Source organism: Acartia tonsa, chromosome 3, assembly GCF_053477335.1.
Source record: "Acartia tonsa isolate MP-2025a chromosome 3, ASM5347733v1, whole genome shotgun sequence".
Taxonomy (NCBI): domain Eukaryota; kingdom Metazoa; phylum Arthropoda; class Copepoda; order Calanoida; family Acartiidae; genus Acartia; species Acartia tonsa.
The window spans coordinates 9,331,892-9,538,366 of NC_137262.1; the positions used below are offsets into that span (position 1 = coordinate 9,331,892).

At 33.6% G+C, this 206,475-nt stretch overlaps 4 protein-coding genes across 8 annotated transcripts; 2 read left to right on the plus strand and 2 right to left on the minus strand.

Annotated features, from left to right (window-relative positions):
• Positions 1-1,857: 1,857 nt before the first annotated feature.
• On the minus strand, positions 1,858-3,589 carry LOC145313248 (uncharacterized). The gene is made up of 2 exons (XM_080152565.1): positions 3,193-3,589; positions 1,858-2,190 (listed from the first exon to the last, which is right to left on the minus strand). The coding sequence occupies exons 1-2, from the start codon at positions 3,587-3,589 to the stop codon at positions 2,105-2,107; spliced, it is 483 nt and encodes a 160-aa protein (XP_080008691.1). The 3' UTR covers positions 1,858-2,104.
• Positions 3,590-9,069: 5,480 nt separating this feature from the next.
• On the plus strand, positions 9,070-150,621 carry LOC145313250 (ligand of Numb protein X 2-like). Of its 2 annotated transcripts, XR_013877288.1 has the most exons (23): positions 9,070-9,456; positions 10,085-10,310; positions 10,723-10,823; positions 15,661-15,753; positions 17,133-17,242; positions 87,757-87,881; positions 100,607-100,711; positions 104,179-104,420; positions 105,542-105,704; positions 108,961-109,008; positions 120,768-120,891; positions 121,218-121,288; positions 128,126-128,189; positions 133,227-133,375; positions 134,708-134,821; positions 135,175-135,647; positions 136,058-136,184; positions 137,848-137,967; positions 143,400-143,503; positions 144,473-144,584; positions 145,917-146,023; positions 148,800-149,054; positions 149,317-149,669. XR_013877288.1 is itself a non-coding variant. In XM_080152571.1 (22 exons), exons 2-22 carry the CDS (start codon positions 10,116-10,118, stop codon positions 148,840-148,842), a joined length of 2,790 nt encoding a protein of 929 aa, XP_080008697.1. In that variant the 5' UTR covers positions 9,087-9,456; positions 10,085-10,115; the 3' UTR covers positions 148,843-150,621. The 2 variants fall into 2 exon arrangements, 1 of the variants encoding a protein (XP_080008697.1); XM_080152571.1 differs by having other exon boundaries at positions 9,087-9,456; positions 148,800-150,621.
• An 8,126-nt stretch (positions 150,622-158,747) lies between these two features.
• LOC145313249 (uncharacterized) lies at positions 158,748-164,537 on the plus strand. Of its 4 annotated transcripts, none has more exons than XM_080152570.1 (5): positions 158,748-159,089; positions 159,970-160,110; positions 161,847-162,080; positions 162,922-163,109; positions 163,882-164,537. In XM_080152570.1, the coding sequence occupies exons 2-5, from the start codon at positions 159,972-159,974 to the stop codon at positions 163,921-163,923; spliced, it is 603 nt and encodes a 200-aa protein (XP_080008696.1). In that variant the 5' UTR covers positions 158,748-159,089; positions 159,970-159,971; the 3' UTR covers positions 163,924-164,537. The 4 variants fall into 4 exon arrangements, with proteins under 4 accessions (XP_080008696.1, XP_080008695.1, XP_080008692.1 ...); XM_080152569.1 differs by having other exon boundaries at positions 163,879-164,517; XM_080152566.1 differs by having other exon boundaries at positions 158,836-159,089; positions 162,853-163,109; positions 163,879-163,999.
• A 2,030-nt stretch (positions 164,538-166,567) lies between these two features.
• On the minus strand, positions 166,568-170,116 carry LOC145315091 (uncharacterized). Its single transcript, XM_080155134.1, has 5 exons — positions 170,067-170,116; positions 169,140-169,204; positions 168,463-168,526; positions 167,800-167,853; positions 166,568-167,368 (listed from the first exon to the last, which is right to left on the minus strand). The coding sequence occupies exons 1-5, from the start codon at positions 170,102-170,104 to the stop codon at positions 167,227-167,229; spliced, it is 363 nt and encodes a 120-aa protein (XP_080011260.1). The 5' UTR covers positions 170,105-170,116; the 3' UTR covers positions 166,568-167,226.
• Positions 170,117-206,475: the final 36,359 nt, after the last annotated feature.

A 206,475-nucleotide genomic window follows, 5' to 3' on the forward strand; every position in this document is an offset into this window, starting at 1 on the left:
TTCCTCTTGCGCAAGTAGGCAAGAAATACCTCCACTACTTGGGAATGCACGCTCGTGGTAGACTGGGCGCGGGACGACGTGTATAATTTGGCATCTCGACTCTTTGTTGGCGACAAATTCAGACCTCGCGCTGCTTTCATGATTCTCAGAGCTGGCCTCTGTGAAATTCGAGCAGGAAGACCCTCTCCGACTAAAATTATAGATTAAATTAACCATGGGTTTGAATAAAACAAAACTTCGTACGCATTAAAAACCTCTTATAGAGACAGTTATGCAGCCATTTGAATGAAAAGAAAAAATATGTGTCGAAACCGCCCATTGTACATTAACAAATTTCTTTGTTTGTTGTATCATAAATCTGAGACTAAAAGACTACCAATCCTAACGCCGAAAAAAAACATTCGATTTCTGCCTTACTACCCGATTTTATATCATTTGAACAACTATACTTGCCTCTCATAGGTCTTTGTTGTCCTCTGACTCGGTAAGCTGGATCAAATCCGGCGCGACCCATTTTATACTGATTTCCGCGGATTCCTCTAATATAAAATCTGAAATGGGTATACAAATTGAGAATTCAAATAACAAATTTCCGAAAAAAACTCGTTTAATTTGTAAAAAATCAGTGTTCACATATATGAAATCCATTCGGAATCAACTAAAAAAGACCAAATATTAAGATTGTAAAACCCATTTCTTGAACAGCCAACAAATATATATTAAATTTTCAGAGCGTATCACAGACTAGAATAATTTTCAAATTGCACTTTCATGGAAAGACCGAATGTTTGACAAATACATAAAAGGACATAAATGGATAATAAAAGTACTTGTGAAAACCAAAAAGTCCGAAACCAGCAGGGTTTCTCTTATAAGCATACATAATCTAATTTCGTCCAAACAACCTAACTGAATTTAGAATAATGTGCCTAAATTGTATGTAAATATTTTGAAAATAAAATTGCTTCTCACGATCCTATGATTTCTGGACTTGAATGGTTATTGAATACTTTAGATTACAAATCAGATGTATACATGAATTAAAATAATTATATCTGCATAGAAAATAATATCATTTTATTGGGTACGAATGAACTATCTTCAAATCTTATTACATGTTTTCGTTATGACGAAAATAGAATTATAACCTCCCCATATGATCTAATAAAGTCTTATCTGTATATTTACTAAATCTTGCCAAAGAAATATCGTAGCCCAATAAATAGAACATTTCTATTAACTAATAAATGCACAACTCAGGTTTTAATCAAAAAAGCGATCATAGAAAAATTACACATTCCTTTAAACATGCAATCTGCTGCTTCTGATGTAAAAATGGTCTTAAACACAAAAATTCTTTTTATGAAAGACTTAAACCTTCCGGCTTCAATAAACTGCGACCAAAAACAAGCAGACTGCCATAAGGGAATAACAAAAACGGTAGTGGCGGATGGTATACTTAAAAGTTTATGTAATGCTGGAACTATAACTTTGACCGGAGGGCATATGTACATGACGCGCTTATTATCCAATTCTTGTATAAAAAAGTCGGTGCCTAATGCCGTTTTATCCGGCAACTTGGAATAAAAGGCCGAACATTTTTTATTTGCCGCGCTGGCCATAAGATCGATATCCGGCATAACCATAAATTTCTCACATATTAAATTATAGTCCTCGAGAGCTACCGACCACTCGTCGGTGTTACTTACTTTAGATCCCTCGTCGGCAATTTTGAGCAACAACGTGCTCCTCCTTTGCCATACTGGCAAGAGAATAATGTCAAACTGTAGCTGGACTAGCTTGATATTTATCACATGGCGCTGTAGAATTTCTACTCTAGAGCCGCGGTTCAAAATGCTGACTAAGCTGCAATTGTCCGTGCACCAAACCACTGTTTTGTGTCTATTTTGCTGGAGAAAGGACTCCTGTTCAAACATTTTAACAACTGCCAACAACTCTCGCAGTGTACTGGACTGCTGCATTTCATCGTATTCGAAGGGAAACTCCTTTATAAAACGAAGTTGTTCTGCTTCAAATACATAAGCCCTAGATTCACTCGAATCAGAGACCATGATGGACTCTATCTGCGTGATGTCTAGAGGATCTACAGCTTCCAGCAAAACTGCCTGCTTCGCAGGTTGGATAATGTTGATGACAGCATTGCACTTGTTGACAGGTTGTCCGTTGAAACTAAAATAAAAACAAAGAATATTGTAAATGTATAACTCATATTTAAATGAACGTCAAAACTTAACCGAGGCTTAAACAATACATTCGTAAGATGCCGAGGAAAAAATATATGCACAACTGTGTCGGACTTGCAAAAAATTTTTCTTTTTTATATTTTGAAAACATTTCAAAAACTAAAAAACTCGAATGTACACACCTTATTAAATAAACTTTCAACATTTCGAATTCTTGTAACATTCTATCGTTTATAACTAACGACCCGGACCATCCTTTCTCCTGAACAGTCAATCCGAGTGTCTGCTGACATGCTCTAGTCACCACTCTCATTATATTTCCATGAGAATGGAGAAGGTGACAACATACACCAAGGATATGTGCTAATTCTTTGGCCTGTATTACGCCAACCTTATCAGCTTTTGAAATTGCAGCGTTAATATCATTTGTAAGAATTATTATCTTCATTAGAGGGGCACTGATTCTCATGGAAATAGAGTCTAAATTGAAACCCAGGTAACACAAAGAAGTGGCAGGCCCGACACATTTCGATAAATTTAACGTCCAGCCTGTGCTTTCGAACACAAATTTTATGAACTTAAGGCTAGCCAATCCTTTAATCTTAGACAAGGCTGAATTGAACGAGTCATCGACAAATGTCGATAAATCGATGCCTCGAGCGTGGCAGAATCTTCGTATGGGGACTATCAGAGAATTCATTATGTATGTGGCTGGACCTGACAAAAAATATTGCATTCTTATGGATCAATTTGAATAAATACGTATAGTTCAATTTTACGCCCGATCGTTTCTTAAGAAAAACGCTACCAAAATGTAAAAACAAAAAATATACATTCGTTTTTTGGTTTTCAGCATGCATGAAGCTGTCAAACACATTTCATATTGCATTCATTAAACAATAGACATCGCTATCCTTATGCGTTTTAGCAATTGCGTATCGAAAATTTATGCCATTGATAGAATTAGAAAATGATAAAAATAACTAACCTGTGCCAAATGGCAGCGTTAAAAACTCATAGAACTCCCGCGTGCCGGAGGCGTTGACAACCGCAAAACCAAATAAACCACGGAACTCTGGATGTAATGCCAAATGGCAATACATCGCTGAGATGTCCAACACGGACATCCAGCAGCCGGGTGTAACTCTGGGAAGGACCATGGAGATATCCTCCATTTTCATAGAGACTTTTCTTAAACAATCGTTCAGTGTACGCGACAGATCTAGACACTGTCGCAATTTCACGTTACCCTCACTATCCAATTTTGACGCCACCATCAAAGGGTTGACAAAATAAGGTTTATGATCAACTTTTCTAACAATGTTTTCCTTAACCCATTTGTCTGTTTTTGCCTGAACAAATTGAATGTTTTGTAAAGCGCTCATATTGTTCCTGATATCTGTCGCCTCAGGAAGAGGAGTAACTATGTCCGGCTTATAACCGTCTCTTAATAGTTCTAAAACTGAATCACTGGCGTTTAAAATTTGTTTATAAAATAATTGAGCCTTTGGATCATGGATCCCTCCTGCAACTGGACCAAAACCAAGGCCTTGCAACCGGTCAATTTCCTTGTCAATAAAAGCCGCAAAATCTTGGTCAGAAATGTCACTTAAAGATTTTACGACTAAGTCACTGGTAACAATTTTTACAGAAGTATTGTCGTCATTTTCAATATTACCATTGGAGTTAAAGTCAATAGAATTTGTGTCAGTTAAATTGTCGTTATCGAGCGGGGCGATAACATCGTCAATAAGGAGCTCCTCGGCTTTGGTGGATGGATGTGCCGCTATGGCCGGGGAACTCAAAGCCTCGCTTCAGTCCTTTTTCTTAGGAGCTGTGCACTGAGAGGCTCTATGGCCTTGTTTCTGGCTAAAAATATAATAAAACATTAGACTGGCTGAATTTAACGACTAAGAAACTCTCTGCTAAATGGTAAGCTAAATTGCGAATATATTTTTTTTTTTTTTAAAAAACTAAACTATGTATTTTCCGAAAAGAAAACATCCTTGATTATTTATTTGGCATATCCATTGATTGCCCACGCAAAATCGAGATCCAACTATTATACAACAAACTCAAAACGGCTGCAAATAAAATATATTAAAAAATTTTTGTCGCTTACCAATTGTGGCACGTGCCAGTGAAGCGTTTCGCAGATGGTCTAGCCTCCCGCTCTCTGTCCCGTCTGCGCTTCTCACTTTCTTCGTGCTCCTTGCGCAAAGTATTTAATCTGGTTAGCCTCTCGCCCTGCAGAACTTCACGGTTATCGTTGCAGGCAAACTTGACAACCACAGAGGGGCTGTTTGTAAACGCCAAACTCGTGTAGAGACTCATGAACTTGAGCAGCTCGATGGCCATAAGTGAGAACTCCATACTGCGATGCACGGCGGCGTGGGCCTCAGGGGGCAAATACATGTTGTAAAGCTCGCGCACTGCGTCCTAAATTATAGTTTAAAGCGTAACAAATTTTATAACACTTAAATGTTACTTAAATCAAATATGGTGATATACAACAATGACCTCAAATATTACATTGTACAGATACACCGCTCTAGTGCCTATTAAGATCTACAGCATTACAGATAAAAAACACATCTCAGTGCCACAATATTTGTGAAATTAAAAAATTGAAACCGCAAAAGAGAGTAAGGAACTAGAACTGCGAACGAGACTTTTTTATCGTATAATTGTAATAATGTTACCTCGATATTATTTTGGACAGATAATAGATCGAGACCAGTCTTCTGCATCAACCTCAAATAACTGGAGTCACGGCAATTCTGCGCGTTGACCTCAGTTATTTTTCCCAATCTGGTTTGTTGCGTAACGGCATAATGTACTAGGCAGAAACTGGGCGGCTTTGTTTTTGTAGGCACGCCTGCGACGAGTCTTCTGCTCGGCAACGCGACCATCTGCCACCCCTGGGGAAACGGCGTAGCCTGTTGAAAATTGGCCGCTTGAGATGCTTGTAAGCCAGCCCTCTGCTGCTGCTGAACTTGCTGTTGCTGGACGCTGCCAACACCATTGCTGGTCGATGGCTGAGAAGTACTGGCGCTCTGCTGGTTTTTCTGATTTCTATCGCTGACTAGCATGCGAATTACGTCGATAAGAGCACTGTTTGGTACCTGACCCGAATTATCGACAGATAAAGGCCTGTCAGCCGTTGATCCTCGGTCATGACACGTACCACGTGGAGGCATGACAGGCTGAGCTGATTTTGTCGGCACTCTGGGTAGTTCCTCCGACCTATGGCGTATGCGTTCGCCGTTTTGCTGCGGTTGGGGCCTAGCTGCCGCGCCTCCTGCCATATATGGTGCCGCATTTATGTTAACGTTACTAAAATTCATTGCCTGATTCTGAGATGGATAATGAACTGGACCAGGCCGGCATTGTGGAAGATGCTGAGGGTGTTGTTGTGCTACTCTATTGATATGATCATGCTGACCATATCTGGCCCTTTCTTGTTGAATGTAAGATTGAGCCGCTGGAATGAGAGGTGTGGAAGCCCGAAACGGTCTGGCTCCCATTGGTGCATCATCAGCCAGCATGGCCAATAAATCCGCTGGATCTCTTCCGTTTCCATCATTCATTCGATCCGCCTCCGCAATCTCATCCATCATAGGAGCTGGTTGAGATTCATGGAACTGCGCATGAGCGGCGTCGATCTGATCCTCTTGATCATGGACACTTTCGTCACTATCAACGGCGGGATCATCATCCACGTCCGCTGCTAAAAAATAAAAAACTATTTCAATTATCGATTTTCATTTATACATTGCAACTGCTATTTTGAATGGTTAAAGCTGAACAAAACATGTCCAACATGAAAATCCATGAATTTAGTCGACAGATTTGCAACTTTGCTAAAGCATATTTTACTTTATATATTATTGTGCCTTAAACAAGTGTATGCACGAGTCGAAAAATTTAAAAAAGCATAGAATTGATGTAACGTATATAACCATAGGCCTATATCATGATACGTGACTGAAATAAAAACTCTGAACTTAACAGCCAATGGTCTGTCAATTAAAATAATACCTGGAGATACAGGCTCGAAACCGTTTTCTTCCTCAAACGCCGGCAACTCCTGGGCTATATCACCCAAATGTGGCAACTGCATCTCATCCTCACCGTCGGCCATTTTATGTGCAAATATGTGCCGTATGAGATGGAAACAAAAAGGCTTATGATAAAAATCTGAAAAATTTATATAACATATAAATCGAGAAATCTAGAATGAACGAATATGAAAATAAACGAAGCATTATGAGTAGGAAATTAATATTTAAAAGAAATAAATCGAATCGACATTAAAAATGACCCTTATAAAAATTTTATAGGTTAAGTCTTATAGCATTCAATTCGAAATTTAAATCATAAAACTATCTATTATTGCCCTATCAAAAACCACGTGCATAAGAAAATCGGTGAATTATGAAAAGGGAAAAATATAAAGAAAAAATGCTATGAAATTAAAAGATATTGATGAAAAATTTAAGGGAGTGGGAGGGAGGGAAAAATAAATTTTTAGAAAAAACTTAAATGATTAATATCACAAGCGACTTTGTAGCATAAACCTATGTTTCACTATCCTTTATTCTTTATTCTTTCACTTTTGTATTTAGATGTTGTTCGTTCAATGGTCAGATAAAGAATGAAGTAAAACAGCGAGCTTTCTCTCGGCCCCTGTAGTCCGAGTGTAAGTGTGTGTGTGCGTGTGTGTGTGTATGACTACCCAGCGAAACTGTAAGAAAAAAAGGTAGCATGCTACCTTTTTCGATTTCTATAAAAGTAGCATTTTGGCGAACTTTTGTGAGCTCGTATGATGGTAGCTAGCAGGTATTTGCGAGCTCCTACACTAGTAGCTTAATACCTCATAATTTATTAGCTTTTTTGCTAACATTGGCGATCTCGTAAATACTAGCTGAAGAAAAAACGCGATGTCTCTTAAATGTAGCATTTTATATAGTTAACAAACATTTACAAACAAACACACAATCAACCAATGATCAAAATTGATAGGAGCGAAATATAGTTCATAATTTTGCCACTAGGGACTCAAATAATTTGTGAAGATTGTTTTAATTCATCTGTTTTCTAACTGAAAACAATAAAAAATGGTAAGACATACAATTTTATAGTGTTGATAGTCTCTGGTAAAAAAATTATTTTTAAAAAGGCATTCTTTTTTTGAAATCACGGCAAATATATAAGATTATCTTAGTGATTGTTAAATTTAGCCAATATTCTAATGATCCTTACACTACAATGTTAAAAGTAACTTGCATTAGATGTAAAGACGAGTTTTAAATGGGTGACGAAGGAAAGATAAATCTGGTATACTCTCTCTATATCTCTATTCCCCTCTCTCTGTCTTCTACCCCTTTCTCTCTCTCTTTCTCTCACTCCCTTCTCTCTCTCCCCCTCTCTATATCTCTCACTCCACAAACAATAATATGAAAACATTAATTTCTCGGCTTAACTTGCCCCTTCCTATATGTGCTTTGATTCAAGCATTTAAGAATTCGTATAAGAAATGTTTCGAGTCGCCGTCGATATCTCCTTTGACGCATTTTAATTTGTGCTACTATTGTGCGACTTCGCTTCATACTCTGCCACGATATCGATGGCGAACTCGCATGCTACCTTTTACTTGAAAGGACGATTTTCCAACGTTGTTCGCCAAAAAATTAGGTGTTAATTCATGGCGAATGGGATCCGAGGTAGCATAGGACTCCGTACATATATTGCACGAGCTCGTAGGCGACTCTATGGAGAAATGTCTCGCTGGGTACTTGCTTTCGCGCTCAGCTTGACAACAACCACCCCTCGTGGTTTAATCTAAACTTGTACCGTTCCGTCTCACAATCTGCCTACCGCAATTGAGAAACTTATCTGGCCTGTACCGCCTTACGTAGAGTTCTCCTCTACTACCACTCAGTTAAGAGTATATAAACGTGCCTATACATCATTGTCGGCCCCTGCCGCTTCATATAGCCTGTATATCATTTATAATGCACGAATCTGCCGCAAGAGGTACTCCCTCTATACTACGTCTCTCTACCGCCATCTAACGGCCGTAGCTGACAACTAAGGTTAATTTAATTTTTTCTGTCTGCTAGCTCTCCAGGCTTTCTATATCAGCCATTCTACTTTTTATTCAATACTACGAGCGAATTTTCTCACATAATTCGCTTAAGATCTCTCAAACTGTGTTACTTCAGACTTCTCATATTAACTTTTTATCCTTGTCTTTCCACGTTTTATTCCGAACGACCTGGGCCGCTTGCCAAAATGCTCCTAGAGACACGTTTAATGTATTTTTTGAAATTCCACCATATTGCACAACAAATACCAAATTATTTTAATGTGTGGTCCATCTATTTCATAGATAAATATTAGAAATGTAAAAATATTCTAAAATCTATATTTTTGGCGCATTTTTAAAAAATAACAAAAAAATATTTCAAAATCGTTGAAATAAAAACAAGTGGTTTTAATTTGTCTATGTCCAAACAGCTGATTACAGGTGGGACAGGTTAAATATTCTTCCGGATAATTCAAATAAAAAAATATAATTTTTAATGTAAAACGATCCTTAAGTTAAGTTTTAAAAATTAAAAAAAATATAAAAAAAACTTTTTAAAGGGTATATTTTCCGGCAATTTACCTTTGTAGTAACCCATTTTTGTTAAAACTACTTTATTCTAAAATTAAGTCGACGACAAATTTGTATTATTAGATAATTATTTTAATTTAAAAATAATCTTTTTGGTATCGAACAATATAATTTTTAAATGTTATATTATCGTCGCTTTTTTTGGTATTGAATTAAAAAACACCGATCGTCTGGTTAAATTGGTTTTACAGAAAGCAGGCACTATTATGTTTTCTCTGCCTATGTACTCAGACACACACACACTAATACACACACACACAAAACACGCACACACAGGCAGTGTTAGGCAGCTACAAGAAGTAAACTGCCATAGCGCGCAGCGCAAGATAGTCAAATAGTACCCAACCCTATCAGCTCAAACAGCTGCCTGTTAATATAACTTTATTTTATTACATTATTTTTTAAATATTCATAGTGAAAAATTATAAAAATGATTTATTTTTAAATAAACCCGTGAAGCTGTTATAATTATAGTGAAATTTAAACGTACGACGAGTGATTTTGTGAAAATGTAGACCTAAAACAAGAAAATATAAAGAAATTGTGTATAAATGCCGGTTTTGATTTAAGGTAAACCAAATTTTTAAGCTTTATATAACAATTTACCTACCTATAATTAAAAAAAAAACTTTTTTATTCGACATTTTTTTATAATTCCAACTTTAATGATGAAAAAATAAGTAGTCTTTTTTCTCTCCAAAAGTATGTTTATTTTCTCTGTACATTTGCTTAATAATTTTTTTTTCAAACTGATGTTTATCAAACATTTATGTTATTTTCGATCGAATCAACTAGCGGCAGCGCTCTTAGCATCTTGGAGCTATGTTACTGTATTTGAAGGATTATGTAATTGAAAGTAGGAAAATAGCCTAAAACCAAACTCAGAAAGATAAATTGAATAGCCCAAAACCATCTAAGGACCTATAAGAAGCTTCCATTAAATTCAGAACTCAATCTGGTCAGTAGTAATTAAAATCTTATCTACAGACAAAAATAAAACCTTACCACTTTATATAATAGAACTAGCGGCTTTCCCAAGAAAATAGTTATAAACCTTCCCGGGACCTATGAGAAGCTACCCTGTAAAGGAGAACCCGATCGGTTTAGCGGTTAGCGACATCCTTTGCTACAAACAAACAAACAAACAGACAAACAGACAGACATCGTTCTACTTTGTATTATAGATATCTATCTTTAGGATTCCTAAGCCGGAGCCAAAGTAAGTGACAATGGAGTCCCGCATGGGAAGTGTCCGGAAGCCCTCTCGGCCCAAGGTGTGCCGTAACTGTGGGCAGCACCACTCCCACCATGAGCCCCACATGTATGATTACGAGGAAGAGCCGGATGAAGACCTCATGTGCCAGATTTGTTTGCAGCCCTTTGTTAATCCAACAGATACACCCTGTAGCCACACGTTCTGCCAGGTATTTTTATTTATTTATTTATTATTATTTTTTTTTTTGGGGGGGGGGGGGAATTTTGGAAGTTATTTCCAGCTTATACCAACAATGAAATTAATTCGGGAAAAAAAACACGAAACCCATACGTGTTTTTCAGCTGTCGTTTGGGGCCAACACATCGTAACATTGACGACCTCTCCATTTGCCCCCCAAATATTATTTTTTTGCTTGTTGGTTATACCTATTCCTGAGTTATTTCACTTCTGTACCATCTCCCAAAATAAACAAAATTTTCTCAGGGACATATTAGAAGCCTCTCTAGCTGTAATATAAAGGTGAGCCATGTCGGTCTAGCGGATAGGGAGACCTTTCGGCCTGCAAACAAACAGAATAGACGCACATCCTATTACTTATATCAATTATTTGTTTATTGTAGGCTTGTTTGACCGCTTACCTGCGTGTGAACCAGACCTGTCCGATCTGTAGGAAACCTTTGAATCAGCTGACCTGCACACCATCGAATCTGGTTCTTAAAAGGTAAACATTCAATCAAGGACGCCCAAGCTTTTAATTTTGTAAGAGGTAAATGAGGGTTTCCAATGACGTCTATTCCTTTAATATAATTGGAGATTAAAAAAAAGCAGTTTCCTTACATTTAGTTAGTATTATGAACGTACTATTTTCTATATTCCCAAAGAAATAATAAAAGTAAATAGAAGAAGATTAAGACAATAAATGTGTATGTGAACAATGTTATTGTTCCTATAAAAACATTCTTACAATATTCTGGAATTATTGATAAATAGATTAACATACATGCAATGGTCTTATTATACATACATGTCTTTTAGAATCAGTTTTCTTGCGTGTTTTTTGTTCATAAAGTATATGAATAAAGTAGATAAGGGGGGCGGAAGTTTGTACAGTTATAGGAAATGAAAATTCATTAATTACCAAATTTTGCCCTGGCCGTTTGGGCCTGTTTTTATAGTTATCAACCTAATTCTTTTTGTAAGCTCTCTTATATGATTGGATCTACCTGTAAAATTTTGAAAATTGAATTTTGGGACTTTCCCTCTTGGGGCTAGAGGGGCAAAAGACCCCCTTAAACATTACAATTTTAAGTTATGAGCTTGTTTTTAAAGATATCAAGCTGATTTTTTTAATGGAACCTTTTATGACATAGAGGAGTTGAGTCTTTTGCCCCACTAGCCCCTAGAAGGAAAGTCCCAAACTTCAATTTTCAAAATTTTACAGCAAGATCCAATCATATAAGAGAGTTTACAAAAAGAATTAGGTTGATAACTATAAAAACAAGCCCAAACGGCCAGGCCAAAATTTGATACTGAATTTTCCTTTCCTATAACTGTACAAACTCCCCCCCCCCCCCCTTATGTCTCTAGGGAAGGGTAGAGGAGCCAGAAAAATAGCCCAATACCATACCAAAACATTTATAAAACTTATATAAGTACAACCTATTTATATAGAACAGTATTTTCCAAGATCTTTAGCTTCAAACAAAAAAAACCTTCCTACGTTATAAACTTAGTAGGATAAATTTAAATAACTTTTAAACATGTAAAAGCAATCGAAACTTTTAAGATTTAATATTTCTAACCTTTTTATTGCTCAACAGCTTTCCGTGGAGATTTAACGAAGAATATTTTACTATATAAAAAAAATTCTTTTTTTTCTTGAAATCAAGTGCAATGACTTAAATTTGGTCTAGACTTGATATGTATAGTACAGATATACCCGAATTCAAATCCCATACCAATTTTATTTAATATCAAGGGCGTGCACTATGGGGGAGGGAGGTTGATAATAATAGTTTTTCTCGTATTCATTTGAATCCGGTGGATAGGAACCGGTTCTCATGAATACGAAAAAACTATGTCTAGCATCGTATTATATCCAGTTTTCTACGAATATAGAAATGTACAATCATAAGATTAAAACTAGTTTTTTTAGCCGGTGCCTTCGGCACCACGGGGCTAAAAAAACTAGTTTTAATCTTATAATTGTACATTCTACATCCGCGGAAAGCCGTTTATAATACGATACGAGAAATAACTATTCTCGTATTCATTCGAATCCGGTGGATAGAAACCGGTTCTCATACATACGAAAAAACTATGTCTAGCATCGTATTATATCCAGCTTTCTACGAATATAAAAATGTACAATCATAAGATTAAAACCAGTTTTTTTTAGCCCGACGAGGCTAAAAAACTGGTTTACATCTTATAATTGTACATTCTATATCCGCGGAAAGCCGTTTATAATACGATGAAAGAAATAACTATTTTCCACCCTGAAACTTTTAACTACTTATTGAAAAATTCCAAATGAGAGAGGGGGGGGGGGGGGGTGAGTAAGGAAATACATGCGAAAATTGATTTAACAGCCCTTCGTTATGAAATTTTGTACTCTACCAGTTAAGTTTACCCTAGGGGGGTATAACCCCTTAACCCACCTCTAAGAACTCGCCTGCTTCATATTTACAAATATTTGAAGTAGAATTTCTGATTCTGAAATATTGTAAAAAGTTAGCATTTTTCATTTTTTGTGCAAAAATATAAAATGCATAAGATTCACAAATCAAATGTAGAAAAAAGATGGGTTGGATCATAGGGGTAAGGGTATCATTAAAAGCTAAAAAAAGAGGGATCAATAACAAAAAGCTATTGATTCAAAGCCTTTTCCTTAAATAAGTTTTACTATTTTTTTTTTTACATTTTAAAATCGTCTTATCAATTTTAAATTTATAGATTTTTAAAAACTAGCCCGTATGCATTTTAATCAAATTACCTAGTTTCTTGTATATTTATCATTAATTTGTATGTGATTTTGTTGTCTGGATTATATTATTTTTTGACTGAAGATTCCTAGGAAGATTAGGCGTCATTAGACGACTTAAGGCTGCAAACGAAGCTTCTCTATAGTGAAGTCTAGGGAAAGAACTATCATTAAATGATATTTCATAGAGAGGATATAATGTTTACTAGAACATTTATCCCTGGGAAACATCAGGGAGGTAGGGGAACATTGGACTGTAAATTATACTGGTACTCAAAGTTTTATTAACATGTTAACTCTTCTGCTGGCTTATAAACTTTGGGTACATCTGTTAAATCTCGATTGTTTTGGTCAAAATAGTACTAGTATCCAAAATTTTCAACATGTTGTAATCTACATGAGGGGTAAATAACATTATAATGGATGTTCATCAATTTATTGTCAATCGACTTATCCATTAAGATCTCTGGGCAGTATGCAATATGCATTTTTTGATATATGACATTGATTTTTACAATGACATGCTTTAAACAGCAACATTGCTACTTGTAATTCCTCAACAATTTTGCACAAACTACAGTACACATGCAAAGTAATAAAAAATTTAAATCCTATTTTAAGACAGTAAGGTTTTTTGGTTCGAAGCTTAAGATTTCAAATAATACAATACCGATTGAGTTCATCTGTTTAGGGAATCTTCACATAGGTCCAAGGCTGGTCTTAGGCTATTTTAATTTTAGATTTAAGCCTAGATACTAGGGGTGCAGCCTCTAATATCATAATAAATGTAAGTAGATTCACAAAATGTTTTAAGAAAATTCGTCGGGATAAAGGGGGGGGGGGCGCGAAAGTGACACTTTTGAAACGAAAACTAAAAGTCAACAAAGGAACTCAACTAAAAAAAGAGTTACAGGTCTGAGATTTTGCATGGCAGTTGCTTTATAGGGGTACAATATGGAACTGTGAAGAAACGGCGGCGCAACCGACGAAAACCGCCGTTTCCCGCAGAAATTTTTTTTGCCTTTTCTCGGTGGTTTTCGGCGGTTGCGCCGCCGTTTCTTCACAGATCCATTTTGTACCCCTTTAAAGTAACTGCCATGCAAAATTTCAGACCTGTAACTCTTTTTTTAGTTGAGTTCCTTTGACTTTTAGTTTTGGTTTAAAAAATGTCACTTTCGCCCCCCCCCCCCCCCTTTTTAAGATCTTGTTAACCACTTGACCAATGGTACAGGGCTATAATTTAAGAGAATATGATAACTGGCCATATGGTGGTTTTCAGGCAATTGCCTGTATGTGGGACTTAACCTTACCCAACCCCCCAAAAATATTATTTATCATGCCCCACATAAAATCAACTTAATATATTAGGGTAAGTATAGGTTGCAATTGCTATTTAGAATTATCAAATGTTAGGGGTTTATCATACCCTCTAGGAGATGAGCCCATTCAGGCTAGGAACGAAACCACTAGTTAAGTAAAAAAAGCATATTCTTAAATTAAACTTTTCTGATTTGAAGGAGTGAAAGAAAATTTAAATAGATTTTTCAACTGATATTAATTTCAATTGAAATATCTAGAAAACTGTCAAGAACAATTTCTAAAATTAAGGATTGCTCATAAAGTGTAGGATTTTAGTTTTTAGCTGAGGTAATCAAAATAATAATAGTTATTTATTGCATCGTATTGAAGACAGCTTTCCGCTGATATTAAAATGAAAAGTTATTGAAACCAATTTTGTTAGACCCGAAGGGACGAAGGCCCGGGCTAACAAGATATTTATTTTGAGAACCGGTTCTAATAGTGCGGATATTAATCGGTTTGGAAGCCATACTGGAAACTATATTAAATAAAATTCATATTAATGTTAACAGAAAAGATATCTAAACAGCCTAAATGAGCATTAAAATGCTTTAATCTTTTATTTTTTTCTGTTCTAGGCTATTTTCTATAGGTAGTTTATACCTAATATGAAAAAAAATATATTTTGGTACAAAAAAAAACATCTGTAATACAATAAGTTCTTATCCAGATTTTGCACATTATTATTCACACACGCAATTACACATATACACACATCCACCCTCACACACACACATACACACACACACACACACACACACACAACTAAACCCTCACACACACTCCAACACACATTTAAATGGTAAACCAATTGAATGTGAAATAAATGTGGAATATTTAAGTAGGCGTGAATGCAAATGTGGGTATTCTTAAATCCAATCCCCCTCCCCCTACTTTGTTTAATGGATTAGAACTGGATTTAAGTATGGAAATAAAGGCCTATACAATATTATGCATTTGATGATAATTTTTCTAAATAATGTTTAGATTTATTTTTTTGTGTCCAGGAATAAGGATAGGTGTTTGTGAGTGTCTGTCTTGTGTTTACCGAAGAATCTCGACAACCGCGGCTCCGATATGGTTCTCCTTTACAGTAAAGCGTCTCATGGTTTTTGGAAAGTTTTATAACTATTTTCAATTCAATATACCTACATTAATTTGGAAAGATTTATGTGCTGAAAGCCTGATCCTTAAACCCTGAACAATTTTTTTTTAGATTGCTTGACAAATTATCTGTGGTTTGTCCTCACTCTGATTCTTGCAAAGAGACGGCGCCCCGTGGTAATTTAGAAGATCATCTCAAGTACAGGTAATTCATTTTATTTGCACAAACAAAATATGGGATTATGTCGAACAAGGACGTCCAAGCTTCTTTTAAGAGGGAAAATAAGTGATTTCAAAGGTTTGACGGGGTTTTCTTATGTATTCTTTAAAAATTTGAGCGAGGTAAAATGAGGGGTTTTAAACGTTTGATGGTGGGGTATTCTAATGTATTCTTTAAAAATTTGGGGTATAGTGAGAAGTTTCAAAGTTTCAGGGAAAATACGCCCTCCCCCCCCCCCCCCCTGGACGTCTATGAAGAGTGGTTGGCAGACAAATAACCCACCCCAAAACCCACTAGGGTTTTTTGCCCTTTAACCCACCTTAAAAAACCCATGAGGTTTTGGGGGTTTTATTTAAAAAAAGTAAAATTGTTTCAAAAATAAGTTTATATTTCATTGTTTACTAGCGGCTTCGCCCCTAGCCTCTAGGGGCTTTGCCCCAAGAGGTGATCAAAAAAAAATTAAGGTGAAATTCGTAAAAGGACCAAGGAAATCTTCTGCAAAAAAAAATAAAGGACCTAGGAAATCTTCTTGTTGTTTTCTTTGTATTTTTATAGCAGCTATTAATAGGTTATTTTAGGTTAGGTTAGTTAAGGGGTAATGATTGCCCCGCAGGGGTAGAAATAAGAGAAAATCTACTGTGAAAACACTATGAAACTCGCTGGGGCATAGAAAGAATCGTCTATTATATACTATATAAACATATATAATAGGTATATTATTCAATCTTTTACAGTATAAAAAGTATAAAAACCCAAAATACCCCAAAAACCCCAAGAAACCCCTAAAACCCGGGTAAAACCCCTATTTTCCACGACACCGGGGTATTTTTAAAAAAACCCGGGTTTTGCACAGCCCTGAAGACCAAATCGGACTTTTTAGCAACTTTAGCATTTTATTCTATTTATGCATTGAGGTTATTCAAGATTATTAGTTGGATAGGTTTTGCCAGTTTTCTTGATATACGTCCAAAAATTGTTCGTAGACTAACTTAATGCCCTACTTTGTATTTTCGTAATGATGTCTACTAAGGATGACAACATTTATGAAACAAAGATAATTGTTGAAGGATTTTTTAGTAAAGAAATGATAGAAAATAATTTATATTTATATGTCATTGGAAGTGGGAAAGGACACCCCTAAGAAAGAGATAGATTCTTATGACGTCACACATGACACTTTGAGCTTTCTCATTTTCTTCAAATTTAGTTAATTTGGTATATTTTGGTGAATTTTCCACACTATTAAGTCTAAATGACAAATAGTGGAACTATTTTTCCCCGGAATTGAAAACAAGCAGGCTTATAACAACCATGTACCGAACTCCATTTCTACCAATTTAGATTAAAGATTATAATGTTTCTAGATGTGAGGGAACCCTGGTGGCTTGCCAGTATGCTGGGGCCGGCTGTGAATTCAGGGGCCCAGCTAAGAAAATGAAAGATCATCAGTTTGAGTGTACTTTTAAGAAAGAAGGTAAGATCTTTTTTTTTATTGAGCAACTTTCAACCTTTATATAAATTGTAATTTTAGACTATAGATGTCCAAGGGGAGGGAGGGGGATTAGGGGATTAGTAAAAGAGTTTTCACCCCCTCCCACACCCCCAAAATAAAATGTATTATCCCCCTTTAACTTTTGAAACCCCTTACTTTATCTCCTCTCAAAAATCTCGTTCGTAAAAATAAGATTCGGAATTTGTTATTTGGTTTAAAACTTTATGATAAGTACCCATTATTTTTTTTATATTGTAGTTAAGTCATGTGTTAATTTGGAATACAAAATCATTAAATAGTCAGAATTTTCAACTTTTCAGAGCTAGACACTTTTTGTGTGTGTGTGAGTTTTAACCATCTGTGTGGATTTTTATGTGTGGGTGTGAGTTTGTTTTTTGGCCAACTTGCAAAGATAAGATTACATTAAATCCAGCAAACATTATTTCCTCATATAATCTTAGGATATGTTTACACAATAAAGTTGATATAAAGTGTCTTAGAAATAGCACAAAATAGTGTGGTTGTTATAATATATAGATGTCCAAGAGGGAGGGGGTTATACGCGTTGTTTACCCACTTTTGAGTTTTAAAACCCCCTTAACCAGTTTAAGATTAATAAATACATTTGATTACCCACTCTAACTTATAAAACTCTTCACTTTTACCCCCCCCCCCCCCCTCAAAAAAGCTTGGATGTCCTCTTTATATTACATATAAACATTAAAGCACAAACTGTGAAAATGAACAAATATATAATGTCTAAATAGATTTTTAAAATTAGATCCATAAACACTAAACAGTAGCAGTTTAAATGAAATAAAAAGATAGGTATACTTCAAAAGTTTTGCTTTTCTGAAAGTGTTTTTTTGTTGAATTATGTTATGACCACAATTTGATCCTAATTTGGTCAGATTTTAAAGCGAGGAAATGGCATTTTGTCTAGATTCTAATTTAGTTAGAATTACTTTTAAATTTTCTTGTGGAAATATAACAAAATTTGAATATAATCTTTTTAACAAGGAAAATAAGTTTATTTTTATTCTTTATGCTTTGAAATTTTATACACAGCAAGTGGATGCGCCCCCTGATTACAGTCTGGGTAAGGAGGGCATTAGAATATCCCTAAAACCATACCTTGACTGAAATCTTGTAAAAAGCCTAAAACCATCCCGTGAGTGGCCTATGTTAAGATCCTTAAAATGGAGAACTCAAACTGTTCATTAGTTACCCAAAAATTAGGAGACAAACAAAAGAAAACCTTACTGCTTTAGCTATATAAAATAAGAAAAGGATAGTTTTTGCTTAGATGTTAACATAAGAAATATTTGCTTAATTTCTACGTGTTAAGAACGTAGGCCGGCGGCCATGTTTTTATACCAAAGAACAATATAAGAACAGCATAAATATCCCAAAAGAATAGTTAGTTATCGCATCGTATTATAGACTGCTTTCTGCGGATATTTAAATGAAAAATATAAGATTAAAACAAGTTTTGTTAGATCCGAGGAACCGATAGCCCGGGCTAACAAAACTGATATTTTTTTTTCAAATTCAAATATTTATTGGGACAAAACAACATATACATTTAATATTCAACATTTATAAATGATAATTACATTGCATTAAGAATTTATTAATAATCTATTCTTTTTGTAAACAGTGAATGCTATAGGTTTAACACAATATAATACAAGTATCCAAGGACTGAAAAACGCCTGGGGGCGGTGTTGAGAATTGTTGATTTTATGATTTTATTTTATTATTCAAGGGAAATTGTCTGTAATACGATGCTATACAAGATTTTTCATTACGGCTGATAACGGGTTCTAATCCAGCTGTTATTAATCGGTTATGAAGCCACACTGGAAAACCAATGATTATCCTCGACATATTAGCATAAGGATTTTGTGTGGGGAAAAATGTGTTTAAAATTGTGGATTAGTTTAGCACAATTCTGTTGGAAGATGAAAGTAATTTGATTTCTTCTTTATTTGGCTTCACAATCTTGCCCTGGTTCAACACTTTTGATTTATGCCAAAATTCTTGAGTGAGGGTGGGGGACGTGTTTTTCTTCTTGGAAGGTACTCACCAAAAATAGTTACAAACCTTCCCTGGACTAATAAGAAGCTTCACTGTAAGGGAGAATCATTTTTCTTACCGGTTAGCAAGATTCTTTGTTACAGACAGACAGACAGACATTTACATAATATGTCTAAGTATTATCAAGACAAATCATCAAAAAGATCGGTCTTATGAAAATATTTAAGAAAAGAAATTTAGCTTATTTTAGTTGTTTGAGATTTTATATTTATTCTTAATTGTTCTAAAAGTTTATTTGTACTTTATTTTAAAAAGTAGAGCCTTTCTATAATTAGGGCATGTCAGAATTATCTTATTGATTTTAGACTTTGCATGATGATTAAAGTAACAGTTAGGTTATAAATCCATTATGTTTAGAATAATAAAGGGGGGGGGGGGTAAAATGTGGTGACTCGTCACACAACATACCAGCAATTTTATTTTGGGTGCTACTCCCTTAGTTTTAGAGATAATTGGATGAAATCTTTTAAAAAAAATAACATGGTCTCAAATGATTCCAAATTGCCTAATTCGGCGAGAAATGCAATAAAATTTTTTTTTCTGTATGTTGTGGTACCTCTGCCATTTTTTATTTAAATATTTTTTACTGACCTACCTAAAAAGATTTTGTTTCAATATCTTTAAAAGCACAGGAGTAGCACAGTATTTAAGATATACCTTGATAAACGAGAATTTGAAAAAAATGACTAAGTCCCCCCACAGGGTTGCTTGTAAGGGGAAAATTTTTTTTAAAAAATAACATGGTCTCAAATGATTCCAAATTGCCTAATTCGGCGAGAAATGCAATAAAAAATTTTTTTCTGGTGGCGGCGGAAAACGGCCGCCGCCGTTTTCCGCGGTGGTACCTCTGCCATTTTTTATTTAAATATTTTTTACTGACCTACCTAAAAAGATTTTGTTTCAATATCTTTAAAAGCACAGGAGTAGCACAGTATTTAAGATATACCTTGATAAACGAGAATTTGAAAAAAATGACTAAGCAGGGTTGCTTGTAAGGGGAAAAATTTTTGAAAAAAATAACATGGTCCCCTATGATTTCAAATTGCCTAATTCGGCGAGAAATGCAATAATTTTTTTTTTTTGGTGGCGGTGGAAAACGGCGGCGGACGGCGGAGCGGCGGTCCCGTTTTCTTAATTCAAATATTTTTTACTTACCAACCTAAAAAGATTTTGTTTCAATATCTTTAAAAGCACAGGAGTAGCACTGTATTTAAGATATACCTTTTTAAACGAGAATTTGAAAAAAATGATTTTGTTTCAATATCTTTAAAAGCACAGGAGTACCACTGAAATTAAGATATACCTTGAAAAAAAATGTCCCCCCGCAGGGTTGCTTGTAAGGGGAAAATTTTTTGAAAAAAATAACATGGTCTCAAATGATTCCAAATTGCCTAATTCGGCGAGAAATGCACTAAAAAATTTTTTTTGGTGGCGGCGGAAAACGGCGGTTGGCGGCGGGAGCGGCGGTCCCAAAGCCGTTTTTTTATAAGATACCAATAGTTGGGGTAATTAGTGACCCAGCCCAAAAGATTTCATCCAATTATCTCCAAAACTATGGGAGTATCACCCAAAATAAAATTGCTGGTATATCGTGTGACGAGTCACCACATTTTACCCCCCCCCCCCTTTATACTTACTACGTTCTAACAATCTACAAGTTTTAATGTTCGTTTGACCAACAGGATTATTTTAGAGTCTCGCCGTTTTGGATGTTGTCATCCGTATTTCTATCTATTCTATTTTAAAATGTTTTCATTAATTCCTTCATTAATTAGAATTTTTTATAATTTCTACTTTCCTAATCATGAAGATTAAAAAGAATTTCATTTCAAAATTAAGTTAAGGTCAATGTCAATCAGCTAATTATAATTTAATTAGCTTAAAAAGGAATATTTTATATCTTTAGCTAAATCAAAATAATGGATTTATTATTACTTGGATCTTATTCCAGATTATCATGTACTTTAATAAGTGAAACTTGTAGCTGACTGAAGAAACGATCAATATTATTTTTAGTTTTAATTGCAACAAATTGCAAAAATGCTTGTTACATAAGCTAATAAGAAGTTTCTTTTTATATTCATTCGCCTTATTTTGTCTTTAACAAACACATGCATTGGTAGAAAACATGATAATTAATTCTTAATAAACAAGGATGACAACGTCCATTAGCAATGAAGCTCAGAAATTTAGTCAAATACTATAAAAATTCGCTAGCATTGAATCTAGGAGCTCTTTTTCGAAGATTGATAAAATAGCTTAAAACTTTCCTTGGACCTATGTAGATCTTCCCTAAAATTAACACCTCAATCGGTTCATAAGTTCTTAAAATCTTAAGTTTCAGAAAAAAACCTTACCAGTTTAGGCAAACATACAGACTTACAAATAGATACATAGTAAATGCTCAAATGAAATTATTGATCCTATCTTATATATCAGCCAAGTAAGCCTCATAGAATTAACATTTTTCTTCATATGGATGGTCAACATAGGTAGGATGGTCATTCGTCAGAAATGTTAGCTTTCTTTATTAGCGGCTAAAGTTTAGATGTTCTTAAAAGCCATCCAAGTGATTTACTTACTGAAAGTTCAATGATTTGAAAATATTAGAATTACTATCCGTCTTGAATAACAGTGGATTCTTACAAACGGACAGACATCTTATAGTTTTGGATTAGCTGCGCTGCTAATAGAATGACTTGGCTAGATAAACTAATTTTTCTTAGTCCACATGATTGGAGTCTTAACTTGTGACAGAGTTGTTAGCGGCGAAAATAGACAAATATTCAATAAATGTTGTGTAAATAGGGTATGACTAAATATCAATGATATGAGCCAGATAACAACTAAAATGGTACTATCCATGATTTATAGACATTCCAAACCAAAAATAGCAAATCAAGAAAGAAATATTCATTGGTACTTTCATTCAAAGCAGGGTGTCGGAGCCGTATAATTTTGATGCGGCTCTGGCTCCGCGGAGCCGTATTTTGAAATACGGCTCCGGCTCCAGCTCCGGCTCCTACCTTAAAATTAATATATAATTTTTTTTCATTATTGAATTTGATAAAATAAAATAAATAATATAAAATATTTTGCTTTCATTTGAATAAAGCTATATAAAAGTAGAAGGATGTGTGTCTATTTGTTAAGTAACAATAGTTTTTCAGGAGGAATGAGAAACTGTCCCAATTTTGTATAACTTTTACGGAACAAGTTCCAATTACGTCATATTTTTCTTTCCCGAAAAAGAGAAGGGGGAAAGAAAAAAAAGGAAGGGGGGAAGAAAAAAGAGATGGGAGAAAAGGGGGTTTTCTCCATCTCTTTTGAAGAGATTTTCTTCCCCCCCTCCCTTTTTCGGGAAAGAAAAATATGACGTAATTGGAACTTGTTCCGTAAAAGTTATACAAAATTGGGACAGTTTCTCATTCCTCGTTTTTCAGTTTATTATATGGAAATAGACCGTTGCCAAATTATAATAATACTTTAAAAAATCATTTTTAGCTAATCCGGAGCCGGAGCCGTTTTTATCGAAAAATACGGCTCCAGATCCGGCTCCGGCTCCACCAAAAATGTTGCTGCTCCCGGCTCCGGCTCATGCTCCGAAACACTGCAATGATGCCTTCCCCCTTCCTTATTTATATTAACAATGGGGGTGATTCGTTTTTTTTCTCAATATGAATAACCAATGCGGATGGCCTAACCTTACAGGTACTTTACTTGCGGTTCCCATCCCTAACACTGCGGGGCTACCAAATACCTATTATAACCTAACCTAACCTTACCTTTAGTAATAAAAATTAACGAAAAACTATCTTCCTCATGTCATGTATTTTAAAATAAGAGGGGATGGGGGTGAGGGGTTATGCTCAGAGGGATATTTTAAGAAACTGTATTTATCTACAAATCCTTGATTTGTGTTTGTATGTTTGTACCGAAGGATCTCACTAACTGCAGAACCGATCGGGTTCTCCTTAACAGGGTAGCTTCTCATAGGTCCCGGGAAGGTTTATAACTATTTTGGGGTAGTGTACCATCACCCTCCCAAGAGAAATCCTAAAAAAATTGAAAAAAAAAATTTACGTAGAGACTTGAACGCAACATAGAAAATGATTACCTACATATTTGAAATAAAATAAATATTTAAAGTGCCACTAGAGGCTTCTAGGGGCGTAGCCGCTAGTGTTACATGATTTGAATAGATTTAATTATCTGAACCTTGTTTCCTCTCTCTGATTTGTTAGTTTATCTTTATGTCTCTCTTCATCCTATTTTGATGAGAATTAAGTTGGGGTTAAGAGGACACTAGTTTTTCATTTTTTATTTACACAGTGAATTCATATTTAAGGTTATTGAAAGATTTTAACCTTTTGGTGTATATAAAATAACAATATTTTGACTTACAAAAAAATATTTGGAACATATTTAAGCAGTAAAAATTTGTATTTTACACTTCTTTAAGCTTGATCATACTACTACTGCTGCTGCTACTATAAGTAAACTGAAACTTAAATATCTTAATGTGTTTTCGTCACTTTTCTCGTATTCATTCGAATCCGGTGGATAGGAACCGGTTCTCATCAATACGAAAAAACTATGTCTACCATCGTATTATAAACGGCTTTCTACGAATATAAAAATGTACAATCATAAGATTAAAACCATTTTTTTAGCCCGTGCCTGCGGCACCTGGGGGCTAAAAACCTGGTTTTAATCTTATAATTGTACTCTATTCGCGGAAAGCCGTTAAAATACGATGAAAGAAATAACTATTATTTCTTATACAGGGCGTTTAAAAAAAAACTGCGTTTTCCGGTTTTGGGAAACAACCAGTAGGAGTATGAAAAAAATAATTATATATTTACAAAAAAATTTACAAGTTATTTCAATCAAATTGATATATCAAATTTAACATCAAGCATTTTTCTCCTACATGTACCTATCAGAAAAGCCGTATTTTTAGAGATATTAAAAAACACCTTAAGCAAATCTGGTGTACATTTATACATAGAATATGGACCTATAATCATTTTTTTCATACTCCTACTGGTTGTTTCCCAAAACCGGAAAACGCAGTTTTTTTTGAAACGCCCTGTATACATAAATAAAACTAGTAGTGTCCCATTAAGTTGATGATTCCCATGTTACTAATCAAGCAAACTTTCAAGAAAGGATCTTCGGAAAATGGATTAAGAAAGAGGGGGGAGGGGGAGAAAGAAAAAGTAAGTCATTGTTGACTTTAACTTTACAACTTTCCTACTCACATAAATTGTATGATGGGGGTGCAGGGAGTAAAAGTGAATGGAGCTAAATTTATATGCAAACAACAACTTCTTCCTCCTATCAAAAGCAGATTTCACTTACAATTTTGAGAAGAATAAGGAAGATAGAATTTATAGATTATGTAATTTAGGTATTTGTAGTTTAAAACACACTGGAAATATAAATATTTACAAGTTTAATGTAGATTACTTTAAATTAATACTAGCGGTTAAGCCCCTAAAAGCCTCAGTTAGCTTCAGTGAATATATCAAAAAACTTAATACTTTATATATAAGATAGAAAGCATAATAAAACATTTGATTACTTAACCCCTTAACAGTCAGGCCCCTCTGCCGCACCTTTATCGGTCGGGGGTGGGGGGGGGGGGGTGGGGTGGGGCTATTATCTAAGTTCCTATTAAAGCTAGAGGGCTAAAATTTTCCTGTTTGATAATGAATTTCTGACCTTAAGTGAGTCAATTTTCGCTCCCTTCGCCATTTTATTTAACAACCTTTGTTTTTAGGCCCTTTTTTACCTAAATATTTCGAACGGCTGTAATTTTCTTATTCAACGCCCTCCCCCCTCCCCCTCGACCGTTAAGGGTTAATGTTAAAGAATCCCTAGATTTCTGTATGTAATAGATACTTGGATTACAAGATATCTAGTTTTTTCATCCAATGTTTCATCCCTTATTCATCAGATTGAAGGGTAGGAAAATATGTATCTGTATGGATATATAGTTTTTGAAAGAATGGTTAAACAAATGGTTATGAGAAGAGTTTTATAGCTTTATCCTTGGAAACAAGAATAGCCAGGTTTGAAAGAGCTAAAGGGGACTATCCACGAACAAGAGCAAGTTATTCTAAGCACCTTCCAGCATTGATCTATAGTATTTTTTTTACTGAATATACTAGGTTTATGTTTAATATTTGGTTTATTGACTAAAAAGTTAGGCTTCACCATGGTTTTAAATGAAATTTTGTTAAATGTAAAGCATTTTGGTGCAGTATCATCAAATCTTTTGCTGAGTTCAAACTGTTGTTTAAAAGCCTTGGCACAAAAGTATATTATTTAGATTAAAAATGTTCATTTACAGCGTGGCCACATTGTTCAGTATACTGAAAATGTTCAGTATTGTTCAGTATTTGGAAATTTGGGATTCAGTATTTTCAGTAAATACTGAACGTTCAGTATTTTGAAATTTTGTTTACTCGAGAACCCTTATAGCCAAAATTTTCCTATTTTTGAATTTAAGCTTATGCAGGGCCAAAGTTACAAAGAATATTGGTGACCGCCGCTCCCGCCAAAATCGCCGTTATCCGCCACCTCCAAAAAAATTTGGTATTCTCACCAAATTAGAAAATTTGAAATCATTTGAGACCATGTTATTTTTTTTCCAAATTCTCTCCCCTTAAAACTAACCCTGCGGGGGAAGTTAGTAATTTAAAAAAAAACTTATCTTTAATTCAGTGCTTCTCTTGAATTTTTAAGATATCATATTGGAACAAAATCTTGCTTGGTGGGTCATTAAATAAAGATTTTATCAGATTCAATCTTTTAAAGAGGAGAAAAGTGCAAAATAAACGTTTTCCCATTGATTTTCTTTGGATTTGCATAATGAATGGATCAGTAAAAAATCAAAATATATAGTTTTTGATTGATACATAAGTATTTTACTTTAAACAGAATCTTTTTCTTTTATCATATGTGTTGCTTTAACAAATAGAAACAATGTACTGTAAAGCTGTACACTTATGGACTACCATAGACAAAATATCCAGGAAAATGTAAATTGCATAATGAAGTGGTTCAGGGTTTATAAATGTTAAAGCTTTTAGAACTATAACAGGAAATTTGTAACGGCATACTATAATCCTATCAAATAAAGTATTAAGCTTTTTTTTGTCTGTAGCGAAGGATCTCTATAACCGATCAACAGATATGGATCTTCTTTATGGTCCCTAGGAAGGTTTTTAACTATTTTTGAGAGGGTTACTTCACTCTCCAAAGAGATATTGCCTCTAGAAAAGAATTATCCCACTAAAAAATACTTTTTTCCTCTTACCTTAGGGGCGTAACCGCTAGTATTCATATATCAGGGGAGTGGTATTAAGTTAATTATGGTTTAAGACAAACAAATAGACGAGAACATCCATAAACACTGTGGGCTAGAATTGAATCAAGACAAAAGTAAGTGCCGAGCCCTGGGACCTATGTATGGTGAAAATAGACATAAAACCATGATGATTCCAGGTAAAACCAAAATATTTCAGCGGGGGCTTTTTGAGAAAATTAGATTTGAAAATTTCAAGTTCAATTTTCACCACCTAGGAGTTGCCGCATAATCATGACAAGAAAGGAAAATATTATTTATTTTAAATTTTGAACAACTTTGCTTTTATAAAGTTCTTCATAGAACCACTCCTGAAGGGAGTTAATAAATGGTCATTTTATCACTTGCTTTGCAAAGGTCACGAAATTTAAGCCTAAAATAAATCATATATATAGAGGTTTTAAGAAGGACTTCATAAAAGCAAAATTATTCATTATTTAAAATAGATAATATTTGCTTTTCTTGTCATTATTTTTCGGCAACTCCTAGGGGGTGAAAATTAAACTTGAAATTTTTAAATCTAATTTTCTCAAAAAGCCCCCGCTGAAATATTTTGGTTTTACCTGGAATCATAATGGTTTTATGTCTATTTTCACCATACATAGGTCCCAGGGCTCGGCAATTACTTTTGTCTTGATTCAATTCTAGCCCACAGTGTAAAAGATCTAAAAAGAATTTTAAATGCAAGAGCATCTAACAATGCCTTTGTTTCGATAGACAATTTTGAAGTTGGAAAGACAAACAACACAAGTATGATAAATATTGTAAATTTTATCTACTTTAAAAAAAAAAAATTTCTCGTATTCATTTGAATCTGGTGGATTAGAACCGGTTCTCATCAATATATGAAAAAATTATATCAAGCATCGAATTATATCCAACTTTCTACGAATATAAAAATGTACAATTATAAGATTAAAACCATTTTTTTAGCATCGGGGCATAATTGTACATTCTATATCCGCGGAAAGCTGTTTATAAAACGATGCGAGAAATAACTATTCTCGTATTCATTTGAAACCGGTGGATTAGAACCGGTTCTCATCAATATGCGAAAAAATTATATCAAGCATCGAATTATATTCAGTTTTCTACAAAAATATACAATCATAAGATTAAAGACAGTTTTTTAGCCCGTGCTCTCGGCATCTCGGGTCTATTTGGTTTTAATCTTATAATTTTATATTTTATATCCGCGTTTTTTTTTGTTATAGGTACCTAATTCCTGATTAATGACTTATTCCTGGTGATAATTGAATTAGCCAAAAACACCTTTTGAATAGGATAGTTGCTAAGAGATAGCATATTGATTTTCTTTAATTAATATTAAGAGCAAATTTCTTTACAACTATTTACATCTTGTTTAGAATTGGAGGTACTCTATAAGTACCATTTTAGTTTTGTTCTATCTTCAATGATATTAACACAAAAGTCGTCAGAATAGAAGTGTCACAGCATTTCAATTTTGCTTGGTAGCTGCTCTAATGTAGTACAATGTAGTTCTTTGAAGAAACCAAAAGCCACAATTTATTTTTTGTACAATAACATTCAAGTAACTTAGGATTGTTAGACGCTAGTTTCGCGCTGGTACAGGCTGCCACTTAATGTTTAAAAAAATGATACTATTGCCCTCTCCCTTTATTTTACTTTTACTGAAAATTTGCTATTTTTCTAACAGTTCTTGTTTATTTTGTGTAAAAATAAAAATTCTCCTTTTCATCATATTGATTAGCTTCTGAGGAAATTAATCTTCTTCAAATGTAATTTGATTAAAAGATTCATTCATGATTAATTTCTTTAGTTTATTTTTATTTTATAAATCTTGGTTACATATGAATATTTGATTCAAATTGTTGCAAAGACGTCAATATAATACAAAATATGCACTTTTTTCCGCTTTTAAAATCTGTTTATTATCTACATCATTAACCAATGTTTATAATAGTTATTGATTTACAAATTGTACCTATAATTGTAGGAATCATCATTCAAGGTTTAAAATTTATAGGACAACTCTAACATACCTAATTTAACAATAAAATCTATCCGTACTGACCTACTCATATTACGAAAAAGCTTCGCTTTGAAAAATGGAGAAATCAGAAAGCTAACCTGTATTGTTTGTATTAATATTCTGTATTCTGAGTTCTTAGTGGATTGTTTATTTCCAATTTTGTCTCTTCAAGTCTCCTAGACATAGAATACTAATGTATAGGTATATGTTTTTACAAAACGAGCAAAATTTTATTTTTATTTTTACAATAAAACCTAAGGGGACTGTGCATGAATGAGAGCAAAAAATTAAAACGCCTTACATCTGTGATCTATAGCTATTCATGTTCTATAAATTAGGTTCCTGTTGGTTTTAAATGAATATAAATATTTTTTTAAAAAATCCTAGTGCATTTTTAAAGAAGGATTTTAAAACAAGTTTGTTCTATTAATCAAAAAAGGATTAAAAGAAGGGTTGGTCGTTTGTTAACTAATAATTTAACTTATAGCTGCTATTTTTCCACTTTGCAAAAATAATAACAGTTAATGGTAGATTCAATATATAACTTGAATATAAAAGAATGGTCCTAACTTAATTTTTAGATTTAGCTTTCAATTTTATGTAGTTTGAATATAAAAACGTTTATTTAGCGCAATGCAACTTTGGTTCTTACAAATTGCAAATTGAAAGTACTTTTTGAGAAATTAGGTTTATTTTGAAATAATCAATCTAATAGAAAAAAGAAAACAAGTGCCAATACTGTCTGAATAAGGTGGTTTAAATTTAAAAGTTATGATGATCTTTTTAATGGTTTACCTCTCTCCGTTTGCGTGTCTGTAAAAATAAATGTACAAGTATTAAGTATAGATGTCTAACCCAGACAACTATCTAGTTTCTTTGGTGTGGACCTTTTTCGTCTGCTAGCAAATTGATTTCTGCCTTTTTGTGTTAGTATTTCCAACCATATCGGGTGATATTCAAAGAACCAATTGAAAGTGGGCACAGGGTTTCCTACCCATGTCAACTCTATTTTTTTACTTAAATTCTGCAATGTTTTTTTTTATTTTTCTGAAGGATAAGTGTTCTTCTTAGTATGCTTTTCTTAGTTTCTTCTGTTTTATAATTCTTCACATTTAATTGAAGGTACAAAATACAATAAAAGTTACTTTTATACAACACATATACGTAATTTTATTTATAAAACTTATCAAGAATTGTTAATTCTACCCTTTTATTACTTTTCTTCTCTCCTGTCTCATATAAAATACAAAAGAAAAAGTTTTGTTTTGTTATTATCTTTAGTTAATCAAATATCTTTCTGGCAAAGTAGGATTGTACAACAGAATTCCCCCCAACATTTCTTCTCTATTGTTCTCACTTTTAGTCTTATTTAGAGTTAATATAGGGTTTATATAATTTTACTAGCGGCTTCGCCCCTAGCCTCTAGGGGCTTTGCCCCAAGAAGTAATTTATAAAAAATTTAGATGCAACCATTAATTTGAAACTGATTAAAAAAAATGAGGGATTTTATTGTTTTTTTGGGGGTTTGGGGGTGTCCCACTCTCCAAGAAAATAGCCTAAAACCACCACAGGACCAGTAGGTATATTCCCTGAAGAGTAGAATCCAATCAGTTCAGTGGTTACCGAGATCTTAGGTGACAGACGGACGGAGAGACATCAAGCTACTTTGTAATATAGACTAGCGGCTTCGCCCCTAGCCTCTAGGGGCTTTGCCCCAAGAGGTGATTAAAAAAATTAAGGCGAAATTCGTTAAAGGACCAAGGAAATCTTTTACAAAACCTAAAGAACCTAGGAAATCTTCTACAAAACCTAAAGAACCTAGGAAATCTTCTGCAAAACCTAAAGAACCTAGGAAATCTTCTACAAAACCTAAAGAACCTAGGAAATCTTCAGCAAAAAAAAAAAAAAAAAAAATGGGGGGGGGATTTTTTGTTTTTGGGGGGGTTGGGGGTGTCCCACCCCCCAAGAAAATAGCTTAAAACCACCACAGGACCAATAGAAATATACCCTAAAGAGTAGAATCCAATCGGTTCAGTGGTTACCGAGATCTTAAGGGACAGACAGACGGACAGACGGACAGACGGACAGACGGACAGACATCAAGCTACTTTGTATTATAGATAACACAATTTTTTTTTTTATAGGTAAAACCTTTTAAAAATAAAACGCTAGGCTTTAAGGGATTCGACCCTAGAGGGATCCCATCCGCTCCCCCCCGTCATCTACTAAACTTATATTTTTGGTAGGAGGGGGTAGAAATCTTATCTGATCTTTTAGGGGGGGATGAGTTCCTTTCAAATAGTCTAAAACGAAACATCACTTAATATTCTTAGATTTTAAATTAGCCGTTTACGAGATCTCACTGGACATACACACAATACATATATACGATTCACTATATTATAGTACCATCGGCTTCGTCCCTAGAGGCCTCTTGGGGCACTTGAGGAGGGGGGAGTTGAAACATACACATAAACAAACAGACAGACATCATTTTACTTTATTATAAGGATAGGGTAACAAGAAATAAAAAATCTTAGCATGAATATAAACGATTTTGAGTCAAATGCTGTGTTTTAGTCCAAAGAACATGATTATATTACTTAGGGAGAACTGTGCAGTTTTGTTTATATCAACAAAACGATTCTACATAAGAAGGTACACATCAAGACCTAACTATAGAAAAGTTTACTTTTTGTAAACAAATTTAAAGTTAAAGAACATTCTAGCCAAACTTTAATAGGAGATCATTTAACAAAATAGAATTAGCCAAGTTTCTATCCTATTTGCTTAATTAATTTGAAAATAATACTGTTCTGTTTTTGAGAACCACCTTTGAGAACTGTTTGACCTCTTTCTAGGAAGAATTTATTTGTGCATTTTTCCTATCAATAAAATGTAAGATTTATTGAAAAATTTCAGGATATATTGTTCATCTCTTTTGTACTTTTAACTTAATGTTGTACCTTGTTGCCCTAGGAATTATTTCTTTAAAAATCAGATAAATAAGATGATTATGATATTTAATATAAAAAAAGGGGGAGGTAGGTTTTGTAAAGGTGTGAGTTTTAAGGCTTAAAACAGTAGTAGAACGATAATATTCACCAAATATTGTTCACTAATATTTTTGTCTATAGTTCTTTTAATAAGGAATACACATAGTTAGTGAATATTATCGTTTTACTACTGTTTTTAAGCCTTAAAACTCACACCTTTGCGGAATTTTAGTACAACCTACCTCCCCCTTGGTAAAATTCTGATAAAGCACAATATACCCGCATCTTTAGTGTAATGATATTGTTACTAGTCCCCAGACTGCAATGTTATCCTGGATGGACATACATGTTTATTATGGGAAAAGGATGGTCAAAACTTAAAGTAGTAGGATGTCCGTCTGTGTGTCTGCAGCTCTTGTACCTCCAACCTCCCAAAAGAAAAAAACTTGCAATTAAAAAAACAACTAAAAAATAGAAAGTTGAGGGTATACTCCTACCAAAAATTCCGCCTTAAGTTTCTATTTTTCATTAATTTTTATTGTTTATAAGAGCGAGTCCTCCTTTCGTCTGTACATATGTCCTATGGGGGAAGTATTAAGCTTCACTGCTTACTGATGACTCTTGTTATTCTTGTTTTTACTCTATTTTAATGTTTTATCTAATAAAAGAATTGTTTGTTCTGTTTTATTTTGTAGTAAACTTATCTCTGTTTTGTGTCTGTGTTCCCCTAAACCTTTTCTTAGATGTGTTGTATTTGTTAACCCTTGTTGCTTTAATAATTTAGAAATGATGTGTATACCTCTGTAGACTACTAAATAGGAGAATGCTTCCTTCAGTTTTTGAAAACTTCAACTTACATAGCTAAAAATAAAGATAATATTGTTTCTGATAGTAGTGGAAATTAACTTTGTGGTTTGGTATTAAAAGTTACAGTTTCAATTCGATACATAAAAATAAAACCGCTTGTCAATTGCAGTAAAAATCTTATGATACAGCCAAGGATGTCCAAGCATTTTTTTTAGACGTGGGGGTGCCTTTGGTCTCACTTAAATTTGGATAAAATTAATTGATTTTAAGTATTTCTTGTTAGCTGAAACATTACAACCCCTTTACCCCTTCCCTCTCTCTTCTAATACAGCATAAGGGTAAAATATAATCAAGGAGGGGGTAATTGATATTGTCCTTTTTCCCTTAAACACTTTCTTCCTACTTTTTTATATCAAATAATAATTCAGCTTTTTTTCTGTGTAAAATAAAATGTAAATCTTTCTATTTGGACAGAAAAAAACTCAATTTTTCTCGGAATTGGTTCATTATGTTTTATTTTGTATCATTCAGAGCAGAGAATATGACATCTTCCTCAGGGTTGTCAAGAAAAGTAAATAAGCTATTTTCAAATTTTGATTCTAACATCCTTTTTATGCTGTTTTGAATAAGGAAAAAGATAAAAATAGGATGTTTAGATGTGTTAGGTTGTCTTTCTGTCTTACAATACGTTCTTAGCTGATTCTTAAACTGGTCATATTCCAAAACAATGTTAACAGCTAGGAGTCCAATTTTATGCTAAGGGCATGTGACTATCATGCCTAGCAATTGGGCAAGATTATGTTCAAAGATACATAAAATGATTTAAAAAGATCTTGTGGTGTATATTAGGCCTCATAGGCTATCTTCAGGATATTGTCCTACAGTATAGACTAAAAATCAATCAATAACAGGACATATTACGAATAATGAATTAAAACAACTTCCTTTCTTAAAATACCTATATATCTCGATTCCAGTTTCTTTAATTTATCTTTAAATTGATTTTACCAAGACAAACTAGAATTAATATGCCTTCTTTACTTGTTCCTTTATTTATTTGAAGATAAGATTCTAGTTCATTAAGTTTATTGAGTCTATATAGGATACTTGAACATTTCTGGGCTTATTTTAATTAGTGTCACATTTACTTCAGATTTTCTTAAAAGCGTAGCTTTTCTATAATTACAGTCGGTCCGTCCGTTTGGAACAGATAGCTTTTTTCGTTTATTTAGGCATGTTAGAACTGTCCTATTGATTTGGGCAGGAGGTACTTCTTGAAGTACTGGGGGATATTGACGTCCCTCCCCTTACCAGTCACCCATCCTTCCAGGGATAGGAAGGTTTGCGTAGGACTAACTATCCTACCTATAAAACCAAAAAGTTCAAGAAAACACCCACAGAACCTCAAACACTAATGGCTTTCACACAGCCAGAGGTGTGCATGAAACAAGAACCGTTGGAACTGATGCTCAGTTTACTGAGAATATGAAAGATGGTGGTGAAATCCGAAAGGAAGCTATCAACTTGATGACAGGACCAATAAGTTCTAAGCAAAGCTGTAAGATAGGAACCTGGAATGTTAGAACAATGTATGAGTCAACTAAAACAGCCCAAGTAGTTAAAGAAATGACAAGTTACAATATTGGAATACTTGGGATTGCAGAATGTAGATGGACAGGACAAGGACAAACTACAACCAAAGATGGCCACCTAATACTTTATTCTGGTCATGAAAGCCAACATATGTATGGTGTTGCTATAATTATTCAAAAACGACATGTCAATTCACTAATAGACTGGAAACCTATATCAGACAGAATAATTAAGGCTAGATTCCAATCAAGGCACTGCAAGTTGACCATTGTCCAATGCTATGCCCCAACAAATGACAAAGATGAAGAAGTAAAACAAGAGTTTTATGATCAACTGCAATCAATCAGAAACTCAGTACCCAAACATGACATGTGCCTAGTTCTTGGAGATATGAATGCTAAAGTAGGAATGCAATGGGACACTTTGGCATAGGTACAAGAAATGAAAATGGAGAACTTTTACTTGAATTCTGTTTAAATAATGATATGGTTGTAGGAGGTACACTATTCCAACACAAAAACATTCACAAATATACCTGGACAACACCTGATGGACAAACAAGAAACATGATTGACCACATTATGATCAATAGAAAATGGGTCAAATCAATGCAAGACTGTAGGAGCTATAGAGGAGCCGACATATTTAGTGACCATGAACTAGTTGTCAGTAAGATTAAATTAAAGCTGAAGCGTACTGGCCATGATAAAAAGAGTGAGATTGGTAGACAATATGATTCTTCAAGATTAAAGGACCCTGTGATAAAGAATGAATTTGTCTTAAAACTCAGAAATAGATTTCAAGTCTTAGAGGACCTAAATGACGAGACTGAGATCACATGGACTTCAATTAAAGAAAACTTTCAATCTACTGCTAAGGAAATCCTAGGACACAAGAAACCAGAGAAAAAGGACTGGATCTCTGAAGAAACATGGATCAAAATAGAAGAGAGAAAGAAGCTCAAAAACAAAATCCATAATGCTCAACATTTGGCTGACATGAGCAATTCAAAAGCTGAATATACTGCTAAAGACAAAGAAGTCAAAAAGTGCACAAGGAAAGACAAGAGAGATTACATTGACAATCTGGGTGAAAAGGCCCAGAGAGCAGCTGACTTTGGTAACATGAAAACAGTATACAACATAACCAAGCAATTAAGTGGCAAATATAGCAAAAAGAGTGGTGAAACTATCAAGGCTAAAGATAGTAAATTACTCACTACAGAAAAATAAATTGCTGAAAGGTGGAAATCACATTTTGAAGAAGTGTTAAACAGACCTGAACCAGAAATTACTGCTGAACCAGAACCAGGACATGAAATAGACATAGATATAAGACCACCAACTATTCAAGAAGTTAAAGCTGCTATACATAGCCTAAAGAATGACAAAGCACCAGGACCTGACTTAATAACTGCCGAAATGCTTAAGGCAGACATAGATCTTTCTGCTAGGACTCTAACTGATCTTTTTGATAAAATTTGGAGGCAAGAAAAGATACCAACGGACTGGTCTAAAGGTATAATCATAAAACTACCTAAGAAGGGAGATTTGAACAATTGTGATAATTGGAGAGGAATTATGCTGCTTTCTATCCCAAGCAAGGTCCTATGTAAAGTTATTTTAAACAGAATTGATGAGAAAATTGACAATAAACTGAGAGAAGAACAAGCTGGATTCCGTGCTGGAAGGGGCTGTGTTGACCAAATTTTCACCCTTAGGACAGTTATTGAACAATGTGTTGAATTTAACAAGCCACTTCACGTAAATTTTGTTGATTTCTCTAAGGCCTTTGACTCCATACACAGACAAACACTCTGGAAAATACTAAGAAGTTATGGTATACCAGAAAAGATGATAATTATGATAACTAAATTTTATGACAACTTCCAAGCCTGTGTTTCAGTTGGAAACAATAAGACATCTGATTTCTTTAAAATAAGCACTGGAGTTAGACAGGGATGCATTTTATCACCTATTCTATTTATATTGGTCATTGACTGGGTGATGAAGAAAACCACTGAGGACAAAAAACGTGGTCTCCAGCTGGGCATACTAGGACACCTAGAAGATCTGGACTTTGCTGATGACCTGGCACTGATTTCAGAAACAATTAAACATCTACAAGCTAAGACAGATAGACTAGTCAAATATGCAGGACAAGTCGGGCTCTTTGTTAATGTCAAGAAGACTGAAATTATGAATATACCTACAAACCCTGATCAAACTATAACAATAAATGGTGAACAATTGAAACAAAGCAACAAATTCACCTATCTGGGGAGTGTTATCAGCAGTGAAAATGGCTCAAAAGCTGATATTAAAACCAGGATTGATAAGGCTAGGGTTGCTTTCAACAGCCTACACAACGTTTGGAATTCAAAGAAACTTGCTCTGAAAACAAAAATCAGACTTTACAACAGTAATGTGAAATCAGTTCTTCTCTATGGAGCGGAATGCTGGAGAACTGTGAAAACTGAAACAAATCAACTTAATGCATTTCACAATAGCTGCCTAAGAAGAATTTGCAAAATATTCTGGCCAAACAAAATATCAAACCTTGAGCTGTATGCTAAGACCAAGTGCAATAGTATTGAAGTAGAAGTGAAATATAAAAGACTAAGGTGGCTAGGACATGTGCTCAGAATGGAGCAAAATAGGTTTCCAAAAAAGTGCTTAAAATGGAACCCCACCACTGGTAAACGTAATCGGGGACAACCAAAAATGACCTGGAGGCGGAGCACTGAAAAGCACCTCTTTAATTTGAAATTAACATGGGGAGAAGCTGAGAAACTTGCCAAAGACAGCAGGAATTCATGGAGGAACAAGGTATCCGCATTCTCTGGCCTTCACAGTCAAAAAGAGAGACGCGTCTGATGATGATTGATTTCAAACTTTGCATGGTGATTCCCATTGTAGTTAGGTATGATTTTGAAAGCGTAACAACTCTATAATCTTTACCAGAATGTCCGTACGTCCATTTTAAACATGTTGATTTTTAACTTTTTTAACAACAAATTTTAATGTGGTTTTATTATCAGATTGATCTGATTTTTGAAATACTAATTCATGGGATGACAAAGTACAATGTTATAAGCGAGGCATCTCTATAATCAAGTACTAGGCATGTAAGTATGTCCTCAAACATTATCTTGCATTTTAGCAGTTTTTCAACAAATTTATTTACAATTTGGTTCTGACTGTTAAACATCTATAAATATTCTGAATAATCAGTTCTACACTCTACAAGTGTTAATGTTCGTTTGACCTACCGTTTCAGAGCTTCGCTTTTATGGATGTTGTCATCCTTGTTTATTAGTAGCAAAGATTCTCTATAACTAGGCTAAATCTGTATGTCCAAAATACGAAAAATAGAGGCTAGGGGCGAAGCCGCTAGTTACTTTATATAATAGTATGTCAATGGTAAAACTTCATGACAAAGACACTTATCTGCATTATTTATTTATTGTAGCTATATTGTCTTTTAGTACAGGAATAAAGGAGGGTCAAGTTTCAGCTTTTTATACATAACTACACAAAGAATGCCGTGATAGATTTATTTGCAGGCAAAGACGACTTTTAATGAACATCCAAAATATGGCAGACTGTTCTGGTCAATTCTTATGCGCATTATAAATTACTAACTAATACATAAAAACAAGTACGTCCAAGGTTTTTTTTTAATGGAGTAAAATTAAATGCTTCAAATGTATGACTTGGAGTAATCTAATGTTTTTTTTTAATTTAGGGAGGTAGAATGAGGGGTTTCAAAATTGCAGGGGCAGTACACACCTCTTTACACCCCCTCCCTGGACTTCTATGCACACAATATCAATAAATAAACGTTATAACCGGTTTGCCGCGTTTTGTAATATTTGTAATGTAAGTCCAAAAATACCATTCTTCTTATTTCCGACTTTTCCCTTAATGATTTCCACGAGGTACCTTTTCCCTGATTCTATATTCGTTCATTTGTATAGATGTAATTATTGGTCTTTCTAATTATAGGCACAACCTATCTATACTTGGATATACAAACTATTATTGTCATATTGTGTCATATTGGATATTTCTTATTGGTAGAAGCGCAGCTATTATATAATCAAGACATTTCTTCCCAGTACAACGAAAGGCCCTTTTCGGCACTTTAGAAATCCATAAGGTAAAAAGAGAGCCATATGGGTCCAGTGGTTAGCCAGATCTTTTGGTAAAGACACACATACACACAAACGGAGAGAAAGAGCCATAAACTTTTGAATAAGGAATAAATTCTGTAAATTCTCTAGATTTCAGTATTTAAGCATAAATTGTATGTTGTAAATACCTCCTTCTGATTTTTCAAATGTTCGATTTTGATCATGTACCAATAACATACTAGAAAATTTTTATGAGCTTGAAAATGTTTAAATATACCCAGACATTTCAGATTTGTGTAAAATAAAATTCTACCATAAATTATATTACATAATCTGAGAAACCATTACACAGACACACTCACACACACACACACACACACACACACACACAAAACTTATCCAATTTTATACTTGCTACTTGTATAAAAAATTGTTTATTTGTTTTGTTTTTGTGAGGGATTTTTAACAAGGACGAGGACATTCGTAATTATAAAGGGATAGTTGCATGAAGTCCATTTAACGAGTTTAAGTAATTGTACACTATAGGGGATGATAGTATTTGCTTTATGATATCATTTGAAATAAATATTTGTTTATTGGCCTCTTAAAATTGCTGTTCAACGGTATTAACGATCATCTTTAAACACCAAATGCTTTGATCAGATTTAGAAGTGCAATTTATACTTTATTGATCAAAAAACTTTTTAATTTATTTTTTATTCAAATGTGCCTCATTATACCTGTTTCTAGAAGGATTTTAATGATAGCTTTTGGGATATGTTCATTATAAAATCCCCATAAAGGGGGGGGGGAAGATTTGACACCATTGCGTAAACGGTGATTAATGGCTTTATCATTGGACTGGGAGGATAGGTTATTAGGTTTTTTTTTAAGATTTTTGGGATAGGTCTCCAGGTTCAGGAGCTGCAGGCCTCCAGGTGGTCTCTAGACAGGTAAATCTTTAAAAAAAAAATTTAAGAGCTAGAGGTCAACTAATTAAACAAAATATTAAAAAAAAAAAAAAAAAAAAAAAAAAAAAAAAAAAAATCTTTTAAAATGTTATTTACATATTTGAAAAAAAAGATGTATATTTTGTTTCAAAAGTTGACTTATAGCTCTTAAAAAAATTAATTTTTATTTTTAACTGTCCAGAGGGTACCTAGAGGCCTGCAGCTCCTGAACCTGGAGGTCTATCCAAAAAATCTTGAAACTTGGGAAAATTTATCATATAAGAATGTTTTTTTCCCTAATAACCTATCCTCTCAGTTCATAGATAAAGCCTATAATCACCGTTTACGCATATGTGTAAAAACTTTTGATCCACTGATTAACAATTTACAAACAACTAACCACAGAACTATTATTTGCTTCTATAATATTTTGCTGGTGTAAATATTAACTTAGAAAAGAATTATAATACAAAAAGCCAGTTCTATATTTATTGGCATCTAACTTCAAATACATTTACACTTCTTTTCCCCCGTTTATCTCTTCCACTCTCTCTCTCTATATACAATATTATTGTGAATTTTTCCCTTTACTGTATGAAAGGACCAATATCCTTTTCTTTAGAGTGTGTTATTGTTATTTGACAGCTATTGTAGATACCAGCTACCATAAACAATTTACAGACATACAAAATACATATAATACATATTTGTTTAAAGGGCACTACAGAACTTTTTATGGAGGAAGTGCTGAGGGGGTAAAAATCTGGTATATTTTATTTTTGAAGTGGTGGGACTTTACCCCTAATACTCCCTTTTCCCCTTTATGACCTAAGAAGTTCCTGTTCCATGATGCTTTTATTACCTTGTGTAAGGAAAGATACTTGGTTAAAACTGAATTAAAAATGTGTGTTAATTACATCTTTTTACAACTTAGCTTAATTTAGAACATATTATCTAATCCAATATTAGATAACTCGCTGTGTGCTTTCTTTCAATCAACTCTTGATGATCTAGTCCCCTCTTTTCTTATTTTTAATTTGGAACAAAGTGGTTGGAGTAGCTTTTTTAAAGTAAGGAGTACAACGATTACGGAAAAATACTTTTCCGTATTTTCTATGAATTTCAACAATAAAGATGGTGGAGGGGGGTACGGTGGGATTCTATGGTCGCTTGACACTTTGAGGAAAACCACTGATAACCCTGTGTCTACAGTATTATTAGATGTTGTAATGGTGTAACCTAATCTGAACTGAGATTGTAGAAGCTTGTACCTGTCAACTTCTGCCATTTTCACTGCACATAAATACACACACTCATTCACACACACACAACCACACACACACAGACTCAAACAAATACACAACCATACATGGAGAATAATTTTCTTGTATTGTTTTTTTTTGAAAATAGAAAATTTTGGTAAAATTATTTTATCAAAGTTAGAATTTATTGGATATTTTTTGACAACTGATGCTCAGTTCTTTTAATACAGTGTTTTCTTTTAGTGATTATGCTTCTGCAGGGTTTAACCTCCTTCCCCCATCCAATACATCCACACAAGGAGCCTAGAGGCTTTTGTGACATTTATTGATGTTACTCGCACGGAACGGATTGGCTGGCAGCGTTGTTTTCATTATACTTTTAATAACTAGTAAAACATAACTAATGTTTTTTTTACATATTAAACATTTTGCTCAAGTCTAAAGTATACAAATAAAACCAAGTATCTCAAGGATGATCAAATTAAGAATGATTGATAAACCAAATATTTCTCATTTATTATTATTTTTTTTGTATTATAGGGACATGTTTTTTTCTTAGGTTGTTGTATTCAATTTAAAAAAAAAATACTGATCATATTATTTTGTTTCAGGTAAGTTAATGATAAACGTCTTTTGTTTTTTTTAATGGAAAATATTTTTTGATTGATCGATTTAGGTTAAATAAAACCTTATTATGTAATCTTTCATGTTTCAAGTATATATTTTAAAACCGCTCTGCATAATTCATTGAGTAAAATACTTTTCCTTCCCCACAAAATTGGATACATATTTGTCTTTTAAAATACTGCGTATTTATGCCATTTTCAATTAGATATCCAATTTTTATTAGCTGTAAGTATAAAAGATAATTTCAATGGGTTCGTATTTCTGTACACGTTTCAAAAAGGCATAAGTTTTCATTAAAAAATTATCTTGCATTTACTTCAAACTACTGCTGTTTCTAACAAAGATTAATAATATTTTCTTGCAGAATATTCTCCTTGGTTACGTCACTCCTACAAAGATAATGAATACCCAATTGTTATGAATAACAGGGTTGAACATAACCATAACAGTTCAGCAAACCTGCGAAGTAACTTAGGGAGGGAGGTAACATTGGACTATTAATTACACTAGTACCCGAACTTATCAAAAGCTTTAAGTACTTTTTATTGAATTTTTATTGGTTGGTTCATTAAGATGTGTGCCCAAACGTTTCAGCCAATAGTTTCAATTTACAAAGGGGTAATTTTGTATATTATCATTGGGAATTTACATTAATTTTTCGTCCATTGATAAGCAAGTTTATAAAAAAAATTAAAATTGCGTTCTACAGTTCATGTTGCCCTATGAGTCTTAATTTTCATATTAACATCCTGTAAAGTATTCTGAAAGTAGATCCGTTAATAAAAAAGATGTGGAAGATAATATAGTGGTCTAGTGTACATGAGGTTTATATAATTAGATTACTAAAGATAAGAAATGTATGTGGATAGGAGATGTGACATTGATGTATCTAATGCAGTAACATTACCCTGTCAACAAGGGTGGCTTTCTGTTGACATCTGATTTCAATGGTTTATGTCAATATATATTAAAGTGGCCATGACTGAAAAAATTTCTCTATTCAATTTGTCAAAAAATTATTACAGTATTCCCCAAAGTTTCATATTTGTTGGCTTAACATTTTTGGGGACTTTTCTAGGTTTTTATTGGCTACTTCATTAAATTGAGGGTCCAAACGTTTCAACCATTAATTTAGATCCCTGATTATATGGCATTAAGTGTTAATGGATGACATAACATCGAATTATCAATATTCTAATAACAATGTGAACATGGGTTATGTAAAGTTATATGACTACACAAAATTTTGAAAGGGATGGCTACCACAATTTTACTACTTAATATTTGGTTTTGATATACTCTTAAAAATCAAAGAAAAAAATACCTTTAAACTTATTTCATAGTAATATTTTTTTATTTAGTATTTGAGTAAAAAAGGACTTTTAATTTTTATTAGTTATTCTTAAAGTACATATCTGATTTTTTAGTAGATACTAAGATATTATATGTATTTTAAGATATGTAACATCCCAACTATTGCAAACAAATATCCCTTTGATTGAAAGACCTTTGGCTGCAAGTCCTAAATGTAGATGGTAATAAGTTGGATCTGTTTTAGGCCATGGCATTTTACTTGCTCCTAATATTCAATCATCTGACATAGCAACAGATAGTGTAACTTTTAACTACTTAAGGATGCCTACGTTGCCTACGCAGGGGTGCGCTACATGCAGCCATAGTTTTGTGTCTTAAAGTTACAGTACATACTATAGATTTTGCTTTGATTTCACCATCATCATTCAAAGTTAGTATGTGGTTGTTTCTGTGGCTGGCCAAGCTGTGTAAACCTGGAATCTGGATACTGATATCCTGTTCTGGTGCACTGCAGATATATACATTTCAAAGCTTTGTTCTAGAGACATACAGCTTTGGTGTCACAAGAATCTAAAGCCTAGCTCACACAGAAAACCAGAAGTGATCATAACCTAATAGAATTATTACTATTCCTCTTTTTTTACACACACTAATACACATTTTATATTCATCTCACACCGAACATTACAATTTTAATGTCATGTAATGTATTTCCTTTTCCTTAAATGTATTTACAATTTCAAGTTTTTTTCTTCTGAATTTTACCTTTGGAAACTATATTAAAATTTTAAGTTTAACAAATGACAAAAAAAGTATCTTAGGTCAAAATAGGTCTGTTTTGTAAGCATCTATATTGTGTAAAATCATAGGTTATATAATATTTTATCCCTGGCATAAGTTAACATATATTGTGTAAAATGATTATTTGCTTATTATTTTATCCCTGACATAAGTTAACCTATATTGTGTAAAATGATTGGTTACTTTTTATTTTATCCCTGACATAAGTTAATCTATATTGTTTAAAATGATTGTTTACTTATTATTTTATCCCTGACATAAGTTAACCTATATTGTTTAAAATGATTGTTTACTTATTATTTTATCCCTGACATAAGTTAACCTATATTGTGTAAAATGATTGGTTACATATTATTTTATCCCTGACATAAGTTAACCTAAATTGTGTAAAATAATTGGTTACTTTTTATTTTATCCCTGACATAAGTTAACCTATATTGTGTAAAATGATTGGTTACTTATTATTTTATCCCTGACATAAGTTAACCTATAATGTGTAAAATGATTGGTTACATATTATTTTATCCCTGACATAAGTTAACCTATATTGTGTAAAATGATTGGTTACTTATTATTTTATCCCTGACATAAGTTAACCTATATTGTGTAAAATAATTGGTTACTTTTTATTTTATCCCTGACATAAGTTAACCTATATTGTGTAAAATGATTGGTTACATATTATTTTATCCCTGACATAAGTTAACCTATATTGTGTAAAATGATTGGTTACTTATTATTTTATCCCTGACATAAGTTAACCTATATTGTGTAAAATAATTGGTTACTTATTATTTTATCCCTGACATAAGTTAACCTATATTGTGTAAAATAATTGGTTACTTTTTATTTTATCCCTGACATAAGTTAACCTATAATGTGTAAAATGATTGGTTACATATTATTTTATCCCTGACATAAGTTAACCTATATTGTGTAAAATGATTGGTTACTTATTATTTTATCCCTGACATAAGTTAACCTATATTGTGTAAAATAATTGGTTACTTATTATTTTATCCCTGACATAAGTTAACCTATATTGTGTAAAATGATTGGTTACATATTATTTTATCCCTGACATAAGTTAACCTATATTGTGTAAAATGATTGGTTACTTATTATTTTATCCCTGACATAAGTTAACCTATATTGTGTAAAATAATTGGTTACTTTTTATTTTATCCCTGACATAAGTTAACCTATATTATGTAAAATAAGGGGGGGGGGAAGTTTTGCCACTTTCGCTTACTCCGTGATTATTGGGCTAGGTATTAAAGTTAGACTATAGGTTATTTGGGATAAAAGTTTACTTTTGGGTAGTAGCTCACGTATTTTTAATCATTTTTTGGATAACCCCACCCCCTAGCCCCCCGGGGCTCAAAAACCCCTTAAAAATGAACCTAACCTTAATTTTCTCAGGAACAATTTGACCTATACAGATGATTTTTTAAACTTAAGCTTTTATGCTTATAAACTAACTTCTAGTTTAGAAGTCACCCCCCTGCCGCCAACCCCTAGCCCTCCGGGGCTCCAAAAAACCCTAAAAATGAACCTAACCTTAATTTTCTCAGGAACCATTTGACCAATAGAGATGATTTTTAAAACTTAAGCTTTTATGCTTATTAACTAACTTTAAGTTTAAAAGTCGCCGCCAACCCTTAGCCCCCCGGGGCTCAAAAAACCCCTTAAAATGAACCTAACCTTAATTAAAATTTCTTATTTGAAGAGTTAGAGGTACATTTATTAAACCAAATATGCCTTTTTTTGGATGTTATTGACATATTTGCTAAAAAAATTAGAATCGGCCTCCAGGTTCAGGTGCTGCAGGCCTCCAGGTCCACTCTGGAGACAGGTAAAATTAAAATTTCTTATTTGAAGAGTTAGAGGTACACTTATTAAACAAAATATGCATCTTTTTGGATGTTATTGACATATCTGCTGAAAAAATTAGAATCGGCCTCCAGGTTCAGATGCTGCAGGCCTCCAGGTCCACTCTGGAGACAGGTAAAAATTAAAATTTCTTATTTAAAGAGTTAGAGGTACACTTATTAGAACAAATATGCTACTTTTTGGATTTTATTGACATATCTCCAGGTTCGGGTCCTACAGGCCTCCAGGTGGACACTGGATAGGTAAAAATAAAATTTCTTATTTGGAGAGTTAGAGGTTAACTCATATAACAAACTATGCATTGTTTTTTTATGTTAATAACATACTTGAAGATAAAATTTAAATCGGCCTCCAAGTTCAGGTGCTGCAGGCCTCCAGGCCCACTCCTGAGACAGGTAAAAATTAAAATTTCTTATTTGAAGAGTTAGATTGCAACTTATAAAACAGAATATGGATCTTTTGGCTGTTATTACTATTTCTGGAGAAAAATATTAATTTGGCTCCAAGTTCAGATATTCACCTGGCCAGCTGCAACCAGTGGTCACCAAGACGCAAGTAAAAGTGTCCATATCAAAAAGTATCAATGAATATGATACCTAACATGTCTTAAAAAACTGAGAAAAAAAGCGAAAATATCTGAAAATACCCCCAAAAAGCCATCTGCAGTACCTGGAGGCCGATTTTATTTTTTTCTTTAAATATGGTAATATTATTAAACAAGATGCTTATTTTCTTGTAAATTGACCTCTAACTCTTAAATTAAGAATTTAAATTTTTTCATGTCTAGAGTTGAACTGGAGGCCTGCAGCACCTGAACTTGGAGGCCGATTAAAATCTTCAAGTATGTTATTAACATCAAAAACAATGCATAGTTTGTTTTATAAGTTAACCTCTAACTCTCCAAATAAGAAAATTTATTTTTACCTATCTAGTGTCCACCTAGAGTCCTGTAGGACCCGAACCTGGAGGCCGATTTTAATTTTTTATATGCAGCAGATATGTCAATAACATCCAAAAAGAAGCATATTTGGTTAAATAAGTGTAACTCTAACTCTTCAAATAAGAAATTTTAATTTTAACCTGTTGAGAGTGGACCTGGAGGCCTGCAGCACCTGAACCTGGAGGCCAATTCTAATTTTTTCATCAGATATGTCAATAAAATCCAAAAAGTAGCATATTTGTTTTAATAAGTGTTCCTCTAACTTTTCAAATAAGAAATTTAAATTTCTACCTGTCTCCAGAGTGGACCTGGAGGCCTGCAGCATCTGAACCTGGAGGCCGATTCTCATTTTTTCAGCAGAATGTCAATAACATCCAAAAAGATGCATATTTGGTTTTATAAGTGTACCTCTAACTCTCAAATAAGAAATTTTAATTTTACCTGTCTCCAGAGTGGACCTGGAGGCCTGCAGCACCTGAACCTGGAGGCCGATTCTAATTTTTTCAGCAAATATGTCAATAACATCCAAAAATAAGCATATTTGGTTTAATAAATGTACCTCTAACTCTTCAAATAAGAAATTTTAATTAGGGTTAGGTTCATTTTTTGGGTTTTTTGGAGCCCCGGGGGGCTAGAGGTTGGTGGCAGGGGGGCGTCTTCTAAACTAGAAGTTAGTTTATAAGCATAAAAGCTTAAGTTTAAGAAATCATCTCTATTAGTCAAGTTGTTCCTGAGAAAATTAAGGTTAGGTTCATTTTTAGGGTTTTTTTGAGCCCCGGAGGGCTAGGGGTTAGCGGCAGGGGGATGACTTCTAAACTAGAAGTTAGTTAATAAGCATAAAAGCTTAAGTTTAAAAAATCATCTCTATTGGTCAAATGGTTCTTGAGAAAATTAAGGTTAGGTTCATTTTTAAGGGGTTTTTGAGCCCCGGGGGGCTAGGGGGTGGGGTTATCCAAAAAATGATTAAAAATATTTGAGCTACTACCCAAAAGTAAACTTTTATCCCAAATAACCTATAGTCTAACTTTAATACCTAGCCCAATAATCTCGGAGTAAGCGAAAGTGGCAAAACTTCCCCCCCCCCCCTTGGTTACTTATTATTTTATACCTGGCATAAGTTAACCTACATATAATGTGTAAAATGATTGGTTACTTATTATTTTATCCCTGACATAAGTTAACCTATATTGTTTAAAATAATTGGTTACTCATTATTTTATCCCTGACATAAATTAACCTATATTGTCTAAAATAATTTGTTACTTATTATTTTATCCCTGGCATAAGTTAACCTATATTGTGTAAAATGATTGGTTACTGCTTACAATTCCATTTGCCAAATGGTCCATGCTATAATTTCCACAGTATGTTGGTACATAGTTTATAATCAGGGGTAAGGGAGCTACATCATATGCCTATAATCCTGATTTTTTGAGCCCAAAAGACACAAAGCTCAAATATAGTCTTTAAAATTATGTGGAATTTATAACATGACCATGTATGCTAGGCGTATTATGATATTTTTAAAATTCTAGTTATAAAAAGAAAAAGTTATTAAAATTACCCCCACCCCAATTTTTTTTTTTAGAATAAACCTTCCCATGATCTATGAGAAGCTACATTATAAAGGAGAACCGTATCGCAGTTAGCGGTAGACACATCCCTAAACCCTGGTTCATACAAATATTACTAAACAAAGCTAAACAAAGATACAATACTATAATCTTTATAGCTATTACATTTTTAATTTCTTTATGAAGCATCAATATTTTGTGAAAAAAATTAAACTATAGATACAAAATGTGTCTTCTTAAAAAACGAACTTTGTTTAAAATATTGTGTTACATTTTCCTACAATTTTTTTTCTAAAACAAGTTGACAAAGATCTAATATTTTAAGGTCAAGAAACTCAGATACATAAAAATAACAATTAGCTAAAATACACTGTCATTCATAAGGGCCTAAAGACACCATTTTACCATAGGGAAAGTAATATATTTATTTTTAGTACACCGCATTTTTAATACCTAAATCTAAGAGTTTTATCCTAATTTGTTGAAAATTTTATACTAGGTTTACAGATTTACGTTATTCGATACAACCAATGTTTTCTAACTAGTCGTTTAAACCCTAGACTTTCAGATAGGAATGTTTTTAAAATGTTTTAGTAATATTTAATAATTTACAATTTAAACATCTCCTCAATGTTTTACAAGCCCTCCTTAGTAATTAAAATGAGATCAAAACTCTAATAATAGTTTGAACTAATTTAATTTTATTGGACTTAAAACTTGAAAAATACGATATCAAATGCTATGTTAATATCAAACAAACACTAATTTAAAGCAAAAAGTCTAAAAGGAATAATATTTGTATAATATTTAAGAAAGGGGGCTAATGGAATTATTGAGAAATATGTTTAGCCAGTATAGAACTAGGGAATGGAAAATATTGAAAGCTTTTACGCTCCTGTTTTTACAATATTTCATTCTTTCACCCAGAGACTCATATATTCAACAAGGATGACAACAACCATAAGGCGATAGATGCAGATAAATATGTAGGCAAAGTGAGTTACAGAACATAGTTGCCATAACAAAGAAAAAGAGGAAAAGATATGAAAAAAGGAAATTACGAAACATTTGATGTTTTTATGTTTATGTGAATGTCTTTTGAATCTTCAATTAAAAGGGGGGAGGCGGATGTGCCACTTTTTGAAACCAAAACTAAAAGTCAACAAAGGAACTCAACTAAAAAAAGAGTTACAGGTCTGAGATTTTGCATGGCAGTTGCTTTATTGAGGTACAATATGGAACTGTGAAGAAACGGCGGCGCAACCGCCGAAAACCGCCGTTTCCCGCCGAATTTTTTTTTGCAATTTCTCGGCGGTTTTCGGCGGATGCGCCGCCGTTTCTTTACTGTTCCATATTGTAACCCTATAAAGCAACTGCCATGCAAAATCTCAGACCTGTAACTCTTTTTTTAGTTGAGTTCCTTTGACTTTTAGTTTTGGTTTCAAAAAGTGGCACATCCGCCTCCCCCCTTTCATCTGTCTATCTTCAATAACGGCAAAGAAAATCACATTTCCTTCATGATGTTACGGACTGATGAACTGACAGACAAAGTTATTGATAGAGTAGCTTTGCTATTAATAACTAAACTTCCTCTTTCCCCCCTTTTCTTTTATGATTTCCCTTTTCTGTTAGAGGTCAATATTGAATCTAGTGTGTTTTGCCGCTTTTTGCAGTAATATTATATAATTACAATAATAGACAAAACATTTACTTTTTAACGCCAAAGCTTTTGTAAATATTTTATAATGGAGTGCCGCGAAAAGGAACATGTAACATTTAACAGGCAATTATCCTATTAAAAAGATTTTTAACATGAAATGATAATTCCTTGGACGACAAAGTAATATTTGAAAAGCGAAGCATTTATATAACCAAGTATGGAAGGTTGTCCTCCATCCTGTTTTCACTCTATATTTTAACGATTGTTTGTTATGCTATTGGATATTTTAAGCCTTGCTTCATGGATGTCTTAATTCTTATTACATGTGGGCTTTTGTGGGCTTAAAGGTTGAATAACTTTTTCCCCAGGAAAACGAAAGTTGAAACCATTTGCCTTGTATTATTTGTAAATATGTATTATGCATAAACAATATGTACAAGATTGAAAATTCATGTTTCCTAGGTTTTGTGTGTGTGTGTGTGTGTGTGTGTCAGGTCTAGATTTATGAATTACATTCTTTTTGTGGGTAAATACACAAAACTCAAATTTCAATATTGCTTGCAACTGAATCAAACACAGGAATAGGCCAATGTAATATAAATGATTATATCACAGTAACCATTTTTTGTCCTATATCTTTTAAAATTTTTTGTTTGTACTTAACTTTTTAAAAGCGAAGCTTTTCTACAATTAGGGTCGGTCCGTAACGGTTAGATATTTTCGTGCAACAGTTATATGCTCTTTTCGTTGATTTAGACATGTTAGTATTGTCTTATCGATTTCAAACACTGCATGAGATTCCCATAACAGTTATGTACAATTAGTAGGAAATGTAGCAACTCTATAATCGTTATTAGAAAGTCGGTACGTTCATCTAAAACATGTTGATTTTTATCTTTTTAACAACATTTTTATGTGTTCAAATTATCCTATTCATCTGATTTTTGGAATATTGATTCCTATTACATCAAGGTATAATGTTATAAGCAAAGCATTTCTTTCTACTGTTCCAGAGCTTTGCTTTTATGAATGTTGTAATCCTTTTTAAAAATTGACATCAGATATACACTTAAAAATTTATGTAATTATGATTTCGTTCTTTTTAAGTATCTAATCCTTTTTATTTTAAAAAGTATTTGAAAATAAGATTAAATTTTTAATTTAACGTTAAAATGCTAAAGTTGAAAATACATAAGATTTAATGAGAATCATCTGGAAATAAAGTACAAGTAAATTGGAATTGGTCATTTTAAAAAGATTTATATAACGTTGTTTTTGTTTTTAAAATAAAAATGGAAATAAAATGCACTTGATTGAATTGATTTTCAATAAATAAAAACGTAAAATGTTACATAATTGACTGAATTTAGATTGCAATACCAAAATCTTGATCATTATGTTTATTTTGTGCTGTAAAGAAATTACGGGGAAGGTGGTAGTTTTTCAACCTATGCCTGATATCTGGAAAGGGTCCTAATCCTGTGGGGCTACCCAGCTACCAATATAAACTAAACTAACCTAAAAAAAAAAAAAAAAATTACATAACTATTCTTTATTTATTTTAAAAATGAAGGAGGGTGGGGGGGTATCATCAGTACTTAATAGTGTTCTTAGTGTATATTAATAAATAAATTAATTATAAATACGTGTACAACCCTAAAAACATAAATCAATGTAAATGCATATAAATTGGAAAAAGCTTTTATTTTACCAAATAATTAATGTAAAAGGTTTTTGTTTATGTTTTGGTGAAGTTTTGTTTGCCCGGCTGCTAAACGCAGCTAGGATTTATTCTACATGCAGTAACAGACCAAATTCACCAAAAAACTGGATTTTGTTGTTATTATTAATTTATTTTATTAACGTTATGTTTAAATAAGGATGTTTTGTTTATAAATACCAGAGAATATGTATATATTTCATTTCTATGTGCTTGATTAACCACCCTCCCTTCCTCCAAAAAAAAAGTTTCTATTAAACCTTTGACTCTAGCGTAACTCGCAGCTCAGCAACACAGAACCATTCACATTAGGAACTTCCTGTCCTCTAGTGGTTATAGTATAAGTTTTTAAAGTCTATTACATATGCCAGGAGTCCCAGATAATATTTACAGAAAAACTTCTTTTAAACTAATAAAAAAAAGTAAAAAAGCGACTGTCGTTTTCTTAATTAAAGTTTTCCACTAAACTTTAAATGGAGATCTTTTATAAGCTTTTACAGTGTTGGTTTGTTTATATTGTTTATTATAATAAAAGATTTTTCAAAAAGTCCAATTGTTGGTTGGTCTATGTTTCGGTAATGAAACCATGCCTTGGCATATACACATGAAATTGTTAGGACTTTCTTTCCTCTTTTAGAATTTAAGTATCATTGTATCTTATATGGCTTACATCCAACTTATTTAATGGATCGTAACAGATGAACTTAGTTGTGCATTTTTATGTTGTTAGTGTAAGGTGTTTTGCTTTCAAGTTTAAGGGGTTGAAAGTAGTTTTCTATTTTATGGGGCACACGCAGGGATGTTAAGGGATAAGACACGTTAAAATGCATTTATGTTCACCTTAATTACTACAAAATCATCCCTTAAGTAGATGAAAAGATATTGATTGGAAAATTTTGATAGCACAATTTAATGAACATGTGATAAATCCCCAAAAGTTTTGAGCTAATGAATGGTAAGACGCGATATAAAATTTTGGAGCTTCATTAATATTTTCTTTCCTTCCTGGGCACACCACACACACACGCCCACGCAAACACACACTCACTCGCACACACACATACACACACACACATACACCCACACATACACACACACACAGGTCTATGCATTTCATATTTGTTTGTGTCTGTGTTTGTTTTGTAAGGTTATTCTTCCAGTTTCCTGGCAGCCCAGCCCTGCCCATGCCTTACCATGCCTGTTATGCAAAGTTTGTCTGATTTTAGCTTATTAGGTGTGCTACCTATCCTACAGGGATATAGAACTTACATTTGAGTCTTATGACTTTTTTTAACAGTCTTCATATAAACCTAATGTTTTAAATCTGAAAAATATAAAGAACTTTATGGTGACTATAAAAAAAAGGGGATAAATTAGAAAACATTTTGCCGAAATGTCCCGAATGACGTCATATTAGAATAATTCATTATTCAATTATTGTTAGAAATACTTTGACCGAAAGTTTCAAATTTATCTTTTTTTTAGGCACTCTAAAGAGCTTCGAAAAATATGTCTTCTAAAGAAAATTGCTTTTTCACTTTGTTGATTATTCCGATAAGTATGCTAAATGTTTTTTTTTGAATCATGATGTTTTCTGTCTATATTTGAAAATTACACAAAAGAAATATTTTTTAGATTTTGAAAATAGATTCCTGGTGATTTATGAGCATTTTATACATTTACCTTTACCCTTCTTTTTGTTATTGTGTTTTCGTTTTAGAATGTAAAGGTTTGTTAGTTATGTGAATTGCTACAAGTTTAAGCATGTGAAACTCTTCATATGGTCCATGTGTCTGTTTGTTGGTAGCTACTCATTAACCCAATTTGTCGGTCTGTCTGTCCTAAAATGGAAATCTAATCCTGTTTTCGGCTGCTATCAGTGATAAACAGCTGATTTTTATATGATTAGTCCTCTGACATTTATGGATTTCTGTAATGCCTAAGGATTTTCTTTTAAGAAATCTGATTACCTCAGTTACTATTAAGACAGATGGCTGATATTGATATGTAACTGATTCCTCTGACATTGAGCTTCTTATTTTTTAAATTCATGTAATACCTTAGGATTTTCTTTTGAGAAACTTGATTGCCCCAGCTACTATTAGAGATAGAAGCTTAGGTTAGGTTATATTTGGTACTGGGTAGCCTCGTATGGTTGGGGTCTCCTGCAGGTGTTAGGCATAGGGAATAGAACTATCATTACTACGTATTTTCAATTTATATCCAAATTAAGGGATGTGTGGTGGGGGTTATCGGTGTTTGACCGGCCACTTGAAAGTTGTCATAGATTTTCACATTACTTACAATAATATTTCCGTTCTTTCTTACTTATGGATGTTATCATACTTGTTAAATTCACATTCCAAGTCTAAAGACTATTTTTGTTGAGCAAAGTTTATTTAGAATAGGATTAATCCAGAATTGTGTCAGCTAGGTAGCATGTGTAACTTTCTACCCAGGGATCTAAAGGGATAAGACAATGGCCGATAAATTGATGTATACCTAGATTACCTCGTACGGGCGGGATTGCAGTACCGGACCTTATCGACTTGATGTACTGTCCAGGTCCTGGTCCAGCAATCCAGGAGAACTAAGGATGACTAACGCACCCTTCTCTGTCCAAACACCCAAGGATATTAGGCTAAGTAACATCCATCAGACAACCAACTCTCTGTGATGCACGACCTTTGTCTGAGAAGTCCCAACTGTGCATGGTAACGAGTTGCGCCTGTTTTGGGCCAAGGCATTCCCCCTACTCTAACTATTTATGTCGCGCATCTGACATAGCAGCAGTAGGAACCATTTTTAACGTCTTTAGTTATGACGCGGTGTCGGCCCGAGATTCGAACCTATCACCTTCCCGACGACGAGCGGATGCGCTACGTGTTGAGCCACGGTCGCGGGTATAAATTGATGTATATAAAGGGTGAGCAAAAAAAAATGCGTACCTTTTTAAAATTGAAATTGCGCGGCTTGTGTTATTAGTAGAAAAATGTAACGCATATCATTAGAACCGTTAGGAAGTCTATTTTTTGGAAATATAAAAACGATTCCTATGCTACGTATAGTTTAGGAGCTATGTGGTAAAATGTCCCAACTGGCTTAAAACTTGACTTGCGAGTAAATCATTAAAGATTAAATTAAAGGGTATGCAAATAAAAATATGTACATTTTTAAAATTCTAATTGCTCAGCTTGTGTTAATAGTAGAAAAACGTTATGCATACCATTAGAACCGCTATGAAGTATATTTTTTGGAAATATAAAAACGATTCCTGTGCTATGTATAATTTATGAGCTATGTGGTAGAATGTGCCCACTGAATTAAAACTTGACTTGCGAGTAAATCATTAAAGATTAAATTTTTCCACTTTTCTCACATTTATCAATACAGCTCCTAAACTAAAAATAGCACAAAAATCGTACTTATATTTCCAAAAAATAGAGCTTATGACGGTTCTTACGATATACACAGCATTTTTCTACTATTGACACAAGTCGAGCAGTTTGAATTTTAAAAATGTCCGCATTTTTGCACACACTTTTTTTCTCTTTAATGATTTACTCTCAAGTCAAGTTTTAATTCAGTTGAGACATTCTTCTACGTAGCTCCTAAACTATAAGATGCACAGTAATGGTTCTCATATTTCCAAAAAATAGACTTCAGAGTGGTTCTAACGATATGCATAACGTTTTTCTACTATTAACACAAGCCGTGCAATCTCAACTTTAAAAAGGTACATATTTTTTTGTATGCTTTAATCTTTAATGATTTACTCGCAAGTCAAGTTTTAAGCCAGTTGGGACATTTTACCACATAGCTCCTAAACTATACGTAGCACAGGAATCGTTTTTATATTTCCAAAAAATAGACTTCCTAACGGTTCTAACGATATGCGTTACATTTTTCTACTATTAACACAAGCCGCGCAATTTCAATTTTAAAAAGGTACGCATTTTTTTTGCTCACCCTTTATGATGATACACAAAATTACCCCTTCTTTAGATTAAAATTAGTGGTTGAAACGTTTGACACTCAACAAGTCCCTAAAGTTGTTAAGCCAACGATTAAGAAAGGGTTACTATAAAACTTTGGGGACTAGTTTAATAAACAGCCCATTGTCCCTTCTCTCTTTTTTTTAACACATTCTAAAACGAACACTTTTTCGAAATTTTGTATTAGATCATTTCTTCGTATTGGTTTCTAAAAGTAGCACATCCCCCTCTTTTTTTTAATTCAAGCGATTTGATTAAAATTTTTTTATAAGCTGAAGCAGACAACTGCGAAGTAAGTTAAAGCTTATCGTCTGATAGCTTTTTGGCAGATATTTGATATTGTTAAAGTCACATGTTGAAGGCAAAGTATAGTTTGGTGTAAACTTTACTAATTTACAAACTTGATAAATGTTACTTACAAGTAGCTAATGCTATTAGTAACGCAGCTAAGTCTGCACATTCGTCAGTTTAATTATTTGAAATAGGATTAGATTCTTGAAATTCCTTATTTCATTTATACAATCGAAAGTATTAGAGATTTTTCTAAAATTTAGTTTTTAAAATTCTTTCAGACCATACTCTTGTGATAAATGCAACGTTTTAGTATTTCTTGTTATCACTACCTAAATTTAATAGATTTTTGTTAAAGCTGGATAAAGTACTAATGTTGAATAATGAATTTATGCAGTCCTTGTCTGATGTATTTCTACTATCACAACTTGTATTGCTTAAAAGTGACGTTTTAAAGGTAATCTTTAATTCATGATTTTCTTTTTTCATTATCAACATAACCTTGACCTTAGCATGTCAAATTCACTTTATAGAGTCATTCTTTTAAAGAAAAAATAACGCACTTTAGACTTAAAAAAAGTGTTTAATAGCAAGTCTGATAAAAAATAGGACTTCTCAGACAAAAGTCGTACAATCAAAGGGATAATTATCTGATGGATGTTACTTATCCTAACATCTTTGGGTCTCAGAGTATCGCATCCCATTACAAGCGAATAATGATATAGATTCTCTAGATGATCACTTTAAAATCTAAGAAGAATCCCGCCCTTACGAGGTCAGGTTATTATGATAACAGATCTATAGTATAGATGTATATACAATACAGACAACTACCTCTCTTTCTTTTTCAAAGACCTCATTCGTCTGCTTCTAAATTATTTTCTGCTACTTGGCTTTGTTAATATAAGCGACACAATTGGTTGATTTTCAATGACCCAATAGAAGGTTAGATACAGTTATTTAACCCTTTATCCATCTAGTGTTTTACTCTAATATTATAATATGTAATATGTGTATTAATAAATGATAAATAAAATAAAAAAAGTATTATATTCTCCAACCACTATGAATTATGTATAGTTCTATATTTGTTGAAGATGTTAGTTTATGGTAATGACATCTTAAGTAAAAGTAAATATGATTTGAGAGGGGATTATGGAAGGTTATAGAGAAAGGCAATAAACATTTATCCATTTATCTTTTTGCATAAATTTCGTATTATATTTCTTTATATTAGATGCCTTACAAATTCCTTAAAAGTTTCCTGTGGTAGCGTAGCTACTCTATAAATAACCCTGTCTGTCCACAACGCAAAGTTCTTTTACTACTTCGTTACTTAACTTCTCTTTCTGTTTATTGGTTTAAAAAGCTTCTCCTTTTGTATCTTACTAACAAGAATGATTGCATTAGTAGCACAGCTGTTTGAAATTTTAAGCAAAAAATTAGGGATGGGAATCCGTCGAATTTTTGGGCCGGATTCGGATTCCGGATTCTGAAGGAATCCGTCAAAAAAAGTGACGGATTTTTGCGGATTCCGGATTCTTATTTTTGGCGGATTCCGGATTCGGATTCCGGATTCGGGAAGGTGGTGTGTTGGGGGGGGGGGGGGGGATGATCTTTGCCTTCAAAAAGAGGGAGTTGTAAGAAAAAACTCAAGACGGTAATTTTAGCCTACCAATTTAGAATCCGGAATCCGCTATAAAAAACGGATTCGGGATACGGATTCGGATTCCAAAATTGGCCGAAAATTGGGCGGATTCCGGATCCGGATTCTCATCACTACAAAAAATACAATATAACAATTAGACAGTTAGAGGAAAAAGAAAAGAAAATAGAAAGTTTAAAAGAATGAAATAAGATTGCTGCTGACAAGGGACGTATAAAGCAATGTGAAGGAGGGAGGGGGGGTAAATGGGGTGTTAACCCCCCTACAAAAAAATTTGAATTATATTAGATTACAAATTCTCCAAAACTTATACCTAGAACCCATTATTTTACCCCTCACTTAATAAAAAGCTTGGTTGTCCTCGGATGTTTCCTAATTAGTGGATTGACTCCAGTTATTATAATTCATCTATTTATCTTTTTATTAAATAAGACCTCTACCGTACAACCAATGTTATTTAACTTTTATAAGTTACATAATAGTAAAGGGACCCTGGATTTATTTAATGTGAGAAGGTGTGTTGGAAATAGGCTTCAACTTTTCACATTTCAAAACTTTTTTTTTCATGCAGCATCCAAAGTTTTTTTTCTATCTTCTGTTTTTGGCTGTGAAGAAAAGTGCACATCTAAACTAAAGACTTTTTAGTCCAGCCTTTGTGTTCGTCCTGTTGGTTTAGACGTTGAGTAGGCGTGCCCAGAAACTTTTTTATAGCGGGCAATTTATTTTGCTTAAATGTTCAAATAAATAAATGTTAAATAAAATCATTAATTTTAGGTAAGTTGAATGTATATGAAGAATCTTCAAACTACTAAACAGTTTGTAAACTAAAGTGTAGATGTCTTATTACATTCAAAGGTATAATATCCCAGAAAAGTCAACGATTTCATTATTATTGTTATACAATATATTTTTTGTAGGTTTAAATAATTTATATTAACTGTTAAGAGATATAAATTTTTTCTAGTTAGATCACATTTTTTAGAGCCTTTAACATAACATATATAAATAAAAAATTCAGGATATATGTCTGTGTTTTTAATGACCGATTTAGCTCTTTTTTTTACAGTGAATCTTCATATAGATCCCTAGAATATTTAAATCAATTTTTATAAGAATTATTAGGTATAATAAAAAAACCTCCAACCCCCTTTTTGAATAGTACCCCTAAAGACGTAAATTCACCATAAATGGAATGGATGTTAAGTAAAAATATACGTTGTTTATTTTTAAATAGATAAGGTTATTTCTCGTATTCATTCGAATCCGGTGGATAGGAACCAGTTCTCATCCATACGAAAAAACTATGTTTAGCATCGTATTATATCCAGCTTTCTACGAATATAAAAATGTACAATTATAAGATTAAAACCAGTTTTTTAGCCCCGACATGCCGAAAGCACAGCTTTAAAAAACAGATTTTAATCATATGATGTTTTTTTTTATATTTGTAGAAAATTGGATATAATACGATGAGAACCAGATATCAATCGGTTTCGAAAACTTTATTTCTCGTATTTATTCGAATCCGGTGGATAGGAACCGGTTCTCATCCATACGAAAAAACTATGTCTAGCATCGTATTATAAAACTCTTTCTACGAATATAAAAATGTACAATCATAAGATTAAAACCAGCTTTTTTTAGCCCGCGCCTTCGGCACCTCTGGGCTAAAAAACTGGTTTTAATCTTATAATTGTACATTCTATATCCGCGGAAAGCGGTTGATGATACGATGAAAGAAATAACTATTATCTCCCATATACCTAATTATATATCTCTAGACCTACAAACTACATAAGCCTGGTTCTGCTAAAAGTAAAGAATAAAAGCTGTCTCAGGATTAAAACGAATCACTTCCTTGTTGTAGTATGATATGGGGGGGGGGGGGTTGGACAGTAGTAGCCATTTTTTCAGGGATAAGACAATGGACGATAAATTGATGCACACCCCCAAATAATGAAAAAAATTTGTGCTGCAAAAGTTATATTACTAGGTTATACCAACTTATCAAGATTTAATAAGAACACGATTAAAAGAATTAAGGTACAAGTTTTATTTTACCAGGCCATTGTCCCCTCCCTCCCTGGCACTGTTCACATTTTATTGAGAGCACAAAGATTGATTGGTACAAATACTTTCTAATAGGGTTGGGCCGGATATCCGGTCATTTTCAATATCTGGCCGGATACCGGATATTAAAACTATCCGGTTACATGATATCCGGCTGTTTTTTGACGCCGGATATCCGGTAATTTGCCGGACATCGAACGTTGGCAAGGTATCCGGCCGGAACCGGATATCCGGCATTATAAATCAGAAGGATATCCGGTATCCGGCCAAAAAAAGTATCCGGCCCAACCCTACTTTCTAATATTCAGAGACCTTTCCTCTACCTTCATGTCATATACGTTTGTAGTTACATATAAATATATCCAATTTCATTCCTTACTCGTCATGGGGCAATGGGTAGGGCGTTGGCCTGGTAATCTAAGGGTTCCCGGTTCAAGCCCCGCCACGTGCAAAATTAACTCTGATGAATTGAGCCATACTGATGAGCCCTAAAAGGGCGAAACACTGTGTCTATGGATTTGGATATATCATAAAGTATTAAAGTTTTTTTTTTCTGTAGCTTAAAATTGAAATAATAATTGAATTGATTGGGTTCTCCTTTTTAGAGAAGCTTCATACAGGCCCAGGTTGGTTTTAGACTATTTTATTTTTAGATTGAGCCTTGAGATGGTTTTAGGCTATTTTTCCCCCCTTTAATACTTTCAATAGAGAAATGCTAGATGCTAGAATGCCAGTAATATATGCATATTCTATAAAACCACCATCATATGAAGCAAACGATTTATTAAACTGCTGGGCTGTCATATTTTTTTAAAGACCAATATGTACTTTACATTATATATTTTTTTAAATCCCATTTTGAGTGAAAAAAAAATAATATTTAGAAATAAGGAAGGAGGCTATGGGGGTGCTCACAAGTGCTTTTTTAAAAAGTTTGTGTTGTTATATATTAAAATATAGGTTCTTTGAGTTTCGGTCCCCAACTTGCTGAATCATCTTAAATAATGTCTTTATGAATAGACATAGTGTATTCAAGGAAAAAGTAATAAAAGTAAGTAACTACATCAACATATTCCAAAATAGACCAAAAAATGCGTTAAAATACCATTTTCGCAGGGTTTTCTTACCTAACCTAAAAATAAAATAAAAATTGGATTTTTTTTTCATTTAAATGTAGTAGGTACCTATTGGACTAGGCTTATGTACCAAGTTTCAATAATCTAGCTCAATATTTAGACCTTTTTGCTCACTGTTTAGATGTCATTACGCCCCCCCCCCCCTCTTAACTCTTTATATTTGATATGTACTACTCCCAGACGCAAAAAACAATTAGTCGGTCCATTTATCAAGCTATTATTTTTTATATTAGGTACTTATAAAAATCAAGAAGTATACCTAGGTAGATTTGCTGTATTGTTATCAAATTTGGCAGCAAAAAATAATGATTTAAATTCGTGTTTTCTGTTTTAAAAACTAGCCTAAAATAAGCCTGAGACCTAAAAATAAAATTCTCTTATAATGGTAGAGTTATTTCTCAGCCGTTTACGAGGTATTAGAGGACATGCAGACAGATACACTAAAAATCTTGTTATGATATATAGCATAATCTCAAATGTATTGCCTTTTAAACAATGTTAAATTCTAACTTTGATATACCTACTTAATTCTTATTTTTTATCACATATTGCAAGCTTTTTTTTACCATCGTTAAGTGTGGACATATATATCTATTAAAAAAAAGTTTTCCCATAATTAATCAATTTTGCAACAAACCGTCTTATTTTAGAGCTTCGTTTTTATGGATGTTGTAATCCTTGTTAAAGGAATACTTCTTAAATTTTCTCTTTTACTGACAGAAATCTATTAAATTGTATTAAGAAATGTAACCTGAGCTGGATCTTTAAAAGCGTAGCCGTTGCCGTAGTCGTGGTCAGAGTTACAGCCACCAACCTAATAGCGATCTTTAAATCATATTAACCACGCGTTGCCGTGGCCACAAAAAAAATGCGATCTTTAAATCATATTGGCAACGCGTGGTCGTAGTCGTAGCGTGGTTAACCACGCTAAAAGTGACCACAGTCCGTTAGTGTGGCTAAAGCGTTGCTAAACTACAGCCATGACTACGGCCACGGCTACAGCCACGCCAACGGCTACACATTTAAAGATCCAGCTCTGTACGCATACAAGCAAGGATGACAACATCCATAAAAGCGAAGCTCTGAAACGGTTGGACAAACAGACAATAACATTTATACATTTACAAAATTGTAGGTAAATATGTTGAAAAAAGGATATAGGATAATGTTTATGGATATAATTTCATTTTTAGGAATTGATTATAGAGTTGCTTCGCTTTTAATATTGTACTTTGTAGTCCCAGGAATCAGTATACCAATAATCAGATCAATCGGATAATGAAATCACATAAAAATTTGTTGTTAAAAAAGTAAAAAAATCAACATGTTTAAAATGGACGTACGGACATTCTGGTAACGTTTATAGAGTTGCTACGCTTTCTAAATCGTACCTAACAACTACAGGAATCACTATACACAGTTTGAAATCGATAGGACAATTCTAACATGTCTAAATAAACGTAAAAAGCTATCCGTTCCGGCTGACGGACCGACCCTAATTATAGAAAAGCTTCGCTTTTAAAAAGAATGGTATATCTTAAGAAAAATAGCACTGCCATATTTTTGGTGTATTTGTGTTTATTAACACATTTATTGTAGCAAGCAAACAATGTAAGTATTGTAAGAACGGGTCCCCAAGGAGCTTAGCTGGGCACAGCCGATACCAGGATAAATAGTTATTTTATTGTTGGGCTCCCACAAACTAGCTTTTTACTCATTCTTACCAGAAAAGCTGTTCTTCAATTATAACTTGTATGTCTCATTAAAAAAAGTATTTTTTTTTGTGATTTTTCATTTGATAATAACTAGATAAAACATTTCTTAATAATATAAATAAGAATAGTTATCACATCGTATTATGAAAGAAAGAAGAGAATTATTTTTAAGATTTTTTGTTTAGCTAATTTATAGTACTCATTTTTTTCTTCAACTATATTTATCGGTTATACTCAAAAAAACGCCTATCTCAGCAGACGCCTATCTCAAAAAACGCCCATCTCAGAAAACGCCTATCTTAAAAATCGCCTTTTTCATAAAAATGCCTACTACATTTTTAAAAATTATCTTGTAGTGAAACATGTAAGTCTAAGATAGGCGTTTTCTGAGATGACCCTATTTATCGATTCGCTGTAATATATGTTGTTATCCTTGTTACTTAGTGTCTAGATATGTTTTATTGTATTTCTGGGGCTTAGATATATTTGCTTTGCAAAAGATTAATTAATGTTTGTATCGTGTAAATTTCCTAAACATCTTTTAATTTATTAGATACAATTATTATTTATAAATAAAATGCCTCTAACTCTTTATCTTTATTTTTGTATGGTGGATGTTAAAATATCTGTTTTAAAAAGATTAATTTAATCTTAAGTTTATAAATGAAATAAAAATAGTTAACATAATCTTGGTACTAACTAACAGTTGGGAGAGGTCGTTTGACTGTAAATTGTACTGGTGCTAATTATTGTTAGGGTAGTTTTGGGATCTACTGCAGTTCACGGTAAAATATTGCTGGTAACGAATATTGCCAAAAATCTATGAATTTTAAAGGCTGCTAGTTGTCAAACAGCTGAACGTACAGATCATACCCGCGCACCATTTTAAGCGGTATAAGAAGGCCTACAAATAATCTGGAATAGCCAAGATCCAATTATGCACAGGGAAAGCTTCACTGGAGAAAAAAACGCGTAAAATAGGCCTTTTTCGCGCATTTCTCTGCACTTCGAGATAATTATGCATTATTGATTTATGGCTATTCCAGATTATTTGTAGGCCTTCTTATGCCGCTTAAAACAGTGTGCGGGCTTGGTCTGTACATTCAGCCGTTTGGCAGCTAGCAGCCTTTAAAATTCATAGATTTTTGGCAATATTCGTTACCAGCAATATTTTACCGTGAACTGCAGTAGATCCTAGTTTTGTTTATAATAAGTGGTAGTGTAATCATCCCTTGTCTTGTCCTACTAGGAGTTTTACAGACATATTATAAAAATGAAGGAATGAGTTGAAGTATTGGTAAAATATCATTTATTGATGATTATGCAAATTAACAGTTCTTCACTTCTTTATCATCTGCTCTGTACATTTTTATCTGCCTGTCTCCTTAAAAAGGCCAAAAACTTATCATTTCAGTTCAAAAAGGCAACAATTTTCTTCAAAAACTATTCTTGTTTAAAAAGTAGCCTAGTAAAAAAAAGGTAGCGAAGTAGAAAAAACTGCTACAAGAAAGATTCAGGAATATCAGAACTTAGAAGCCTATCTTTTTTTCTATACTAACTAATATCGACGGACAAATCACTGAAAAGCAGCAGTTTATTTCTATTAGCAGCTGATAAATTGAATTCCACTTTGGTACAGACTGACAGCCAAAGTGATTTACTAAGTACCTAGCTTTACCACAAAAATAATAGTAAGTAATCAAATTGAATTTTCACTGTTTCTTTTCTTTAAAACAAGATTTCTTTTTCAGTAAAAATATTTTTGGTATCTTAACTAAATTCTGGGATGATAAAACCATAAAAACCATTTATGCATAAACCTTCTTTTTATCTCTTTTCTATTTTCCCCCTTTCTCCCACAAGATTCAAATCCTACCCCCCCTAAAATTTCATGTTATCAAATGAATATAAGCCTTGCAGTCAGGGTTAAGGTATATTTGTTGAAATCATGTGTGGTTTATCTTTATTTGTTTGCGCCCATTTTTATGTGGTGCCACAGAAAATAGCCTAAAACCACCACAGGACCAGTAGGTATATTCCCTAAAGAGTAGAATTCAATCGGTTCAGTGGTTACCGATACGAACGTCAGACAGACAGACGGACAGACATCGTTCTACTTTGTATTATAGATTAATGTATATATGTTTTAGATACATACATTGAATGCACTAAAACAGTGAAATAGGCATTCATTTGAATGTTTTAAATTACATTAGTTTCTATTGCAATTTTGAAATGAATATAAATGCAGCGATAGCTTCTGGAATACATTCATGCCTCCATCAATTGTATTACAAATAAATACCCTCTTCATTCTTTTGCTTGTATTTTCATTAAAACTTTTTTCCCCTATGGAAAACAATAAAAAGCTCTTATAGACAGTTTTATCGCCTAAATGTTATTTTTCTTCCAATTTGCTGAAAGGTGAAGAACATAAGTGTTGTGTTTAATGTTTCTTGTACTATTTGTATATAAAACATATTTGCAGAAGTCCCCCTCCCCTCCTCCCTCACCCAACTAACAACCCTTACACCTATCTTAATATTTTATTGCATGAAAGTTAGTGTGGCAAGTGTAGGTACCTATCTCGCAATATCATTTCCTCTCCACCGTTTCTTTTTACATTACTCCATCCATTCTCTTGTTTCAGTTGGTAGAGAGACGGTGTTCATAAAATATAACACAACTATCTTTTAAAGGGGGGAAGGGGCTGAACTAAAAGTCAAAGGAACTTAACTAAATAAAAAGTTACAGCTCTGAGATTTGGTATGGCAGTTGCATTAAGGTAGTACAATATGGAACTGTGATGAAACGGCGGTTTTCTGGGGGATAGGCGGTTTCACCGCCGTTTCTTCACAGTTCCATATAGCACATGTTTAAAGCAACTCTCATGCTAAATCTCAGAGATGTAACTCTTTTTTTAGTTAAGTTCCTTTGACTTTTAGTTTTGGTTTAAACTGTGTCACTTCCGCCCCCCTCCCCCATTCTTAAAATTTTAATAGGTCCGTCTGTAGCTTAAACCTTTAGACCCTCTTCTTTGTTTTAGAAATGTCCATGATTTTCAGATATTTATCAAGGTTGTGTTTACTGCAAATCTTTCCATTTTTATTATAAAAATAGATGCTTTGGACCATAGTAACCACTGGCTCTTAAAAACTTGCTTATTTTGTTCTTAAAAGGACAAGAATCATAAAGTATTGTACTAAGCTTTTTAGTGAAATAGCTAAATTATATTTGTTACATTGTTTGATGCACCATAGCTGTGTGTGTGGTTCCACACTCCCAAGGGTTTCATCTCCACAGGTTTGCCTCATGGTTTCCTCCCCCACATCCCTCCATCCACTTCCTATTTCTCCGGGAGGTATGGAGTGGGGTCAGATATGCCCGAGAGTTTCCGACGTATTGTCAAGAATTTATGTTCTCAGTATGTGTGATTCTGGGCTAAGGGAACCATATCATTCTTTCCTTGCTCAAATTATTTGGTTATTTTTTTATAATCACTTTTTATTTCTTTTAGATATTTTTGTTGTATTTATGAGATATAAAATCATTTATTATCATTTTGTTGTAGTTTTTCCTAACAAGATCTAAATGAATATCTGTTTATTTAACACATTTTAAAATTAAATTTTGTAATAAATTTGATGTGACTAGTTGAGCCAGGTATTAAACATATTAGACAAATTGTCCAGATGTCAGCCAGGATAACTGGCAGGCATGCAGGCTTGCTGTCAGGCATCCCCCCCCCCCCCTCCTCTCCCATCCCTTTTCTAAATATAAACATTTCTCAAATTAATGTTTTAAATTATAATATATTAAGAACAGAGTATGGTTAGTATAGCTGGAAAGTGAATTAAAGGAAATGAGAAGAAAGTTGTGAGACATTTGATAAAATCTAATTTTAACTTAAATGCATTAATATTAAAAGTCTTTCATTTTGTAATAATCTTATAGAATATATTTTTCTTTTTATCTTTGTTGAAATTTTAACACTTCTTGCATTTTATTCAAAGGGATTTTGAAAAACCTCAGAAAAACATAGTTAATTTATCTACATACTTTTAAAGATTATGACAATCTACATTGGAGTTTGTAGTAACTTTATCATGCCTAAACAATATAAAATATTCTAAAGATAAACCCTGAAAATTATGTAAGGTTATGAAATGTTGTATGAGCCTGCTGGGGTTTGTGGATGATTAATCAAGAGATTGTTCATAGTTAATACATTATGGATGAAAGTTTTTTTCCTGCCGAAATTGTCATGGGTTTATAAGACAAGTAAATAAGCTTTTTTTTCAAGGATACAATCTACAGTCTAATATATGAGATCTTGATTGAAGAAATCAAAGATTTTTTTGTAAGTTATAGAGAAATGAAGCCAAAGTACTTTTTTTTATAAGTAACTCAAAAATTAGACGAAAACGGGTTTTTGTAACTTTTTAAAGTACAATCAATTACCGCTTCCCCCATCCATGAAAATATTGTTAAATAAGATGTTAGGGTTGTAGACCAAGCGAAAAGAGTCTAAAATTTATGAGTTTTTCATAGTTAAATATTATTAAGTTTATGGTTTTATTTTGTGTTTTAAACTGAATTCTAAATATTCTGATTTAAAAACAAAATACCAACCTTAAAAATTCTTTTTGATGTTCTTTTATATTATTTGAAATTAAATAGGTAGGTTAAAAGGGAGTCACAGTTTTGCCCATTTAATGAATTTCCCATATGTTTGTATGTAAACTATTGTAGGTTGAATTGTTCATGCTTCATTAAAGGCTTAAGTCTATGAAAACAGAAGGGTTAGAAGTTACAGGTTCCACCCTTAATATGCTTTTCATTGCATATATGTAAATATATAGAAGATTAAGATTTGTGAAAGTTTTCTATTCTTTTTTTTTAACATAACATGAAAATTTCACTAAAAAAATTGATTATTTAATAATTTATTTTCAAAGTCAAAGTTAAAAAAATCTGTTCCATTTTTAATTTTAGAATACTTACCCCTCTATGTCTATCTTGTTAGTTAATGATTATTGCATAGATTTATTTGTAGTGTTATTATTATTAGAATGTGATTGTATGTTTGTGTTAAGGATTAATCAATATGTTCATCTACATACAACAGTGTGTTTAATATTAGAAAAAGTTACCTAATAAATTGACTTTTGCTCCTTTGATTAAAATTACTTTAGCAACCCATTACAAATTAAGATAGCCACCCTGTAAAGCTGTAGATGCTAATGGTACAAATTGTGATAGCCACCCTGTAGCAAGCTGTATATGCAAAGAGTATAAATTAAGATAGCCACACTGTATTAATCTGTTTATGATAATGGTTCAAATTGAGATAGCCACCATGTAGCAAATTGTAAAAGCAAAGAGTACATATTAAGATAGCCACCATGTAGCAAATTGTAAAAGCAAAGAGTACATATTAAGATAGCCACCATGTAGCAAATTTTAGATACAAAGATTAAATTTTAAGATAGCCACCATGTAGCAAATTGTAGATACAAAGAGTACATATTAAGATAGCCACCATGTAGCATATTGTAGATGCAAAGAGTACGAATTAATAGCTATAAATGCCAATGGTACAAATTTAGATAGCCACCCTGTAACAAGCTGTAGATGCAAAGAGTTGAATGTAAACATAATCAGCTCAACAACTTTACATCTAAACATTTCTGATTAGCTGGAGGGATGGGCTAGCTGGTGAGAAAGGTAAACTGGGGTAAAGATTATTAGGTAGGTATTGTATTGTTTTCTATTAATAAAGAATTCATATTTTCTATTAGATAAATCATTAATATTTGATTGTTTAAAAGCATTATATATAGTATATAAAAATAGGGGATTTTTTTTTATAATACTTCATGGATGGGCAATAATATGTATGAAAAATGTTAGAAAGATATTCCATCTATTTTTAAATACCAGGATAATGTGAGAATTTTGATAAACAAACATTAATATCAACATTTTTCAAATTGGTTCAGTTCAATATTGAAACTGAATTTTTAAAATTTGAAAATAATATTCTATGAAAAGCAATTTCAGTCTGCATTTTATTTTATTTTATACTGTAATTGCCAATAAATTTGGTTTGTTGTGTGTTGAAGTATATTTAGGTAATAATGCTTAACTTATTCATTTAATTTAATTTAGGATTTTGCATAAATATACTTTACAATTTAATTAGCGTTTTATAAGATACAACTCCTAATATTTGTTTACTTGGGATTTAAAATTTTTAGTTTTTAAAAACATTTTGTTTGCAGACAATATTTTGATATTTAAATTTAAGACTGGCACTTTAAAACATATTTTTTTATATTTAGAAAAAAGATTGATTTAAACCTTTTCACAGTTTATATATAAATAGTGGCTCCTTCCCAATCCTTTATTGGGGAATAGAGGTAGTTATTCCCAAATAAGAAAGGAGAAATTATTTTTTTAGGATCATTTCTTTTATGAGGCGAGGGATGATATGTGAATTTTAATATTTACCTATTCTACAAAAAAAGGGCCAATACTAAGTCTAAGGTGTTTTTTTTCTTCTCATATTTGTTTAATATTTTCTTTAAACTCATGCTTTACCTATTTAGATTGTTTTGTTTGTTTATACTTTGCACAAATAAACTTTTCATACTCCTTAGTTCTCTCTATGGAGATTAATGACTTTAAGTTACTGTCATCATTAATTCTTTTCTTTCCCAATTTTATACCTCTTTAACTTTAAACTAGTGGCTGCGCCCTTAGACAAAGGGAATTTAGTGTAATAAACGATGGTGTATACTAATATTTAACATATTTACAGGTCTTGGTACAAAAAGAGATTTTTATTCGTTTTAGATTTTTATTTTTATTCAGAAATTATCATCAGCTTCGCCATGTTTAGAATTTATTGACAAAAATGTAAGACACATTTTACTTTTTTTTTATCTTGACAGTTTCATTCATGTTTTAAGTATCACAATTAAAAATGAATTTAACTGTTAAGTACCCTTTAAAATATTTTCTTTTTGTAGTTTTAATTAAATTTCGAATAAGCTTGTGTATTTCTTAATTGTTGAAGATTAAAAAGAACAATACACAATTTATTTTATTTTAAGGTAAAAAGAATCAGATAATGTTCTTATTACATTTTGAAATATGTTTAAAATGTATTTTTAACATTGCATGATTCAATAAGTGACAAAAATCACATTCAATTTCATTTGATTGATTTTACATAGAAATATATCATATCATAATCATATTTCTAATCATTTAGTTAAATTATTTTATTTTTACCTTCTTTATAGTAGTAGGATTTAAAAAAATATACAGAAAGTCAGTGTAATTTATACCGGTCCCCAAAGCTTTATAAACTCGACCTCTTATTGGTTAACTTAAAAAGTTTGGGGACTTTTTTATTATCTGTATAAATACTAGTTGTTTCGCCCTTAGTTCATAAAAAAGGGCGGGGGAGGTCAATTAAATAACCTAAAACTAACTCAAGAAAGGGAAAAGTAGGTTGCGGGTAAAATTCGTTAAGGTGTGTGTTTTAAGGCTTAAAAGCAGTAGTAGAACAATAATATTCACTAAATATGTTTTTTTTCCTTATTGAAAAGAACTAGGTAGGTATGTATAGACAAAAAAAAATTAGTTAAAAAGATTGTTAAAAAAATCGAAAAAATCATTTAATGCTTCGCCAATGTCAAACTGACAATAATAACAAAATTGACAATTATAGAAAAAATTATTGGAAAGAGTTTCAAAAATTACAAATAATGCTAATTATTTTAAAGATATCCATTTTTAAAAACATTATTTGATTGTCCATGGTAAATCTATGTATTATTTGTTAAAAATTAACTTTTGTCAGCTTGACATTAGCAAAGCTTTCGGTGAATTTTTCAGGTTTTATTTGCAATTTTTAGATATCGTTAACTTAAATTTTTTTTTGTCTATAGTTCTTTTCAATAAGGAATACACATATTTAGTAAAGTTTTATCATTCTACTACTGTTTTTAAGTCTTAAAACACACACCTTTATGGATTTTACCTGCAACCTACTTTTTCCATTATTAGACTTTCTTGAAAAGTACAGCTAATTTGTACTAGAATTTTCTGATATCTATTGCTTCAGACAAAAAACCTTACTCCTTTTTTTACAATAGGACTAGTTTTCTTGCCCTTACCCTCTATAGGATAGCTGGGTAGTTCAGGAAAATAGCCTAAAACCACCCTTATGTAGATATGTCTCTTAAAAATACTACTCATTCGGACCAGCTCTAACCGAGATTTATAGCTTAAGAATAAACCTTAATATTATTGATTATAGGATGAAATAATTCTTTTATGTAATAGAAACTAAAATTGTATCTATTGCAAATCCATCACACAGCAAAGGTCTTTCCAGTCTTTTCAACAAGATTACGTTAAGTCAAGTTTTAAACTTTTAAACTAAATTAAATTTCCAGGATTAAAGTTTATGTTTCAAGGATTCCTATCATGGGGTTATCATGGGGAGGTTTGGCTTATTTTTGGATAGTAACACATAAATATACCAGGGAACTAGGGATGTTGCATCTTTACGTCAAGTTTTTTCCAATCGAAATTTAACTTATTATACTACTAGCGGCTTCGCTCCTAGCCTCTAGGGGCTTTTTCCCCAAGAGGTATAATTACATCTTTTATTACCTGGAGAGCCCCCACTCCACCACTATTTTAAATAATTACCAAAATGGTGGGATGATTTTTTGTTTTTGGGGGGGTTGGGGGTGTCCCCCCCCCCCAAAAAAAAATAACCTAAAACCACCACAGGACCAGTAGGTATATTCCCTGAAGAGTAGAATCCGATCGGTTCAGTGGTTACCGAGATCTTAGGGGACAGACAGACGGACTGACAGACATCATTCTACTTCGTATTATAGATGACAAAATTAAGTTCATCGGCAGCATATTATCCAGAAAGAGAGATCAATGGGCTCTTTATTACTCTAGTCCCCAAAGTTTTTTTTATACCTAACGTTTTCTTATTCGTTAGCTTAACAGCTTTATGGACTTTTTGATTGGTTGGTTATTAAGTTGAGTGTCAACTACTATTTTTAATCTACAGAAGGGGTAATTTTGTGTATCAACATAAGGGATTTCGGCCCATTGTCCTATCCCTTTAGATCCCTGATTGATATATATATTATAGCACTCATATAAAACACTTTAAAGTGTACAACCTAAATATTTGTAACTTTGTAAAAATTGAGGAAAATTTAATTATTAACAGTTTGACTTTAGGAATGTGTTTGATACTATTTTTATAAAACATGTAGGATGTAGTAAATAAAGCACAAAACAATAGATAAATCACTAAAAAACAAGAATGACAACATTCATAAACGCGATCTTAACAAATCAGATATCTGAGAAGACATAACACAGAATGTGATTATGAAGTTTGTACGACAATGCGATATAAAGGGGGGGGGGGGCGGATGTGCCACTTTTTGAAATCAAAAGTAAAACGCGCATGATCTAAACCCATAAAGAGTTACAGCTTTAAAATTCAGCACATCTATTGCTTTTGTGGAGAACAATATGGAACTGTGAAGAAACGGCGGTGGAACGTTTTCTGAAGACTTACTTACAATTTCTTGACTAAATTATAGAGATGCTTTACTCATAACATGATTAAAATGGAGGGAGAAATTATCTGATTTTAATTATGTGATTGTTATTCACTCTCAATATCACTTAATTGTTGCAAGAATCACTATGTTAGAAGTTTGAAATCAAAAGAACTTTTCTAATATGATTATGCAACGACCAGAGTTTAACGAACGTATCAAACATATCAGTATAAAATATTGGATTTTAATAAATCAATATATTTTCAATTTTATATTTAAAATTAAATCATAAAGATTTATTATTGACGCATTTTGTTGCAAAATGAATATAAAGCTAGACTTTCAATTTACCACCAAAAGTTTGCTAATAATCCCTTCCTCCTACCCTACACCCCCCCCCCCCCCCCCCACCTTTATATCCTTTTGAAAGGTATTCCTTAGCTGATATGAATAGTGAATGGGAGTCTGATTGGTCGTGTTTGAGTTCAGACTCCTTTGAACTCTTCAAAGAATATATGAGTAAGTGAATTGAGCCTGCATATAAGAATACAGGAGTACATATATATGTATTATAGTACACCATGATAATGGATGTACAATATACGTGGATATTATGACGTGGGAAAAATTGTCCTCAATTTAGGTTGCTATTTCCCCTGTCATTTAGTGGTCAGTTCGTTCATCAAGTAGGAGGAGAGCGGATGAGGTTAAAGGGGAGGGAGGGGGTGGCTTAAAGGATGGCTACAAGTTTCACTTGATTAGGGTACATAATAATCTGGTGTAAGTTCCAATTAGTAATAAATCCATTACCATAATAAGTAAGTACATAAAGAAAGGATTTCATCTTTTGTGTTAAGGTAGTTAGTTGTTTGCAATTAAGGGCAACTTTTAGTGGCTTTTAAAAAGCGAAGCTTTTCTTTAATTAGGGTTGGTCCGTCCGTACGTCCGAGACGGATAGCTTTATTCGTTAATTTAGGCATGTTATAATTGTCCTATTGATTTTAAACTTTGAATGGTGATTCTTGTAGTAGTTAGGTACGATTTAGAAAGCGTAGCAACTCCATAATCATTACCAGAATTTTCGTATGTCTATTTTAAACATATAGATTTTTTTACTTTTTTAACAACAAATATTTATGTGATCTAATTATCCGATTGATCTTATTTTTGATAGATTGATTCCTGGGACAACAAAGTACAATATTATAAGCAAAGCAACTCTATAATCAAGTCCTTAAAATGTAAATATGTCCATAAACATTATACTGTATCAAGAAGTTTTTTAACAAATTTACTTACAATTTTGCTTCAACTCTTATACATTTATATTCTGATTATTCAGTTCTTCCACTCTACAAGAGTTAATGTTTGTCTGTCATACCGTTTCAGAGCTTCGCTTTTATGGATGTTGTCATCCTTGTTTGGTAACATTCTAACTAGTTGTCTTGACTTTATGCAGGTGTTTGTGGGGGAAAAAACGAAACATTGCACAATTTTTAAAAATATAATATAGCGCAGTATTATAGACAGTTTTCCGCAGAAAGAAAAATTTAAAATTAATGGATATGTGATTATTTCCTGTTTGGTTGGCCTCGAGGGATCCGAATGCTGTAGCCAACAAATCATTGACTAAAGTTATGACAACTGTCTATTATTTGAAACTATAATAAAAAAAATAATGTCTTAGTTTAATCATTTAATAAAAAGCTTCTCAAGAATCTTGCCCTTTAACTAACTATAAAAATACTCAAAATATAAAGAACACAGATAATATATAATTGATAATTGCAAATGAAAAAGGATCTATGTCTAAAATTAGCCTTATCTTTTATCTCATATTACAGAGCATTCTTGTCAAATGAATGGAGCCTGGTGGTTCATTATGTGCATTTATCAAGAATCCATTTATTCGAAATAGCATACTCATTATTTTTATATAATTGGGAAGAATTTTAAAACCCGTAACTTTTAAACTATTTTTATACTAGTTTAGTTAATTATTTTTATACTTAAATAAACAACTTTTATTTGTTTATTAGTGGCTTAGCCCCATCCAGTAGAAGCTTTGCCTCAAACCAAGCCTAAAATTAACCCTTTACTCATATATATAAGCTTCCTGAAAGCATAATTAAACGGACCTACAATTTCCTAAATCTTTTACTAAAAACTAAAAACGTTTACTACTTTATATTATTGACTAGCGACTGCGCCTTTAAAGGATCTATGAAAGGGGGGGGGGTAGTGTAAGTTGACCCTCCCTCCAATTTCATTTTTAAAAAGTAAAGTATTGTATTTTTTGGGTGGGGATCATTTGTTTTTTCTCGTGGCAATTTATCATGGGATTAAGATAGCACCTTCCCTAAAATAATTATAAACCTTCCCAGGACCTATATTGTAAAGAAGAACCATACTGGTTCAGTGGTTAGAAAGATCCTTCGGTTCAACAGAAAGACAGACATTCTATTACTTTTATAACGATAAGGGAAGTTGTATTAATGGAAATAAAAAATGATTATGATGTTGCTCGACGAAGCTGCAAGAAAATAGTTTTAGTTGTGTGAGTAAGAAAAGTTCTGGTAGAATACGAAGCAAAGTAATTAGCCCCATTAAATCTTTTCTTTTCATCTGTATTTAAGTTTGTCTGTTTAATGTTTTATTTGTAAGGGATAGGTACATGGAAATGATTTATCTAAAAGAGAGAGATCCACGTTTATTTTATACCAGGGATGAGACAATGGGCGATGAATTAATGTACATTCCAAATAATGATACACAAAATACCAATTATATAGAAAAAAATTAAAACGTTTGAATACTCAACAAATCAAATTGCAATAAAAGTCTCCAAAAATGTTAAGTCAAAGAATAAGAAAACAGTATTATAAAACTTTGGGGACTAGTGTAATAAACAGCCCATTGTCCCCTCTCTCTCTTTGTTTTTTTATACAGTAGGTATACTACAATAGAATCATTAGTAGGTATACTACTATAGAATCATTATTTTAGAATCATGTAGTAGTTTTTACTTTTAGAATGTTTTAGTTGAAAATATTCTTAAAACACATGGAATTTTAACTTCACAATAAATGACTTTGACAAGAATTTTTTAAATATTCCAAAGTGTACTCAAAACTTAATAAATATAATTAGGTTTTCATTTTCTTGGCTAGAAAAATCTATGGAATTATCCCTTTGGTAAAAGTTTTATTGTGTGAATGGTGTTGTTTGTTTATTGTATACCAAGTTTTTCTCACATTCATAGTTTTACTACATTCATATAAGGATTAAAATTTAATTTAAAATAAGTTTTAAATAAACATAAAAAATTCTTGATAAAATAAAATATTTAAATAAGAAATTTCATTAGGTATAAAAATTTCTATGAAGCCGAATATTTATCAAATATTAATGAAATTAAATTAATATAAATAAAAAGAAAAAGTTTGCCAAAAATTAAGGATAAAGTCTCAAGCATGCAAGGTGTATTATGTGTATATGTGTGTGTGTGTGTATGTGTGAGTGTGTGTACTTGTTGGTAAAGCTAAGTGGTTTTGCTTGTTAAGTGTTCCTGAATTCTCATAATCTAGGCAAGCTGTGTGCAATGCATTCTCTTATCTCAAACTATTTTCAGACAGGTATATTCTTTACTCTATAACAGCACAAACAAAAAAAGATAGGGTAAGGGGGGGGAAATTTCGGTTTATTTTTCGGTTTTTTTGAAAAAAAATGGGGTAAATATTAATATTTTCAAATGAAACCAAGACCAGTAGAAAGCTTACGGAAAGGACTATCAGGTCCTAAAAGGACATTATCCTAGGACTTTTAGAAGTTCGCCGAAATTGACTGCAAAAAAGTTACCGATATTTCCCCACCACCGGGGGAAATATCGGTAATTTTTTTCAACCTAAAAAAAATCGATGAAAAACGGCCAAACGGCCAGTTGAACATAAATAATCATAATTAGTATAGGTTATGGGGATTATCCACAAAAAGTTTCATAATGATCGGACTATTCCTTCTATGTTAAAAATGAATTTTTCTGAAAGACGCGAATTTTCGATTTTTTTTTCCGAAATTTTTTTTTTTTAAAACTTAAAATTAATATAAGAAAAAAACGTATTTTATTACTTTTTAGGCCTGATCCTAAAAAAGCTCACATTGAACTATAGATTTAGCCCAAAAAACATGAAAATTGATTAAAAATTGACCTCAAAAATTGAATTTGAAGCAAAAGTGTTATCTTTGCAAAAAATCTTGACTACATTTTAACCTTTAAAAAATCGATGAAAAAAGGCCAAACGACCAAACAAGCGTAAAAAATCATAATTAGTATAGGTGATTGGGATTAACCACAAAAAAATTCATAAAGATCGGACTATTCCTCCTATGTCAAAAATATTTTTTTTTTAAAGGACCAGAAATTTTGATTTTTTCCTCGCAAAATTTTGATTCAAAAAATAAAATTAATTTTCTTTTTGTTTTTTATCTGTTCTATTCATTTTTAGGCCTAATTCTTAAAAAGTCCATATGGAATAATAGATTTGACAAAAGAAAACATGAAAACATGACCTTAAAAGTTGAATTTTAATTTCTTTTGAAATTACCGATTTTTCCCCCGGCGCCAACTTTGGTCATTTTTGAAAAAAATATTAACCCGATTTCAAAGCTCTCAACGGATTTGGAAAAAGCGGGCAATTTCTAGTTCAAAAAGTTTTTCAGATCAGCTCTAGGTCTTACCAATTTTTGTGTAGGTCGATCTTTACACACCTACTAAAAAATTTTTGGAAAAAAAAAATTTTTCGTCCGACTTTGAGACCCAATAAGTACCCTTAATATTCATCTCACAAAAAATTCATTTTATACTTTTTTGTAGGCAATTTAATAAGGAACAAATTTGCTTTTATGTTTTTTTCTGTCATTTGAAAGGAACATGGAGAAAAAGGTCATTTAATGAAGGTAGGTCGAAATTACCGAGAATAGCCCCTTACCGAAACTTCCCCCCCCTTACCCTAGAAAATATGCGTTTTTTAAGATAATATTAAAACTCAATAAAAGAATATTGTTATAAATCAAAAAATATTGAAGAAACCAAATTTCTTTAAAGCTGTAGAAATTAAAAATATCAAATTCCAAAGACAATGCATGGACTTAACTTTTTACGTCCAAATGAAAGATATACCAATCAAATAAATTCAATCATTAAAAAAAATATAGTTTAAAATCTAATAAGTAACCCCATAAAAAGGATAGTTTGTTTGATTGTAATGTTGATTCGCTTTAAAGTTATTCCTTATTTTCCAGGAATAATAATTCTTTGTTTGGCTTTTATTTGACTATTCTAACATGCCTACCTTATGATATGAGCTACTGTAATGTACGTACGGACATCCTTCATGTAGAAAAACCCCGATTTTTATAAAAAACAACTTTGACCTTGATTAAAAAATAATCTTTACCAATATGTTTCCATCTTCTTATCCACCATTTGTGGATGGGATGAGAGTGATTGTTAAACAATTTACAACCAACATAAAGTCTGCATTTAATCTAGATTCTTTGGGAATAGTCCCTTTCGTAACATCGCCCCATAAGGGGCGATTCGTCGTATTTTTAAAATGGCTTTTTATTTGGGTATTTTAGGTTAGGTTAGGTTATATTGGGTTAGGTGATTGCCCCACATGGTTAGGTAATTGGCCCCGCAGGGTTAGAGCCCCCCGCATGGGCTAGAAATAGGAGAAAAGCTACTGTGAAAAATAAGAAGAATCGCCCCATAAAGTGCGATGTTACGAAAGGGACTATACCCGATTCTTTTTTATGGCCTTTATAGTACACGGGATAATCATTTTTAACTATTCTTTCTTTTTGTTCTTTTTATACGAAATTTTTTACCTTTGATATTTAGAATTTGTTTTTTTTTGGTATTACTTGATTCCGATTATTGTTAAAAGTTCTTTAAAATTAAATAAAAACTAATAACTACCTTAACATAAAGAGTAACAGGTTTAACCATCTTAAAGAGGTCTTTCTTAATGAAAAAAAATTAAAATGGCCCAAAAAGAATGTTTTTCTAAAGTACATCTATTATTTTATGTAATTTAAGGAAACTAAGTAATGGCACAAAACCTGAAAAGAAATACTATTCTGTTGGTTAAGACAAAAATATTTATATTAAAAAGAAAGGGGGCGGTTGTGAAACTTTTTGAAACCAAAACTACAGGAATTCAACTTAAAAACAAGTTACAGCACTGAAATTTGGAATGACAGTCGATTTAAATACATACAACGTGGAACTCTGAAAAAAAGTTAATGAAACCGCCGCTATCGCTGTTTCCGGCCAAAAAAATTCGGCAATTTCATCAGAGTTCCACATTGTACCTCTTTAAAGCAACTGCCATACCAAATTTCAGTGATGTAACTCTTTTTTTTTTAGTTGAGTTCCTTTGACTTTTAGTTTTTGGTTTCAAAAAGTGTCACAACCGCCTCCCCGCTTTAATAATCGAAATATTCAAAGAAAAGTACCTTCTACTCTGTATTTTTATTTCACTAATACATATATAGCATAGAATGAAATATCTTTATTACCACCACAGAAGAGAAATTACAGCATAACTAAACAAGTCACGAAGTGGATATAAATCTTTTGCAAAGCAGCATAATGCGCCGCCGTTGCAAATTTTTTTGATAACTTAATAATATTAGAATCCATTACAATTAGTGTTATTGCTAAAATTATAAGGTAAGGGGATGGGCCATTGACCATTATCACAAAAAGTCACCTATATAGTTTAAAACATTTTTGGTTAATGGATGCTTTCATCTAAAAACTAATTGCGAAGAGTAAGATTTGCTAATGAAAAGCAGGGGCGTCCAAGCTTTTTTTTTTGGGGGGGGTAAAAAATTTTAGGGGGGGGGTAATTCGTGTTTGGGGGGGGGGGTAAAATGGCGCGCGAAGCGCGCCGAAATTTTTTTTTACCCCCCCCAAAATTTTTACCCCGGGGGTAAAATTTGATTGGGGGGGGGTAATTACCCCCCCTAAAGTCTGTTGGGGGGGGGGTAAATACTCCCCCCAAATCTGTTGGGGGGGGTAATTACCCCCCCCAAACTAATTTACCCCGGGGGTAAAATTTTTGGGGGGGGTAATTTAATTATGTAAAAAAAGCACCTACCTAATCTATTAAGTTAATAAGTACTATCCTATAACATAAAGTAGTAAGTAAGGTTTATTTGACTATAGCTTCAGATTTCATTACTTTTAATACTGAGTTCTCCTTTTTAGGAAAGCTTCACATAGATCCCATGATGGTTCCACAATATTATAGGTCAATTCTTTGAGGTTTTAGGCTATTTTTCTCCTCCCTTTTTACCCTTTAGAAAACACGAGTTCTTAGATGCTAAGGGCGCCACTACTATTCAAATATATAGTAGTATCTCATTCTTTAGAACATAAAAATACAATAATTACCTCACTAACCAATGAACCAATATGATTATACTTTAAATTGAAGCGTCTTATAGGTCCTGGTAAGTTTTTTAACTAGTTTTGAGACACCCTGACATCCTCCCAAAAGAAATCGCCTATAGAAATTCTTTTTCATTATTTAATGAAATATTTAATTTAGTTAGGTATCTATTTTATGGAATCTTCAGTGCTTTACAATTACATCATAGATCCCCGGGATGGTTTTAGCCCTTATAAAGGCCCAAGCAAATAAAACATGATCAAACTATTAAATTTTTTGTTATCATGGTTAAGAACTGTTTTAACTGGTTGGACTATATTGGGGTTGTCACACTATGACTTTTTTTAGGGGGGGGGCGGGGATTACTCCCTCCCCCCCCAAAAAAATTTTTCAGTAAAATTTTTTTTAAGAACATTCAATTTGGGGGGGGGTAAATACCACCCCCAAAAAAATTTTTTGAAAGAACATTTATTTTGGGGGGGGTAATTACCCCCCCAAAAATGGTTTGGGGGGGGGTAAATACCCCCCCAAATTCGTTGGGGGTGCCTACGGCACCCCCAAGGTAGGGGTAATTTTTTTTGGGGGGGGGTATTGTTCACAAAATTTTGGGGGTGCCTACGGCACCCCCAAAATCGTTTGGGGGTGCCAAATGGCCCATTACCCCCCCCCTTGGACGCCTATGATGAAAAGGATGGAAAAAATTAAATGTGTAGAATAAAAAATTGTATGTGAGGCCTGAATGAAAGCAAGGATAGGAGGTTAATGGCTTTTCTAATGAAAATGTAGAAATATGGAAGTTTGGGGGGGGGGGGGATACTGGGAAAGAGATGGGGTTAAATTGAAGATAAGGGATAATGTCCCATTAACTTCAATCGTGTCAGAAAAATAACCTATAAATTTTTAAAAGTTAGAATAGCTTCATTTTAGAAACTATATAAGGAGATAGAAATTGAGAAATTGAGAACAGTTTAGTCTTTTGCCCAGTTCACAAATAACTTTTAAAGGTCGACCGATTTTTTTCTGTAGGTAAACCTAAACAAGTACAACCCACAAATACCTTTATAAAATCGGTCAACCTAAAGCTTCTATAGGTCGACCTAAAATTTCCAGAGGTCGACCTTTGTCTTTTGTGAACTGGGCTCTTATACACATATAAGAAAAAAGAGAAGATTTAAGTATTTTCTCTTTTTTTCTAAATTCAAGCAGATATCTAAGGTGGGACAAAATGATTTTAAACATTAAGCTTCAGACTTTATTTTTCCAGATAAGGTTATGGGGAATGTTAAAAGGGTGTTGATAGGAAAAGGGAAATTTCATGCATGCACTTTTTGCACCAAATTATTCAGTAATAAAACCTTTGGAAATTTGGTAATTTTAGATTTAGGATGGGGGATAAATTTCACTGGATACTGAGCACATTTCCAACCCAGTGTTAGGAGCAGAGCTGCTCTAAATTAAATAATTTCATTATTTGTTCTTGGAATTGATTTTCTTAGGAAGAAAGTACAGCTGTAAAAGCTTTTTGTGCAAATTTAGAATTTACTTTGCAAGGTCGTCAAGTTTGCAATTTTTAATTTAACCAATTTAATTGGCTTACTTCCACCATAAACATTATGTAAAATGTGTTTTTTATCAGCTTATTTATTTTCCAATAGTTTGAAAAGTCAATTATTGGTTTGCATCATTCGACTAATGCATTTTATTTGCTTGGCACACTTTCAAATATGTTAATCAACAAGAATCATTCTATCTCATTGCTACAAAAAATTCTAAATTCAAAGCTAAAGGACTATCCACGAACAAGAGCAAGTAATTTTAATTACCTTCCAGCAGTGATTCGAAATGTTTTTTTTGGTGAATGTACTAGGGTTATTTTTATTATTATTATATCGACTTAAAAAATTAAGTATCACCATGGTTTTCTATAAATAAAACTTTGAAAATAATACGCCAAATCATAATCAAATCCGAATGTACACTTATAAAACTGTTTACAGTATTACAAGTAATCATCCCTTTTTCTAAAGTAACATTTTGTGTCATAGCAGTTTGAACTCAACAAAACATTTGATGATATTTAATCTCGAAATATCTAATGTTTCAAAGTTTTATTCATATAAAACCATGGTGAAACATAATTTTTTTAATCGATTTAACAATATTAAACATAACCCTGGTATATTCACCAGAAAAACATTTAGAATCACTGCTGGAAGGTCCTTAGAATCACTTGCTTTTGTTCGTGGATAGTCCCCTTTGAGAATCACAAGTTAAAATTAAATGTTACAGACTTATTGGCAAAGGTGTGTTTATATAATATATACAATTTCCAACAGGAATTAAATGATTGGTAACTTATCAAATTTTCTAAATCTAAACTAAAATAAATGTTTAACACTACTGTATTTTAATCAAAATTAAACCTTCTATTGTAAAATTCTCTTATTTTTTTGAAATCATTAGAAAAGATTTTGCAATTTATTCCATAAACCAAATACTAAATCCTAGAATACCCTTCACTAATGAAGTTAATTTAGTTCAGACTAATTTACATTTTGGTAGAAAATATATATATTATATTATGAAAACTAATATAACACAGTCACCAAAAAGTTTAGTTTAAAGGCTAGTGTGAACAAACTTAAGCCTGCTTTAAAAAGTTACATAATTAATACTCTCCTAAGCTTTTCTCAAATATCAAGTTTGAGAAAATTTTCTTGTGTGAAAATGTAAAATAAGAAATATAATCATATTGTACTATACTATATTTTCTCTGTTTGTAAGTCAGTGCTTCTTGTTGTAATGCATTGGCCTTTGGGGAGTCTTCTCACAGAATTATAATATTATCTTGACATGCTGAATATGTATATTACATATTATGTGTGGCATGGTGTAAATGTATATTATATTATGTAATTTTTGGTTTCTTTTCATGGGAATGTGTGTATTAATGTATATCTGTCTCCTTCTTATAAATAGAATTATCATTTTTGGATGTTATTCATATATACTATGTTATTGGGACTGAATGACAAATATGATTGTATAAGAAATTAAAAAAGGGTAGAACATCTAAATCTCAATATATTTATGTGTTTCTAAAAGGACCTAGTAGTGAATCTTGACAACTACACCACAGGGATTTTAATAGATAAGACAATAGATTACAATTAGTGGTTGAAACTGTTTGGACACACAAAAGTTCCCAAAAGTCAACTAAAAGGAAAACGTTATTATATAACTATGAGGACTGGAGTAATAAGCAGCCCAATATCCCTTCCTTTGTGAGATCTTGATGGATAGACATAGAAAAACATACATCTTTATATATAGAAGGGTTTAGCTATGTGTTATATATATATATATATATATATATATATGAAAACTGCATAAATGAATGTAATTTGATATGAAAACATATTATACCATGTTTTCTGAGGTAATCATTAGGTAGGTAATGATCTTCATATCTCTAGTCATGGTTGACAACATTAAATAATATTAATAAATTGAAATTTGTTATTAAAAATAGAAAATCTTTGAACATAGTTTAAGGATCCATTTTGCAAAAATCCAAATTCTTTTCCAGAATTTTATGAGAGATATTAACTTATCATTGAAATGTATTAATGATTTGGCATCACTGTGTCTTGTAACTACCATAAAAAGTTAATCAACCTAATATATATATTTAGAAACTGTTTTTACAATATATTGTTTGTCTTTTACATTATTAAAAATAAAGTTATTATGTAAAATGTAGGTTTTAAATGTAATGATCTTTGGTAAAGTAAAGTTTTTTGTTCAAAATAGTGAAAACAAATTTACTTTCTTCTTTTTGTTACATGATAATGATTTCAAATCTGAATGTAAAATTAAAAAAAATGTAATAAAAGGCAAATAAAGCCATAAACTGTGTAAATTTGGGTAAAAACTTTTGTGTTGACTACAGCAGAATACAGGGAGGTAGGAGACATTGGGATGTTTATTACTTTAGTCCCCAAAGTTTTATAATAACATTTTCTAATTCGTTGGCATAACAACTTTGGGGACTTTAATTGAATTTCGATTGGATAGGTAGTTTATAAGGTTGAGTGTCAACAACTAATTTTAATCTACAAAAGGAGAAATTTTGTGTATAATCATTGGGGATGTACAAAAATTTATCAGCCATTGTCTTATCCCTTTAAATCCCTGATCAGAATTACACTTGGCGTTAATTTATATCTATGCATGGGCCTGCACACTGCACACACAGTCATTAAAGGATTAAATTGGGGGGATCTATACATTTCATATGGACCTCCTTTCTTCCAGGGATCTAAAGGGATTAGATAATGGCCAATGAATTAAAATATATCCCCAATGATGATAAAAAATTACCCCTTCTGTTGATTAAAATTTCAAAATGTAGATTATTTTAAACGTTTGAACACTCAACTTAATGAATGAAACAATCAAAATTCACTTAAGTCCCCAAAGCCAATTAATAAGAAAACGTTATTATAAAACTTTGGGGCTAGTCAAATAAACAGCCCATTGTCCCCTCTCTTTCTATCTTTCTTCAAAATCAAAATATAACAAAGTAATACTTTAATCTTAAAAATTAAAGTGTACCTCTTCCTCTTTAATTCAATTAACATTAGTTTTCAAAAATATTATATTAATATTACTTGTTATTTTTCTATTGAATTCTAAAGCAATTTTCTGAGCTTGTGGGACATTTATTAAGAATATAAAACAAAGGGGGTCACTGATAACCACCCTGCAATATATAAAAGATAATGCTGATTTAAAATAGAAACATCTTTTCTATGTCCTTTGGTCATCACTTTCTTGCAAATCTTTCCTTTCCATCTTCCCCCATCTTGTTACTCTCTCTTTCTCTTTCTATATCTCTTTCTTTCTGCAACCTTTCATCTAAGCCTCTCACTAATGTGATTAAAAGTCAATTGATATTCAGGATTGACTTCTCAATCTAAAATTTTTGCAATTAAGTTTTATTAAGAAAGCATCTATTAAAGTCATCAAATTAACAAATTAAATGTCCTCCAATTAATTTCTTTGGCCTCTAAACTTTTAGGAATGTAAAAAGTTTCTAAGATAAATAGTGAAATGCTTGCTAAAGCATTTATATATGTATCAAATGAAATAAATAAAAAAGTTTGCATTGAGAAAAAAGGAAATAGAAAATCTGGAATTGAGAAAAAGAAGTGGGGGGGGGGGGGAGTAGGAAGTTAATTTAATCCCAGGTTTTTAAGCTCTGTGCTCTGGACTCACTCTGGACAATTCTAGCAAACTTGATCCATTTAAACTGCATCTCAGTGATTACACCACATGGGAATAAAACAGAATAAAGCATTGAAGATTAGTAAGTGTGCTTAAAATATTTTAAGAAAATATTTTGAACAATTTAGTGCATGCAAGTGTCGAGGGACTGAAAACATTTCTTGTTTTAGTCAAAACCTTATATGAGATGAAGTGAAATTTTAATAGTTAAAATCCTTAAGGTTACAAATTTAGAATAGTTATTTATCGACTCGTATTATAGACAGCTTTCAACGGATATTAAAAAAAAAAAAATAAAGATTAAAACCAGTTTTGTTAGACCCGAAGGCCTGGGCTAATATTGCTGTATTAGTTATATGACTTTTATTTTGATATTTGAGGGAAATTGTCTGTAATACGATGCTATACATAATTTTTCAGTATGGCTGAGAATTAGTTCTAATCCAGCGGATATAATGATTGTAAGAAATAAAAATTCATTCCCAACCACCCCCTTCCACTACTCTTATATAAATATATTTTGATTTGCCTTGGTGGATGGTTACAAAATCTTTATCCCTGAAACAGGATAAGGTTTACTAAAGCAATTGGGAGATGGACAGGGGTAATGGGGGCATTTAGATAAATAGTCGATGTCATTCTTTCAGTAAATAATTGCATACATCTAAGAAGTAAGCAATAAAGTTAATTCAGTTTCTACAAAGATTAGATCTTGTTCAAATTTCATTTTAATCAATAAAATAGGTAATTATGAAAATATCAGGAATTTGGATTTAAGCATGGATCTGAAGGGATTAAATAATAAATTGATGTATACCTGCAATTATAATTACAATATAGAAAATCATGATCTAGAGTATTTGTGGTAAATTTGGATCTGTGAACGAATGAGGGAATTCGTTAGAATTCATTAAGATTTAAAATCCAATAACTCACCACTCCAATTAAGTAAAAAATGAAACTCATATTTGCTTTTAAACTTAATCACAAATCGTTTCATTCAAATTTTAGTGGTTTACTCTCAAAGTTCATGTTCTTGTTAAACTTGATACATTGTAAATTTGTCAAACAGCGTGTGTGTGTGTGATTATTATAATCCTTTTAACTCTCAGATATTAAAGATGGATCAGAAAATGAGAGCAGGAGTTTATCTTAAATACCTGACAAGAATAGCATAATCATCATAGTTGCCAACTTCTACCTTCAACATTTCTTCTCGGTTGCCATATTAAAAAAAATATTCATTTTTGTTAGTTGCTTATGATAAAGAGTGTCAGTTAGTTAAAAAATTTACCAAAATTTATGGTCATTTACATTAATAGAATTAAGAATAAATCAAAATTTCAGTGACCATATTCTCAAGAATAGAATATACACATTTCTCTCAAACTTAGAACATACAGAATATAAATTGAAAGTTTATGAATTTTCTCCCCACCAAACCTAATTTGGTGGTTTCAGACTAACTAGCACCAATTTCTTCCAACCATAAACTTTGGTTCATGGTCGCCATATTCTGAATACCTAGTGAGACAGTATTTGTGCTCCTGGTTGTTACCATGGTTGCCATGAGCAGCCTGTACCTGTGTGATGAGCCATATTGGTCCAGATACCATCATAGTCTGGCATTCAACCTCAAACCATCGGTTCATGTCATCAGCGATGGTAGGATTCATATTATAAATTGACCTCAGAAATTTCTGGATTCATTATCCGTAATAATTGTTATTTTTTTTGTTAACATTTAGGTTTGATTGCAACTTCTACATAACTTAAATTTTTCATAATTTCGAAATCTAACTCTTCTTTGACAATTTAAATGCAACAAGTTAAAAAAAGTCAATATTACAAACTTATAATTGGGGAAAGCTTTCTTTATCATAAAATATTACGTTTTCATGATTATTTGTATGTTTTAAATATTTTATATGGGGATGCAGAAAGGGTGGGTTAACGTCCCCTCTCCCTAAAATATTAAATCGATGAAACTACACTTCAGGGCCAATAAAATAGGAGTTATCAAATTAGACTATTGATGGTGACACTATGCAAATTTTCTTGTAGATATACTTTCTAATATTGATTGACCTAGTAAGAATGTATTTTTTTCCTTTCATAGAAAATAATTATCTTGCTTTTATCAATTATTATGATTGTTAAATAATAATGATAAAATAGAGAATTTTCTGTAGAAAAAAAATTTGAATGATGTTATAATAGTAAGATATTGTTCTTTTTCTTTTACCAAATAAAAAGAAAATTTATGCACATAATAACTACCCAAAGATTTTATACGATGTTTTTATATCATGTTTATACAGGAAGGATAAAAATGTTTCTCAGGCAAAAGAAAAAGAAAGAAATAAGGATGACAACATTCATAAGTAGCAGATAAATAATAACAATCACTATTGAATTATAAAGTCAGCTAAACTAACAGAGGGTCAAATAGTATATAGTGACGGAGCCCAAACTGTACCACTTTTGCACCACTTTTGACTCCTGTGACGTCATAAAATGAGGGAGATAAGTGGAGAAGTGGAAAAGAAAACCGCTGAAAAAGAGATGGAGATCCCTCATTTTGATTACGTAATAGAAATAAAAAGTGGTGCAAAAGTGGTACAGATTAGGTTTCGTCGTACATAGGAAATTTAAAGATTCCTTTAAGCAGCTGGGTAAAGCACAGTTGCTCTATATAAAGTTTATGCTCTTTAAAGTATTACAGACCAACGAAGGACCAAGTTCCTTTTTTTTAATGGAAATGGAATAGTTATTTCTTTTTTAGCCCGTGCCTTCGGCACCTCGAAGCTAAAAAACTTGTTTTAATCTAATAATTGTACATTCTATATCCGCGGAAAGCGGTTTACAATACGATGCTAGACATAGTTTTTTCGTATTAATGAGAACCGGTACCTGTCCACCGGATTCGAATGAATACGAGAAAATAAATTTAATTTTTTATTTATAACTGGAGTTTTCAGACGGACATACAGACAGTAGTTTTTAAAGTTATATTGTAGCTTCGCTTGTAAAAAGTTTTTGTGTAAATGTACACTGAACACTAGCAGTAGTAACATGATAAAAGTGTTGAATTTTGTTCTTGCATAATTACAGAGTCTAGACAATATGTATCAAAATCAAACACCATTTTATATTATTTATGTACAATAGGAAAAGTTAAAACCAATTCTTGAAGCGAGGCTACTCTTTAATATTTGTACTAACAGTTGCGCTCCAAGCATCTAAGAGCTCTGTATTCGAAGGAGTATCAAAAGTAGAAAAATAGTCTTAAACCAAACATATAAACAAATTATATAGCTTAAAGCCATCCAGGGACCTATACGAAGCTTTCATAAAATGATGAACTCAATCGGTTTAGTAGCACAGACAAAGAAACCTTACTACCTTATATAATAGGATGTGTTCTAACCTGTTTCTTAAATTGAAGAAACACAAAAAATATTTTAGAATTAATTTTGTTTTTCTTTTTTTTCAGGTATTACACGGTTGCCAATTCTGGAGGGAGAGGTGTCCCACGTTGAGATACCGCGTACCAGCGCTGCCCTGGGAATCACCATTGTGGGGGGCAGTGATACGCCCCTCAGATGTGTTGTAGTTCAGGTTAGTCAAATAATAATATGGCCCTAGATTCAAGGCAAGGACATCCATTGGTGAAGGGGGGGTAAATGGGTAATTAACCCTCCCCCCCAAATGAATTTTGAATTATGAATTCCCCCCCCCCAAAAAAAAATAAAAGCTTGGACGTCCTTGCTTATATGATATAAATATTACCCCACCCCCTACAAATGAAAAAGCTTGGACGCCCCTGATTCTTGGGGTTCTTTTTTGAAGATGGAAGGGAGGGCAGAAAGATAGCCTAAAACCAACAGATAAAAATATAAGAATCAGTAAGGATTTTTAGACTAAAGTTTTGTAATCAATGGATTGGTTTTGAGCAAAAGTTTTTACATATAGTACATAGTTTGTCTTAAAACCTTCTGAAACCTTCTTGGTTATCAACCATCATCTTATGTAAATAACAAGGTTTAGTACTAATCAAGCAGAATTGATATATTTTGAATTTGTGTCACTTTGACTATAATAAAGAGTTTGATGATTTTGTTGAATAATTAGCATTGCATATGTCTGTAGTTTCAATGTAGCGTGGTAAATAATTATATCGAAAAAATAAATTACTATAGATATTATCTTTTTCATCTACATGCAGGGGTTTATATTAAGGCGGGTTGATTTCCAACTTTTTTGGAATTTCACATTTTTTCACATTGGCAAGGGTTACTGGGCCAATATAAAACCCTGTGAAACTTGAAAGAGGTTTTTTAATCCAAAAACAATTAACCTACCAAAATGAACAATTTTGACTAAATCAGCCCTTTTAGGTACTTAATGAGCTCTTATTCGAACTAGGAGCAATATTTTTCAAAACGGTTTTCAGATTCATAATCAGCATTTCAATGCGGTCATTTTGATATACAACATGCCTGTTTTTGGAGGAATTTAAATTTTTGGTTTTACAAGGGGGTGGGCACATTTTATAACCCCCGCGCGTCCGTTGTTTTTGGATTAAAAAACCTCTTTCAAATTTCACAGGTTTTTATATTGGCCCAGTAACCCTTGCTAATTTGAAAAAAGGTGAAATTCCAAAAAAGTTGGAAATCAACCCGCCTTAGTGTATATTTACCTTAATTCCAATATAAGTTAACCTATTTTAGTATATTAAATTGACAGGGTTTGAGGAGTGTTAGAAAGAAATTATACTATGTTGGAAAATATGCACCCCTGCCTACATGTTTGATTACTTATGCAAGCTAGGTTTTATTATTTTTGTTACAAAAGTTTAATTTCTTTTATGTCACAAGTTTTCAGACTTTTCTTTGTTTTTGTATATTATACAACAAACTAATTAAATAAATACATTAAATTATGATAATTAACTAAGAGAAGGATAAAAATAAATGTGAATGGAACTTGGACAAAGTAGCCTCGGACAAAGTAGCCTCAGACAAAGTAGCCTCCGGACAAAGTACCCTCTAGGACAAAGTAGCCTCGGGACATTTACTTAAGAAAAATAGCCTTCTAAGGAAAATATAGGTGGTTTAGAATTTCGTGGATTTTACAAAAGTTGGCTGGTAGATTTTTACAATTTTTAATATTGTTTTTACAATTTTAAATAGTGTTTTTACAATGTTTAGGTTAGGTTAGGTTATAGGCTAGGCAGGCCAGGGGGCCGAGCGCTGCGGCCATGACCTTTATTAACACTTTCATTAGGAGGCTACTTTTCTTAAGTAAATGTCCTGAGGCTACTTTGTCCTAGAGGCTACTTTGTCCGAGGCTACTTTGTCCATGATCCATGTGAATAGCTCATAAAGGTACTCAAAAATGTTGCAATAAAAGTTGATCTTGTTATGTTTATAAGACTATAAAAATAAGCACGTGGTATCTAAAACTTTTAAGAAATATGTTCATAAATAATTGTATAATGGCTTGAACAAGACTAATTTGTGAAGTGTTGTCGCTTTAAATATTACTAGTTAATTCGCAGCAAGCGTTTAGGGGAGGGCGGGTTGGAGTTAGAGAAAATAGCCTAATACCACCCTACTACATTTTAAACGCTTCCCTGAAAAGTACAACCAAGTCGGACTAAGAAATTCCAAGTTCTTCAGCTTCAGATAAAAAAATAAAATCATAAAAAAAAACAATCTGACTAAATATTATGGCAAAAATTTGATCTTTCTAGGTTTATTTTAATAAAAAAGCCTATTGTTTTTCTGTATATCCTTATCTATACGTAATAGTAAATATCGAGATAATTCTTTTCTTCAATCTGATTTTCGTTTATCTATAATTGATTACACTTAAATGATATTCTTTTACATTTCCTTGCGTACAAATTGAACGCTTCTAAATTGTATTTGCAATTTTTTTACTTTCGTAACTTTCTTTTTATTGGTTGATTGATTAGTTGTTTTCTTGGATCTAAGTAGTCATAGAGTAGGATAAGATAAAAGGGAATGTGATTCTGACAAACAATTGTAAAGGAAAATTTCCCCACAACCCTCTTCTCTTTTTTCTCCACTTAAGTTACGTAAAAAAACAAGTTTTATGCCAACTTTTATTTTATTTTATTTTGAATTGGAATTAATTGACTGAATAGTAGCCCCTGCTCAAGCTCCACGTTCAAGCACACATGACACCCTGGTTATAAACTCGCTTTCTGTATGGCAGGTGTCCCAAAATAAGTAACTGTATTAATAGTTATGATCTTGGGAGTAGGATTGTACTGATTTTATGTAACTATTAAGTATTCAAACTACTCAATTATTATCGCAATTCTTAAACAACCAGGGGAATTAGTGTAAATGAAGGAAGACTTTAAAAGTAGCCTTTCTCCGACATATTTTCTTTTTTTACAAAATAGAAAAGAAAAAAAACACATAAAAAACTACATTGATTTTACATTGTTTAGGTTTTAGCAATAAATCTATTGGATGTTATTTATTTTCTTTATCGTTTTTCTAGGAATTATAAAACTATACAATCACAGATTATATAAAACAAGTTTTTGTAAAACAAGAACAAAATGTGCGAAGCATAGGATCAGTGAATTTTAAAAGATCATTTAAACAACAGTAAAAAAACAAATTAGAAATTAGTGATTATTTACTAATACGTTCTTATGTACCAAATTTATCTTTTGGCAGTCATTTTCAATAAATCATTAATTTAGCGATGTCTGAAATATGCCTTCGTTTTCAAATTTTTAAAGCCCATAAATAGAAAAGTTGAGTCATATATATTGAATCCTTATACTAAAGTAACAGGATGTTTGTCTTTTTTTGTGGGGATGGGGCACCCCTAACCCCCCAAAAAATGAAAAATACCCCCCCCCCTAAAAAAAAAATTAAAAATGATTGTGGGGGCACCCCCCCCCCCAAAAAAAAATTTACACCCCCCAAAATAGAGGTCTCTAGGGGCGTAGCCGCTAGTTTAAGATTATAAGAAAAAAATCATCTTCTAATGTAGATCAAAAGCAACTTTGCTTCAATGCGTTATTTTTCAATAAGTATCAAATCTTATTATCGTGTTTTTATACTTAGCAAAAAGCCATTCTTTATTCTTAGAATATTTACAAATAAATACCATTTTATATGTAATATTTCCCCCCCAAAAAAGTTGTTATTTTACTTTTGTAAAAATGTTCAGTTGACTTTGATAAAACCTATCATATTGTTCCATCCCAGGTGTGTAAAGGGATAATATTCATTGAACTTGAATCTCACTACCAAACTTTCATCAGAATTTCATAATTTTATCAAATATTTGGATCAGGTCCAATGTACGAGGGAAGGAGTTTTGTAACTTGTAATAGGCTAAACTTCTGGTAGGTTAATCAAGGTTTGCACATCAAACGACACAACGAGGTCTAAAAGTATTACAAATAGCAAAGAATTAATAGGGGACTCATAATAATAGCCAAAACCCTGCTTGAGAACCCAGGATGTGCGGCTAGCTCTTTGACCGTTGAAATACCCTCTCTTGTATACTCGACTTGATCCAACTATTTCCAAGGACAGCCAGAACCAAATTTTCCCTTTAATATCTACAAAATTTTTAATACTTCATTGGTTTAATATACAAAGGACTTGATGATATATATTTGGAATTTATTTGAGCTAAAATAATTAAGATTGAAATGTACAAAGTTTTGCTTTTTTTATTTTTATGGTAGAATCCATGGGAGGGGGGATGGGGATCCTATAAAACCATTCTAATATATACAGTTAAAATCTAAATTCTATGTAAAGATTCCCTAAAATACTTAAGTGTATCAGAAGTTAGTGACATCTTAATGTAAAAACAAAAAATGTTCAAAAATATATAGTGTTTTTTTTCATATTTTCAAAGAAAAGAATAATCTTTTGCATATTGTTTAGTTAGTGTTTGGTTAGTGTTTCAAATTTTGAATTCTGCTTGTAATATTGATTAAATTGTAAATAAATGATTGATTAGTTTATGACTAGAATGCAAATGTAAGTAGGGTTGGCAATCCATCCAATTTTGGACCGGATTCGGATTCTAACAAAAATACGCATAAAAATTAAAAAGATTAATCCGTGGATTCCGGATTCTTATTTTTTTTTGACGGATTCCGGATTGCGTTTTTTAGCAATATTTTAAAAGGGCTTTTTAAAAAAAGATTAAGGGATTAAATTTTATCGGGTACTGGGAAGAATCTAAAGCTGTTTTTTTTCATATTTTCATAGCTTTTCTCCTATTTCTAGCCCCTACAGCAGCATTTTCAAACCCTTACTCAACCTAACCTAACTTTTTTAAAATTAAAATATATGAAAAAAACTCAAGACGCTAATTTTAGCCTTACAATTAACAATCCGAATCCGCAATTAAAATAACGGATTGCGGATTCAGATTCTGGAATCAAAATTGTTAAAAAAATTGGACGGGATCCGGATTCGGATTCGGCTTGCCAACCCTAAATATAAGATATGCTAATAACAAATACACAACATAACTTAACAATCTCAATATTCAATGAGAATTATTCTAATTTGATTGAATGCAAATCATAGAGCAAGCATAGACATATATTGCCTATCAATTCAATGAGCTGTCTATTACACTATGCGTTGGATTAATAATCTTGGGGACCCTTGTGAATTTTGATTTATTGACTCATTAAATTGAGTGTTCAAACGTCTCAACCACTAATTTTATTCTACAGAAGGGCAAATTTGTATATCATTATTGGGGATGTACATTAATTTACTAGCCATTGTCTTATCCCTTTAGATCCCTGCTATTAATTGCATTACAGATACAATAAATGTAAGGTACGTGTAAAACTTTTCACTAAAAATTAAAATAATTCACTTTTTATTTAGTGCACACGTACCTGACCAAAGCATCAATATTGTGCCTTTTCATTATATCATTATGACCAGGAATCCAAAGGGATAAGACAATGGCCGATAAATTGATGTACATACCCAATGATTATATACAAAATAGCGAAAAATTTGTGATTGTAACGTTTGAACACTCAACTTAATAAACCAACCAATCAAAATTCACCAAAGCTGTTATTAATAAGCCCATTATACCCTCTCGTTTTGTAATATTATAACATTTTGCACAAAATCTATATCTATGTTTTATCAATGAATTATATCCTAGATTACCAAAATTAATTCAAAGTCAGACCTTTGAGTCAGGCTTTGGGGAGATGTAGCAGTGGATTGGAAAGATGGAGAACTTTGTCAATATTCAAACAAGGATGACAACATCTGTAAAAGCGTAAAATTGAACAAACGAACGTTGCCAATTAAGGTGACAACGTCGATTATATAACAGAATAAGTTCAGAAGTTACCATATAACAAGATTCTTTGATAATGATTACATAATTACATTATTTAGGCTTGTTTATAGATAGGGTTTGTGCATGATCGTCATACTATCTACATATCGATAACAAAGTTCTTTGGAAGTGTCAAAAAGTGCAAAAATTAAATATGGTTACCATCTTTTTAGTAATGGTACGTTAATTATTTCAAAAATCTTAATTCAAGTAAATAGAACGATTCCAACATGCTGAAATAAAAGAGAACATCTTTCTGTAAAGGACGGACCCTTTATGAATGAAATCTTCGCTTTTGTAAATATAAAACTTATATAAATCAACAACAGTACACTTTTCAATTAATTTAATTGAAAAATTAATAATATTTAGTATGTAAAATAATATTGACTTGGTTCAGTTAAATTAATTTCAAGATAATTAATGTATTTGCTGCAAAACAATACACAGTTAAAGTGTAACTCTAGACTACATACATTTGATTTTGAACTATCAGACTGCTTTTTTGGCTAAGACTAAAGGTTCCAAAAGTTTTTTTAAAAATAAAAATAAATTTTTTAGTATACCTAAGAACAATTGTACTTGGGAGGGTGGTGGATACCTCTCACAAAATAGTTATAAACCTGTCATGGGCCTATGATAATTTACACTGTAAAGGAGAACCATTTTTTATTTGACGATTGCATTTTTTTGTAACCTTTTCAAAAATATTTGTCAAATTGTAGGACCTTACATATAAGATGGTTGATTAGATTATGTATATTAGGACACACAGCAACTAGGGGAGGGTAGGAGGGGGGGGGGGGTATACACAGATATCAGAGGCTCACATATCATTTATAATTAGTAATTTTCCCAACAAAGGTCCTGTACAAGGAAAACAGCACCTGGATAATTACATTTATGTTGCGTAAACAAATATGTATATTAAGAACTCAACCAGAAAAAATATTATGTTATAATTATAATATTATAATTAGGTAATATTTATAATAAGCTTTAGTTTATTAGAAACATAACTATAATGTAGTTAAAATTTATTTTTAGTAGTGCAGCTTATCTTAAATAAATGTATGTCCATTTAATATACATTACGGCCGTCCTTACGATTTATTGTATTATACTCTTCTATTATATTTATTGAATTGATCTTTTGGAATAGGTAGTTATTAGCTTTTTGATATTATTTTTTAAATGCTACTATGAAGTCAAAAATGCATTAAATGACAAAGCTGTAACAATACAAATACAATTAAATGAAGTACCTTGCTTCAACTTCAAATTAGCGGCAGCGCCCTAAGTGTTTAGGGGCTCTATATTTAGATTAGGAAACGACTATTTATATTAAAATAGCCTAAATTCAACCCGAGACCTCAAACGGTTCAGCAATCAAAATTTGACTAGCCAAGCGATTTTGGTATTTTTGAAATAACACTCGTCTGACAACCAACTCTATTTGAAAGTTCTGACAGTACATTGTTGCGCCTGTTTATGGGCAAAGGCATTACTCTTACTATTAATGTCACACGCTTAAAATAGCACTACAAAATAACTTTTTAACCCATAACAGTCGGGCATTTTGTCCCCCCCCCCCCCCCCGACCGTTAAGGGTTAAAAGTCTTTAGTATGATGCGGGTTATTGCCTTAATAAATTAAATGTCTTAATTTTTTTTTGTTTAAATAAAGGACCACTCTGAAAAGAATAAGACCTAAATGTTAACGAAGCAGAAATATACAATTATTTTCCAGATTAGGTCTAAACAGTTATATAATAATCTAATCATGCTGATTCCATGGAAATAAACAAATAATCTCAGCCAAAACTAATCTTATATAAAAAAAGTTATTCTTTTTTTGTACATTTCTTTAGGTTTTAACATGAATAAAGCCTAATCATTGGTTAATGGCTACGCTCATTAATAATAGTTTTACTTTTCCTGCTTGAACAGAATCAAATATCATCAAGAGTTACCTACCAAAATAAATAAAAGAAATGGAACATTTCACCCCCCAAATACAAGGGAATTCTTTAATCCTTAAACTTAATAAAATAGTTGGATCTACTGCTGGTAAGCAATATTTTCAAAAATCTATGAATTTTAAAGGCTGTTAGCTGCCAAACGGCTGAACGTACAGATCATACCCGCACACCATTTTAAGCGGCATAAGAAGGCCAACAAATAATCTATAATAGCCAAGATCCAATTATGCACAGGGAAAGCTTCACTGAAGAAAAAACGCGTAAAATGGGTCTTTTTCGCGCATTTCTCTGCACTGCGAGATAATTATGCATTATTGATTTATGGCTATTCCAGATTATTTGTAGGCCTTCTTATGCCGCTTAAAACAGTGTGCGGGCATGATCTGTACGTTCAGCCGTTTGGCAGCTAGCAGCCTTTAAAATTCATAGATTTTTGGAAATACTGCTTACCAACAATATTTTACCGTGAACTGCAGTAGATCCAAATAGTTTTCTGTATCTTATAAGAATCTTTACTCTAAAAGAGAACAATATCGGCCAAGTCAATGAAATAGAAATCATTCTACCTTTTTTAGATTTGGATTCAAATTATGGCTCATATTTGATAAATATCCACTAAATCCTGGCTGGAAATTTATAAAATAAAAAGTTGGCAAAGACATAAAGAAAAGGTTTATCACAACTATTTGTGTTCTCCTTTCAACTTTATATGTTCCACAATTACTTGCAAATTATTTCAACAATTTAAGACACGCAGTAGGCTCACACGATACAATTTACAACATATTTTTATATAAATGTATGTAATCAAATCTGAAGAAAATATTCACAAAAGGATTTTAAAGCGAAACTTTTCTACGTTATAAGCCGGTCCGTCTGTAATTGATAACGTTTGATTCCTGTTAAAGTAAGGAATAATCTTGCTACTCTAAAATCATCTTCATAATCATATTTACTTATACTTTTACTGAATACCTAATATTTTTTCTTTTGTGTTATAAGCCAGGGACAAGGGAAGGCTATTCTGGCAAACAATGCTTTAGAGCTGATTTTATAGATTTCCAGTTAAAACTAGATGATGAGATTATGCAACTTTTGGCAGAATTTGATAAGAATCTCAAGCATTATTATATTAGTTTTTGCTCACTTTACTACAAGCCATGCAAAAATGATAGTCAGAGATTAGTTCCATGTTCAGTTTTGAGATGATCGAGTTGAATAATGCTTTTTACATATTTTATATATTTTATCTAAATCATAGACTACTCGTAAATTATATGTTTAATAGTGAATAAAATTTATTGAAAATCCCAAAGAGTGGATAGCTGTAATATTTTCAAAAACATTTAAGATTGTTTAGATATTTATCTCATCTAAAAATTTTACATAAAAAAAGTTTTTACGACACCTATCAATAAAATTCTGAACTACATAACTATTCTTTTCCAAATCCTAAATTTTATAATATATGTTGTGGTTTAATTTGGTAATTCTTGACAACTTCTTGCCTCTAATTGTGAAACAAGTTGGAGGGAAGTGGCGAAATGGGTAATGTAAATTAGAAGCTTCCCTGAAATCATGATTTATTATGTACTGCAATACTAAAAACAACCAATCTTCTCCGAATATTAACATTTACAAACTTTTCACAGAATTTAAAATATGGGGAATTTTCCCCATAGTGCCTTGTAGAGCACAGAACCCCCACTTTCCCGACCATTAATTTAAAACAAATTGTAAACGACCAAAGGGGAGGGAGTCTTGGTATAGCATTAAAGAAACCAAAAGATATAATTCAAATAAGGAGGGGGATCAGTGCTTGATAGGCAACTTTGTGGTAAGGCACCAATATATGTTTTTTATGATTTATATTAAATTAAGTTGATCGTCAAATAGAATTTAGTTCTTTATGTTTCTAGGTCATTTATTTTTTAAAAGCGAAGCTTTTCTATAATTAGGGTCGGTCCGTAAGTCCGTCCGTACGTCCATTCGTTACAGTTAGCTTTTCTCGTTAATCTAAAAAGGTTAGGATTGTCCTTTCGATTTAAACTTTATATGCTAATTCCTATAGCGGTTAGGTACAAATTCGAAAGCGCAGCAACTCTATAATCATCACTAGAAAGTCCGTACGTCTATTTAAAACAAGCTTTTCTATAATTAGGGTCGGTCCGTAAGTCCGTCCGTACGTCCATCCGTTACAGTTAGCTTTTTTCGTTAATCTAAAAAGGTTAGGATTGTCCTTTCGATTTCAAACTTCACATGCTAATTCCTATAGCAGTTAGGTACAAATTGATAAGCGCAGCAACTCTATAATCATTACTAGAAAGTCCGTACGTCTATTTAAAACAAGCTGATTTTTTACTTTTTTTTACAACAAATCTTTATATGTTCAAATTATCCTAGTCATCTGATTTTTTTAATACTGATTCCTATTACAACAAGGTATAGTGTTATAAGCGAAGCTTCTCTATAACTAGTCTTAAAAACGTTAGTATGTCCTTAAACAGTAACATGTATTTAATAAGTTTTGCAACAAATTTACTTACAATTTTGCATAGACATATGTTCAGTTTTTTCAGTTCTGTCACTCTATAAGTGTTAATGTTAGATTTCCTTCCAATTCAGAGCTTCGCTTTTATAGATGTTGTCATCCTTGTTTTAATAAGTAATGAGCAAAGGATTTTTTTTTGAGCTTTAAAGTAAGATGTTTTTAAGTTATTGAATCAATTTGAAACTTTTACTTTAACTTGCTCTAAAGGGTTAATTAGGAAGTGTTTGAAAATGAGCCAAAGTAAAAATTTGTCAAAATATTTTGTTTTTCGTCTTTAAACAGTTACAAATTTTATGGGTAGGAAAAATATTTAAAGATATTATTTTTAGGAAGTATTTAAAAATGTTTTTTTAATCTCCCTACTGTGTTATTTTTTTAAAATCGGTCTGCTAATAACATTAATAATCAGGGTTCGGCAGCCGCGCCTCAGCCTCACTTTTAAACCTGCTTGTGAGCAGAAAAAGAAATTTCAGAAAGAAGGATTGTCTGCTAAAGAGCAGTTTTATACATCCAGCTGAATATTATAGTATTAAAATGACAATATCACTGAGGCTTAAACGCGGCTTACGTGCGGCTGCCGATCCCTGTTAATAATCTACAAACATTTGATGAGGTTTAGTGAATTTAGATTAGCGAATTTTTACTCAGACATAATTACTACAAGCCCCCTTTAATAATAGTTGAATCATCAATAATATTACACACTCATAAAGGTTTCGTGATTAGATTGCGTGATTTTAATAGACTTTTTGGTCAGAGAATACTTCCCTTGTCCCTGGTTATAAGCATTTTCACTTTTTGTTAATTTTTATTTGACTGATTGGTTGAGCTTAACATTTTTAAAGTTATCCTAATTAAATTATATCAAATGTCACGAAACATTTATTTTTTCATAATAAAATTCAAAGTTTATACAAACACCGCCGTTTTTAAACTTCTAGCGAAACAAAATGATTTATTTGAGAGTAGAAAAGAACATTTAGTTGGTTCGCTTGATTTGATATAAAACTTTAAACAATTTAATTGATTAAATTTCTTTTCATGGAAAGAAATTGTACTTATCAAATTTAAAATATATAGATTGGTTTTTGTAATTATATTTAATGGCATAGCTACTCAGTAACTTTGATTGATAGTAAGGCATTCGGTTTGTAAGTGATTTAATTGCCACGTTCTTGGTGTAAATAAAAACAAACTTTATGTAAGAGAGATTAGAGTAAAACACTAGAGGGAGAAAGTGTTAAATAACTGTATCTCCCCATCGCCACCGTCTTGTGCAATCTTTCTATTGGGCCATTAAAAAATCAACCAATGGTGTCGCTTATATAAACACAGCCAAGTAGCAGAAAATAATTTAGAAGCAGATGAAAGAGGTCTTTGAAAAAAGAAGGGAGGTAGTTGTCTGTATATACATCTATACTATAGATCTGTAATAGAGTGCATCATTGGTAAACAAAAGGATAAAAGTATTTTTTTAGGGGTATAGTCTAGACACGTGGAAGCTAACAAACTAAGTGCATGCGACTTAGAGATTATATTTTCGGGTATAGTCCCTTTCGTGGCAACGCCTATTAAGGGGCGTTTCGTCGTATTTTCACAGTAGCTTTCCCCCTATTTTTAGAGGGCTCTAACCCTGCGGGGCAATCACCTAACCCAAATAACCTAACCTAACCTAAATATCCAAGCAAAAGCTACTGTAAACATACGACGAAACGCCCCTGAAGAGCCGTTGCCACGAAAGGGACTATACCCGATTTTTCCTTTTGGAAGTTATCCTTCTTGTTTATACCTAGTGATTTTTGATTAATATTATGAAAAGACGGATATTGATAAAGTTTTAATTTGATTAAAATAGTAATATAATATTAATGACTAGTTGCTTTGCCCCTAGCCTCTCGTACGAGGTTGGAAATTTCAGGAAAATAGCCTTAATCCACCTTAAGATATTTATAAAGCTTCTTTGAAATGTACAGCCTATACGGAACAGCAATTTACAGGATCTTAGCTTAATTTAGATTTTGTAAAAAATCAATTGGGGGGAGGACCCTTCCAATCCCATTTTTTATATTAGTTTTTAAGAAAATTTAATTTTTTTTTGGGGGGGGGGGAATTTTTTTCTTGAGCTATTTCTCTTGGAAGGTTTGTGACATCCTCCCCAAAAATAGTCTTAAAACCTTTCTGGGACCTATGAGAAGCTACCCTGTTAAGGAAAACCGAATCGGTTCAGCGGTTAGCGAGATCCTTCGGTACAGACACACAGACAAACAAACAGACATCATGTTACTTTATTATAAGGAAAATTAAAAATAATATGGTAATTTATATATATGGTTATGTCGTCGTGGTTTGTCGTCTAAAAAATCACGTTATAAGAACAATAAAACCGAAAAGAAACAAATATTTTTAAATTTTATTTAGGAGGTATTCCCTGATGGTTTGGTAGCTGGAGATGGTCGCCTACAGCCTGGAGACCAACTTATTGAGATTAATGGAGTTGATATGACTTGTGCCACTCATGCACAGGTAACTTTCTTGTTATTCGTCGGTTGTGCAGAAGCTTAGCTTCTCAATAATTCCATATTTTTTGTTGGTTTGAAATGATAAGAAAAATATTCGGTTATCCATTGAGTAAGTTAGAAAAGAGGCATGATAAAACAGAAAGTTAAAGATAAAAAGAGAAAAAAGGGGGGGAAATTGATAAAGGAATGGTAACATAACATATATTTCTAAACATTTATATAATAATAATGATGAAAATAGAGAGGTTGTGAAAGAAGTTCAAAGCCGTCTATGGACAAGAGATTTTCATTTTTTGATTTGCTCATCATATCCCGCTTAACAAACGCTCACCAAGCACAGTAGATATGAACGCGCCCATTGTCCGGGTTGCTGGCTTAAATTTTCTCCTTTTTTCCATGTCAAAATATATGTTGAAGGGTAAGTAATAAAAATTGAAAACCCTAGCATTACAGACAGAAGGACAAACAGACACGAACATAAATATAAAAGTATAAAGGTTTCATTATTTTGTCATATTATAAAAAAATTCTGTTTAAGAATATTAATAAACAATTATCGTCATTTGTAAGCTTATAAAGAAACAACTTTATTGTCCTTTTGGTTTTGTTAATAGTTTTTTTTAGCATGAATAATATATTAAAATTCAGGGAGGAAGGGGACATTCAGCTGTTTAATGCACAAGTCCCCAAAGTTTTATAATAATGTTTTCTTATTCGTTGGCTTAAGAACTTTGGGGACTTAAATCTTGATTGATTGATCATTAGGTTGATTTTCCAAACGTTTCAACCACTAATTCTAATCTACAGAAAGGGTTATTTTGTGTTTTATTAATGGGGATTACATCATTTTATTGGCTATTGTCTTATCCCTTTAGGTCCCTGATTTTTTTTTTTACATATTTGTAAATTATTTAGACTTTGTATATAATGAGTTATATTGTGACATAAATTTAAGTCTCGACGAACTTATAAACAAACAAAAACAAAGAGATTTTAAATAGAAATTTAGTGTATCATCTTATCCTGTACAAATGTGGAAAGTTTACTTAGTCCCTTATTGAAGTTAGATATTAGGTTGGGTAATACAGGAGATTTAAAGGGATAATACAATGGCCGATAAATTGGTGTACGTACATCCCCAATGATGATCCACAAAATTACCCCTTCTGTAAATTAAAATTAGTGGTTGAAACGTTTGAACACTCAACTTATAAAGTCCCCAAAGTTGTTAAGCCAGCGAATAAAAAACGTTATTATAATTGTAATAAACAGCCCATTGTCCTGTCTCTTTCTTTCTGGGATCTTGCCCTCCTAGTATAAGATACACTAAATGCTTTATAGTAGCAAAGATACTACATATTAGCAGATATCCGTCTGTAATGTAAGTAGTTGTCTATTCTTAACGTCAAGTTTGTCCTACTTCATTTGTACCTCTCAACACTAGAGTAATACACATACAATTAATAATAAATCACAAGTCGTAGCAGGGATCGTCAGTTGCAAGTAATTGGTATATTTAAGTACCAAAGCTACTCTATAATTAACTCTTGTAATACTACTATGGGGATTATCGGTTTTACTAGGCCACCATTTAAAATAGATGACTGGATTTTTTTTGAAGAATCCCCTTCACGAATGTGTATCCAGTTTTACTTGGTCTGTCGGTCATGGTCCTAGAAGACTTTGCTGTCCAAATAGCAAAATCTATCTTGAATGCTATCATAAGTTTCATCAAATCAATAAGCATCTACTCAGTATTTTATTTGTAAGTCCGTCTTTATTACACTTTTATTTAAGTAAATTATATATACTTTAAAGCCACAACAGATTACTTAATCTATGCCCAAATTTGCCCCTCTCACCAACTCAAAAAAAGACGTATTTAAAAACTATTATGGGAGTATTAAAGTTACATCTAGAGTCCTTTAACTTTCTTGATTTTTTTATCTCTTTTTATCGACACTTCGTGTTGACTATATTGACTATTACTTATTTGTTGAGTAGCCTCGATTTAAGAAATCATTGCGGTGGCTAATCCCTTGAGTTGAATATGTAGGTCTGAAGTCTGTTTGAATATTATCATACAGACCTATATAGTATAGTATAGTTATTGTTTAAGGCAAGCTTTTCTGTAATTAGGATAGGTTCGTTTGTCCATCACGTATATATCTTATCCTTAATTTAGGCGTTTTAGAATTGTCCTATCGATTTCAAATTTAGCTAGGTACAATTTAAAAAGTGTATACATCTAAGTAATTTTTTGAGAATTTTTATACAAATATTGTATATTAAAGACTAGATACATATTTGGTAATGTTAGTATCTGCTTGTTGAACTTCGCTTATATAAATGTTGTCATCCTTGTTAAATGTACTTTTGCCCAGAAAGGAAAACCAGGTTTCTACGTATTACATAACATAAATAATTACAAACTTTTAATCTAATTTACATAGAAAAATTATATTGTAAACTTAAAACTAAGGGGGGGGGGGGTAATGCAACCATCTCGTAATCAATGTATAAATGGCACTTAGAATTCGAATTTCGATCTGAAATTTTGCATAAGTAATCCTTGGTAGGTCTATTTTCCCTAAATCGAACAAAAGTTGGAAAAGTAGTGGCTAACGGCTGGCGGCTCAGCCGTTTAGCCATGTTTATGCTATTTTCAAGGTAAATCCATCACGAAACCTATCTCCACATAATACTCTTTTCCGCTCCAAAACGTTTTCAAACGGTTCTTGCCAGTAGTTGTTGGTACTAGAAATCTAAAAAAAAATGTTTTTTTGTATCATTTCACATGATTTAAAGCAAAAATATGTTTCAAAAAGTTGATCCTACGTAATTTATGACAGATTTGCCTTAAAAATAGCAAAAAACCTTTTTCAATTTTTTGTTCGATTTAGGGAAAATAGTCCTACCAAGGATTACTTATGCAAAATTTCATATCAAAATTCGAATTTTAAGTGCCATTTATACATTGATTACGAGATAGTTGCATTAACCCCCCCCCCCCCCCCCCTCTTACTATTTTTGTCTTCCTGTTTGTCTCATTACAATGTAATTATTATCTTTTGTCTTACTTAAGATTAACTTTTTCATTGTTTGCTTCTAAGAAAAAAATGTCGCGTCAAATTTTTTTTGATAAAAATACCAATAAATAGTTACAATACATTAGCGAGCATAGTATGATGGACAAAGTTGTACAATTTTAGTCAATATGTTCAGTATAATATTTGAGTACTTTTCAATGTTTAAAAAGATGCATAGCTGGCATTTTAGAGTTGTCCTATCTATTTCAAACTTTACATTATAATTTCTGTTGAGGTTAGGTGTGATTTAGAAAGTCTAGCAACTCTATACTCCTTACTAGAAAGTTAGTGTATTCATTAAATGCGGTTTAGAAAAAATAATAGACTAATGAATAAAATAGCCTAGCATAAAGTATCAAATGACGTATTCAAATCTATTTAGGTGTGTGCCGCCTTAAGAAAAATGAGCAGTGTTCTACGGCTTGGCGTATACAGAGAGCGCATTGAAAAATACGGCGTAAGACGGCGGGCTAACCCCGCCATTTCCGGCGGTGGCGGTGGTGTGCCAAACGGTAACGGGGTTGGCCGTGGCGGCAGTATGGATATAGGATCCGGAGCCAGGCCGGGAGAAGAGATTATTACTGTTACGCTGGAACGAAAACCTGGACGCCATCTTGGAATCAGGTGCCATATTTTTGAAAGAAATTTCGAGATTTAGGAACAAATAGGTACTAAATTATTGCCTTTTAGACTCCTATACTTTTAAATTAATTTTTCTACAATGCAATGTAAGATTTCTTTTTTAAAAATATTTAGTAAAATAGATGGGAAACTACATTTCTAATATTCTAAATATTTTGGAATAAAAGACAGTAACAATCAAATTAAAGAAAATTCATAAAAGTGTAATAATTTGTATTTAAGAAAATTTACATATTACCCACACATAATAGATTTAGATAAAAAGTGTTAGCTTTGGTATCTTGATTACTGAATCATGGAAAGAAAAGAAAGTAGTGGGTTTTATCGTATTTTCTCCTATTTCTAGCCCCTGCGGGGCCTTATACCCAACCCTGCGGGGCAATCATTAACATTAACCCAACCTATCAAAAGCTACTATGAAAATACAACAAAACCTTCTAATTCTTTTCTTTCCATGATCCTAATTATTTTATATTTGAAAACCTTTGACTGCTCTGTTTATGATAATATGTATGTATGTCCCTTGTGTTTTGAAATGAGACACTAGTGAAGTGAAGTGATGTTGACTCCACTAGTCAAGTGTTAACCTTGTTTTGATAATGTCTATGTATGTTCCTTGTGTTTTGAAATGAGACACTAGTGGGGTGAAGTGATGTTGACTCCACTAGTCAAGTGTTAACCTTGTGCAACACAGATTCTACAAACATACGAAGGGATATATTCATGAAATTCATTTATGTCTAATGCTATTGGAAATCCTAACTTTTTATGTTTTAATCTCCAGATATTAGTTAAAATCTGATAAAGATATATAAGAAATGTAATTCTTGACAGAAAAAAAGAAAAATTCTACTTTGTATTAGTGATTATATTGTAAGTGTGTGTGTGACCCGGAAAATCTTGTAAATTTGGTTTCCCCGAGAGGATACGAGAAATATTATTTGAAATAGTAGCAGCCAAGTCAAAATTTCATTATTAATCAAGGAGTTTATAGAAATTTTTTGAACTTTCTTTTACAAGTTTTACAATAATTATGATATTTACCCATTTCGAAAAACAATTTTTCTTCATAAAGATGGTTTTAATGGTTCTGTATATTTTAGGATAAGTGGCTCCTGTCCCCAGCCGGGTATCTTTATAGTCGACATTCTAGAAGATTCTATAACTGCTATGGATGGCAGGATTCGAACCTATGACCGTCTGCTTTATGTGAACGGGGCTGATGTGTCCAACTGCAAAATTAAACAAGCTTCCGATTTGATAAAGGTAATAATCAAGACTTTTTCCCTTTCCAATATTGATTTATAAATATGTTGTCAAATGTTATGTTTTATTCAAGGTGCTGTGAAATTTAGTGAAATTACATTATGTTATCAAGTTAAGTTTTATTTAAGTATTTTTCATTTTATTACTCTTTTACCTGAAAATTTAGGAAAATTATTTTTCGTGGAGAGATCGATGGGGAGGGGGGGGGGTCAGGGTTGATAAATCTTGGGAGGATGAAAATACAAATTAGACCTATAGGAAGCTTCACTGTAAAGGACAGCCATAGAGGTTTTGCGGTTAACAAGATATTTCGGCTTTAATAGACAGACAAACATTCTGCCTAACTTTAGAAGAAATACAGAGTAGATGCAGTTATTAAACACAAAAGAATAAGTAACAAAAGGGACCAAATAGGTCAGGGAGGCATTCTAGGCGTGCATAAGAGGTTCTAGGAGGGGGTGAGTATTCACCCCCATTAGCAAATTTAAACCCCCTAGGGGTAGACCCCCCTAGTACAGCCAAGGGGGGTGTCAAGGTAAAAAAGTCCCCCTCCATAAAATCCAGTGATTCTTGTTTGAGTGGGGGGATGGACACCTACGGAGGTATATCTACCCCTCTGACACTTAAAATACCGAAATAATTAAGGTGCTATTCGCGCACCCCCCTGCCAAGACCCTGTGCACGCCACTGGAGGCATTACATTCCTTTTTTTACCAAGAAAATAAACTTTTTAACAGGCTTCCACGCACAACATTTTCCAAGAAGAATTCTATTTAATCTTCTCCGGGAAGTTTATATTATGAAAAATATAAGTGTTGGTTTGTCAGAGGCGCAGTCACTCTATAATTAGGATAAGTCCGAGCGTCCAACCATAAAGCTAATTTATTATTAATTATTATACCTATCTGAAAATTAAGATTATACATTTTTTAAACTAGACTTATAATTGTACTACTGTTTTTTCTTCTAGTTTTTCTATTATTAATGGTTTGTCTTTTTAGTCCTTTTCTGTTTTCTCTCCTTCCACATAAAAACATCAAGGCTGCGCTACTTGTTTACAAAATTGTCTTTGTTTGGTTAAATTTTGTATTAATTTTTTTGCATTGCTGAAATAAATATTTTAATTCAACTATGTAAAAAGAAAAAGATAGCAATATTTTAAATTTAATTGAATTTATGTTTATATAAATAAATTCAGAGAAAAGGGAATGAGAAATTAGAATTCGTCCCGTAATTACATAAATATACACGTGATGGTAGGTTTCTATTTGAAGTATGTAAAGATAGTAAAAGCAAGCTTCTCTTTTAATTATTAATATAGAAAGGCCATGTCAAATAAAAATTTTCTATACCTACAGTTACTGTGATAATTTTTTTTATACTTCTGATAAATACAAATATTAAAAATGCCTAAATGATAAGTGGTAGGATACATATTTTATGTAAAAAAAGATCGAATTAACATTTTGACCGACATTTAAGTTTTTATTGTCTCGCAGCTCCCATCATCCTTAATGGCCCCAAGGGGCGCATCCTCAAGTTTGGCAACCTTGGCCTGGGTTGAGATGGATCAATAGCTTTAAAAACTACATCTTCAAGTTGTTTCATAAAAAAGTTAGAACTTATAACCTAATATTAAAATGAATATATCCATGGATTAGAATTCTGGATTTAAAAAGGAAATTAAATTACATGTTGGAAATGAAATCTGACATTTGGTGACTATATATTTTTAAAGAAATGTAATATGAAAAATAAAGGTTTTACATTTTAATTTTATTATACTAAGGAATTCATTTTTCTCTTATGTATATTCCAAAGAATATGTTATTTTTTTTACTTTTTTAACAACAATTTATTATTTTCTCTAATTATCCGATTGATCTGATTTTTTATATACTGATTCCTGAGACAACAAAGTTTAATATTATAAGCGAAGTAACTCTATAATCAAGTCCTAAAAATGTAAGTATGTCCATAAACATTATCCTGTATCAAGCAGTTTTTCAACAAATTTACTTACAATTTTGCTTCGACTCTTATACATTTACATTCTGATTATTCAGTTCTGACACTATACAATTGTTAATGTCCGTTTGTCCTACCGTTTCAGAGCTTCGCTTTTATGGATGTTGTCATCCTTGTTCTAATAATATGATTTCAAAATAATGTTCCCCATCCTTGAATATGAAGGGTATAGATTGCACACCACTTCAATTTTGTTTAGTTCACTCCAAACATATTTAAATTTATTTTATCAGAAAAACAAATTATTCTTCGTAATAAATCAAATAAGAGATTTTTACGATGAATTATAGGATTTGTTAATCTTGTGTTAACAAGAACATCCATAAAAGGGAAGCTCTGAAACGGTATGACAGACGAACATTAAATCTTATAGAGCTGAATATACAAAATATAATAAATAAAAGACAAATTATACGTAAATTTGTTGCGAAACTCTTAAAATAGAGAATACTGTTTAAGGACATACTGACATTTTTAGGACTTTATTATAGAGATGCATCGCTCATAATATTGTACCCTATTGTAATATGAATCAGTACTCTCAAAAATCAGATCAATCGGATGATTATATCACATAAAAATTGTTGTTAAAAAATTAAATATCAACATGTTTAAAATGGACGTACGGACATTCTGGTAACGATTATAAAGTTGCTACGCTTTCTAAATCGTACCTAATTATTACAGGAATCATCATGCAAAGTTTGATATCGATAGGACAGTTCTAACATGTATATATTAACGAAAAGAGATAACTGATACGTATAGACGTACGGACCGACCCTAGTTATAGAAAAGCTTCGCTTTAAAAATGAATTAAATTTTTTATTTTTACCAGCAAGTGAATGTTTTTTAAAAGAATAAAAAGTTTTTCTCGTTTTGTTCATTAAATAGAGGTTAGATAATACACATAGTAGATCCATATTTGTTTGTCTGTCTGTCCGGTTGTACGTCCCTCAAGATCTTTGTAAGGTTGTGTTTTTTAGGGAATATAACTATTGCTTCTTTAATGGTTTTAGGCTATTTTCCTTGTGGCTTAGACATCCTTCTTCTTAAAAAAATTATGTAGTTGATAATGTTTTTGATAAATATTTAATTGGAGCGAATCCCCTAAAGGCTAGGGGTGAGGCAACTATACAAAGGCGTATAAATGTTTTGTGTTAACGTGTAAAGATTTGTAGTTGCTAATTTGTTTGTAATTACTAACTATTGTTGTTGTTTATTTTAGAACAATGAGAAGGTTGTTCTGGTGGTGGCTAGGAAAATTAATGACCAGGTAAACACACTTTTATTTTTACTCTTTTCAAACAAAGCAGATTTAAATTCTTTATTCATATACTGCTTTATTCTAAGCATTAATGAAAGTTTGATAACTTTGAATAGTGAATTGTAACTCGTGTAAAATACCATCTATCGATTTTCGAATACCTATTGATAGACCACTTCTCTTAAAAGTTTTTAAAAACTATGTGTCTGGCCCCTGCAAGGGGCTCTTATCCTAGGGGTTCCTAACCCAACGGTGCACTATTCCTATTAGGGGTTTCCCGTATCCTTATTTAACCTTTGGGGTTGGATAAGTTTTAGACCAACATTTATTTTTATAAAATTCGTTTGTGTTCCATTTCCGATACAAGAGAGAGTGAGAGAACCACCAGAAATTTGATTCGTACATTAAAAGTTTTCCCATTTTTAAAAGGGCTCTTAATAATCTCAACGGTCGCCCTACAAATCATGTTTTATTACTAACTTAATTTTTTGTTTTATTTTCCTGCATAAATCACAAGAGTTTCCTGCATATTTCTACTAAATCCTTAATTTCAAAGAAGAATCGTAGTATATCTCCTAATATGATGATTGGAACTGTCAATTTAATAAACTGGCCATCAATCTATTTACAACCTTTTTATTTTCCAGGACATGCACCTCAAACATGACAAGAACATAAATGTGCAATTAAAATAACTAAAATATTGATATATTTACAGTGATACATGGAGGGCAGAAGGGGTAATTTTGTGTATTATCATTACGGATATACAATAATTTATGGGTCATTGTCTTATCCCTTTCAATTCCTGTATATATGGCATTGTAGAAGTTTTTGGCGTAGACTTTACTTAAAGATTGTATAATTATTTTATTTGAGTTTCTCTTGCAGCCTTGACGTTTGTGTTTGTGTGTACCAAGCCATGTTTCTTTTTGTCAACAAACCTAATATCTACCTACATCATGCTGTTTGTCTAACTTATTTGTGTATAGCTAATAACCAGAATTGTGAAGCAGCTTCGCTGCCAAAAAAATATATATAACACTGGTGTGCACTTTCCAATGGCTTTTTGCAACTTCATAACTATATTCTCAATTCCTTTAGTTACCCCTCACTTCCTCCTTTCTCTCTCTCTACAACTGTCCCCTTGTTTATTTCACTAACACACAATGCTTCAAAGTACTTCTGGGAGTAAAGTTTTTATTTAGTATAATTTTTTAGAAATACTTTTTTACAAGAGCAAGTGATTTTAAGCATCTTCCAGCAGTGAACCTGAGTATTTTTTTGAATATACTAAGTTTATTTTTTTATATTGTTATATCGACTAAAAATATTTAGTTTCACCAAAGAAATACTCAGGTTCACTGCTGGAAGGTGATTAAAATCACGTGCTCTCGCTCGTGCATAGTCCCCTTAAGGAAGGATGGAAAATTCAACTTGCCATTAAATGATAACAAACTAAAAATAATATTGACAAAATCCTTCACACACACATTGCAGTAAGAGAAAAAGAGTTATTAAGTAATTAAAAACTTAAAATCTTTATATAAGGTGTTGGTGTATTATTAATTCTTTATGATTTACTTGCTGTTATACTATGAGTTAGAAATGCATTTTTCTGGAAGGGATTGAAAAATTGGCAAAAAGTGGTAGTTACCAAGAAGTAGGGTTAGTAATCCACCATTTTAAATCATTTCTATTATAATATTTGAATCAACACATTATAACCAGATAAACTACATCTTAAAGCTCCAATTATTTAAATAAGTTTTTATGAAAATAATATTTTGTTTTCTGTTTGCACTTCAAAACAATTCTTTTCTTGCATGGCCTTTCCCGGAGGTTCTAACTGTTTGTAAACACAGGGAGTGGTGGGGACAATGGGCTGTCATATAACATTTTCTACTTCATTGGCTTAACAACTTTAGGGACTTTTATTTAACTTTGATTGTTTGATTTATTAATTGAGTGTTTCAGCCACTAATTGTAATATTCAGAAGGTGTAATTTTGTGCATCATCTTTGGAGATGTACATCATTTTATCGGCAATTGATTCCCTAACATACTTTTTCACAACTGTAATATAAGTTTAATAAAAATCTTTTTATATCCAAAATCAATTTGATATTTTGTTCGAAACCCATATATCAAAAATTATGAAACCTTTAATATTAGATAAGGGTAGAATCACTTGGTATTGTGGGTCATATTTAAAACCAATCTTATTTTCTGGCCTAGTTCCTTTCAGAGTTCAACCAATTACGTAGAGATTTAAGAGAGTATTTAGATATTAAGGACAAAATGACTGGTCATAAAATAATATAATATTATATCATTAATTAGATTTCATTTTATCTTAGATTGAAATCCACTAACTATTAGTCAATAACTAATTCTCTTCGGAGGGTGGAGGTACCCTCTCCCAAAATTAATAAAGTTTTAGCTTCACATACCTAGACCTTCTGTTACTTTAATAAATGGATTAAAGTAAAAGTAGAAGATATTTTTCAATGGTATGTTAATTAAGTGTATACTGTCTCTAAAATATAGGTATGATTTTGTTGAAATTACTATATGTTTTTTATCATTAAGTATTCTTTTTTTTACAGCTTTAAAAAAAAGGCTCTTTTGTGGGATTGGTTAAACGCCATTTTTGCGGGAACCAGCAGCAAAAGAGAGTTATGGAAATTGATAAATATTTTCATTTCCAAGCAATTCTTCTTCCCAAATGTTCAATAATTTCTGCAAAATTTGAGCTGAGCTGGATCTTTAAATCATTTTAGTGGTGAGCCAGATTGGGGTGAGCCGAATTTCAGCCAATCACAGCGCGGCATATCATAAAATGCTGTGCTCTCATTGGTGGAAAGTTTGCTCACCCCGATCTGGCTCACCCCTAAAATGATTTAAAGATCCAGCTCTGTACAACATGGGATAATAATAGAACACATTTATTACCTCCCTACAGGAGACTATTTATGAATGAGATGTGTAGACTTTTGCAACAAAATTGTGAGTGAATTTTCATTTTTGAAATATTTCAACCATATCAAAAAACTTTTTATAAAATCATTTAAGTAAACTAAATAATACTGTTTCAGAAATTAGTTCATTATAGAAAAACATTTCACTTTCCTACCTAAAAAAAAAATCATAACTTGTACAACATTTAGCAGGCACATTGGAAGTGTAGATAGTCTACTTTAGAATGTCAAACTAATTCCTATAGTCGATAAATAGTCTTCTTTTGTGGTATTTGCACAGATATTATTTCTCATGAATGTTTGTATTCACTGCTTTAAAATATACTAGCAGCTGCGCTCCTAGCATCTAGGAGCTCTGAATTAGAAGAAGCAAGGAAAGTAGAAATCTAGCCTAAAATATCTAACAAAGCTTCCATAAAATGGAGAACTCAATCGGGTCAATAATGACCGAAATCTTAAGCTAGAGACAAAACAACCTTGCTACTTTATATAATAGGATTTTATAAACTGTTGCATTCTTTAAAATTTGAATGCATAAAACAACCCTACTATTTTTATGTACAACTTTTGGGACTTGCAGGAATTTTGGGTTGGACACTGAAGAGAGTTGATCTATGCAGGGATAAGAGACAAGGCAATGGTTGATAGATAGATGTAGATTCCCAATAATGATACACAAAATTACCCTTTTAGGTTAAAATTATTGGTTGAAACGTTTTAACACCAAACAGCCCAATATCCCCTCCTTTCCTGTGATCTATGCCTCAAGTTTTAGCTCTTCTGTAGCTGGTAGGTATAGTTATGGAGGGATAATAGGGTTGTAAATTAAACTTTAATTGTTCTCATCCTATGGCAAATAATATATGTCAAGAACAAGTAGGGGATTCAAACCAGATCATAGAACATGAAAGATCTAACCAGTTACTAGGGAATGTAATTCAGACAAACAATTCTAAGTGAAAATTTTCCTACAGTCCTCTTCCTTTTTACCTCCCCCCCCCCCCCCCACTATTCTTATCCACTTCCCTTCAGCTACGTTAAAAACAAGTTTAACGCCAACTTTACTCCAACAAAATATTTAATTTTCGGCAAGTTCAAATGGAATTAATTGGCTGAATTATAGCCCCTAGATCTAACAAATACAGAACAATCAAAATATTAACTGTTAGAAAGGTATTATTGCCTTAAGAGGAGTAAGTTTAATAACCTAGACCTCCATAATTTATTATTCTTATTTTTAAAGCTTAATACATTTCTCGTATTCATTCGAATCCGGTGGATAGGAACCGGTTCTCATCCATACGAGAAAACTATGTCTACCATCGTATTATATCCAGCTTTCTACGAATATAAAAATGTACAATCATAAGATAAAAACCAGTTTTTATACCCCGTGCCTTCGGCATCTCGGGGCTAAAAAAACTGGTTTTAATCTTATAATTGTACATTTTATATCCGCGGAAAGCCGTTTATAATACGATGCGAGAAATAACTAAACCTAGCGAGGTTCTTGCAGCGAAAGAGGGGACAATGGATTGAAAATTAAACTTATCCCTTAATTTTCTTATCTTATTCCTTGGCTTAAAAACTTTAGGTACATATATATTATTTTGATCCAAACTTTTTCTCTACTAATTTCAATCTACATAAAGGGTATTGTTATTACTAAAAAAGTTTTAAAAAATCAAAATTACATTTGTTATTTTTTTTGCTTTAAACGTTGTTACTCTTGGTATATAATATTATATAAAGCTGAACCTGTCAGTTCTATCAATAGAAACAGTTTTGGCCATGACAAAGTTTTATGGTTTGTCAAATTTTAGATATACATTTATCATATGTATTATGTATATATATATATTGTGTAAGTAGTAGTTGGCTGTGCAGATAAAGAATATAGGATTCAGTAAAATTTTAATAAAACTTTTACAGTTTTTTAAACTAATATGAAATAAAATCGTGCTTAAAAATAGCATAAAACCAACCCTAGATTAATGATGTCTTGCGATTTAAAATCATATGGAATCGAAATTCAATTTTATTCTATGTTGCATTATAAGCTGATCCACAATTCTCGTAGGAGCGACTTGATTTCTACTTCACTGTGATCTTGGCCTAGAGTAATGGCAGGTGTTCCATTTTAATGGTACTTATATACATACAAATGAAATACAATAATATCTTTTATTTGTAAAGAACGTGTCCTCACTTTTATGATTTTGTTTTAACCCATTTGTGATGAGCTCCCAAAGTTCAAATTTTCGATTCTGCGGGTTTCAACAAAAAAGATTTTTCAATAATTACTGAACATAATTAAAAAAGTAAGGTGTCAAATTTAAGATCTTATTATTTTTGTTCATAATGAAAATTTTCTTCTTGTTTTTGTTGCGTTTTAGTACTTTAAAACTAACTTAATTAAAAAAAAAAAAATTACTTCAAAGGTAAAAGGGTTAAAAAAACGATTACATATCTAAATTCTATGAATCATTTTACATCTACTACTTACTAAAAGCACAGAAGTTGGAACTCGTTCTTCAAAGTACTTTGAACCTTTAAAAAGCCTTTCATAACATCATGATAATAATATTTTTATGTAATAGTATTCTAACATCCTCTCCAAAAGTGACTCATTTATGAATCCTTTTATTCTGTATGATAAATGCATTGTTAAATATGGTATATATGCATCCAACTGAAATATCTTTATATACATTTTCAGTTAAATAGTTTTGCCATATTATACCTATTATTTTTATTGGTGGCTAAAAATTTCCAGTGGGGAGGTAGGTTGTGCTAAAATTCCATAAAAGGTGTGAGTTTTAAGGCTTAAAAACAATAGTAGAACGATGATATTCACTAAATATCATATGTGTATTCCTTATTGAAAAGAACTATAAACAAAAATATTAGTGAAAAATATTTAGTGAATATTATCGTTTTAATTACTGTTTTTAAGCCTTAAAACTCACACCTTTACGAAATTATAGCTCAACCTACCTTTATACTGTAAACATTATATGATTTCTTGCTTTCAATTTCTTTCGAAAGTACACTAGCGGCTGCACCTCTAGCATAAGGGCTCTGGTTCCCATGAGGTAAATATGAAGGGGGCAGGAAAATAGCCTAAAGCCCTCCTGTGATCCATGTAAAACTTCCTTAAAATGGAGATAAGTTCAATAGTTATTGAGAACTTAGGATTCAGACAAAAACACTTTTGGCTTTATATGTTTAACTGATACCGAATCAACATAACAATAGAGTATTTAATCTAAAAATTAAGAATCAAATCATTTGCCTTTTTTATCAGTCACCCAGTAGTGATATGTAAGTCTATATGAGTGAATGTGTGTGTGTGTGTGTGTGTGTGTGTGTGTGTGTGTGTCTGTGTGTGTGTGTGTGTGTGTGTATTAAGAATAAATTTGATTTCTACACAAATTCAAATTGGTTTCTCTACATCCAACATCAAGTGTGAAGGATCAACTATTAGATAGTATGGGTGCCAGGGTGGGTACCTACGGATTGGTTCATGTTAGCATTTTGAAAATGGATCATTAAATGCGAAAGGATTGTTAAGAAAATAGCCTAAAGGCCTATCTTAATATCCCTTCATCAATATATAAAGCTGTATAGATTTTTATTTTTAAAATTTTGATCTGAAAATTCCCTTGTAGGAGGTATTATACAGTAAATTTATTATTTTAGGGTCCCTTTTAAATTAAAACCACAATGGAACAAATCCCTAGGTGTTCTATTAACTATATTAAACATTTACTACAAAGTTTTATGCAGGGATCTAAAGGGATAATTCAATGGACAATAAATTGATGTAAATCCCCAATGATGATACACAACATTACCCCTTCTGTAGAGTACATTTAGTTGTCGAAACGTTTGAACACTCAACTTAATGAACTAACCAACCAATGGATAAGAAAACGTTATCATAAAACTTAGGAGATTACTGCATTAAACAGCCCAATGTCCCCTCCCTCCCTGGATTTATTACAGGTTAAGTTATGAAGGGTAAGGTTACCTGACTTCTGGCAGGCAGGCTAAATCCAAGTTATTATAAACTTAAATGATTTTATGCCTCAGTGTTTATGATTGTATAATATAGTGTTGTATGGAATAACCTTCAAATTTATATAACATGGACAATTCAATTATTAATGGATAAAATAATAAATACGGATGTAAGTATTTAGAATTGTGTTATTAGAATCTTTTTCGGAACTTTTATTTTGAATGTTTTGGAAAAATTAAGATACAGTTACTGTTTATTTTTAAATACTGCTGCACCGTCACTCTAAAGCTAGGGTACATGCATTAGCACAGGTCAGCGTTCGTCTGACCGTTAACCATTCCTATCCATACTATAATTCCTGAATATAGAACAAAATATAACTTTATTACAATTTATTGTTCTTTTTTACTGTCCTAGTTTTGTAGAATTTGTTGAAAAAAAAACATTGTACGTAATGGAATTCCTAATCCTGGGAATCAATTCTTATTCAAATATTAAAAGAAAAGTTAGTGGTTAAAGTCAGGAATAAAATCACAAGTCGCTGAAAGGGTTCGTGGGTTTGTATAAATTATAATCTTAATGTCCAATGAATTTATCTGGTCAATATTCGATATCCGGCAAATTACCGAATATCCGGTATCCGGATAGTTTCAATATACGGTATCTGTCCAGACATTGAAAATGGCCGGTTATCCGGTTTGGCCGGATATCCAACACAACCCTAGTTGGTCATAAAAGAACAAACATTTTATATTGAGGTAAAAAAAAGAAATAATGTGGTGTACTAAAGACTTTTTAATGTGCGCACTACCATGGTAAACCTAACATTTGTTATGAGAGTAGAGGAATTCTTGACCTAAAGCATCTTACAACTATGCACTGTTTTGATTTTAAAACTAATTCGATTAAGCACTAAGCCAGCTATAATCATTAAAGGAACTTTTGGCTTTTTAGAAGATGATGATAATTTTTCTCGTGTTCATTCGAATCCGGTGGATAGGAACCGGTTCTCATCCATATGAAAAAACTATGTCTAGCATCGTATTATATCCAGCTTTCTACGAATATAGGAATGTACAATCATAAGATTAAAACTAGTTTTTTTAGCCGGTGACTTCGTCACCTCGGGGCTAAAAAAACTAGTTTTAATCTCATAATTGTACATTCTATATCCGCGGAAAGCCGTTTATAATACGATGCGAGAAATAACTATTCTTGTCCAATTATCCATTCAGCGACCCGTGACTCCAAAAGTGCAGAAATTTGATTGAAATTGATTGAAAGTTAAAGTTGGGGGAAAGAAAACAAGACAAAAGGGAATGTGTTTAGGTGCTAAGTTTCCTAATAATCCTAAAAGAAAAAGAAAATTTTTGCATAAAAATGAGGGAAAACAAGGATATGGGAATGACTAGTTCCAATGCTGTAAAAAAATTTACTTATCTGTGTTTGGTCGTATTTATTATTTACAAATTCTCTAAGGAGTTTATATGATTAAAAATTTTGAAAGGGCTTGATTAAGCCACTATTTCTTTTGCCCCACAAATTGATGGAGGTGGGGTTTATTTCCTGTGACACACTCCTTAAGTAATATACTCAGGGCGACCACTGCATACTATATATACTATTTATACTATATAGGATGAATTTGGATACTATATCATACTATATGACAAAAATTTACTATATATACTATATGATATTAAATTTAAATAACAAAAAACGAATATTGTCAGTTTTGAGACAACGCCTCTGAAGGAGCGTTTTGTCTTATTTTCACAGTAGGTTTTCTCCTATTTCTAGCCCCTGCGGGGGGCTTTATCTCTGAGGGGCAATCATTAACCTTTGACTTACCTAACCTAAAATAACCCATCAAAAGATACTGTGATATGACAAAAATGCATAAAGCTTTACAGTAATTGAGAAAATCCTGAAAATATATTATTGTTTGTGATTATGTTTTAAATATCAGTTATTTTTCATAGAATTAACTTAACTGGGGAGGGAAGAGTTTTGCCACTTTCGCTTACTCCGTGATTATTAAGCTAGGTATTAATGTGAGACTATAGGTAAGTTGGGATAAAAGTTTACTTTTGGGTATTAGTTCACTTTTATTTATTCATTTTTTGGATAGGTTTCCAGGTTCAGGTGCTGCAGGCTGGAAGGTGGTTTCTGGACAGGTAAAAAAATTAAAATTTTTGTTTGAAGATTTAGAGATCAACTTATATTAAACAAAATATGCATCTTTTAGGATGTTATTAACATCTGATGAAAAAATGAAAATTAGCCTCCTGGGTCAAGTCCTGCAGGCCTCCAGGTTCACTCTGGACAGGTAAAAAATAAAAAAAAATTATTTTAAGAGTTAAGAGGTCAACTTTTAAAACAGAATATGTATTTTTTGATCATATTAACATATCTGAAGAAAATATATAAGGTCCACTCTGGATAATATTAACATATGATATTATTATATATAGTGATGGGAATCCGGATCCGGAATCCGAATCCGGAATCCGCCCAATTTTGGAATCCGGATCCGGAATCCGTTTTTTATAGCGGATTCCAGATTCTAAATTGGTAGGCTAAATTTGAACACAGTAATAGTGTCTGACTGATTATGACGTAACAAAAAAAATTTGCCAATGAGAGGCCACTATAAATTTTACCATTGGTCAATAACGGCCTCTCATTGGCTAATTTTTTTTGTTACGTCATAATCAGTCAGACACTATTACTGTGTTCCTAAATTTAATTTAAATAGGTTAGAAAATACCAAGCACATTTTTAGGACATAAGTAGCACTTAAATTTTTTTCTACATAACAAATTTTAATAATTACTAATAGTAATGTAATGTAAATGTTTTAGTTATGCTGGAAGTCAACACTTTAAACAAATCAAGGCTTCAACCAAGTAACATAGTGATAAATTAACGAAAAAAGCTATCCCTCTGTGACGGACGGCCTTTGAAAATACTGCTAGAATCCGGAATCCGAATCCGGAATCCGCCAAAAATAAGAATCCGGAATCCGCAAGAATCCGTCACTTTTTTTGACGGATTCCTTCAGAATCCGGAATCCGAATCCGGCCCAAAAATTCGACGGATTCCCATCCCTAATCATATATTAACATAATATTTTACCTGTCCAGAGTCCATCTGGAGGCCTGCAGCACCTTAACCTAGCCTGGAGGTCGATTGTCACTTTTTCTTCAAAACACATAAATAGTATCTAAAAAAGATGCTTATGTTGTTTAATAATGTTTAATAATGTTGATGTTATACCTGTCCTGAGTCCACCTGGAGGCCTGAAGCACCTAAACCTGAAGGATAATTTTATTTTTTCCTTAAAATATATATATAACATCCATATATAAGCTCATTTTGTTTAACAAATATTCCATGAACTGTTCAAATGAGAAGTTTGATTTTTACCTTTCCAGAGTACACTTGAAATGTAAAAAATGTAAAAAATATCCAAAAAGATGCATACTTTGTTTTATACGTTGACCTCTAACTTTTCAAACAAGAAATTTAAATTTTACCTGTCCAGAGTGGACCTGGAAGCTTGCAGAACCAGATCTTGGAGGTCGATTTAATTTTTTCTTCAGTTATGTTAATAACATCCAAAAAGATGCATTTTCTGTTTTATAAGTTGACCTCTTAACTATTCTAATAAGAAATTTGAATTTTTCACCTGTCCAGAGTGAACCTGGAGGCCTGCAGGACCAAAAATTGGAGTCGGATTTTAATTTTTTTCTTCAAATATGTTAATAATATAAAGATACATATTTTGTTAAATAAGTTGATATCTAACTCTTCAAACAGAATTTTAAATTTTTTTTTACTTGTCCAGAAACCAGCTTCCAGCTAGCCTGCAGCACCTGAACCTGGAGACCTATCCAAAAAATGATTAAATATACGTGAAGTTCTACCCAAAAGTAAACTTTTTCCCTAATGACCCAAAGACTCACATTAATACCTAGCCTAATAATCAAAGAGTAAGCGAAAGTGGCAAAACTCCCCACTCCCCCCTTATATGTGAAATTACTTTGTTACCAGCTTTGCCTTGAGTTATTATTGATGATTTATATACTATGTATTACTAAATAAAACAAAGTCCGATACTATATTATACTATATGAGTAAGAAAAAATATACTATATATACTATATGGATTTTAAAAATATACTATAAAAATACTATATTTATTTGGTTTTGGAGTGGTCGCCCTGTATACTTAAAACCATCACATGGCCAATAGAAAAAAACTGTGCACATTTAATTAATGTTTTTTGACCTAAGTATCGCATTTGATAGTTAACATGTTAATCGAAACATCCAAAATAATTAAATTTCAAATTTTTGTATTAATACCTATACACCTATTAATCTGTTAGACTCATTTTAATGAGAAATCCTCTTTAGAAAAGTGCTAAGAGGATGCAAATTCAAATGAAACAGATTTTCTTTTTTTAATCTAGAAACTTATTTCATTTTCTTAGAATTTGTTCAAAGTTTGTCACTTTACATTGGAAACTTGTCCCTTTCAATATTATCGTTTCAGTCTGATTACAAGAACAAGGAAATTATTTCTTGCAGAAGCACAGCTACTCTTTAATAATATATATAATTAGGTTGCTAACATGGACAATATTTATAACATGGTTCGTTCATCCAGTAGGAGGGGAATGATTGTTATTTAAGCCAGCGACAAGATTCACTTTATTACAGTATAAATCCATTTCTATAATTTTATTTATTCTTAGGCTGGCCACAAGGGGAACGGTAACTGTGATGAAGAAGTGGACGGACACACGCCGCGGTCAAATGGTCACGGAGCGGTCAACGGGCATTCAACTAACGGTCATGCTGATGAATGCGAATCGTCAGGTATAAATAGTTTTTGGGGGGATACAGTTAAGACTTTTTTTTTAAACAAAACCTAAAACAAAAAGGAACCCAGCCAAAAAAGAGTTACAGCGCTAAAATTTGACATGACAATTACTTCTATGTGGAACTGTAAAGAAATGGTGGCCGCCGAAACTGCATTCCCCTCTGATTTTTTTGTTTTTCTTACCTAATTTAACTTTGAATTGTGTAAGACTTACTTTTTTTTATCAAAATGAAGTTGAATACACAGAATATTTGCATCTAAATAGAATATAAGAATTTTTTCAATGTTTCTAAATCTTCAAAAAAAAATTATTTTTGTGTAGGTCCAAGCAGTCATCCAGGCATAAGAGTATCACACACCAGAAGTAAATCTGCTCCTGTACCATACACCAAGGTAAACAAATAAAATCCAGGTTTACAGCTACCTACCAACAAGTGATTGTCTAATTGGTTCAGTTGCTTAAAGATTAATTGTGATTGTTTTTTTTTTCACCAAAAATAAAAAATTTCCATTGCGTATTTTTGCTGAAATTCCAATTTTGAACATTTTTTAAAAATTTACCACCTACCTACCTACTTCGCCCCTAACCTCTACGGCTTTGCCCAAAAGGGTAATTTAAAAAAAAATAGAGACACCCCCAACCTAATAGCTAAAAACCACCAGTTGTTATATTCCCTGAAGAGTACATAGAACAAAATCGATTCAGCGGTTACAGAGATCTTAAGCTTCATACTGACAGACAGACATCGTTTTACTTTGTATTACAGATTATATGAGAAATTATTTTTGTTTGTTAAAAAAACAATATTATGTCAACATAGAAAATATTTTTAGGTATACATCTATCATATATATTTATATATCATATCTATTGACCTTTATTAATAAAAAAACTACATTAGCATGAATCTATATTATGTAAAGATGAAAGCCATGTGAATACCAAATATTGTCCTCAAAAGAAATATATGTCTTATATCACATATTCGGAATGCATAGGTATATAACATTATTATACAAATGTACACAAATTGGAATTTTGAAAGGATATATAATATCTCTATAATATTCTAAAAATCTATTTTTATATGCAAAGTCAATAAGATTTTATTACAATAAACTCTGAGATCATATTAACGAATATTTTAAAGTTGCAAACTACAAATGTTGATAACCCTCTAGTTAAGAGCATTTTGATAATTTAAACAATATGTTATAGTTTTCAGGGACCTCTTTCGTCTGCTTCTCAATCATTTTCTGCTACTTGGCTGTGTTAATATAAGCGACACCATTGGTTGATTTTTAATGACCCAATAGTTAGGTTGCACAAGACGGTTGCGATGGGGAGCTACATTTATTTAACCCATTCTCCATCTAGTGTTTTACTCTAATCACCTTATAATTGTTGAAAAATAAATTTAGAAATTTTTTATTTGAAGTTGTAGTTTTATGAAGTTGTAGTTTTATTTTAATGTAACAAAATTTAAATAAACTTAGTAGAAAAAGAAATAGAATTGTGACAAAATAACTGGCAAAAGTAAGTAAGAAATTGCAAAACACTAGTTGCAATATCATAATAATAATAAAAGAACACAAAAGGTTTTGCACTACCTTAGAGACAAGACATAAATTTGTAAGAATATGCTCATATTTGCATACATGGAAAAGTTTCCTTTATTGCTTTCTTTTTATACAACAAGTAAAGTTAAAGCAAATATAAAAAAAAATCTGTAAAGTTTAGGTTAAATGCATCCCTACTTTGCCAGGTTATACAACATTTTAAATACACAAAGATTTGAAATAAGTTGCCTAAAAATTCCATTAGAAACTAAACTGCATTGCTGAAAAAAAATTCGTATAAGCTACTTTTTAGAAATAAATATTTAAAAGTTTTTAGCTAAAGAAAGGTTTTGAAATTTTTTCCACGAATATTTTTTTTTTTTTTTTTTAAATATTTACAATTATTAAAACCTTAAAATTATTTTAATATGTTGATTTAACCATATTATAATAAAATCATTAAATTAATACTGGTTTAAATCTTTTAAATTTCTTTTTGATATTCGCGGAATACGGCGCAATAAATAACTATTTTGATCTTATTTTATTATATTATAGCATAATTGATTATAATTTACATGTAAAAACTACTGAGAGGACTGATTTAGCTCTAGTAAGCATCAAAGAACCAGATGAGATGAGAGAGGAGAGACTAGAAAAGAAAACTTTTAATAGAATTAAGGAAGAAAATAAAGACATTCATTACTTTATACAATATCTACTACACACATTTTCTTCATTTATTATGTATTACAAATAATTTTATTATCTTTTTTATTCTCTTACAGTAATGATAATAAGAATAATGCATTAAACATTATAGTTCATTCAAAGGAAAAAATTATGTTGTTTTTTTATGATTTTATATTTAAAATGTAAAGCTAGTTGCGATTCTAAATCGTCAAAAGATAAGTGAAAAAAAACATGCCTTCTTACAATTGCCTTGATTTTTAAACATTGAACTCAACAAAACATTTGATATTGAACAAACGTTGCTTAATATCTTTTAAAACATATTTCCAAAAAATGCCTGTCATCATTTTGTGAATTGTGATTGATTTTTATTGAACTACTATTACTTTAAAATTTTGCTCTGTTTCTGTGTATTGAGGAGGTATAATATAAGTTTGATTAAATAATTTTGGTGAGTGTTGATTTGATTTAGCTAAATCCTTCAGAATAATTTATAAGTCTGTGATGCAGAAACTTGATCTTAACTCCTGCCTTCCCTCAGTCTTGCTGCCCTGCCCACTCTTGACCTTCATCTTTGCATTTTATTTTTACTTATCCAAATGTAAACCTGGACTTTGTTTACACATTTTTTACATTAAAAAAAAAACTATTTTGTTTCCTAAATCTTTTTGTTCATCTGGAGGGGCGTTTTAATTCTTCTCAAACCTTTGAAACTCCACATTTTATCCCTCTCAAATTATTTGAAAATACATCAGATAACCCCCCTCAAATCTTTGAAAGCCCTGTTTTCACCTACCTCAAAAAAAACCTTAACGTCCTTGATTTAACATTGATTTCTAACTAAAATCAGCGTAACCCTTCATATGCAGAGAAAGAAAGTAACTGAAAAACATAGATTTTTTATAAAACTTGATAGGGAATTTTGAAAGGGATATTCAAGTTAATAGAAGCCATTTTTCTACATTTCCACCCTTTCCACTGCTTCGCTTATTTGTAATTAATGACTTTTTTATAAAGTTAAAACTTTTCATTTCAATTGAAAGCTTGTATTTTAAATTTTGAGTTTTTTTGTGCCATTACCATTTTTTAATATTAATGAATAAAATAAATGGAAAATGTGAAAAGTGCAAGTTGTTTTTCTCTCAGACAAAAAAAATTGTTGTGTAAAATATTCAGAAGCTTGTAAATCTGGTAAAACATCTGCATATATGTTCAATTTATCCTTTCAGGTTCAAATATGCTGTATGCTTTGCTTTTAATGGAAAATATTAGCTCACTCTTCAACACATTACCATGAATACATCTATCTACACATTTTACAAATTCATAAATGTAAGGAAATGTTTCAAGCATATAAGATTATTAAACCTTGATAGTTCACAAAAGTTTTAGAGGATTTTTTCAGTAATTGTAATTTTCAACCCTACTATTCAAACTGAAAAGTAGGGTTGGTGATTCGCCCAATTTTTGGGTCAGATTGGTTTTTACAAAATTCCGCCCCCCCCCCCCCCTAAAAAAAAGCTGATTAATTCGTTGATTGTGGATTCTTGTTTTTTAGCGGATTGCGGATTTTTGGATTGTGGTTTGCGGATTCTAGCAATATTTTTAAATTTCTTTTTAAAATAAAAAATTCTAGCCCGTACAGGGGCCATTTTATTACCTTTACTTAACCTAACCTAACATAAGATAAGATGAAAAGCTACTGTGAAAATAAAATATAAATATCATTTTACTTGTAGTTAAGAAACAATAAAATATTTTTTTGGTTCTGCCTGCAACATCTTTAAGTGCTACAAAAGTTATAAAAATTAGCAATCCGAATTCGCAATTCGATTTAAGGATTGCGATTTCGGGTTCTAGGTCAAAAAATACCTAGTCCAAAAATTCGACGGATTGCGGATTTCGGATTCGGAATACTTAAATGGCATGATTTTTTGTAATTTTTGGGGTAATTTACCAGTCTTCTAATTTCTGAACACATGTTACACAAGGCAATAAAAAGGATTTAAGATTCTCTTTTATCACCAATGATTTACAAGACTTTATTGGTCGTGATTCTTCAAGCCCCTTCTTCCCTAACAATCAAATGGGATTATAAATGTTGTAATAAAAGTTTTATGTATGTGATTCATGGCTCATTCCAACATTTTTCATTTTTTTTGCAAATTCTATATTTTGTAGTTCATATAAAAACTTTGTAGTGAAATTACATTGATTGTTTAAAAACTTTCGAAATAGAATGAGAAGAATTTCTTGTCTGGATGTAACAAAAGAATTCTTATTTGAATAGTTTCTGTTCAATTTGAATTATTTATGAACCTCTATTGATAAATATTTTGAAAATCAGGATCTAGATCAAAAGAGCTGAGGAGTGAGTGTATATTCTTGTCCTCAGGGAGGGAGGGGACATTGGGTTATTTATTACACTTGTCCTCAAAGTTTCATAGTAATGTTTTCTTATTCGTTGGCTTTTTGGAACTTTTATTGAGTTTTCATTGATTGAATTATTAAGTTGAGTGTTAAAAAGTTTCTACCACCAATTGTAATCTACAGAAGGGGTAATTGTTTGGTAACATTATTGGAGATGTACATCAATTTATCGTCCATTGTCTTATCCCTTTCAGGGATAAGGGATGGGAAATGTAGGAAAATATTATTTCAGGCCTATTTCAAGCATAGGCCTAAAAAACCAGTTATGGGATGGCTCAGTAGTTTGTTTTAAACGGTAATGAAATAGCTGTGTGTGTGTGTGTAGATGAAGTATAGAATAAAATTCAGGTAGCTAGTCTAAAGTAAAAATATAACTTTTTATAGGACCAATATGGCCAGTGCCTTTTATTTCAATTATGTTGATCTCTCCTCAAAAAATTCAAATTGTTTACTTTACTAATTTGAATTTTTAGACGGCTTAATGTTGTATTGGCTTCAAACTGATTTTAGGGTGTTTTGTTTGCATTTTATTTATGAGTAAAATTGAATTTAAAAATATTATGTTATCATTGCTTACTAAAATTCAAAGTCGAAAATAAATAAATCAAGTATAAGTGAATAAGTACCTCTGTAACATTCTACCAATTAAGTGTTCCATGTCAAAATTAGACATAATAAATTTTTTCTTAAAAAACTTAATTTTACGTTTAAAATAAACAGAAATACTCAAATAATTGTGCATTAAATTATGGCAAAATTAATAAAAATAATATAAAAAAAATTTAGTACACTTTTATTATTTAGAGATAGAACTAGAATTTTGTTTGTTAATTTAAGGGGGGTTATCATTTCTGCATAAAATTTTTAAAATTTGAATGGACTAAATACAACAGTTTCTTTATAAACTAACAAATTAAAATTCTTAGCTACTTACATTAAAAAAAAAATAATTCCTCCATTTTTGTTTTTTTCTTTAGGTTCCTTTTCTGATTGTGTAACTCTAAGCAGATTTGAAAATAAGATGTTGTGATAAAACATCACTTGTTTATGTTTAATATTATTATTTGAGAAGCAGAAATTTGTTTGTGTTTTGAAATTTTTCTGTGATGCGCACTTTGCCCCGTTTTTTCTATTGTCATCCGCCAATTGGCTATTGGTTGGTACAAAACAAGCCCAAATTACCGAACACTATTGGTTTAGAGTGGAAGCCAATAGGAGCCATCCGCCAATGACGTCATTTAATTAGGAAATGTTAAATGTTGCATTATCCCTTTTGAAGCCAGGCCGTGACCTAATTTTTGGCCAGGTTTCCTATCCCTTATCCCTTTAGATCCCAGTCCTGTTGGTTGGGAGTTCATTTTAGTTTCTTTTAAGTTTTTTTTTTGATTTATGCATAAATTATGAATTTGGCAATCCAATAGTTTTTAAATACGTTTAAAGGCATTGTTCAAGTTTTTTTTTTTAAATAGGGTAACTTAATAATTTTCTCTTATATGACTTTTATATAAGTTAAGAAATATATTCCTAAAATTTTAAAATAAAATCATAATCTTGTATTTGCAATTTTGAAGGAGGTCAAATATTAACAAATTCAGAAAGTTCATTGTTATTTGAATTATGTAAACTAAAAGTTAATTTTCTTTAAAGATTTAATCTTAAAAATTATAAGGCCTTTCAGATTATGAACTAAATTTTTCAAGAGCCATTTTTGAATACATATTTGCTATACTTCTTACTGTAGTTATAAAACATTTAAATCTTCGTACTTATATATTTTTAATTTCTAAGATTTGGTCAGAATCAAACAAAAGAACTGAACTTATTAATGCTTAGGTGAAACTAACAGAGTAAGGGGACAATCTGCTTTTTTTTACACTGGTCCCAAAGTTTCTTATTCGTTGGCTTAACCACTTTGGGAACGTCAGTGAAGTTTGAATGGTTAGATCAATAAATGAGTGAGTGGTCTAACCCCTAATTTTAATCTACAGAAAAGATAATTTTGTTTATCATCACTGGCAATGTACATCAATTTATTGGCCATTGTCTTATCCCTTTAGATCCCTGTGTAACTAACTATATAAAGGCAAGTAGTATAAAGTAGATGCCAAGAGATTGAAATGCATCAACTCTGAAATATAGAAACTTATATTCATAAATATTTAATTCCTTTTTAAATGATTTTGATCTGTTGTACATCTACAACTACAACCCACATAACATACCTTATATATTATTTAATCCCTGTATTTTACCCTAAATGAAAAATGAAAGAAACATTGTTATTTTTATAACATGGAAGATAATATGGCAATATCTTTTGTAATTAGGATTTGAAGCAATACATTTGATACATTTCTGAAGAAAAATAATATGAAGCTTTCTGATAAAACTTTTTTAAAGGAAGTGATCTGATAAAAATAAAACAATGCTCTTTTTCAGTTTATTCAACAACAAAAATAACTGAATTCAGCGACAAACAAACATTACTTGTAGATTGTCAAAGCTTAATAAGCAGAACATTAAAAATAAAAACAACTATTATTTCAGGGTGATTCCGACACAGATACAGCCAGTGAGATTATTCATCAGGATGATATTGATTCTCCAACAGGTAATTCATTTACCTTTACTTTTCTAGTTGAACCTTTCAGGGAAGCTTTTGAAATATTTATTAATAATTAAAGAAGTATTTATCCCCCCCCCCTCCCGTACAAATTTCTGTAGGGCCAATAACCCCCCTTGTGTAAGTTTTACCCCAAGGGTAAAAATTTGGCGTTCTTACCACCCCCTCCCACCCTACCCTAAAAAGCTTGGATGTCCTTGTAGATAATATTAATGAAGTTTTCTTTTTAAAATTGTTCTCTAACCTTCAATTTCTAAATGTTTGCTGAAATTATTTTAACTTTAGAAGATTAAGTAGAAACCAAAACAATGTATTTTAAATTTAAATTTTAATCCCAACATGGCAAGTTGTGTGTTAGTTTATAATTGAACAATAACAATTCAATTTAAAATATATTTTAATCCTTTTGAAATGATAACAAAAGTTAGTTTGGGATGGGAGCATTGCCTATTTGGTACTAGGGTGAATAAAAGAGAAGAATAGATTTAGAGATGGAGAATATTAGAGCAAGGAGATGGTTCCATTAGGCTCTTGTTAAAAAATAGAAATAAAAAAGACCTAGCATATTTTCTTTGTAATCTATTTTTTATGCATTGATGCACCTTTCATATTCTTAAAGTGAACCATTGGGGCCTTCCTCAAAGGGCCTTGTTGAGCACAGCACCCTTCCCCTTATTTTGAAGAAAAGTTTTTTAAAAGCAGGGGTAGGTCTTGTTAGGTAAGATTATATTGGGTTCTTGGTACGCCTCTGGGGTTAGACCTAGAAAAAATCTATCTCTTCCCTTATTTTCAATTCATTAAAAAAGTAAACGGGGTTTCAGTGTTCGACAAGCACTTTGATGGAAAGAACATAAGCTTTCGTTTGGAAGATTTTCTATGATTACAAAAACAAAATTGTCAAATGCAATTCATGGATCTATCACATTAAAGGTGAGAAATAAGGACAAGAGTGTGAGGAGGGGGGGAGGGGGATTCTACCTTTAGAAATTGTCAGGTTATTCAAGTTAAGCAAATACTAAATTCACTTACACAAAATAGATTTAGAATTTGGACTTATGTGTGTGTGTGTGTGCAATTGTGTGTGTGTGTGTGTGTGTGCATGTGTTTGTGTGTGTCATTGTTTGTGTGTGTGTGTGTTTTAGTATGAAGTATGTGTATATTTTGATTATGTTACTAAGCTGTTAAAACACTTCTCTACCTTCCTTTGAACAACAAGATTTCTCAGCTATACCCTAATATTTGGGATATTGACAAATATAATTAAAAACCTATGCAGAAACTGTCAAACTCTTGGAAATTTAATTAAGGGGTAGGTTCATCATTTTATTGTTTTTAAAGATTCCTATCTAAAAAATGTATATTTGTAGATGGCATATTAGTTGACAGATTTTTAGATCTGTTTAATTAGCAACCTATTTCTGCAAATTAACTTTTTATCTTTTTACAAAATATATTAAGATAGTGCAGGAAAGGGGCGTCTTAGCTCATTGGTAACGAACTGAGTTATGATGGTGAGAGTTTTTGTTCTAGTCCTCTTGAGTTGTTTGTTAAGATTATTAAGTGGTTAGGATACCCTACAGACCCAATAGTCACGTATATCCCTCATCCCTAGCTCCTCTGTGGAGATTTTTTTTCATTACGGTGACTTAATTTGGGACACCTGCCATACTCGGAGAGGGTGAGGTAATTAAGAGTAGCTACTATGAGACAGTGGGTCAAATCATAAAGAATTTGAAATTGAACTGGCTCTAGTGGTTATAAAAAAAGTGTTTCTTCCTATATCATGACTACCTAGTTCCAAACACTGAAACTTTGGCTACAAACATTTTTTGAGTTACTTTTATTAAAAATAAGATCCTTTTTTTTTACAAAACTCCTACCTCCATCGGTGCACGGTATTGACTTAACTCTCAAATAGAATCTTTTAACACTTGAATATTTAATAAAGACTCCTCACACACGCTAAAAGGATTCAATTCTACAGAAATAAGTTGAGACTTTTGTTTTAAGCTAAATTAGGTTTTACTTTGTACAGCCAACTTGTTAGTTTTTTAAGAAGATTAAATAAGTTTATTGATAAAGATTTGGATGAAGGTTGCGTGATTTCAGATATAATAAAGTTTTAAATATTTTCTTCAATATTTTACTTTTGGGAGACTTTTTTTACAAGTAAACATTTTGATTAAGATTTTTAATTTGATTTCTTTGAAGTTTAATTAAAGAATACTCTAAATTGTTTGTTTTTTTACAACTAGCATCACGCGTTTTATTTTTAATTAAATTTAATTGTTAAAAAGATATTAACCATTATTTTACACAGTTATTAGGGAGTAAAAAAATTTAGACAAAGAATTTGTTAAATTAGATATATTATGCACCAGAATTTTCACTAAAAAAATCTTTCATGAATTAAAGTACAATATTTATTACCAGAAATATGTTTAATTGGTCCAATTTAACCTGTATAATGAATTTAGCTTACTGTACCCTTTCTTGAAATAATTGGGACAATTAATATTGCATTACTTAAAGAAATATTTTGTGCAAAAAAAAGTTCGCCAAAAGCTTTTCAAGTTAATTGAGGACAAATTTTTTTAAGTTTTGTAATCACAAAACTTTACATAAACAAGATCAGCAATATTACTCTGAGATTACTCTCTTCTTGTCGGTTTTTTTCAGGGATCTTAAGGGATAAGTCAATATATCATTTGGCCTAATGATCTATTTCTCAAATAATAAAACTCTTTGTACTACGAATGAAATAGAATGTCATATCACTTTATATAACATTTTTGCACATGCTTCTTGGACCTTGCCTAAACCTAACACGAGTCTAACAACTTTAACCAGCACAACTATACTTAACCTAACCTAAGCATTGGTCAAATTCTGTTTGGGTACAACTCTAATTTAACTGGATTTGATTCTGCTTCTTATCTACACAATATTCAAAACTGTTTTTTTTTAAATATCTCCACTTCAATTATAGATATGAAAAAAATGAAAAAACTAAAAAGAAATGAAAACCTGGAATTTATCTGAGATGATAAACCTGTTTTTTATCCTTCCTACAGGATGTAGATATCATATTTTTCCATTTCCAGCCTTTCTCACCGTATAAATGAAAGCAAAATCCCTTTTTCGCAAGCTAACCAATGCCATCCTTGAAATCAATTTATCATTTCACCTAAGGAACAAAATTTTGACACCATAAATGCTTAGGGTCAAGCGGGGCATTAACCGGTAAGGGGCATTACCGGTAATTTTTTACCCACCTTCAGAAAATGTCATTTTTCTCCATGTTCTAATCGACTGACAGAAAAAAACATAAAAGCAAATTTATTCCTTATTAAATTGCCTACAAAAAAGTATAAAATGAAATTTTTGTGAGATAAATTTTAAGGGTACTTTTGGGGTCTCAAAGTCGGACGAAAAATTTTTTTTTTCAAAAATTTTTTCACCTATGTGTATAAAGATCGACCTACACAAAAATTGGTAAGACCTAGAACTGATCCGTAAAAACCTTTTGAACTAAGAATTGCCCGCTCTTTCCAAATCCGTTGAGAGCTTAAATGTAGAGTTAATATTTTTTTCAAAAATGACCAAAGTTCGCGCGGGGTATTTTTCGGTAACGTCGAAAAAAAAATTCAAATTCGATTTTTAATATCAATTTTCAGGTTTTCTTTGGTAAAATCTAAAATTCAATATGGGCTTTTTAAGAATTAGGCCAAAAAGTGAATAGAACAGATTTTTTTATATAAAAAAATTCAAATTTTATTTTGAAAGAAAATTTTTGTGAAAAAAAAAATCGAAATTTCTCGTCCTCTAAAAAAATGATTTTTGACATAGAAGGAATAGTCCGATCTTTATGAAAATTTTTGTGGATAATCCCTATAACCTATACTAATTATGATTATTTATGTTTGACTGGCCGTTTGGCCGTTTTTCATCGATTTTTTTTAGGTTGAAAAGACGTTACCCACAATGCCCCACCATGGGGCATTTATCGGTAATTTCTTTGAGTCCAATTATGACAAACTTCTAAAAGTCCTAGGATAACGTCCTATTAGGACCTGATAGTCCTTTCCGTAAGCTTTCTAATGGTCTTGGTCCCATTTAAAAATATTAATATTTACCCCATTTTTTTTCAAAAAACCGAAAAAATTACCGGTAATGCCCCGCCTCACCCTAAGTATATTAATCATTTTTTGCGTTTCAAAAGTTTTTTTTATAAAAATTATCGAAAAAGAAGCTTTACAAATTGAAAACTTCAAATAAGTTAATGTATGATTATTTGTCTAGTTTAGTTTGGTCAGGCTTAGATAGGCCATTTTAAGTCCTAGTAGATATTTGATTTTCTTGTAACGAAGGCTTAATTTAAACGCTGGGACTGTATGAATGTGTTTAAAGAAGGGTAGTTTTATGGTCCATACGCGTCATGCGGGATAATACAGAATAACATTTTTCGATGTAACTATTTTATTTTGTACTCAACTTGTCAACTAGATTTCTTATGTGCAATATTATTCATTTTCTAATAAAAATGTCAAATAATATCAGATTCTTAATCTTACAGATTTGATTCTTATAATTTTTTTCTGTATTTTCTTTCAAAAAACTAAATTTCACTTTTCATGTTTGTGTCAAACATCGATCATTATGTTATATACGTATAAATTATTTTTCCAATAATCGCACAAGCATGAAACTTTACAATAATAGTTATTAATTGCATCGTATTATAAAAGGCTTTCCGTGTATAGCAAACGAAAGATTAATCCAGTTGTTTTAGATATTAATATCCCCTGGATTAGAACCAGCGCTGAAACTTACTGAAAAATAATGTATCCTATTGTATTATAGACAATGTACTCGAATAATAAAATATATATCACAAATCAATACCAGTTTTAGTGGACTGGTTATAATACAGCGGATATTAATTGATCTTGAAGCCATACTGGAATTAAAACTAAAGTAAAATCTTCATTTTCTAAATAATGATTACACTTGTGTTGTGTACAGGTATGGATCAAGTGGACGGGCATCCTGACCTGCGTGCCAGCTCTGATGATATGCTTGCTGAGCACTACTATGATATACCAGAGGGAGAAGATTACCTGGCTATCTATGAGACTATTGATAGAAAGAGGCAAGAGGCTAAGGAATTCAAGGTAAGGAACTTGAACAGTAAAGTGTCCCGCCCTGAAAATTTTTTTTGACTCCAGTCAAAATGATGTTAATTTATGCAAAAAAATGACCCATGCAAAATATTTTTTCTGTAATGCAAAAATTGCGACCACACAAGCACTGCAAAGTTTTTAAAATCTGCAAAAAAAAACCCTGAAATTTAGTGATTCAGAACTATGGCTTTATGGTGCTCACGGGAAAGGCCTTAAGAAGTAGAATCAGGAACTTTTGTCCGTTTCAAAATATCTCGTTTCTAGCCTTAAAAATGACTAAATTTTTTTTGCATAAATCCACCACATTTTGGCTGGGGGCAAAATTTTTCCAGGGCGTGACACTTTATTTAACAGTATTTTTTTTTACCTATCAATACAGTACAGGGGATCTTAAGTTATAATACAATGGACAATAAATTGATTTACAACCCCCAATAATGATCAATGAAACTAACCCTTATATAGCTAGATTCAAAGTTTGTATGCTACTGGTTTTTAAAAAACAATTTAAATCAAAATTTAATAAAAAGTACCCGAAGTTTCTGGGCTTACAAATAAGATAGGGTGGTTGTATGACTACAGGTACCAGTATAGTTTACAGTTCATTGTCTCCTCCCTCCCTCCAGTATAACCATGGACTTGAAATATTCACAAAAGTTTTTGTTGTTTGAATTTTGTGTTCATAGGTTTCGATATAACTAAAGTATTTGATGGTATGAGCTTCAATTTTTAAACATAAAATGTTAGATCTACGTTTCTAATCGAAGCTTACTCATTTTTAAACTTAGTCTAATAATGGCAGGCGTCCTACTATTATTTACCCCTATGAATGGAACCTAACAGTAAGACAAATATCAATAGAGGGCGGACTCAAACCTATTACCTCCAGCAAACTTAAGGATTATTTGTATCCTAGTAAAAGTTTCTAAATATCAAGAAAACAAAAAGAATTCTTTTTTAGTTAAATTCCCTTTTGTTCTTATAACAATTATTTACATAGAATTGCAAATAACTTGTATATAGTACAAGAGAAATATTTATTTATCATATATTCAAAATAACTGGATATAGTCCCTTTCGTGACAACGCCTCTTAAGGGGCGTTTCGTCGTAGATTTTCACAGTAGATTTTCTCATATTTCTAGCCCCTGCGGTAAACTCTAACCCTTCGGGGCCAATGGCCTTACCCTGCGGGGCAATCACCTAACCTAACCTAAAATATCCTATCGAAAGCTACTGTGAAAATACAACGAAACGGCCCTTATGTGGCGTTGTTACGACTATACCAAAAAACTTTTTCAAGATGACATGTTATTTGTTTCAGAACAAAAGTGCGAGTATGGAAGAACTGGAGACCCCCACACCCTCCCTGAAATCTTTTAATTTTAACATCAACAGTCAGAATATTGCTACTTCTGGAGCTATTGCGGAGCCACAGGTTACAGTTTTATGCTTTTTTACTTGGATTACTTAGGTCACGTAGTCAATTCTACATTCTTAATATTTGTTATGAATTAACCATATTTAAAACTTTTAAGTGTTGTAATATTTTTGATTACAATTAGCGAAGCTACTTTATAATACAAGATACACGGCTGAAACTTCTTGTCATCATTCCCTAATCCATAATTGACTTTAAACCATCAATGGCAGGCGGACAGCTTTTAAGAACTTTTTTGTGCTTTGTGAGTTATGAATATGGATGTTGTCATCCTTAGTTTTTAACAGAAACGGAAGTTTACTTTTGACTGCTTTAGATATACACCTTTCTTCATATTATTTGATCTGCAGGTGCGAGAGAAAAAGAGACATCGCTCTAAATCCGGCTCAAAATCTGAGCACCGACGCAGTGTACACGGTGGCAGTATGGCGGCTTCAGTGTCCGCCGACGATTTCACCAATCACCACGCCTTAACAACAGAGCCGCCGCTTCCCTCACGTGATCTTGCTAGCACACCACGAGACTCCCTCCCCCCGTTACCGCCGCTGGGGCGGGAATCCAACAGCGCTCCGCGCGATATCCCAACACCCCGTGATCATAACATGACAACACCGCCACGTGATCCAGTGAGCTCGCCGCGCGAACCAATGCCGCTTCCACGAGAGGCCAAGGGAATGTCACCACCACCACTTTCACAGCCGACAACTGACTTGATGCCGCTCAGCAACCGCGGAGGCAGCGAGATCGAGGGTATGGCGCAGTTTTTGAGAAAGGCGCTTAGAATTGAAGGGCCTCAGCTTAATCCAAAAACTGTTACAATCAGGTTGAGTAATTCATATTTTTATGTTTAAAGCTAGGCTTTCTTTATATTTTCAACCCTTTAAGCATTTTTTATTGAAGTTTCTACGAATTGTTTTGCTTTTATTAAAAAAAACTTGGGTTTAGTCACTTTCGTTATAACTCATCTTCCGGGGCGTTTCGTCGTTTTTTCACAGTAGTTTTTCTCTTATTTTTGTGGGGGGCTCTAACCCTGTGGCGCAAATTGCCTAACCCAGCGGGGCAATCACCTAAAATAACCTGTCAAATGCTACTGTGAAAATATGACAAAACGCCTCTTAAGAGACGTTTTCATAAAATGGACTGTACCCAAAAACCGTATCCCAGTACTATTTCTTTTTTTGCTATTACACTATGAGGAGGAGCATATGTTTTATATTTGTTTATTTATTGTAGGAAAAATGTTCGAGAATCTCTTGGTATGCGAATTGGTGGGGGTATAGGAAGCAACGAGGGAGACACACCCATCTATATTGCAAATATTCATCCACACGGCTGTATTGGTAAATCAAAACAATTAAAGGTAAAACTTTATTAAAATATATTATACTATAATATTAAAGCAGTAAGGATTTTTTGTCTGAAGCATAAGATTTCAATAACTAATCAGCTAATTAGGTTCTCCAATTTAGGGATGTTTTACATGGATTTATGGATGGTTTTAGGACATATCTATTGTTAAATTTTAAGTCTTGGGATGGAGTTAGGCTATTTTTCTTCCACTCGATAACCTTTCTATCATGAAGTTTTCTAAAAACTAGGACAGTTAGATTCATAGGAAAACAAAGAAATAACAAAACAATGGGTAACATTTGATTATAATACTTTTTACATGTATTGTCAATAAATCCTTAAAAATGCCATTTTCTGGTGACAATTTTTTTTCTCTCTAAAACTTCAGGTTTTTACACTTTCATATGCTTAGTTTATCATTAAATATAATGAAATTTATTCGTTTATTTGATAAATAGAAAACATTATATATCAATATCCTTAAAGGAAATGCTAGAATGAAGAAAGTATTAAAAATGGTTTTATCTTCAGTTATCTCTCTAAAGGGATATTTAGGAAGCTTTAGTTTGATTCAATAAGATTTTCTTTTATTATTTTCTTTTCTATATTGTGTACAGAAATATAGAAGCTTGTATTTTTTTTTCTGTAAAAGCGAAGCTTTTCTATGATTAAGGCATTTACGTAAGTACGTCACAATATCCAGGGAAAAGGGAATGTAATTCTAACAAACAATGCTAAAGGAAAATTTGATCATTTCCTCCCCTTCTTACCCACCCATCTTCAGCTACATGAAAAAACAAAATTTACTTCCACCTTACTTTTAAAGGTTTCGTGATTTTTTTTTGTAGAATTGATTGTTAGAATAGCTATTCCTGACTACATCAAATAGGTGCCAAGCAGTGTTTCGGAGCCGTTTGATTTTGGTGCGGCTCCAGCTCCACGGAGCCGTCTGTGATGATACGGCTCCGGCTCCGACCTAAAATCAAGATAAACTCGACATATTTTTTTTCTCCTAAGTCTATTTTTGACTTTTGAAGGTTTTAAAAGTTCAATTTTTGATAAAAATAGACTTGAAAAACTTAAAAGGGGCATTTGCACATGAAAAAACAGAGTTACCAAATTATAATTTATAAAAATCTCTTTATTTATCTAGTCCGGAGCCGTTTTTAAACGTAAAATACGGCTCCAGCAAAATATGGCGGTTCCCGGCTCAGGCTCAAAAACACTGGTGCCAAGGTTTTATCATTATGAAACTTTATGGAGGGGGTGAAGACATCTTCCCCAAAAATAGTTTAAAACCTTCCCAGGACCTCTAAGAAGCTTTACTGTAAAGGAGAACAATATCGGTTCAGCGGTTAGCGAGATTCTACGGGACAGACAAAAAACGCTTACTACTTTATGTGATAGGATTCATAAATAGAAAATAAAAAAAATTTCGAGTAGGATATTTATTTCTAGGGATGATTTCTCTTTGGAGGGTGGAGATAAATTTACTTAGATAGTTATAAACATTTTCTGCACTTATAGGAAGCTTCGGTGTAAAGGATGATCATATTGGTCCAGCGGTTTGTGAGATCCTAAGCTACACACAGATAGGCAGGCAGATATACAGTTAGACATAATGATATTTTTATAAATTAATTGCTCACTTATAAGTTGTTTTATATTTTCAGAAAGGAGATCTGTTGTTACGTGTGAATGATAGTTCTCTGGACGGGTTGACCCATGCCCAGGCTGTAGCAACTCTGAAAGCCACCATCAATGTGAGCAGTGTCGTGCTTGTTGCTATGGATGTAAGTATTTGAATTATTTATCCTATTTCATAAATTAGTATTTCTTTTTTGTCTGTAGGTAAAGATTTTAGGATTTTAGCGAATCTTTACAATTTACGGACTGGCTTTAAGCTATTTTATCTTTAGATGCAAATCTTAGTAAAGTAAAATAAAGGGCTAATATCAAAAATATTACCAAAATATTTTAACCAAATTGTTTTAAAATTAAACAAAAAATATGCTTATTTTATAATATCTACATTTTGAACAATTAAACATTTGTATAATTATTCTCAATAATTTGAGTTAATTAAAGCATTGAAGCTAAATGTTGTATGATTACCATAATGCAACAGACTGCAATTATTTCCGAGGACACAGGGATTTTTAAATGGAAGATAGAAGATAAATCAGTTTTGCCAGGTTTTTTTTGTGTAAAGAGCATTAAACATTGAACAAAATTAAAAAAAAAACTCGTGCTGTCTTTAAATATCTGATAAACTTAGGGGATTAAGGTGGAATTCTGACCTGTGTATGCTAAGGGAACTTACCTAATAATTATAATTTACAAATAGGTATATAGACTAATTACTTAACCAATTGTCCGCTCCCTTAATTTCTTACGAAATATGGAAAAGATTAAATTCCCAGCTAGTAACGAATTATTTGGATTCAGGGAGAAATTAATTGAGCTATTCCATTATTCCTGCAAATATGGACTTTTTTATGGTATGGGCTGAAGTACTTTTTCCCTATTGAATTTAGACTTTGATTTCTAAGAGATAGATTGAACTACTTATCCTCTTATCCCTGCTATTTTGAGACTTTGAATTCTATAAGATAGATTCAATAACTCATTCCTTTATCTCTGATTATGTAAGGCTCTTTGAATTCAAGAATATTGATTGAATTACTTACTCCCTTATTCCTACTGAAATTGGACTTTTACAATTCTAGTAAATATATTGAAAAACCTATCCCTTCATACTTTAATTATTCCTCACTGAAGTGGTAAATTCAGGATAATTGCTAACAATTAAAATTAAGGTTCATTTTGTGCTCTATACATAAATTGGAAGGGAACAAGGTTCATTTTGTACTCTATACATGGAGTAGAATGGAACTATCTGTACACAGCTGTAATACAATAAATTCAAATCGTTATTGAAGCACGATTTTAACTCTTCTGTAATTTTATAAACAAAGTCAAAATTGTCTTTTTTGGAAGAAAAGGTTTTGTGATTTTTACTGGCTGGAAAAAATAGTTGTACACTTTAATAAAGGTTTACTTTACATAAAAATATACCTACTTACTATAATGCAAATAAAAGCTTTGACAAAGGGGACTATCCACGAACGAGAGCACATGATTCTAAGTACCTTCCAGCATTGATCCTAAGTATTTTCTTTTAGAATATAATAGGACACCATATATCATTATTGTATTGACGAGAAAATTTATGTTTCACCATGTTTTTTTTAGGTATTTTAATTAATTTTGAAAACTGTTATGAAGCTAATTCTTTTAATAAAATGGATATTTGATGATACATATGCGAATACTCGTGTTATATAGATTGTAAATTAATCCATATTAGCATTAATTTAAACATACCTTTGAGATATAGTAAATGTGCTTTTGATTTTTTAAAATTTATATCATTTGACAACATTTACAATTAAAGACACCCCGAACTCAACAAAACGTTTGACAGAATTTTGACTAAAAATCCTGGACATTTTTTTACTTTTCTTCTTTTACTCAGGGTCAATGCTGGAAGGTACTTAGAATCACGTGCTCTTGTTCGTTGATAGTCCCCTTTATTTTTTATTTAAAAATTAGCTACAAAAGTGATGGAATTCAATAAAACTGGCCCTGAATGTATAATGTTTTAATGGATTTATTGTTACTTGGATCTTACATCAGATTTTCATGTTCTTGCAACGGGCTAAAATAACAATACCCCCTTTACCCCATCCCCCCCCCCCCATCATATTGGATAAACCAACTGACCAATAAATGAGTTGGCAATTTTTCCCCTATCATAATTTCCACGTGATTCCAAATCTATTAAAGTATTGGGATCTACTGCAGTTCACGGTAAAAAATTGCTGGTTACGAATATTGCCAAAAATCTATGAATTCAAAGGCTGCTAGCTGCCAAACGGCTGAACGCACAGATCATGCCCTCACACTGTTTTAAGCGACAGAAGAAGGCCTACAAATAATCTGGAATAGCCATAAATCAATAATGCATAATTATCTCGCAGTGCAGAGAAATACGCGAAAAAGAGCCTATTTTACGCGTTTTTTCTTCAGTGAAGCTTTCCCTGAGCATCATTGGATCTTGGCTATTCCAGATTATTTGTAGGCCTTCTTATATCGCTTAAAATGGCGTGCGGGTATGATCTATACGTTCAGCCGGTTGGCAGCTAGCAGCCTTTAAAATTCATAAATTTTTGGCAATGTTCGTTACCAGCAATATTTTACCATGAACTGCAGTAGATCCAAGTATTGTAAAGCTGTCTGATGGGTACACAAGACCTGGCTGTCAATATGCAACAAAATTGGAAAATTTAATAAAAAAAATGTGTCGTACCTGCTCATCCTGTAAGGAATATTAAAATATTTTTTTTTACATATTGTTGTCAAGAGTGACACACGTTGTACACACAATATTCTTTTAGTTCCATAGCTTCTCTATAGACCGTTTTTTTATAAACTGTAAGGATTTTTATGTTAAAGATTTGAAGATAATTTTTCATAGGATAAACCGGAGAGGAAGGTAACATTGGACTATAAATTACACTGGTAACTAAAGTTTCTCTCTTCAATGGGCCAAAATATTCGATATTTTTTTTTACATTTTAATTGGTTGGTTCAAAATAGCAGTTACCAGTCGTTTTAATCAATAAATTTAATCTACTGGGACGAGGGTCTATTTTGTTTATCATCATCTGCTATTCATAACAATATATAGTTTATTATTCTATACTTTTATACATCTTATCTAAAGCAAGGTATTACAAGTTTAATATAAGGTGTTACATTCTCTAATATGCTGAATTCTTTAAAGATTCTAGTTGGTACGCTCTTAGCCTCTAGCAAAAAATACTTTAAATGAGTTATTTAAGCAAACAAAATTTTGTTTACTTAAATAACATTCTATTGCAACAAAAAGGTGATGTTAGCAAATAATTTCTTGAATAAAATCATAAAAGGTTTTTTCATTTAATTTTCATTTTTTTCACTGTTGTGTTTTTATTTGACATTAAAAATAAAAATCATAAAAAATCTTCCAAATCAAAGAGAAAAAATCTTTGAATTATTGGTCAATTTAAGTTCAAAGATTTTTTTATTGTAAAAAGTTAATTTTTTAAAAATATTTTAGAAAAAAAATCTTCTAACAAAAAAAAATTATCATAATCCAAGATGGCGTCAATACATGAAAATAATATTTTCAAAACAAAAAATTAAAACTTGAATATCTTTTTTCACAGATTGAATTTCAAAAATCGGTCTGACAGTTTTTCCAAAGTCAGTATGATCTATCGAATGAAAAAGGTTTGAAACTGATAGAACATTTCTTTATACTAAAACATATTTTTTCTCACGTTTTTTCCCACACTTCCAAAAAATGAAATTCAATGAAAATTAAATGGTTCTCACGTTAAAAAAATTTTCTCACGGGTCCTAAAAATGAAATTAAATGAAAAACATATGTACCATTTAAATGAAAATTAAATGGTTCCCACATTCTAAAAATTTTCCCACGCTTGACATTCTTGAAAAAACCTAATTAATTGAATATTTAAACAAACTGAATATCGCGTTTTTTGCAATGGAATGAGTATTGTAAGGTGATATACTTCCCCCACTCTTCCACCTTTAATTTTTCTCTTAAAATTTTTTATTCAAAGCGTCGTAATTATTAAAAGCAAAGCTTTTCTATGATAAGGGTCGGTCCGTCCGTACGTAACGTATAGCTTTTTACGTTAATTTAGGCAAGTTAGAATTGTCCGATCGATTTCAAACTATGCATGATGATTCCTGCAGTAGTTCGGTATGATTTAGAAAGCGTAGCAACTCTATAATCGTTACCAGAATGTCCGTACGTTCATAACATGTTGATTTTAACTTTTTTAACAAGTTTTTATGCGATATAATCATCCAATTGATCTGATTTTTTTTAATACTGATTCCTATTACAATAAGGTACAAGATTACAAGCGAAGCATCTCTAAAATCAAGTCCTCAAATGTCAGTTTGTCCTTAAACAGAATTCTGTATTTCAAGAAGTTTTACAACAAATATACGTATAATTTTGTCAAATCTTTTATATTTTTATTTTGCCAATTCAGTTCTGACACTCTATAACAGTTAATGTTCGTCTGTCATACCGTTTCAGAGCTTCGCTTTTATGAATGTTGTCATCCTTGTGTATAGGAAAATCATTCACTCCTAAGAAGACAAGGATGATTACATCCATAAAAGCGAAGCACTGAAACGGTAGGACAAACGGACATTAACACTTGTATAGTGTCTGAAGTGAATAATCAGAATATAAAAGTATAATAGTCGAAGCAAAAATGTAAGTAAATTTGTTGAAAAACTGCTTGGTACAGGATAATGTTTATGGACATACATACATTTTTAGGACTTGATTATAGAGTTGCTTCGCTTATAATATTGTTCTTTTTTGTCCAAGGAATCAATATCACATAAAAATTTGTTGTTAAAAAGTAGAAAAATCAACTTGTTTAAAATGGACGTACGGGCGTTCTGGTAATGATTATAGAGTTGCTACGCTTTATAAATCGTACCTAACTACTAAGTTTGAAATCGATAGGACAATTCTAACATGCCTAAATTAACGAATAAAAGCTATCTATCTCGGACGGACGGACCGAACCTAATTATAGAAAAGCTTCGCTTTAAAAAATTATCGAGATATGTTTACTTCGATGTTTTAGAGATATAACAATCTTCTTTGGGGAATGAAAATCTAAAAAAGTTTTTTATCCTGGCCAAAACATGTTATGTATAATTGCTACCGTGCTAAATATACTTTAGAATTTGTTTCCTCCTTGTTTACATTCCAATTTGATTTCTTTCAAAGACAAGAAAACATTTTTCAACTTTTTAAAGAACATTAAAAATTGGATATTTTTATTATTATTATTTATACAATTGTTTTATATTAACTAAAGTTTTTAAAAATATTGTTTTATAACTGAGTTTACAAGTGAATTTGTTTGATTTTTCTTTTTAAAAGTTTTTTCTTACAAAATATTTGTCGTCATAAGCAAAAATAAACTTTCATTTCATTTTCCTCTAAAATTTTGAGTTATTTTTTTAGCTTGACCTTTTTTGGTTAACATTAAAAGTGAATTTTGTAGCTGTTTCTAAAAGTTCTAGACGTCAATTTTTAACGTCTTTGGTAATTTTTCAGGGCCCCGAGACAAGCTACGGGGCAAGCAACTTTATACCCAGCTGGATGTACTGGCAGAAATTGCCCAGATCTCTACAATATCCCAAGACTGTTATTTTGCACAGGTATAGTAATAGATAACCAGTGTTTCGGAGCCGTTTGATTTTGGTGCGGCTCTGGCTCCGACTTAAAATCAAGAAGAACTCGACATATTTTTTCCCCCATAAAAAAAATATTTTTTATTTTTGACTTTTGAAGGTTTTAAAAGTTCAATTTTTGATAAAAATGGACTTGAAAAACTTAATACCTAGGGGCATTTGCACATGACAAAACAGAGTCACCAAATTATAAAATCTCTTTATTTATCTAGTCCGGAGCCGGAGCCGTTTTTTAACGAAAATTACTGCTCCGGCTCCAGCAAAATATGGCGGCTCCGGCTCCGAAACACTGTAGATAACACTCACTTTCGTCAAGGAATCATCATAGAAGGCTTATTTTTTTTTACACAAGTTGAAGGTACTCGTTTTGGCGATGTTCCCCTTCCATTCCAAGTCGTCATATGCAGCTTAGTAGAGAACAAAACGGCATCATCCGCTTGTAATGACTCAAACACTATTAGATATCACACCCAAAAACGAGCTTTAATTGCACGATCATTGTCTGGAAGTCTTAACTACTGTGCGAAATAATGAGTTGCGCCTGTTTACGGGCCAAGACATTCCCCCTACTCTTACTGATAGTTTCACGTGCCAGTCATAGCAGCAGTAGGTACGTTTTTTAAACGCATCTATTATTCCGCAGTGTGGTCCAGGTTCGAACCCGACATCTCCCCGAAATTAATTCCAGTATAGTTATACAAACTTCAGACTTGATGATTTAATGAGTTCCTTAAGTTTAGTGGAAAAATTTTATGTGGAAAAAATATATTTTCCGTATATGGGAAGAATTGAAAAAAAATCACTCAGTTTCTCAATAGTTTTGAGTATTGAAATTAGATTAATGACTTATTAAATACTTATTACTTTATAATTGCTTAATAAATATTTTGTTTTAAGGACTAAGATAAAAACTAGAACATGTTATTTTATTTGCAGACGTGATGGTACAAGCTGGGGTTTCTCCATAGTGGGCGGAGCTGATCCTAATACTGAGAGAACTGAACCTGTTCATGTACTATTCGTAGTTCCAGAATCTCCAGCAGCCAAGGTAATTGATTTATACCTGTATTAGTTTAGTAAAGGTGTATTTTTTTTATTTTTACACGAGTTCAGATTATATTTCAATTTCTGTTTACCCCCTTCAACTTTGAAGCAGCCCATTAACCCCATCAAAATAAAAAAAAAACAAAAAAAAACATTACATTACCCCCATCAAAATAAAAAAGCTTGGACGTCCCTGCATTTTGTTTTTATGAGTAGATTTTTCGGAAATAGTCCTTTTCGTGGCAGCGCCCATTAAGGGGCGATTCGTCGTGTTTTCAAAATGGCTTTTATAGGTTATTTTAGGTTAGGCTAGGTTATATTGGGTTAGGTGATTGCCCTAGAGGGTAAGACATTTGACCCCGCAGGGTAAGATTCCCACGTAGGGGCTAAAAATAGGAGAAAACCTACTGTATAAATACGAAGAATCGCCCCTTAAGGTAAGTTGCCACGAAAGGGAATATACTTGATTTTTCACTATTATGGTGTACTGGTGTCTAGAAATTGTCAACACATGATAGACTAAATCACATCTCATTTTTCACACTCTACATATTACATACACAAGCTAAATTCATTTTCTATAAAGGGCGACAAATTGCTGTCAATATTTAAATATATTTTTCCATTTCCTTGCATTAATATGACATGTGTTCGATTTGAATTTTTATGGCAGAAAAAAAATAAGATAAAGTTAATTAAGATTGTGGTATTTTATTTTTCAAAATGCAGGCTAATTTCAAAATCAAAATGAATTTTAGATTGCTCTGCAGTTGCAATATCCCTTCCTTCTTGTAAAGTCAACATACTATCATTTTATTAAAAACTGACTTATCTTATGTAAAAAATGTTGTTGAATTTTCCTCTACGAATATTAATATTGCATATTTGAGTAAATGTGTAAGGTGGTCTGTGAAAAAGAATAATATTTTTTAAACATAAGACAACAATATCATCCAGTCTGTATAGAAACTTCGGTACAGTTTGGAGTAATTTCTTATTTAATAACTTATGTCTTTGTAGAGATAAAGTTTAACAACAATTACACAATTAGCACAATATTAATATTGTTAAAGTGGTTGGAAACTAATTTTTTTATCATTTTTTTCTATCGCCCCACTCCCCGTTCCTACTCAATAAACAATACACATAGTTTATAACCTAAAAATAAATAAGCTTACACCAACTCTTTGTCTACATGGCTACACAATTCTTACAATTTTATATGGAATTAAATTTTCGCACCTCAGCTCTTGGTACTTAAACTTTTAGCTTGAACTAACCCTAACAGGTATCAATACACAAATCCAAACTAACTTTGCATATATTTATTTTTTAGGATGGAAAGTTAAAATGTGGAGACAGACTGTTGGCTGTAGACGGTCAGAGCCTGGAGACTGTTGCACATAGCACAGCGGTCAGCATGCTTAAAAGAACAAGCACCAGGTACAGACCATTATATATGTTGAAATAACAGGATGTATGTTCTGTCTGTCTAGAAATTTTTTTCGAAAGGTTGGAACGATCGTTAAACGATTTTTTTTGATTTTTTAGGGCTGGTTTAAGGCTATTTAAGTCAGACTCGAACCCGTCAAGAACGCTTTGCGATTTACCTTAATGCTACGGATTAAAAGGTGTAACATAACTAGGCAGCATTTTGAAAAACCTGGTTTGGGCCTAGAATTCATCACCCTTATAAAGTAAACGACAATTGTTATACATTGCGTCAAAGTCTGGATTTTGTTAAAACTAACTACAATAGCACAGATTCTAACCTAAATTAAATGTGAGGTTATTCTGCCAATTTTGGACAATAACCATGAAATTAAATCACATTTATTAGTTCCAGTTCTGGCATACATGTTTGCTTTTCCTTTCTATTCATCTCAACAAGACCTTAAAGATCTTAAGGGATAAGACAATTGACGATAAATTGATTCACATCCCTACTAATAAAGAATAAAACTACTCATTCTTGAGAAAAAAAAGTTGAAACATTGTTTGTTTGATCCAGCCAATAAAGATTTAATAAAGTACTGAAAGATACTAAGCCAACGAATTGATCATTCTTTGGGAACCAGTTATACTTTCAATACAATGTTCCCTTACTCCTTGTTTTTTTTCTGTATTTTAAATTTATTTTGACAATTTGGCATTCTTCTGTAACAGGGCCCATATGTTGGTCATAAACTTAAGATTTTAAAGCTTAGGATGCATCTTTATGATTATTTTTTTGGTAGGTAACTAAAAGTAATCTAAAAATGATAAAAATACTCATAAGCTCATGTCCTTTCACATAAATTGACTAAAAAAAACTAGATTAACTAAAAACCATAGGAAAACTAATTTTAATTTTTATTGAGTTGGGACAATAAATTTACTTTTATGTTTTATAAAGCTTCTTACAAAATTTTACCAGTTACATATATTTGAAAAAAGTTTAAAGTCTAAACCAGGCATCTAAAGGGATAAGACAATGTCTGATAAATTGATGTACATTTTCATTTTTGGTACACAAAATTACCTTTCTTTAGTTTACATTTAGTTTGAAACGTTTGGACATTTAACTTAATAAACCAACCAATCAAAATTCAACAAAAAGTCTTAAAAGTTGTTAAGCCAACGAATAAGAAAACGTTATATTATATTATAGAAGTTTAGGGACTAGTGTAATAAACAGCCAAATGTCCCCTCCCTTTCTGGTCTAAACGAAAGAAAATCTATTTATATTGGTATTTTTTTGGATTTTGGGCGGTGTCGGCGGTTCAACAGTCGTTTCGTTTCATTTTCACCTTGTACCTTTTTAACGCATCTTCTATATACTAAATCAAAGTGCAGTAACTTTTTTATGGTTGTGTTCATTTTATTTAATGTTCGGTTTCAAAAATGGCATTTCTATCCACTCCCCTTTATTACAAAAGTGATATAATCTTCTCTGTATACCCCCCAAAAAATAAAAAATCTCTAACAAAAAAAAATTTTAATACTTAATTTTTAATAAAATTTAAATTACCCCCCAAAAAATGTTACCCCGCGGGTAAATTTTGGGAGGGTAAACAAAATTTACCCCTGCCAACAGATTTGGGGTGGGGGGGGGGTAATTACCCCCCAAGCAAAATTTACCCCTGTGGTAAAAAAAAATTTTTGTGGGGGGTGTAAAAAAAAATTGCTGCCATTTTACCCCCCCCCCCCCCCCCCTAAAAAAAACGAATTACCCCCCCTTAAAAAGATGTTACCCCCCCCCAAAAAAAAAAAAGCTTGGACGCCCCTGCTTCTCTGTATATTTTCTGCTTCACTACACTATTATCAACCCATATCCCTTACTATAATAGTTTGGTAGTGTTGTATTCTCTTTGGAATTCTCAAATTCCCATCTCAATTGAGTTTGTTGCTGGAATTTTGGCAGAATTAGCATAAATTCCTTTTCATTCCACAAATAACAGGTCACACACACAACAAACAAATACAAATTGTTTAACAAGTACAACATACTTGCATCACAGTAAACTATTACAGGAAAGTGGATAGTTGCATGAAGTGCATTTCAGAAAAATGATTTCAAGCATACCAAAAATTTTGTATTACAAAAAAACCAAAACAATTATACATCACATCAATAAATTAGTCGTCATTCTGTTATTGTGAAAATAAGCCAGCTATATAAATTGCATTTATGACAAAAATCCGATTTTCAAGTCTTGATATTTTTAAAACTACATGGTAGAAATTGAAATTCTTTCAAATATATACCCTATAAATGTATTTTAGACTATCAAACAGGAAAAAATATGCAGTTCACTAAATTCGAGTGTAAATGCATTTCGTGCAACTACCCCTTTAATTTACATAAGTTTACCAAGCAACAAAAATGTATGATGTTGTAATAGGCACCAGTACTTTTTGATAGGTCGAAATGCTCATTCCATTGCAAAAAACGCGATCTTTGTTTTGTTTAAATGTCCATTTATTTAGCATTTTTCAAGAATGTCAAGCGTGGGAAAATTTTTAGAATGTGGGAACCATTTATTTTGATTTAAATGGTACATATGATTTTCATTTAAATTCATTTTTTGGACCCGTGATCATTTAATACCTTGGGATTTAAATATCAATTTATGCTAAATTTTGTTTGCTTAAATAACTCATTGCTCAAATAAAATAAAAGATATTTTATTTCCAATTTTTAAACCAAATTTTGTATTAATTTTATTTTTGTTTTCAGAGTTGTAATGGAGGTGGTCAGCTGGCTTGGAACAGAATTATAAAAAAAAATCACACACAAAAATACACTAAATGTGCCACAAAATAGTTTTCTTGAATCTAGTGAATAAAAATAAATAACAATCTAAAATTAACTCTATTAAAAAATCTTCCAAAATTAAAAGTTATAGGTATGGAATGAAATGTTTATAACGTGAATAATATAAATATTTTAATTGTTAAAAATTGTATACATTCTTATTATATTATATTTATGGTGTGGGTTTAATAGACAGTTGTCCGCGGAAACGTAAATTAGGAATTATTGAACTGTCCTTGGCATTTATGGACCTAAGGCCCAAGACAACAAGCAAGCGATTAATTATGATTAATATGATTTTTTATTTATACTTCTGTGGATAATTTCTATGAAACTTTGCTAACTATGTTTTTTCATCACGGTTTAAAATCGGTGTAAATTAATTTGAAAATGAGCCGTTATGAGAAACGTTTAAATAATTACTATATACAACCTGTAGAAAAAGCCATCATTTATCAATTAATTTTAGTTTTATGGTTTTATTATTTTTTATGATTTATTTCAGTTTTTTTATGAATTGTGATCAATCAATTCTTATAATTTTTGTCTGGTGATTATCGTAATATTTATGCAATTTAATAAAGATGCTACTCTTTAAGCCCCAACTTTCAGTAAGCTTGTTTTTTTCCAATTCTAAATATATTAAGACCTTTGTAATAGTTTGGTTTGCCTTAACTTTTTTTTTTTATAAGATTTCTTTTAATAAACACAAGTTTTCAAGTAATGAGATTAATAAATTAAATAATATTGTGATACAAAAATAAACTAAATAAAATTTAATTTAATTTTCAATACCTATCTTGTACAAAAGTTACTAATTTTTATTTAAATTTTATATTCATGTCTTATGTGCCAATTTTATCATAAAATTGAAAATTCCCTTTTGTCGCAAGTAAAAATAGTTTTACATTTATTGAAATATTTTTTATGTAATATCGAGGTAAAATGTTTGAAATTAAATTTTCCCTTTCAAGGCAAACATCAGAGGAAAAAAAAGATATTTCAATGTAGTTTTTATTTGTTGACAGTGCTTCCTGAATAAAAATCCCCCCAAAAATCCAAGAAAATTAATCTTAAAACGATAAAATTCATATACAGCTTTTAAGAAAAAGTATTTCGTAACCCCTTTCGAAAATTGCACATTTTTGGCGTTAAAGATTATTAAAAGAGGACAATATAACTGTTTCTAGAAAGTTTTAGCTATCTAGAATGTTTCTAAATATCATTGGTACTTGGATTACTAGATCTCAACAATTCTCGCCCCCTACCTTTAAGTTTTTTTTTTTTAAGGTTAACACATTCCATTTCTCTCTGATTTCCAGATCTTCTTTACAAACATTGAATCTTGTAAACGTACTTTCCAGTATGGCTTCAAAACCGATTAACATCCGCTGGGTTGGAACCGGTTCTGAGCCATTTTGAAAAAAAAAACATGTATCGTATCGTATTATGGACAATTTTCTATGAAGAATAAAATATAAATCTTAGAATTAATACCAGTATTGTTGGCCCTATCCTTTGGCCCTTGGAGTCAACAAAATTGGAATTAGTCTTTTAATTTTGTATTTTACTATCCGCGGAAAACTGTCTATAATACGAAGCGATATGCTTCTTATCCCCCACTTACACACACACACACACACACTCATGTATAAATGGTTTTTATAAAATTGTTTGAATGATAAATTATTATGTAAAACTTGTGATAATAGTTATTATGGAATAAACATATCCCTCTTCAAAATTGTGTATGAACATGAACGCACAGTGGACTATTTTGGTCTTTTTGTGGACATTTCACCTACCTCTACTCAAAGTCAATTTTCTCAGCTTGTAGTTGATAGAATCGTTTAAAATAAAAAGCCTGCGCCTTAGTATAACCCAATGCAACTCGTATATTCACCTACAGAAGAAAAACAAAAGCCAGCTGGTCTAGAAAATACTTTCAAGCATTAATAAATATTACTGTAGGAATGATTATAATTCATAATTCATCAACCAATAGTTAAAAAGACAAAAACTCTTCGGTTTTATATAAGATAGGGTATATATTTTCAAAATAATTTATTTATTTAGAGGAACTCCAATGTTGATTTTTGGCGAAATGTCCGGCCTTAGACCACTGTGGAACGTCGCCGGTTAGTTGGATTGAATGGCAAGCAATCATGGAGAAGTAACTGGCAGCTGCAACCAACAATTTAATTAATAAGCGGCCTTTAGCAGTTGAAGCCGCTGTGATAATCTTTAAAACAGCTTAGCCAAAACTGTAGGAGCACTAGCATGCATCTGCAATAAACTGGGCGGATTAGGGAAAGCTTCGAGGCTTGCCATCGAATTTTAATTCACCAATCAGCAACCCAACTGGCCTAAGCTGCAGCCAGCCATAAGCTGCCGCAGCACCAACCTTGCTTAGTCTTACCCCCTGATTTTATTGCTTTTCTAAAGAACATATTAATATTTGGATTTATTATGATTGTCAACCAAAAAAACTTGTAAGCTTTGAATCTAAACATTCGTCATTCACTCGCGCTTTATTTTGATCGTAGCTTTGCATAGTTAGGCAGAAAGTGCAACCCATCACATCCCCGAAAACTAGCGGACGTAAGTATTCTTTAGTGTTACTCGTCATAGATATAATTCTAAGCATAAACTCTGATGATAGTGGACAAAATAATGCTAATTCTCCCGGTCATGCTGGAAAGGTGACGCAAATTTCAGATCCCAGATTTCGCGATTTGAGAAAAATTTATCTTTATATTACAGCGATTTTAAATAATCCTGCAAGCATCGCTTTTATCTTTTAGAGAAAAAAAGTAAGTCAAATAGCGAAAACTGAGATATGAAATTTGCGTTATCCTTCCAAAATGACGCATGGCGGCGTATGACCGGGAGAAATGACATTATTTTGTCTACTATCACCCTGAGAGGTTTCTATACCTAGTCCTAAAGTAATATTCAAACCAAAACCTTTATCCCCCCCCCCCATAATTTCCATTTGTTTTAAATTAAGGTTAGGGTGTTTCTGTGCGCGACAACGACAAGTCATTTTGAGGGAAATTGCCAATACAACTTTATTTTAATGGATTTTTCTTTTATAAATTCTGAAAGCTTTGCTGTTCTATCTGAACATTTCAATAGTACATTTTGACAAAACTACATTTTTCCTGTTTTTAAAATGAGACCCATGTTACATAATAAGTTAGATAGAAAGGTAAGTTTAAGTAGTTGGGAGGTTGATTATACTTTTTCTTTATTAAATGAGAATCTAATAACAAACATGTTTTCTTTTTTAAACCTGTATGGGATGGTGTTTTTTTAAAGTAAGTTCTTGGTTAAATTGGATTAATATGGATTTTATGAAGAAATGCATATAATCCGTAAATATGAACTGCACAGAATAGTTATTTCTCGCATCGTATTATAAACAGCTTTCCGCGGATATAGAATGTACATTGGTACAATTATAAGATTAACACCAGTTTTTTTAGACCCAAGGTGCCCAAGGCACGGGCTAAAAAAACTGGTTTTAATCGTATGATTGTAAACTTTTATATTCGTAGAAAGCATGATATAAAACGATGCTAAACATAGTTTTTTCGTATGGATGAAAACCGGTTCCTATCCACCGGATTGGAATGAATACGAGAAAATATCTTAATTATTTATGAAGACGATGGTTGCTAGATTTAATAACATATTGAGAAAGAGACAAAATTACTATTTCTGTACATTAATATTATTGATGGCTTCGAAATATCCACTGGATTAGAACCTGTTCTAAGCCTTAAAGAAAACTCATGTATCAAATCGTATTTTGGACAATTTCACTAATAATAAAAAAAGCCCTTTGGGGCTAAAAAAACCGATTGAAATCTCATAATTTCTATGTTTACTTTCTGCGTAAAGCTGTTTTTAATACGATGCGATACTAGTTATTTCTCGCATTTTATTATAAACAGCTTTCTAGCTCCCATCCCTTCAGTCATTGCAGGGTGGGGAGAAGAAATGGGGGAAAGTTTGGGGGGGGGGGGGGGGGTTAGAGATGGGGGAAAGAAATGGGAAATAGGGATAGGAGAAGGGATGGGGAAGAAGGGATAAGGACTAGAAGGACCATAATCAAATAATCCCAACCCTTAAAACGCCCTTATTTAAAATTAGTACACATAATCAAAATGCCCCCCCCCCCCTATAGCAAAGTGCCCCCTGGGGGCACTTTGATTTAAGGGGGGGCAAAATTTTGTAAAATCTTCAAAATGCCCCCCCCCCATAGACAAAGTGCTTCGCACGCCACTGTGTTCAACCCCAAAAGAAACTAGTTTAAAACCACCAGTAGGTGTATACCTTGAAAAACCCAAATCGATTTAACGTTTACAAGGATCTTAAGCTTTCGACAGAGGAACAGACATCGTTCTACTTTGTATAACAGATTGGTTTGTATGCTAACAAAATTTAATTTTCTTCATTTAAGTGATAATAAACCAAAAAAATGAATATATTGATTTTAAATTTATGATAAAATTTCTTAAACATTTTAAGTTTTCTTCTCAAATTCACTTTGAACTTAATTGCTCTAATTTAAATATGACAAAAAGGATTAATTTGGAATTCTAATTTAATAATGCAGAAGGTTTATCATTGCAAGTGGCTAACCTGACAATAATAAACCCTAAATACCAGTTATAACCTACCCTATCTATTAAAAATGAATGCAATTCTTTGTCCAAAGGTTTGACCTAAAACTGTACCTTATGTACTCAACGAAGTGCGCAAACCTATATCTTAATACTTTTATAGTCCACAAAGAATAAAAAACAAAAGTTTATTTAATACTTTTATATATAAACAATTTGTTTGTTTTTTCTATATTGATGTAACTTGCAATATTTGCGTCTAAAAAAAGGCTAGAGTAAAAAAGTACCTTTCCAGAGAACAAGGATGAAAAAGTCATTTTTCCTTAAATTAGTAGCAAAATCAGAACGGTTACAATTTCAAGGGATTACGCTCATTTACAAATGAGTTATAATAATGAGTTATGCCTGTTTATGGGCTAACGAATTTCCATTTTTTTACATTAATATAATAAAAATAGTTAAAAACATTTTAACCTAGTGTTTTTGGACAGTTTAAATATGAATAAAAAAAAAACAAAGTTAATTTAAAATAACAATTGTTTATTTGCTTTTCAATGTTTAAATAACATAAAATTGAACACTAAACATTATTTTACTACGCATAAAATTATAGGTAAAATCTCAATAGTTTTCATCTTCCCTCACTAACTTACTGCATTAAAAAGAATGAGAAGAATGTATAAAGTTTTCAATAAAAGTATAACGATGCTTGTCTGTCCGCCTTTACGCAGGATAAAACTTAGAATATCTCTGAACCAAATGGATTCTGATTTTATGCAATATATCTACTGATCATACTTTTTTTAAGCGAAGCTTTTCTATAATTAAGGTCGGTCCGTCCATCCGTAACGGATAGCTTTTTTCGATAATTAAGGCATGTTAGAATTGTACTATCGATTTCAAACTTTGCATGGTGATTCCTGTAGTAGTTAGGTACGATTTAGAAAGCGTAGCAACTCTATAATCATTACCAGAATGTCCGTATGTCCATTTTAAATGTGATGATTTTTTTTACTTTTTTAACAACAAATTTTTATGTGAAATAATAATCCGATTGATGTGATTTTTGATATACAGATTCCTGGGACAACAAAGTACAATATTATAAGCGAAGCAACTCTATAATCAAGTTCTAAAAATGTAAGTATGTCCATAAACATTATTCTGTATCAAGCAGTTTTTCAACAAACTCACTTACAATTTTGCTTCGACTCTTATTCTGATTATTCAGTTCTGACACTATACAAGTGTTAATGTCCGTTTGTCCTACCGTTTCAGTGCTTTGCTTTTATGGATGTTGTCATCCTTGTTTTCTAGGGGATGGGAAACTCATCTCAAGGAGTGATTGCCCCTCATCCTCAAAAAAATTAATCAGTAGTTCCAAAAGATGTTAATTATTTTAAAAAAATTAATATTCATATTTAGTTTTAGTAGGCAAAGCTACTATGGGCTTGGGGCGAAGACATTTGATACAATGTATAATATGATCAATAAGTTATATAAATACATTGCATTGTATGTTAATGTTTGCAGTCTTCTTTGACAAGAAATCAATAATAAGATAATAATCTAAGAAAAGATTTTTAAAACATATTTTCTTCATGAATGATGTCTTGAGTAGGTGGGTGAATTGTTTTTTTTTCATTTTTAGCAAAGCTATTCAACAACTTACTTTGTTTGTCCGTTTGTAAATATGAATTTCTTGGTTGTTTTATAAGATAAACAGCTAAACTATTCATCTTATGTTTGGAATACTTATTCCTATTACAACAAGGTACAATGTTATGAGCGAAGTATCTCTATAATCAAGTCACAAAAAAAGAATCCTGCATTAAAGCATTTTTGCAACAAATTGACTTACAATTGTCTTTATACTTATACATTAATATTCTGCTTATTCCGTTTTGACACTCTACGAGTGTTTATGTTTATTTGTCCTTCCGTTTCAGAGCTTTGCTTTTATATGTAGATGTTGTCATCATTGTTATTTTGCAACTCAAGCTAGTGTCGACGACCTTGATTTATTTAGGCGTCATTTATCATCTATTTATTTATGTAATGGAAAAAGGGATTATTATAAATAAGAGCCAAAAAACATGTTTTTCTTCTAAAAAAACAAATACAAAAATATTTAAAATAATTGTAAAATTCATTTTTTTTAGCTTATTGCGATATCTTTAATGGAAAATAATAAAAAAGAAAGGCGGGTGGTAGCTCTCACATAATGTTCGGAGAGGTCGTATTCCAAGATTTTCTATTTGCTTATTAAGACACACTCAGTGAGACACAACCAATAGTTGAACATACACACTACCACACATACCTATAATGAAAGGCTGGGTTTTTACTAAAATATACATACACAGAAAAAGATGTAATTATAAACTTTTAATGAGAATAGTTATTCATCGCATCGTATTATGGACAGCTTTTGCGGTTATTAAAATGCAAAATTAATAGATTAAAGCCAATGTTGTTAGACCCGAGGGACCATAGGCGCGGTATAACAAAACTGGTATTAATTTTAAGATTTTTATTTTAATATTTGTGGAAAATTGTCTGTAATTCGATGCTATACATGATTTTTTAGAATGGTTGAGAACCGGTTCCAATCCAGCTAATATTAATCGGTTTCGAAGCCATACTGGAAAAAGTATAAAATTAACAATTAAAAGTCTTATCTGAAGACATTTTGGTTCGGGGAACATAAAAAGCATTTGCTGTCAAAACTATTCAATTTTTAAAGCGAAGCTTATCATTATTCTTTATATGTTTAAAAACATAGGAACTGAAACTTATGCTCTTTGAATCCTATCAAACTTTTATATTATTGTCGACATATAATAGTGGCCATATCTGACACATTATCGAGATGATGATATTCTAATAACTTAACACTTCGTTCATAGACATAGTGATCGCAGGACGATTGAGTTCATCTTTTCAGAAAAGCTTTGCATAGTTTTCAGACATTTTTATAGTGGGAGTGCATGGAACATATAAAAACATATTTTTATACATTTTCACCAGATACAAATAAGTACGTAATAAGCAACAGATTCTATCAATAGTTAACCTCCTTTCAAAATGTTCTATTTTACAAAATCTTCTATTATGATCTACATTAAATTCAAATATTCTATAATACAGGGTGCTCCACATAAATCGGGACATTTTGTAATTTTTAAAGAAAGAACATAAAATCGTCAATTTTAAAGGTATTAATGAATTTTAAAAACTGGGAAGCAATAAAATCGCCACCAACCTCAATCACCGCCGCTACACGCCTCCTCAACCGCCGGCAGGTCAAGGTCAAATTGTACCTGTCCAAGATGGCGTAGTTCTCCTTGATAGTAGCCATGAGGGAGGTCTTTGTGGTATGGGCACGTCGATTGGTGCATGCTTCAAAGTAGCCTCAGGCCCAAAAGTCCATTGAATTAAGATCGGGCTGCTGGGAGGCCACATTTCCTTAAAATCATGAGTAACCGCAGAATCCAATTTCACCCAACTTTCAAGCTGCCCTTAGACACGGAGGCTCTCATCAGGACCACAGTTGAGCTAGAATGACGTTTTTTACCTTTTTGGAAATGGCATAAAGTTTCAGCTAAGGTTGTCAGCGCAACCCATATTCTAAAATGAGTTTCAAAGTTCCATATGGGTCCCTGAAATCGAGAACCGAGAAATTTTCATGAATTTTCTCGATTTTTGACGTTTTTGACATCTCAAAATCTGCCACGTTCCACTTTGCTGGAGTACTACGGCCAAGTCATTTCAGATAGAGAGCTCTAGTCTTTTCTAGTGTCTTACTTATGTATCTAACAATATCCCCAGCAAGTTGAATAACTCTACTTCACCTACAGATGGGCTGGGGTCAGATTTATTGGGCCCTAGTCGAGAATCCAGATTAAACCACCGGCGCATTTGGAATCTGCCTTGTTGAACATATGTGCGGCCAGCTCGATGTACACGCCCAACTTTGTCCAAAGATTTTTTTGTGCTAAAAGGTCATTACCTAAGCTTTCTATAGAGGGGTTAAACGTCCTGATTGGTCAAGTAGTTTTCAAGCTATGACCGTTTAAAAAATGTCCCGATTTATGTGACGCACCCTGTATAGTAAGCTGGTTTATGTCTTATGTTTTAAGCGAAGAATTAACCGCTGAACCGATATGTTTCTGCTTAACAGTGAAGCTTCTTCTAGTTCCAGGGAAGGTTTTTAACTATTCAGGGGAGATTACACCCTTCCAATGAAAAAATTAACCCCCCCCCCCAAAGAAAAATTACTTTCTCTTTAAAAAAAAACTTACATTGAAATGCAGTTAGGTCGACTCTCCCCTCCCCCCTAACTAAGTGCCCCTTCTAGGGGGGCTTAGCCGCAAGTATTTTTATATCAAATTAGAGTAACAAGATGTCTGTATGTCTGTGTGTGTAGCAAAAGATCTCGCTAACAGCTGGAACGATATGGTTCTCCTTTACAGTGAAGTTTCTTACAGGATACCTACTACCTTCGCCCCCTCTAATGAAAATCGCTTCTTTAACAAATTAACCACCCCCCCCCCCCCCAACCAAAAAAATCTTTATCCCTCTTCATAAAGCTACCCCGGATGGAGTTTTCTTAGAACGCAGCTTCTGATATTCAAACCTTCTAGAACATCTAGCGCGCGCACTTTAATAACCAAGCACAACCATAAGCCAATCGTTTTGGTAAACGATTTGTCATTGTAACGTTAGAAAACTTTAGTCTTATTGGCAAGTTTTACTTAATTAAAGATAGTTTTATATAATACTAAAAGTTTTTCATTCATATTTTTTAAAGTGCTTAAATTGAACACAGAATTAGTGTCTGACTGATTATGACGCAACAAAAAAAATTAGCCAATGAGAGGTCACAATAAATTTTACCATTGGTCAATAACGGCCTCTCATTGGCTAATTTTTTTTGTTACGTCATAATCAGTCAGACAGTATTACTGTGTCCGCTTAAATTATCCTATTTGCGAATCAATCCCTTTTAAACTTTGAAAAGAAAGTTAACCTTTTCTAGATGAGATAGGGAAATATTTCACTATAGCATAACCTCCTCTATTTATCATTATTCCCTTTTGAGTTTCTGCTTCAAAAAAGGGGATGTTTTTAGGTCTATCTACTACTTCCGTCAGAAAAAAAATGTAGGATAAGAATAATGTTTAAACCCCGAGCATTTTCGGTGGTGAAATCCAAATTATTCCGCTTTATACCAGTTCGAATCCTCTTGCTTATCCCTCCCTCTCTCTTACTTCAAATCACACACACACACACACACACAGCAGAGTGTGTGTGCTCCGCAGTTCACTCAGGACGAGAGACAAGTATCAAAGCAAAGCTATATACACCACCCTTAATATAAAATCAGTGCAGAATATCATTATTTCATACATTTAAATGTGTTATTTCTTAATCTAAGAATTGTGAATATTATCTGTTAGTGTAAAAGAGTGTTTAAAGCAACATTTTTTGCCATTGTTTTATTTTTGTCGTCATAAAAGACCAAAAATTGCTCCTAAAGTCAAATCACCAAAGAATAGCAAAAAAAGACCTAATAAAGGTAAGTTAACAATACTTTTAAAATTAAATAGTTAGATAAATAAGAGATATAACCCTTATAAAGTGTATTTTAATATAAAATTAAGCTTTAAACTTAAAAAAACATATTGTACCTACTATGTAGTTGAAACCCTTCCCAAAATATCTCTTCCTAGAAAGTTAAGTGTTACAGAAACGTTTCTGCGCTAAATTTAGAGGTTTTGACTTATTTTAGGGGTTAATGCGGTAGATTTTGAGTTTTTCCATTTAAAGTTATATTATTTTATTTAAAATTCATGTTTATAATTGCCGGTATTAAGAATAAAAAACAAAATGTTTCCTTTTAAAATGTATTTTAACAATTCTAATAAAATGTAATAAAATGCGTCAATTAATTTGATTAAATATGAAATCATTAATTTTAATGAATAAATAATAAAAAATGTCGTCTCTAACTTTCTCTCTGTTAAAATGTAATCATGAGATAAATTTTGCACATTTTATATTTGCATATAGGAAGCTGCAGTAATTGATTATTCGAAGCTGCTTGCTTATTTAAAAAAACCTTAGTTGAATGCTATAAGCATTCTATTTTATTTATATTTGTACTAGAAAAGGTTTTAAAAGGATGGGCATTAGGTTTTAAATGCTTTTATGCTCTAAATATATTTCATACAAACATATTTTGGCTGTAATTTTATATATTATAGTCATTCTAGAATCAGCTGTTATAAAATGCCGGGAAATGCATTTAAAAACTAGACCAACAATTTGACAGCATTCTGTTATACAATAAGATTAAGGAAACAAAAACATTATGTGTTAAATACTTTAGCCATCTATACATCTGTAAAGAAAATATTTAATGACAATACCTGTTAATTAAAAATTGTATATTACAGAAATGACAACCTCCGACTCTGGGAGTGGTTCTGACGGAGGTGGTGGTGGACAGGGTCAGCTGACATCCGAGTCACACCATCAACCCCAGCAACAATGGTATTCATATGATCACAGTCCAAGATCAGATACACATGATCAAGGTAACTATTAATTCTGCACTGGATAGTCTGGGCATAAATATTCGAATTTCAACTCTTTTGAAATAAATGTCTTGCATTCTTGTGCATGAAAGTCAGCGTGCAAAATGGTGGGTACATTGTCATAATTATGGATTCTTGTTTGTTACTATCATTATGCGCTTCTAGCGTCTAGGAGATCTGTATGTGAAAAGTAAGGAATGTTGGAAAATGACCTAAAACCAAGCTTAGATATGAAAATTAAGTAGTCTAAAACCATCCAGGGACTTATAAGAAGCTTCCAAAAAGAGAGAACTCAATCGGTTATGTAGTTCTTAAGCTTCAGACAAAAACTACTTACTACTTTATATAATAGGATATATATAATAATAGACAGAAATTTCTGTGTTTCTGTCTGTACCGTAAGATCTCGCTAACCGACCCAACTCTCTTTTTCTATGAAGCCGGAAGGATTTTGACTGTTTTAGGTGAGGGTGAAACCCCTGCCCCCCTAATCTTAGATTATAGTGACTAATAAAAAATGACGAAATACAATACAAATGTCTAATGATAGGACAGTATACATTTTTCTATCGGTCAATAACAATGTCATTGGCTATTTGCATAATATGATATCATTTTATTAGGCACTATAAGCTGCTTCTAGAAATGCATGCAAACAAATCTTATTTTTTCGAGCAACAGCTGTTTTGATTATAGAATGTACACAATTAACTTTATTTTTTTTTGTACAAAATAAAGTTTTTATTACTATTTTTTCTTTCTTTTTCTTTTGTTTGAATCTCATAGAAACAATATCATATGTTAGCTTAAATGATTTGCCGTTTTGATTTGCAATAAAAACTTGCTTTGTTAGTATTTAGTTTTTTTTTAAATAGCGATCATTGACCTTATAAGCTTAATCAAGGAGGGAGGAAACATTGGTCTGTATAACGTAGTAGTGCATAAATTTTTCCACCAATGATCTTGAAGTACATTTAGAGAATAAACTAATTTATCGTCCAGTCCCCCAAGAACCTTAAACATCTAATTCATTATTGCCTTTTAAAGATACATAGTCTTTCTTTCTTGAATTTTATTCATACATTTTATAGGTTAAAAATTAAACAAAAATATTTTTTTTATACTTTGTTGTCTAGAATTGATTTTATGTCTGACCTGAATTTAATTTTGCTCATTAACATTTCATTTAAACCTAGTACGTACATAGTTTGTACTATTTATTGCTATGAAAAAACCTATTCTTTATCTACTATCTTTCTTTTATTAGCAGTAAAGGAATTTATGGTGCTTTCCTTCAAATGTATTATGATCACTGAGACCCCTCTCCCATATATATTTACAATAGGGGGGGGGGGGGGGTTGTCTGTTTCCTTATGGCCATTTTTTATATAAAATAGAAAGGAAATATTTTGAGTTGGTATCCTTTTTCCTGAACAAAAATAGCCTAAAACTGCCTATAACGAAAGCAAAATCTCCCTGGAAAAAATTGTTAAGCTTTCTATCCTAATTCTTTAGATGAAAATAATTGGTTAAAAGGTTTGGACACGAAATAAATTTGAATTCAATGAAACAAGTACAATGTACATAAAACTTATAATAGCAGTATAATTTACAGTCAAATGCCCCTTCTTTAAACCTGACAATAAAAGACAGATACCATGCTACTTTAGTATTCCTAATCCATTTAAAGTTTAAATCTAAGAGAAATATAATTTATTGTCATTGTTAATTTTCAGGTTTAAGCTACCAGCCTCCTACTATATATCAGCACACAGACCCACAGCAGCCAAAACACGATGTTAAAGAGGATCCCCTCAGCCATCACGGCCGGCCGCGGACTCCTGGAGACGTGCTGCAGGTTCCTGGTCACGCTGCTGGCGGCCACCACCAGATGTTGGATCCTATACAGTCGCAGCCACCCCTCCTGCCAGAGGCGTACTCAGGATACCCTCAGTATCAATATTATACAGGTCGGCACTATTTTTTAAAGAAAAGTTAATGTCAGTTATTTATTTAAAATCACAGGGGCAGAATTATTTCTAAATCTAAGAAATATTTTTGGTCATAAATTGTTATATAATGAGATTATTCTAGAAATCCATACTGCACATTATCCGTACTACACTGGCGGCTACGCCCCCTCGTGGTCTCTAGGGACACATGAGGTGGTGGGGGTTGAAATCTAACCCATATTTTTTATTGGTTTCAAAAAGAGAAAGTAAAATTTTCCCCCTCCGCCACAAAAAAAATACATTGTAAAGGAGAACCAAATCGGTTTAGCGGTTAGCGAGTTCCTTCGGTACCGACAGACATAGATCCTGTTACTTTTACTTAAGTAGAGTATTGTACATTATTTTCCAAAAGTAAACATTAAACAGACACACTTTAATAATATTTATAAATCTACAGTGACATAAAAAATAGCTTATCTCTATCTATAACTATATATATCTATATCTACCTAAAACTAGTATTGAGCAGATTTTTAGTTCAATTTGTATTAGATATAATTTTTATTTTTTGCTGATTTTTTTTCGTGGAAAAAATTAATTGAGTTAATCATAAATGTTGTATAAAAATATCCAATCATTTATGATCAAATGTTTGTACTTTTTTTCTCAGTAAGGTTAATTTAAGGTTTCTTTTGACACAGTGTTTTTTAATTTTCTTTTGATTGATTTACTTGATTTTTCTTAAGTTTAAATTTGACAATTTTCTAAAACATGTAATTTATTTAAATAGGTGCTTTACAAAGATATTATCAACTATATCAACTTGCACTGTTAAGAAATTATCAACTTTGCATTGCAGGTTCTTATATCCCACCCCCAGCACCCCCCACATACTACAGCCTACTGCCAGAGCACCACCAGAGCGCCCCCACATACCTCGCCCCCAGCCAGCTGTACACCCCCCTACAGCCCCCCGGAGATCCGTACACTCAGTATCATTCTTTCCTCACCCCGAATGATTATTTTGAAGAATTTTTACAGATACAGGTAGTTTAAATCTCAAAACAGCATTGAATTGAATACATATAAAAAATCATGGAAGGGACTAACGGTCAAAATAAGTTTTAGAGCACATGTTCAGTTGTCATAATAAAGAAAAGAAAGAGAAAGAATAAGCAAAAACTCAAAATAAAAATCACTTACAAAACAAGATACTGGATATGCATGTGCCATAAGAATCTTCAATGAAAATTTCAGCTGTCTAACTTCATTAGCAGATGACAAAAATCATATTTCCTCCATAGCGTTACGGACTGACAAAGTGAATGGTAGAGTAATTTCGCTACTTAAAATATACCCACTTCACAACTAGCCATTTAAATCCTTTATTCTACATTTATTGTTTATGATCATAAGAGATATGGGACCAGTATTCAGTCAGAAAATGCATAATATTTTCCAAGTCGAGGCATTTTCTTTTTTTATTCCCTTCATAACCGTCTCCCTTTGATTAATCTCAAAACTTGTATTAGCTCTGAGTTATTAGAAATTTTGCTAAGGACATGAACAGATTTGATTGTCATACTTTTACTGAATACTGGCAAAAAGACCTACAGACAGCTGACAGACAAACATATGAATTCATTGCTTAAAAAAATGTTTAAAGAACGTGTCCTAACTTTTGTAATTTCAAAAAAAAAATAGCTAGTCGGTGCCGTTAGTAAGTAGTAGATATATAATGATCCATAGAATTTAGATATACACGTTCTTTTCAAAAATGATTATTCATAGCAACTTATAATATTTTTATTTTAAGCAGGGCTGGAGCGCAGACCCATACCATCAACCAAGACCAACATAGCCAATTCACTTCACAAACTAATGCATTTTTTATACCACAGTTTATTGTATAAAGTTTTATTTTTCATCTTTTATAATTTCGCTACAAAAAGGAGATGTTAGAGATTACAAGGACGTCCAAGCTTTTTGAAGATGATTAAAGTCCCTCCATGACGTCATACGATAGAATAACCAATGAGAGGCCAGCATAAATTTTACCAAAGGTCAATTACAGTGTATACTGGCCTCTCATTGGCTTTTCTATCGTATGACGTCATAATCTGTGGAGGGACTAATCATCTTCAAGCTTTTTTATTAATTTTTTTTTTGATGGGGGGTAATCTTCATACCATAAAGGCAAGGACGTCCAACCTTTTTTTTAAGGAGGGGGGGGGGGGGTAATCACTCATTTACCCCCTCCTTGGACGTCCCTGAGAGCTCTCAAAAAATGAGAAATTCTAGGATTTTTATAATCACTGATATCTCTAATCAAACCATTATTTCATAATCATCAAAATTAAAAAGGCACACATAAATATTATGTTTATGTAATAACCAGCTTTAAAAATGATATTTTAGTTATGTTGTCATATTAAAATTGTAATTTAGGCTGAAATTTTTGTTTTATTTGATTTTGTCATAAAGAACTTTGAAAGTGTACATGTAAACATAATGACTCAATGAGCTAAGATTTTGTCCTCTTTTTAGTGAGGAAATGAGGACTTTCATGCAATTTTTTCTCGGTGAGATCAGCGGTACAAGTATTTTTAGATTGTTACCTTTCGAAGCACAAAGTGTTTCTTGCTGACCCGGATCCTAGTAAATTGATATTTGTATTTTGATTTTTGTTTAATCATGTACATTACTACATTCTACAACCAAACCTGAAGCCTTTTTTGGTTGTCAAATATTATGCATAACAAAAATGGATTACAACTAAAATTTGAAAGACTTTTGGCTAAATCCTTTAAAATTTCTTAGGCTAGCCTAGAAGTTAGAATGTTCCTTAGTATTATAAATTTTTTTATATCGATGTGAGGCTAAGGAAACACTAACTCCTAAGCTATCCTATGAAATTTATAGGATTTGGTCCATTATCTTAAAATGTAAAACTATTAAATATTTTTTGTATAATCCATTTTTAAATAGATTTAGAAAATTGATCAACTTTTTCCTCTATGCAGTATTTTCCATTTGTCATCCTTCCTTTTACCATAAAATACCTAATGAAGTCGGATTAAAATTATTTGGATATTGTCAGTTTCGTGACATCGCCTCTCAAGGGGCTTATCGTCGTATTTTCACAGTAGCTTTTTTAATATTTCTATCTATTTTTCTATGAAAAACTACTGTGAAAATTTGAAGAAACGGCCCTTAAGAGGCGATTTCACTAAACCGACAATATCCAACTGTTTTGTTACCAGTAAATCCTTTTTTATATAAATGATACCAATGAATACTTTAGTTTTATAATCAATGTTTTTTTTCTAACATATTTCTTGTTATTAATGAATCGGTGATATTTGGTATACATAAAAATAAAACATAAAATTGTCAGTGTGTGTTTTTCTTATCATTGTATTATTATTATATAGGAAAGTGAAGCAACTCTATAAGATATTTGTCTAATGTTATTTTTTTTGTAAAAATTATAATGCTTCGCTTATTAACAACTTTTTAAAATGAACTAGTTGCATTTTTTATCCTATCTCACATTAATCATTGTAGCCTCTGAAGTACAAATAGCACAGAAATTGTTTAATGGCAAAATATTGATTTTATGACTATTCTAATTAAATGCATAGCCTTTTTCTACTATCAACACAATCCGCAAAATTTGTGTTTTAACAAGGTACGCATTTTTGTACACCAAGTTATTGACAAGTCATGCTGTAAGTCTGTTGGGACATTTTACATGCAACGTAGCTCCTAAACTATATGAAGCACAAGAATGGTTCTTATATTTCCAAAAACTAGAGCTTATCTTGGTTCTAACGGTATGGAAAACATTATTCTACCATTAACATACGCCGCGCAAATTGCACACCCTTGAAGATTTTGTAGTTTTTTATATTATTAGGTACGATTTAATCTTGAACCCCTGTTATAGAAGGGAACATATAGGGCTGTAAAATAAACTGTAATCTAAAGTTTTGTAAGAAAATTCTATCATTCGATGGTTTGTTTTCATAACTTATTATAAATCTTGATGGTACAAACAACAGTGTCAATTTTTGGACCAATAATTTTCAATCAATAGACGGGTAACTTTGTTTATCATCATGAGGGATATTGTCAATTATCTTGTGTATTTAGATATCAATAGTATCTGTTGATAAAATAACAACACTCTAGCTTATCTAAATATTAAATATAATATCCGTATAATAAAGTAACAGGATGTGTGTTTGTCTGTCTGTTTGTTTGTATCGAAGGATCTTGCTAACCGCTGAACCAATCGGGTTCTCCTTAACATAGTAACTTCTCATAGGTCCCGGGAAGGTTTATAACTATAATGGGGAGGGTAATACCACCCTCCCAATATAAATCACAAAAAAATCGCAAAGACTTGAACGCAACATAGAAAGGTAAAAAAAAACATTTAAAGTGCCACTAGAGGCCTCAAGGGGCGTAACCGCTCGTATGTATATAAAGAACAAATAAAAAATATTAAGTAGCTATATTTCAATAATTTAAATATTCATCATAAACTTTTTAATGAAAACATTTTATCTACACTTATTATAAATAATATGGCAAATTGGTAAAATTTTGATTTAACTTACAACACATTTACATATAATAGTCATGCCTAAATAAATTCTGGATACACAAATGTAATTTAAACAAAGATGACAACGTTCACAAAAGCGAAGCTACACCGATCAGACCATCAGACAAATTAATGTAAAAAATAAGCAAAAAGAAACAGAAAACAGTCTGCTATGTAATGATAATATAGTTTCTACGCTCAATGTTATAGTAATCAGCAAGCCAAGTTTAAAATCGATAGGCCATTTCTAACATGTCTAAATTAACTATCATATAGACCGATCCTAGATGCCGAAAAGCTTTGCTTTTAAAAAGAACAGTCGTAGATGCATTTATGAAAGCTGAAGAAAAATGGATTAAGCTTTAAACTTATATACTACTTTTCTGATTAATTGAAGATAATGAGTAAGAAAAGAAGACACTTAAAGAGATAGTACGCATCTAAAAAATACTTTAATAAGCTTATAAAGTTTAAAATTAGAGCCATTAGCAAAATCACATAGCATTTTGTTTTATCTAAACGACGACATTTTAAGACATTTTTATGTCGTCTTCAATAACTGATATGATAGTTTCTATAGATGGCAGGGTTGTAAGGTCTCCACCCAACATTTCTTCGTCCTTTTCTCTTGAGAAAACCTGTGTAATTTGGAGGCAAGGGACGCTTGGACAATGGCTTTCTTCCATAATATTCACTAAATAAACAATCAGTTCATGGCAAGTTATTTATAAATCAATGTTGAGATTGAAATTCACGAAAAAATCATTTTTCCCCAAGCATTTGTGTCAATTGAGTGCTAAAAGAGGGAGAACTGAATAGAGAACAGTGTTACAAACAGATGACAGATGGAAGGACACAACTACTTATAGAGTAGCTTTTCTACCTAAATTAAGTCTAATAATAGTATGATAAACAGCTTTCCGCGGATATAAAATGTATAATTATAAGATTAAAATCAGTTTAAGCTCCGAGAAGCCGAAGGCGAAGCTAAAAAAATGGTTCTAATCTTATGATTGTACATTTTAATATAATTCAATGCTAAACTTGTTTTTTCGTATGGATGAGAACCGGTTCTAATCTACTGGATATTAAACGGTTTGGAATGAATACGAGAAAATACTTTACCTAAGACCCATTGTTTCTAGAAGTTGAGGTACCTCAGGTATATAAACACCAAACCTATATAATATAATCAATATAATATACTTCTAGAAGGTTCTAGAAGACTCCATTCTTTAATGAAGTTGAGGTACTTTAGGTATATAAACACCAAACATATATAATATAATTAGTGTAATATACTTCTAGAAGGTTCTAGAAGACCTTTTCTTCTGGAAGTTGAGGTACCTCAGAAACATTAAACCTATTTCATTTATACAATTTGAATTACTAAATGGTTTCCTTTTATAAAAAAAAATTAAATTTAACAATTAGGAGATCAATCAAAGCGGGTATTTGGGCGTATGCCGCCTCCCCCACTAGGGTCTAAAACTACCTCATCCGAAAAATCAAATTTGTAAAAATAGTTAAAGTTAAAGAGGGGTCAAGTCCATTATTATATTCCTTATATCAAGTAGCATGAACAGGGTTTTTCTAGGGGTTCCTCTAGCAAAGTTGTGTAGAGGGTTGTGATCGCGAAGCAGTCAATGTTTTGATGCTGTTGAAGCCCTAGTAAGGTTATCAACCTTACCCCATACCCCATTATTTAATAATTAACACCCCTTCATCACACTTCTGCTTAAAAGACCCTTGTAATTTTAATTGTAACAAAAATGTATAGTACAGTACCTATTAACACCAGGATAATCAGCTACAGGACAGGTCAGGAAACATTCCAAAAATGTTTCACATCCTTAACATTAAAAACATTAAAGAAATATAACAATTACTATTAATTAAATAAAAAGGCAAAAATTTAATTGACTGGGGGAAAACGTAGATTTTATTATGTCGTCGTATTAAGAGCAATTTATAATATAGAAAATTAAAACCAATCAAAGATCTTCAAATGTAAACAAAGTTTGTGTTCTAAACTAAAACATGAACGATAATTGTCAATAGTTGTAAGGCTTTTTAAAAATTACCTGAACCTTAAGTCAAATATTAAGAAAGAGAGACTCAAAGAGAGAAAGATGTAGGGTAGCAGATAAATAAATAAAAACTATTACACAGACAGACATGAATATCTAGTAGCTTTTCCAAAAAAAATATCTTAGCGCTTAAAAGAAGGATAAAGGTACTGTAAACTTATTCTAAATCAATAATTTCAATCTACAAAGGAGTAATTTTCTTATATATAGTTTAATTATTTATTGGGTTTTTAAAGATTTTATAGATATAGCGGATACAATTTTAATTACAAATTATCAAATAAAAACAATTCACAAACAAGTAATTTTGTTTATCATCAATGTACATTAATCTATCGTCCATTGTCTTATCCCTTGATATCCCTGACTACTCACCCACACAAGTTACATAAGGTCGTATTCCATTGGTAGAAGGTATCACAAATAAACATATCCAAAATCTAAACAAAATAGTAAAAAATCACTTTTGGAAGACGAAGAAAGTCCCTCAATGACGTAATAAAAATGAGGAATGAGGAGAGGAGGAGTGGGAAAGAAAACCCCTAAAAAAAGAGATGGATAATCCCTCGTATGACGTAACATGCTGATTTTTTGAGGGACTTTCTTCGTCTTCTCACTTTTGTATAATATATTGTATATTTTTTTTAAAGCGTTACGCCCCTAGATATCTATCAGGGTAATTGAGGTCAAAGGGGGGGGGGGGGGGCTATTTCTTTCCAGGTACGATTTCTCATGGAATGGTGGGGGTACCCTCTCCCCAAATAGTCATAAACCTTCCTACGGATACAAATCCTAGTCTGGAAGTTATAACGCATGATATTGAGTTGCGCCTGCTTTGGGTCAAGGCTTTCCTCCTTCTTTTACTATTAATGACACACATCTGACATAGTTGCATTGTGAAAGACTCATCACATATTTTTATAACACGGTTATTGCGGAGATTCGAACCAATGAACTATCCGACGACGAGCGAATGCGCTCTATGTTACGCTAAAGTCGTTAATCCTATTATATAAAGTAGGAAGCGTTTTTTGTCTGTCCCGAAGGATCTCGCTAACCGCTGAACCGAAATTGTTCTCCTTTACAGTGAAGCTTCTTATAGGTCCTGGGAAGGTTTTGAACTATTTTAGGGTAGGGTGTTTTCACCCCACTCCCCCCAAAAGATTGGTTTTTTTTTACTCTTTTGAAACTCAAATTTAAAATGGGATGATGTCGACTTTTCCCCCTCCAACCTTAAGTGCCCCTAGAGGCTTCTAGGGGGCGTAGCCGCTAGTATATATTAAAGAAATCTATTTTACTTACATGGATATTAAGCAGACAATTTTAATTTTGCCCAACATTTTTAAGCCGTTGCATCTGAAAATAAAAATTATGAATAACAGTTATTTATCCCATCGTATTATAGGCAGATTCCGTGACCGGGTAACACAACAGTCAAACTTTATGACTTTAATTTTGATATTCATGGAAAGTTGTCTGTAATACAATGCTATACATAATTTTTCAGTATTATGGAGAATCGGTTCAAATCCATGGGATGTTAATCGGTTTTGAAGCCATACTGGAAAAGGGTGTCGAAGAATACTAACTAGCCAGAATCACAAACACATAATCTAAGAAACTATTTAACTCAATGAAAATTAGATATTGTTATATTTTTTAGTATGAAGTCCTCCTTTTTGAAAGCAAAGTTTTCAATAATTTATATCAGTGCCACCACACGAGATAGCTATGATCGGTAAATTAAGAATGTTGGACTTAATTATATATTCATGTTTTAAGTTAATTCTTCACCTATTCCGGTTTAGATTTCTAAGTACTGTTAAACATTGAAAGAACGTTTTCTATAATTAGGGTCGGTCCGTACGTCCGTCACAGACGGATAGCTTTTTTCGTTAATTTAGGCACGTTAAAATTGTCCTATCGATTTCAAATTGTGCATGGTGATCTCTGCAAATTTTTATATGATCTAATTATCCGATTGATCTAATTTTTGGTATATTGATTCCTGGGACAACAAAGTATAATGTTATAAGCGAAGCAACTCTATAATCAAGTCCTAAAAATGTAAGTATATCCATAAACATTATCCTGTAATAAGCAGTTTTTCAACAAATTTACTTACAATTTTGCAATTCGACTCTTTTACATTTATATTCTGATTATTCAGTTCTGACACTAAACAATTGTTTATGTTCGTTTGTCTTACCGTTTCAGAGCTTCGCTTTTATGGATGTTGTCATCCTTGTTTTTGTACATTTACTTCATGTCCAAATTCCAGATTATTGGCCTTGAAGATTTTCCTTACTGATAAGAATTCAATTAAACCAATCTTGAACAATTTCAAGTTTACCATATTTGAATGGGTTAAATTATGATATACCAGCGGCTACGCCCCTAGGCCTCTAGAAGGGGCAAATTCAGAAAGAAAAAAAATATGGGGAGGCAAGGACGTCCCCAAGCTTTTAATTTTTTTTTGGGAGGGGGGTAAAAATTCAAATTTCAAAATTTTGGGAGGGTAATCACCCCTTCCCCCCCCCCCCTATTGGACGTCCTTGTGTGGAGGGCATTTTTCAAAATGTTGATTCTCTTGGAAGGGTGGTGGAATCTAAAACTAAGAAGAGTTTTTGTAAGCTTCATCTTATTAATTACTTTAATATATGTAGACTTAATACTTTATAGCTTCAAGCTCCTATAATCTAATCATATTCAAATAATTAGACAAAGTAGTAATGTGGTATTCGGCAACCGTGAGCCATGCCTATGGCACCCCTGACCGGGGTTCGGGGAAGGGGTCTGCCGACCCCCTCCCTATGCCTAAAATTAATGATTGAATCTGACAGCCTTATTATGGTTAAGCTGCATTGTTAATTCCCCCCACCCTTCTCAGGGATGGGGGATCATTATTGCCCAAACTGACTATTGTATATGTATTATATTGCTTTTATTTATGATTATTTATTCCTATCTGTGTAGCTATTGTTTGTTGTATATAACTTTAGTAATCCTTAGACCTTCAATAAAGGAACAACTGAATAGATGCTGTTTATTATTTAGTGATTGCTAGAGAAGCGTAGCTTCTCTATAGTATAGGTGTCCACGTCTGTTCACACTGCCGTAGTCATTTTGAACTCTGGTGTCTGCCATTTACCCTAGGCGGATACCACAACTTTTGGTGACAGCTGTGTGAGATTACGGCAAACCACAAGTGTAGAGCAGACGCGCAGCTGAGGCTAAGGTACTCCCAGCAGTGAAACTGGCAAAACTGACACAAGCAACCTGAATTACCCACCCTGGATAGCAAGGTCTAACTCTGCACCCGGCAGTTGTGGAAGCGAAACAGCGAAACTTGACGGAGAACCGCGAGAAGCGCCGACATCTAACGGAGAATTGAGTGCTCAAGGGCTGAAACAGGCCTGAGGACTGGCTGAAACAGGCCAACTAAGTGCAAACGGCTGAAAATAGGCCAACATTTACTGCAAGAGACAGCAGGATTCGAACCAGCGGCGCTGCAGGACGGGACATTCCCTGCCGCCATCAGCCGGATTCGGATACACGGCGCTGCAGGACGGGACATTCCCTGCCGCCGATAGACTGAAACAAGCCAAGGATTCGAACCAGAGGCGCCGCAGGACGGGACATTCCCTGCCGCCAACAGTCGGATTCGGATATACGGCGCTGCAGGACGGGACATTCCCTGCCGCCGATAGGCTGAAACACGCCAAATAGCTGCGAGCTGCGAGCCAACATACGAGTGTAGTGTACCAAGCAGAAGAAACTACGTCAACTCCAAGTATCCTGAGAGGCTACAGCGCAGCCACCCATCTAGAAAAGCAGATATTATATCACATTGTAGGGATTACCACCCTAGTGTGATGGCTAAACAATAGATTTATGAGCAAGGATTGGCAAACAATTTGTTGTGTATTGTGATAAAACTAAAAATAGAACAGGCTTGGTAAGCAAATCTGTTATGTATTGTGATAAGGCCAAAAATAGAATCTAGATGTAATATAACAATGCCTTGATAAACAATCTAACCACCCAAGCCTCCAGCACAACAAATACACCCCTTATTCCAGAGGAAAGGGAGGGGCCCACCATCCATTGAAGAAAATACAATCAAGGTGACATAACAATAAGCCCAGGATTAAGGAGAAAGGGCACCATTACCTCATCACACAGTTACCTCAAACCCACAGCACTCCCCCTTCCTCACAGGGGGAACGGACGGTTTTACCCCGTCCCCTCACGCGCTTCCCCCCTCCTACCCACACTTGACTAAGTCTGCCCACGGTGTGGAGCTAGCGATCGGGAGAACAGAGCGCCATTTACGGGTCGCGCAACAGAGTTCGGGACATATCACAAAATTCAACGGACAAAGCGGACCAATGAGAGAGCGAGTTGAGGGATAAGTGCGCGTTTTACCTGTGTGCGCGGATTTGACGGTGCGTAAGCGTGCTGCAAGGAAAGGACATTTCCCACACACACACACACACACACACGCAGGAGCGGAGCTACTCCATAGCATCTAACAGAGATATTTTTAGAAAATAAGAATTACAAACTTCTCCCTCCTATCTATAGTGTGATAAAGGAAAACCCAATCAGTTCCTGACAGCAGTTCAGACCCTCAACAGCTATCTACCCCTACCAGCCTACTCTACAAACTCAGAAAAAACTTGTGACAAGTACATCTAAGTTATATCTTTGTAGCTAAACTACCAACCTAGTGATAAACAGTGTTGGCTGCTAGGCTAGAAAGCCTCAAGTGTAAACCATTTATAATATTGTCTTACAGCTTTGTGTCCCGCCGCTGACCCGTTGACCCGATGGAGCAGCCGCAAGCGCCAGGAGGCGACCAGGCCCAAGGATGGCTCCAGGATGACCCCCAGCCGGCTCCAGCCGAGTACCGCAAGCTGATGCTGAGTAACCTGCCGGAGTATAGAGGACCGCCCAAGCAATCCTGGAGTTCCCACATCCGCAGACTCGAGATGTCATGGGCGGCTTACCGCGTGCCGCCCCATGACACCCTCAACCGCCGCAACGCCCTTTTACTGTCACTGGTAGGGCAAGCGGCGGAAATGGCTTCTCATCTGTTTGGCGAGGCAGGCCAAGCCTTGACATACAAACAAGTCAAGGCCGAGTGTGAAATGTTATTTCGTCCAGCCTTTGAATCCCAGACTTTGAAGCAAGCCTTCAGGGATTACAGGCAACACTCGACAGAACCTATACAAGCATACATATCCACAAAGTGTGCCTTGTATAGGGAGGCCTACAGCCATGAGGATCTCGAGTTATTAATCGATTAATTAAATCGTGGCATTCGTAACGCTAATGTGAAACGTGAAATGATGAGTCATGAGATCGCCTCTGTACCTGAGTACACGAGGCGAGCCATGTTCACCGTCACAATGATTACCAAGCAGCTGAAGGAGGGTGTGTGCCTAGTGGACGCCACCGACGGGCTCACGGGATCCGCCAGCGTCCAGTTGCCCAACTACGACGAGTCGGAGCCAATGGAGATTGGCGCCTTGGCTCCGGGTCTCCACCAGATGGGGAAGGTCGCCCCAGATGACAAGACTTCAGGCCGCTGTTTCCGCTGCCAAGGGAGAGGCCACCGAGCTCGAGACTGTCCGACGCCTATGGAAGTCAGCCTAGAGGAGAGACGCACCCAGCCACGCCGTGACCGTCCTGCCAAGTGCGAGCGTTGCCACTATGCTGGCCATACGGCGGCCGAGTGCAGAGCCGACTGGGACCAGGTAGCCGGCCGGAGGCGCACTGCAGACAAGGGCGCTCCCCCAGGAAAGCCCAGCAGAGTAGCCAACATGGAAGGGAGTGCGCCCCCAGCACCACCGCAGCAAGCCGCCGCCCCCAACGCAGCGGGCCGAGCCGACGGAATGCCGCAGTTTGGGACCGTTCCAGCTAGAATCAACGTACTGGGAGGCGCGGCTGAACCCAACCGGCTTGGCCTGGGCTTCAGTCTCAACCACCTGGGGCCGGAGTTTGTGCAGCCCAACAACATTGCCGAGCCAGAAGTCCTGAGGCCCCAGCCCTTTAGCCTAAACATGATGGGGCCTGCCCGACCGAGCCTACCCAGCAAGAGTGGAGGGGCGCTACCCAGCGTCACTGAGACGGTGTAGGGGGAGGCCCTGGCGGCCGTTGAACGAGAGAGGCAGGAGGCGCTAGCCAGCGCATCAGAGTCGATGTATGGGGCGCCACCCGGCGCCGCCACCTGCGATGACTGGGGGGTGCTATCCAGCGCCTCCAACCTGGTGCCTGGGGCGACAACCGTCGCCGCCACTGAGATACCTGGATCCTGGAACGAGCCAGCAGTCCCAGAGGAAGGGGTGACACCCGTCACCCCCAGTCAGCCAGCGCCACCAGCCTGTAGGGAGAGCCCAGCTATACACCATCCAGCGCCCCCTGCCAGCCGAGGGAACCCAGCTGCCCAGCACTTCCAGTCGAGCCAGGATAAGTTAAATTTAACAAATGTATTGTATCCAAATTATTGTAAAAACCCAACCTTGCCTGTGCCTCCTGCACCAGAGGCTGGGGAGATTGAAATTTGGGGATATAAGGACTTGCCTGTGCCACATGCACCTGAGTTCCTAGGGCAGGGGAGGGACGTGAGTCAGGGCGAGCCTGTGCCACACGCACTTCAGCCCCATGCCACTGGGCATGCCATGGACAAGGGAAGGGACCCCTTGGGGCTAGGGGAGCCGACACCCAGGCAAGCGCCAGTCGCCTGCCAGTCTGTCATTGGGGAGGGTATCGGGGTGCCCCGAACACACAAGGATAACGCTCAATGGAAATTTGTATCTAGCCAGGAGCAGCCCAGCCGTGTCCAGCCCCAAGAAGCAGCCGTGACCCGAGCCGAAGATCCCCAGCCGTGTGCGCGAGGTAGATGGCTGTCTGGTAGCTTCTCACACTGGTGGATGGTTCTGTGGGGACTACTGCTGGCAGCTGTGTGGCCTACAACTAGCTACGTCCTGGTAGGGTGGGACTGTGCCAACCCCACCCACGTCACAGCCTACAATAAGGAAAAGATGTGTAGCACGGAACCGCTACACCAGGAGGTGCCCCTGGGCCATGAAGTACATGTCCTGCAGCAAGTCAAGATTAGGGAAACAACAGGATACAGTTGTCAGCTCACCGTGTCCCAGTGGACATTCAGGTGTGGGGTATGGGGTCACCTCAAGGTGACCTCGGTCCCCACCCTCATGAGGCCAACCAAGATTGATCCAGAAACGTGCCGAGACCTGGCCAGGAACCGAGTCTACACGCTGCCAGGCAAGACCCAGCCACTGACGTTCCAGCTGAACCATCCCCTGTTCTTCACCCTCGATATGGTGGGCGCCTTGGTCAACAGCCCCGAGGGGGTGGGGTGTGAAGGGGAGGACGTCCACTTCGAGGGCCAGCTGTACCGCAATGAATTAGTGCTCCAGGAACGACGGCTGCTGGTCAAGGAAGAGACCTACGTAGTAGAGGATGGACGGGTGGAGTCCCAATCTGACCACCTGACCCTAGAATGTCCCCATTCTGAGCTGTCTTGCATCACTGGGGAAGCAACCTACGTGTGGGACCACCTGGGGAGAGATTGCCCCTTGAGGCTGATCCGCAGCCTCCAGCCTAGCCTAGTGATGGATGCGTTCCTGGTTGACCATCAAGCCCAGTTCTTCATCAACATGACCACCCCCACCTCAATAGTGAACTGCGACTTTGAGGCCCATGCCACCAACCACCCAGCATTGTTCGTGGCAGCTGACCCGGCCGCGGCAGCGCTGCCCAGAGTATCGGCCAGGGATGTGGATGTCCCCCTGCAGGCCCAGATACATGCAGGCTACATTGGATTTACCCTGGAGACACGCATGAAAAGCACAGCGGCAGAAGAAGTAGCGGCCAATTGCTGGAAGCTCCAGCAACTAGACCCGGCCCACCCGGTGCGTGTCCAGGGGAGCACGTTCTCTGTGCTGAGGGGAGATGTCCTGCTCCAGCTTACCTGCCAACGCAACAAATACGTTGTCCGTGAAAGCAAGGAATGTTGGGACAAAGTACCAGTGGAGCCCATAGGATTTGTAGACGCCGTGACATGGGTGTATAGCGGCCACGCCACCAAGATTTCCTGCTCCTCCACCTACCCCCTGACTGTGCACGCGGAGGAAGGCTGGATAGAGCTAACCCCCGCACCTAAGAAGAGGCCACCCCCGCTGGATACGCACAAGCAGCTGCTGACAGAACCCTTGGATGACTTTAGTTCGGGAGGCTTGTATTCGCAGGCTGAGTTGAACGACTGGCAGCAGCTGCTAGCGTTCCCAGCGTATAAATCCGCCATGCTGACCGGCCTGTCCTATGGCTCATGCGTTCAGCAAGGTAGCTGTTCGGCCACCGGAGACCATGGGATCGTGTCCTACAATATCGACTGACTGGCGGAGGAAGGAGAGGCCGCCCTGGATGTCTGGGCTGGGTTCAGACAAGCTATTCACGAGTGGGGAGATGGCGCAGCCATACTGTGTTTGCTGTTGTTGATCCTCAAACTGCTGGGGGATCTGACCATCATTTCCCTGGCAGCTGCACAAGGAGGTGTACGGGCCGCCATGAATGCGATGTCACAAGTGTTCCTGTACCATCCAACCTTGTACAGGAAGGCCCTGGCCAGAGCCCGGCTCACCCATGCCAAGTCCCGGGACTTTTCAGTAGACTGGGATGCCATTCCCATCGGCCGGGAAGCCGCCGAGGAAATGGTGTCCATGCAATCAGCCGATAGCGGGCATGACCGCCCAGGCAGGCCTGGACCGCCCTCTGGAAGACCCCGCGGCCCCTCGGGAGGCCAGGCTGCCGCTCAGACGGTCAACTTGGCAGCCAGTGCCCCAGCCGCTGCCAACAACAACCAGAATGCCCCCCTGCTGACCGGCCCCGCAACAGCTGTGCCCCACGCCAACCTGACACCTGCCGGCGCCGAGCTACGTGTCCAACCAAAGCCAGCCTCTACATTCTATCCCACGTTGGGAGCCCATCAGCCCTGAAAATCACCACTAGGATTCCATTGAATCATTATCATTTGTATATATCTTAGCCCTAAGGAGCGGGCCGAAGGCCTCAACCACTGTCGGAAGTCTGGCAGGGAGACCCCCTCCCAGCCTTCCGAGGGGAGAGTTGTGGTATTCGGCAACCGTGAGCCATGCCTATGGCACCCCTGACCGGGGTTCGGGGAAGGGCCAAAGGCCCTCCCCCGAGTCCTGGGGAAGGGGTCTGCCGACCCCCTCCCTATGCCTAAAATTAATGATTGAATCTGACAGCCTTATTATGGTTAAGCTGCATTGTTAATTCCCCCCACCCTTCTCAGGGATGGGGGATCATTATTGCCCAAACTGACTATTGTATATGTATTATATTGCTTTTATTTATGATTATTTATTCCTATCTGTGTAGCTATTGTTTGTTGTATATAACTTTAGTAATCCTTAGACCTTCAATAAAGGAACAACTGAATAGATGCTGTTTATTATTTAGTGATTGCTAGAGAAGCGTAGCTTCTCTATAGTATAGGTGTCCACGTCTGTTCACACTGCCGTAGTCATTTGAACTCTGGTATCTGCCATTTACCCTAGGCGGATACCACAGTAATATTTCAATATTTAAAATTTGCCCCACTAATCGCTTAGTGGGGCAAAATTGTTTTCGTGAAAAATCCTCCAAAATCACATAAAAAATCTACAAAAATTAAATAAAATCATATGTTCATAACCCTTCTATGGTGTCGATAATATGTCAGTTATAATCACATTTATTTGTATATTATGAAATCTTTATAGCCTTATAATATTTTGAAATTTTCTTTTCTTTATAATATTGACCTAAAATGAACTAATAACCGATTAAACATTTAATGCTTATAAAGTAGCTTTTCTAGATAAACTTTACACTTTAGGCTATCCAAAGCAAGATTTAACGCAAAGAAAGAAACTATACAACATAGATAATATCATCGATATAAAAATACTAGTTTGTCTATCTAAATAAATAAATAACTGTTTTTTCTTTGTGTGTATTATGTATTGTATATATGTATGTTTGGCTTTTTTTGGCCATTTATTGCCTTAAGTACTCACAGATGTGGATATAGATAATGAAAATTTAATGGTTTATAAATTTAATATGATTGGATTTATTAAAAGTGGTCATTTTTGACATAACATTGACATGATTTTTTTTATAAGTTAATCAGTACTGTAATAGTGAAATCTTACAACAATTATAAAATAACAAAAGTAAGTTATAATATACATAAAAAAATCAGACCTACAAACGAACATTGATAAATAAAAACGAAGTTTTAGATAGCCTAAAACCATCCTAAGAGTTAGATTAAAAATAAATACTTTATATAATTGAATATTTGTCTCTTTTATTTTATTTTTAAAAGAATGTTATTTACAATTTTTTTTGACCAAAAGCTAATCTTCTCACTTCAATTTTTATGGACTTTCAAAGCTTATCTATATTTACATATTTGTGCCTTTGTGTGGTTGGTAGATTTTTTAAAGATAAAAATATTGTTTAAGATTTTGGTCAAATATAAATATATTTTTATGTGTGATTATTTAATCAAGGACGTAAACTTGCAAAAGTTGTAATGAGAAGCGTAGCAAACACAATCTTATATTTGAAAGCAATAGAATGTATGTCTATAATTGGTTCACGGAAAGTTTTAAGCCATTTGTATAGGGGAAACTATCTTAAATTCTAAGATAACCCAAGGCGTGATGCTAAAATGTTATGTAGTTTTGTATGTATAAAAAATCATTTCAGTGTTACTTTCAAGAAAGGACTGACCGAAAGGCTATAGTTATAGAGTAGCTGTGCTTCAATTCGCTTCTGGCCCAATATTTAAATAAAATTAAATGTAAGATGACACAATAAGAAAAGACATGTTTCGAGTAGCTATGCTCCAAAAAATCCAAAGTATTCATATTATTGACCATGCATATCATGTGTATTTATAATTGAAGGGAAAACAACGGATTTTTATATGCAATTTAATATATAATGATTAAGACAAAAAAGTGTACTACAAATAACTGTTTGATTAATAATAGCATTGAATCAGAGGGAAAAGGAAAGTAAGTCTGAAATTTTAATCAGAAATATGTTTAACTGCCTGTTTTTAAATATGTGTTTTAAAAGCGATTCTTTTCTATAATTAGGGTCGGTCCGTCTGTCCGTCTGGAACGGAGAGCTTTATGCGTTAATTTAGGCTTATTAGAATTGTCCTATCGATTTAGAAACCGTTGCAACTCTATAATCATTACCAGAATGTCCATACGTCCATTTTAAACATTTTTTACTTTTTTAGCAACATATTTTTATATAATCTAATTATCCGATTATCTGAATTTGGTATACTGATTCCTTGGATAACAAAGTACAATATTATGTGCGAAGCAACTCTATAATCAAGTCCTAAAAATGTAAGTATGTAACTGCTTTTATGAATGTTGTCATCCTTGTTACACTAAAACTTGATTAATGCGTAGCTAGTTTTAAGATACTTTATACATCATTTTGTATAATCCAAGAAATTATATTGATTACTGTTTACTGCTCATTTTATATAAAATTTCTTCTCATTTTAACTTTCCGTGTTTTGACTGTCCGTGGTCTTGTTTTAATAAATTAAATTCACAAATTAGAAACAGTTAATAGTTATTTTTTTTTGCAAAACTTTTTTTTCTCATACAAACTGTTTTGATAAACAAGGATGACAACATTCATAAAAGCGAAGCACTAAAAACAGTAGGTCAAACGGACATTAACACTTGTTTAGTGTCAGAACTGAATAATCAGAATATAAATGTAAAAGAGTCGAAGCAAAATTGTAAGTAAATTTGTTTAAAAACTGCTTCATACAGGATAATATTTATGGACGTACTTACATTTTTGGGACTTGATTATAGAGTTGCTTCGCTTATAATATTGTACTTTGTTGTCCCAGGAATCAGTATACCAAAAATCAGATCAATCGGATAATTAGATCACATAAAAATTTGTTGTTAAAAAAGTAGGAAAATCAACATGTTTAAAATGGACGTACTGACATTCTGGTAATGATTATAGAGTTGCTACGCTTTCTATATCGTACGGACGGACGTATGGACCGGCCCTAATTACAGAAAAGCTTAACTTTTAAAAACAAGGATGACAACATTAATTATTAGCGAAGTTAAAAATTATAAGAAAAAGTCAAAGAATATTAAAAGACAAACTGACAAAGTAATTAATGAGTTAATGCTTGTTTGCAATCCAGAGGTGGATTCTTAAAAAAATATGCCCCACTAATCGCTTAATGGGGCAAAATTGTTTTCGTGAAAAAGCCACCAAAATCACATTAAAAATCTACACAAATTAAACAAAATTATAATAATAATAACCCTTCTTTAATTTTGTTTAATTTTTGTAGATTTTTAATGTGATTTTGGTGGATTTTTCACGAAAACAATTTTGCCCCACTAAGCAATTAGTGGGGGAAAATTTTTTTTAAGAATCCACCTGAGATATCTTTAATATCAGCCCAGAAAATTCCAGATTTAATTAAAAAGCAACTTCGATACCAAAAAAGTTAATTTCATTAGTTTTTAACACACGAATGATTTCTAATTGATAAAAAAAACAGTAAGAGCAGAGGCAAATCTACTATAATTAAGCCTACTTCAGCTTAATTATACATTCAACCATCCTTATGTAAAAGTAAAAGGATGTCTCTCCATCTGTCTGTACCCGAGAATCACGCCAACCGCTTTACGTGGAAGGATAACGTTCAAATTTAGATTTAATGTCCCCTCCCTCCCTAAATTTTAAGTCTTCAAATCCGCTGAACTAGAACCGGATCCTAGCCATACTAAAAAATCATGTATAGCATCGTAAAAACAGAAAATTTTCCACAACTATTAAAATAAAATGCATAAGATTAAAACAAGTTGTGTTAGCCCCGATGGGGCCGATGAATAGCTTTCTATAATACGATGCGATAAATAAATTCGTGTATGATTGTATTGGATCACAAAAAAACTTAAGTTTTCTTTAATTGTCTTTGTTTGCAATGTTTTTTTTGGGGGATTCTTTGTAATATAATTGAAGAGGTTTTATTTAAAATACTAAATATATTGTAATATCTGATTTTTTGCAGATATTTATTTAGATAAATTGCATGGTCTTACTTTTAGGATCCGATATATAAAATATGCAAAATTATGACATATCGCAACAAATCAGGAAGCTTAAGAATTCTTGTTTTTATAACTTACAATAATTGTTCTAAGAACAAGGATGATTTTGTGCTACAGTAGCGATGCAAATGTATCAATCATTACATAACACGTGTCAGAATTTCTATGAGACTACATATTTGCCTGTGTGTACTGAAGAATCTTGCTAACCGCTGAATCGATATTTGGTTTTCCTAGGTCATGGGATGATTTTTAACTGTTTATTTTTTGGGTTAGAGGTTACTTTGCAAAAAAATTAACCACCCACCATTTTTGTTTACGTTCACTTTTAAAATCTATAATGTAAAGGAAGTGTCGACTCCTCCCCCTCTCTGCTTCCCTCAAGTGCCCCAAGAGACCTAAAGGGGGCGTAGTCGCAAGTAGATGAACAAGAAGCAAATAAACTGTAATTTATTCTCATAGTTTAGTAGATTTTCATACAAGTCTTTTGGCGAATCCATTCTTACATCTAAAGTATCATCTCACACGTATGTATTGCCATACCAACTATCAAAGCAACAATTAGAGTAGATCCGCCGTCAAAACATTCTCACAATTAAGATTTTTTTATCCAAAATAATAGAGGATGTATATGAAGATTTAATTGTTTTAATAAACAATATGACAATAAAAGGCTATGCAAAAATGCTATTCCTATTTTTCCACATCCTAATGTTTTTACTCCCCCCTTGTGAATCGCTGTGTACGCCACTGCATTTAGATATAATTTTAGAGATGCTTATAGATTACATAGTTATATATATCATTCCTTATAATTCAAGGATTCGCCATTATATAAATGTAATAGTACACTTTGTTCTATTTACGAATTTGATATAAAAATGTACAGAAAGACGTAGGGGTTGTCAAACCCTAATTATAAAAAACCTTTGCCTTTAACAATTATCTTTTATTGGAAGACGAAGAAAGTCCCATAATGACGTCATAAAAATGAGGGTTGAGGAGAGGAGAAGTGAGAAAATAAACTCCTAAAAAAGAGAGGGATGATCCCTCGTTTTTATGACGTAACATGCTGATTCTTTGAGGGACTTTCTTCATCTTCCTTTAATGTCAAATAGATTTTATTGTCCGTCCTTAAAAATCTCACTTACCACAAAACCGATCGTGTTCTCCATACACAACACATAGCCGGTTTCATGCTAGCTTTTTCTCTAAATTAGTGTCTTGGGATGGTTTTATCTATTTTACTTTTAACCCTTCCCTCTCTTAGATGGTTAGTGTAGATTAAGTCACTAGATTATAACAAAGACATAGACAGAAAATAAGCCAGGATGAATCATTAAGCAAGCAATAAATAAATAGATAAGTATTATCAATAGCAGTGTGTTATCAGAAAAATATCCGGGTTGATAAAACTGCCCCCAAAACAATTATACATACATCCTTTCCGCATTTTTTATAGTTGGAGGGTCATAAAACAGTTAGAGACACAGTCTGCAGGCATATGAAAGGATAAGACAATGGACGATAAATTTGTATACATCCCTAATAATGTTAGATAATATTACCCCTTTTGTGAATTGAAATTATTGGTTGACAGGTTTTTCATTTAACTTAGATCAAACTCACCACAATTCAATAAAAGTACCCAAAGTTTTTAAGCAAATGAATAAGATAACAAGGTTATCAAACTTTGGGTACCAATTAAATTTTTAGTCCAATAACCCCCCCCCCCCCTGGTCAGTCTCCTATGAGTACACAATACACTTTCAACAAAAAAAAGTGTCTTTTGAGTTTTGATCTTTAGAAGGATATTTTCATCCTAAAACGCGCAGCGGATTAGTTTTATAAATGCCAAAATATTATTCTCAGACAAAATTAATTTGAAATAACAGGCAAGATTTGTCACTGAGTAGCTTTAATTTCAATAATCAAAAGTTCTATGTTTACATGCCCAAAATCACTATAATGGTATATAACATATTAAAATCGTTCTATTAAGGTTAAACACTTTTGTTATAAATCACTCTCTTCACAATTTTAAAATAACTATTTGCTACATATTTGAATATTAAACCCTTTCAAGCAACACGGAAGTCTCCTATATATGCAAAGTTAAATATGCACAAGAATTTTTAAAGGTTGATATATATTATAATGAACCACAAGGAGTAAAAGCAAGAGGGGTAATGTATACAGTTTAGCTTACTACTACGAATACGATACTAGTAGAACTAGATTACATTTAAGTCAAATATCAAACAGTGAATAAGGCAGAATTCCCCCAAATTTTATTTGAATATACGCAAGGATATGCGCGTTTACGGGAATCACGTACGCACGCACAGACGTATTTGTACGCACGCACGTACAATCACATACATACGCACACACACACGCCCACAATTGGTAAGCACTTAGAATGCGCGCATACTTGTAAGTTACAATTACATATAGATAGATAGCAAACAAAGAGAACCGTCGTAGCTATAATTTGAGTTTGCTTGCATAGGGTTACAACAAGGATGACAACATTAATATGGAGCAAAGCACACAGAAATCATGAATGGACTAATTGGGTAAAGTGAGTAATAGAGAATAATTTTATTGACCATAAAAAAATCTTAAAAAAAAAAAATCTGTCATTTCTAGCTTGAGCGACAGACTGACGAACGGACCAAGTAAATAATGCACTTTGGCAAGTGGCTGCCGAGAAAAGCACATTTACCCAATATTGTGAAGGACAGACAATGTGGATTATAGAGTAGCTTCGCTACTAAAATGAGTCAGCTAAATTATTATTGAAAACAAACAAACCTAATTTAGTATCCGTGTAAGCGATGAACTGAAATTTAATTTCCGAATGTGTACACACTACACACACAGTCTCCTCGGTGTTTCCTCATCCTATCTCAATATTTACTACTAGCTAAAAAAGCTTCAAACTTCCAAAAGAAAAACCAATATTTGAAAAATTAAAATTTTTAATGTATGTTGTATAAATCGTTTATACATTCAAATTTTCATTTTTTTGAAGTTTAAAGTTTTTTAGCTAGTAGTAAATATTGAGATAGGATGAGGAAACACCAAGAAAACTGTGTACACATTCGGCAATTAAATTTCAGTTCATCTTGTAAGCTGTTTTGTCAGGGATCTTGAGGTATAGGACAATGGCCAATAAGTTGGTGTAAATTCCTAATGATACACAAAATAACCCCTTCTGTAGATCAAAATTATTGATTGGATGTAAATCTTTAGACCATATCATCTCATTCGTTGGAGTAAATACTTTTCTCTTATTCATTCGAAAACGGTTAATTAATCCGGTGGATTAAAAACGAAAAAACTATGTCTCTAGCATCGTATTATATCCATTTTATATCCGCGGAAAGCTATTAATAATCTACAAAGGGGGAAACTTTATTCATATTAAAAGAAAAGTTTATCATATTCATATTCCTCCTTAATTTCTCCCTGTAAAGACAACCTTTGCTTAATTATGCTTTAAAATCTAAAAATCGTAACAAAAAAGTTGTTTTGCTAGTAAGACGACATTTGTTATCACAGAAATACTGTAAAGATAATCATATAATGTATTTAGTATTACTTGGATCTCACACCACATTATCATGTGCTCTACTAAGGGAAACTTGTATATAATTAAAATAATGATCCCCTTGTTTCACGTATGATCAATGGTTTGATAAACATTTTGCTAATATATAAGCCTAGTTCACAAAAGACATAGGTCGATCTCTGAAAATATTAGGTCGACCTCAAAAAGCTTTGAGTTAAACGATTTTATAAAGGCATTTGTTAGTTGGACTTGTTTAGGTTGACCTACAGAATAAATCGGTCGACCTCTAAAAGTTGTTTGTGAACTGGGCAATAATTTATGTCTTGAATGGTTTTAGACTTTTTTTCTGTCCCCTTCTTAGCTAGCCTTAGCTTAGCCTCTAACAATTTAAAATTGTAGATTTTGTGGTAATGTTGGTCCTTTGGGGCTGCCAGTTATCAACTGTCATAGCTGTGGATCCAATAATAAGGTAGCTTAAATAATAAAATTAATGTCTGTCCGTTCGTCCGGCAAGATCTCATAAGTCACTGGACCGCTTGTGTTTTGCTTTTAAATGAATATTACTACTGGTCCTATCAATATTTTTTGCTACGATCCTTTGATATTTTTATAAGAAAATACTTAGAGGTGGACCTTTAGGTTAGAAGTAAATGGATTTTTCTTGTGATGGTCATGGTACCCCCTGCCAAAATAGTTATAAACCTTCCCTGGACCATTGAGAAGCTACATTTTAAAGAAAAATCGGTTCAATGCTTATCGAGATCCTTTGGTACAGGCAGTAACACAGAAACACACTCAGATGGACAATCTGTCACTTTTATACAGTGTGTTTTTTTTATGAGAACTTTTTTGAAAGCAATTTTACCCCACTTATGGTTATCAGAATTTAATGATTAATGGCTTAATTTCTTCATTATTTAAGACCATTAATAGAACAACAAAAAAATATTTCAGTTTTTATTTAAAAAGAACAGTAAAATCTAAAATTCAAAACTTAGGTGTCAATATCTAAAAATGGTTTTAGCTCATTTTTCTTAAGCTAAGCTCAAATCTTCTAGTCTTTGCAAGAAAAAAATTGGATTTTCAGTAGTCGACTTTAGTGGGCCAGTACTCCCTCCCTGATTGAGATATGGCCCTCAAACTTTGATATGTTCTAGTACATGTCCCCAGTAGTATCTGAATTATTTTTTATCTCTATATCTCAACTATGAAGCGTGTTGCAGCCATTCTTGCAAAAGGTAGAAAATTTGAGCATAAGAAAAATGCGCTAAAACCAATTTTAGATGTTGACACCTAAGTTTTGAACTTTAGATTTTACTTAACTTTTTAAATAAAAACTGAAATATTTATGTGGTTGTTCTATTAATGGTCTTAAAACACGAAGAAAATAAGCCATCAATTATTGAATTCTTATAACTATAAGTGGGGTAAAATTGCTTTCAAAAAAGTTCTCATAAAAAAAACACACGATGAATAATAAAAGTAATAAATTTTTAGCATTGCTCCCAAAAATAAATTGTAGAGCAGCTGCAAACAAAAAATTGTCTTGCAATGACCTATTAATATTGGCCTACTTTCAATCAGTGAAACAAACAAAATTTTGATTATTGCTTTGCATCCATTTTTCTTCCAAGAAATTTTGTCAGGTTTGTGAAATAATGGTTTTATTATTAATTGGATCTTACGTCAAATTATCTTGTATCCTAATAAAGGGCAAATAAAGGGAAACTTGTGGTTGGCTAAACCCCATCCATCCTATTTACCCTATTCCTTCCCCTCCTATTGGATGAATGAACTGTCCAAAAAGTTATGTTCATGATAGCAACCTTAATTGGCGACAATTTTTCCCCTGTCATAATATCCACGTATATTCTATATCATCCATTGTAAAATATTTATTTAAAACTGCATTTAAACTATAAAATAGCAACTCGATAACTAACGCTGTCCATCCCTTTTACAAAAGATGATTAAAGTCCATCAACATATTATGACGTCATACAATAAAATAACCAATGAGAGGCCAGCATAAATTTTACTATTGGTCAATTACAGTGAATACTGGCCATTCATTGGCTATTCTATCGTATGAAATCATAATCTGTTGAGTGACTTTAATCATCTTCCAATGATTAGATCAAAAGCAGATTCGAATAGCAATCAATAATTGCTAAAATTAAAGTATTCCCCTATGTTAAATGGGAGTGGGTTTTCTTTGAAATATATTTCGTTATGAAGCAGCAGTAGTTACTAATTTATAAATGTTATGGTTGAGATAGATTTATAATTGTTAAAGGAGTGGGTTTTGTCACATTAGACATTTATAAAATTAGGTGTTTTGTCACATTAGGCATTTTTAAATTAGGTGTTTTGTTACATTATAAAATTAGGCATTTTTAAATTAGGTATATTTAAATTAGGTGTTTTGCCCCCACTCCGTTAAATGTACTTATACTTGTTTTAACAAAATCAAACCACCTTGAATTAATTCAATTAAAAGTCCTCTTCAAGAAAAATGCAAAAAAATATATTTATAATGTCTTTTCAAGGACGTTTGATCAATTTTGATTAAAAAATAGAAGAAGAAAAAATACAGGAAAAAGTAAAATTTTATGTTTGTGTTTAATTCCAGGAAGGAAAAGGGATGTTATACTGTAAATTATACTGCCAACTAATTTCAATCAACATTTTCTGTTATTTGCCTGCTTTTGGGTCTTGGCTAGTCTATGCTTGGTAACAATTTTTCTCGTATTCATTCGAATCCGGTGGATAGGAACCGGTTCTCATCCATACGAAAAAACTATGTCTAGCATCATATTATATCCAGCTTTCTACGAATATAAAAATGTACAATCATAAGATTAAAACCAGTTTTTTTAGCAGGCGCCTTCGGCACCACGGGGCTAAAAAAACTAGTTTTAATCTTATAATAGTATATTCTATACCCGCGGAAAGCCGTTTATAATACGATGCTAGAAATAACTATTCTCGTATTCATTCGAATCCGGTGGATAGGAACCGGTTCTCATCCATACGAAAAAACTATGTCTAGCATCGTATTATATCCAGCTTTCTAGAAATATAAAAATGTACAATCATAAGATTAAAACCAGTTTTTTTAGACGGTGCCTCCGGCACCTCGGGGCTACAAAAACTAGTTTTAATCTTATAATTGTACATTCTATATCCGCGGAAAGCCGTTTATAATACGATACGAGAAATAACTATTCTCGTATTCATTCGAATCCGGTGGATAGGAACCGGTTCTCATCCATACGAAAAACACTATGTCTAGCATCGTATTATTGTGGTATTCGGCAACCCTGGGCCATGCTGCATGGCAACCCTGACCTCAACTCGTAGGAGGGCTGAGAGCCCTCCCCCGAGTAACGGGGGAATGGGTCCACCTGACCCCTCCCCCATGCTTTAAAATTAATTATAGTTTTGACAGCCGCATTATGGTTGATCTGAATTGTTTTGTTCCCCACCCCTTTCCAGGGATGGGGGATAATTGTTGTCCATTTTGATTAATGCATGTATATCTATATTGAACTTTTGATTTAGTATTAATTATTCCAATCTGTGTATTTAATATTTGTTGTATTATAAAGCAGTAACCTTTAGACTCTGAATAAAGTAACATCTTAGTAATTCTGTTTGTTATTTGGTGATATCTAGAGAAGCCCAGCTTCTCTTTAATTATACGTGTCCACGTCTGTTCGCACTGCCGTAATCCTGAACTTGGGAAGCGGCCGCTAAACCGAGGCCGCTACCACAACTTGGTGACAGCTGTGTGAGATTACGGCAAACGGTGTAGAGCAGATGCGCAGCTGAGACTATGGTACTCCCAGCAGTAAACTGGCAAAACTGACACAAGCAACCTAAATTACCCACCCTGGATAGCAAGGTCTAACTCTGTATCCGGCAGTTGTGGAAGCGAGAACCTTAGTAACTTGCCTGGGTAATAGTATCCAGCCGGCAGGAGATGAGCAGAAGGAGACCAAGGGGGCCCCCAGAGCTGCGGAGAGCAGCAAAAGCTAACGGAAGACCGCGGAGAGTGGCGGAATCAGAGCTGCGGAGAGCAGCGAAACCTGACGGAACACCGCGGAGAGGGGCGAAATCCAACGTAGAATTGTGTGTGGACAGGCTGAAACAGGCCCGCGGACTGGCTGAAACAGGCCAAGCAACTGTAGACAGCTGAAATAGGCCCATTACCACCTGCGACAGATAGCAGGATTCGAACCCACGGCGCTGCAGGACGGGACATTCCCTGCCGCGGACTGGCTGAAACAAGCAAAATAGCCGCGAGCTGTGAACGAAGTTACAAGTGTAGTGTATAAGTAGGAGAAAAACTACGCTAACCCTAAGTATCCCGGGAGGCTACAGCGCAGCCGCCCACCGAGGAAAGCAGATATTGTATCAGATTTTATGTATTGTCACCCTGGGGCAGGGACTGGTAAACAATTGCCGGGACTTTTGATAAGCAAAAAATAGAACCCAGGTGCGAGATAACAAGGCATTGTTAAACTTGGAGCCACAACCCTGCAGCACGGCAAATACACCGCCCCTACCCCAACAGAAGGGTAGAAGGGTCCCTTATAAATTAAAGTGAATATAATCCAAGGTGACATTTTTATAAGCCAAGGATTAAGAAGAAGCCCACCTACTTTTCATAACTCAGTCACCTGAGGCCCGCGGCACCCCCCTCCCCCTCTGGGGAAGGGCGGCCTTACCCCGTCCCCTCATGCGTTCCCCCTTCTCCCCGCACTCAGATAAGTCCGTCCACCGTGCAGAGACAGAGGCCGGGAGAACGGAGGGCCTCACACGGGTTGCGCAGAGAAGCTCGGAACGCAACGAAATCTGTCGGACAAAAGGGAGAAAACGGACCAATGGAAGAGCAGATTGAGGGATAGGCAAGAGTTTTCACCTGTGTGCGCGCGCCCTGACAGTGCATAGGCGCGTTGTGAAGGGGTATTACACACACACACACACCCAGGAGGGGAGCTACTCTATAGCCCACAAAGGATAGATCCCAAGGAATTGCAAAGCTCCACCCCCTGTCTACAGTGTGATAAGGAAAACTAAATCAGTTCCTGACAGCAGTTCAGACCCTCAACAACTTCCTAGATCTGCCAGCCTACCTCAAAGCTGAGTGACTAGCAAGAAATTATCACAGTGTATACATATTTATATTCGTGTTCCCCAACTATCAACCAAGTGAAAAAAGGGTAGTGATTGTTGATATAGTGACCGAAAGCGTAAGCAACCAATAGCTTTTGCTTAAATTCGTGACACGACGCTGAACTTTTGACCATATGGAGCAACCACAAGTTCCGGGAGGCGATCAGCTCCAGGGATGGCTCCAGGATGACCCCCAGCCGGCTCCAGCTGAGTACCGCAAGCTGATGCTAAGTAACCTGCCGGAGTACAGGGGGCCGCCCAAGCAGTCCTGGAACTCCCATATAAGGCGTCTTGAAATGGCATGGGCGGCTTACAGAGTGCCCGCCCATGACACGCTGAATCGCCGCAACGCCCTCCTACTATCCCTGGCGGGACAGGCGGCGGAGATGGCCTCCCACCTGTTTGGGGAGGCAGGCCAGGCCTTGACCTACGACCAGGTCAAGGCCGAGTGCGAAATGTTTTTCCGGCCAGCCTATGAATCACAGACCTTGAAACAGGCCTTCCGTGATTATAGGCAGCACTCTACGGAGCCCATCCAGGCCTACATCTCCACCAAGTGCGCCCTCTACAGGGAGGCATACAGCCATGAGGACCTTGAACTCCTCATAGATGAATTGAACCGAGGGATCCCCAACGCCAACTTAAAGCGCATTATGATGGGGCACGAGATCGCCTCGGTCCCTGAGTACACGCGCCGCACCATGTTCACCGTGACCATGATAACCAAGCAGCTGAAGGAGGGCGTGTGCCTGGTGGACGCAACCGACGGGCTTACCGGCTCAGCTAGCGTCCAGTTGACCAACTATGACGACTCGGAGCCCATGGAGATTGGCACCTTGGCTCCGGGTCTCCACCAGATGGGGAAGGTTGCACCAGACGACGCTTCCAAGATTCCTGGCCGCTGCTACCGGTGCCATGGGAAAGGCCACCGGGTCAGAGATTGTCCTACCCCCCAGGAGGTCAGCCAAGACGAGCGTCGCCCCCAGCCCCGCCGTGACCGGCCTGCCAGGTGTGAACGTTGCCACTACGCAGGCAATATGGCGGCCGATTGCAAGGCCGATTGGGACCAGGTGGCCGGGAGGAGGTGTCTAGCAGGCAAGGGTGCTAACTCGGGCAAGTCCAGCTCCCAGGTAGCTAACATGGAGGGAGGTGCACCACCGGCGGCACCCCAGCAAGCCGCCGCCCCCAGCGCTGCGAACCACCAGGAAGGCATGCCGCAGTTTGGAACCATACCAGCGAGAATCAACGTGCTGGGAGGAGCGGCTGAACCCAACCGGGTCAGCCTGGGGTTCAGCCTAAACCAAATGGGGCCAGAATATGTGCAGCCAACCAACATTGCGGAGCCAGAAGTCCTGCGGCCGCTGCCACTGGGCCTCAACATGATGGTACCTGCCAGGCCGAGCCCCCCGCAGGAGGAGGTGACCCCCGTCACCCCCAACGAGAGACGCTACCCAGCGCCACCTGGACGATGTACGGGGCGACCCTCACTGCCGCCGAGTGGGAGAGACGAGAGGCGCTAGCCGGCGTGGCCGAGACGATGTATGGGGTGACAACCGTCGCCGCCACTTGGGAGGGACAAGAGGTGCCACCCAGCACCCCCAAGCCAATGTATGGGGTGACAACCGTCGCCGCCACCTGTGAGGAATGAGGGGTGCTGCCCAGCACCCCCACGCCGGTGCATGGGGCGACAACCGTCGCCCCCACCAAGAGACCTGACCCCTGGGACGAGTCCGCAGCCGCGGAGGAAGGGGTGACAACCGTCACCCCCAGTCAGCTCGAGCCCCCAGCCAGCCGAGAGTGTCTGCCCCCTGGTCGTCCAGCTGCCCCTCACCCTCAACTGAGTCAGGATAATTTAGAATTAGTAAATGTATTGTATCAAACATTTTGTGCCCCCCCAGCTTTGCCTGTGCCCCCTGCACCAGAAGCTGGGGAAATTGAGATTTGTGGGTATCAGGACTTGTCTGTGCCACATGCACCTGAATTCCTAGGGCTGGGGAGGGATGTAAAGCAGGGCGAGCATGTGCCACAAGCACTAGAGCCCCATGCCACTAGGCATGCACTTGAGGAGGGAATGGCCACTTTGAAGCTAGGGGAGCCGACGCCCCACCAGGCGCCGGTTGCCTGTCAGTCCGTTATTGGGGAGGGTATAGGGAAGCCCCGGGCATCTAAGGATAACACTCAATGGAAATTTATATCTAGCCAGGAACAGACAACCAGGCCCCCTTCCCAAGGCACCGCTGTGACCAGAGACGAGAACCAGGCAGCCGAGAACCCGCAGATGCAAGCGATGGGATGGTGGCCGTCCGGCCGGTGCTCCCACTGGTGGATGGTCCTGTTGGGCCTGCTGCTGACAGCCGTATAGCCCACCGCCAGCTACGTCCTGATAGGGTGGGACTGTGCCAACCCCACTCATGTTACAGCCTTCAATAAGGAGCGGATGTGTAGCCAGGAGCCGCTACACCAGGAGGTGCCCCTACGCCATGAAGTACACATCCTGCAACAAGTCAAGATCCGGGAGACTACTGGGTATAGCTGCCAGCTCACAGTGTCCCAGTGGACCTTCAGGTGTGGCGTCTGGGGCCACCTGAAGGTGACATCGGTCCCCACCCTCATGCGGCCAACCAAAATTGACCCAGAAACTTGCCGAGACCTGGCCCGGAACTGAGTCTACACCCTGCCAGGCAAGACAAAGCCATTGATGTTCCAGCTGAACCACCCCCTGTTTTTCACCCTTGATATGGTGGGGGCGCTGGTAAACAGCCCTGAGGGGGTGGGTTGCGAAGGAGAAGACGTACACTTTGAAGGCCAGCTGTATCGCAATGAGCTGGTGCTCCAGGAGAGAAGGCTGCTAGTCAAGGTGGAGAACTACGTAGTGGAAGACGGATGGGTGGAGTCCCAGTCCGACCACCTGACCCTGGCGTGCCCCCAGTCAGAGCTGTCCTGCGTCACCGGAGAGGCCAAGTACGTGTGGGACCATCTGGGAAGGGATTGCCCCTTGAGACTGATCCGCAGCCTCCAGCCCAGCCTGGTGATGGATGCATTCTTGGTGGACCATCAGGCACAATTCTTCATTAACATGACTACCCCCACCTCTATAGTGAACTGCGACTTCAAAGCCCATGCCACCAACCACCCAGCATTGTTCGTGGCGGCTGATCCGGCCGCGGCAGCACTGCCCAGAGTGTCGGCCAGGGACGTGGATGTCCCCCTCCAGGCCCAGATACACACGGCCTACATTGGATTCACCCTGGAGACTCGGATGCAGAGCGCAGCCGCAGAAGAGGTGGCGGCAAATTGTTGGAAGCTCCAGCAGCTGGATCCGGCGCACCCGGTGCGTGTCCAGGGGAGCACGTTTTCCATCTTGAGGGGAGATGTGTTACTCCAGCTTACCTGCCAACGGAATAAGTACGTGGTATGGGAGAGCAACGAATGCTGGGACAAGGTGCCGGTGGAGCCCACTGGATTTGTAGATGCCGTGACGAAGGTGTACAGCAGCCACGCCACCAAGATTCCCTGTTCCTCCACCTACCCCTTAACTGTGCATGCCGAGGAGGGGTGGATAGAGCTAACTCCAGCCCCTAAGAAGAGGCCGCCCCCGCTGGAGACACCCAAGCAGCTGTTGACCGAGCCCCTGGATGACTTTAGCTCGGAAGGGTTGTATTCCCAGGCCGAACTGAATGATTGGCAACAGCTACTGTCGTTCCCGGCGTACAAGGCCGCCATGCTGTCCGGCCTATCGTACGGCTCCTGCGTCCAGCAGGGAAGCTGCTTGGCCACAGGAGACCATGGCATTGTGTCCTACAACATCGACAGGCTGGCGGAGGAAGGGGAGGAAACACTGGACCTCTGGGCTGGCTTCAGACAGGCCATCCACGAATGGGGAGATGGCACAGCCATACTGTGTTTGTTGCTGTTGATCCTCAAGCTACTGGGGGACTTGACCATTATCTCCCTGGCGGCAGCACAAGGAGGTGTACGTGCCGCCCTGAATGCAATGTCACAAGTATTCCTGTACCATCCAACCCTGTACCGCAAGGCCTTGGCCAGGGCCAGGGCCAACCACACCAAATCTCGAGACTTCTCGGTGGATTGGGATGCCATTCCTATTGGCCGGGAAATGGCCGAGGAAATGGTGTCCATGAAATCCTCTGATAGCAGAAATGACCGCCCAGGCAAGCCTGGGCCTAACTCTGGAAATGTAAGTGGAAACCTCCATGGCCCCTCGGGAGGCCAGGCTGCTGCCCAGACGGTAAACCTTGTAGCCAGTGCCCCAGCCGCTGCCACAGCCAACCAGACCGCCCCGTTGCTGACCGGCCCCGCAGCGGCCGCGCCCCATGGTGGCCTGGCAACCGCTGGCACCGAGCTACGGACCCAACAGAAGCCGGCCTCTACCTTCTACCCCACGTTGGGAGCTCATCAACTTTGAGAGCCTGCAGACCACCACTAGGATTCCATTGAATTGTTAACCCCTGTAAATAACAGCCCCTACACCCCTGAGGCCGATAAGGCCAACCGTCCATGAACACCCCCCCCCCTTTACCGCTAGGGTGGGGGAACCGTTCCACAAGGAAAAACTGAAGGCCTCAACCACTGTCGGAAGTCTGGCGGTGCAGACAAACCTCCAAGCCTTCCGAGGGGAGAGTTGTGGTATTCGGCAACCCTGGGCCATGCTGCATGGCAACCCTGACCTTGACTCGTAGGAGGGCTGAGAGCCCTCCCCCGAGTAACGGGGGAATGGGTCCACCTGACCCCTCCCCCATGCTTTAAAATTGATTATAGTTTTGACAGCCGCATTATGGTTAATCTGAATTGTTTGGTTCCCCACCCCTTTCCAGGGATGGGGGATAATTGTTGTCCATTTTGATTAATGCATGTAATTCTATATTGAACTTTTGATTTAGTATTAATTATTCCAATCTGTGTATTTATTATTTGTTGTATTATAAAGCAGTAACCTTTAGACTCTGAATAAAGTAACATCTTAGTAAATTCTGTTTGTTATTTGGTGATATCTAGAGAAGCCCAGCTTCTCTATAATTATACGTGTCCACGTCTGTTCACACTGCCGTAATCCTGAACTTGGGAAGCGGCCGCTAAACCGAGGCCGCTACCACATTATATCCAGCTTTCTACAAATATAAAAATGTACAATCATAAGATTAAAAACAGTTTTTCTTAGCACGTGCCTACGGCACCTAGGGCTAAACTGGTTTTAATCTTATAATTGTACATTCTATATCCGCGGAAAGCCGTTTATAATACGATGCGAGAAATAACTATTAAACCATTCAAAGATAAATTTATTCGACATTAGTGGAAATTTTAGTTATAGCAATTTGGTTTTGCATTATTTTATTGTTCAATGTTTCATTTCTTAAGATGCCTGGCTAAATTCAAAACAAAAAAAGTTGAAGACAAAATTGTGTCTGACTTCCAAGGATTTTTTGCAGAGGCAGAGTCGGGTTTTTAAAAAAAGAATGCCGCGTTTTTCGATTCGCGAAATTTAAACAGAGTATACAACTATTTATTTAATTATTTCGCTTTTGTTGGTACGGCCTTCATAGAAGAAAAACAAATTATCTTAAATCAATTTAATTAATGCATCTTTTTAGAGCTGTATTAGACATTATACAAATGGCTAAAATAATAATTTTAAAATTTTAAATTCTTAAGTTGTATACTCTATTGAAATCCTATCGTCTTCGTTCAATTAATCAATGTCTAAAAAATGTCGAAAAAACGCGGCATTCATCTTTCAAAAACCCATCTCAGGCCCAAGCATAGACCTCCAGACATCAAAACTAAAAGATTGCAAATATTTTTACAAACGGTAAAACTATTATTTGTTTAATTTTCACCGTAAAAAGACTTCCAAGAAATTTACAAGAAAATTGTTTTTATAAGATGATTTTTCAAAATTATTATCATTTTGCATAGAATTTTGTTTAAATTTTTGGGAATAGAAGTACGGCGGCAAATGCAGACTTTTAAAGAAAAGGGAATATATTTAAAAGCTTTTAAATCTTTATTTCGTTGCCATTTATAAGTTAATACCAAGTTACCAACAGGATTAGATCCGGTTTTCGGCCAACCTGAAAAATCATATTATATTATAATTACTTGAATCATATTATATGATTCTACAACAACAAGATACAATGTTATGAGCGAGGCATCTCTATATTAATTTCTAACACAATTAAAGTATGTCCTTTTACTGCATCTTGTATTTACGCAATTTGCACTAATTCCTGTACAATTTTGTTTAGACTTACAAATTAAATTTCTGACACACTAAAAGATTTACTGTTCGTTTGACTTTCTGATTTTAGAGCTGTCATCTATTATTTCATTATTATTTTTGTTCTTTGCTGCTTTATTTCATAATCATGTGCCAAAAGTCTTGAAGTTTAGGGTTTGAATCTTATGATTGTATTAAATTAAGAATATCTGTGTCTGCATATCTATGGACGCTTTGAACCCTTGTTTTATTTCATTATGTACTAGCGGTTACGCCCCTAGAAGACTTTATTTTTTTTGTTCAAGTATCTACGATACCTAGTTATGTCACGTTCAAGTCTCTACGATACCTAACTATGTTGCGTTCAAGTCTACTAATATAACTTTTTTTGTGATTTGTCTTGGGAGGGTGGTGGAACCCTCCCCAAAAATAGTTATAAGCCTTCCCGGGACCTATGAGAAGCTACCCTGTTAAGGACAGCCCGATCGGTTCAGCGGTTAAAGAGATCCTTCGGTACACCCAAACAGACAGACAAACATACATCCTGTTACTTTATTATTAAGATAAGCCATTATATACGCAATAAAATTTAGTAGAAAAGCAAAATATTGTTCTTCCTTATTATCAATTCAATTTAAATTTAAATAACAACAAAAAATAAAATTAAATTACAATTTAATGACCATAAACAAAAAGAAATATTCATTAACCTAATCTTTATTTGCAACCTTAAATTTTTGCAACTTTCGCTTTTGTATATTTTGCTAAGTTTTTGTTTGTAATAAATTTGATAATCTTATATGATGTGTGAAGGAATTTAGTGAACAGTAAGATAAGTGTTCAGGTTCATTGCAAATTTTCAAAATAAATTAATAAAAGTCACACCTAAAATGACATTGATTGTAAAAAAATTATAATTTCAAGAAAGTCATGAGGTTAAAAACTCTCCATTTTAAAACTAATTTTGAGACTTATAAGAAGCTTTCTTAAAAAATAAAAACGACTACCAAGATATTTTGATCAAAACAGACACTCCCACCCCTTTTCAAATAGATTATCAGTTAATTATTTTTTATAAATAGACTTGAATTGACAAATTGTGTTTATTTTGCAAAGGATAAGTAATTTTATTCAGTTGAATGACATAAAACCAATACAATATTTATTGTCTTATAATAGTAGTTTCATAGTTTTGTTAATCTTATATTCTTATAGTTCTTAGCAAAGCAACTCTATAGTTAAACTAATACTTTAATTTGGATTATGCAACAGACTTCCTAACCAATTTCTTAAAATTGATTCTTAATGAAACCCTTTTTGATTGATTAGCCAATGTTTCCTAAGGTTTTTACCTAAGTCGTCATGGAGTAGGTTGAGACAATTTTGTATATCCACTAGTGCCAGCTCAAATTAGGTCACCGCAATGAATGATGCTTTCCAAAGAGGAGATAAGGGATAAGGGTAGTATTGATATCATGTATGTGACTATTGAGTAGTCAAACTTACTCTATAATTTCCTTAAAGGGGTAGTTGCACGAAGTGCATTTAAACTTAATTTTAGTAAACTGCATATTTTTTTTCTGTTCAATAGTTTAAACTACTTATATAGAACATATATTTGAAAGAATTTCAATTTTCTACCAAGTAGTTTTTTAAAATATCAAGACTTGAAAATCATATTTATTTTATATATGCAACAAAAATGGCTGTCCTGTTTTCACAAAAACAGCATGATGACTTTTTTGTTGGTATTCTTATAACTTATGCTTGCAATCAAACTTTTTAAATGCACTTCATGCAACTATTCCTTTATCTATATCTTAAAAATTCGTCTTGATGGAAAAGTACATCCTTGTTTTCGGTAGATACCTAGCTGAAATTTGAGAATTTGTGGCATGCCTAGTTAAACCTACATGAACGGTTGATCAAATGTGAATGATTTTTGCATCAGTTGCGAGCAGAATATGTGTGCGAATATATTTGCAATAATAAAATGGCGGTCTTGTGTTTATGCGTGTGTATGTAAGGGTATGCGAATTACTCTTGATTGATTTTTCTCATTACATGGCCATTATAACATGCGTAATTACTGCGTAGTGATCAGTGATAATTAATATGGTTAGTCAATGTGAAAAAAAAGTGGGAGACAGAAATTTCAACAAACTAAATCTTTAATAATTATGACAGGTAAAATTAAATCATTAAATAATTTAAACATTAAAACATTTTTTTTGTTGAAAAAGTGAAGAAAAGGTGTGAAAAATAGCATAGAACCATCCTTAGACTTAAACAACTTTACAATTCAATCAATATTTTTAAAAGCGAAGCTTTTCTATGATTAGGGTCGGTCCGCACGTCCGAGACGGATAGTTTTTCGTTAATTTAGGCATGTTAGAATTGTCCTATCGATTTCAAACTTTGCATGTTGATTCCTGTGGTAGTTAGGTACGATTTAGAAAGCGTAGCAACCCTATAATCATAACCAGAATGTCCGTACGTCCATTTTAAACATGTTGATTTTTTCACTTTTTTAACAACAAATTTTCAAGTGATCTTAAACTATCCGATTTTTCTGATTTTTGATATTTTGATTCCTGGGACAACAAAGTACAATATTATAACTTTTAATCAAGTCCTCAAAATGTAACATTATCCTGCATCAAGAAGTTTTCAACAAATTTACTCACAATTTTAATTTGACTCTTATTCATTTACATATATTCTGATTATTCAGTTCTGACACTATACAAGTGTTAATGTCCGTTTGTCCTAACGTTTCGAAGCTTCGCTTTTATGGATATTGTCATCCTTGTTGAATAAATGAAACTCGGGTGCCGTTTTTATTTATTTGTTAATTACTTTAGGTCAGGTTAGGTAGGGATATTGAATCCCAGGGTTAGAGCAGTTCAGTTCAGTTCAGGCGCGTCTCTCTTTTGGACTGTGGAGTCCAGAGAATACGGCCACCCTGCTCCTCCATGAATTCCTTTTTTTGGCAAGTGCTTCAGCTTCTCCCCATGTTAATTCCAAATTAAAGAGGTCCTTTTCAGTGCTCCGCCTCCAGGTCTTTTTTGGTTGTCCCCGTTTACGTTTACCAGTGGTGGGGTTCCATTTTAAGCACTTTTTTGGAAACCTATTTTGTTCCATTCTAAGCACATGTCCTAGCCACCTTAGTCTTTTAAATTGCACTTCTGCTTCAATACTATTGCACTTGGTCTTAGCATACAGCTCAATGTTTGATATTTTGTTTGGCCAGAATATTTTGCAAATTCTTCTTAGGCAGCTATTGTGAAATGCATTAAGTTGATTTGTTTCAGTTTTCACAGTTCTCCAGCATTCAGCTCCATAAAGAAGAACTGATTTCACATTGCTGTTGTAAAGTCTGATTTTTGTTTTCAGAGCAAGTTTCTTTGAATTCCAAACGTTGTGTAGACTGTTGAAAGCAACCCTAGCCTTATCAATCCTGGTTTTAATATCAGCTTTTGAGCCATTTTCACTGCTGATAACACTCCCCAAATAGGTGAATTTGTTGCTTTGTTTCAATTGTTCACCATTTATTGTTATAGTTTGATCAGGGTTTGTAGGTATATTCATAATTTCAGTCTTCTTGACATTAACAAAGAGCCCGACTTGTCCTGCGTATTTGACTAGTATATCTGTCTTAGCTTGTAGATGTTTAATTGTTTCTGAAATCAGTGCCAGGTCATCAGCAAAGTCCAGATCTTCTAGGTGTCCTAGTATGCCCAGCTGGAGACCACGTTTTTTGTCCTCTGTGGTTTTCTTCATCACCCAGTCAATGACCAATACAAATAGAATAGGTGATAAAATGCATCCCTGTCTAACTCCAGTGCTTATTTTAAAGAAATCAGATGTCTTATTGTTTCCAACTGAAACACAGGCTTGGAAGTTGTCATAAAATTTAGTTATCATAATTATCATCTTTTCAGGTATACCATAACTTCTTAGTATTTTCCAGAGTGTTTGTCTGTGTATGGAGTCAAAGGCCTTAGAGAAATCAACAAAATTTACATGGAGTGGCTTGTTAAATTCAACACATTGTTCAATAACTGTCCTAAGGGTGAAAATTTGGTCAACACAGCCTCTTCCAGCACGGAATCCAGCTTGTTCTTCTCTTAGTTTATTGTCAATTTTCTCATCAATTCTGTTTAAAATAACTTTACATAGGACCTTGCTTGGGATAGAAAGCAGCATAATTCCTCTCCAATTATCACAATTATTCAAATCTCCCTTCTTAGGTAGTTTTATGATTATACCTTTAGACCAGTCAGTTGGTATCTTTTCTTGTCTCCAAATTTTATCAAAGAGATCAGTCAGAGTCCTAGCAGAAAGATCTATGTCTGCCTTAAGCATTTCGGCAGTTATCAAGTCAGGTCCAGGTGCTTTGTTTGTCATTCTTTAGACTATGTATAGCAGCTTTAACTTCTTGAATAGTTGGTGGTCGTGTGTCTATGTCTATTTCATGTCCTGGTTCTGGTTCAGCAGTAATTTCAGGTTCAGGTCTGTTCAACACTTCTTCAAAATGCGATTTCCACCTTTTAGAAACTTCTTTTTCTGTAGTGAGTAATTTACCATCTTTAGCCTTGATAGTTTCACCACTCTTGTTGTTATATTTGCCACTTAATTGCTTGGTTATGTTGTATACTGTTTTCATGTTACCGAAGTCAGCTGCTCTCAGGGTTAGAGCAACGCAGGTGTAATCCCTGCAGGCATAAGACCCCCATAATTTTTAACCTTTTTTTAGAAACAAGGATGACAACATCCATAAAATCGAAGCTCTGAAACGATAGGACAAACGGACATTAACACTTGTATAGTGTCAGAAATGAATAATCAGAATATAAATGAATAAGGGTCAAAGCAAAATTGTGAGTAAATTTGTTGAAAAACTTCTTAATACAGGATAACAGTAATGGACTTACTTACATTTTTAGGATTTGACTATAGAGTTGCTTTGCTTATAATATTGTACTTTGTTGTTCCAGGAATCAGTATACCAAAAATCAGAACGATTGGATAATTAGGTCACATAAAAATTTGTTGTTAAAAAAGTAAAAAATCAACATGTTTAAAATGGACGTACGGACATTCTGGTAATGATTAAAGAGTTGCTACGCTAAGTTTCTAAATCGTACTTAACTACTACAACAATCAGATGAACTGAAATTAGTTTCCGAATGTGAACACATTTTCCTAGGTGTTTCCCAATCCTATCTCAATATTTGCTACTAGCTAAAAAACCTTCAAACTTAAAAAAAAAATCAAAATTTGAATGTATTAACGATTTATACATTATACATTCAAAGTTTTAATTTTTCAAATTTAGATTTTTTTTTGGAAGTTTGAAGGTTTTTTAGCTGGTAGCAAATATTGAGATAGGATTGGGAAACACCTAGGAAAATGTGTTCACATTCGGAAACTAATTTCAGTTCACCAGCAATCACCATGCAAAGTTTGAAATATATAGGACAATTCTAATATGCTTAAATTAATGAAAAAAGTTATCCATCACGGACGGACGGACCGACCCTAATTATAGAAAAGCTTCGAGGGAGGGAAGGGGGTGGGTTTCAGTGCTCACCTGGCAATTTGTGCATGTGAAGTTTTTTGAAACTTCCCCAATGCAATGTAAGTCTTTTCTTTTTTATTGAAATATTAAACAGTTTAAGAAAAAAAAGTAAATATTATCCAAAATTTTTCTTTTTCCTACTGTTCTTTTTAAATGCGAAGCTTTTCTATAATTAGGGTCGGTCCGTCCGTCCGTCCGAGAAAGATTGCTTTTATTTGTTAATTTAGACATGTTGTAATTGTCCTATCGATTTCAAACTTTGCATGATGATTCCTCTAGTAGTTCGGTACGATTTAGAAAGAGTAGCAACTCTATAATCATTACCAGAATGTCCGTACGTCCATTTTAAACATGTTGATTTTTTTACTTATTAAACAAAAAATTTTTATGTGATCTAAATATCCGTTTGATCTGATTTTTGGTATATACATTCCTGGGACAACAAAGAACAATATTATAAGCGAAGCAACTCTATAATCAAGTCCTAAGAATGTAAGTATGTCAATAAATATTATCCTGTATTAAGCAGATTTTTAACAAATTTACTTACAATTTTGTTTCGACTATTATACTTTTATATTCTGATTATTCAGTTCAGACACTATACAAGTGTTAATGTCCGTTTGTCCTACCGTTTCAGTGCTTCGCTTTTATGGATGTTTTCATCCTTGTTTTATCAGAAATGTAGATGTAAGCTTGAAATAGTTGATCTAACATATGAACGCTACGTAATTAATCTTGTTAAAATATTCCTGTGTTCTACTATTTTATTTCTAACTCTATATTTCCACACTCAGTCAAAAGTATTCTTTTACATTAAAATGTTTTTCAAATAAAAATCTAACCTTCAGGCAACAAGTATAGAGCACTGACCAACAGGTTCTAATTGTACAATAATCTACTAGAAACTTTATGCAAAACTTTACTATAATACAACACAGAACTACAATTTACAAAAGGTATTACAGAGAGGAGGAAACGGGGGGGGGGGGGAAGTAAAAAAAGGGGAATGGTTGGCTGTAGCAATGTATAAAGTAAAGTCAAAACCAGGGAATCTAGAATTCCCTTCAATATTCTGCCAGTTATAATTGCTGTACTAGCCTGTAACATCCACAAATATTAGACTTCCTTAACATTTTACATTTTGTGGTATTATGCACGTGTTTAGCGCATTTTGTGTTTGTAAAATACTATTTAAGTTAGGATATATTAAGTGGTTTAATAACTGGTTCTGTGAAGTTTTGATCAGGAGTTCTATTTGAAGAATCTATGCACAAAAGTGTTCTATTCATCCAAAAAGAAATACTTGCTATGTGTCAATGCCCTTTTCATTTTTTTTAAATTCAATTTTATTTCAAGACAGAAGGCATTTTTGTTGTTGTCTAATATATATTTGTGCAATTTGGTTTTATTTCATTGTGTATAATTTTCAAAATATTAAATAATCGTGAAAAAAATGCACTAAAATGTGAGAATTTGTGGTGAAAATTTACTGACCTAATTTTATTATTGTGTATAAACTGTATTCATAAATGCACGTAATTTATTTTTGGTTTAAGGTTTTGTTTTGAGGATTTCTTGTCTTTTTTTGTTGTTGTATGGACTTAATAAAAGGAATCTGATCGGCCTCTAGCTTCCAGGGACCTCGTAGTACAGAGAGTTAACTAATCTATCGCCCAGGTTAAATAGCCTAAAACCATAAATAGAATAGAATAAAACTCATTATATAGTATTACACGTGATAAACTTTCAAGTATGCTTACAATCAAAGATCTATATGTTTAGAATTGATTCTTTAAAAATTTGGATGTATCATAAAGGGACTCGTTCGATGCGTTGGACTGGGTGCTTTTCTTTACCAATATCTATACAGTGAAAATTTAAACATCCCCCCCCCCAAAAAAAATAGCGTGATTCCTAATTTTAAAAATTCGATTAAATATTATTTACAGATTTTAATCATAAGTTCAATGCTTCCAAAGGCTTAATCGTAGTAAAAATATGTGTAAAGCAACCAGAGGAGGATTAATGGGGTGTTGACAGGCACCTAAGATGGATTCTTAAAAAACTTTTTGACTCACTGCTTCACTAAAATTAGTGATGATCGCTAAGCGTTTTTGTGAAAAAACCTCCAAAATCGCATAAAAAATCTACAAAACTTTAATAAAATCATAAAAGGGTTATTAACATAGGATTTTGTAGATTTTTAATGCGATTTTGGAGGATTTTTCACAATTTTTTTAGCGAGCCTCACTAATTTTAGTGAGGCAGTGAGCCAAAAAGTTTTTTTTAAGAATCCACCTGAGGTGACTAGTCAACGCCCCCTTAGGATATTTTTTTATGAACTACCTTCCTCTTTTTTTTACCTTATGGCTTACTCCCCCTAGTAAATCACTTAAAAGCGTTATTACTTAGATATTATTTTATCTTATGTAGTAATTGTCAAAAATCATTGTAATTTTTTTCTATTGATTTCTATTCACTTGTTGAATAGGTAAAAGTTTATTAATTGCATAATCCAGAGAAGTGATTATACCGGGGGAAAAGTATGTCAACATGCCCCCCCCCCGCATGAAATGTCCTTGATGAAAACCACAATAAAAAAAACTTTCTTAGCTGCATACCTAACATTATTATAATCAGGGCTCGGCAGCCGCGACCTAGCCTCAAACTGAAACTTGTTTAGTTGATTTAAATTTTTTTAAAGAGTGATTGCCATTTATGGTTTAGCCTCCTAGCTGATTGTTAACATTGTAAAAGATTGCTTTCCTTGAATCTTACAGTTTATTGACGCGCGGCTGCCGAGCCCTGATTATAATTATGAAAATAATAATTATTTATTTTATTTTTAAAACATTATAGAAAAAAAAACAATTTGTTTCAATTAAAATTTACAACTTGGCCCAAGTGGTGAAGACCCTAGCTAACTGCTTTCTGTTCTTTTGTAGGAACTTTGCTTTGTTTATATTTCCAACGATATTAGCTGATTTAAAAGACCCAATATAAAATCGAGACTGATTACTCGCCCTCATTATTAATCATTCCCCTTTTATTCTTTTTTTAGTAGCGAAGCTACTCTATAATTCACTTTGTCCGTCCGTCCGTCCGTCCGTCCGTCAGTCAGTCCGTCAGTCCGTAACGCTATGGGGGAAATGGAATTTACTCAGCTCCTATAAAAGATAGAATGCTAAAATTTTTTGACAACATTCCCATTATTAAGGAGCACAATTGACTAAAAAACATCATTTGCGGTCGGACCGATTTTTAGCAGGTTTTAGGCTATTTTTATATTTTTCAAAGTTTTCTCCATATCTTCAGTGTTTATGGTCCGATTTTCAAAATTTTTTCAGTTACAGATATCAAAATTAAATTTCCTGTCGTTTAAAGAAACAATCATGAAGGCCAGACTGCCTTTTTAGCAGGTTTTAGGCTATTTTTATATTTTTCACATTTTTTTCCATATCTTCAGTGTATGGTCCGATTTTCAAAATTTTTTCAGTTATAGATATCAAAATTAAATTTCCCGTCTTTTAAAGAAGACAACCATGACGGCCAGACTGCCTTTTCAGCATGTTTTATGCTGTTTTTTTTTATATCTTTAACATTTTTCTCCATATCTTCAGTGTTTATAGTCCGATTTTCAAAATTTTTTCAGTTGTAGATATCAAAATTAAATTTCCCGTCTTTAAAGGAAATAACTATGACGGCCAGACTGCCTTTTTGGCAGGTTTTAGGCTATTTATAAATATATTTAACACTTTTTTCCATATCTTCAGTGTATATGGTCCGATTTTTCAAATTTTTAAAGTTTTTAAAGGTTTAAAAATTAAATTTTTTGTCGTTTTAAGAAAACAACCATGGCGGCCAGACTGCCTTTTATCAGGTTTTTGGCTATTTTTATA

Excerpts from the sequence above, each read along its gene's own strand:
- LOC145313248 (XM_080152565.1), bottom strand. The coding sequence starts at position 3,589 with ATGAGCGCTTTACAAAACATTCAATTTGTTCAGGCAAAAACAGACAAA. Across the intron at positions 2,191-3,192 it reads AACGCTGCCATTTGGCACAG|TTTCAACGGACAACCTGTCA; the intron begins GTTAGTTATTTT and ends TTTTTATTTTAG.
- LOC145313250 (XM_080152571.1), top strand. The coding sequence starts at position 10,116 with ATGGAGTCCCGCATGGGAAGTGTCCGGAAGCCCTCTCGGCCCAAGGTG. Across the intron at positions 121,289-128,125 it reads CTCCTGTACCATACACCAAG|GGTGATTCCGACACAGATAC; the intron begins GTAAACAAATAA and ends CTATTATTTCAG. Across the intron at positions 146,024-148,799 it reads CTTAAAAGAACAAGCACCAG|AGTTGTAATGGAGGTGGTCA; the intron begins GTACAGACCATT and ends TTTTGTTTTCAG.
- LOC145313249 (XM_080152566.1), top strand. The coding sequence starts at position 159,972 with ATGACAACCTCCGACTCTGGGAGTGGTTCTGACGGAGGTGGTGGTGGA. Across the intron at positions 160,111-161,846 it reads ATCAGATACACATGATCAAG|GTTTAAGCTACCAGCCTCCT; the intron begins GTAACTATTAAT and ends GTTAATTTTCAG. Across the intron at positions 162,081-162,852 it reads TCAGTATCAATATTATACAG|GTGCTTTACAAAGATATTAT; the intron begins GTCGGCACTATT and ends TTATTTAAATAG.
- LOC145315091 (XM_080155134.1), bottom strand. The coding sequence starts at position 170,104 with ATGTTGGGCAAAATTAAAATTGTCTGCTTAATATCCAT. Across the intron at positions 168,527-169,139 it reads ACCTTATGTAACTTGTGTGG|GATGTGAAACATTTTTGGAA; the intron begins GTGAGTAGTCAG and ends TTTAATGTTAAG. Across the intron at positions 167,369-167,799 it reads CTAGAAACAATGGGTCTTAG|TGAATATTATGGAAGAAAGC; the intron begins GTAAAGTATTTT and ends TTGTTTATTTAG.